At 42.4% G+C, this 288,358-nt stretch overlaps 1 protein-coding gene and 1 pseudogene across 1 annotated transcript; one reads left to right on the top strand and one right to left on the bottom strand.

The window, feature by feature from the left end:
- Positions 1–52,596: 52,596 nt before the first annotated feature.
- LOC126238410 (protein couch potato-like) lies at positions 52,597–238,340 on the top strand. The gene is made up of 8 exons (XM_049947788.1): positions 52,597–52,670; positions 59,023–59,076; positions 65,879–65,941; positions 83,393–83,534; positions 164,657–164,823; positions 187,116–187,327; positions 231,775–231,952; positions 237,904–238,340. The coding sequence occupies exons 1-8, from the start codon at positions 52,623–52,625 to the stop codon at positions 237,934–237,936; spliced, it is 897 nt and encodes a 298-aa protein (XP_049803745.1). The 5' UTR covers positions 52,597–52,622; the 3' UTR covers positions 237,937–238,340.
- Positions 110,656–110,773, bottom strand: LOC126212173 (5S ribosomal RNA; annotated as a pseudogene).
- Positions 238,341–288,358: the final 50,018 nt, after the last annotated feature.

Genomic DNA, 288,358 nt, shown 5'->3' with positions numbered 1-288,358 from the left:
ACTAACCTTAGGACATCACACACATCCATGCCCGAGGCAGGATTCGAACCTGCCACCGTAGCGGTCGCGCGGTTCCAGACTGTAGTGCCTAGAACCGCCCGGCCACTCCGGCGCCTCGTAATATCTAACGCCTACACTGTACGTATAAGACTGTATACCAAATCTGTAGTTACTCACTACTCTGGCAAAATTATTAATGCCAAATACCAACAAATTTTTAAAAAATGTATTAGAAATAGCGAAACGATCGCTATATCTCTAGCACATCAAACGTCTCGAAATGAATTTCGTTTTTAGTGCATTTTATGATTTCTTTATGGGTATCCCTCAAGGATAAAACTGTTCAGTAGCATTCTGAAGGTTCAAAAGCTGTTTGAAAAATTAGTTGCAAGAGGAGCACGTCAGAATAAGAGCAGACTTTCGTATGTAAGGACAGAAGTTGGAGGATCGGCATTACCGTCTGTGAGAATTCTGGAGCGCGGCGCGTAATGCAGTAAGCTGGTCGCAGTGCCTAAGAGTCCGGAGTTGTCCACAGGAGTCAGCGGCAGCCGCCTGCAGGTGAGGATGAGGCAAAAGGGAGAAAATCCGCCGTGAAGAGCGGCCTGAGGACGCAGGGATGGCGGCCAGGGGGGAGTAGCGGCGACGTAAACTCGATTAAAAGCGCCGCCGGCGGGCGCTGTCCCTGAATTAGCATGCAGATGAGCCCGGCCTGTGTGCTCTGCCGCGGCATGTGTTTAATTACCATTAGAAAAGACGTCCCAGAGTCTGCCGGGGCTGCACCCGCTCTCACTACGGCGACCGCCTTGCAGGGACCCAGCGCTGCTGGGCCAGTAGCCGCACCGCAAATGTTTCCGCACAACGTAGCGAGCAGGCGGGCTTAGTTTTCGGACGGTCCCACAAGCGGTCCAGCGCAAGAGCTGACACACTCTGATAAACCCTACGTACATTACTCTTAGACCACGAAACAGTCTTCTTTGCGTATACAGAGCACTGCAGTATTGCTAGTTCTTACTTTATACATCTACATCTACATTTATACTCCGAAAACCACCAGACAGCGTGTGGCGGAGGGCACTTTACGTGCCACTGTTATTACCTGCTTTTCCTGTTCCAGTCGCGTATGGTTCGCGGGAAGAACGACTGCCGGAAAGCCTCCGTGCGAGCTCGAATCTCTCTAATTTTACATTCGTGATCTCCTCTGGAGGTATAAGTTGGGAGAAGCAATACAGGGTGTTACAAAAAGGTACGGCCAAACTTTCAGAAAACATTCCTCACACACAAAGAAAGAAAATTGTTATGTGAACATGTGTCCGGAAACGCTTACTTTCCATGTTAGAGCTCATTTTATTACTTCTCTTCAAATCACATTAATCATGTAATGGAAACACACAGCAACAGAACGTACCAGCGTGACTTCAAACACTTTGTTACAGGAAATGTTCAAAATGTCCTCCGTTAGCGAGGATACATGCATCCACCCTCCGTCGCATGGAAACCCTGACGCGCTGATGCAGCCGTGGATAATGGCGTATCGTATCACAGCCGTCCACAATACGAGCACGAACAGTCTCTACATTTGGTACCGGGGTTGCGTAGACAAGATCTTTCAAATGCCCCCATAAATGAAAGTCAAGAGGGATGAGGTCAGGAGAGCGTGGAGGCCATGGCATTGGTCCACCTCTACCAATCCATCGGTCGCCGAATCTGTTGTTGAGAAGCGCATGAACACTTCGACTGAAATGTGCAGGAGCTCCATCGTGCATGAACCACAAGTTGTGTCGTAAAGGCACATGTTCTAGCAGCACAGGTAGAGTATCCCGTATGAAATCATGATAACGTGCTCCATTGAGCGTAGATGGAAGAACATGGGGCCCAATCGAGACATCACCAACAATGCCTGCCCAAACGTTCACAGAAAATCTGTGTTGATGACGTGATTGCACAATTGCGTGCGGATTCTCGTCAGCCCACACATGTTGATTGTGAAAATTTACAATTTGATCACGTTGGAATGAAGCCTTATCCGTAAAGAGAACATTTGCACTGAAATGAGGATTGACACATTGTTGGATGAACCATTCGCAGAAGTGTACCCGTGGAGGCCAATCAGCTGCTGATAGTGCCTGCACGTGCTGTACATGGTACGGAAACAACTGGTTCTCCCGTAGCACTCTCCATACAGTGACGTGGTCAACGTTACCTTGTACAGCAGCAACTTCTCTGACGCTGACATTAGGGTTGTCGTCAACTGCACGCAGAATTGCCTCGTCCATTGCAGGTGTCCTCGTCATTCTCGGTTTTCCCCAGTCACGAGTCATAGGCTGGAATGTTCCGTGCTCCCTAAGACGCCGATCAATTGCTTCGGACGTCTTCCTGTCGGGACACCTTTGTTCTGGAAATCTGTCTCTATACAAACGTACCGTGCCACGGCTATTGCCCCGTGCTAATCCATACATCAAATGGGCATCTGGCATTCCGCATTTGTAAACATTGCACTGACTGCAAAACCACGTTCGTGATTAACACTAACCTGTTGATGCTACGTACTGATGTGCTTGATGCTAGTACTGTAAAGCAATGAGTCGCATGTCAACACAAGCACCAAAGTCAACATTACCTTCCTTCAATTGGGCCAACTGGCGGTGAATCGAGGAAGTACAGTACATACTGACGAAATTAAAATGAGCTCTAACATGGAAATTAAGCGTTTCCGGACACATGTCCACATAACATCTTTTCTTTATTTGTGTGTGAGGAATGTTTCCTGAAAGTTTGGCCGTACCTTTTTGTAACGCCCTGTATATTCGATACCTCATCCAGAAACGCACGCTCTCCAAACCTGGACAGCAAGCTACACACGATGCAGAGCGCCTCTCTTGCAGAGTCCGCCACTTTGCTAAACATCTCCTTAATGCTATCACGCTTACCAAATACCCCTGTGACGAAACGCGCCGCTCTTCTTTGAATCTTCTCTCCTCTGTCAACCCGACCTGGTACGGATCCCACACTGATGAGCAATAGCATAGGTCGAACGAGTGTTTTGTAAGCCACCTCCTTTGTTGATGGACTACATTTTGTAAGGACTCTCCCAATGAATCTCAACCTGGCCCTCGCCTTACCAACAATTAATTTTATATGATCATTCCACTTCAAATCGTTCCGTATGCATACTGCCAGATATTTTACAGAAGTAACTGCTACCAGTGTTTGGTCTGCTGTCATATAATCATACAATAAAGGATCCTTCTTTTTATGTATTCGCAATACATTACATTTGTCTTTGTTAAGGGTCAGTTGCCACTCCTTGCACCAAGTGCCTATCCGCTGCAGATTTTCGTGCATTTCGCTGCGATTTTCTAATGCTGTAACTTCTCTACATACTACAGCATCATCCGCGAAAAGCCGCATGGAACTTCCGACACTGTCTACTAGGTCATTTATATAGACTGTGAAAAGCAATGGTCCCATAACACTACCCTGTGGCACGCCAGAGGTTACTTTAACGTCTGTAGACGTCTCTCCATTGAGAACAACATGCTGTTGTTTACATCCCATTCAAACAAAATGGCCAGGGATTAAGTTGACAGTGCGATACTTTATCACTCGTTAGAAGTGTACAAGCTTATAATGATGAAAGGCACAGTCTGTGTGATTTGCTATGCTAGACATTGAAATGACCGAAGTCATAGGTTTGCGATATGTACGTATACGGATGACGGTAGTGTTGCGTGCACAAGGTATGAGAGGGCAGTGCATTGGCAGACCTGTCATCTGTACCAAAGGGATTCGTGTGAATAAGGTTCGCATGTGATAATGGCCGCACGACGTGAATTAACAGGCTCTGAAGGCGAAATGGAGTTGGAGCTAGGTGCATGGAACATTCGATTTAGGAAATCGTTAGGCATTCAGTACTCCACGGTGTCAAGAGTGTGCCGAGAATACAAAATTTGGGGCATTACCTGTCACAACAACGCGATGATCGATGGCCTTCACCGAGCGACCCTCTGCAGCTCGTGGTCTAGCGGCTGATGTTGCTGCCTCTAGACCACGGAGTCCCGGGTTCTATTCCAGGGCGGGTTGGGGATTTTCTCTGCTCGTGGTCTGAGTGTTATCCTCATCATTTCATCCTCATCTTCATCGTTCGTGAAAGTGCATCAACAGGTGTGTAAAAAATTGGACTGTGAAAAAATTGGCACTTTGTATTGGCGCTGATAAGCGCGCAGTCGACCGCCCCACAAACAATACATCATCATCATCATCATCATCATCATCATCATCATCATCACCGAGCGACCGATAGAAGCGGCCTTTACGAGGTGCATTCAAGTTCTAAGGCCTCCGATTTTTTTTTCTAATTCACTACTCACCCGAAATCGATGAAACTGGCGTTACTTCTCGACGTAATAGCCCTGCAGACGTACGCATTTTTCACTACGCTGACGCCATGATTCCATGGCAGCGGCGAAGGCTTCTTTAGGAGTCTGTTTTGACCACTGGAAATTCGCTGAGGCAATAGCAGCACGGCTGGTGAATGTGCGGCCACGGAGAGTGACTTTCATTGTTGGAAAAAGTCACTAGGAGCCAGGTCAGGTGAGTAGGGAGCATGAGGAATCACTTCAAAGATGTTATCACGAAGAAACTGTTGCGTAACGTTAGCTCGATGTGCGGGTGCGTTGTCTTGGTGAAACAGCACACGCGCGGCCCTTCCCGGACGTTTTTGTTGCAGTGCATGAAGGAATTTGTTCTTCAAAACATTTTCGTAGGATGCACCTGTTACCGTAGTGCCCTTTGGAACGCAATGGGTAAGGATTACGCCCTCGCTGTCCCAGGACATGGACACCATCATTTTTTTCAGCACTGGCGGTTACCCTAAATTTTTTTGGTGGCGGTAAATCTGTGTGCGTCCATTGAGCTGACTGGCGCTTTGTTTCTGGATTGAAAAATGGCATCCACGTCTCATCCATTGTCACAACCGACGAAAAGAAAGTCCCATTCGTGCTGTCGTTGCGCGTCAACATTGCTTGGCAAAATGCCACACGGGCAGCCGTGTGGTCGTCCGTCAGCATTCGTGGCACCCACCTGGATGACACTTTTCGCATTTTCAGGTCGTCATGCAGGATTGTGTGCACAGAACCCACAGAAATGCCAACTCTGGAGGCGATCTGTTAACAGTCATTCGGCGATCCCACAAAACAATTCTCTCCACTTTCTCGATCATCTCGTCAGACCGGCTTGTGCGAGCCCGAGGTTGTTTCGGTTTGTTGTCACACGATGTTCTGCCTTCATTAAACTGTCGCACCCACGAACGCACTTTCGACACATCCATAACTCCATCACCACATGTCTCCTTCAACTGTCGATGAATTTCAATTGGTTTCACACCACGCAAATTCAGAAAACGAATGATTGCACGCTGTCCAAGTAAGGAAAACGTCGCCATTTTAAGTATTTAAAACAGTTCTCATTCTCGCCGCTGGCGGTAAAATTCCATCTGCCGTACGGTGCTGCCATCTCTGGGACGTATTGACAATGAACGCGGCCTCATTTTAAAACAATGCGCATGTTTCTATCTCTTTCCAGTCCGGAGAAAAAATCGGAGGCCTTAGAACTTGAATGCACCTCGTACATAGAGACGTCAGTGCTGACACACAAGAAACACTGCGTGAAATAGCTGCAGAAAACAATGTGAGACGTACGATGAACGTATCCGTTAGGACAACGCAGGAAATTTGGCGCTAATGGCCTATGCAATGAGAGGACCGACGCGAGTGCCTTTTCTAAAAGTACGACATCGCCTGCAGCATCTCTCCTGGCCACGTGACCATATCGGTTGGACCCTACATGACTGGAAGACAGTGTGTTGGTCAGATGAGTCCCGATTTCATTTGGTAAGAGCTGATGATGGGTTCGAGTGTGACGAGTTGTCAGTAAGACATTGCAGGATGGTGGTGGCTCCATAACGATGTGGGCCGTGTTTACATGGATAACGACTCGGTCCTCCTCCAACTCAACCGATGGACTTTATCTTTCCAAATAGCGATGGAATTTTTATGGATGGCTACCCAGATCGCCCGACACGAGTCCCATCGTCCATTTATGGGACGTAATCTAGAGGTCAGTTTGTGCACAGAATAATACAGCGGCAACACGTCCACTGTTATGGACGGCTACTGATGCAGCATGGGTCAATATTTTTGGAGGGTACTTCCAACGACTTGTTGATTCCAAAAAAATGGTTCAAATGGCTCTGAGCACTATGGGATTTAGCATCTACGGTCATCAGCCCCTAGAACTTAGAACTACTTAAACCTAACTAACCAAATCGACATCACACAACACCCAGTCATCACGAGGGAGAAAATTCCTGACCCCGCCGGGAATCGAACCAGGGAACCCGGGCGCGGGAAGCGAGAACGCTACCGCACGACCACGAGCTGCGGACTGTTGATTCCATGTCACGTCGAGTTACCGCACAACGCCGGGCAGGAAGAGACCCCAAAACCTTCGTCAACTCATTGTACATTAACGTCGTCTAATGTTAAACTAATATCCTTCCTGTAGTGTGGCTAACACCACAGATTTACCAGAGAAAAGAATAAAGTGTGCTTCGTTTCGTGTTGTTTTTTCTTATCCGATCAAGTATCAGTTTCCCAGTCGTGGGTTGCTTCACAAGAATGGCCTCTGGAGATTTGTTGTTAGGTCTCCGATTCCGGCAGCATGGTTGCTGTTTCTAATTCAGTATAGGTCGATAAATTCACAGCCAGTCGAATATATCTTCTTTTTCTCGCTCCTTACAAAGTCACTCCGTTCCCATGACCTGACATTTTTAAAAGCAAGTAGGAGACTGATAAACCAGGCATATTTTTTTTAAAAAAAGGCAGAGCGTTTCTACGGCGTAAAATACTAGTTATGGAAGAGGTAATGCAGTAGCTATAACCCCAAACCGCTTTACCCACATATGAGACGTATTCACGGACAACCACCAGCTATATAAGCTCATCGAAAATTATTTCTTGCACTGTTTGTGTGAGACGTTCTGCCAGTGAGAACAAATACAAGCTGAGATTGAATTATTCATAAAATAGTGATTGTGATAAAAAGTAACGTAGTAGTTTTCATTTCTACACTAATTATCTTCGTTCGATGTATTTCGATGTCTTTGTTCGCCCTACAACTAGAGGCATATTCAGGATTTTGCACTTTAGCTTCCAAACAGAATATTTGATTCTCATCATCAGCAGAGTTTTAAAATTCTGAATCTCATAATACGACATGACACACACACAGGAGAGTACAGCCACGTCCCACCAAGTTCATACAACAGGCTCCCTCCACTGCTCTCTAAGAAGCACAAAGATTATACATGCATCACAGAAATTCTCTTACATAGCTAGTAAATTACTTACCAAAAGCCTTTTCTTTAAAGTTATTTTGTTAAAAGTATATGGTTAACAATTCTACTGTTAATGACTTCAAATGGAAATAAAAGTAAATAAGTGAATCTCGAAATAAATCCAATATATGAGAAACAATAAAGTTTTTTTTAAAAATAATAACATTATTTTTTAGACTCACGTATGAACACACATTCTCTGCGTAAGTTCAAATGGCTTTAAGCACTATGGGACTTAACATCTGAGGTCATCAGTCCCCTAGACTTAGAACTACTTAAACCTGATTAACCTAAGGACATCAGACACATCCATGCCCGAATCAGGATTCGAACCTGTGACCGTAGCAGCAGCGCGGTTCCGGACTGAAGCGCCTAGAACCGCTGAGCCAAAGCGGCCGGCTCTGCGTAAGTGTACCAAAACATTTTCTGGATGTTATTAAATCCATGCGGAATGAGAAATTACAATTTTGAACTCATCTGTATGGTATAGTAAATTTGTGGTGTGTATCGAATAATCTGTCCTTTAAATCAATCGATAAGTACTACGTGTAGAGAAAGATGAACTATTGACCAATTCCATCACAAACCGCATTTCCAAAATCAATATTGCGGTGTTTACATGACCAACCAGAAACGGCACGGCACTTAGAATTCTGTTTATGAATAACGTAGCGGTCGACTGTAGCAGAGAGCTTTACAGTTGTAGGAATACCCGACGTCGTGAATTTACGGTAAGGCGGCCGAAATGCCGGTTAATGGAAGCAATTTCCTGTGGCAAGCACCGGGAACGAACGCTTGTGGAAATTGTTTGCCGCCAGTTCTGACGTTTTAGCTCTTGCAACAATAGGACAAAACACAGCGCAGAAGACTTCGCGATTCCATAACACAAACAGGTCGTCGAAACACTTTAGTCCATAGCTCTATTTACCAATGTCTTATCTTAGTCCAGTATTCGGTTGCATTGAAGTTGCTTGCGAGCTATTAAAGCCGCTTGCGAGCTATTAAAGCTTCTGATCGCCTATCTACAAGACAAATGAAACAGCCATACTGTCTTAACGCTCACTGTGCAGGAATTTCTCCGGAATTACAGACAATTACGCAGAGTGGCTCACTTTACCGGGTCTATTGTTCGGGCTGTTTCTGCGTCAACGCTTTGTGAGTAATTTGTTCATTGTAATAAACAATTATCGTGTAATGTAAGATGAGGTACAACATCGGTGTGGTAGTCGTCGATTGATAGTTGCCTGATTTCGTCTGTGAATTATATTCAGCGCACATGCCGTAAATGTTTGGAGACGTGCAGTGATGCAGAGCAGCGTCAAAGCTCTATATTTGCATAACTTTACGTAGCACATAGACTGATAATAATGAAGTTCAGTTTCCTGTGTGAGGAGCCCGTTACCTCTAAATCACTCAGTTGAAATGATGCGACGATCCTAAAGTTAATGGTTCCTTTTTAAATCACTGGCTGGTCGATTTTCAATTAAAGTAGTTTGAAGGGGTTGTATAATCATCCCGTTCTCGATACATTTTTCTTTGTACGAAAAATTAGTCGATATTATAGCGAAAGTAAAAGGGAGGGAGTTTGAAATGAAACTTTTCGTTAATCACCTCAACCACAGTGTCATCTCGCTGGGTAATAAAAGAACAAAAAAAAAACAGAGACATTTGGAGCCAAAGGGCCTGCATACTTATTCTGTTTTGCTACATGAAATTAACCGACGAGTACCGCCAGAGAGAATTATGTATTCATGAAAATGCATATCTTTTCTGGACAGTCTTTCTTTTCTGCTGTGGTTGTCGCCACATTCCTTTCGGCTATGGTTCGAATATTAGTAGGACTTTCAGCTGCTGATATTTATTCCAATGATATTGAATAACCGGGTGGCTGTATTTTATATTTTATTTCGATTATGCAAGTACAATCGATTTCAAGACAATATTGCCTCATGTTCAGGTACCTGGTAGGTGGTCTTCATGGATCGAGTGCCTAAAGTACGTTAACAGTCATTCCAGCAAGGGGGACGTCTTCCACACAGTTTCATAATCCCTGTCACACAACCTCTGCTCTGTGGCCAGTGAAACAAGTATTCGTTTCATATTCACAAAATAAAGTTTTTCCCAGACGGCGGAACAGAATGTTCAATTTATTCCACGATCCATTTCGGCATACAGACCATTTGCAAGTAGTTCTTAAGCGCGTAAACCCTTGGAATGAACTAGAATCAAACAAGACTGTGCAAAAATATTTGACATTGACAAAGTTCATGAACGTGCACGGGATGATTTCGTGCTCCATTTGATGACCTGCTGTACAGTGATGAATTTTTCACGCATCAAATACTTTGGCACATTTTGGTTTGATGTTAGGACACTGCAAGCGCTAATGCACTTTAGAACTACTTGCCAAAGTGCTCTCTGTAAGCTTAAATGCATAGTGGAATAAATTGAACATCACACCCCCACACATTCGTCTACCGCAAACCTCGACTAGTCCAGTCAACTGGGGCTCAAAACAGCCGTTTTCATAACAAACTTGCTGAAGTTTCTTCTCAACGGTCCTATATGTTTTTGTGATTCCAAATCCGAATTTCGTATCATCTACCTCGTAAGAGATCGGCATCACAACGAAAAACGTGCAAGACCTCAAAATCTCCGTCCTTTTTTCCGTTTGTCGTTTATATCTAGAAAACTGTGTACTTTTTGAAGATGACCTCTCGATACTAAGTCAGGTGTGATTTGTTGACGAGTTGACGAACGGTATTGGTGCTAAGGCACGCTGAAAAGCAGCCATGTTTTGGTTCCTCTGCAAAAACGTCAAAAACGCCCTCTCCCAACAACTTAATAAACAAACATATTATCAACGAAAACCTCTACACCAAGTGAAAGTACATTGCATTTCCTGCTAGAAACGACTGTTACAATCAAATTTTTGTCAAGGGTGGTGAAAGAGGAAAACGAAATTTACGAAAAATGCAGCGCCATTCTTTTAGTGGTTTTCTTGTCTTTCATCATTCTTCTGACTGGTTCGATGCGGCCCTCCACGAATTCCTCTCCTGTGCCAACCTCTTCATCTCAGAGTAGCACTTGCAACCTACTTCCTCAATTAATTGCTGGATGTATTCGAATCTCTGTCTTCCTCTGCAGTTTTTGCCCTCTACAGTTCCCTCTAGTACCATGGAAGTCATTCCCTCATGTCTTAACACGTTTAGCCGGCCGAAGTGGCCGTGCGGTTAAAGGCGCTGCAGTCTGGAACCACAAGACCGCTACGATCGCAGGTTCGAATCCTGCCTCGGGCATGGATGTTTGTTATGTCCTTAGGTTAGTTAGGTTTAACTAGTTCTAAATTCTAGGGGCTAATGACCTCAGCAGTTGAGTCCCATAGTGCTCAGAGCCATTTGAACCATTTTTTTCTTAACAGGTTTCTATCGTCCTGTCCCTTCTCCTTATCAGTCTTTTCCACATGTTCCTTTCCTCTCCGATTCTGCGCAGAACCTCATCGTTCCTTACCTTATCAGTCCACCAAATTTTCAACATTCGTCTGTAGCACCACATCTAAAACGCTTCTCTTCTCTTCTGTTCAGGTTTTCCCACAGTCCGTGTTTGACTACCATACAATGCTGTACTCCAGACGTACGATCTCAGAAATTTATTCCTCAAATTAAAGCCGATATTTGACATTAGTAGACGTCTCTTGGCCAGGAGTGCCCTTTTTGTCATTGCTAGTCTGCTTTTGATATCCTCCTTGCTCCGTCCGTCATTGGTTATTTTACTGCCTAGGTAGCAGAATTCCTTAACTTCATCTACTTCATGACCATCAATAGTGATATTGTCCGCCCCGGTAGCTGAGTGGTCATCGTGACAGACTGTCAGTCCTAAGGGCCCGGGTTCGATTCCCGGCTGGGTCGGAAATTTTCTCCGCACAGGCACTGTGTGTTGTGTTGTCCTAATCATCATCATTTCATCCCCATCGACGCGCAGGTCGCCGAAGTGGCGTCAAATCGAAAGACCTGCACCAGGCGAATGGTCTACCCGACGGGAGGCCATAGCCACACGACATTTCCAATACTGATATTAAGTTTCTCGCTGTTCTTATTTCTACTACTTATCATTACCTTCGTCTTTCTCCGATTTACTCTCAAACCATACTGTGTACTCATTAGACTGTTCGTTCCGTTCAGCAGATCATTTAATTCTTCTTCACTTTCACTCAGGATAGCAATGTCATCAGCGAATCGTATCATTGATATCCTTTCACCTTGTATTTTAATTCCACTCCTGAACCTTTCTTTCTTTTATTTCCAACATTGCTTCCTCTATGTACAGATTGAACAGTAGGGGCGAAAGACTACATCCTTGTCTTACACCCTTTTTAATACGAGCACTTTGTTCTTGGTCGTCCTCTCTTATTACTCCCTCTTCGCTGTTGTACATATTTTATATGACCCGTCTCTCCCTATACCTCAGGCCGGCCGAAGTGGCCGTGCGGTTAAAGGCGCTGCAGTCTGGAACCGCAAGACCGCTACGGTCGCGGGTTCGAATCCTGCCTCGGGCATGGATGTTTGTGATGTCCTTAGGTTAGTTAGGTTTAACTAGTTCTAGGTTCTAGGGGACTAATGACCTCTGCAGTTGAGTCCCATAGTGCTCAGAGCCATTTGAACCAACCTATACCTCACCCCTACTTTTCTGAAGTCCGCAGATCGTGGCCTTTCGGTAGCGTTCTCGCTTCCCATGCACGGGATCCCGGGTTCGATTCCTGGCAGAGTTAGGTATTTTCCCTGCCTCGAGATGACTGGGTGGTGTTGTATTGTCTTCATCATCATCATTCATCCCCATTACGGTCGGAGGAAGGCAACGGCAAACCACCCCCGCTACGACCTTGTTTAGTCAACGGTGCGGGTCTCCCGCATCTTTCCCTACGCTCCTCACAGTATGGGACCTCACCATTATCACTTTTCTCAGAATTTCGAACATCTTGCACCATTTTACACTGTTGATCGCTTTTTACAGATCGACAAATGCTATGAATATGTCTTGATTTTTCTTTTGTCTTGCTCCCATTATTAACCGCAACGTCAGAATCGCCTCTCTCGTGCCTTTACCTTTCCTAAAGCAAAACTGATCGTCATCTAGCGCATCCACAGTTTTCTTTTCCATTCTTCTGTATATTATTCTTGTAAGCATCTTGTATGCACGAGCTCTTAAGCTGATAGTGCGGTAATTCTCGCACTCCGTCTTCGGAATTGTGTGGATGATGCTTTTCCGAAAGTCAGGTGGTATGTCGCTAGACTCATACATTCTACACACTAACGTGAATAGTCATTTTGTACCCAATTCCCCAAACGTTTTTAGAAATTCTGATGGAAAGTTATCTATCCCTTCTGCCTTATTTGATCTTAAGTCCTCCTTTAAATTCTGATTCTAATACTGGGTCCCCTATCTCTTCTAAATCAACTCCTGTTTCCTCTTCTAACACATCAGACAAATCTTCCCATAGAGACTTTCAATGTATCCTTTCCACCTATCTGCTCTCTCCTCTGCATTTAAAAATGGAATTTCCGTTGCACTCTTAATGTTATCATCCTTGCTTTTAATGTCACCGAAGGTTGTTTTGACTTTCCTGTATGCTGAGTCTGTCCTTCCGGCAATCATTTCTTTTTCGATGTCTTCACATTTTTCCTGCAGCCATTTCGTCTTAGCTTCACTGCATTTCCTATTTATTTCATTCCTCAGCGACTTGTATTTCTATATTCCTGAGTACATTTTTGTACTTCCTCCTTTCATCTATTAATTGAAGCATTTCTTTTGTTACCCATGGTTTCTTCGCAAGCCGGCCGAAGTGGCCGTGCGGTTAAAGGCGCTGCAGTCTGGAACCGCAAGACCGCTACGGTCGCAGGTTCGAATCCTGCCTCGGGCATGGATGTTTGTGATGTCCTTAGGTTAGTTAGGTTTAACTAGTTCTAAGTTCTAGGGGACTAATGACCTCAGCAGTTGAGTCCCACAGTGCTCAGAGCCATTTTTGTTTCTTCGCAGTTACCTTATTTGTACCTATGTTTTCCTTTCCAAGTTCTGTGACAGCCCTTTTTAGAGATGTCCATTCCTCTTCAACTGTACTGCTTACTGAGCTATTCCTTACTGATATATCTATAGCCTTAGCGAACTTCAACTGTATCTCGTCATTCCTTAGTACTTCCGTATCCCACTTCTTTGCGTATTGATTCTTCCTGACTAATGTCTTAAACTTCAGCCTACTCTTCATCACTTCTATATAGTGATCTGAGTCTGTATCTGCTTCTGAGTACACCTGACAATCCAGTGTGTTATTTCGAAATCTTTGTCTGACCATGATGTAATCTAACTGAAATCTTCCCGTATCACCCGACCTTTTCCAAGTATACTCCCTCCTCTTGTGATTCTTGAACAGAGTATTCCCTATTACTAGCTGAAAGTTGTTACAGAGCTCAGTTAGTCTTGCTCCTCTCTCATTCCTTGTCCCAAGCCCATATTCTGCTGTAACCTTTTCTTCTACTCCTTCTCCTACAACTGCATTCCAGTCCCCCATGACTATTAGATTTTCATCCCCCTTTACGTACTGTATTACCCTTTCAATATCCTCACAAACTTTCTCGGTGTGTTGCACTTAAAAGAAGATAAATGAATTGATGGCAAAGCATGTTTGATGAAAACATTAAAACATTATCTTGAGAGCGTACGTTCTCGTGAGCACCACTGACAGAAATCATGTACAGTGGGTGCATTCCTGCCAAGTGTTTATGAAATATGACAGAAGGATCATCCACCTTCTCGTAACCGTATTACACGACCTCATTCAGTGAGATGTTGATAATGACATCTTTGTCACATTAAAGGCATTCTTGATTGACACCATCTCACCAAGTCCAGTCTCAAAGATAACGCTCGCGATAGTTATGGGTTGTATTTAAAGCAAACTTGATTTGCAAAAAAATGGTTCAAATGGCTCTGAGCACTATGGGACTTAACTTCTAAGGTCATCGGTCCGCTAGAACTTAGAACTACTTAAACCTAGCGAACCTAAGGACATCACACATATCCATGCCCGAGGCAGGATTCGAACCTGCGACAGTAGCGGTCGAGTGGTTCCAGACTGTGGCGCATAGAATCGCTCGGCCACCCCAGCCGGCGTTGATTTCCATCCTCATAGTGGCACTACTAACGTCATTCTTTGAGACTGGCGCAGAATTAGATTAGATATCATCTATCACATGTAGAAACGGATGTGCTAACTCCTTTTATCTCGCACTTCTTCTTGGTATTGAGATTTCTTTTCCGGCAGCGTATAAAAAAATGATTGGTGTTATTTTTTTTAGTTTTTGCTGAGGCGTATGAATGACTCTCTCTCTCTCTCTCTCTCTCTCTCTCTCTCTGTGAGTGTGTCTCTCTCTCTCTGTGTGTGTGTGTGTGTGTGTGTGTGTGTGAGAGAGAGAGAGAGAGAGAGAGAGAGAAAGAGAGAGAGACAAAATATAGCCGATGACTTGCGAGCCGGCAGTAGTACGCCATGAGCGCCGCCTGGGTCCCTGGTATTAGCTGGGGGCATCGCTGGTATTGGGGCTGCGCTAATATTGTGGATGTGCCGGCTGCTAGCGGAGCGATTGTCTGCCCGCACCCCTCGCCGCCGCCGCCGCCGCCGCCGCCGCCACCGCCTCTTCATAAAAATAGCCCGCATTCCGAAGGCGGCGGCATCCTCTATCGGCTGTGCCGTGCCTCGGCTCTGGAGGAACAGATTGAGTGCCGCCTGTATTAGCCCCGCACCCGCCAGGCTGCAGCGCGAAGAACGGCTCGGTGCCATCTAATATTGTCCACGTCAAGTTCTGATACTGTACCTCAGGGCTCGGGATTTCTTAGCATGCCCTATGGGAGGTGCCCTCGCAAGAGTAATTATAACCTTTTCCCCTGATACCTTTCTGATATGTAGCTCCAACTGTGCCACTGTTATAGTTATATGGAGTACGTAACTAAGCAAGTTGCAACGTGACCCAGATTTACATGAACCAAAAATATAACAAGGAAATTTATGACTGCTCAAAACATGGTTCAAATGGTCTGAGCACTATGGGACTTAACATCTGAGGTCATCAGTCCCCTAGAACCTAGAACTACTTAAAGCTAACTAACCTAAGGTTGTCACACACATCCATGCCCGAGGCAGGATTCGACCTGCGACCGTAGCAGTCACGCAGTTCCCGTTGTGACTACTAAATAAGCCACTAATCATCCTTAGTTTGATATAGTCCGATAAAATTATTGACAAAACAAACGAAAAACAGTGGCAAAATATGTATAATAACGTCTTGGCATATCTGACAGAGGGTTTGGGGAAATGGGGGGGGGGGGGGGGAGGGGAGAGGGATACTGATAACCGTACAAGTGAATTGTCAGTGCAGCCAAACTTCATTGTCGAACCCCTACTTTATTTCGGTAGGGCAATTCCTGGAATTATCACGTCATGTAAACATTTGTTTTTTTCAGAGTAACGCGTCAAACGCTGCCTCGTGTCTTCAAAGGCCCAAAACTGTGGGTCTCCATTCCATTTTAAGAGAGCTTTATAAGTGGCATCCGGTGCTGTCCAGAGAAAAACTCTGCTTCCTACTTATGTGCACAACAGTGTTTTCAGTTCAGTCTTTTCTCTCTTGTTGCAACCCTTGTTCACTCAAGTACGAGCAGCCCTTAGCGGCTCGCCATCTTATTTACAACTATTCATGGCGTCGCCTTTCCGATTTAGATTTTTTTAAATGTGACTTGTAAGTGCTGCATCTCTTTCCAGTCAGTACAAACTTTAATTTTATTAATGTATTATATAGCTAAAATGTTTTAGAACAGTTAGTTTAATTCTGAAGACGACGCACATAGTGGCGTCGAAACCTGGTCAATTTTGACTTAATATTTGAGACCGAGGGCTCATTTGTTCTAATATATATCTCTCTTTTTAGTTCTGTCGTTAGTGGGAGCTCACACAACAGGAGGTCCTATCTTTGTGTCCACGAAACTTGAAGCACTCCAGGGATCCGTCGCAAAAAATTGCCTGCCTTTGGGCTACTGACGCTATCTCCCTCGGGTGGCCTTCTACAAAATAACTCTAAGGGTGCCGGCCGACTCTTTACTGTCGCTGCACTGTGCAGAATGCTTTCAACATTATCTCACTTCTGCTAGGCGTCCCAATCCGTATCAAGAATAACTGAAGAGTAAGGTTACATCAGTGAGCTACTGACAGTCACTAGCGCTGCTGTTTATCGTATTACTCAGCGTCAATTAAATATCCCAATCAAATGGGCTTTTCATTATGAATTTGTATGTTATGTGACTGTTTCTAAAAAACAATCACGTAACATTCACAGTACTATAAGGTATTTTTTTAAGTCATTAGCCCCAATACTGGTTTGATGCAGCTCTCCATGCTATTATATCCTACGCAGGCCGCACTATCTCTATATCTACTGCACCCTACATCCACTTGAACCTGCTTACATCTTTCAAAAAATCGGTTCGGTACTACTACACAAAATTAAGTGGGCAGTAGTATCAGATTAGGACTTAAATTTTACATGTGATTTGACTTTTTTACGTAGAAATAAAACACAAACAGTATAGACTTGTATCTTTTTAAATATTACGGTTATATCCCCTAATAGGAATTTTGGTTCTGTCCTAACACAATGTCACAATATTTTGATCTGTGAGTAATGTGAAATAGTTTGCGACACTGTTGTTTCTGTCTTTAGTCGGGGCGGTGGTTTGGCGCAACTCTTCCTGCTTTTCTATATTGCGGAAGTTTATTCATCTCTGTGTAGCTACTGAAAACCATCCATTTTAACCTGCCTGCTGTATTCGTACCTTGGTCCCCCCCCCCCCCCCCCCCCCCACTAAGACACTACCATCCATTACCAAACTGACTATTTCTTGATGCCCCCATTATTTCAGTCAAAACGAGTGACTTGGCACAGTTGTTAGCACAATGAATATGCTTTCGGGAGGAGAGTGGTTCAAATCCGCGTATAGCCATCCTAATTTAGGTTATCTGTGATTTTCCTATATCGCTAGAGGCAAATGTTGCGACGGTTCCTTCGAAAGGATGTGGCTGATTTCCTTCCCCAACCATGGACCACCGTGCACTTGCTGTGCTCTGTCCGTGGTGACCTAAATGTCAACGGGATCTTAAACCCTAGTATTCTTTCGTTCCTGCTTTCTTTCGGTCAAACTGTACCAAATTTCTTTTTTCCCCACCTCAATTCAGAACTCCTTGATTTGTTACTCGGTATATCCGTTTAATCTTCAGCATTCTTCTGTAGCACATTTCAGAAGCTTCTATTCTCTTATTGTCTGAACTGCTTATCGTCTATGAGTTACTTCCGTATAAGGCAACACTCCAGACAAATGCCTTCAGAAAAGACTGCCTAACACTTAAATTTTTTTTCGATGTTGATACATACCACTTTGTCAGAAATCAAAAATGCATTTCTTGGTATTGCATCTCTGCATTCTATATCCTATCTGTTTCAGCCATTATCACTTATTTTGCAGCCCAGGCAGCAAAACTCATCTATTATTTTCTGATTTAATTCGAATACACTCCATCGCTCTGTTTTACTTCTGTTGATGTTCTTCTTATAACCTCTTCTCGAACGACTATCCATTCCGTTCAACTGATCTTCGAAGTCCTTTCCCATTTGCAACAGATTAACACTGCCATTGGCAAAACCACAAAATGTTTATCTCTACTGCCTCAGCTTAGCCCAAATGTCCTTTCCTGATTTCTCCTTGGTGCCTTTCACTGATTGCTCGCTGTCAAGATTGAGTACTATCGGCGATAGCCTAAAACTCACTCTCACTCCCAATTAGTGATTCCCTTTCGTGTCCTTCTCTGGGAATTGCAATATACCGTAGTTTCTGCTCAAGTTGCAGATAACCTTTCGTCCGCTATATTTCCTTCCTACAACCTTCAAAAATCGCTAGAGTGTATTCCCGTCAAGTTTGTCAAAAGCCTCCTCATAATCTACAAATTTTACAAACGTATGTTTGACTTTTTTCAATATTACTCCCAAGATAATTCGCCGATTCAGTTTTCTCCCGCATGTTCCTATATTTCTGCGGAACGTAAAGTTATGCTCGCCAAGGTCAGCTTCTACCTATCTTTTCATTCACCTGTAAAAGAATCTTTCATTGTAAAAACGGCACTAAATATATCATTTAACAGTAACATGCTACTGTTTCATTTGTTCGCACAATTCTGTGTACATTTAACCAATTGTTAGGTTTACTCCATTTGTCATTCACTCTTACCGAGACCTTGAGTCACCTTTTATATTTCACTACTTCATCTCCATTTTTTGTCTTTTCTCTTATTTTCAGCTTATTCTTTCTCTCCCCTGGTATAAAAATATTTCGTCCAGGAAATTATTTGTGTCGTAGGGAAGGTATGAACTTTTTTCCATCCGCATTTTTACACACTGGCAAAAGTAAGTTACGTTTTCAAGAGAGGAAACGTTATTCATTGTAAAGCAGATGAAATCATTAGCGTGAAATATGATTGCAGAATCAGCTACGCACGTTTACACGTACCGGCATGCTGTTGCTACAGTCATGGTTGTAATTTCCATTTGGAATGCTTCTAGCATCCTGCGCAAAATTTCGTTCTGTGTGATATTGCATATATGGAGTTTTTTCACTTTTATTTCACTTGACTTAATATTTTAAGTAAGATACTGTTGTTGAATTTATAGCACAGTCAACTTAAGAATTCATACGAACTGACCACTGCACGCTACTGGGGGCGCACTCCGTGGGAATGGTTATTGGAGGGATAGCGTTTCGTAAAAGATGTTGGACGGAAGAGGTGGGATGGAAAACCCCGAATATAACATTTGGAAAGGGAGTTAGGTAAGGCGGGGGGGGGGGGGGGGGAGTAAGGAGCCTTGATGTGGAGACAACAGTTCTGTTAAAGCTGTAAGCATGGACTGATTGTACCGGTTATGAATTTACTATGGTTGGGATGCAAATGAATTAATCAATTGTCGTTGCTGCTGCTATTTCCCTATTAGCAAGAAAAAGAAATACTACTAACACATCTTGTGTCCACTGACAGAAAATTTATTCGACACCTTATCTTCCTGGAGGTATTCTGGTGCAGTAGTAAGTGATATTAGAAAGGTACAGAGGGGAAGCTACAAACAAATACGTAACAAGCAGTTACAACAAAACATATTGCCACATAGACTAAAGCGAGGTAGCCTTGTTACGCTGTTGACCGACAATGAACTCGCAAGTCTGAGCTACTCTTCGAGCAGGAGAAGTTAAATACATTGAAACGCAAAAAATGAATATGAGGGTTTAGTTTATGGAAACGATATGAAACGTTGGAAGTACATGACGAGGGGGAACATAGTTGGATATGAGGAGTATCGGATAAGGTCAAAAATGGGAGGTAAGCACAACAGTTAAACGGGTTTACCGGAATCCAGCATCATTGCATGTTTGCCCGTCTAACGACTTCCGAGAAGGAAAAAAAATATTTTCAGTATTTTGCTTGATTATTTATCCACTAACAAAATATAAAATGCTGTCATAATCTACTCACTAAAAGGAACGATCGTATATTACAGATTTTTACGGATTTAGACAGGTACACTCCTGGAAATTGAAATAAGAACACCGTGAATTCATTGTCCCAGGAAGGGGAAACTTTATTGACACATTCCTGGGGTCAGATACATCACATGATCACACTGACAGAACCACAGGCACATAGACACAGGCAACAGAGCATGCACAATGTCGGCACTAGTACAGTGTATATCCACCTTTCGCAGCAATGCAGGCTGCTATTCTCCCATGGAGACGATCGTAGAGATGCTGGATGTAGTCCTGTGGAACGGCTTGCCATGCCATTTCCACCTGGCGCCCCAGTTGGACCAGCGTTCGTGCTGGACGTGCAGACCGCGTGAGACGACGCTTCATCCAGTCCCAAACATGCTCAATGGGGGACAGATCCGGAGATCTTGCTGGCCAGGGTAGTTGACTTACACCTTCTAGAGCACGTTGGGTGGCACGGGATACATGCGGACGTGCATTGTCCTGTTGGAACAGCAAGTTCCCTTGCCGGTCTAGGAATGGTAGAACGATGGGTTCGATGACGGTTTGGATGTACCGTGCACTATTCAGTGTCCCCTCGACGATCACCAGTGGTGTACGGCCAGTGTAGGAGATCGCTCCCCACACCATGATGCCGGGTGTTGGCCCTGTGTGCCTCGGTCGTATGCAGTCCTGATTGTGGCGCTCACCTGCACGGCGCCAAACACGCATACGACCATCATTGGCACCAAGGCAGAAGCGACTCTCATCGCTGAAGACGACACGTCTCCATTCGTCCCTCCATTCACGCCTGTCGCGACACCACTGGAGGCGGGCTGCACGATGTTGGGGCGTGAGCGGAAGACGGCCTAACGGTGTGCGGGACCGTAGCCCAGCTTCATGGAGACGGTTGCGAATGGTCCTCGCCGATACCCCAGGAGCAACAGTGTCCCTAATTTGCTGGGAAGTGGCGGTGCGGTCCCCTACGGCACTGCGTAGGATCCTACGGTCTTGGCGTGCATCCGTGCGTCGCTGCGGTCCGGTCCCAGGTCGACGGGCACGTGCACCTTCCGCCGACCACTGGCGACAACATCGATGTACTGTGGAGACCTCACGCCCCACGTGTTGAGCAATTCGGCGGTACGTCCACCCGGCATCCCGCATGCCCACTATACGCCCTCGCTCAAAGTCCGTCAGCTGCACATACGGTTCACGTCCACGCTGTCGCGGCATGCTACCAGTGTTAAAGACTGCGATGGAGCTCCGTATGCCACGGCAAACTGGCTGACACTGACGGCGGCGGTGCACAAATGCTGCGCAGCTAGCGCCATTCGACGGCCAACACCGCGGTTCCTGGTGTGTCCGCTGTGCCGTGCGTGTGATCATTGCTTGTACAACCCTCTCGCAGTGTCCGGAGCAAGTATGGTGGGTCTGACACACCGGTGTCAATGTGTTCTTTTTTCCATTTCCAGGAGTGTATTTCAGTTGGAAACTGTGTTTATGTTTTGAGGCAGCGTAACTCAAGGCATGCAAATACATGGATTATATCCATCCAGTATTTGGGAATGAGACCACTTAGCGATTTCCTACATATTTGATACATCCTGTCCATGCAGTAACACTGCCACATCAGGCATGAAGTTTTAATGTATTACTTCTTTACTGCCAATTCTATTCGCAACACATTTTGCAGACAGTATTCATGTGTACCACTGAATGCACGTGCAAAATGAGATATGTGATCATCGTTGAGATTGGTGAAAAACTTCCTTTTAATTAAAATGTTGCGCAATAAATCTGCAAGATAACGGATGACGCTTTAACCTATTACTTCATCACTACACAGTTTAGAGACAGTATCTACACAGATCGCCTAATGTACCTGGAAATTTATGTCAGTCTACGACATTGAGGTGCTTAGAATGGAGATGAAATTACTCAGACTACATTCATCCGTTCGTTCATAATAAAATCACGTAGCGACTTCCAATAAGCTTCAGGCACAATTTAAAACTTTTCCTAAACCTCTTCTGGCGCACATTCTTAAATTCAAATATTTAACACGTTAACTCATGTGTAAATCAAGGAGAGATCTGAAGCTGTTTCATACTGCACGTGGATAACAGGAGTTTACTGGTACCTACTAAGACAGCACCGTAGAATTCGTGATACCGACAGTAACTCACGACTAGGTCCAAGCTGAAGGAAGCCAGTACCTGTTCAATAAAAATGGCGGCAACTTCTATGCTACCGTCGTAAGCTCTGTACCGAAGTGTTATCTTCTAATTTGTGCAATGTAACACGACGGAGAGCATCTCTACGTGGTTTTATAGCGGGCTGCAGCACCACAGTCCAGCAAGAAATACTTACCATTGCCAAATAACGGGGAGGGAGGGGGGGGGGGGGAAGCTGTGAAAGCCGGCCGGTGTGGCCGTGCGGTTCCAGGCGCGTCAGTCTGGAACTGCGTGACCGCTACGGTCGCAGGTTCGAATCCTGCCTCGGGCATGGATGTGTGTGATGTCCTTAGGTTAGTTAGGTTTAAGTAATTCTAAGTTCTAGGGGACTGATGACCTCAAAAGTTAAGTCCCATAGTGCTCAGAGCCACTTGAACCATTTTTGAAGCTGTGAAGACGGGTTTCAGAGATTTTCACCCTAGGGGCAAGTGGACTTCCTGGAATTGGAGTTGGGATACCTGTCGTAATGCCATTACAACGAACACGTGAAAGTTTCGTCTAGATGCGCGGTGGTGTGTCTGCGGCCTAAATTTTGAAGCAACGCCTCCGGGCCCTTCAGATTTACTCCACATTATGACTTTCTCAGTGAAAGTACGTGTAGGATATTAAAACTGAATTGCCCCCTCCTCCCTCCGATGGCCCTGCACCCTGCAACTAGTAAACACATGGACGGGTACAGATTGCTGAAGAAAATTAATATTCATGCATTAATTTACCGTTTACATTTACTGACTTGCGAATTAATTATGAAATATGTCGGTTCTTGTTGTTGATATAATCATATTTAACTATCCTTAATGAAACCGAGATCTGATGCATGATTATTACTGTTTCTTTGTATGGGACTGGATAGCATGGCTTTTGAGGTTTCTCCAAGCATGGGGCGTAGGAGTAGCAAACGGCATCGTGAGGTTAGTGAAAGCAGTGCACAAGATATAAAGGGGAGGAGAGAACAGAAGCTTATTGGTACACGAGCTGTATGGTGGCAGTTATTGGTATTATTAATAGCAGCAAAGGATGGTTAAGTAGTTAAGACACACTCATGCTCATAAATTAAGGATAATTGCAGAATGTGGTGCCACACAACGTGGCACTGCACAAAACAGGCGCTAATAGCATAGGCGCATAGGGAACACACACGACACAGATCTGTACGTCCACGGTATAGGTGGTAAGTTGAGAAAACCGTCCCGAAACATATGTGCTACAAAACGCCACTGCGCATGTACCCCGAGATCAATATGGGATATGATCACCATACAAACATACACAGGCCACACAATGGGTGGGCATACTCTGGATCAGGTGGTCGAGCAGCTGCTGGGGTGTAGCCTCCCATTCTTGCACCAGTGAGTGTCTGAGCTCCTGAAGTGTCCTAGTTGTTTGAAGACGTGCAGCGATACGTCGATCGAGAGCATCCCAGACGTACTCGATGGGGTTTAGGTCTCGAGAACAGGCAGGCCACTCCATTCTCCTGATATCTTCTGTTTCAAGGCACTCCTCCACGATGGCAGCTCGGTGGGGCCGTGCGTTATCCATCAGGAGGAAGGTGGGACCAACTGCACCCCTGAAAAGGCGGAATTACTGGTGCAAAATGACGTCCCGATACACCTGACCTGTTACAGTTCCTCTGTCAAAGACATGCACGGGTGTACGTGCACCAATCATAATCCCACCCCACACCATCAAACCAAGACCTCTAAACAGTTCCCTTTCAAGGACATTGAGGGGTTGGTATCTGGTTCCCGGTTCACGCTAGATGAAAAGCCGGCGAGAATCACTGTTCAGACTATACCTGGACTCGTCCGTGAACATAACGTGGGACAACTGTTCCAATGACCATGTACTGTGTTCTTGACACCAGGCTTTACGGGCTCTCCTGTGACCAGGGGTCAGTGGAATGTACCTTGTAGGTCTGTGGGCGAATAAACTATGTCTGTTCAGCCGTCTGTAGACTGTGTGTCTGGAGACAACTGTTCCAGTGGCTGCGGTAAGGTCCGGAGCAAGGCTACCTGCATTTCTCCGTGGCCGTCTGCGTGCACTGATGGTGAGATATCGATCTTCTTGTGGTGTTGTACACAGTGGACGTCCCGTACTGTAGCGCCTGGACACGTTTCCTGTCTGCTGGAATCGTTGCCATAATGTTAAGATCACACTTTGTGGCACACGGAGGGCCTGTGCTACGACCCTGCTGTGTTTGAGCAGCCATTAGTCGCCCTAGTATTCTACCCCTCATAACGTCATCAATATGTGTTCTTTGAGCCATTTTCAACACACAGTCACCATTAGCACGTCTACACACTTACTCGCTGCACCGTACTCTGACATGCACCAACGCACCTCTGCGTATGTGGACTGCTGCCAGCGCCACCGTGCGACGACCGCAGGTAAAATGCATCGCACGGTCATACCGCGAGCTGATTTAAACCCGCAAACTGCTCACAGTTTGTATGTATCAGCATTATCCTTAATTTTTGAGCATGAGTGTAGATGCAATAAGGCGAAATTAGTTAACTGTAAGCGCAAAAATCTGGTGTTTGGAAAGCAGGCCAGAATGACGTACACCGTCACACGCTTTCTCAAGATAAAGGTATATAGAAATTGCGGATTATTAGTTATTAAGCTGCTAGGATATGAGATGGATGAAGCATAGGGCATCATCATTGTTGGAGAAATTGGGGTGGAAGCGACAATGCGACAATAATAAAAGTAAACGGCTGGTCCTGTTTTATGTGTTCATGGACGCGTGAAGAAAGGACGGATTCAAAGACCTTGCTTAACACTGAGTATACGGAGACAAATCAATAAATTAAAAATGGCCACTGGAGACCGAAGTAGGCCAGCAGTGGGTTCAGCGATGCCATCTGTGCGTAACGAGACAAGGACGTTCTTTCAGCTCGTGGAGACGGAGACGGCAGTTCTCTGCTACCCTGCCCCACCCTCGACCATCCCCCTGGCAGCCGGCCGCCGTAATCCCGCGCAGTTTATCTCGCTGTAAATGGGCGCCCGGCAGACGTCAGCGCCGCGCTGCGGCCGGCTGCGGAATTAAAAGCGGGCGATGGCGCCGGAATCGCTGATGGCTGCGATAAGGCCGCGGCTTTACCGGCTCAGCTTTCGACAGTGCGACTGCCGACACATTACCCCCCTCACCCCTTCCCCATCTCACCCCTTCCCCACCTCGCCATTCCTTTGCCAGCCCCTTCCATCCCCTCCCCACTCCTCCTTCTCAAGACTTACATCTACTTTCACGTCATTTCCGGGCCGCTGTCACCTCCCGGCTGAAACAATTACCGACACCGGAAATAAGGCACACCAACTCTTCCCTCCACGTGTGCACCGTACAGTCAGATGCTGCTCCACGGTTAACATAGCAATCAGCCTTTAGCGGCACGTAAACATCAAAACAGTGAAGTTTACTGCCTATGAGGGACTGAGGTCATTTTAGTAGTGTGTAACAATTGACTGTAGGGTTGAAAATACTGTAGGATTACCTTATTTTGTCCTGATCTTCAAGCACAATTATTTCCACCAGTGGTGTAGAAATCAGCGATATTGGGCTTTTACATTACTGCTTCTTACAACAGTTACATATTTATACACAAAAACACAAACTATTGGAGTTGTGCAGCCCTGCATTTTTCTTGTTAAGCTGTTTTCGCCTTACAGGATCTTTATCATACAACTGACTGAAGGATTGTTGTTAAACTTGAAAGTAATCGATATATTCGATAGTGCAACCACAATAACGAAGAAATTGTCAAAATATTAACAATGAAGGAGCTGTGTAGATGTGAGACAAAATAGCGTACCAGTTAATTCTGTTCAATTAAATTAAATTTTTGCAGTACGAAATTATTTTCATTTATTTGTTTATCCTGATCTGATCACGGTCATGAGGCCCTATCCATCACCGGACCAGGGTTGCACATGTAAATTATCTATTATATCATAGTTATTTATACAATAATAGTTTTAATGTGACAACTAGTATTAAATGATTTGAGTGTCTCTAGTGGCAGTGTGAATAAATTATACTATGAAATAATAAATTTAATACTGGTAGTACTAGTACCACCGCAGCCGCTGCCACTGATAGGTATAATAATAAATGGTTCAAACGGTTCTGAGCACTATGGGACTTAACATCTGAGGTCATCAGTCCCCTAGAACTTAGAGCTACTTAAACCTAATTAACCTACGGACATCACACACATCCATTCCCGAGGCAGGATTCGAACCTGCGACCGTAGCGTTCGCGTAGTTCCAGACTGTAGAGCCTAGAACCGCTCGGCCACACCGGCCGGCGGATAATAATAGTAATAATAATAATAATAGCAATGATATTCGTAACAATAATGATAGTGGCATATTTAAGAAGAATTTATAGATGCACGAAACAGATGTTCTGATCTAACGAGTTCTGGGAGACTGTATCAGCTAAGAGCATTGGAAAATGAAGAAGATCGGATTGGAAAGAGGGAGGTACAAGGGTTAAGAGTGCGTGCACGACAGTGGTAATTATTATTGTTGCTCTAGTAGACATGTCATTACCCTGAAACTTCCTGGCAGATTAAAACTGTGTGCCGGACCGAGACTCGAACTAGGGACCTTGCCTTATGCCGGAAAGTGGTCTACCATCTGAGCTACCCAAGCACAATTCACACTCCCTCCCCACAGCTTCAATTCCGACAGTATTTCGTCTCCTACCTTCCAAACTTCACAGAAACTCTCCTGCACTTTCCCGCTAAAGTCAAAGTTCTCGAGTTCGAGTTTCGGTCGGGCACACAGTTTTAATCTGCCAGGAAGTTTCATGTCAGCGCACACTCCGCTGCAGAGTGAAAATCTCATTATGTCATTGCTCTACTTCTGAATCTGGAAATTACCCGCTATCATAAATTTTAAGTTCATTGGAAAACAATTTTTAACCCGGAATGTAATTAGTGTCATCTGTTTGCACGCTCACGTACATACAGGGTGATAATTATTGAACTATATGAAATAAAATCGTCATAACGTCTCAACACTTCGCGCGAGGACGTTCAAACTGCACTGTTGACCGCGGCGCATGATGGGAATTAGTATGCGCATATGGTTTGGTTTGGCGACGAAGCCCACTTTCATTTGAATGTGTTCGTCAATAAGGAAAATTGCAGCATTTGTGGGACTGAAACTCTGCATTTCGCCATCGAGAAGTCGCTACACCCTCAACAGGTGACTGTGTGGTGTACAATGTCCATTCACGGAACAATCGGTGGGATATTCCTTGATGACACGGTGACTACCGAAAGGCACGTGTAGGTTTTGGAAGACGATTCAATACCCATTATCCAAAGTGACCCTGATTTCGACAACATGTGGTTCATGAAAGACGGAGCTCGATCCCATCGAAGCAGGAGAGTGATCTTCTGGAGGAGCATTTTGGGGACTACATTCTGTCTCTGGGGTACCCAAAGATCACTGGCATGGGCCTCGATTGGCGGCCATATTCTCGCGATCTGAACACATGACACTCTTTTTGTGGGGCTATATTAAAGGTGTACAGCAATAACACCAAAACGATTGCTGAGCTGAAAACAGCCGTTCAGGTTGTCATCGATAGCATCGGAGTTCCGACAGTTTAGCGTGTCTTGCAGAATTTCACTATTCGTCTGCGCCACAACGTCGCCAATGATGGCAGGGATATCGAACATTTCATAACCTAAATCCTAATACCTGTAGTGACGTTTACATGTTGAATCAACTGTGTGCACGCCGTAGTTTGTAAATAATTTACAGGTTTTTTTTCATACAGTTCAATAATTAACATTCTGTATGTACACAAACGTTTTTTGTTGCTGTTACAGCTGTTTCACCAAGATAATTCTTACTCTGAAAAATTCACCAGGACATCTCTCAGCTGTACTAATTTGACCAGTATTGGCCATCAGCATTCCGACATGTCTGTAACCAACAGTTAGCCTTTATCTAAAAATGGCCTTCTAATTGAAGACTAATTAAGACCCGCACCCATTGTTGTTCGCTATTCATACTTTGTTTTCGTTCATGTACATTATGGTTACTGAGACCAAGAAAAAAAAGTTCTGTTGTAATCATTATATTGACAAACCTTAATTATAGTAACCAAGTCTGTAGATATAAGATAGCGTAATTGTTATGCTATACTTGTGTCTAACCTCCATACTATGGTTTCTAAAAACGGGAGATAATTAGCTTTTACATTAAGACAACAAATTTTTGTATCACCCTCTGGTGGCATGCATACAACACAGACTGGAGAGGTTAATTCTCCACAGTAGATTTTCTTTCTGAAGAAACACCTTCATAAGTATCATAAATAGGTGAGAAAGAAAATATTATGTTTGGAATGTTACGTACTGATGAGATTTCTCTATGAAATGTGACTAGGTGAGGCAGAAAATGTCGCATCTCCGGTCTGTGCTCAAATGTTTAAAATATGGAAAGAGGAACGGCTCTTCTCTTTCCGCACAGGAAGCGAATAACGACGATTTCACATGAAAAACGAGCAATGGATAATTTCAATAGGCCTTCCATAATAATTACTACACATTTAGTATGGTTGAAAATGCGGATCAGAACTTTTTCATTCTTTTTACTTCGATGTGCAGCAGCGTGTGATTAAAAATGAACGCCAGGAAGAATTTCGTTCGTTTGTATCAGTCTAAGTATCGATTGGTAGCGACGACTGGTATTTGTGCATATTAATTCATCCGTCAAACGCGTTCTGAATTACATCGGAGGCCTGATAGCGATTGATAATGAATGATGGGACCCGTTTTGTGCGCCGACGAGACAAAAGGGCAGGCCGGTCTTTCCGCGATGAATCTGTCCCACAGACAACGCAACCGCGGCAGCGAGCGAGCACTGCCGGCAAGCATACCACCCAGGCGCGCAAAAACATGGGCTTGCGTTCCGTCAGTGGGCCTTTTGAATGACACGTGCTAGCGCGCTCGGTTAAACCAGATCACGTGAACACTTTATGGTTTATAATGAACATTCGCCATACTTTTCCGCGAAAGTCATTATCCTGCAAACTGCAGATGTAGGTGAACATAGAACATTCCTGTCCAGTACTCCAATGTAATATAAAAACCCTTTACCTATTCGAATGTTACGACCGGCGAGAGGTTAAAACGTTCTCCTGAAATCGGCACCCACTTAAAACTGCCTCAGTTTCATATTTAATTATTTGGTATCTGAATGAAAATGGCTACGTCAGTTGTATAAATCAGGGAATGGGTTACATTCTCCCAAATACAGAGATGGCTTAGTTCCCTGTTTTGTTTTTGCGTCAGTGCAGTCAGTACCACAGCAAGAGCAAACGTGAACCTTGTCTCTCATCTTTATTTTCGTAGTCTCTGAAGTACTTTATGACGGCTGGCATGAGTCGGCTACGTAGATTAAACGAAACAGACCTCCTCTTCCGCTGCTGCTTTCCTTCCTTTTAGGGGGCCTTATCCCGTTATCTTCACTGGGTCCCATCCTTTACCTATCGGTATGAAGTTTACGTACGGCCTCTGCCTGCGTGAACTGGTCTCTCATGTGAAAGTGTGAGAAGGTTTCCGAGGTGTTTGTGAATCGTAAAACTGAGGCGGGATGTGCTTACCAACACAGATGTGGAATACCGCGTGAAAACCACTTCCAAGCTGACCGGCACACCTGTGATCGTCGTTAATTCGTTTCGGCGTTGGCACATCTCCACAAATCCCAGAAGCGGCGAGTTAACGCACCTGGCTATATAGGCGGATCACAAAACTCAATGGACCTCATCGACTGCAAGAGTAAAACAAGCACAAAAACGTTACTGAAGCGAAACTCCGCTTTTCACCTTACTTCGTCCACCCCGCACACTCTCCTCCAATGCGTAGTAGCTTCGCGGATGAGCATTTGGCTTGCAGAACCCAGTAAGTTATACTTAATGGCGCATATTCGACAAGAACAAAAATAAAATCCAGTGAAGTCCGATGAAGTGTGCTAGAACGTATCATGCCCTGAATATAATAAAACATTTACCAATAGGACCAGCAAAAGTGTCACATTCATCGCTGAGAATAATGCTATTTACAGGATAGTATGGTCGTTGGACGGTGGTGAGGAAATGCAGTAACACTTGGACAGAACTGTCATTTCGTACAATCCAGCGAAACTTCAGGTTGGATATGCAGATTCTGTCAATTATTTCAACTGCTGCTTTAAATCAACGCCATTTTTGCTGTAAATAACAGTTTTAAAGTAAATCTTTGCTGTAGTGTTTCATATATATATATATATATATATATATATATATATATATATATATATATATATATGTCGGTTATAGGCACTTCCCACCCCCTTCTTTAGGTTTGGCCGTGATGTGCCTCGAAGGCAAATGGTGGTTTTGTTCCTCTGAAAGGAGTGGGGCAACTTTTTTCCACGTCCTTCCTCAGTCCGAGATTTTACTCAGTCTCTAATGACGTCATCGCCGACGGGACGCAAAACTATTTTCTTCCTTTATTTAGCATTTATGGGTAGAAAATATAGTAAATAAACGTAAGACTGCAGTAAATATGTAATTAAAGCCAAAATAGTGTCTCCAACAGGCAGTTAAATGAGAGACATGGTAAAGACAAGATGACTGTGCACTGATACCTCAGGAACTATCGGAAGGTGCAGAATAACAAAAGAAAATTTGTCTACTACAGTGTTAGAAGTTATCTGTAGGCATCAGTTCCCCTAAACGAATGCGGACGTAAAATTGCACGTGATTACAAATTTTATCACCTATGTTGTGAAGAAAAACTGGCACAATAAACAAACGCTGTAATCCTCATCTTGTTGTATTTGCAGCATTCTTCTAATTGATCTTTTAATTATTCATAAGTTCGTATCTTCATATTATAAAACAAAATGTCATTTGATAATCTCCTGTTTATTTTGTTTTGACACATATTAAGGCAAATTTTAATCCCATCTTTTCTATATATTCTGCCTCTCGATGAATTTGACAACACAGCTTTGGAAAATTCTACGCTACGAATCATACATTACATATTTTCACCAAGGGCTCTTCTTAAAAGCTATCAGAAGTGCTTTCTACAGACAGTCTTCAACATTGTTCGTGACAAAAAAAAGAGTACAACACAATATTTAATGTGACGTTGGTGTATAAATTTCAAACTCTAGGTACCATCATATTGTTATTTTATATGAGAATATTTTTAAATCAATGATCGGTTCAGCTGGACGAGAGGATCCAGTCCATTCTATGCAAACACAGCTCAGACCGTTATGGATCCACCACCATCTTTCACAGTGCCTTGTTTACAACCTGGGTCCATGGCTTCGTGGGGTGTGCACCACACTTGAACTCTACCATCAGCTCTTACCAACTGTACTATCAGCTCTTATCAACTGAAATCGGGACTGATCTGACCAGGCGACGGTTTTTCAGTTCTCTAGGGTCCAACCGATATCGTCACGAGCCTAGTAGAAGTGCAGCAGTCGATGTCGGCTGTCAGCAAACCCACTCGCGTCGGATGTCTACTGGCACAGCCGATTAACGCCAAATTCTACCGTACTGTCTTAATGGCTACGTTCGTCGTACGTCTCACATTGAATTCTGCGATTATTTCACGCGGTTTCGCTTGTCCCTTAGCACTGACAACCCTACGCAAACGCCATGCTCTCGGTCGGTGAGTGATGGCCGTCGGCCCCTACGCACTGCGTTGTCCGTGGTGGCAGGTAATGCCTGAAATCTGATATTCTCGTCACGCTCTTGATACTGTGTATCTCGTAATACTGAAGTCACACAGATTTTCTAAATAGAATAGCCCATGTGTCTACTCCAACTACCATTCCGCGTTCGAAGTCTGTTAATCTCCGTCGTGGGAACTTAATCACTTGGGAAACTTTTTCACATGGGTCCCGTGAGTACGAAAGACAGATGCGCCAGTGTATTGCCCTTTTATACCTAGTGCACGTAATACTCGCGCCATCTGTACATGTGCGTATAACTATCTCATAATTTTTGTCACCTTAGTGTGAACATTACAAGACTTGCCTATGCAGATGATCTAGCACTAATAAGTAGTTTCAAAAGATAATTAACCATAATGCTGCAAAATTACTTCAAAATTGCTGAGAAAACATTATGTTAATGAAAAAAAGACAGAATACCTGCCCATAAGTAAGAAAACCAGAAAAAAAGCACCTCTGACTGTAGATGGATTCAATTTCAAGACTGTTGATCACTTCAAGTACCTAGGAAGCCTTTTTAGTAATAACAACAGAACAGATATAGAAATAGAAATAGAAAAGTACTAAGGAAAATTTTTGGATCTGTATACGACGAAATAACATGGAATGGAGAATAAGAAGAAATGAAGAATTAAGAGGGCTGTACAAACACAGTACCATCGTCGAAGTGCTCAAGAGGAGAAGGTTGAATTCGGCAGGTCATATAGCAAGAATGACAGATAATAGACTACCTAGAATGGCATTCAGCAGAACAACAGATGAAACGAGAGGAAGAGGGGGACCCAGAATCAGATGGCGGGATAACACACGGGAGGACATAGTTAGGATGAATAGCAACAGCAACTGGACAAACAGCGCATTGGACAGGCAGAAGTGGAAGAGACTCATAGAGCAGTCGTATGGTCGATAAGTCCCTTGCCACATGTAAAGTAAAGTAAAGTAGTGTAAAGGAAGCGTAGCCATATGAAGATGGGCGTAATGGGCCGAAACCGGTCATACCTGTAAAATTAAGCTTCTTCAGAACAATTCTCACTTTTGAAGCAGTAGATGAATCGCCGAATTACATGAGTGCGGAACGTTCAGTGGCATGCACCAGGCGTTGCTGTGTGGAATGCAGCGACAGGTGCGCAACAAGTCGGCCGCTGTATTTTTGGAGCGAGCACAGTGGATTCCCCATCTGCAGTCGGCAGCCATTATTCATCTTTCAGCACAGCGGAGCGGACGTCTGCGCTACAAAGAAAGGCAGCACCGGAAGAGGGGCCACCGGGGGAGAGAGAGAAATTCTGCTCCGCCCCGCCTGGCGCAGCACCGCGATATTGCGCCGAAGAAACCCTGCCGCGGCAACTTCGCTACAGTCTGTCGCCCCACTAGCTGCTCCCCGGCTCACACATCGTGTGCCACATAGGACCGGCGTTTGCCTCAGAAGCCAATAATGGCGCGGGATGGCGAAAATCCCTCTCTCTCCACCCGGCTGCTAGCGTTCGACCCCACCCGCCGAGATATTAACAGCATAAAATTTCGCGGTATTTGCCTCTTATGTGCTCCTCCGCGGACCTCGCCGAGCTGAAACGAAGGAATCGCCAAAGAAAGAGCCTCCTCTGCGCCAGTGTATAAAGAGGGGCTACATCTCCCTTGCGACACCTGTTTCGTCTCCCTGCTGGTTGCGCTTTCCACCTAGTCACTGTATGCATTTGTCAGTTATTTCGCTTCTCCAGTACAACCACTTTTTTCCACGGGTTTTTCATCATCGCTTCAAGGTTGGTTGGTTGGTTGGTTGGTTGGGGAAGGAGACCTGACAGCGTGGTCATCGGTCTCATCGGATTAGGGAAGGAAGTCGGCCGTGTCCTTTCAGAGGAACCATCCCGGCATTTGCCTGGAATGATTTTAGGGAAATCACGGAAAACCTAAATCAGGATGGCCGGACGCGGGATTGAACCGTCGTCCTCCCGAACGCGAGTCCAGTGTCTAACCACTGCGCCACCTCGCTCGGTTCGCTTCAAGGTTACGAGCTCATTTCACGTGCTACCGCGGTTCAGCTCACGGTTAGCATTACCTGGTGGTACCACCCGGTAAAGTACAGCTAGCGTCAGAGCCATTGCGAAGTTGGTTTTCACGACAGAAACACTGGTTTAATTTTAGACATTCGCGCTAGTGTTGCTTCCGTGACTGTAATACAAACAGGCTTCAGTCACATATCGCGTTTTCTATTTCAACGCACGATGCCTTTCGAGCCATAGAAACTCATCTTCACGTACTTGATCAATCTACGTCGGTTTTCGACTTTAGGCGTATATTGGCCCTCTTAAGTCGAAGTACATACAGGATGCAATGGTTATATGTGCAGACACTTTTATTACGTCGTACTGTAATGTGTATGCACATCACTGTGCTGGATGATTTTCTCTCTGCATTGAACACTCTTCTCACAAACATAGCACAGACTTTACGAGCTGATGTTTTCTTTATGGACATAACTGAAACATTAAGTGGGCTACACTGGTCAATGTCGTGTGACTAGGGCCTCCCGTGGGGTAGACCGTTCGCCGGGTGCAAGCCTTTCGATTTGACGCCACTTCGGCGAGTTGCGCGTCGGTGGGGATGAAATGATGATGATGATTAGGACAACACGACACCCAGTCGCAGAGCGGAGAAAATCTCCGACCCAGCCGCGAATCGAACCCGGGTCCTTAGGATTGACATTCAGTCGCGCTGACCACTCAGCTACCGGGGGCGGACACACTAGTCAATAAAGACTAACCATTTAGCATCCACGCATCCACATTTCAACACCTCGCCTGCTGCTCGGAAGAAAATAAACATTAATGGCTTGCTCTTGCCGAGTGTACTAATGAGTCTCAAAACGTGCTACCCTTAATGGCTGTAACTATTAGATGACAAAAAATGCTGATGTAATGTTGTTCAGTATAGCGCCCCTGTAACCAATTGTGCGGTAATACCCATTACACTCTGTATATTACAAAGTGGCACACTGTGACATCAATTTTTACAAAACTAAGTCAACACCGAAAAATATCTTACTGCTTCCACGGTTTTAAGTACGGTATGAGTAGATATATTAATATACATAGAAGTCCTTTAAGTCCTATAGGACATCACGAACGCTATTCAAAACAAACCAAAATCAAAATGTAAAGATGCCAATTTGTATCTACAAACAGATGTTATTTCTAAGAAGATACAAAGTGATACTTTATTAATTATGCATAGATGTCGTTTGCAAAAAAGTTATTTGTATAGATGTCCTACTATATGTTATGAAATGATTGCATTGTTAAATTCGTTCGAAAATGAATTTTCTCGATTTTCTTCTATCGTCTACCCGTTTAGGTCTTCGTCTCGATTTTTCATATTTTTCTGAATCCAGACATTTCGGTCACCTGTAGCTCATTACATTGCCGACTTAGTTACAGGGGACAGGCAAAATAATCTGAACAGGGGTAATAATGACATGGTTGTGTTTGACGGTCAACAACGCAGGTAAGTCACTTGTCTCGCTGGACTGTGCATATTCAGTATGAACTAGACATCAGTGCAGATTGTTTACGGGTAGTGTATACTTCGAAACAATGGCTCTGAGCACTATGGGACTTAACTTCTAAGGTCATCAGTCCCCTAGAACTTAGAACTACTTAAACCTAACTAAAGTAAGGACATCATACAAATCCATGCCCGAGGCAGGATTCGAACCTGCGACCATCGCGGTCGCGCGGTTTCAGACTGTAGCGCCTAGAACCGCACGGCCACTCCGGCCGGCTGTATACTTCGTATTTGCATTCAGAGATTCGAATCCTCCCTCGGGCAATGGTGTGTGTGTTTGTCCTTGGGATAATTTAGGTTAAGTAGTGTGTAAGCTTAGGGACTGATGATATTGGCAGTTAAGTCCCATAAGATTTCACACACATTTGAACTTACTTTTTTTTTTGCATTCAGAATCTGAGGTCGACGTGCAGTAGGAGACCTAACAGAATTCCAAGGAGGGCAGATTGTGGGGGCCGATTATCTAGAGCATCAGTAATCAAGACAGCCAACTTATTGAATGTTTCAAGAGCAACTGTTTCAACAGTCATGACAGCCGACAAAAAACTTGGGAAGACATCATCGTGTAAACGTAATAGTGTGCGCAAATAAAAGCTAAATGACAGAGACCGCCGTACGCTAACACGAATTGTGTCAAAACAAAACTACGGCGGCTAAACTGACGGCAGAGATCAAATGCAAATTTCGAGACCCGTATCTATCGACACTACCCGCCGAGAACTCCATAAAGCGAATATTCATAGACGAGCTGCTATATTGAAACCATTAGTGACGAAAACCAACGCAAAGAAGTGTAAAACATTGCGTCAGGAGCATAAATCCTGGACGGCTGCTCAATGTAAACACGTCAATGGTCCTACCAGTCAACGTTTTCGTTATTTCCAACATCGGGCCACGTTTACGTCTGGAGAACGCCACAAGAGGCCTAAAAACCTGATTGCTTGATTCCAACGGTTAAGCATGGAGATGGAAGTCTGACGGTGTAGGCAGCCATATCATGGTATTCTGCTGGCCCCACATCACTTTCAGAGTCTGTATTACAGCCTACGATTATGTGAACATTTTAGGTGATCAGGACATCACACACATCCATGCCCGAGGCAGGATTCGAACCTGCGACCGTAGCTGTCGCGCGGTTCCAGACTGAAGCGCCTAGAACCGCTCGGCCACTCCGGCCGGCAGTAAGGAGCAGTGTGATACTACTTAAGTAATAGGAGAGACCGTTTGATAGGACAATTCCTGAGACGTCAGGGAACATTTAATTTGGTAATTGATTGAAGGATGGAGTCGGAGGGGCGGGGTGTCAAAATTGTAGATTAATACTTGTCTACACTTAGCAAGTTCAAATGGATGTGACCTGCAGGATTCATGCGCATAGGAAATGTTGGTCACAGGACAAGTTAGTGAGTACATCTGCATTAAGCCAGTATTCGAAATGAAGACCACAACAAGAATGCGTTTTTCGAAGTAGCAGTTGTAGAGAAAACAAACGTGGGAAATGGAAAGAAAACAAAAATTATGTTGTCGCACATTTCTATAATCCAGTCTCCTGCAATCCATTCCAGTCGAAAAACAAAGCAAACATTCCGATGCTACGCGGTCGAATCTTCTCGGAACACCGGTGATAGCTTATTGCGCGTTGATCGTACCGGAATGATGCGGCATTTCTCTCCGTGAGTAGGCTTTTATTACTAATCCCCGATATCAGGTGAGGCGACGATATCCAACCCAACCGGGCAGTAATGGCGGCCCGCGAATAACTCCCACTGTGTAGAGGACGTTTTAAATTGCTCGCAAATGAGAGCGCAATTTTCTTTATTGAGATAGTCCCCACCCGGTGGTAGTATTTCCTTACCTGTTCCGTTCCGCCCTCGCCACCTTCCTTTCTGTTTTCCAGTCTCTCTCTCTCTCTCTCTCTCTCTGCGTCACTCTCAACTTCGCCTCTCCTTTCTCTGTTTTCGCGCGCTTTGCCTGCGGAAATAAAACGCCGAAATAACATTTCTGCGAGCGCAGCAGGGCGATGTCTGCAAAGAGGTTTAAAAATGGGAGTGGAAATGTCCATTACGTTAAAGCCGGTGATAAAAGTCCAATGCGTTAGTCTGAGTCTTGTTTCCACGTAGATCTCTCGCTGCAGCCACTCGCTCCTCGATATAATGACGTCACCATTCTTACTCCGTAGCTTTCAACGCTGAGTCTCTAGTGTATAAAGCGTATGCGCGCACGTCACTCCTGGCCTTTACAAATGCCCGCGAGTTCGTCTCACAGGTCTCCAGCAGTGCCAACGAAACTATTACGTGTCGGTGTCTATTATTAGGACAATTTTTTGTGACGCAAATCTTTTCACGGAATTAATAAGCATGCTTCCGCCACCACATTACTTTGCTCTATGTAAGCCCTTATGTTATTTTTTTATGCATCCACCATTTCATGGAAGCTGAAATTGGTTTTCTCAGTAGTTCAAGATTTTTTTCTTAAATGACCACGTCTGTATTTTAGATAAGTTGCACACCTCATGTTTCTTTGAATGGAAACTGTACTATATACAGGGTGTCACAAAAATATTGCGACAGACATCGAAGGATTGTTGAGGGAATCTTGATGAATAAATCGAGGATAGGAAACCCTGCCCAGAAACGTCTAGTTACTGGCTCCGCCCCTTGCCACCTCTACAGCAGAAAACGACACTTTGACGGACCGTAAGCGGAGCGTTTGCTTCTACATCTACATCACACTCTGCAAGCCACCTAATGGTGTGTGGTGGAGGGTACCTTCGGTACAACTATCTGATCCCTCCAACCCTGTTCCACTCGCGAATAGTGCGTGGGAAGAGATACTGAAGGGTAAATTTGTCGTGAAGAATTAGAACTTTAATAAATGGAGAAGTACTAGCATAGGCACCCAGTGGAACTTGTCTACTTGAAACCTTTGCAATAAGAGGACAGGTTAGTAGAATATGTGATACGTTTTCTAAGCCCACTGGTTTCCAAGACTGCTCAGACAGATTTAAAAAGCCCAGTGAGGTGAGACAGCAACGAAAATCTGTCGATGTTACAGAAACCAGTCAAGAGGAAGCGTCGCAGAAAACTATCCTATGTGATGTTTTCGCTCCACGGCAAACCCCCAGCTTACTCAGCCCAAGGCACAGTCACATATACTGCTTCAGTCAATGACTTTGGTCACTTCTTCTTTCCTCGGATGAAGAAACCACACATGTCAGACATTTCCAGACTGTAAACGATAGGACTCGAAGTCGGCAAGGGATGATCTAAGGGACTCCTCGTGTTATGAAGAAATCAACTATACCAGTAGCTGAATACTGCCACCGTGCCTGGACAAGAGGTGGTATTCTTCCTGCACGTGAGTCAGAGGTTCTGAAGTTAGCGTAGTGTAGCGCTCAAACTCGTTGCACAAGTAAAATAAAACTGGAAATTTAAACGCCAAGAGGTGTTTTGCTTTGACATTTTAAATGGAAATTCTTTCATCGTGTGTCCATGTAAAGTCACTCAAGGCTGACACTTCCACGTATACTAAGCGTCATCAACAAACAGTCACAGATTGCTGCTCTGATCATTTATGTAGACATATATAGAAAACAAGAACTGTGCCACTACACCACCCTGGAGCACTCTAGAAGATATCCTTGTCTCTGATGAACACTCGCCGTCGAGGACAATGTACTGGGCTCTTTTACTTAAGAATTCTTACAGCAACTCGCGTATCTGAGAACCTGCGCCGCATGTTCGGACCTTCTTCCATAGTCTGGCGTCGTGTCAAACGCTTTCCGGAAATTTTGGAGTATGGAATCTGCTTGTTGCCCTTCGTCCACGGTTGACAGAATATAATGCGAGAAGATGGCAACCTGAGCGTATCACGAGCTATTTGTGAACGGAAGCCGTTAGTTGTCAAGGAAATTCATTATATTCGAACTCAGAATATGTTCAACTAATCTGCAGCATGCCGATGTCAAGGATATGGTTCTCTAATTTTGCTGGTCCGTTCTTTTGCGCGCCTTGTATACTTCAGTCTCCCGTTGTTCTTTACAGTAAAAAAAATGTCTCTGAGCACTATGGGACTTAACTTCTGAGGTCATCAGTCCCCCAGAACTTAGAACTACTTAAACCTAACTAACCTAAGGACATCACACACATCCATGCCCGAGGCAGGATTCGAACCTGCGATCGTAGCGGTCGCGCGGTTCCAGACTGTAGCGCGTAGAACTGCTCGGCCACCCCGGCCGGCTCTTTACAGTCGCTTGAGAGTTTGCGCTGAGCGACGAACTCGTCATAAATGCAAGCTAACCTAGAGGCCAATTCAGTAGATTACTCTCTCTAAAAACGAATATGGATTCCGTAAGCACTTGGCGACATACCGGGTGATCAAAAAGTAAGTATAAATTTGAAAACTTAATAAACCACGGAATAATGTAGACAGAGTGGTAAAAACAGACACACATGCTTGGAATGACATGGGGTTTTATTAGAACAAAAAACAACGGTCACAAAATGTCCGACAGATGGCGCTGGATAGCAAAACGTCAGTGACTGCGCAAGGAGCTGTAATGAGAGAGAGAGATGCGCCAGCAGTCGCAGCATGTTGACGTTACCTGAAAAGGTGCCTTTAGTGAAGCTGTATTATCAGAATGGGGAATGTGCTAGTTCAGCGTTACGATCCTATCGCAATAGGAAGGGGATTCGAACGGGTAATGGTCCGTTGACAAATACAGCTGTGGCGAGAATGATTCCGAAGTTCGAAGCCACGGGTGTTTAGACGATAGGCCCCGTAGTGGCCGACCGAGCACAACGTGTAATGCTGCTGAGACAGTTCAGGAAGAAATGGAGACTGTAGCAGGTTTGTCTATGCACGGGGAAGTCAGCGCTCGTGCAGTCGCACGTCGCACCGGCATTCCATACACTAATGATTGGTTGGCACTTAGGCGTACCCTCCGATGCTATCCGTACAAAATCCATCGGCATCATGAACTGTTACCTGGTGATTTAGTGAAGCGGAGGGCATTTGCGGTGTGGGCGTTTCAAAAGATGGCGGAAGATGACGATTGGTTGAGTAACGTGTTGTGGACCGACGAAGCTCACTGCACGCTCCGAGGGTCTGTCAACGCCCACAACTGCAGAATTTGGGCTACCGAAAATCCTAGAACTGTGATGGAAACTCCATTGGAGGACGAGAAAGTCACGGTACGGGTTTGATTTACCATATCTACTGTCATCGGGCCTTTTTTCTTTGAGGAAATGCGTGATTTTCGTTTTGTAACTGCTACCGTGACGGGTGAGAGGTTCACCGATATGTTACAGAATCGCATCATCCCCAGCCTGGCTGATAAACACCTGCTGGAACGTACGATGTTTATGCAGGATGGCGCTCCACCCCATATTGCTAGACGCGCGAAAGATCTCTTGCGCGCGTCGTTTGGTGATGATCGTGTGCTAAGCCTCCACTTTCGTCATGCTTGGCCTCCCAGGTCCCCAGACCTCAGTCGGTGCGATTGTTGGCTTTGGGGTTACCTGAAGTCGCAAGTGTATCGTGAGCGACCGACATCTCTAGCGATGCTGAAAAACAACATCCGACGCCAATGCCTCAGCGTAACTCCGGACATGCTTTACAGTGCTGTTCACAACATTATTCCTCGACTAAAGCTATTGTTGAGGAATGATGGTGGACATATTGAGCATTTCCTGTAAAGAACATCTTCTTTGCTTTGTCTTACTTTGTTATGCAAATTATTGCCTGATCAGATGAAGCGCTATCTGTCGGACATTTTTTGGACTTGTGTTTTTTTGGTTCTAATAAAACCCCATGTCATTCCAAGCATGTGTGTCAATTTGCACCTATCTACATTATTCCGTGATTTATTCAGTTTTCAAATTTATACTGACTTTTTGACCACCCGGTACTTCAAGTCTTTCAGTAACTTCTCAGTGCCAGGGATGCTTGTTACTGTGTTCCTTGTCAATGAGCTGTCGCAAGGAGTTGTCATGCACGCGTTTCCGCTCTCTTATTAGCTTTGTGTTGATGCGTAGACAGAGAGACGTCTCTGGGCCGTATACTGAGAGGTCGGCTGCTTACCTGTTGGCCGTGTCACGTGTAGGGCTTGCTCATCTCTGTGAAGCCACATCGCGGCGCATGCTGAAGCCCCGCTCATCTCATCAATGCCGGGATTACCTCATAGAGCTGCCGGGATGAGCCCCGACTGCCCCTCTATGTCCCGGTAGCCCTCCAAGGCAGCCGATTATTAACCAGTGCACTACGTCTGTGGAAATACAATAGTACAATACAACTCAATACAATACAAATAAAATAGCCCGTGTCTACAACATAGCAATGTTACATCCTCTTAAAAATAACGCTTGCTTTTAAGTTTTGGAGGGTCTGGAGCTCAACGAACGATTGATTTACGTAAGTCTTTGGGTCCGTTCGCCTGTCTGCCCATCTTCGTACGGCTATACAGTGATGATAAGTACGAGAAGTGGTCATCAAGTTTATTACCTCGAAATGATCATACTGCAGACATGAAACTTGGCGTTGCTCTCCTCTACATATGCGTCCTTCAGTGCGGCACATTTTTCCCAAAGATGAATTATTAATGACTTGGCGTGCCCTTTGGTGGCACATTACTGCGTTTAGATTGTTCAGAAACGTCGAGCTCGTTAATAATACGAGTAAAATACTGTGTCGCATTTTTGTCTCGCATCGCATATTACGAAACTGAGAACCACATCTGAGTGATATGGCGCTCTGTTTAAGACACTGGACTTGCATCCGGGAGAATCAGAGTTCAACTTTCCAGTTGAAGAAATTACTTCAGGCAAATTAAGCATGGTTCATTTGAAAACGTCACAGCTGATTTCCTTCCCCATTCACCTTCAGTCCCAACTTATCTTGTGTCTCTAATACTATTTTTGAATTCTGATGAGCAGAGACGTCCGCAAGAATTTATCCAAGGAAGGGCATTATTGGAAAATAGCCAATTTTTATACTGCTAATTCCTGTCTCAAGAAAATTAATTTGACAGGAAAGCTATTTTATCTCAAACATTTGAAAGTGATCCACTCAATATTTTTTGCTTCATACTTTTTTCTCTCTCTTTCTAAAGCAGGAAGTAATATTTCCTCTTTGCGGCTAATGTACCTAGGTCCATAGAGGAAGACAGGTACAGTGTCATATGGCAGTGTGTGTCTACTGCAATCGCTCTGCCATGTACAACTGAACAGTTTCAGGAAGGTTGGGAAGCCTTTTGTGCATACAAACAAATGGAAACCTACAGCTGTGATTGAGTTGTGGAGCCGGGAAAGAGGGTGCCCTTGTACGTACTGGAGATTTATTTCGGGCTGGTTCACTTACGTTACTGTAGTGGTATTTATGTTGTGTTGGTTGTTGCAACTGTTCCTTTCTGGAGCTCTGTAAGAGAAGATGTAGGCGGAGCGACAGAGAACAGACTGGGGTTCTGTACTGGCAATGTTGTGTACAGGTTCGCATCCGCCAGGATAGCGAAACAGCGCCAAAACAGCTCCAGAGAAAACGTATAATTCAGCATGAAAAGAGTGAGAAGCAAAGAAGGCCAAGTTATATACTGTTTTCTAAGGCAACTGGGTTTTGGCAGTACTAAAGTTGAAGTTCAGTAGAATCACAGACATCATTTCCAAAAATGTTTGAGAGTCTGTATATAAAGTCCATGCCTCAGATTCCAGAAAGAGCCAAGTGCTCGTCCCCCCCCCCCCCCCCCCTTATGAACGGGACCAGCACTACCATCATGCAGGGAAATATTTCCTTATCCTGCGTAAATCTCCCGAGTTTTAATCACCTCACAGTTTCATTCTTTCTATACGAATTTTTGACGTGAATTTAGCTACCGACATGAAGTAAAAGTTACTAAAAAGAATTAAAAATGACATTTTTCGCTTAGTTTCTGCGCTTGAAACTGTATATTGTATGGCCTTGAATTTTAGCAGTATGCAACACGCCATTCTCTTTTCACTGTTTCCATTGGCTTAAGAGACGAACACTAAATAACGTACTGAAATCTATTGAAATGTTACTAAAGATTCGTAGAGGAGTACAACTTTTATTTTATCCAGGATGTTCTTTCTAAATTGGTAAGATGGTTCAAATGGCTCTGAGCACTATGGGCCTTAACATCTGAGGTCATCAGACCTAAGGACATCACACACATCCATATCCGAGGCAGGATTCGAACCTGCGACCGTAGCGGTCGCGCAGTTCCAGAAATTGGTTAGAGACAGACTTAAATAAAGACGATATTTCGGATATGTGAACAGTAATTTTATGCTTACAAGAATTATATACATATGAAATATTCATAAACAATAAACATATGAAATATTCATAAATACTGCTAATATATATGACGTAACTTGTATTAGGGGCGACATTTGATTGCTGTTTGAGTCGCAGACACATTTCGACGGTTTTCCACAAACTGGGGGGGGGGGGGGGGGGGTGTAGGAATGAGTTATTGAGGTATGAAGTCCCAGCGCATATCAGCACGTTTGGAGCTGTACTAAGCGTATTTAACGCATCTCTGCCCAGAGGATCGATAACAACCCAGCTGCCTCCCGACAAGGTCAACGTATTATTCTCACTGGTCAGTCACAGAAGCTGTGACTCTTGCAAAAATAAAACTGTGAAAATGTGTCGCCAATGTTACGTACATTGTATGACAAATGCTTTGCAGAGTTTCAAGTATAATTATAACATGTTTTATATTCCTTACCTGCCTAATACGCTTATTAAATAGTTCATAACTTGTGATAACTGGTTATCAAATTCCTGTTAATAACCACTGACTAGCGTACAACATGTTTTGATTATTCCTATACCACATTAGCGTACGACCATATGTGCCCATAGGGTCATTGTCAACCCGCTGAAGAAAACCCTTTCAGAAGTCACAACTACAAATTACTTCTGCAACTGTTGTCTGTGGTCACTAACAAATGACACAGGTGAAAATCACAAAACTCCATGTTAAAGAAAGTTCTGGGCATATGTGGATTCATCATAATTTATTGCAACTTAAGAAAACTGTCACTATGGTTCAAATGGCTTTGAGGACTATGGGACTTAACTTCTGAGGTCATCAGTCCCCTAGAACTTAGAACTACCTAAACATAATTAACCTAAGGACATCACACTCATCCATGCCCGAGGCAGGATTCTAACCTGCGACCGTAGCGGTCTCGCGGTTCCAGACCGTATCGCCTAGAACCGCTCGGGCACTCCGGCCGGCAACTGTCACTATGCTAGGCTGGTAAATACAATCTGACCATCCTTTGTTAGTACTACCAAACCAACAAGCAAACATAACGTCAAACAGAAAGCCAGATTCTGACACGCACGAAAAAATTTCCCTCCACTGTGTCGAATTAATCTCCCAGGCGAGAACTTAATTATGGGAGTTCTTCCGTAAGTCGGCGTAATCAGCTGAATCCTTAACGGTGGCGACATCTGTCGGGAGGTGCACGGCTGCCGCTCGCTAATTGGGTACCGGAGCTGACGTCACGGGAGTTCGCGTCGCTAATTGGCTGCCGGACAATGGCGCGACCGCTGCGCCGCCGGTGGCAGGGCTGTGAAGCAGCCGCAGTATTAATTATGCGCGGTGCCTAATCCGGCCAATTGGGCGGCGGGCGTCGGCCGAGGCGGCGGAATCCTGTCCCCGTGGCTCGCTGCTGCGAATCCCTGCGCGCCGCTACTACCGCACACACCGCTACGCCGCTGTCCACGAGTTTACCCAACTGTCGCGGAGTGCTGCGGGCCGCAGATGTTTCGGCCAAGAGCCGCTGCTCCCTCTATTGCTTGCGCTATCTGAGGCCTTCCTGTCGGAACCTGAGGTTCCCGACGACCCTCTTTCCTTGTCTACGGCGCCCAACACATACAGGCTTCTCATACTTCAAGGGGGGCGAGGAGGGTGGCGGAAGAGGCTGAAGAATGGAGGCAGGGAAAGATGACATCTGGCTACCTATCTTGTAAGGTTCCCCTGCGCCATTGTTGTGAAATAGGAACGTGATCAAAAATGGATAAGCATCGTTTCATTTAGGAAAACCAGTTTCTTAGCGTCTTTTTTTCCGAAACCGGCATCTGCTCATTTTCTCAACCCTGAGCTTTCCACGACAGATACGAGCGAGGTTCTTACCTGCTAGTCAAGGGAAGGCAGGATTCGGTTACGATTGTGGACGGGGCTGTAATCAGTTACAATTAGTTGCCTTTTACAGTCACACACAATTTATTTTAAACCAGTAATTCCAGACTCAACAATAAATAAAAATACCACGTGTTTTAATGATTATTAATGAAGGAATAAACAACTGTGTAAATAATAGTGTTTTCAGTGAGTTACAATTTAGCAAATCACCATTAAATACAGATACAGCAGATAATGTTTTAAAAGCAAGCCATTGCGATCCGGGCAGAAGGCCTTACACGCCAGGAATGGCAATAAATTAAGAATTGATTGAAACTCGCTGCAACTTACAAATTAGGTATTGAAATATTTAAGGTAAGTCGCCACAAACACAGCAGAAGACATCAGACGCCTGGAATGGCAGTAAATAAGGTTTTAAGGCTTACTGCTATAAATTTGAAAACTGAATAAACCACGGAATAATGTAGATAAAGAGGTAAAAATTGACACACATGCTTGGAATGACATGGTGTTTTATTAGAACAAAAAAAAAAACAAAGTTCACAAAATGTCCGACAGATGGCGCTGGACAGCAGGTAACTGCTACCGTGACGGGTGAGAGGTACGCCGATATGTTACAGAATCGAATCATCCCCAGCCTGGCTGATAAACACCTGCTGGAACGTACGATGTTTATGCAGGATGGCGCTCCACCCCGTATTGCTAGACGCGTGAAAGATCTCTTGCGCGCGTCCGTTTGGTGATGATCGTGTGCTCAGCTGCCACTTTCGTCATGCTTGGACTCCCAGGTCCCCAGACCTCAGTCCGTGCGATTATTGGCTTTGGGGTTACCTGAAGTTGCAAGTGTAACGTGATCGACCGACATCTCTAGGGATGTTGAAAGACAACATCCGACGCCAATGCCTCACCATAACTCCGGACATGGTTTACAGTGCTGGTCACAACATTATTCCTCGACTACAGCTATTGTTGAGGAATGATGGTGGACATATTGAGCATTTCCTTTAAAGAACATCATCTTTGCTTTGTCTTACTTTGTTTTGCTATTTATTGGTATTCTGATCAGATAAAGCGCCATATGTCGGACATTTTTTGAACTTTTGTATTTTTTTTTTTGGTTCTAATAAAACCTCATGTCATTCCAAGCATGTGTGTCAATTTGTACCTCTCTATCTACATTATTCCGTGATTTATTCAGTTTTCAAATTTATACTGACTTTTTGATCACCCTGTACAAATGCCAAATTAGAATTTTAAGAAAATTGACCACAATCACGGCTGAAGGCCTTAAACGCCAGGAACGGCAGTAACATAAAAAATTTAGAAACATGCTGTAAAACAGCAAATACAATAGCAACGGTTAATTAGAAGAAAACAAGTAACTGATCACCAAACGGTGATATGAGATAGTGGTAAACTTTGTAACACAACCCTTGACATCCAATGAACACTGCTAGATTTATTCCAGAAGGCAACCAGAACTATTAACTAGACATATATAACCTTTAATGTAGGCATTGCAGGGTACTGTAATAAGTAATACAATAATAAAACACAAGGACCAGTACATAAGTCCTTTAAAGGGCACTGAGGCAGATTATACCCGCAGAAGGCGTGGACTGAAGGAGCGTCACACTGAACTACTGGCTATCAGACCTCCTTTTAGAACATACATGTCTTACAAGAACCAAGGGGCACAGACGGTGCTCCAGAAATCGACCTCTGAGAAGGTTTGGCAACAAACACTTTCTCGAGCGATGAGATAGGGAGCCGAGAGTTGCATTCACTTCACAAGATGGTAACTTAGACTAGTGGCAGTCTAATGAATGACTAATGATAATCTTGCTGAAACTACCTGACGTCCGATAAACCAAATGCAACGATGGAACAATACGCCAAAGCCGGAACCAGCAGTCTCCACTACGTCCCCAGAATATTGTGCTTAGAGCGCGCAGAACGAGAAAGTTGTTGTAATCTGTTTGTCCTCAAGTGCATATCTGCAGTTTGGATCCCCAGGGACTTTGTTATAGGGTGTTCGTCTATTCAGTCATAATAATATACTTCGTATAGTGAATTAATAAAATTTTCTCGGTCTTCCAGCCGCGTCTTCTTCTTCAGTAGCGCTACAGCCGTTGATCAGCCTTGGTTTCTTCAACAATCTTCCTCCACACTTCTCGGTTATTTGCTGCTCTTTTCCACCCCCGGACTCCCATATTGGTGATATCCATTATTACCTCGTCGATCCATCGTCTTCTAGGTCTACCTTTTCGCCTAACTGAATGGATCATATCTTTCATCATTTTCTTTGGAATTCTACCCTCTGCCATTCTCTCAAAGTGTCCGAGCCATCGTATTCGCTGTGATTTCACAAATTTTACTATATCCCTGCCTTGTATTAACTCTTGTAATTCGGCATTGTAGCGTATTCTCCAGCCTTCTTCCTCCATTATTGGCCATAGCTTTTGCGTAGTATTTTCCGCTCAATGCTTCGTAGTACATTTTTATCGTGTTCTGTCAACGTCCATACCTCTGAGCCGTATGTGATAACTGAGCGGACTAGGGAATTATATATTAGCAATTTAGTTATTCTTGTAACAAGGCTATTTTTGAAAAGCTGCATTTTTGCAAAGTAAGCTCTGTTTCCTGCTTGTATTCTTTCCTTTATAGCCTTTCCAATACTGTTATCATTTGTTATTAGGGCTCCCAAGTAGTTAAAAGAGGACACTCCATTGAAGCATTTCCCATTGATGTTTAGGATTTTAGGGGTTCTTCTGGCCTCAGATTGTGACATTACCATATATTTTGTTTTGTTTTCATTTACTATGAGACCAATTTTTAAGGCTTCTGTTTCCATTGCCCGGTATGTTTCTAGGAGTGTATTGGTATGTCTTCCTACTATAGCAATGTCATCAGCGTATGCACATATCTGGTTAGTTTTCATAAATATGGTGCCTCTTCCAGCCGCGTCAGGTGGTTAAAATCCCACGAGCTTTCGACCGAGCTCTCCCCGGTCATTGTCAAGTAGTAAGACTGACTGTTGTGTCGCCGTGACCGCGTCGTTATATAGCCGCACTGTTGGCTGTGACGTCACTGGTGCTCTCTTCCTCGCCATATATGGTAATGTTTTCATTCCGCGTCCGTCGCTCCCGTTTTAACATCGCGATAGCCGGGTCCCAGACTGTGCTGAGCTGAATACTTCCGTCCTTGTTGATGGTGTTTTCAGAGGTTTTTATTTCAATGGCTCCTTTTATGACGCTATCCCAAAATCCCTTCGTCTTAATAACGACATGTTTCATCTAATAGAATTCGGTGTCCATTTTCTAAGGCGTGTTCTGCCACGGCTGATTTTTCTGGATAGCGTAGGCGTAAGCACCTCTTGTGTTCCGTCCGGCGTTGCTCCACCGTGTATACTATTTGCCCGACTTAGTAACAGCCACACTGACATGGTATCTTGTACACTCCAGGCGTTCTAAGCCCTAGTTCGTCCTTCACAGACCTCATTAGCTCACGCGGCTGGAAGCCCGAGAAAATTTTATTAATTCATATCGCCGCGAAACCATGCACTCACACATACGTTTATAGTGATTATTTCCTAGTCTCGTAGTCACATACTCGCCCCTTTCGTTTGTACTTACAACAATCAAACAGCCAGTATATTTCCGGTCGCAACCGACGATAAATACCTCTATTGTTTCCCAGCTTTGACAATTAATCAGTTTCACCTCACTTTAGTGTCAACCGAAGTGTACAGCTTTCGCCCAAGACATTAGAGCGCTAGTAGGTCTGGAGGCTGTACAGGAAGACGAATGGTAAAATCAACTGCTGTTATATACGAATGTAAGAGACTAACGAGGAAATTTTTGCTGCAAATTCTCACTTTCGGCAAGCTGACAGATTGCTGGAGAGCATGGTACGCTACCAAAGGGACTCGCCGCCACAGTGGGTGTCAAATGATAATGTTCAGACGAAAGCAAGTTGCAGTACTCTGAGGAGTTCCCCGAAAGTGGTGGGTGTCAGCTGTCTCAGGGTCCCGCGGGCCACTGCAGCACCCCGAGAGGCCGTGTACTGTGTCTGCGAATCCCAGGGGCTGCAACTGACGCCTGACGACACGACACACAGCACTCAGAGTAAGTCTCCCCTGTTACGCACTGTTCTGTGGTATGGGAGCCTACAACAGAGGTCACCTGTTACGAATACACTACTGTTCGTACATAATTTGTACCACTGCGATGCAAGACGCATAAAAATCCTACTGGAGAAAAATTAGTCAACCGCAGGAAACATCGCACTAATACCACAATCTAACAGATACAGCTACGACACTCTTGCTCCATTTTTGACATTCACACCGCCGGCCGTGGTGACCGAGCGGTTTTAGGCACTTCAGTCTGGAACCGCGTGACCGCTACGGTCGCAAGTTCTAATCCTGCCTCGGACAAGGATGTGTGTGATGTCGTTAGGTTAGTTAGGTTTAAGTAGTTCTACGGTCTAGGGCACTGATGACCTCAGATGTTAAGTCCCATAGTGCTCAGAGCCATTTGAACCAATTTTTGAACATTCACAGCGACAGGACCGCTCCATGGGGACAGAAAGCTACACTTCTGTGAATAATATCGTTTACTCTGATTTGTAACACAGTTTTTACAACTGGGAGCGTTGTAGTGGCATAGCTATTGGCACTGATTAAGAAGTAACACCACGTTTGTCTTGCCTTAGTTTCATGGGACGGATGACACGGTACAATACAGAAAAGGTTATTTACGATTTCCTTACTCCTATTACATCAGAATTTGGTTTCGTTTGAAAACAAAGTAATAGTTTGCAAAATGAAGAAGACCTGGACATTGGCAGAAAGAAGTTATATATCTACTGGACAACGTGAAATTATCCTCACTGGACTTTCAATGAAATCAATGAATGTGGAATGTAAAAATGGTTCAAATGGCTCTGAGCACTATGGGACTTAACATCTGAGGTCATCAGTCCCCTAGAACTTAAACTAACCTAAGGACATCACACACATCCATGCCCGAGGCAGGATTCGAACCTGCGACCGTAGCGGTCGCGCGGTTCCAGACTGAAGCGCCTAGAACCGCTCGGCCACACCGGCCGGCGTGGAATGTAAGAAACTTCTATGGAATGCAAAACGTACATTATTTAACCTGACAAATAAGCCACCAAAAACTGAAGCTGAAGGGAAAAACCAAACAGATGTGATAATAAAATATAGATAGCAATAAAACTATTTCCCAACACAGAAGAAATCAGTTTCTCATTTATTGCTATATCTGAACCACAACCGGCAAGAGCCTTAGCAAATTAGACTCTGAAGAAAAAGAATTACATTTACAAAAATGTTCGTAGTAGATAGTAGAGTGATATGTAAGCACCTGCGAATCATTACGTTCCACACAAAACTGTTACGTATCACGGGAAGCGCATATGATAATAAGAACAGATAACAACAAAAGCGTATTTTTTCATACACGATTTTTTTTTGTATTCTCTTGCTTTCACTGGAATAAAGTGTGTATACATAGTCGAAAGTTTTTCTTCATGAATAACTTGTAGATTATGTCACTGAATCAGTTTTTACATTTATTTCACAATCATTCATGTCTTTTGATCATTTCTTAATGGTTGGAACGCAAAAATATAATGACAGTTTCGGCAGCTAAGTAGAAAAATAATTAAGAATAAACGTCAATCTTACGGCTGGTTTTCTCATCGCTAGGGGCGTTAGTGTCGTTCCAACTATCAGAGGGTAGCAACTTCGACACCAGTGATCTACGCTACTATCTATGTTAGACTGTGCTTATACTATGTAACATCAGTTGTAGCCTTGATAATGCTTTCGATTTGGAGAGAAAGATGGTCAACAAGTTTCTTCAAGATGTGACAACCTACAGAAGCCATCCGTTGATGGTTGAATCCCGTAGAATCACCAAATTGCAAAGATGTTGATTGTTACGTTTCACCTGCTGTTTCCAAGGACTCCCAAAATTTTCTGTCGTGTTAAGATCGACTGATTAAGTGTACCAGCGGAGGTTCAGTCTGTGCCTCAGTGCTCAGCATATTAGAACCGTGTATATTCGACCATACATGGCGGTCCTCTTTACGTGTTATCGATCACGAGTGTGAACTAACGGTTGTTATGTTTTAATTGGTTACACTCAACCATAATGTTTGTCCTAGACAAAACTCAACAACGCGTTCCGAGAGGTAATGCTCTAATCATTAGGTTAAAAAGAAGAAAAAGTTCAAATGTGAGTGAAATCCTAAGGGACCAAACTGCTGAGGTCATCGCTCCCTAGACTTACACACTACTTAAACGAACTTAAACTAACTTATGCCCAGAGCAACACACACACACACACACACACACACACATACGTGCCCGAGGGAGGACTCGAACCTCCGGTGGGAGGGGCCGCCCGATCCGTGACATAGCGCCTCAAACTGCGCGGCCACTCCGTTTACAATAACACAACCGCTAGGTTAACTATACCCTTCGAACAGACAGATCGCTATCAGTAATACTTACCACTACGGATCTATACGATACTCCATCAGGTTGCTATGCAATAAAAAAATATAGTAGCGCACAGTCGACTAAATAAAAATTATGCGTCGCAAGTTTATGTCCTTGTTCGCAAAATTCTTGTGAAGAACATTTTATCCCACAATGGTTGTAATCGGTTATCTCTGCGATTGCGCTACCATAATGGATATGGAGCAAATAATCATAAAAATATATTTCCATCACTTATTATATCGTTTCAGTATTCTTGGATCACTTTGCATTCATTCCGCAGATGATGTACTAACAAAAGGTTGTTCGAAGAAAGTCTGACTGAGGTTTTATTCTTTGCAGGTGCGCACGCTGTTCGTGAGCGGCCTGCCGATGGATGCCAAGCCAAGGGAACTGTACTTACTCTTCAGGGCCTATGAGGTGAGTGTGCTGTCGTATGAATTACACACTTGTACCTAGTTTAACTGTCAATTATTCTTCCTAGTGCTTTGCAATCGTAAATAAATTAGTCTTGTTTGATTATTGATCACACTCCCCGATGTTTTACTGTATAAAGGCAAAGAAAGGTATTCCCATTAGAATATTATCACATACACCGAAGCATATATCGAATGAAAGAAAAAGACACTACCAAGAATCGAACACGGACCGGTAGTTTAGTAGTCTAAAGCCTTAACAATTGGACCGCCTACCTCGCTCTGCTGGTTGCTCAGAATGACGCGTACCCTAGCTACAGCATGAAAAAATACGAATATTGATAAGTCCAACATTATTAACTTTGGGTCCCATATTACATTTAATTGAAAATGTTTATTCTGACGATATTTCGAAGTACAGCACTGATAATAATATTTTCGGTCGACATCGACCTAGATTGTCTGAAAAACGTGTCAAGCAATGAGCCCGAAATAGGTGTCTCTTTGTTTTCAATGAAGATCGTCCTTGCTAAACTTGATTAAAATGTGTTACCCACACGTTAGACCCTCTCACTAAGAGACTCCTCAGTGCTTAGTCTGCCTTGTTTGGCGGACAAGAAATGTTCGCGTAGATTTGTTGGTAGAAAGTTTATTTAACATGAGAGAGTACGTCTTCTCCGACGTGTGTTTTAGTACATCGTAAGAATTAATCACTTGCCAAAGACAACTACTTCATGAATAAAGAATAAACAGTACTGAAAAGAAACTCTCTTCTCCAGTAATGAAACCACAGCAACATCATCAGAGAGACCAAAAACGTGAACAAAAACAGTCACTTTTTGGAAGAACGAATAAACATCAATATGGTTTGAAGAATGAAGGCCTTTAGACAGGAAACAAACACTGCTAGGAAACGTGCTAACTAGTTAATACACAATGCACTACTCTAGCCAAATTTCAGGTCCTGACGGGACAGTACAAAGTTTTGTACATTCAGACACAGTTCCAGCTAATCTCAGAAGGACCAGTTTCTCAGTACCAGTATGCTGAAACACAGTCAAGAAATGTTGCAAGTCCACTAGCTGACCACTGACGTGAAACGTGGCGTCGTAACTGCGGTGGCTCCAAGGAGAGTTCCTGACTGATGGAATTCGGCACCTATCCCAGTAAGCACTGTCGAAGTGAACTGCTCCTCGTCGCTACAGCTCCAGGATACCAAAGACACTGGCCTGCAGAGGATAATAGGACCGTGGTGCCAGCGATCTCTATAGGCGCTTGGGATGCCATCTGATGGCCGAGCGAACCACGGCCGAGTTGCGTCTGTCCGCAGGAAGGCTGGACTCTGCGAGTTATGTGACCGCTTTCCTCCGATGTAATGCTGGTGGCTGCCTGCCGAGACGCAATGCCTACCCACAGCACTCAGAAAATACAGGGCTATTACAAATGATTGAAGCGATTTCATAAATTCACTGTAGCTCCATTCATTGACATATGGTCACGACACACTACAGATACGTAGAGAAACTCATAAAGTTTTGTTCGGCTGAAGCCGCACTTCAGGTTTCTGCCGCCAGAGCGCTCGAGAGCGCAGTGACACAAAATGTCGACAGGAGCCGAGAAAGCGTATGTTGTGCTTGAAATACACTCACATCAGTCAGTCATAACAGTGCAACGACACTTCAGGACGAAGTTCAACAAAGATCCACCAACTGCTAACTCCATTCGGCGATGGTATGCGCAGTTTAAAGCTTCTGGATGCCTCTGTAAGGGGAAATCAACGCGTCGGCCTGCAGTGAGCGAAGAAACGGTTGAACGCGTGCGGGCAAGTTTCACGCGTAGCCCACGGAAGTCGACGAATAAAGCAAGCAGGGAGCTAAACGTACCACAGCCGACGGTTTGGAAAATCTTACGGAAAAGGCTAAAGCAGAAGCCTTACCGTTTACAATTGCTACAAGCCCTGACACACGATGACAAAGTCAAACGCTTTGAATTTTCGGCGCGGTTGCAACAGCTCATGGAAGAGGATGCGTTTAGTGCGAAACTTGTTTTCAGTGATAAAGCAACATTTTTTCTTAATGGTGAAGTAAACAGACACAATGTGCGAATCTGGGCGGTAGAGAATCCTCAGGCATTCGTGCAGCAAATTCGCAATTCACCAAAAGTTAAAATGTTTTGTGCAATCTCACGGTTTAAAGTTTACGGCCCCTTTTTCTTCTGCGAAAAAAACGTTACAGGACACGTGTATCTGGACATGCTGGAAAATTTGCTCATGCCACAACTGGAGACCGACAGCGCCGACTTCATCTTTCAACAGTATGGTGCTCCACCGCACTTCCATGATGATGTTTGGCATTTCTTAAACAGGGGATCGGAAAACCGATGGATCGGTCGTGGTGGAGATCATGATCAGCAATTCATGTCATGGCCTCCACGCTCTCCCGACTTAACCCCATGCGATTTCTTTCTGTGGGGTTATGTGAAAGATTCAGTGTTTAAACCTCCTCTACCAAGAAACGTGCCAGAACTGCGAGCTCGCATCAACGACGCTTTCGAACTCATTGATGGGGACATGCTGCGCCGAGTGTGGGAGGAACTTGATTATCGGCTTGATGTCTGCCGAATCACTGAAGGGGCACATAGCGAACATTTGTGAATGCCTAAAAAAACTTTTTGAGTTTTTGTATGTGTGTGCAAAGCATTGTGAAAATATCTCAAATAATAAAGTTACTGTAGAGCTGTGAAATCGCTTCAATCATTTGTAATAACCCTGTACAGTCTACTTACGTAGGCGGTAGCTTGTAAAACCCTTCTTAGGGCGATGCTCATCAGTTGGAGACCCTTGGTAGATATTGTTCATAGGGGAATAGAGAAGTTCCAGAGAAGGTCAGCACGTTTCATCACAGGTTTCTTTATAAGCTTCGAAACCGTCACAGACATCCTCATCCAACTTCAGTGGCAGACCCTACAAGAGTGGCGCTGTATATCACGGAGTTGCCTACTGTTGAAATTCTAAGAGCATATGTTCCTCGAAGAGTCAATCAGTACGTTGCTCCTACCACGTAAATCTCGCGAAAAGACTATGAAGGTAAAATTGGAGAGTTTCTAGGGCATATGAAGGGCTACCGACTCTCGTTCTTCCCGCCTACAATTCGCGACTGTAACGGAAAAGGGCGGAAGTGAAAGTGAAACACGAAGTGCCCTCCTCCAGACATTATAAGATGGCTTGCGGGATAAATTTAAGCAGTCTCGTTCCTCGCCATGCATATAGGAATGGAGCGGAAAAGAACCCTAATGTTTAGTACGATCGGAAGTTCCCTCCGCCATGCACTTCACAGCAGTGTACAAAGTATGACTGTAGATACAGACATTGTGACGACAAATAATAGAAACGAATGTCGTTTCTGACTTCAGACTCACCTGTGATTACCACCACATTTCCCCTTTCCCTGAGGCAGACAGGTAGCGAAGTTCCGCGATTGTGCCCGCCAGGAGCGTCACATCCCTCTTCTTTCCCTTCGGGTTATTACCGAAAGCTCAAGTGTTTCACTACGAACGTGCAGAACAGGGCGCCGGTGGAAGCGGAAGTTTCCGGTGCCTGCAGCCGAGGCAAGTTATGTGGGAAAATATTTACGGTTTGGTAGATCCCTTCTGCTGCGGCCAAGTTATGAAACAATCCGCAAGTTTGGGATTTCCATCTTCAGCTGGCGCTGGGGTGGGGCGGCAGAAGTTTATCATCGCCCAGATGCCGCTCTGTCCCCGTGTTTTGTAAGCGTGCCGGTCTGCCTGCAGCGCACAAGTTGCGCCGCCCAACGAGAAACGAAATGGATAAGTAAAAAAGAAGTTCATCTTGACAAATGCCTTTTAAAAAAACTTCTCCGACAAGAAAGAAGTGAAACACGTAACGCTATACCTTGGTTCCTTTTTTAAGAAAGATGTTAGGATCAGTATTTGTTCAACATGGTGGGATCTCTGGAAAACTCTGAATTGAGAGTCAAACGACAAGAAAATCTCTGTAGCTACCGCAAAGACAGATGCATTTCAAATATAAAGTTACCTGTTAAGTCCACGCCTAATTCGGCTCAAATATTACCCATGGCCCATGGTTAATGAATTTGGTAAACGCGTGATGGTACCACGGAACATTTTTCTGACTGTGTAAGAAGATATCTGAAGCGCCACTGTGGGCCAAGATGGTTAAAGCCAGCTGTGCATGTGCCTTGGCCTACAATTTCACCTGACTTCAACCCTCTGGATTTTTCTCCCCGAGGCCACCTCAGACCTGCAGTCTCGTTGATGCGGTTGTAAAATGTGGAGCAGTGAGTTGTAAGCTTAGTCAAAATTCACAAGATGAAATGGAAATGTTTGAAAGACTCGGTATTTCACTGCAGATACGAGTGCAGTATTACATCGAACTGCGAGGATGCACGTGAAGCAGTTCCTTTAATGAGTCCCAGTATACAGTAAACTGTAATAGTTCAGGTGCTGTAATACCATCGTATTCCTTGTTACAGTAGACCGTGGGTCAAATTCCAGCCCAATAAAGTGGGAACTCAATTCAGAAGTTTTCATTTGAAATCGTTTTTACTCCACTGTCCAGTCACATTAATGTCACCACTTGAAAAAAGCCTGAATAAAAACCTTTTACAGCGCATATTGCTGCGAGACGTGCAGGAATATTTTTATATTGCAATTCCTTAATCATACGTGTTCCTCCATCGCCAGTTCATCGTTGGTAACATATTACATGGTCAGTGAGGTGCTGGTAGCACCAAAAGGGATGTGGAGTCTTGCTGACTCCAATGCTTTGGCTAGCTGCACCAGGATTTTCGGTTAAAGATCCATAGTACGAACTGTTCGATCGAGCTGGCCTCACTGATTTTAAATCCGGGGAGTTTGGTGACAAGGGGAGTACGATAAGCTTCTCCTGGTGGTTTTCGAGCCACCCACATCCCTGCGACACGTTGTGTTGTCCTGCCAACGTACTGACGAATAACAAACTCCATATAAAGGTGGACATGGTCCACAATGGTCGATGCATACTTCCGACGAGGTAACCCAGAGAAACCGGCTATTATTGAAGTGCAAGTCAAGAAACAACAACAGCGCCAAAACAGTAGGTTAAGTTGAGAAAGGTTTTATTTTATACTAAATAAAATATATTATAAACACGTGTTGTGTCAAATTTAAACGTGATATGGAACCAGATAGTAGGCGAAAGCTCGAAACATATTAGTATCAAAAGCATGAAAATAAAAAAAAATACAAAATACGTATTTTATTCGTTACAGCCACAGATATAGATGCTGAGAGTAGTAAACAATTTATTTCTGATAACTTCTAACTACCTATTAATTTCCTTCATATTGTTTCATATTTTCACGCTATGAAAACCAGGAAAAATAATACATCTGATTAAGCTGTGGTGTTTGGATTTAAGAGGGAACTGCATGTGCATATCATTTTTATAACTACTTTGAAAGCGTATAATCCTACCAATAAAATCGTTTCAATTTTATATCGCCGACGAAACGTGTATAATGCGACACACGGATAAACCAGAATATTTTTTTTTTACTTCTTTATTTGCTAAGTATGTGGTTCCCAGATTCTGAAACTGACTGTTCATTACATGTAGAATGTACTCTGATGCATATAGAATTATACATTTAGCTGTGTATTTCAACGCAATGGTACGTGACTCTCTGAAGTTATAAAATCACTTGTCTGTATACAGTTTCATTCAGGAATGTCAAATCTCAATGGTATATGACTTGATTAATCGATATAAGTACTTAACTGTGTGAAACTTAATTGAGAGATTTTTATTTCTTTGTTTACTGACTACAATATAGTGTTTTGCATAGGTGTTAAAACACACTGTTCACAGCATACACAACGTTGATGTCTTGTATGTAAGATTTCATGTTTGATAATGTGTGTGAAAATGATAGTACGCGATTTTTCAAAACGATGTAACTGCCTGTCTGTACATACAGGATACTTAAAATAAAACCTGGCTGAAAAGTGTCTCCAGCATTTTTTGACAACGTAATGTTAACAGCAAAGAAACTAATCATCGAAATGTGGCCATTTTCAGACTCTGTGTAAAACGCAGAGCTCTGAGTCATCAACTAGGATAATTTATTTCATTTCGGATTTCCGAAAATTTCTTGGCAAGCTTTATGTTGACTTGATGTAGCTTAAGTACTTCATTAATGGGCATTGTGTGTTTACCCCTCCTACTCTAGTGATTTACTGCAAAACCTACGTCTAATTCCTTTTAAACAGAGTTGATGTATTACGTATTATAGTATACCTTCTTCTGCTGTTGGTAAATGTTGAATACCTTGTTTCAGGGTTACGAGGGTTCACTGCTAAAAGTCACAAGCAAGAACGGGAAGACAGCTTCGGTAAGCTACTTACTTTAACTGATTCTTTTAGATTAGTTCCGCTGATGCGTTAGTTTAAATTCATCAGTACCTGTAAAAGTCTCATACGATTTTTTTGAAGAATTACCAAAACTTACTTATCGAAACTGATACTCGTATTTAACACTAAGAAAGTGCTTTGTCAAGCTTCAAGAATTGCTGTTTCATTAGAAATGCATATGTCGTCTTTTAGGCATTAACCAGGGTAATGTAGGGTGAGTGATGTAAACTATGTTCGAAGTGACTCCAGGTTCTTCAGATTGGCTCAGTTTTCATACTTTTCTGACAGTATATTACAACTTACAACGCTAAACTCTCACAGCTTCTATAAATACAATATAGACGTCAGGAACCTACTGTTGACGTTCGACGATAATGTTCAGCATTAATCGTAGTTCCGTAGACTAATTAAACTGATTACAGCGACAAATGTTCCTCCGGGAAGAACTGCCAACACACATTGTTTTGTGGCGTAACAAGCTCGCTACGCCACACTGAGAAGGAAGCCGATAGGCACGCGCTAAGCTACAGCAGGATGGCTTGAAGTCTGGAACAGGATACGTATTGAATACTATAAAGAAAATACGTAGCTTTGGAATATACTTAACTTTTAATCAATCCTTCTGATACATCTCTCTTGACTATACAAATGAGACTCGTAAGATACATGTACTGTGACAATTGGCGCCTTGCTAATTCGTAGCCATTAACTTAGCTGAAGGCTATTCTAACTGTCTCTCGGCAAATGAGAGCAAAGGCTTCGTCAGTATAGTCGCTAGCAACGTCGTCGTACAACTGGGGCGAGTTCTCGTACGTCTCTCGAGACCTGCCGTGTGGTGGCGCTCGGTCTGCGATCACACAGTGGCGACACGCGGGTCCGACATGTACTAATGGACCGCGGCCGATTTAAGCTACCACCTAGCAAGTGTGGTGTCTGGCAGTGACACCACACATTGAAAAGTGTGATTTTCGTACTTAAGATGTCGAATGAATGTTCATTTGTTTCATTTTTTTGTCCACCCAATTTGACATAGGCATTTGTCCTCTCATTCAGCTATCTGCACCACGATGAGTGCTAAAAAGAAGTAATTTTTTCGATTTTCTTGTTCTCAACAAACATCATACTTTCATAATTAAAATTATAATTTTAGATTAATTATACATTCATAGTAACGCACGGAAAAATCTGAGATAGAAAACATCGAAATTTGGAACGATGCAATCGAATCGCGAAGGGAAGGAATCTTCCTTTTACAGTAGCTTCCCCGTTAACAAATACTGAAATAGAACTGAGGAAGAAGTTTCTGTGGATAAAAACAGTCATGGAACTCCTTCACTTAGCATTAAAGGTTCGGAATGCGAATGCTCCGTTGCTAGACAGGTAGCGGGTTCTTGCATGAGATTTATTTGGCAGTGAAATTTATCCGACAAGGCTCCAATGGAGTTGCCTAGACAGCTACAGGTCCAAATAAAATAAGCTCATACAAGGAATTCACACTCTCTGTAGTACAACCGCATCTATCTTACTGCCTTGTATCACAGTACGTCATTAAACGTTCCAGAAGCTTTACGTGTTTATTTCAATATTTACTTGCTTTAACTATAAGTGTTGGTGACATGAGGCTCCTTTTCATTTCTAAAAACACATTCCTTTAACACGAAATGAGAAAAGTCGCAATGTCATCAACAAAGAGTCAAGAGAAAATTAGTACGAATGCCAATAAAGTGGTAATAATAATGTTAGTGGTTATGACAGTGAGAATATGGCATAGACTATTTGAGGCAGCATTTAGATTTGGAGTGTGGAATAATAATAATTATTATTATAATGGTAATGGGGCACGAAAGTTATATTTGTATTATGGACTGCATGAGGAGTAAGTATGAAAAAGCAAGGAGAAATGGGCAAGACAGAAGGATATTAGAATACATTCGAAGAGAGAACAAAAAAAAAAATTACGAAACAGGGTGAAAGGCCAGCGATCAGTATAGAATGTAGGAGAATAAGGAGAGAATGAATATGGATTTCCTAACCTAGTGACTTAGAGAAAAAAACGTTTTGGCGTTATTCTGACTAAGCTACTGTCATTACGAAAGAATTTCAGGTTTTTTTTGTATTAAATGTGACAGTCCACTGTAAAACCCTCGACCTGTACATATTTGATAGAATACATAGTATAGGTAGAATTCGTGGTAGTGTCTCAGATACATACCACAAGGGGACATCGTCCGATGACTAAATGTCTATGGTGAATAATAACACTTGTGCGTCTTATTGCTCCACTGAATAAATGTCGCACCTCCCAAAGTTTAACGGATGTATTAATGGAACTTTAATGATAATGTTTCGGACGTGTGGTGTTTGTGTAAACTAGTCAGGAACATTTCGAGAAGTGATAGTGAATGTTTACTGCACAAAAATTCTTTTCCTTCCATGTATACCGCAGGAGTCAGAAAAATAAGATACGAGCGATTCGGGCAGCATACATATAGATAATTATTTTACCCTATCTCCGTTCTCGAAAGGAATATGAAAGAAAGGCTTTTTCTGAAGGTCAAAACCAGTTTGTGGATCACAAGCTGTTTAGTTTATTGGAACAAGCTGAATGTTTAATTCAACATTCATTTTCCACTACCTCTCTCTTCTCTTAAGACATGCCCTACCATCCTTTGCCTCTTTCTTGTCAATTCCTTCCTCGCCGATTCTACGAAGAACCTCCTCATTTCTTCAATTTTTAGTCCACCTAATTTTCAACGTTCTTCTGTAGCAAATGAGTCGATATTCTTCTGTTCCGGATTCCAACAGTCCATGTCACACTGCCGTATAACGCTGTGCTCCAAACGTACTTCCTCAGAAACTGCTTCCTCAAAGTAAGGCTTATGTTTGATAGTAGTACATTTCTATTGACCAGCTGCCATAATATACTCGTTAAAAGGTATAGCCTTCGGTCAAAAGTGTCACACAATAACTTAAGTATTCACTTTACAAATTGTGTCTTGTGGGAACGTAACTCGCGACGAGCTAATTATTCAGATGATACTCATCCAGTATCGTATTTAAGAATGTGAGCATTTATCGAGTTCGAGTAAACCTTCATAATTTCAAACCTTTTCTAAACTTTTCCTTACTGACGCCCTCCAGAAAATAATGAAAGCAAAAATGTTATCGTCTACTACATTTTCGCAGTTCATGCAGCCGAACTTCAGCGTCAGGTATTATGTTCTAAGCTATTGTTCCTTTACTACTAACTCCATTCATAATATATTTCACTGACGGTATCCACGCACACCACTGAATGTATTGCAAAAAAATTGAATCATTATACGACACATAGTTCACTAGACATAACGTCATAAACTTTGAGATGCGTGAAATATTAGCTTACAGATTAGCTAGACTACACTTATTCAGTATTTGATAACGACAACACTTAACGACTTACGAAAACTTTAAACGTAATATCAAAACTTTTCTCGATTACAAGCTCACGAAATAATGAAAGGAAAACAGTTTACATTACTACATGTTCGTTGTCCTAATATGAAGGTCTTATATGCTCAACATTTTAACTAAACGACCGTTGGCTAAGATCACGAAAGTTGCTACAGGAAACAACACGCAAGGAAGAGAGTTGGAAAGCCTCTTAGGCTGTTGATGTTGGATAAAATCGGCACTTTTATCAGCATACTGACGCTGAATATTACAGCTGCGTTTGGCAAAGGAACAAAACTAACTAAGAATGCAAAGTAAGTTCCGAAATAAAAGTCCAGCTTGTTCTAATAAATTAAACACCCTGTGTTGCAAAATGTGATAGTGGCTAATATTGATATCAATTACCCTCCAGCATGAGGTACGGAGTACACTAGGTGAAAAGAGGTAGTATACAAAATTTTGCAGTGTTTAGAGGAAGTAAAAACATCACCTTTTTATATGACAAAAATGTCAGAGATGCATCGTTTCCCCATTAAGGTTCCATGAAGGCTTTGGCGCTAGTGATGTTCATAGCCGGTTTTCTCACTCCCGTGTCTCGAATATTGTCTTAGAGATGTTTCTGACCTCCTATAGAACTTTTTTTATGGGAGCAGATGAAGCGTTTGATGTAGGAGATACCGACACACACTCCAGAAGTGCAGGTTGTCGCTTGGCTGAGGCAGCAGCCATTATTCCTAAAACACCAGCTTGTTTACTGCTTGTTATGTAGTCATCAGCACGCAGATGCCGTTTCTACATTAATGTGAACGGACGACAATTTCAGCAATTTCTCTATGACTATATTCATCACAAGGGAGTTTGAACATCATCTCTGAACATCACTAGGGTCGAAACCTCCACCTATCCCTAGCGGGGATGTATTTCTTCTTTTCTCTTCTAAATACCTTAGTGGTTGGTTGGTTTTGGGGAAGGAGACCAGACAGCGAGGTCATCGGTCTCATCGGATTAGGGAAGGACGGGGGAGGAAGTCGGCCGTGCCCTTCTAAAGGAACCATCCCGGCATTTGTCTGGAGCGATTTAGGGAAATCACGGAAAACCTAAATCAGGATGGCCGGACGCGGGATTGATCCGTCGTCCTCCCGAATGCGAGTCCAGTGTCTAACCACTGCGCCACCTCGCTCGGTAAATACCTAAATATTTTGTGTATTCTACACAGTGTATATGTAGACAAATCAAGAACGTTATTCCATCAGATTGTTCTGTCTACTGGGAGAAAATAAGCTTCACACGCCATTCGAAAAGCATTTCTGATACATACCATGTTTCTTGTATTTGCCCTAACATCTTCAGTAAATTGTAGCATTATCAGTAAGTTATTTTATTTCTTCGTTTCAGCGTTTTTGCATTGTTTCCTGCAGCTAAGCTGCAGGATGGGCAAAATAAAACAGGCCCGAAAAATACTTAATACGCCTGAAGATAGGCAACCCAACTTACATCATCTGACCACAATGCAGATGATATATTCTGGTGGCTATCTTAAGCTGCACAACGTGACAAAAAAAGTGAAGCATCTAGAAGGGGTGAAGGAACCGAAATGAAACTTCATGGGTTGATTACAAATCGAGTCAAATTTATAGAGAATTTGGCAGTATGAGCCCAGTTATCAGTATGACGTTACACTCCCTTGGCCTGAATGCACGAAGTGACTCCGTTGGGATAAGTGCTATAAAGCCTTTGTATCTTCTCCTGAGGAATGCTGACCCACAACTGTTGTAAGTGGTCCTTGATATCCTGGATGTTGGCACTGGGACACAGTTGACGACCAAGCTGGTCCCACACATGTTTTACGAGAGACAGATCTTGAGATCTTGCTGTCCGTCAGAGTACCACAACAATACGTGGACAGTTCCTGGAGACACGCCTCATGTTTGTACGAGCATTGTCCTGTTGAACACGGCACCACAATTCTGTCGCATATGAGGTAACATGCGTACTGTTGTGCCGTCAGAGTTCCATCAATCACTGCCAGACGTGACCCGAATTCATACCCGGGGTCTCCCCACGCTATGACATGGAAAACTCTATGCGTCTCCAAAACAATGGAAGAATGGGACGCCTGCCCAGGTCGCCCCTATACTTTCTAACGGTGGTCATTCAGGGTAGTGCGGAACCGCGACATCATTCATCATTAATGTAAGCTTCCCAATCATGGCGCCACTCCAAACACAGCCAACTTTCCTGTGGTGTTAACGGCAACCTGCACATGGAATAGTAACTCACTAGTCCGGCTACTGCTTTGCCCCTACCGAAGGTGCGGGATGACACCCAATATTTGCAGGAAGTCGATTACCTGTTACTCGATGGCAGTCACAGATGTCCAGGGGTTATGATGTGCACAATGCAGTGATCGTTCTTTGCGGTGTTCAGACGTGGTCGATCGGAATCTCGAGGATATGCAGTCCAACATCGGGACACAATCATATGAGAATGCCACGCAAATCTGGATTGCAGCTGTCCAAATGGTGCCCCATAATGAGGCACCTCTCAAACACTGTCAGACGCTGATCACGCTGTCTCACACGACTACGCGGCATTTCCGTGCCCTTCACAGTGATCATTCTACATCTGACTGTCTGTCCGTCTTATACGCGTATACCCTACCGGGTCATATAACAGCAGTAAAGACGAACAACACTGGTAGCCTTTCCTCCTATCACCGGGAATCGCAACTCCAATCTTTTACATATACGGCGATTATGTTTGCGTGTACGAAGTTACGTTGACACCCGACCGAATGTACTGGGTGCTTCACATATAATATCAAGAAGTGTGTTTTTTGGCGCCAGTTTTATTTTGCCCACCCTGGAAAACCTGGAATTCTCAGGGAATTACATTTTACCCGGAAAAATCAGTGAAATCTCAGAGAATTTCAGGAATTTCAGGGAATCTCAGGTAATTCTCTGTTTTTAACTTGACATTGAAATTTAATTTTATTGAGTTTTATAAATCACAAATTCTCAAAGAATATTTCAAAGTGTGTTTATTATGTGAATATTATTCGATACAAATTATCGATGTCTAAAAAATACTGTCAAACTTCCGCTTAGGCTAGTCTCAGCTGAGACAAAAGGAAAGTTGTTATTGTGGTATTCCTCCCCCCCCCCTCCCCATCCCATTCGCCCACCGTTCGTTTCTCCTTCCTGTAAAGGAAGTTCGAGTAGCCACTAGACACCTCTAAATGGTCACGATTTTCTCCATCTCGTTAAGTGCTGCAGTTAGTGTAGTGAATATCGACGAGTGCTGTGACGGTCGCTGTTGAGTTGTTAGTATATGTAACGTGTTCTGTTGCAGCCGGTGGGCTTCGTGACGTTCAACACACGAGCCGGAGCAGAGGCGGCGAAGCAGGACCTGCAGGTGCGGACCTCCAACTGCCACGACGCCGCCTTCCAAGAGGCATCCCATTCCCCAACCCTCACACCTAACCCCCCTCCCTATCTCATCACATAACACTAACGTTGACGGAGCGACCTATTCCTGTCATGTAGCGAACACGTAGCAAGGATTGATCTAGACATATCATCAATTTGAGGCTCTGTTCCGTGTGTCTCAAAATAATATAAAAGATCTTAGTTCGATTCCCGAAAACTCGCATCAGAGAACTCACGTAAGCGTACGAGATCAACAGATTCACTGATTTGGTAAAAAAAAAAGAACAATGATACGCTAATTATAAGGAAAATGAAATATCTGAGAATAGGCCACAGCCTAATCCTAATCAGTCTCGTGTGGCAGGTGGCAATGATCGGTCGTCTGTTCACATCTACAGTAATCGAGTAGTGGTCCAAGTTGATCTGCCGACAACTATATTACTATCGCTTGTAGCTGATACCGCGGTTATACATTAACACATATAGCTAAGCTCACAGGACAAAATATCACTCATCCCTCTTAAAAGAGAGCATTAGTCGCTTCGGAGCGCTATAAATAGTGTAAAACTGGTACCATGAGATCATGATTGGTGACGTAAGTCATGGTAATGAGCTAATGTGTATGTGCCAGTCGGTTGTACAGAATCAGCGCAGTAAGATTAGAATAGCAGAAAAGACCTATCGTGTTTGGATACGCCAATGACCACACTTGACGTATAAATGCTGACTGACCAACATGTTTACGACGAATGGTGCATCGTGACGTAGGAACAGTGCTCGTAAAAAGATCCTAAGCGACAGTGGCTGGAAACGATTGTCTAGCCTTGACAGTGACAATCGGTTTCAAACTTGACGGCGATTGCTGCTATCAGTGAATGCAGGGCCATCGCAGTCAAATCGAACATTGAAAAGCGGTATTTCCAATTGGAATTTACAATTACGAGAGACCACACATAGTGCTGCACGTATTACGTGGACCAGATAACACTGATTCTAGACGGTAGCTGACTGGAGGCGTGTAGCGTCATCCTACGATTAGCGGTTTTGCTTCTTTCCAAATGATGCAATATTTCGAGTGCGTAGAAAACACAATTAAACGTTTAACCCATCACTAACTGGAAGGTTCATTTCCTACTGGATGCCGTTCTGCGATGCTTTGGAAGTGTTTTTCGCACCATTACTTGTGCTCACATTGGTTACCGTAATCATGAAACAGGCTGTTTATTCCAACATTGTCGGTGACCAAGTGTTGCCCTTCCTACCACACCGTCAGGATGAGTATGCTGTGGACTGTCCTGTATTTCTAGAAGACAACAGCCGCGTTCACAGGGCTGTTCGCTTAGACCATAGATGTAGCTGTGGTCCAAGGCTGCACGCATACGCGTCCTATCGCACCTTGACTGGCCATCACACGATATTAATGCCACAGGGAGTCGAAGGTGGCCATCAGCATATCTACAGTGTGCTAGCGCTGCGAGACCTAATCATCAGTGACAGGCTCCACCTGAGAATGACATACCTGAAGAAACGTATAGACTCTCTTTCTAGGCAAACTGAGGACACTACGTGCTATATGGGCCTTTTGTCTAGTCCTTTTATGAATATTCCCACACGAAATGTCTCGTTGGTCCGTCTCTGCAGCTGAGTGGTCAGGCACCTGCCATGCGAAGGGCCCTCTACTGCCAGGAACTTTTCCATGCACGGAGGACTCCAATGGCGTCTTCTCAGCCTTGTGATGTCATTTGAGGAGCTACATGAATGAGAAATAGCAGCACGTGACACTACAGGTCTTACCGGTTGCAGTGATCGCCTCTGGTGGGGAACGAGTTGCTATTACGCACATATTTAACGCACCATAGCTACACATTGAAATGTAGTCAAGCACTCGATAACAAATGGCAAAGTTTAAGACATTAGTCGCTACCTTATCATTCACATACTGAGTTCCCTCCTGGGCCCAGACGTAGGCAAGCGTTCGCGACGTACGACGGGCAAGGCAACTAGTGTGACAAGTTCGGTGCGAGGTCTGTATTCAGCTTTATCGAGAACGGTTAAATTGATCAAGCTGAAATGTATTTCTGTTACTAAAATCTACGGTCCTTGGTGTTAAAGGTTCAAACTGCGCAATCAGTACAGTCAGAAGATACAGCCATTTATGTCATATATTTTGATACTCGAAAACTCATTTATCGAAACCTAAAGGGTGCTTCATGTTGACCACCAACCATGGAATTCGCCAAGAAGTAAACTTCTACAGTAAAAATAAATGGCAAATTCGTAAATTATTAATTTTTAATCATATCATATAAAATTATTTTTTTGCCATTTTGTCCGTCTGTCTTTCTGTCCGTCTATAAAGACCCATTTTCTAAGAAATTGGTTGAGGTATCAAACTGAAATTTATGTCAAATGCTAATGTCTGTGGTATCTTGGTGATGTAAAGCATTAAAAGTTCTAAGTCAATGTAATCAAAAGATACGGCGTCTTTTAAGACCCCTTTCTATCAGGAACGGGTAGTAGTATAAGGGTGAAATGTCAATACTAAGGTCTAAGTTCCCTAGGCGGCGTAGAAAATTTAATATTCTATGTCACTGTAATCGAAAGACACGGCATTTTTGTCACATCACTTGATACTTGAAACTCACTCATCGAAACGTGTAGATGAGCTTTCTGTATGCACCATTAGTTTTACACGGAATTCTGAAAGCGCGAGCCCTGCACGCATGTGTCCGCTCTTTTTATTTTTTTATGAGTTTCGTAGAATAATATGCCGTTTCACACGGGAAGCATGTCAGTATTTGTACTGCCTTAGCGTTCTATTATTGTAGAGAATGAACTTTTCGCCTCTAAGTAGTCACACAAAGACAGAGCTACACTTTCTCGAAAATGTGCACTCACCCGTATTAGTTTAGATTGTAACACGGAAGTAAGAACGCAGAAGAAACTTAGCTACACGCTGTGTCGCTCCGTCACGTTTTACTCCTAGACTCCTTTACTTAACCCGTAACTTCACTTTCATGACGATTTGATATTTCATATTATCGTATTAATAACTCATATTACTGCCATAAAGAGATAATGTTTCATCCAGTAAGTTAGTCAGCATAAATTCTGGCAGATAATCAAGTATATTTATTTACGGCAATAACGCTGGAAAAAATATGAGTTTGATGTATAAGACAGCCACTTCATATGAAGTCACAACATTGAGAGCGGGTCCTCATATGAGGTGGTGTGGGCTGGCGCCGTGGAGTGTGCAAGAGGCCATTGGGTAAGTGACACACATGGTGCGGCCTTCCTCCGCATGGACCTCGCAACGAGCTACTCCCGCTCTCACCAGATTTTTTGCAGCACCTTCTCAGAGAACAAAAGTGCACCTCGTTGAGGAAACGGTCGCCGGAGAAGCTTCGTAGGCACTTGTCAAGGCTGCAAGGCACTCTCTACCTCACAGATCTCCTTTCTGCGTCACGCCCTCGCGTTTCAAACCAACCGCGCCACAGAATCAACTTCCGTGAAACGGGGTTAGTTACTACGAATCGAAAATAAACCTTCAGCTCATAACTGACCACGGTCAAGAATAAAAAGTAAATTCAGTTCTTTGAAATGTAAAGCTGCTTTTAACACACAATGATGAGCATTGTTCATAGGATTTTGTTCTTCTCATTTTTACATTTATGGCTGATTTTTTCCTGTCACTCATGCTAATTGTACTCGAACTAGAAAGTAACATTCTTAATGTAGATTAAGAAACACTTTGTTTTACAACAAAGAAAAAGAACTTAATGTTAAACTTAATGCTTTTAATGTAGAAGCAAGGACTTCATTGAAACTTACTGGCAGATTAAAATTGTGTGCTGGACCGAGACCCTGACTCGGAACCTTTGCCTTTCAGGCAGGCTGTGCGTAAGCCATGTCTCCGCAATATCCTTTCTTCCAAGATTGATAGTTTTTCCAGATCTGCAGGAGGGCTTTTGTGAAGTTTGGAAGGTAGGAGACGGTGCTCTGGCGGGTTCTGAGTGTACTTGGGTAGCTCCAGATGGTAGAGCACTTGAACACAGACGCCAAAGGTCCCACATTCGAGTCTCGGTCAGGTACACAGTTTTAATCTGCCAATAAGTTTCACACCACTGCACACTCCGCTGCAGAGTGAAAATTTCACCAAGGGCTTTATTCAATGTAGAGAACCAAACAATGGGATTTAATCCAATCATCAGAATTTTTAATATTCATTAATAACTACCTTTCTCATATTTCGAGAAAAGAGAGCCATAGTGGATTTAATAGGTGAAGTGATTATTTCAGTTTCTATAAAAGAATATTTCTCGTTATTTATTTTTCGTTTGTCTTCAATCCCCATTACAGAAGAACTTTTAATTTAAAACAAAAAGAATTCGAGTTAGTAGAAAAATGACTCATTAAAAAATAGCTTTTCCATTGGTTTTTTCGTTGCACCAACATATGTATTGTATTTTCATACACAATGCAATAGAAAAGATATCACACTACGTGAAAAGTACGGAAGAAAAAGAAGGCATAGGCAGCAGGCCGAGAAGGCAAGGCGAGTGAAACTGAGGGCTATAAGTGGAGATGGAGGGAACCTTAAAAAGGAATGGTCAAGCAAAGAGGAAGGAAGGAAGCCTAAAGCTCAGCGTGCTGACGAGCCTGATACTTTGAGCCAGAATCCGTGCAGTGAATCTGTAGAATAGTCAGACTGAGTATGGTTTTAGGTGCTTTTCCAAATTCAGTTAGGCAAAAGCTAGGTTAATTCCCATTCTCCGCCTTGGAAAATATGCCACACAAACTGTTAAATTACGATAAAACATAGAATGAAGTTTACACGATTCACTGATGGAGGGGCACTCGATTGCAGATACTGGAACAGGGAATTCCTTGCTCGAGATCGAAAGCATATGTTCCACGCTCAGAGCTGCTCTACCCACTAGACTACTACGGGCACCTTGCTAAATACAAGAGGCGATCAAAAAGTTTCCTTTCGAAGGCCATACATTCCAGGATGGGTATGCCAATAAGACAAAATCACCACGAGCAATGAGGCAATCATCCCACCGACGCACGAGGTTGAAGATACTCGTTTGGTAGTCTTGCTGCATGATTAAAACCGTATCTACCTGCTGCACATCCTCGTCCAACATGAATTGTCGACACTTGTTATAATCGCATGGAGAGAGATCAGGACTATAGGGCAGATAATGGAGTGTCTCTCATTTCTGGGTTACGGCGTTTGTGATGGGACGTGCGTTATCATGGAGCAGCAGCACCCCTTGGCCACGAATCCCACAACGGCTGTCCCACTCACAGTCTCCGATGGATATCTGTTTGTGTTTGTCCTTCAGCTTCAAAGAAAACAATAACAGCACGTTGGTCCTGTTTGGAAGCATTTGGTAATAAGATCGGCACAGTTTACTTTTTCGCATTTACATCGGAAAGGCACGAATGCCACACTAATTCCTTGCCTACGTGATGTTGCTTCAACTGCCCCTTCTCCTGTATTTTATATACCTCGCAACACCTTCAGAAACAACAAGCGAGATTTTCTTATTCTCTCGCTCGCTATGTGCAAACTATTAGTCCTACAGAAAAAATATACAAGACATTTCTGAAGGAAATGTAATGTAATTAAATTTTGTACTGCGATACGTTTTCACAGGAGGCCACGGTTTTCAATTATTCAAGAAAAACACGTTTGAATGTCGCTTTTGTGCATCTTCCTTCAATAATTTGATAACTACAGCCTCTGTTGAAAACATCTCCGATTACAGAATTTAACTACATTACATTTCCTACATAAATGTCGTGTTCGTTTTTTTCTTTAGTACTAATAGTTTGCATGTAGCGAGCGAGAGAGAATAACAAAATTTTGCCCGTGGTTTTGAAGGCTTTGCTGGTTGCATAAAACCCATAGGTAGGGGCAGCTGACTCAACCTGTGTACCCACATCGGAGTTGCGCTGCATCAGTGTCCTCAAATGAAAACCTTTTGTTTCAAAGAACTCGTGATACTGCATTTACTGGATTTTATTACTACTACTGGTTTCGGCATAACCCGTCATCTGGTGACTAACAACACAACATTCCAGTTTGTAGAACAACATAACACAAATTGGCGCCAATTAGTCACTTAATAATATACTTCCTAAATTCACTTAAAACCCTTCATTTGTCATGAATATTGAAACACAAAACATTGAATATTTTAAACCACATGATACACGTAATAAGAAACTCATTCATAACATTAGCATTTACAACTGCAGCAATCGTCCTATTCATATTGGAAATGCCGTGTGGCTAGGGCCTCCCGTTGGGTAGACCGTTCGCCTGGTGCAAGTCCTTCGAGTTGACGCCACTTCGGCGACTTGCGTGTCGATGGGGATGAAATGATGATGAAAGACACACAACACCCAGTCATCACGAGGCAGAGAAAATCCCTGCCCCGCCGGGAATCGAACCCGGGACCCCGTGCGCGGGAAGCGAGGACGCTACCGCAGGACCACGAGATGCGGACGTCCTATTCATAAGAGATAACAACAAATACAAAGTGACTTGGCATCACAGCCCAAAGATCTCTCAATGCTGAAGATATACCTATGAAGATACATCGACATGTACATTATTCAATTGCAAATCGTGACAATGTAAAGGAAGCTAAATCTTGTCTCAAGTATCGTCATGCAGCATGGTAATTCTTTTAATACATTCATGCCATCCTAACAAGCAGAAAAAGACATAATGGAAAGCATACGGCAAAGTCTCAATTGACCTGGTCACTACGTGAAAACTGATAATGCAACACTGTATGAATTTCAGTATGACATTATTTCAAAAACCTAACATAAAAATGACCCAATAACAATAACGTACTTACAGTTATTGACAGGATAATGTGCTACCTTGTAATTTTGGTCATCATCCAAGTTATTACAGATCGTGTCCATAAGTTTCTCCAGCTGTAAATAACTTGCTGATGATGTAGATGACGTGTACAAGATTCATTATTCTGTTAGCGAACAGTAAAAGTACAGAGAGTGAAGAAGTAGGACACTGGAATTGCTGAACCCATGGTAAAAAGATCAACAAACCACACCTATCTCCAAAGTATGTTCAGATAGTAAACATTTATCTTGATTACTAGCCATTTGAGTCACATCTTTAGGTTATCTATAAAACAATGTACACTCAAATACAGAAATTCAAAGAATAAAAATTTACCTATATTAAAAACTGACAACAGATACATTTATGTAAAAAGCGTAATTTACCATATTTCAAACCAATTTTATTCATAATCTGAAATTTAATACGAGTGGACTATTACAGCTCACTGTATAAACCACTTCTGCATTTAGGATGGCGTGATTGTATTAAAGAAAAACATTATTATGCTAATGACGATACTGGATGACATTTAGATATCTCTTCATAGTTATATCTTCAGCATAATAACATCTTTGAACTGTGACGCCAAGTCACTTCGTATTTGTTGTTGCCATCTCATATGAATAGCACGATTGCAGAAGTTGTAAATGCTATGAATGACCTTTTTATTACGTGTTTCAAGTGGATTAAAATATTCAGTGCCTTGTGTTTCAATATTCATGACAAATGAAATGTTTTAATTGTTTTCGTAAGTGTGTGATTGCTAGGCGCCGATTTTTGTTTTCTTAATGTTGTTCAACAAATTGCAATGTTGTGCTGTTCGGTACCCGATGATGGATTACGGACGAAACAGGTAGTACTCATAAAATCCAGTAATTGCAGTTCAGTGTCGTTAGTTTTTTGAAACAAATATCGACTGATGTAAATTGCGTTAAAAAAACCGATATTCTTTTTATCGGCCAAGCCCTCTCACAAATATTACAGAATAAAGAACACTGGAGTATACAGCTCCTTTTCATGTATGTTTGCAAGCTTTCGTGGCCGTTGTCATTGAAGGTAAAATTGTCTAGGATGTAAGGGCATGTCATATTGCTCTTCAAATTTCACATCCAATAGTCGGCGTTTCATACAGTCGAGGACACTGGAAGAGTCCTGAAGAAGACACCAGCAGAAGGGCTGAAACGTCAACAGTTGGAGAAGAAATTGAAGACGATCATGACGCAGCGTTACAGCACAGATATTAACTTGAACCTCCTTTACATCTTAGTGAAACGGCCGCCCGCTAAAACACTTGTTGATTGTTCCGATACCTTTAGAGACAACCTCTATGAAGCAGCAGGTTTTGTCCAGGGTCGGGCAGGAAGCGCCTCGCATCGGCCACAGTCCAGGGTAAGAGGCTTTATCGAGCGCGGTCACACCTCTGCCGGCGGGAGCACCGGCCGTGATGTATGCGTCTCCGGAGCACCATCCCTCAGCCGTTGCCCTCTCGAGGCTGCGGAACGGAATACAGCGCCGCCCTCTCTCTACAACCAGCACCTCCGCAGCCCGGCCGGGGCTTAATGGTTTCCACACGCAACGGCCACTCGGCCAAGTTTTCTACCCTCAACCCGTTCTCCACAACAAGCGCCAGCTCTGCGTTTCCCACGAACCGTGAAAACTTTTATTGAACTGGGAACAACGTTGCCCGTGGACAGGTGGTCGGGAACAGTGTCACACATTCTTTAAAGAAATATTAAGGGTCATTAGCATAAAAATTATTACAAACATACGTACAGGAACACTTGTTCAGATTGTTGTAGTGGTGGTTTTTCACTCTACAGACCGGTTTCATGAAGCTCTCCACACCACCCTCATCTCTGCATAAGTACTGCAGTTTATAAGAGACGATCCAAAATGATACATCCGAGGGCGTTGCCGCAGTGTATATGCAACATAGTGCGACTAAGCAGCGACGGTACGCAAGGGATTAGTGTATTTCCGACATGCGTACAGAAAATGAGAAAAACTGGCGACGTTATTACCAAATGAGTCTAAACAGGACCAACAAAATGGTTCTGAGCACTGTGGGACTTAACATCTATGGTCATCAGTCCCCTAGAACTTAGAACTACTTAAACCTAACTAACCTAAGTAAATCACACAACACCCAGTCATCGCGAGGCAGAGAAAATCCGTGACCCCGCCGGGAATGGAACCCGGGCGTGGGAAGCGAGAACGCTACCGCACGACCGCGAGCTGCGGACAGGACCAACATACTGTTATTTTTTTCTTGAATGCCGAATCACAAACACCGGTAGATATCCATCGGAGAATGAAGAATGTTGAATGTTGAAACATGGGACTTAGGGAACGACAGGATTCGGTGTGGACGGGGCCTTACTCAGGTATTGTTGGTTGCTCAGTTTTTTTTTTTTTTTTTTATGTCACGTACACTTTGTTCGGAACCAATTGCAAATGAGGTTGACAATAAGGAACAATTATCAGATTTGATTATTAAGACTCAATGCCCAATAAAAAAAATTCTTAAGCAAGATGCATTCACGGCTGAAGGCCTTATTAACAATCATCACAATCTGATCAAATCAAGAGAGAAGTGGGCCTCAGACAGTGCTCTCCAAGGATCGACCTGGGAAAGTCGCTCACCTTGGTAAACGGTGAGACAGGCAGCCAAGAGTTGTATTCACTTGACCAGATGGAAACTCAAACTATTGACAGTTTAAACGCAGATCAACACTCTTACAAAATGTACCTAACGTCTGGTAACCAACACAACGATGGAATAACCCAGGCAAGGTGGAACTGGCAGACAGCACTCCGTCTTCAGAGTCCGGTGTTTAGAACATCCAGAAGCAGAAGGAACCACTACGACCAAAGTAGTCCAACAGCAACAACATATCCGAACCACAATCAAGGAGGCTGTCGAACTACATGCCTTACCGGACAGCAGTGGCAAGGCGAAGAAAGGTACACTGCCGCGAAAATACGCTAACCTCCAGGGCAGGTAACTGGGGCGTTAGCGGCCACTAGACAGAAAAATACCGCTAGTTCACCGATAAACACAAGGAATTCAATGACTAATAATAACAAGCAGAGGACGGCTAACTAATTTCGCCAACTCCAAACACTCCACTCATTGCTCTTCGTCTCAACAACCCTGCGAGCAGCAACGCCAGAATAAACGGCGTGATCTCAAAATAGTGGAGGTTTCACCACTGGGATAGTGTTCACTCAACTCAAACGTCCTGGATCCGGTGTACAACGAGGTTGTGGCCCTCGCAACTACAGACCCTCGGTCTGGCAGTGCCTGCGTGCCGCCAGCAGTCCCGGCCTGTCCTCGGGCAGCCGGACCTCACTGCTGCTCCATCCCAACCGAACTCCCGACACACTCGGATCCGGAAAACACTTGACGTCCCTCCCAAGATAGTGCCACCGTACAAGATATGGCGCTGCTGCTGCCACTCACGGACAGACAACGCTAGCAAACGTCGTGGCCCCAGTAAACACAAGAAGAAACGAGACGCCACTATCCCTATTACACGTTGCCAACCTACCAACGGCACCAACACGAGCCGCAACACGGCTCAGAAGTGTATGGGGCAGCATGTCTGTTGAAAACCAACTTTGTGGAATGGTGCAACAAGCTCGGTGATAGTCGCAATGCGACACAAGACGCCTGTCGATCTGGGAAGCTAGTCTTATCCAACGCCAATCCCAAAGAAAGCAGGTGTTGACAGATGTGAAAATTACCGAACTACCAGTTTAATAAGTCACAGCTGCAAAATACTAACGCGAATTCTTTACAGACGAATGGAAAAACTGGTAGAAGCGGACCTCGGGGAAGATCAGTTTGGATTCCGTAGAAATGTTGGAACACGTGAGGCAATACTAACCTTACGACTTATCTTAGAAGAAAGATTAAGAAAAGGCAAACCTACGTTTCCAGCATTTGTAGACTTAAAGAAAGCTTTTGACAACGTTAACTGGAATACTCTCTTTCAAATTCTGAAGGTGGCAGGGGTAAAATACAAGGATCGAAAGGCTATTTACAATTTGTACAGAAACCAGATGGCGGTTATAAGAGTCGAGGGGCATGAAAGGGAAGCAGTGGTTTGGAAAGGAGTGAGACAGGGTTGTAGCCTCTCCCCGATGTTATTCAATCTGTATATTGAGCAAGCAGTAAAGGAAACAAAAGAAAAATTTTGAGTAGGTATTAAAATTCATGGAGAAGTAAAAACTTTGAGGTTCGCCGATGACATTGTAATTCTGTCAGAGACAGCAAAGGACTTGGACAGTGTCTTGGACAGTGTCTTGAAAGGAGGATATAAGATGAACACCAACAAAAGCAAAACGAGGATAATGGAATGTAGTCAAATTAAATCGGGTGATGCTGAGGGGATTAGATTAGGAAATGAGACACTTAAAGTAGTAAAGGAGTTTTGCTATTTAGGGAGCAAAATAACTGATGATGGTCGAAGTAGAGAGGATATAAAATGTAGACTGGCAATGGCAAGGAAATCGTTTCTGAAGAAGAGAAATTTGTTAACATCTAGTATAGATTTAAGTGTCAGGAAGTTGTTTCTGAAAGAATTTGTATGGAGTGTAGCCATGTATGCAAGTGAAACATGGACGATAAGCAGTTTGGACAAGAAGAGAATAGAAGCTTTCGAAATGTGGTGCTGCAGAAGAATGCTGAAGATAGGGTGGGTAGATCACGTAACTAATGAGGAGGTATTGAATAGGATTGGGGAGAAGAGAAGTTTGTGGCACAACTTGACTAGAAGAAGGGATCGGTTGGTAGGACATGTTTTGAGGCATCAAGGGATCACAAATTTAGTATTGGAGGGCAGCGTGGAGGGTAAAAATCGTAGAGGGAGACCAAGAGATCAATACACTAAGCAGATTCAGAAGGACGTAGGCTGCAGTAGGTACTGGGAGATGAAGAAGCTTGCACAGGATAGAGTAGCATGGAGAGCTGCATCAAACCAGTCTCAGGACTGAAGACCACAACAACAACGCCATATCAGGTGGGAGACACTGAAGCACCCACCCTACACTACTGATCTCTCCCCATGAGATTTTCACGCCTTTGGTCAACAATTCCTGTCGGGCTAGGATTTGCAGCAAGTAGTTACGGACTTCTTTGCACAACAGGATACGGTGTTGTACCAGACCTGTTGAGCCGCTGGGACGATTACATCAATGCTCACTGCGATTTTGCCTGGTTGGCGTAACTATCTGGACTGTATAGCCTTCTAGCGGAATCTTTTTGATCGCCCTCGTATACCAACCTGAACCTGCTTACTACAGTGAAGTCTTTAGTCTCCTTCAACTATTTTTAACCCTCAGGCTTTCCTCCACTGCCAAACTGACGATTTCTTCTTGATGCTTCTGAAGGTACCCCTCAATGTATCCACTTTTTTAGTCGAGTTGTGCCAAAAATTACTTTTTTCCCAAATTACATTCAGTACCTCTTCGTCAGTCAACATTCTTCTGCTGCATCACATTTCAAAAGCTTCTATTCTCCTCTTGTCCACTTTCACGTTGCTATAAGACTACACTTCAGAAAACCATCATTTCCAAAGACTTACTAACATTTAAATTTAATTTCGATGTTACTAAATTTCTCCTTTTCCGAAATGGTTTTCACGCTATTGCCAGTCTGCATGTTATAACCTCTCCTCTTCGGCTTTTGTCAGTCATTTTACTACAAAAATAACAAAACAGGTCAACTTATTTTAATGTCTCATTTAGTAATTTAGTTCCCTCAGTATCACCTAGATTCCATTACCCTTGTTTCACGTTTGTTGGTGATTGTCTTAGAACCTCTTCAAGACGCTATCCGTTCCAAACAAATGATCTTGCGAGTCCTTAGCTGTATCTGACAGAATTACAGTGTCATCGCCAAACCTCCAAGATTCATTTCTTCGTACTAAACTTCAGTACCCTTCCCTAAATTTCTCCTTTGTTTCTTTCACAGCTTACTCAATGTACATATTGAATAACATCGGGGATAAGCCGTAACCATGCCCCACTTTCTCCTCAACTCCCGCCGCTCTTTCATGTCGTACGACCCTTACATTGCAGTCTGGTTTCTGTAAAAGTTGTAGACGAAATCTCATTCACTGTATTTTATCCCCCCTACCTTCAGACGTGTCAAGAATGCATTCTAGTCAACACTGGCAAAAGATTGAACGAGGAGGACCAGATTTCTGGTTATAATGACTCATTGACCGTGTTCACTCATTACAGGAATGTATATATCATGTACGTCACCAAACCAAAAAGCAGTCAGGTGTGTTCCCATGAGTTAGTGAACCTTTGAGAAGGATACTAGAGCGACTTATTCTTGAGTGCTGCTGAAGTGTTTGGGATCCACACCGCTCGGATTAAAGGAAGACATCGAAGCAATTCAGAGGCGAGCTGCTAGATTTGTTACCGATGGGTTCGAACTCAAATCGGAATCAGTGGAGGAAAGGCGACATTCTTTTCGAGTAACGCTAGTGAGAAAATTTAAAGAACCAGCATTTGAAGCTGACTGCAGAACGATTCTACTACAGCCAGCGCATATTTCGCCTAAGGATGACAAAGATAAGATAGGAGACATTATAGCTAAAACGAAGACATACAGACAGTCCCTTTTCCGTTGCTATGTTCGTGAGTGGACCTTGAAGGGAAATAATAATAGTGGTATGCAGTACCCTCCGCCATGCACCGTACGGTAGTTTGCGGAGTATGCATGTAGATGTAGATGTTTACAGTGGGTACTAACCACGTTGAGCACCTGAGTGTTGGCCTCTTTGGCTTTCGCAACAACAGAGTTAAGGCTCTTATTTTAGCATTAAACCTATAAAGATAAAATTAACACTTAGATCATTTTTTAATTAATTTAAAGAACACCCTTATAAGCCGTCATTATTTAATCGTCAGAGAGTAATAATCCCATTACCTCATAATTTTCCCGTATAATACATTCTGAAAACTACTACGTCATTAACATACCACAATTTCTACAATAAGTATTTACGTTGTGTTGGTGATTAAAGAATGACTAACCAGAACTATGTTGTTTTGCTTCTATGTAGACTACGTAGTCTACAGAGAAGCAGAACAACATAGTTTAGCAATGTAACAAGGGAAAATAAACTTCTGGACCTCATCATAACAGAGAAAGTGAGAAACCATATCTCCATTTCTCCACGGTCGTTGTTCTTAAACGTTAAATAAAGTTGGTGTAGTATTCCTGTTTCAGCGCCTTTGACGCACTACCGTGGAACCCGTAGTAAGGTTTTGACAGAAAGTCGTACAAAGATTCAGAACAAGCTTGTTACTTTCTGGCATTAGTTAACAGTACAAACTGAGATATCCAGATGTATTTGAAACAAGGGCTCAAATGACGCAGAGAGGAGACAATTTCTTAAAACTTTTTAAAAGTTGCTTCACGAAGTAATTAAAAAGTTCTTCAGCCTCTTTCTTTTCCCAGAACACCCTTGCACACTTTACAAAACTAGCCTGTACTAACAATGTATTTTTTGTATATAGAGCTACAGAGACCATAACGTTTTTTGATTTTTTTGTTGTGTTGTGTTGTGTAAGCAACCGACCGCTCACCAGTCCCACGCAGTGCTTTAAATGACCGCCGAATCTGGGAGCCACAACTACCACCACAGCACGCATGCTGGCCGGGACGAGCTCTCGCTGACCTCTGGAAATATCCGTAGTGACCCCGGCACCGCAGCTTTCCAGAGGGCAAATCACTTGTGTCCATAGCGTTCTGGCATTTAAGACTTCCGCGGAAACAAATCAGCACTGTCCGTCCTCATCTCGGGCACAAATTTATTTCAAAACGTTCTCGCCTATAAATGTGAACTGAAATTGCCATAACACAAATCACAAAAACTAATCCACTGAATTTTTTAATCCCAGAGTTTTACCCATTGCGTGAAGGTGACATATTCTTTCGTTGCCCAGCAATATTAACAACTCAGATATATCGACGATAGTCTGACAAGTAATCTATTCATCTTCATTACACGCAACTAGCGATGTTCTTGCAGTATTTGTTTATATTACAGTGCAAATAGTTATCTATTGGATAAACACAACAACCATATCCTAGATAATTATCACTTTATGGCGCTATTCTAGACGCCTAATTGTATCGTAGAGATATTATTCAAGTACACGAGTGCTATATTATCTATGGAACTCTCTTGTACATTTTATGCCAGATGCTACACTGACTGAATAATGAGCGCAAAAAAGTTCTGTTGATGAGTTAACGAAGTCGAGGTTGTATATCAGCATACAATAGTTATCTGGAACGCACTGTAATGATATACTTTATTATTATTGATATCTCTAGGCTCCACTACACATTTAACTATTGACGTTCCTAAATGTGCTCGTTGCTCGGACTTCAAACGGACATTTCCTGTTTGTTTCACACATCACGTTCACTAGGTCACAACATAATGTGTCAACCCATTTACAGAAATAAACTATTTGCTATGTGACTCTGCAGTTACCATTTACTTGAATGACCTGTATTTAAAAGAAAACCACTCACCAGCTCTACGAGGAGGAGGAGTTCTAAAGTTTTTAATGACAACCTCGAAAAAAAAATCCCGTCGACACAGTACCAAGAGTATGGCACTAGAGGAGCCCCCAAAAAATGCTCAGCGTTTGTCCACTTTTTGTTGATATGAAATTGGCTTTCGGGACGTGTCCATACAGCCATCTCAACGGTGGAAGATACAGCAGTGTATTTCGTAGGCTTTCGCAGCCGTTGTCATTTTGGATAAAATAATATTAGGTCACTGAACCGCTCTGAAGAGGACGGCAGCAACTCAGTTGAAACATAGTCGGTTTGTTTTAGTAATTTACAATGATGTGACCCAATATACAAAATTACTTTATCCAAACACGAGAGTGGATTTCAAAAATGGCTCTGAGCACTATGGGACTTAACATCTGTGGTCATCAGTCCCCTAGAACTTAGAACTACTTGAACCTAACTAACCTAAGGACATGACACACATCCATGCCCGAGGCAGGATTCGAACCTGCGACCGTAGCAGCAGCGCGGTTCCAGACTGTAGCGCCTAGAACCGCTCGGCCACCACGGCCGGCGGATTTCAAAAATTTAGAACATTCTCTAGCGAAAAGCCGCGCCAAGCTACAAAGTCACATTGGTTGAGACGTGTCATATGACATCATGCAGGCGATTTCGTGTCTGTTATGACGGTACGACAACACGACACACAGTCAGTCCTTTTCTTTTCTTTTTTTTTTTTTTGGCACCTAAAACGCCGTGCAATGGTACTGTGTCAGGACGATTTCCGTTTGTTCCAGGAGGACTACAGACGGACAAAAACTTCACTGCATAAGTTTATTTTTCCTAGGATATAATTAAAACCTTTACGAATTCTCCTCGTGGAGTTGATGATGACGATGTTTGGTTTGTGGGGCTTTCAAGAGCGCGGTCATCAGCGCCCGTACAAAGTCCCAGTCTTTACACAGTCCAGTCTAGACACTTTCACGAATTACGATGAAATGATGAGGACAGCACAAACACCCAGTCCCTGGGCAGAGAAAAATGCCCGACGCTGGCGGGAATCGAACCCGGGATCCCTTGATCCAGACCACGAGCTGCGGACCCCTCGAGGAGGCGTGCTCCAATTCTAAATAGTATATATTTATCGTCCTCGGACCTTAACACTGGTCCACCCAGTGGACGCAAAGATTAATTTGTAATGCAAAATATGGTGCAATTCCTCCTTTTTCACGTACACAAGTCTCTGACGGGTGTGAATTTGGCATGAAGAGAGTGGAAAAGCCTAGTGCTGATCGGGAAGTGAAGCCTAAAACTCACACACACACACACACATTTGGAATAAGAAACGTTCTCAAGCAATAATTAGAGCACCTAGTTTCCAGTTTTTTTTTTAATCTATCACCACCCTTAACTTAGTAACCACAACCTAATAACTGATAATTTACGGTTGCACCACACAGGTGTGATCAGAGTCAAGGCAACGAGCACGACTTAAAGCACCTTCACAACACCAGACGGAAACGGCTTGATTAGATTTCGCATATCGTCAACTGGTTGGACACAAGAAAATACATTTTTTGTAAACAGATTTGCACTGCCCTCTAAATCGTTGGCAGCTTTATTTCATATTAAACTCACTTCAAATTTTTCTCTTTACTCATTTCCCTACTGATAAAGAGGACCGCACTCACCTGTAAGTTTCCCCGTAATATAGCTCCTGTTGCTTAAATATTTCATTGTCAAACAAATATTAATAAAATAAACTGCACTGATTGGCTGTTAGAACACGCTATATTACATTACCACCCTGCTAAACACGTACCGAACGTCCTGACACTCATCTCGCTGTACTGTACTTTATCCGCGACCCCGACAACTGGTGAACACTTGGCCGGAGTCCGGAGTCATTAAAAGCACTGCTTCCTGCCAGTAATTTTCTCTCTCTCTCTCTTCTTTTTGTTTCCTTCTCCACACAACTTTGTTTGCAGCAGGGCGTACGGTTCGACCCCGACATGCCCCAAACGATCCGCCTCGAGTTTGCCAAAAGTAACACGAAGGTTAGCAAGCCGAAGCAGCAGGCCGCGACCGCTGCGGGCACCCACCCGACTCTCATGCACCCACTCACAGGACGTAAGTAGCTAGAGCAGCTCATCACATCACATCTCACCTCACCTCACCTCACCACACCACACCAGCCCCGTCCCAACCCACTGACTCACTCGAGCACCAACTCTTCACCGCTAACCGCTCGATTGCCGTCGCCGAACGCACCTCGTCGCCAACTGTCACGCCTGCCACCTGGTGGTCAACTCGTTAACTCGTTGTCGTGACTACTTGTTGATTGGCGACATCCCTGTCACAAGTGGGGCACTTGCTTGATTTTGTGACGAGTCAAAGGAGCAACTGGCAGTGAAGAAGCATCCCTGCATTCCTATAGTGCTATTTTGTGATCAGAGGGAGGATATTTAGAGGTATCAACATTGAGATTTTATGAGACAGACGAGTTCACTTCGACAAGAATGGTCGCCTGAGACTTTGGTGTACTTACCATAAGCGTTTATGTAAACCACGGAAAATCGAAATAAATGTAGCTGGACGAGTGTTTGAAACTCAGCCCTTCTGAATACATCACATTAACAACTGTGCCACCTCACTCTGTAATATGGCAGAAATCACAAAACTGAGAGCCATCTCAATGCAAAATAATGCAGCTGCCATCCTTAAATTTAGAGTTGTACTAGCTGGCGCAGTGACAGAAATATGCTTCCAATCCATACATTCGAGTTGCTTGGGTCAGCAAATACATTTTATCAACAATATTCAGTAAATGTTTCTGTGTATTTGCTAAGCTTTTTAATGCAGATCCTAGCATCATCAGTTCTGAGCCAAACGTACCGCAATGTTTTCTAAATCTAAAGTACCATTGAAAATAAAGGTGGTTGCCTACATTCCTGACAAACCACTTTCAGATGTTCTATGAACGAATCTGAAAGTGCTTGCACAAGCCTTTACTGCAATAACATGGGTAAAGTCTTACGTCACCAATATCTGAGGCTTCCTTCTGTTCACAATGGGCATTAGGTAGCATTAAGTATCAGTTTAAAACCTCACACTAATGTATTAGTTTGTACAAGTTTATTGGAACGCTATTGTCCTTCACTGGATATGATCGTTAGCTTGGTTTGAGCTATGAAAATGAAATGAGCGTTTGGCGTCATTGGCCCGGCCGCCTTGGTGCAGGTCTTTTTACATTCGACGCTGCATTGGGCGACCTGCACACCGGATGGGGATGAAATGATGATGAAGATAACACCCTGTCCCTGAGCGGAGAAAATCCCCGATCCAGCCTGGAATCGAACCTGGGCTCCTGAGGACGGCAGCCTGTCACGCTGACCATTCAGCTATCGGGGCGGGCGGTTTGATCTATGAAATGGTTTCTCCCAACTGATGAGGATGGACCTGTAATGCTAACCAACCCAGAATCAAAGTGGAGCGGTGGCAGAACTAATTAACTGTTAGCAATATCCTAGGACGCACCAGAAGTCTAATCGCGAACTTTTATTTGTATTCTTACAAGAGACGCCACTATATCTACTGCATGGGGTACAAGAACGCAAACCAAAGAGGATGGATGTTAAATTTATTTTGTAATATATAACAGACATCAGCAAGAATGACCATTACCATGAGAAGACACACATCCGTAAATCTGTGTTAAAGAATGGTCGTCGAATTGAAAAAGCTTTTTGAATATCGTACTAGTCTTTTACTTGGAAAGATGTGACATCAAACATATTCCACTCGCCACAGAGAACGTTGTCCGTGGTTTTCATAAGTGACATGAGATGAATGCTCGGATGTTTGCTCCAAGACCAATGATTAGCTCATTTGTCCTTTCTTGTCTGACAACCTATCTCTCTGCGATATTTCAGTGCCTTTGTTACTCCGAATTACGACGCAAAGTTTCGTCGGACATGCATTTATGTCCGAAGAAACAGGCACTGCGGCTACTACTGCCGTTACTCGTATATCCATTATGTACACAGGTACAGAAATACCGTATTTATCCGCCGATACCGGGCAAGCCATGTCCTACCTGTAGGGGAATATACGAAATGGATGCACGAATACAGGTTGCAGACACGTGGTTGACGATATATCGAAGTTGAGGTCTGGCCATGAGCTGTGCTTTGATAGCCAAATGGTAAGAAGACCGCTCGCGATAAACGAGAAATTCCATTATACAGCTGATGGTTCACCATATTCGCAATGCGAATATATTTCATGTACCCCACTCTCTGTCTCTCTCTCTCTCTCTCTCTCTCTCTCTCTCTCTCTCTCTCTCTCTCGTGACCACCCTGAAAAGGAATTGTATACTCACAATTGAAAAACACGTACTTTTAAGTACAAAAAGGGCATTAAAATGCTGCTAGATTACCATCTTCCCTCACGTTACAGTTACAAGGTAAAATGAAGTGTTTCCTCCTTTATCATGACAGATCATTTTGCAATGTGTGAAAGATACGATGAGGTGCGTTGGACGGCGATGCAATCACATCTCACCCCCATTTCATCCAACCCGCATTGTACAGTACCATTGTAGCTTAAGAATACTAGTGTAGCGCTGGGTTTTGTTGTATAGCATTTGTAAAACTAATCAAATTGTAGACACTGCAGCCTTTTGGATTACGTAGTGTATAATCTAATTCCATTTAATTTTAGAATGTCCGTCGTGCTACGGGGAGAAGGTAGGTGTACTCTGTCTATGACAAATGATGCCCAACTATGTGAATATGCCTGTATTGTTCCTTTACAAAAATTTGAACTTCCAGGGAATGATATGTTAGTTTATGTTGGTGTATATGTACAGAGAAGATGTAACCGAATAAGGTGAGTGGTCTATATGTACACGTTAATTAGTTTTCTCGATATAAATAGACTTAAGACTTTTGTAAATTGCAAATTGGTGTGGATTGACAGGTAGACCAACAGCAATCAGCTAAGATAATTGCGCTTCTAATTTCTTCATTTCGCAGGTACCTCCTCGAGTGCTTCGATGACTACGATTTTTGTTATGTAACATTTAATAGAGACACTATGTAAACATGATATGTCCTCGCCATAATTGTGGAGAAAATATTTCACAAAGCCAAAAAACAGAAGTTACTCTTCCTTTCAAAAGGAAAACAATAAGCATTTTTTCATATGTTCAATCTATATCTATATATTCTTTCCTCTACTGATAACAAACCTGTAAAATCGATGTTTCCATTTGTTTGAATGAACTAGACGAATTTTTCTTTTTTTTGGGGGGGGGGGGGGGGCTTTCACAGGCAACATGATCGTACCCTGAGGCAGCGCATAGGCTTTATTTCATCAAAATCAGGTCACGAGAAGAAAAGAGATCGTGATCTATAGTTTCATCGAAATCGGTCGTGTCTGTCTGTCTCTTGGAACACGCTGATCTCCATAACTAAAAGATTAATTTTCGTGGGGCTGTCACAGGTAACTTGAGCATAGCTTGGGGCTCTACATCTTCATTTTATCAAAATCAAATCATGGAAAAATGATATCCCAATTTAAAGTTGTATACATACTAATGTTATAAATGCGAAAATAGTTCTGTTACGTTTTGACGACAAAGCTGCTGAACCGATTTCGAAGAAATTTGGTATGGAGGTAATTTGAACCCTGAAGAAGAACACAGGCTACTTTAGAAAGTAAAACAAAAAAGAAACGACGACCTTTCATAAGATGGAGAGGGGAACGGAATATATTTTCAGACATCAGTAACAGAAACCATGTTAAAAATTATTAAGTATGTTACATAATATACACGTTGTATGATGTATAGCTACTTCAATTGCACTATGCATACATGTGCACTTCTGCCTTTGCCCGCGTGTATTCACTACTCGATAGTGACACAGCCCATGATGCTGCATCATGTAATGAGCGTATCGCATTGGTGGCCGGGAGACCCCTCGCGGGGCGGTTCGGCCGCCGCTCCACAAGTTCTTTAACGCCACTACGGCGACTTGCGAGTGAATGAGGATGGAAGACACACAACACCCAGTCATCTCGAGGCAGAAAAAATCGATGACCCCGCTGGGAATCGAACTCGGGACCCCTCGCGCGGGAAGCGAGAACGCTACCGCGAGACCAACAGCCGCGGACCCTGGATTTCCTGTTAGGACAGCTATGGAGGGGGCAGGGCGGGGTGCACGTCACGAGCTTCGCTTAGTCGAACAGACACATGGGGGCAGCTTTATGTTATTGCAGCGTACAGTAGCTTACGTACTTACCATCACTTATCACAACAAAACTACCCGTATGTGGTTGCAGCTGTGGGTAACAGCTAGTTAATACGTAACTATGTTGGCCATTTCTTAAAAGCTAGAGCGGAGGAAATACATCTTACTTTCAGTAACACATGGTACACAAATTCGCATGCTGAATACGGAACCCATCTCTAAGGCTGTTTGTAAAAGAATCTCTTCAAAGAGTATGAAACATAAATTTATATACAATATTGAGTACAGTGAATATTCTTATCTCCCCAGGGCAAAAATTAGCAATGCAATAAAAAAATGGTTCAAATGGCTCTGAGCACTATGGGACTTAACTTCTGAGGTCATCAGTCCCCTAGAACTTAGAACTACTTAATCCTAACTAACATAAGGACATCACACACATCCATGCCCGAGGCAGGATTCGAAACTGCGACCGTAGCGCTCGCGCTGTTCCAAACTGTAGCGCCTAGAACGGCACGGCCACTCCGGCCGGCCAATGCAATAAAGTTAAAATAGTCATGATTTAGTGTAAGCGTAAAAAAGTTCGTTCAAATATTTGGACTATGAAATGTTGTCCCATTCGAAATTGTGTCGCGCACGGTGCAAGACTGTTGCTGCTGGATGCGGCCGTGTGGCACGAGTGTAGCCACAGTATTTGGGCATTTGTTACAGACGGGTGTGTATTTAACATATCAGAACAAGGCGAGTTAATAGACTATGAAAGTGGGATGATAATCGGTCAAGACACAAGGGTCATGTTACAAGATGTTTATAATTAAAGTTTTGATCATGACTGCGTGGTCAGCGACCGTTTACAAAGTAAAATTAAAGCAAGAAACAGAAGAACCTTGTATTTCACTTTCTTGCTTAGGCCTTGTCTCTTTAATGTAAAGTCTGGCCTTTAGTCCATCTAAAGTTAATCAAAGGAGGTCGATTAAAGTTTTGAGTGTTTTGCATCCTTGTGTGATATTGTGCGTTGATGAATAAAGTTTGTATGTTGAGTGCAACTGACAGCAACCATTTTTGGCCCCTTTCCACAACTTAATCCGCTACCTCAGGCATTTCAGAGATATTTTCATGAAATTTCGATCCCAATTTTTTTCCTTCGAATTCCAAAATTGCCTTCGTAATAAAATAAGAGAAATCGGAGCTCGTAGTGAAAGATTTAATTGTTCGTTTTTGTACCGCGTTTTTTGTGAGTGGAAAGATTAAGAAATAGTCCCCAAACAGGTAAGTGTGAGCAGTAGAGATATCACGTAGATGCAGATGTAAATATGAAGTCTGGATGACCGGAGTGGAATGTGTACCGTGCTCATCTCAAATGCCTGCCCACATTCTCAAGCACTCCTCAGTAGACTCGGTGAAAGAAGGAAACACCTTACGCAACAGAATCAGCACAAGTTGAAACGGTCGGGACTGCATTATGTTCTGAATCTCCCAGTTAGTTACACTTTGGAAATAAAGCAAAAGCTCAGATAGTTTTGTGCCTTAGAAGACTACCCTTTAACTCAGCTGCAAACTACACTACTGGCCATTAAAATTGCTACACCACGAAGATGACGTGCTACAGACGCGAAATTTAATCGACAGGAAGAAGATGCTGTGATATGCAAATCATTAGCTTTTCAGAGCATTCACACAAGGTTGGCGCCGGTGGCGACACCTACAACCTGCTGACATCAGGAAAGTTTCCAACCGATTTCTCATACACAAACAGCAGTTGACCGGCGTTGCCTGGTGACACGTTGTTGTGGTGCCTCGTGTAAGGAGGAGAAATGAGTACCATCACGTTTCCGACTTTGATAAAGGTCGGATTGTAGCCTATCGATATTGCAGTTTATCGTATCGCGACATTGCTGCTCGCATTGTTCGAGATCCAATGACTGCAGAATATGGAATCAGTGGGTTCGGGAGGGTAATACGGAACGCCGTGCTGGATCCCAACGGCCCCGTGTCACTAGCAGTCGAGATGACAGGCATCTTATCCGCATGGCTGTAACGGATCGTGCAGCCACGTCTCGATCCCTGAGTCAACAGACAGCGGCGTTTGCAAGACAACAACCATCTGCACCAACAGTTTGACGACGTTTGCAGCAGCGTGGACTATCAGCTCGGAGACCGTGGCTGCGGTTACCCATGACGCTGCATCACAGACAGGAGCGCCTGCGATGGTGTACTCAACGACGAGCCTGGGTGCACGAATGGCAAAACGTCATTTTTTTTGGATGAATCCAGGTTCTGTTTACAGCATCACGCTGGTCGCATCCGTGTTTGGCGACATCGCAGTGAACGCACATGGGAAGCGTGTATTCGTCATCGCCATACCGGCATATCACCCGGCGTGATGGTATGGGGTGCAATTGGTTACACGTCTCGGCACCTCTTGTACGCATTGACGGCACTTTGAACAGTGGATGTCACATTTCATATGTGTTACGACCCGCGGCTCTACCCTTCATTCGATCCCTGCGAAACCCTACATTTCAGCAGGATAATGCACGACCACATGTTGCAGGTTCTGTACGGGCCTTTCTGGATACAGAAAATGTTCGACTGCTGCCCTGGCCAGCACATTCTCCAGATCTCTCACCAATTGAAAACGTCTGGTCAATGGTGGCCGAGCAACTGGCTCGTCACAATGCGCCAGTCACTACTCCTGATGAACTGTGGTATCGTGCTTCGCTGTATTGGCAGCTGTACCTGTACACGCCATCCAAGCTCTGTTTGAATCAATGCCCAGGCGTATCAAGGCCGTTATTACGGCCAGAGGTAGTTGTTCTAGGTACTGATTTCTCAGGATCTATGCACCCAAATTGCGTGAAAATGTAATCACATGTCAGTTCTAGTATAATATATTTGTCCAATGAATAGCAGTTTATCATCTGCATTTCTTCTTGGTGTAGCAATTTGAATGGCCAGTAGTGTATTTCATACACTGCTTCTTCCGTCGCGAGTATGCGAAAACTTTGGGAAAATTTGCTGCCGATTTCCCGACAGTACTCAGCCCGCAGACTTAGCGCTCACAATTCGAGGTGGCCTCGTTCCATTTTCGCCGAGAAAAAAAAGCTTGCGAATTTGCAAGCTTCTCTCTCTCTCTCTCTCTCTGGTTCTCGTTAATTCACAATCTGCATTTTTTTCCATGCATCCCGGAAAGGCGCAAGTTTATCTCGAAAGTAAATTTAATTTTTCCGCCTGCAGGGCTGTGTCACCGGCACAAAGGAGCGGCGCGAGCAAATAGCGTTAGGCTTAATTATTACTTCTAGGCGAAGGTGAGGAAAAGGGTAAAAAGTTCTTTTGCCGTAGTGGGCGCAGTCAGGGATTCCTTCTTCCCCGCTGGCTCCGAGGCGAAGAGACTGCGTGGATGGCGCTTCCGCCCCGGCAGATGGAGGGTGCAGAACTGTGGGGCGGTCTTCCCCTTCCCCCCCCCCCCCATGCCGCCTTTATCCGGGGGCAGGCGAGCCGACCTCTCGTTTATTACTCGGGCTGTAAAAACTTGGCAACTAATCTCACGGGAGCGCTGGGGTTCAGAGCTGGTGGGGAGTGGGTGGCAGCACCTCGTCTGGACTCACATTGCTCATTAAAAGCCAGAATTACGATTACGCTAAATAATGTGCGGGAAGCGTGTTATGGCAGCGTTAATGAGGCGCTTGTGCGGGCGCAGAATTACTTGGGGGATGCGTCCTTTGTCGAGACCACCGACTGCACGCTGCAGTGTCCCGCCGTTCACCAGCGCTATCGCCTCGCAGCTCACTCCCCTAACCTACCAGTCCGTCACCCTGCGTTTCTTTGAACTCACCTGGAAAATTTATCTCGGTTAGTTGGCGGGTGAATGAAAACACCCGCCAAAAAGCATACTGGATCCGCTGAGAGTAAACACGCCTGAACCTTTCGGCTTAGTAAACCGTGACTAGCGCTCAGCAACCGCGAGGCTATTACGGCATCTTTGACCACTGTCGTTGGACAAGAAGTCAATAAATATGAAAACATTTTTTCGTCAATCTTCTGACAAGTTTGATGCGGCCACAGTTGCTCTGTTGTGTCAAATCTCTTCATCTCACAAGGGACACCTGTGACCGCGAACACTCGGAACCGCACTAAACCATGCTTACATCAGTTTCGATCATTAAAAAAGCAGTGGTTGCATTCTACCACAAGTGACGTTTTAATAGAGGAAAACAAAGTAACAAGATATGTGTACCACTGTAGGGAAATTATACGTAATTCAATTATGTCAGTGTACCATTACATTCTCAATCAACAATGCCAAATACAACAGCACAAAATACACATATCCTACACACCTGATAGTGCTTATATTAGCCCTCGTAGTGCAGATGCGGGATTTCGATGAAGTGGTTAAAGCAAACTGGAACAGACAATGTGCTCACCTCAGTAAAGACACGTTTCTACATTTAAAATCTCTTTCGCATTCAAGCAGTCCATTATGAAAATCCACACTAATTACGTTTACTGATGATCATATTGGTATATCAATGTCATATCCTGCCTTTCGCCAAACATATTGCAACACAGGCGTATACTTCTGTGCAGAATATTGATTGCAAATTACGTAGTGAAGTTTGATGATGAAATAACGATCATGTCTCTTTTCACTTGTAGTTTGGCACATTGTATTCTTATAAAGTCAGCAATCCTTCTGCTATATAGCTTATATTTCCTAAATAAATAAACATCAATGCGTTGGCAACATTTTTTTTTCTTTTCGGTGGCAATATCGTCAGCATAAATTGGAAATTTGTGGTAAGATCCTGTGATCCCAAACTGCTGAGGTCATCGGTCCCTAACCTTACACACTACTTAACCTAACTTATGCTATGGACAACACACACACCCATGCCCGAGGGAGGACTCGAACTTCCGACGGTCTTCAGCGTAACATCTTTGGAGAACGTGCATCTAGAAGGGTACGATCTGCATGACCTGACCAGGAATCACCAATAGGCTACTTTCACTTGTCACATGTTCGCCAAGGACTTAAGTTATAAAATGTTTCATGTGTTCTTTAATTATTTTTGCATTTTGCTTGCTTCCACATGAATGTTTTGTGGTAGGCTGTTTCAAGTTTCTGGAAACATTTGGGCCAAAAGTGTCTTGTACCTCTTGAAAACAGATGTAAAAATTGTTTGCTAGTCTGACTATCATTAACAAAGTCACATCAATTGTGTAGCAGTGGGTAGAGCTATGTGCAGACTGAGATACACTAGCTATAGTTTTCTCTCCTCTGTGAGACTGTATTAATGATGAAGACAGTTCATACTGGAACTGACTCTTGGTCACTGTTCCGAAGACTTCCTTTCTCCACATCCCGCTATGTCATAAACAGGCTCACTTTCTCCACAGACTGCTGTGCCTTCGGACTATACTATTACCGTCTTCCGTGCCCATAGGTGTGACAAGCGCAGCAATATGCCCGGATGAAATGCCATATTCAGCGTGAAGATTGTCGATAAAAGAAATCGAAGCTTTGGATTGTCCAGAACAACCATTTTTGGCACTTCTAGTGACCACATTTGCAGCCAAAAGGAAAGTTTAGATCCATACGATCTTGCTCAGTAAAATTAATAATATTACATGCTCTTTTGTAGTCTGTAGTTGCGACAGTACGTTTCTTTTGAAACGAGCTCCTGCTTGCCTTTTGCTACACACATAATTTTGAATTAATCTGCAATTTTATTTACTTTTAATGCTCTTATAGTGCCACATTATTTTGCTAAAGTATCCAAAGCCACGATTGTAATATTCATCATAAAAGTTGGCTAGTACACTGTCATCAATATCTTCTAAAGACTTATCTTCGAAAAGACTGGGTGGAGATAGTTCGTACTCACTTTGACTGGACTGTTCCTGTTGTTCTGAAGATGACCGTTGTGTGCTACTAGAACAACGATCTTCAGATACACGCTCTTCCTGTTCTTCAAAATCAGTATATCTATCCAGCGTAAAGTCATCCATTTCTCTGTCATCCCTATTATATCTCTGAATTATTATATTATACATATATCCCTGAACTCTCTATCCTCGACCCCGATTTCATTTCGATATTCAAAACGTCGCAGCTTTGTCCCTAATATTTGGACCACACTGGTAGGATTAATTCTCTTCATGATATCACTGTACACAAAAGCACGCATGCGAACACTCCAAGAGACATTAGCACTGCAGCTATACCATTCACGCAGCTCGAGCACTTGATAGTGCAGCTACAACATGCCGCCGTCTGATGATGTAAGCAGACAAATCCAGAGTTTTGCATGGAAATCACGCAAATCACTTGTTTTTTTGATGTAATGTTAGTCTAAGTATGATTTCGTGCGGTTCCGAGCGTTCGAGGTCAAAGCCTTTATCAGGGTAAGACTTTCACTCAACGTCCTCAATTGTTTGTTGAATACATTTTGTATTCTTCTTTCCGCTACAGTTTTCAAACTCTCTGACACTGTCTGGTGACACAGAATATATCTCCTGTCAAATTCAGACGTTTCGTGGTGCTACTCAACCTGTAATATATTCCCGGATTTCCATATTCTTGCCAGAGCACGTCAAAAAACCCTGATAATAATTTGAACTTTCTCAAAGTCGAAAAGAAGGCGGTACGTTGCACATGTACGTCCTCTGGACATGTTATATTGCGATCTCCATCTTGTATGCTGTAGGAACAATACACTTACCCAATAGCCACCATGTACTCGCACCACTTTTCATCTGTACAATTTTTTTTTCCTATATTGAAGACACTGGAAACAATCTCATAGGAGAGTGAAAGCTCAATGAACCTACGCCACAGACGCAGTAATAATGGAGTATCAATTCCGGCACCAGGGTCTAAAAGGCATACGTAAGATGGATCATGGAATATCAACAAGACTTAGTTAAGTGCTTCGTTGACTACACCACTTCTACTGCTTGTATTCGCTCCTTGGCCAGCAAGGTCCCTGGATGTCTCCCTAATGGAGAACGTTTGGATCATTACGGCCAAGGCCCTTCAACCATACCAGTATTTCGAAGATCTAACTCGCCAACTGGCCTGAATCTGGCATGATTTCCCTCAGGGAGACATCCAATAACTCTACAAATTAACACCAAGTCTAACAACTGCTTGAATAACGGCCAGAGATGGACCAACACGTTATCGAATTGCTCATATCGTGAGGCTCTTTCTCTTGAATGTTGTTGTGGTCCTGTCCAGAGATTGGTTTGATGCAGCTCTCCATGCTACTCTATCCTATGCAAGCTTCTTCATATCCCAGTACCTACTCCATCCTACATCCTTCTGAATGTATTCATCTCTTGATCTCCCTCTACGATTTTTACCCTCCATGCTGCCCTCCAGTACTAGATTGGTGATCCCTTGATGCCTCAGAACATGTCCTACCAACCGATCCCTTATTCTAGTCAAGTTGAGCCACAAATTTCTCTTCTCCCCAATTCTATTCATTAGTTACATGATCTACCCATCTAATCTTCAGTGTTCTTCTGAAGCACCACATTTCGGAAGCTATTCTCTTCTTGTCTAAACTATTTATCGTCCACGGTTTACTTTCATAAATGGCTACACTCCATACAAATACTTTCAGACACAACTTCGTGACACTCAAATCTATACTCGATGCTAGCAAATTTCGCCATCACCAGTCTGCATTTTATATCCTCTCTACTTCGACCATTATCAGCTAGTTTGCTCCCCAAATACCAAAACACAATTACTACTTTAACTGTATCATTTCCTAATCTAATTCCCTCAGCATCCCCTGACTTAATTCGACTACATTCCATGATCCTCGGTTTGCTTTTGTTGATGTTCATCTTATATCTACCTTTCAAGACACTGTCCATTCCGTTCAGCTGCTCTTCCAGTTCCTTTGCTGTCTCTGACAGAATTACAATGTCATCGGCGAACCTCAAAGTTTTTATTTTCTCTCCATGGATTTTAATACCTACACCGAATTTTTGTTTTGTTTCCTTTACTACTTGCCAAATATACAGATTGAATAACATCGGTGATAGGCTACAACCCTGTCTCACTCCCTTCCCAACCACTGCTTCCCTTTCATGCCCCTCGGCCGGCTGGTGTGGCCGAGCGGTTCTAGGCGCTTCCGTCTTGAACCGCGCGACCGCTACGGTCGCAAGTTCGAATCCTGCATCGGGCATCGATGTGTGTGATGTCCTTAGGTTATTTAGGTTTAAGTAGTTCTAAGTTAAAGGAGACTGATGACCTCAGTTGTTAAGTCCCATAGTGCTCAGAGCCACTTGAACCATGCCCCTCGACTCTTATAACTGCCATCTGGTTTCTGTACAAATTGTAAATAGCTTTTGCTCCCTATATTTTACCCCTGCCACCTTCAGAATTTAAAAGAGAATTCCAGTCAACATTGTCAAAATCGTTCTCTAAGTCTACTAATGCTAGAAACGTAGGTTTCCCTTTCCTTAATCTATTTTCTAAGATAAGTCGTAGGGTCAGTATTGCCTCACGTGTTCAAACACGTCTACGGAATCCAAACTGATCTTCCCCGAGTTCGGCTTCTACGACTTTCTCCATTCGTCTGTAAAGAATTCGCATTAGTATTTTGCAGCCGTGACTTATTAAACTGATAGTTCAGTAATTTTCACATCTGTCAACACCTGCTTTCCTTGGGATTTGAATTATTATATTCTTCCTGAAGTCTGAGGGTATTTCACCTGTCTCATGCCGGCCGGTGTTGCCGAGCGGTTCTAGGCGCTATAGTCTGGAACCGCGCGACCGCTACGGTTACAGGTTCGTTTCCTGCCTCGGGCATGGATGTGTGTGATGCCCTTAGTTAGGTTTAAATAGTTCTAGGGAACTGATGGCCTCAGTTGTTAAGTCCCATAGTGCTCAGAGCCATTTGTACGATTTGAACATGTCTCATACATCTCGCTCACCAGATGGTAGAGTTTCGTCAGGGCTATCAGTGGTTCTAATGGAACGTTGTTTGCTCCCGGGGCCTTGCTTCGACTTACTTCAATGCTGTGTCAAACTCTCACGCTGTATCGTATCTCCCATTTCATCTGCATCTACATCCTCTTCGATTTACGTAATATTGTCCTCAAGTACATCTATAGACCCTCTATATACTCCTTCCATCTTTCTGGCTCAAATGGCTCTGAGCACTATGGGACGTAACTTCTGAGGTCATCAGTCCCCTAGAACTTAAACTAACCTAAGGACATCACACACATCCATGCCCGAGGCAGGATTAGAACCTGCGACCGTAGCGGTCGCGCGGTTCCAGACTGTAGCGCCTAGAACCGCTCGGCCACCCCGGCCGGCCCATCTCTCTGCTTTCCCTTCTTCGCTTAGAACTGGTTTTCCATCTGAGCTCTTTATATTCATACAAGTGGTTTTCTCTTGAATAAAGCACCCAATTTTTCCGAAATTGTAGTGATTTGTTTGCCTGTACAAGTACATCGTATCTACTGATTTGCGTCCCATTCGGACAATTTTTCTTTCTTTCTTCATTCCTTCCTTTCTTTCCTTTTTTCCTTAGAGTGTACAGGAGGATACTATAGCGGTAACAGCTCGTCTGCTGCATTTCCACATCGCCCCAGTCGCTCAACCGCGCGCCCCAAGACAGCTCCCGTAGCTCCTCGTGCGGCCCTGGAGAGTCGCCTGCCAGTATGAACGGAGACGGTGGCGGGCGGGTCTCGCCAGCCGCCAGCGAGGCGATCGTTATTGGCTGACGGCGATCGGTGACGTCAGTAAGCCCCTTAGGCAAGTGCCGGATCAGGCAGCAGCCAGGTGGCGGCGGCAGAATTCCTCCCGCGAGGCCGGCCGCCTGCCTCTCCCGAAGCCGCTGCCCCCTACCAACCCTTCCCCGCTTCTCTCCTCTCTGTCTTCAAGCACCCATCCCTGTTTCTGTTGTCATTACGTCCCGTTAATATGTTGCTCTCGTCTCACGTGTAATTAAGAGCTGCGCCAACAACAGTCGAGCAACATCTAACAAGGGGAGGCCACGACGTTTGGAAAGCCGATTTACTGTAAACTTCGTACACTCGTAGTACTCCACGAGGACAACAAAATGTGTAAGCAGTAGCGCGTACTTCTCTAGCGTTACTGAGAAAATCGCGAGATGGTTTCGGTCGTCTAATATATCTCTGTGCGTGGCCATTTTAACCATGAAGCGGCTGCAGCCGAGTGATGACGGCACGGTAGCTCAGCGTGTTGTTCGGTCAGAGAGTTACGTACCCTCTGTAATAAAAAAACTGAGTTAATCGATCAACAACGAACTTGATCGGATGTCTTACGACGTCCGCCCCGAGCAGGTACAACGAACAAAAGCGAACAAAAATGAGATTTAAAAAAAGCGTGTTCGGCCAGAGCGTTAGCTTCCCTTTCTAATAAAAAAAACTGAACGAACGGATGAACGAAGAAACTGAACGGGTGTCATCGGACCTCCGCCCTGAACAAATTCAGCGAACAATATACACTCCTGGAAATTGAAATAAGAACACCGTGAATTCATTGTCCCAGGAAGGGGAAACTTTATTGACACATTCCTGGGGTCAGATACATCACATGATCACACTGACAGAACCACAGGCACATAGACACAGGCAACAGAGCATGCACAATGTCGGCACTAGTACAGTGTATATCCACCTTTCGCAGCAATGCAGGCTGCTATTCTCCAATGGAGACGATCGTAGAGATGCTGGATGTAGTCCTGTGGAACGGCTTGCCATGCCATTTCCACCTGGCGCCTCAGTTGGACCAGCGTTCGTGCTGGACGTGCAGACCGCGTGAGACGACGCTTCATCCAGTCCCAAACATGCTCAATGGGGGACAGATCCGGGGATCTTGCTGGCCAGGGTAGTTGACTTACACCTTCTAGAGCACGTTGGGTGGCACGGGATACATGCGGACGTGCATTGTCCTGTTGGAGCAGCAAGTTCCCTTGCCGGTCTAGGAATGGTAGAACGACGGGTTCGATGACGGTTGGGATGTACCGTGCACTATTCAGTGTCCCCTCGACGATCACCAGTGGTGTACGGCCAGTGTAGGAGATCGTTCCCCACACCATGATGCCGGGTGTTAGCCCTGTGTGCCTCGGTCGTATGCAGTCCTGATTGTGGCGCTCACCTGCACGGCGCCAAACACGCATACGACCATCATTGGCACCAAGGCAGAAGCGACTCTCATCGCTGAAGACGACACGTCTCCATTCGTCCCTCCATTCACGCCTGTCGCGACACCACTGGAGGCGGGCTGCACGATGTTGGGGCGTGAGCGGAAGACGGTCTAACGGTGTGCGGGACCGTAGCCCAGCTTCATGGAGACGGTTGCGAATGGTCCTCGCCGATACCCCAGGAGCAACAGTGTCCCTAATTTGCTGGGAAGTGGCGGTGCGGTCCCCTACGGCACTGCGTAGGATCCTACGGTCTTGGCGTGCATCCGTGCGTCGCTGCGGTCCGGTCCCAGGTCGACGGGCACGTGCACCTTCCGCCGGCCACTGGCGACAACATCGATGTACTGTGGAGACCTCACGCCCCACGTGTTGAGCAATTCGGCGGGACGTCCACCCGGCTCCCGCATGCCCACTATACGCCCTCGCTCAAAGTCCGTCAGCTGCACATACCGTTCACGTCCACGCTGTCGCGGCATGCTACCAGTGTTAAAGACTGCGATGGAGCTCCGTATGCCACGGCAAACTGGCTGACACTGACGGCGGCGGTGCACAAATGCTGCGCAGCTAGCGCCATTCGACGGCCAACACCGCGGGTCCTGGTGTGTCCGCTGTGCCGTGCGTGTGATCATTGCTTGTACAGCCCTCTCGCAGTGTCCGGAGCAAGTATGGTGGGTCTGACACACCGGTGTCAATGTGTTCTTTTTTCAATTTCCAGGAGTGTAGAACAAAATGTATTTTTTTTTTTTTAAGTGGTTGGCGTTCAAGCCGCTGGATCGAGTTCCGTTCGTCAGTTTTTCTTTATTTTCAACACAGTCATTTTCTTTACTATTTATATTATAGTTGATATAATGGGAAAAATACGTGGAATCGGATGAACTTTTATTAAATTTACAATGTTATTTGGCAGTCTACTAATTTTTATTATCACAAATAATATAATTTTCATAACTATCGACTAGTAAACGACCAAACGCATCAAGTGATACTGAAAATGTATGTTTGTCCGTGTCATAAAAACTGTTCGTATTTAATCGAAAGAGAACGAGAAATTGCTTCTCGGAGGACGCCATTAAAATACACTCGTTACTGCATAACCAATTATCAGCGCCGATTTTTAAGGAAATACTGCGTTATGCATTGTTTGCTTCCAAACTATCGTCTGAAAGAGAGGTTTTTGAAAATGTTAGCAAGGTTTGTTTTTCCACAGAAAACGTCAAAAGACCTTTCGTATGCGGAAACATAGTATTTATTCATTGCAGCTGGTGCCGTTTAACTTTATGTTTTCCATTTTTTCTTTTACTATAAAGGGTAGCTAACGCTCTGGCCGAACACTCTGCGCTACCGTGCCGTCATCATTCAGCTGCAGCCGCTTCATGGTTAAAATGGCCACGCACAGATATATATTCGACGACCGAAATTATCCTGTGATTTTCTCAATAACGCTTGAGAAGTACGCGCTACTGCTTACACATTTTGTTGTCCTCATGAAGTACTACGATTGTACGAAGTTTGCAGTAAATCCGCGTTCCAAACGTCGTGGGCTCCCTTTGTAAGTTTGCCAACGTATGCTTCTCTGACAAACGGTAGCGCTTTTCAACTGTATTAGCGAGTAATTCGGAAAGCCACAAAACCACGAGTACTTTTAAGAGGTCAACAAGGAAAGCCAAATTTAACAGTGGGCAGATTAACTACCTCGTCTCGTTTGAAAGCAGTTTTTAAAAAATGCTGTGGAGGCCATGTATTTTTTATTGCAGTTACAGTTAGTACAGTGTTTGTATTTTAGAGTGTCTAGCCGGCCGCTGTGGCCGAGCGGTTCTAGGCGCTTCTTTCCGGAACCGCGCTGCTGCTACGTTCGAAGGTTCGAATCCTGCCTCGGGCATAGATGTGTGTGATGTCCTTAGGTTAGTTAGGTTTAACTAGGTCTAAGTTCTAGGGGACTGATGACCTCAGATCCCATAGTGCTTAGAGCCATTTGAGGGTGTCTGTATAATTCGATGGATATGTCCTTCAGACATGCGTAATTGTATTTCATTCCAAAGCAGGGCAAGCTGACGAGAAGAACATTGTCTCTCCCTATGCAGGTATCACACGAACCGTGTGCAATCGCTATGTGATATAGACACTATTACATACGGAAGCTTGGATCGGCCCGGGAGGTGAGCATGGATATCCGAAGTGGTTAAGTTGAACGCTCGCGGTAAACGGGACACCCAAGTCCGAGTCCGGTTCCGCACTGTCGGCGGAGAATCAGGCAAATCTACATTTACAACATTTGTTAATCTAAAGAATGCTTTTGATAATGGTGTCTATAATATGCTCTTTGAAATTCTGAAAGCAGCATGAATAAAGTATAGGGAACGAAAGTTTACTGATGCTTTCTACATAAGCCAGATTGCAGTTATAGTAGTCGAAGGGTGTGAGCGGGAAGTACTGGCTGGTTGAGAAGAAGGTGAGACAGGGTTTTAACCTGTAACCGATGTTGCTGAGTCTGTACATCGATCAGACAGTAAACGAAACCAGGTAGAAATTTGGAAAAGGATTACATTTGAAGGAGTAGAAATCAAAACATCTAGTTGTACTGCTGACATTTTAACTCTCTCAGAGACGGCAAAGAATTTGGAAGATCAGTTGAACGTTATGAATAGTGTCTTCAAAAAAGAATCAATGGAAGTAAAACATGGTTTACTGAATGGAGCTGAACAAAATTGCGTGATGCTGTAGGCACTGTATTAGGAAACGAGACACAATATCTAGTAGATGAGAGTCGCTAATTAGTCGGCAAATGATGGCCGAAATAGAGCGGACAGAAGATGCAGACTTCGTGTAGCAAGAAAAGAATTTTTGGAAAAGAGTAATCTGTTAACATCGAATACACATTTAAATACTAGAAAGTCTTCTCTGAAGAATTTGCCTGGAATGTAAGCTCTTACGGAAGTGGAACGTGGTCGATGAATAGTTCAGACAAGAAGAAAACAGAAGTTTTTGAAATGTGGCGCTACAGAGGAATATTGAAGATGAGATGAGTAGAACGAATTAATGCCAACTACATTTCAATTTGGAGATTTTTACTGTTAGCCCAGCTCCAGTGGTAATGTTTTAATGGATTTTACGTGGTTTTACTGCTGGTCACACACACCATGTTACTTCAGATGAGCTTCTCTGCTCCGAAATTTATCGTCACCAATATGTGATTTTTCGTGTACACTATCTGGTCAACAGTACCCGAACACCCCCCAAAACATACGTCTTTCATATTAGGTGTATTGTGCTACCACCTACTGCCAGGTACTCCGTATCAGCGACCTCAGTAGTCATTATTCATCGTGAGAGAATAGAATAGGGCGCTCCGCGGAACTCACGGACTTCGAACGTGATCAGATGATTGGGTGTCACTTGTGTCATACGTTTGTGCGCGAGATTTCTACACTCCTAAACATCCCTAAGACCACTGTTTCCGATGTGATAGTGAAGAGGAAACGTGAAGGGGCACTTACAGCACAAAGGGGTACAGGTCAACCTCGTCTGTTGACTGACAGAGACCGCCGACAGTTGAAGAGGGTCGTAATGAGTAATAGGCAGACGTCTACCCAGGCCATCACACAGAAGTTCCAAACTGCATCAGGATCCACTGCATGTACTATCACAGTTAGGCGAAAGGTGAGAAAACTTCGATTTCATGGTCGAGCGGCTGCTCATAAGCCACACATCATGCCGGTAAATGCCAAACGACGCCTCGCTTGGAGTAAGGTGCGTAAACATTGGACGATTGAGCAGCGTTGTGTGGAGTGGCGAATCACGGCACACAATGTAGCGATCCGATGGCAGGGTGTGGGTATGGCGAATGCCCGGTGAACATCATCTGCCAGCGCGTATCGTGCCAACAGTAAAATTCGGAGGCGGTGGTGTTATGGCGTGGTCGTGTTTTTCATGGAGGTGGCTTGAACCCCTTTGTTTTGCGTGGCACTATCACAGCACAGGCCTACATTGATTTTTTACGCCCATTCCTCCTCCTCACTGTTTAAGAGTAATTAGGGGATGGCGGTTGCATCTTTCAACACAATCGAGCACCTGTTCATAACGCCTGTGGCGGAGTGGTTACACGAAAATAACATCCGTTTAATGGACTGGCCTGCACAGAGTCCTGACCTGTATACTACAGAACACCTTTGGGATGTTTTGCAATGCCGACTTCGTGCCAGGCCTCCCCGACCGACATCGATACCTCTTCTCAGTGCAACACTGCGTGAAGAATGGGCTGCCTTTCCCCAAGAAACCTTCCAGCACCTGATTGAACTAAAAGTCGAGAGTCGAAGCTGTCATCAAGGCAAAGGGTAGGTCACCACCACACTGAATTCCAGCATTAGCGATGGAGGGCGCCACGAACTTGTAACTCATTTTCAGCAGGGTGTCCGGATACTTTTGATAACGTAGTGTAAGTAATTTTGATCTATTTTATTTTTATCCAGTGGCTTTGTACATCCTTTGCATCTCCAGAATATTTTTTATCTATGATGCAAAAAGTTTGCTCTATAGATCTAAGTATTCCTGAAGAAGACGATTTTACAATTGTTGAAACCATAGCCAAGGGCTGTTAATAAACCTTCACATCTGCAACTGGTTGGCTGATTATCTCAAATGTCTCATTAACTTTCACCGCTGCTGAACGGCAGCTATGTTCAAAATTTTAAAGTCAAATAGCATCTAAAATTAAGATCCAGTCTGATTAGTTAGTTTTTTTTATAATAGTACCGAACTGATTTTTTTAAAATGTGATCCGTTAGATGAAGAATATACCACAGCAACATTTTTCGCGAACAGAAACTAAAACATCTCAGAGTCTTTAGAATTAACTTTTTCTGTTGCGGGAATCAAAACTTTGAACCTTAACCCTCGTTAGTCGTAAGATTCGCTCGTTAGAAGTTTGTTTCCTCTTAATAACAAAGTTTATCTCGTCGTTACTTTTTTTGCCCACTACTCACTTCGCTTCTCTGTGTTGGGATCTGAAGGATGGAGTAGTGGGATGGCTTAGAGACAGTGAGCAGACAGGAGAAGTTCAAGATACAAGCAGAGGAAGACGACCACGGCCGAGCTGAAATACACTTTCTGAGGGGTGACGCTTTAAACTTCTCTGATTAGTTCGTCAGTCCTCTTTAAGAAGAGCGTAACACGTTCGTCTTTTACGAGCCGCTGAACAGGTGATGAGGTCTTCGCGTCTGGGAAAAAAGCTTCCGGTTCACTAGCGACAGATGTTATTCGGCAGAGTCGGCTTCGTGATGGCGGCAAAAGAAAAGATTTGACTGTCTCAGAGGAGCATGAAAGGGCTTCCTCTTGAATAACGCTCCGGTTGTCACAGGCAGTGGAGGAGAGGAGAGGGCGCTTCTGCAAAGCCAGCATCTTCCACGATTGAAAGTTCTGCTCCGACTTCTGACGCATCGAGCCATTTTCCTCCAACGCTTTTCCTTTCTCGTAACTCGAGCACTACTTGACTTCTTGCTGTGGTTAACCGCTCCACAATGCTTTGGGAATATCTAAATCTAGGTTAGTTATAAGACACCGCTTATTAAATACGAGCAGTAGTGGCTAGACCGATAGTCGAACTGCGGTACGTTTGGTTCTTATCATTTACTATCTACACAGACTAATTTAAAACCGAATCACTAGCGACTTATAAATTTACGAAATAATCGTGTTCGATATAGATGAAGATATCTACATTTATAAATGGCTCACACTCTCATGAATCTTCTTTAGCTGTATGGCTTGCAGTTGTGCCTTTTTTCACTAAACCCAGTCTCCTCGCAGAAAGCCACTGTGGATTTCGGAAAGATCGCAACACTACGACAGCTGTCACAAAATCTTTGCACCAAGTCTGTAGCTATCCAGATGAACGAAAGAATATTGTAGGCACGTTTCTAGATCTCACAAACGCTTTTGACCTGGCCAGCCATGCTCTTCTGTTGCAAAAAATGAGGGCATGCAATATCACACACACATCTCTTGAATGCAAAACATAAATTATCTTAATGTTGTCAGAAAAATCATCATTCACTATATGACTGAAACAGTAATGCGGGGTATGCCGCAGGATTCAATATAGGGACGATTTGTTTTTCTTGTGTATTTAAATGAGATTATACATCCTTCTAATTCCCATACTTATGCTGATCACACCTCTCTACCGTTTCATGATGACAATGAGGAGAATATCGCGTATTTTTCAACCTATGGGATATCTGAGGTGACTAAATATTTTAGCCATCAAGGCCTAAAAATAAATACCACAATATCACACTTACTGGACTACAAAGCAGGCAACTCAAGCCACAGATGTGTAGCAGGTATTTGTGTAATTTCGTCTACAGACAATGTAGATTATAAATTTGTTGGTCTGCACTTGCATGGCATTCTTTGGTGGGAAAACCGTGTAAACTATTTAAGCGCGAAAATAAGCAGTGTATTTTATTTGTTTCATCATATGTCCAAAACTGCGTGTAATAAAATACTAAAAACGGTGTACTATGGAACAATTTCCCATTTCTAAGTTATTTAACAGAGCTGTGGGGCATGTTGCTGGTGTGCACTTGAAAATAATACTGGTGCAACAAAAGAGAACTGTCAGGCTGATTGGTTGGTTTAGGAAAAACGGAAACCTATCGTAATTCTCTCATCAAAATAAATATCTTACTGTAAATTCGTTTATAAATATATATAACCACATTTTTGTAAACCGTCAGGGTCCAGACCCAAATGCTACAATGTTCATAATCACAACAAAGGAAATAAGAACAGCTATTACAGAAAAAGAAAAAATTAAAAGTAACAGACGACAATCGATGGATCAGTGGCTCAGTGGGGTGCAACAAATTGCCAAGATCAATAAAAGCATGTACTGAGAATCCATTTAAAACAAAATTAAAAGTTTTCTTAATAGTTTTAAGTATTCACTAAAAGAATTCTAAGCTGTATATTTTATATATTAACCTTTTTAATTAAATATCTTACGTGTTAAACCTTTGTAAATAAATATGATACATACAAAATCTTCGCAACAATATTACGTTTGCAAAAGCCATCATTTGAGGACTAAATGCTAAAAGAAATACAAATTAAATAAAAGTAAAGAGGTAAGTAAATAAAAAAATCATCGCCAAGTATGACGAATCACAAAAGGCACTTCACGGCACCACTGGTAATTATAAGACGTTTAATGGCGTTTAATAGCGTTATTGTCAAAGGAGCTTCGTCTAAAGTAAGTTCACGGCACAAAACATTGGTCACTCTCTTAAAAAAAGGACTCGGGTCACCTTAGCGCGCTACGGCAGTAAAATAGTATGCATGCGCCAAACATCAGCGCAGTAAAATGAGTCGACGCTTAAAAGCGATATAATGCAACCATTTTCCGAGAGGACTTTTGGAAGAGATGCGGCTTTGCCTCCACTCAGTCGTCGAGTGTGCCCATGGTCGAATGAGAAGTTTAACCTGCAAGATGTGGAGATGTATTTCAGACAGGCTGTGGCACTGTGAAGTTTTGGGGAATGTTTTCCGTTGTTATTTATGTTACCGTGAACTTGAACGAAGATGTTTATTTCAACTTTCCCGATGGGAAAGTGTTGCTCTTTCTTCCGTATCTTCGTGGTGACTGCGCCGTGATTACTCCATCTTCCAAGATGACAAGAGCGGCATTCACATTGATGCACGCATACGTTGTCGGTTCGACGAACAGCCAAGCACCCCATCACATCTCGGCTGGCCCGCTACGCCACCTGATTTTAATGACACGGAGATTGTTTGGGGCTATCAGGAACTGCGGCTGAAACGTAGCAATCAATGTCCATATAATTTTATAGCTCTGCATGATCCAGTCATCAGTGAGTGGATCCAACTTGATACGGAATACGAGAGGAAACTCCCTCGCGCAACTGAGACGATTATTAAGGATACAGGCGATGACACCTCAAGGTGACTAATTTTTTTTCGACAGTGCTAATGATGCTTGTAGGATAGCAAAGCCAACCAAGAACAGGTACTGATGGACAATTACAAATGAGTCTAAGCGTATAGGAAATAATTTGTAATCTTCATTGCAATATTTTTGCGGAAGAGACTAGCGGTTCTAATGTCTGCGTAGGAATCCCTCGATCGAAGGTTTAAGACGGACATTGATCGGAAGAATGCAATAGACAGGAGATAAAAGGTTGCGTCGGTGTTCTTGGAAAGGAGAACGGAAAACATACCGAAGGAAGTGTTGCAGCAATTGCTATGGAGACATCTTGAAAACTTTGACTGTGAACCCTAATAATATAAATTTTCGAAGAACATTGGAAAAATTATCTAAGGGTTCAACGTATGTAGCGAGAAGACAGAGACTGTTCGTCATCATCGATTTCGTTAAAATTTAGGGTGTATGCGAGGCTTGGCCAGAAATGAAAGTAAACAGAAGTGGGAGCTCAGATGTCCAAGCGTTTAGAAAAACTATTTACACTCCATGAAATAACAGCGCATGCTCTCTCACCCTGTGAAGTTCCACTAAGTTTCCTCCTCCCGTTCAGGCTGCTCCACCGCTTTTGTCAAGCAGTGTTTGAGGCTTTTTCTGTTTTACTCAGGTATTTCTCGTGAATGTTTTAAGCTCGTGTTTTCTGTTCCTATGAAATTAATATACTTTAATTATTTTGTAGTTTGTTGGTTACGAGATACTCATTGTCTATCAGTTGTATTCGGTTTACCTTTGGTATGGAGCAAGGATTTAGGTTGAGCGGAAAGCGCCTCAACCACGAAAATAACAAAACTAAACAGTCTCGTTATTGATACCTGAGGATATTTAACACACCTAGGACAAGTGAACCAGTGAACAAAGAGAAGAACATCTCATTACCAAATTTAGTATTCCATAACAGGAAGGAAGTTTGAAGTTTAATTTTATAATTGTGCAGTTCCGACCCATAGGGAACGGATGCTCAGATTGGCCCCTCGGACAATTAAAGCAACACTAAAAGAGAGGAAAGGTACACTGTATAAGGTGCATAACATAAAATCTTAAGGCCATCCACAATCGGCCACAAGTAACCTAGATAATTAAATTCTAAGGATGCCTTTTAACAACTAAGCAACAAGACCTTAAATAATGAAACCTTTAAGTTTACTTCGGATAGTAAAAAAAATGTTAATACTAAGAACCTTAAAAGAAATTAAACAACAAGCAAAATTTAAGACTTGTGGTATTAACTGTGGGAAATGACCGCTTTAAGGACATTTAAATAACACTGACCTACTGCAAAAATTCAACTTCACGAATATAACTAAGCTAAACTTTAAAGCAAACTCAGTAACTCTGTTGCTACACTACAGCATACAAATGTCTTATAAAAAACAGCTTACGTACTTGTGATAGTGCACTAGAGTTCACAATGAGATATAGAAGTAGTCAGAGTTCCACAACTTACAGTTTCTGGCAATATTAGTGTTCAACAACTTAGAAATTAAGGAGAGAGCAAATAGCCTTCATAAACTAATAATTAAAACCCAAAAAAAAAACATGAACGATATTTAAGGTGAGTCCTTAGGACAATAACAGGTGGAGCAAGTGGCTCAGGCAAACAGCTCGTTTTCAAGGGGAAAAAAATGGTTCAAATGGAACTGAGCACTATGGGACTTAAAATCTGAGGTCATCAGTCCCCGAGGACTTAGAACTACTTAAACCTAACTAATCTAAGGACATCACACACATCCATGCCCGAGGCAGGATTCGAACCTGCAACCGTAGCGGTCGCGCGGTTCCAGACTGAAGCGCTTAGAACCGCTCAGCCACACCGGCTGGCTTTTCAAGGAAACACCTCACACATCGAACAAACGCGATGCTCACCTTTTGAAAACAGCGTCCAGCCGTTTGGGTCTACAGTTTCTGCAAACGATCCCCTCATCTGCTGCGGCCACCATACCGCAGGGTATACCAGGTCATACCTCGTTCCAAAATAACGAACTACGTTCGACGTCCGACAAATGACTCAGGTGTTCCAAGGCACCATCCCATCACGTAAATCACAAGTGATGCCTAAGTGAGAAAGATGTTTAACCCTTGCACATAGCCCTTACGGACTTCGCTCTCAACTACGTAAATAAACATTGACTTACGCCGACATCAAGGCGCAGACAAGAGGCAGAACCTTATTGCTTCGTTTACGGGGCCGACTTCTCGTGAGCGTCCCGGCTCAGTCTAGAAGGAGCCTCATAAAACCCACGGTAGGCCACCAGAGCGGCCGCTGCAAACTTAGGCGAATGACAGCACATGTAAAATCGAATCGAACTGTCGCACTCGAGATCAAACCAGCACCAAACTGGCTCAGTCTTCTCCTGGCAGACCCGAAGATCATGGAGCGAAATCGATAGTCCGACGCTAGTTTGTTTCTCATCATTGACTGGAATTACGGAAAGAAGCTTTAAATTAAATTTTGTAATTTGATGTCACTAATATGTGTAAATTTTAATAAGCCTATCGTCGCATACAAGAAGGTAACTTGTGTGTCTCCGTGTCCTTGTGTATGTGTTTCTCTCTCTCTCTCTCTCTCTCTCTCTCTCTGTGTGTGTGTGTGCGTGTGTATGTGTGTGTGTTTATTCGAAATTTGGGAGTGGGGGAAGAGAAGACACGCTGATAAAATGAAAATGATACGGCATCGGAGAACTTACGTGAGACAAAACTGGGGACCGGGAGGAATGACTCTTATTTCAATTCGCTACCGTCGTGCAGGGAGGCGGAATGGGAGGGGGAAGGGGCGGGGACCGAGGACGTGCCGCTGCAGACGACGCAGCCTTCTGCGGTCCCAGCCATCCGCCCCCAAACAATATCTCCGCTGCGACGCTTTCTGCAAGCGTCGGCCCCAAATTTATACGCGTCCCGTCGTGGCACAGCGAGCAACGACGCGTCTCACTCGATATCGTACCGTCCCCCCCCCCCCCCCCAATTCCCCGTCACCGTCATCCCCCCCCCCCCCACCGCTACTACCACCAGGCCCGTCCTCCACAAACGCTGCGACGCGTTTCTGTGGTACGCACCATCTGACCTGGAAACATTGCTCGAATTTTCTAAATAAAATTTCTCTCTCTCTCTCTCTCTCTCTTTCTCTCGGTGTCGCCCCCCCCCCCTCTCTCTCTCTCTTTCTCTCTCTCTCTCTGTGTCGCCCCCCCTCTCTCTCTTTCCCTGAGTAGAAACTGGAATTTTCGTTATTCTTAGAGTGATTAATATTTTCCTTCCTTCAACAGAAAAGTCGGATTGTTGCAGTTTCATTGAGAGGGAAAGCAGGAAGAAGAAAAAATTTGCCAATTGAAATATAGTGACGGAAAAAAATTTCAGTTCCAAAAATTAATTAATGTAGAGCAATGACATTTCGACAATACATTTGTCTAGGTACTATATGTCAGTGATTAACATTGCAAGATCAATGTGAATGTAACCGCGAGATAAGCCATTGCAAATGTGAAATGCAGCTACATTAATAACCGGTGTAACGGCCTGAATGTTGAATGCAAGCGTGCAATCTTGTATGCTCTGTGTTGTACAGGTGCCGAGTGTCATTTTATGCCATTCCTGTTGCGCTTGGTCAACATGCACTCCGTCTTCAGGCCACGAGTGGCCTACCGGGAGCATCCGGCAGCCGTGTCATTCTCAGAGGAGGATGCGGATAGGAGGGGCGTGGGGTCAGCACACCGCTCTCCCGGTCGTTATGATAGTATTCTTGACCGAAGCCGCTACTGTTCGGTCGAGTAGCTCCGCAGTTGGCATCACGAGGCTGAGTGCACCCCGAAAAATGGCAACAGTGCATGGCGGCCTGGATGGTCACCCATCCAAGTGCCGACCACGCCCGACAGCGCTTAACTTCGGTGATCTTACGGGAACCGGTGTTGCCACTGCGGCAAGGCCGTTGCCTACTTGGTCAACATGGGGGTGGTTAATGCTGGTTGCGCATAATGCTAGAGTCGTCGTCCGACAATGTCTCATATGTACAGGGCTATTACAAATGATTGAAGCGACTTCATAAATTCACTGTCGTTCCATTCATTGACATATGGTCACGACACACTACACATACGTAGAAAAACTCATAAAGTTTCAGATTTCTGCCGCCAGTGAGACAAAATGGCGACAGGAGCCGAGAAAGCGTATGTCATGCTTGAAATGCACTCACATCAGTCAGTCATAACAGTGCAACGACGCTTCAGGACGAAGTTGAACAAAGATCCTCCAACTGCTAACTCCATTCGGCGATGGTATGCGCAGTTTAAAGCTTTGGATGCCTCTGTAAGGGGAAATCAACGGGTCGGCCTGCAGTGAGCGAAGAAACGGTTGAACGCGTGCGGGCAAGTTTCACGCGTAGCCCGCGGAAGTCGACGAATAAAGCAAGCAGGGAGCTAAACGTACCACAGCCGACGGTTTGGAAAATCTTACGGAAAAGGCTAAAGCAGAAGCCTTACCGTTTACAATTGCTACAAGCCCTGACACCCGATGACAAAGTCAAACGCTTTGAATTTTCGGCGCGGTTGCAACAGCTCATGGAAGAGGATGCGTTCAGTGCGAAACTTGTTTTCAGTGATGAAGCAACATTTTTTTCTTAATGGTGAAGTGAACAGACAATATGTGCGAATCTGGGCGGTAGAGAATCCTCACGCATTCGTGCAGCAAATTCGCAATTCACCAAAAGTAAACGTGTTTTGTGCAATCTCACGGTTTAAAGTTTACGGCCCCTTTTTCTTCTGCGAAAAAAACGTTACAGGACACGTGTATCTGGACATGCTGGAAAATTGGCTCATGCCACAACTGGAGACTGACAGCGCCGACTTCATCTTTCAACAGGATGGTGCTCCACCGCACTTCCATCATGATGTTCGGCATTTCTTAAACAGGAGATTGGAAAACCGATGGATCGGTCGTGGTGGAGATCATGATCAGCAATTCATGTCACGGCCTCCACACTCTCCCGACTTAACCCCATGCGATTTCTTTCTGTGGGGTTATGTGAAAGATTCAGTGTTTAAACCACCTCTACCAAGAAACGTGCCGTAACTGCGAGCTCGCTTCAACGATGCTTTCGAACTCATTGATGGGGACATGTTGCGCCGAGTGTAGGAGGAACTTGATTATCGGCTTGATGTCTGCCGAATCACTAAAGTGGCACATATCGAACATTTGTGAATACCTAAAAAAACTTTTTGAGTTTCTGTATGTGTGTGCAAAGCATTGTGAAAATATCTCAAATAATAAAGTTATTGCAGAGCTGTGACATCGCTTCAATCATTTGTAATAACCCTGTACTTGATGGAAGACAGATCTGGCGACCGAGCAGGCCATGGCAACATGTCGACGCTCTGTATATATTGGGTTACAATAGCAGTATTTGGGCGAGCGTTATCCTGTTGGAAAACACCACCCGGGTTTTTCTCAACTGGATTCCTTCTAACCAACACAGGGCCTCAATGGCACCGAGGCAAAACCAGGTTTCATCAGAAAACACAACAGGTCTCCACCTTGCCCTCCGCTAAGCTCTTGCTTGACACCACTGAAGTCGCAAATGGCATTAGTTTGGGGCATCTCACTCGTGGCTGTCCTTGAAGTAAACCATTTGGAACAGTTCATTGTGTCACTATGGTACCAACTGCAGTTCAGATTGCTACTGCAGAAGCTATAAGGTGCGACAGAGCCAAACATCGAACACGCCGGTCTTCCCTCTCGGCAGTGTCACGTGGCTGCCCGGAGCTCGGTCTTCTAGCGAGCGTACCTTCTCATGACCACCGCTGCCAACAACCTTGTACAGTGGCTACATTGCTGCCTACTCTTTCTGCAGTATCGCAGAAGGAATATGCAGCTTCTCGTAGCCCTATTACGCGACCTTGTTCAAGCTCAGTGAGATACTGATAATGGCGTCTTTATTGCCTTAAAGGCATTGTTGACTAACATCAACTCACAAGTCCAATCTCAAAGGTAACTACCAAATTTCATTTACGTCGCACAACCCCTACCCCGTGTTCCGTTATTTATTTCGATAGTGTATATACCAAAAGGTGTATTGGTTGTCGTGAAATGATGCTTACCGTTGTATAACCTCGTCCGCTCCTGTAGTCAAGTCGTCGGTGAAGATGTCTGACATGCGGAGAATCCGCCTTCGATTCCTGGGACTACCGGGCACCTCTCCTCGATGGGAGATCTGAAAGGCGGTACACTCCACCTCGTGATGCCAATATAGGTACTACGTGAGTGAGAAAGAGCTGCTCCGAAGTCTGCAAAACCGACGACAATGGCCGGGAGAACGGTCAGCTGACCACTTGTCCGTCCAGACCGCACACAATGACGCCATTGGCTGACGGATGACACAGGAGCTTTCCTTTTATTGTGTCCGTTCTGGTGGATTCGTAAATAAATGACAAAGTGTTGTCGTTATTAATAATTTTTGAGAACGGTCGGCGTGGAGAAACAGTGGTCTGGGTAAAAGTACATTTAAAATGGGTTAAAAACATTCCCGACTGCAATAATACATTTATTTACAGTGGTTACCAGTTTAGATCATAATGTGACCATCGTCAGACCACGGACACCAAGACGGTAGGCGGTGCCGGTGAACGGAGCAGGTGTCTCGACTCCAAGAATCTCAGCTGCAGCAGCTGAGGTTCCTGCCACTTTGCCTATTATGTATACATTGTCCCCATTTTCATCCAAATTGTTTCGTTAATTATGTTTCTGCTGCTGTGTAGTTCTTCCGCATTTCTGTGTTCAGTGTACTGTTCATCCTATTCTACATGTGCTGTAATCCTTCCTCATTGTCACTGAGGATAGAAATGTCATCAGCAAATAGTTTAATTTATATCTGTACAGTCTTAATTTCAATCTCACTACTCAGATTCTTTTTTTTTTTAATTTCAGTCATTACTTCTTCAATATACTGGCTGAATAGCGCAAATGCTCCATCCTTGCCTTTCACCCTGTGCCATCCGAATACTTTTGTTTTGACGCCGTCGTACAACTGTCTCATGAGTCCGTACTGAGAATGTTACACACCAGTTATTAAACGTATGATTTTCTACCACATTGTGTTTCGGAACTACATTATCCCATTGTCAGATGTTATAAAACAAGCTTCCATGCCATTAGACACCGTCTAAAGTAGAAACCCAGAAACGAATAGCCATTGTCAAACATAAAACTCTTCCTAGAACATCCATGCTGGAGTGTTATACGGCACAGTTGTAAACTAAATGCAGCTGCTTTTTTTTGCTGCTAAAGTCAGTACTTTCCTCAGAAGCAAATGTAAATTCTACCATAAAATCTGCGAACATTACATGTCAAATCCCAGTAATTTCTAAAATCCAATACTACACCTATGTTCCATATAGAATGACCAACCGATGACGTTAAGTTTGCCACCGCTAATTTTATAAGTTGGTGGTTGCTTCTCAAGGAGGACACCGCTAAAGTGAGTCCAGAGATGCCTCTTGGACACATCTGTCTTCTTATTTCACATGCTTGCACCCTTCTTTCTGAACGCGCACAAAAAACTCTTAATTTTGACAACCATGACCCTCTATCATCAAAGCGAAATACCTCATGCTGTCTGTGATGTTACTCAACGTATGCTGCTCGTTCTTGAGGTGCTTCGCTACCACCGATGCTGTCATATTCAGGGGATGTGGAGATTTTTTGGACTTTAGGAAAGGAATGCGTCAACGTGTGAAATTAGAAGACAGAAGGGTGCAAGGGGATATCTGAGCCCACTTTAGCCTTATCCTTCTTGGGAAGTGGCTACCAACTTATTCAAATTAGCGGCGGTAAGTTTAATGTCTCAGTTGATCATTCTATATGGATGCACACGATTCAACATAGGTGTACTTTTGGTTTTTACAATTTGCTAGGATTTGACATATAATGCTGACAGATTTTATGATAGACAGAAGCACCTGTGGGGGCTGTGATATTGCCATCGCAAGAATGTACTATCCTTGGTAGGTGGACGTGACTGCCTTTAGTTTACAACTGTGCCTTGAGAGTGTAACACGCCAACACAAGATGTTCTAACAAGGGAACCTCCCCATCGCACCCCCCTCAGATTTAGTTATAAGTTGGCACAGTGGATAGGCCTTGAAAAACTGAACACAGATCAATCGAGAAAACAGGAAGAAGTTGTGTGGAACTATGAAAAAATAAGCAAAATATACAAACTGAGTAGTCCATGTGCAAGATAGGCAACATCGAGGATAACTTGAGGTCAGGAGCGCCGTGGTCCCGTGGTTAGCGTGAGCAGCTGCGGGATGAGAGGTCCTTGGTTCAATTCTTTCCTCGAATGAAAAGTTTTCTTTCTTTATCTTCGCAAAGTTATGATCTGCCCGTTCGTTCATTGACGTCCCTGTTCACTGTAATAAGTTTAGTGTCTGTGTTTTGCGACCGCACCGCAAAACCGTGCGATTAGTAGACGAAAGGATGTGACTCTCCAATGGGAACCGAAAACATTTGATCGCAAGGTCATAGGTCAACCGATTCCTCCACAGGAAAACACGGCTGATATATTCTATACTACACTGGTGACGGCATGTGCGTCACATGACCCACCTAACTTGTACACTTGGCGAATGGGCAAAAACCGTCTTCTACCTTGTCCGATTTAGGTTTTCTTGTGTATGTGGTAATCACTCCCAAAAAAGTGATCCCATCAGACGGACGGACGGACAGATATTAATTGTCTGAAAATAAAAAATTAAACTTTTCACTTGATGGAAGACTTGAACCAATAACCTTTCGTTCCAGAGCTGCTCACGCTAACCACGGGACCACGGTGCTGCTGAGTTCTCAGGCTCCTTGTTGTTGCATATGTTGCCCATGGACTACTCAGTTTGTATATTTTGCTTATTTTATTCATAGTTCCACACAACTTCTTCCTGTTTTCTCGATTGATCTGTGTTCAGTTTTTCAAGGCCTATCCACTGTGCCGACTTATAACTAAATCTGAGGGGGTGCGATGGGGAGGTTCCCTTGTAAGTATAGTTTTATGTATGATAATACGTGTTTGCTCCCGGGATTTTACTTTTTGACGTTGCCCATGGCTTCGGTGTTGCATGTAAACACAGCCCTCACCATTATGGAGCCACCACCAGCTTACACAGCGTCTTGTTGACAGCTCGGGGCCATGGTTTTGTGGGGTCCGCACAACCCCCGAATGCTATCAGTCAACTCTTACCGAGTGAAATCGAGACTCATCTGACCAGGTCGCGGTTTTCCAGTCGTCTAGGATCCAACCGGTATGGTCACAAGCCTAGGACAGGCGCTGCAGGCAGTGTCGTGCTGTTAGCAAAGGCACTCGTGTCGGCCGTCTGCTGCCATTGTCACTTAAAGCCAAATTTCGCCGCTCTGCCGTAACGGGTACGTTCGTGGTACGTTCCACACTGATTTCTGCTGTTATTTCACGCAGTGTTGCTTGGCTCTTACAAGGGAACCTCCCCATCGCACCCCCCTCAGATTTAGTTATAAGTTGGCACAGTGGATAGGCCTTGAAAAACTGAATCGAGAAAACAGTAAGAAGTTGTGTGGAACTATGAAAAAAATAAGCAAAATATACAAACTGAGTAGTCCACGCCAAGATATGCAACATCATGGACATTTTGAGACTAGGAGCGCCGTGGTCCCGTGGTTAGCGTGAGCAGCTGCGCAAAGAGAGGTCCTTGGTTCAAGTCTCCCCTCAAGCGAAAAATTTTTCTTTATTTTAGCAAAGTTATGATCCATCCATACGTTCATTGACGTCTCTGTTCACTGCAATAAGTTTAGTGTCTGTGCTTTGCGACCGCACCGCAAAACCGTGCGATTAGTAGACGAAAGGACGTGCCTCTCAAATGGGAACCGAAAACTTTTGATCGTAAGATCATAGGTCAACCGATTCCTCCACACGAAAACACGTCTGATATATTCTATACGACACTGGTGACGGCATGTGCGTCACATGACAGGAATATGTTGTCGACCCACCTAACTTGTACACTTGGCGAATGGGTAAAAAGATTCTTCTACGTTGCCGGATTAGGTTTTCTTGTGGATGTGATAATTACTCCCAAAAAAGTGATGAAAACATAAGAGTTTGTCACATAAACTGCAACAAATGAATCCAAAAGTCTCACACTCGCACACTTTTCCCTGTGCTCTGTCAAAACATATGTTTTTTACGTTTTCAAATTTTTCCGTGTGTAGACCGTCAAATCCTGCATATGTCCAAGCAAATCTGAACATGTCCTGGAGTTTTGGAGAGCGAAGTTGATTATGTGTGAGTGCCTGAACTTTGATAATTGTCTGAAAATAAAGAATTAAACTTTTTGCTCGATGGAAGACTTGAACCAAGGACCTCTAGTTACGCAGCTGCTCACGATAACCACGGGACCACGACGCTCCTGAGTTCTGTGGGTACTTGATGTTGCCTATCTTGCGCACGGACTACTCAGTTTGTATATTTTGCTTATTTTTTCATAGTTCCACATAACTCTTCCTGTTTTCTCGATTGATCTGTGTTCAGTTTTTCAAGGTCTATCCACTGTGGCAACTTATAACAAAATCTGAGGGGGGTGCGATGGGGAGGTTCCCTTGTTAGCACTGACAACTGAATGCAAACGCCGCTGCTCTTGGTCGTTAAGAGAAGGCCGTCGGCCACTGCGTTGTTCGTGGTAAGAGGTAAGCTTTAAGGTATGTTATAAAACAAGACGATATAAATATTTGTATATGGTTATCAGTACGTGTAGTGCTGCGGTGAAGTGACTTGTTTCCTTGTTTTATAGCGCTTGATAATGAGATAACGTAGTCAGTCACTTAACTGTGAATCGCAAAGTAATCATGTAAGATGTCCATGCAGTCCAGAACCATGTTGTGATAGAAAAAAATCGCACGTTTGACAGCTGATCCTTAGCATTCTCAGTGCCACTTATCTTTTGGACTTCCTGTAATTTCTCCTCGTCTTAATTGAGGATAGAAATTGTAGTGGACTGACAAGGCAGCCAGTCCACAGTGACGGGTAACCGAAAGGCACGCGTACACACACGCCGACTGGCGTTAAGTCTGAAACAGCATACGTGATGAAAGCTATAAAGAAAAGAACGGAGCTTCTCGTATACTTAACTTTAATTCATTGTGGTACATTTCTCTTGATAATACAAGTGAGACTCTCTCCAGATATGGTTAATGCGCCTTGCTAGGTCGTAGCCATGGACTTAGCTGAAGGCTATTCTAACTGTCTCTCGGCAATTGAGAGAAAGGCTTCGTACGTGTAGTCGCTAGCCATTTCGTCCGTACAACTGGGGCGAGTGCTCGTACGTCTCTCGAGACCTGCCTTGTGGTGGCGCTCGGTCTGCGATCCTGACAGTGGCGACACGCGGGTCCGACATGTACTAATGGACCGCGGCCGATTTAAGCTACCACCTAGGAAGTGTGGTGTCTGGCGGTGACACCACAGAAATGTCAATAGCGACTCTTATAATTGATATTCTTTCATCCTGAATCTTAGTGCTGGTCTGCCTCGGTAGCTGCGCGGTCATTGCGGTGGATTGCCAAGTGACTGGGCACGTATTCGATTCCCGGACGGGTCGGAGATTTCCTCCGCCGGGGCAGTAAGTGTTGTCTTGCCCTCACTTTCGTACGGTCAGAATTGACATTAGTATTGAGATGGATGGAAGGTCACGGCTCCGAAGCCAATAAATAAAAAAAAATTAATCCTGTTCCTAAGAACTTTACCTGCGCAACAGTACCAAAAAAAGAACAAGGATAAATTGCGCATTGATCGGTGTTCACTAACAACCACCACATACCTCTTCTTTTGTGCACACCTCAAGGAGAAAAGAAAGGCGAATTCGTTGGGCCCAACCAAAGTCAATGACCTAATGGCACGAAATACGACAGTAAAATGTAAAGACCTGCAAGAATGGTGGACACATACGATATACGAAAGGGACTGAGGGAGTTGAAGGGCCTGCGTGAAGCCGAGAGTCGCCGGCACAGGTATTCCGTACCAGAAGCGACGCGACAGGGCGTTCTGTTCACAGTATCACGTCACCCTCGGCGCCGGCAGCTCTACGGAATCCTCCTCGCCGAGTCAGGAACAAATTAAACGGGAGACGCGACCCACCGCTGCTGGGGTCGGCTCTACGATGCAATCTCGTCCCCGCCCGCTCCGGCTTTGAACAGAGCTCCGTATAGGGCAGATAGGACAGAATAGGGCAGCGAGCTCTAGGCATCCAGCAAGCTTTCCACTACCAACTGGTGACTTGTTCTGATCCGCTGCATCGTATTTGCTTACCCCCAGTGCTCGTTCACGTGTAGAAAGCCTAGAGCTGAATAGTAATAGGGGAGAATGTTTCACCTAGACAATAGCGTACGTAGGAACTCACTGTGCTTTTTGGCAGTTACTTCAGTATACTGATTGAATGAATGCTCATCATAGACCACCATAAGCAGTTTCCACCATTTTCTACAGACTTCGTCGTGAGACTTGTGGTACTGTTTTGTGCAGCGTTTGAAAATACACTACCGGCCATTAAAATTGCTACACCACGAAGATGACGTGCTACAGACGCGAAATTTAACCGACAGGAAGAAGATGCTGTGATATGCAAATGATTAGCTTTTCAGACCTTTCACACAAGGTAGGCGCCGATGGCAACACCTACAATGTGCTAACATGAGGAAAGTTTCCAACAGATTTCTGCCGGACGCGGTGGTCTCGCGGTTCTAGGCGCGCAGTCCGGAACCGTGGGACTGCTGCGGTCGCAGGTTCGAATCCTGCCTCGGGCATGGATGTGTGTGATGTCCTTAGGTTAGTTAGGTTTAAGTAGCTCTAAGTTCTAGGGGACTGATAACCACAGCAGTTGAGTCCCATAGTGCTCAGAGCCATTTGAACCATTTGAACCAACAGATTTCTCATACACAAACACCAGTTGACCGGCGTTGCCTGGTGAAACGTTGTTGTGATGCCTCGTGTAAGCAGGAGTAATGCGTACCATCACGTTTCCGACTTTGATAAAGGTCGGATTGTAGCCTATCGCGATTGCGGTTTATCGTATCGCGACTCTACTGCTCGCGTTGGTCGAGATCCAATGACTGTTAGCAGAATATGGATTCGGTGGGTTCAGGAGGGTAATGCGGAACGCCGTGCTGAATTCCAATGGCCTCGTATCGCTAGCAGTCGAGATGACAGGCATCTTATCCCCATGGCCCTAACGGATCGTGCAGCCACGTCTCGATCCCTAAGTCAACAGATGCGGACGTTTGCCAGACAACAACCATCGACACGAACAGTTCGATGACGTTTGGAGCAGCATGGACTATCAGCTCGGAGACCATGGCTGCGGTTACCCTTGACGTTGCATCACAGACAGGAGCGCCTGCGATGGTGTACTCAACGACGAACCTGGGTGCACGAATGGCGCAACGTAATTTTTTCGGATGAATCCACGTTCTGTTTACAGCATCATGATGGTCACATCCCTGTTTGGCGACATCGCGGTGAACACACATTTGAAGCGTGTATTCGTCATCGCCATACTGGTGTATCACCTGGCGTGATGGTATGGGGTGCCATTGGTTACACGTCTCGGTCACCTCTTGTTCGCACTGACGGCACTTTGAACAGTGGACATTACGTTTCAGATGTGTTACGACCCGTGGCTCGACCCTTCATTCGATCCCTGCGAAACCCTACATTTCAGCAGGATAATGCACGACCGCATGTTGCTGGTCCTGTAGGGGCCTTTCTGGATACAGAAAATGTTCGACTGCTGCCCTGGCCAGCACATTCTCCAGATCTCTCACGAACTGAAAACGTCTGGTCAATGGTGGCCGAGCAACTGGCTCGTCACAATACGCCAGTCACTACTCTTGATGAACTGTGGTATCGTGCTGAAGCTGTATGGGCAGCTGTATCTGTACGCGCCATCCAAGCTCTGTTTCACTCAATGCCCAGCCGTATCAAGGCCGTTATTACGGCCAGAGGTGGTTGTTCTGAATACTGATTTCTCAGTATCTATGCACCCAAATTGAGTGAAAATGTAATCACATGTCAGTTCTAGTATAATACATTTGTCCAATGAATACCCGTTGATCATCTGCATTTCTTCTTGGTGTAGCAATTTTAATGGCCAGTCGTGTAATTTAACTTCTGCACCATACACGGTGATTCAGATGCTCTTGCCGACGTCGTTTTATGCAACCCGCAATTTTGAGTTGAGATGACAGAAGTCATGTGATCATTCCTAACAATATGTCGGACCTTCTTTTGCTCAGAGTAGTGTAACAACTCGACGTGGCATGGAAACAAGTCGTTGGAAGTCTTCTGCAGAAATATTGAGCCATGCTACCTCTATAGCCGACCATAATAGCGGAAGTGTTGCCAGTGCAGGATCTTCTGTACGAACTGACCTCTCGGTGATGTCCCATAAATGTTCGATGGGATTCGCGTCCGGCGATCTGGATGAGCAGATCATTAATTGGAATTGCCCAGAATGTTCTTGAAACCAGTAGCGAAAAGTTGTGGTCTGGTGACATGGCGCAGTATCATCCATAAAAATTCTGTCTTTGTTTGAGACCATTAAGTCCACGAATAGCTGCAAATAATTTCGAAGTAGCCGAGCATAATCATTTCCAGTCGGCGCTGAATGTAAACACAGATCACACCATTATGGAGCCACCACCAGCTCTCAAAGTGCCTTGTTGACAACTGGGGTCTGTGGATTCGTGGGGTCTGCACCACTCGAGAATCGTATCAGTCAACTCTTACCGAGTGAAATTAAGACTTATCTGACCAGGTCACGGTTTTCCAGTCGTCTAGGATCCAACCGGTATGGTCACAAGCCTAGGACAGGCGCTGCAGGCAGTGTCGTGCTGTTAGCAAAGGCTCTCTGGTCGGCCGTCTGCTGCCATTGTCACTTAAAGCCAAATTTCGCCTCTCTGCCGTAACAGATACATACGTGGTACGTTCCACATTGATTTCTCCTGTTATTTCGCGCAGAACCGCTTGGCTCTTAGCACAGACAACTGTACGCAAACGTATCTGCTCTTGGTCGTTAAGTGAAGGCTGTCGGCCACTGCATTGTTCGTGGTAAGATGTAATGCCTGAAATTTGTTAATCTCGGCACACTCTTGACACTGCGGATCTCGGATTCAAAACTGGTAATTCCCGTCGTGCGGCCATAATCACATGGGACCATTTTCAGATAAATCACCACAATACAAATTACTGCTCCGCCAATGCACAGCCCCTTCATCCCTTGTGTACGCGATACCATCGCCACTCTGTATATGTGCATATCGCTATCGCATGACTTTTTTTCACGTTAGTGTATACTGTACCTGCCCTTCGAAAAACATTCGCAAGATTTTCATATTCTGTCGTTCGCTACGCGCAAACTGTTAGTCCTACACAAAAATGAACTAGACCTCTTTGTAGGAAATTTAATGTAGTTAAACTTTGTACTGAAATACGTTTTCGCAGGAGGCTGTAGTTTTCGAACAGAAAAACGTACGAAACTGACCTTCAAATGCATTCTCACTCCCACATTCAGCCCCCACTGGTTCATGGTACTCCCTCCTACCAGTGTTCAGAAATTTCCGACAGCGCGAACTTCAAATGCATTCTCACTCCCACATTCAGCCCCCACTGGTTCATGGTACTCCCTCCTACCAGTGTTCAGAAATTTCCGACAGCGCGAATTATTTCTCACATTTGATCTTCTTTGGTCCTCATTGACTGTCGTCATTACGCCACCGGCTTAGTCGAGCACTTACAAATTGTAAAATTCGATGTTTGTGAAAATTTTATCTAGCAATTTTCGTGATTTTTAACAGCATAAATTGAACAATTGCCTCCGACTAGGAAACTACTGTGCTTGTAAGGATTAAGTTTGACTCGAATAGTCAACGTAATTAGTTTTATCGTAATTTTTACAAAAGTCGTTTTTCTTTCATTACTCTCACGGGCACGTTTAAATTAATAATGTTGACGAAATATCCGACTAGGCTGGTGGCGTAATAGCCCAGTCAGCAGACACCGAAAAAGGTCGAATATCGAGACTACTTCATGTAGTCGGAAATTTTTGTACATTGGTAGCAGGGAGTGGCATGAACAAAGAAATCGTGGCTGATGAGGGCTGAGTAAATCCTGACTGGAGAGGAATGAGTATAGGTGTGGAGGTGCGTCTGAAGATAACTTTTATAAGTATATTTCGAATAACTCAAAAACCGTAAAATTTCCTACACGAATGTTCTGTTCATTTTTCCTTAGGACTAATAGCGCGTAGCGAGTGAGAGATTATGAAAATCTCGCGCATGGTTTTCGAAGGCAACATATAGAATTGCGAATTGCATAAAACGACATCGGTGGAGGCCACTGTATCACCCTGTATATTATAGCTTTTGGAATATATTGTTTATTCTTCTGTGGCAGCATTTTGCGGGAATTAAAATTTCATCTATTTTTGGAACTAGTTATATAACCTGGGGGCGGTAAGGTCATATTTCGGCGGTCGTGCATTGTCTTGTACCTTGAGAAAAAGGAGATCTTTTACCGTGGAACATTGGCTATATCCATATCAACTTAGTTTAGTTAATCTCTTAACAAGTTTAATTGTCTTCACAATGAAAATTTGTGTTAGTTTCTAATAGCTTCTGTTTAAAAACGTACTTAACTTGTAACTGGTTTTCGATAGTGCTTCTGCGTAAGTTCATTGCACTTTTTAATTGTTGGTGTGTAATAGACAAATATTGTAACAGGTAGACGATTAAATACAGTACTGACACGATTTTCTCGATTACAACGCTTTTAAATTTCTATACAATATTTGTTCCAAGATACATGACCTTCGAACATGTTTTCACATTTGAAACAACCTTAATTTTCTTGTGCAGTTTTTGTAATACTGTATCAAAAAAATACTGCAGCACATAACCCATCATTTAAAAATGCAACAAGAAAATTTGTCAGTCTTCTATTACAGAGTTGGACAGGGTGCAAGACTGGAATTTATTCAAAGGTGTAACACTCTCCCCGACATTTATCTATATTCACATCTGTTTGGTGCGAATCACTGTGAAGTGTGTGATTGAGGGTACTTTTTATTGTGTCATACACAAGGGCATGTCAATATCAAAAGGTAATTTTTTTTCTACTCGATAGGTTCATGGCATTGACTCAATAATAACCTCGCTATTATTCTCGAACGTTATCTGTGTTGGTTCAGTGAACAGCTCCATTCTTAGTGATCTCAAGGCTCTTTATTATGAGTGCCCCATTTGTTCGTGTGCACCGGGGAAAGAATAAGAAGAGTGTTTTCTGTACTCTGAAGAGATTGACGTTGCGGAGATTATGGGCAGAATTTAGCGGCAGAAAATTGGAATAAACATCATTTCCGCCCATTTATTGCTCGTGAAAACCACACATTGCATGTTATACACCATACAGCGAGACCTTGGGAGGTGGCTGTCTAGATTGCTATACATACCGGTACCTCTAATACCCAGTAGCACGTCCTCTTCGTCGTACCATACTATCCACAAGTTCTTCAAGGCACTGATGGTCCAGACTGTACTACTCCTCAACGGCGATTTGGCGTGGGTCTCTTAGAGTGGTTGGTGGGTCACGTCGTCCATAAACAGTCCTTTTCAATCCATCCCAGGCATGTTCGATAGAGTTCATGTATGATGTCTGGAGAACATGCTGGCCACTCTACTTGAGCGATGTCGTTATCCTGAAGATGTGTATGATGAGGGGGGGGGGGGGTGAATTTTCGTCCATGAAGACAAATATCTCGCCAATATGGTGCCGATATGGTTGCACTATCGGTCGGAGGATGGCATTCACATATCGTATAGCCGTTACGGCGCCTTCCATGACCATTAGCGGCGTACGTCGGCCCCACATAATGCCACCCCAAAACAGCAGGGAACCTCCACCTTGCTGCACTCACTGGACATTGTGTCTAAAACGTTCAGCCTGATCGGGTTGCCTCCAAACACGTCTCCGACGGTTGTCTGGTTGAGGCCATATGCGACACTCATCGGTGAAGAGAACGCGACGCTAGTCCTGAGCGGTCCATTCGTCATGTTTTTTCGCCCATCTGTACCGCTCTGCGTAGTTGCAATCATGGACCTCGCCTTGGACGGTTAGCAGCAGCAAAAAGCGTATCTCACTCTCTTATCGGGGGTGGTGTACATCACGAACAGTTGCTGTACTCTTGTCATCTACAGCACGTTCAGGGCCTAAGGTCACAAGATCATCAAGACAGATGGCCGTTCTGTCAATAGGTGTTGCAGAAGGATGTTACATATCCACTGTTCGCATCCAAGATTTTATTTATCGATGAGGTGGGGTTCGCAAGAGATGGTGTTGTGAATTTCCGTAACCAGAATGAATGGGCAGATGTAAATTCCGAAGCAATTCATAAAAGTGGGCATCAACACCGGTTCTCAATCAACATACGCGTAGGCGTACTTGGCGATAGATTAATAGAGCCATACGTGCTACCACAAACGGATGCGCATTATCTGTTCTCGTTAACGTATTGTCTGCCTTCTTGGAGATTGTGCAAGTTCAGCAACGAATACAAGTATGGTTCACGCATGATGGCTCGCCAGCTCACTTTCGTTACAAGGTGCGTGCACATCTGACGTGTGTACTAAGACTTCATACGGGAATTGTTGTGGGGAACTTTAACTTGATATCACTCGTACCCGTAAAATAACGTAGCATTCAAGATAAGTGGACTAGTACTGTTTCAGAACTTAACTTTGTTTCCACTATATACTCTAGCAAGTGACTTCACTCTTAGCAGTGGCAAAAATAGCCTTTACTGCACAGAACAATTATGTAAGAAGTGTCTGTTGATATGGTATCTAATCTGGAAGACTCTCCAAGTACGTTTAAGTTGTTTGTTCAAATAACCAGAATCGTGTAAATAAACAAATACACTCCTGGAAATGGAAAAAAGAACACATTGACACCGGTGTGTCAGACCCACCATACTTGCTCCGGACACTGCGAGAGGGCTGTACAAGCAATGATCACACGCACGGCACAGCGGACACACCAGGAACCGCGGTGTTGGCCGTCGAATGGCGCTAGCTGCGCAGCATTTGTGCACCGCCGCCGTCAGTGTCAGCCAGTTTGCCGTGGCATACGGAGCTCCATCGCAGTCTTTAACACTGGTAGCATGCCGCGACAGCGTGGACGTGAACCGTATGTGCAGTTGACGGACTTGGAGCGAGGGCGTACAGTGGGCATGCGGGAGGCCGGGTGGACGTACCGCCGAATTGCTCAACACGTGGGGCGTGAGGTCTCCACAGTACATCGATGTTGTCGCCAGTGGTCGGCGGAAGGTGCACGTGCCCGTCGACCTGGGACCGGACCGCAGCGACGCACGGATGCACGCCAAGACCGTAGGATCCTACGCAGTGCCGTAGGGGACCGCACCGCCACTTCCCAGCAAATTAGGGACACTGTTGCTCCTGGGGTATCGGCGAGGACCATTCGCAACCGTCTCCATGAAGCTGGGCTACGGTCCCGCACACCGTTAGGCCGTCTTCCGCTCACGCCCCAACATCGTGCAGCCCGCCCCCAGTGGTGTCGCGACAGGCGTGAATGGAGGGACGAATGGAGACGTGTCGTCTTCAGCGATGAGAGTCGCTTCTGCCTTGGTGCCAATGATGGTCGTATGCGTGTTTGGCGCCGTGCAGGTGAGCGCCACAATCAGGACTGCATACGACCGAGGCACACAGGGCCAACACCCGGCATCATGGTGTGGGGAGCGATCTCCTACACTGGCCGTACACCACTGGTGATCGTCGAGGGGACACTGAATAGTGCACGGTACCTCCAAACCGTCATCGAACCCATCGTTCTACCATTCCTAGACCGGCAAGGGAACTTACTGTTCCAACAGGACAATGCACGTCCGCATGTATCCCGTGCCACCCAACGTGCTCTAGAAGGTGTAAGTCAACTACCCTGGCCAGCAAGATCTCCGGATCTGTCCCCCATTGAGTATGTTTGGGACTGGATGAAGCGTCGTCTCACGCGGTCTGCACGTCCGGCACGAACGCTGGTCCAACTGAGGCGCCAGGTGGAAATGGCATGGCAAACCGTTCCACAGGACTACATCCAGCATCTCTACGATCGTCTCCATGGGAGAATAGCAGCCTGCATTGCTGCGAAAGGTGGATATACACTGTACTAGTGCCGACATTGTGCATGCTCTGTTGCCTGTGTCTATGTGCCTGTGGTTCTGTCAGTGTGATCATGTGATGTATCTGACCCCAGGAATGTGTCAATAAAGTTTCCCCTTCCTGGGACAATGAATTCACGGTGTTCTTATTTCAATTTCCAGGAGTGTGTATGCAGCGGTGTTCGGACATCGGGCATAATGCCTGCCCACACCATAATGTCTAGGCTATACCGATGACGCTCGTGAATAATCTGTGGTGTGTAACGTATTCCCCCCTCCCTCTATAGTAACTGGTGGCCAGAATCACTTGCCACCCATAGTGAAGCGGGATTCGTTGCAGAACATCACTCTGGACCATTCTTGCTGGCCCCAACTAATATGCTCCCTACACCAACGAACTCTTTCTTGGCGATGGCATGGTTGAAGTAGGATGTATTTAAAAGGCTTCCGAGCATACAAACCAGCCTTATTTAACCGCCGCGAAATGATTCTCTGAGAGACATGTTTAACTGTAGCAGTTAAGTAGTTTGCAGGGATCGTCCTAGGCATGAGACGTCTGTTCCTTTTCGGCACTAAGACTACACATCGAGCCTCGTGCAATGTGGTAGTCCGTCTACGACCAACGGCATGCTTTCGCGTAGCATTTCCATCTTCGGTGCCATTTTTAATCACGAGATGTCAGTTTTGGACACAGCCATTGCTGGGGCTTGGGCCAGCTTCGAACCGTTCAACTGCTCATCCACAATTGGAAGCAATCAAATGACACCTTCCTGACATGCCGCCGTGCCACATGGAAGTCGAACGCAATACTGGGCGTTCGTGCACGGGCTTCGCCGCAGTTAACACTTGCCGCCTCCTACATTTCATTTTACTGGTCGGGTGTTACGTAGCGACTGTCCGTTGTTCCGCAGCGATTGGCAGCTGTCCCGTAGCAAGTGTCAGTTGTTCCTGACCGACTGCCAAGCTGTGTAGAAAATGTCCTAAGTTCCATTTTGCCACAAAACCCGTTTTCAGTGCTACTATGTTCTCGCACGCCTTTGCATGTCCAGAGACTTGATCCAGGTGCCAAATCATGAAGAAAGCGTTTTAAACATGCATCAGTAGATGGCGCATGATCTCTGTGCCAAGCTGTCCTTCCCTCTATTGTGTATTTTATATCCTTAAAGAACATTTTGTAAGTAACAAAAATTAGTTGATCGCTGGACTTGTGCGCTTTTATGTAACCAAACCAATTATTTTTGATGCGAGTGCAGTTTACATGCACAAACATAAAAATTATATGTCATTACTGTTGTTATTCTGTACTCAAGAGATAGCGGTTAAGGCACGAGTTTACTATTATTATTGATAAAAGTGAAAGTTGCGTACGAATAAGAGAAACATGTTGTATGTAAGTTCGACGAAGTACTCAAGTGATACTTGATATATTTTTGTTGCGTGATTTTTTATTTCACTTTTTTGTTGAAAAAATAGCGTTTTCTAGCGCTACATGATAAATCTTTAATATTTTCTTTGATTTTACTACAACAGCCCTCAGTTTTACGTTACAAATCAACAATTTTCTAATAAAACCTAAATTAAACATTGACAAGTTTTTGTTTCTTTTAAGTAACAGACAGGAAGACAACAATGTTCCGTAGGTTATGCCTTCACTTTGTACATTCTCACTCAGTTTCGAGACGGTTTACCGCCTCCGTTTTTAGGGGAATCTAGTAAGACACTGATCACATATGTAATGAGAGCGTACGTTATGAAGTAAAGCCCGATAGGCATTCAGCACACCAAAACATACAGGTAAAGTGAGTAACCGACCAAGGCTACTAGGCAACCTACCGACGTCTACGCTTACTTACGGTAGCCTACGGTAGTCTACAACTCTGTACACATTCAGTCTCTGCACCACAGTACCGTAGCACGTCACTAGAGGAGGAGGTGTTGTGTGGCGTATCGTGCCAGTCTGGTTAACTTATTTAGCCGTCTGTACTGGTATGACACATCTCAAACACTTTCTCTGCTACTAAAGATCAATTACCGCGCAATACGCCACGCCAAGCCCGCGACGTTTCGTTTTAGCTCCTCTAGGAGCGTGCTACGGTACTGGGGCATGAAGAGTTTACGCATGTACCAGGACTGCAAATACATAAGTCCAAATGAACTACAAATCAATTACTTTATTTCCTTCCTTCTTTGATGCGCCAACCAATAACCATGTGCCAATTTCAGTTCCTAATTCATTGTTCTTTTCCTATCTTCCAGTGGTCTTTATCTCTTTGCTATGTTTTTTCCCTCTCTTCGCACAGCTTCAGACCAGCTTCTTCACTCTCTTGTATAGAAATCTTCCCATATTCAATACTTTTTCCCTAAACACTTCTTTGTCAATTATTTCATAAGACTTTACATTATTTTTTCCTAAATGTTTTTTTGCTTTGTGGATCCAATTTGTTGTTGACTTCCTATAAAACAAATATTTGAATTTTCTTTTGGTTAATCTACGGTGCTGCATTCTATATAAATGTCAAAAAAAATGCCAGTCTTCTTTTTCTCATTCTTGTATGTTTAATAAATTTCATCGTTACTTCGTAATTTCCAGTATTCTGAAGTTTTTCAGAAGACTAATATTTTCCTCATTATTCGTCTTTATAGTGTATCTAATATATCTAAATTATGATTTAAAGCTAGTCACCCACTTGTGTATAGACATTCTGGCTTCGTTACTGTCATGCAATGCCTTATTTTTGCATTTTTAGATAGACATTTGTATGTATCCTTCCGTCTTAAAGCAGTTTTTTCCCAACTATCTTCTTGAAGTATCTCTCTAAGATAACTGAATTTTTTAACCTCATTTCCTCATGTAATTTTCCAATATCTGTTTTTAAAATTTCCAATGTATTCTTAACGTTCGTTAATTTTTTTTTCGCAGATATTCTACTATTTCTTCTAACAGATTAATTTGTACTTTGGCAGACGGTACATATTCACAAGGTATAGCATAGTCATCTCCAATGCGAGAGAGTTAATGCAAGACATTATCTCGCCCCACATCTGTGTTTATTGACAAGATCTGAGGTATTGCTCGCATAAATCTCACTGCAGATTCTGCGCCTGCTGAATGTTTCACGAATTAGATTTGCTTATTTAGACTTTTGCACCATATTCTCACATTATTTTATCTATAGTTTCTCTGTCAACAAGATCGAAGGCCTTTTTGAAATCGAAAAAAATGACTGTTATATCTTTTGACTCTAACAATCTTCGGCGAATGATTGACTTCTAATCAAGCATTCACTCAGAACGTCTGCCCTTCCTAAATACTTTACATGCAGCTAGAAGCAAGGAAATTCTTCTGTCGTTGTTACCGTCTTGTTCATTGCCTGTCTTACGTAGTGGATATGTCAAGAATATATCTTCTGTTTTTTTCTGTTTTCCAGATTTCTTCAAAGATTAATTTTAGCTCATTTTTTTCCGAGATGATAATTACAACTATGTATCAACGCAAAAGGGACAGGTGTGAGCTGACCTAAGGCAAGATGCAGTCAAAAGTTCCATATTTTTAGAACGTAATTTCACCCAGGACTGTGCTATGGAAGAAAGAAAAGACTGGGGACTCAATGTTAAGCCAGTTTTGTCTATGAATGTTGACATGTTATTCGCTGAGTCGCCCACTACTCTTGATTAGCAAGCATAAAGCACTCTGTATAGAGCTGAGTTATACATTAATTCGCTCAAAATGATAAAATTTCACGACTGAACGTATTCAAATCCATAATAACATCTACAATATCTACATATATACTGCGGAGGGTACTGTACAGAGCATGACAGAACATGGCACCATTATTACCGTTGTTTTGTCCCATTCCACCGCGTACTGGGCGAGGGAGAAACAACTGTCTTTTGTTTTTAAGTTACACTGAAGCGCTGCCTTCTTTGAACGCTGTACTCCATATTGTTATGTCTCACAATCATTTAAACATTTGTCGGACGTTAACAGAACATTGAGCTCCGGCCAGGTTGCTCTGCTGTGGTTTTGGTTGTATTTTATTCCTGTATGTTGTCTTGAGCTGTTAGGCGTGGAACTCACGCTTTGCCATCATTCGAGAGTGACTGTTTCCGAATATTGTAAATGTCGTGAGGTTGGTGTAAGATTTTAATTTCCGCAAGCAGTTTTCTGTTATTTGTTGAATCAATTCGCCCATACTATGTAGGTCTCTGGTTCTAGTCCACAGGGGTGCTTTTAAAATTAGTTTCAAGAATCTGTTTTGTGTCATTTGAAGAATTTTTATATTTGACGGGCACGCTGTGCCCAAGGATGAACATCCGGAAGTGATGGCTGGAATCACGAGTGCATTATAAAGTCTTATTTTTGTGTTTACGTTCACGTTTTCGCTTCCTAGTAATGGATACGGGCAGGACTTGATCTAATCATTTTCTCTTTCTTCGCTCGTCGGTGTGACTTGAATATAAGTTGATTGTCTAATAAGGCGCCTAGGTAAGGTTGGTCCACTGTAGTTCTGTGGTACTGGTTAGCGCTCTCAGGTCCAGTGTGCTTCTGGTGAACATGACTGCGCTAGTCTTGTCAGCATTCAGTCGTGTCTTGTTACATTTTGCCTAGTGTTCTGGGACAGTCAGTCAACTCTAAAAGCGGATTATCGCTGCATTCCCTCGGCAGCTGTCGATGAGCAGCGCACTGTTGTCCGCAAAACTGTGCGACTACTACTTGAGGCAGAGTGGGCAGGTCATTAACGTTTACAATAAATAGCGTGGGCAACAGAACAGAGCCTTGTTTAATTCCTTGACCAAGGTACTTCACGCCTGAACTTTGGCTACCGATCTTCACAAAACACATTCTGTCCGAGAGAAAACTGTCTGTTAGTTTGATCAAATAATCTGGGATTGAGCCAAGGACTGCCATCTCAGATTATTTAATCAAACTAACAGACAGATTTCTTTTGTCAAGATAAGTAGCCAGAGTTCAGGTACGAAGTACCTTAATCGAGGAATTAAGCAAGGCCATGTTCTGTCGCCATTTTTTACATTATTTGGCCTTCCATACTTTGTGGTATGCCTTCTCCATGTCAAGCAATACTCCTGTGGTGTAGCAGTCGCGGTTCATATTATAAGCTATGTATTCTGTCACTCTCTGTAGTTGTAACTCCTAGGACAGGTCCGCCTGGGAAGCGAACTGTCCAGGTCTACAAGTGGATGCCTTAATCTCCTTAATCTGTAGAGTATTATCCTTTCAAAGATCTTAGCCCTACTGGTAGGAGGCTGATGGGTCTATGGTTTGCCGACTGTCTTTGGTCTTCTTCTGACTGGTTTGACGCGGACCATCACGAATTTCTGAGCCAATCTCTTCATCTCAGAGTAGCACTTGCAACAGATGTGCTCAATTACTTGGTGGATGTATTCCAATCTCTTGTCTTCTTCTACAGTTTTTGCCCTCTACAGCTCCCTCTAGTACCATGGAACTTATTCCTTGATGTCGTAACAGATGTCCTATCATCCGTCCCTTTACCTTGTCAGTGTCTTCCACATATTTCCTTCCTCTCTGATACTGTGCAGAACCTCCTCATTTCTTACATTACCAATCCACTGCATTTTCAATATTCATCTGTAGCCATCACATCTCCAATGCTTATATTCTCTTCTCTTCCGGTTTACTCACAATACAATCCTATACTCCAAATGTACATTCTCAGAAATTTCTACCTCAAATTAAGGCCTGTTCCTTTTAGTAGACTTCTCTTGGCCAGGAATGCCCTTTTTGCAGTGCTAGTTTGCTTTTGATGTCCTCCTTGCTCCGTCCCTCATTACTTATTTTGTTGCGTAGGTAGCAGAATTCCTTAACTTCATCTACTTCGTGACCATCAATCCTGATGTTAAGTTTCTCGCTGTTCTCATTTCTGATACTTCTCGTTACTTTCGTCTTTCTTCGATTTACTGTCAATCCATATTCTGTACCCATTAGATTGTTCATTCAATTCAGCAGATCATGTAATTCTTCTTCACTTTCACTCAGGATAGCAATGTCAACAGCGAATCGTATCATTGATATCCCTTCACCTTGAATTTTAATTCCACTCCTGAGCCTTTCTTTCATTTCCATCACAGATTCTTCGATGTACAGATTGAACAGTAGGGGCGAAAGACTACATTCCAGTCTTACACCCTTTTTAATCTGAGCACTTCGTTCTTGGTCGTCCACTTTTATTAATGCCTCTTGGCTCTTGTACATATTGTATATTACCCGTCTCTCTCTATAGCTTACCCCTACTTATTTCAGAATTTCGAACATCTTGCACCATTTTACATTGACGAACGCTTTTTCCATGTAGATAGATATTACGAACGTGTCTTGATTTTTCGTTAGTCTTGCTTTCATTATCAACCGCAACGTCAGAATTGCCTCTCTGGTGCCTCTACCTTTCCTAAAGCCAAACTGATCGTCATCTAGCAGTTCCTAAACTTTCTTTTCCATTCTTCTGTATATTATTCTTGTAAGCAACTTAGATGCTTGAGCTGTTAAGCTGATTGTGCGATAATTCTCACACTTGTCAGCAGTTGTAGTTTTCTGAACTGTGTTGATGATATTTTTCCAGAAGTCAGATGGTATGTCGCCAGAGTCATACATTTTACACACCGGCGTGAATAGTCGTTTTGTTGCGACTTCCCCCAATGGTTGTAGAAATTCTGATGGAATGTTATCTATCCCTTCTACCTTATTTGATCCGAAGTCCTCCAAAGCTCTCGTAAATTCTGATTCTAATACTGGACCCCCTATCTCTCCTAAATCGACTCCTGTCTCTTCTTCTATCACATTAGACAAATCTACTTACCGCGTGCCCTAATTTATGTTTTCCGTGATTTCCCCACATCGCATATGTAGAACGCTTCCTTTGAAAGAGCACGGTCAGTTCCTTTCTCTATCTCTCTTCAGTCCTAGATTGTGCTCCGTCTCTGATGATCACCTCGTCGACCGAACGTTGAACTTTAATCTTCCTTCCTTCCTAACGCACTCTCTTTGGTTTATGGATATTTTCGGGCACATTGTGTTGTACCTGAGTGCAGGAGCGTCGCAGGAGTATGATAGCCAACTGTAGCTAGCAGCATTTCTAGATGATTCATCTTCGGGACGCACGAGTGAGTGAAAGTGCAAAGGTTCCCTAGGGAGGCGTCGGAGGCGGCGGCGGCGGCAGCCCCTCAGACAAAGGCGTCGCGCTTCGCTTTTGTTCGGCCACGCCCCCGCGCCGCCCCCGCACCCGCCGGCCACCTGCGAGGCGCTCTACCTCTCAGGTCCAACACAGGATTTAATTTACTTAATGCCGTGTGTAATCAAATTTGCTCCGGTATTCCTGCGACTAAGAACTAATATCGAATATTTCGCAAGGCGAAAATTTAATCAACGCAAGATTGGCCGAACTCTGGATTACAATCTCGATGCTTTTAATTCCACTTTTTTCCTACTAACTACGTACCTCTTCTGAGGGAGGGTGTTTAGTGTCTCATTCGTGACAATTCGACAACTGCTGTGCATTTATTTTATACCACTTGGCAGTAGCCAGTCAATAAAGGTTGTCTTCTTTAACGTATTCATTGGCGCATCGCTATGGACATTCGGACTGTTGGTGTTTATGTTTAGGCGTTGCATGCAGTCACAGTGAAGACAGTCATCACATACCAGATCTGGCTAAGATCTACGCTCCCAGAGCGTGTGAGTTTGCAACACACTACTTCTGAGAGGCGAATATTGCATCATACTTTCATATGCAGGATTTTATTAAATGTTTTTATTTTAAAATTATTATTTTTCTGCCAAAGCAACGATTTTTGTTAATTAATTAAATAAGTACATTAGATACCACTAATTGCTGATGCTTACATTTTATATACATTTCGATTTTACAGTATGTGATGTATCGGTTATTACGGTTCCTGATACAGTCATAAACGTGGAGTTACACAGACGAAAATCTGTTAAACCAGAACGTTGAAGGGCTTCGTCAAATCATTAATACAAAAAAAGAAAGTTTGCACACATATGTTGACCAAGCAATGAAATAACTTTAGCAGCTTGTGTGTGCAATCGACGATATTGCCCTCGGGTAAAAGTCTAGTAAATACCAGGACTGGAGAAACAGGTCGTTGAGCTGGGCGCTATACTGTACGTCTGTCAACTCAAGTTGGAAGTAATGAGCGACGTCAGCAGCCAGAAACGCGAATGTTCTGACAAATAAATGGAAATCAGGCTTTGGTCACCCAATATGTTGGAATATCCGTAAGAACTCGTGATGAAATGTTTCAAATACGGAAACGTTGTCGCCGCGCTGGGTAGCCGCGCGGTCTGGGGCGCCTTGCCACGGTTTGCACGGCTTCCCCCGTCGAAGGTTCGAGTCCTCCTACGGGCATGAGTATGCGTGCTGTCCTTAGCGTAAGTTAGTTTAAGATAGATTAAGTAGTGTGTGAGCCTAGGGACCGATGACTTCAGCAGTTTAGTCCCACAGGAAATTACCACAAATTTCCAAATTTTCCTGAAACGTAGTCAGTTATATCTGGTCCACAAATTATTGCCTTGCCATTCGGGAAATGTCCAATGTCACGGACTTCAAGCTGATTTGTCCATAGAATTGTTTGATGGTATCCATCTTTCCCATCATGCACTATGTGATCAAAAGTATCCGGACACCTGGCTGAAAATGACTTACAAGTTCGTGGCACCCTTTCATCGGTAATGTTGGAGTCAGTATGGTACTGACCCACCCTTAGCCTTCATAACAGCTTCCACTCTCGCCGGCATACGTTCAATCAGGTGCTGGAAGTTTTCTTCGGGAATGGCAACCCATTCTTCACGGATTGCTGCTCTGAGGAGAGGTATCGATGTCGGTCGGTGAGGTCTGGCACGGAGTCGGCGTTCCAAAACATCCCAAAGGTGTTCCATACGATTCAGGCCAACATTCTGTGCAGGCCAGTCCATCACAGGGATGTTATTATCGTGTAACCACTCCACCATATGCCGTGCATTATGAACAGGTGCTCGATCGTGTTGAAAGGTGCAATTGCCATCCCCGAATTGCTCTTCAACAGTGCGAAGCAGTAAGGTGCTTAAAATATCAATGTAGTCCTATGCTGTGACAGTGCCACGCAAAACAACAAGAGGTGCAAGCCCCGTCCAACAAAAACACGACCACATCATAACACCACCGCCTCCGAATTTTACTGTTGGCAATACACACACTGGCAGATGACGTTCACCGGGCATTCGCCATACCCACACAGTGCCATCGGATCACCACATTGTGTACCGTGATTCGTCACTCCACACAACGCTTTTCCACTGTTCAATCGTCCACTGTTTACGCTCCTTGCACCAAGCGAGGCGTCGTTTGGCATTTAGCGGCGTGATGTGTGTCTTATGAGCAGCCGTTCGACCATGAAATCCAGGTTTTCTCACCTCTCACCTAACTGTCATAGTACGTGCAGTGGATCCTGATGCAGTTTGTAATTACTGTGTGGGGGCCTGGATGTCTGCCTATTACAAATTACAACTCTCTTCAACTGCTACAGTACAGGAGGTAACTGGGAGAAATACCGAATGAGAGAAATAGAAGTGACGCTTTTATTCAAAGACTTATTCAGTGTGATTTGTAGTGATTCCCTGCACATTACAGACTGTGGGTCATGATTCTTAATAGAGTGTGTGGTCACCGCAGACAGCAATGCATGCGCTGCAGCGTCCTCCCACACTGATGTTAAGGTTAGTAAGGAATTCTTGTGGTAAGGCGTTTCGTTCCTTCACCAGCACGGATGACGACTGTTGTATGGCCGTTGGTGCATGTGGAGGTGCTACAGTACGTCTGCCCATCGCATCCCACACGTGCTTGATGGCATTTAAGTCGAGGAAACAGGCAGACCAGTGGATTTACCGAATGTACTTTGGTTCCAAGAGCTTCTCTGCTTGGTCTGTTCGATGAGGTCGCGCACTGCCACCGCTAAAAATAAAGTCAGGGCCGAATGTATCCGTGAAAAGACGCATAGAGAGAAGAGCTACAGTGTCACAATAAACATTGACTGGTGAATGTACTGTGTTCAAAGATTTGAAGGTCAGTATATTGCCGCAACATTATGCCACCACACACCATAACACCTGGGCCAACAAAACGATCATGTTCGACTATACTCCTCGGTGCATAGCGTGTTCCCACCTGTCGCGGTGTGAAGAGGTTCGTTTGAGCAGTTACCAGACAGGCTGTACTGCGCATGCGCAGCCACGATGACGTAGGCAGCCCGTGCTTGGCGCTTGCTCTGCTCATACGCTTTTCGTCGCATTTTTGGTGGAATTTCGTGCGTGGTGGGGCATCACGTGACCATGTGCAGCCTTGCGGAATGTTGTTGAGAGGACATACAAAGATGTACTTAGAGCAATTGTTTTATCATATCCCACCCAGATAAAGCATGCAAATAAGGAAGCAGTTCTTGGCAAAATATCATTTCAAAATTAGACTCTACAACTCGAAGTACCATAACATTTTGCTATGGGGTGACTTTGACAGTTTTTATTATTATTTTTTTTAATTCGTACTCTTCAATATTGTTATGTAGCATTTCCAACAGGTTTACATCTACGCAGCACTGCAAAAGCTAGTACGATGGAATACAAATTTCTTGCAAAAAAAAAAAGTTTCTTGTGTAGCTTACACCGGAATAAAGGACAATAAATTTCATGACTATTTCAAAATGTGTAAAAAATTAACAAGGTTGTCTGTGAGGCAAAGAAACTGTACAACTGACGGTTTATATTCTACTCAAGGAATAAATATGAAGCCATGTGGGGAGTTAAAACGATAAAACACGGTATGCTGCCAGTCTACATTTTAGCATAGAATGGCATTCTATAAATTTAAGACGTAAACACAAATTAAGAAATAACTTCAGGCCTAGAGGAAGTACTAGACAAGTGCCTTGTGATCGAAAAACACTTTAAACAAAAGGCAGATATGTAAAATACTGCTACAGCTGTCATTATATTTGAAACAAAATATTTAGTTCAAAACTACTGACCAAATTTGCCTACTTAGTCAGCTTCAAGTAAATGTTTACGTATGTTCGTACGTATATAGCATTAACAGATCTTACAGTGTCATGAAAGGAACAGGACATCAGAGACTACTCCAGCAGCATCGGAATTTCGTAAACCATACTAAAATACTTCATTCAGCTCTAATTACACATTTCTTTGTTCAGATGCAATCGGAAGTACCTGATATTCAGCTTTTTTATGTGCTTTCCGTAATACCAATTTTCTTGGAGGTACAGTACTGTATTCTCATGTTTGGTTCTTTGTTAAGGTATAAAGTCATTCGTCCCAGAAAATGAAAATTTGCACATTGAAGGAAATTGAAAGTAGACAATAGTGCGGAATGGAACACTTCGTTTCAAATAAACTAACTGCCTCAGCGGAAAAAATTAATAGAAGCAAATTTCTCTACAAAACTGACAGAAATAGCTTCCTTAAGACATTAATTGTTGATTGCTAATAACGTGGAAATAATATAAAATCAGAAAATTGAAACTACTAACTTATGTTAGTCTTTCATGCTTATGAGAATGTATATAAATTCGCTTGACAGCTCCCGGCCACAGAAATCTGTTTTCTTTTCATTTGACGTGGGAGCTGTAAACGAAGAGACCAGGAACATCACGAAACATATACACGGGTCACGTGGAGAAAGACTCCACCCCACTATAACTCAGCTTGCACTGCGCATACGCGAATTTGGCAGCTTGGGCGCGCCGGAAAAATTTTTCCGGGTAGCATCTGGCTACCCGCTGCTACTGCTCATACAGCAAACAGCCACGCTTCAAGTAGCCAGAAGCGCGAGAAAGGCACTGCCCATACGCGAATTCAGCTCTGCGCATACGCACGAACCCGTTGGAAACTGCTCATACGAACCTAAGGTATTCCAGACTCACAACTCAGACTGGACCTGCTCTCATCCGAGAAAAGCACACGACCGCACTCCTCGTCGGTCGAGTTCCTGTGCTCCTCTCACCATCGCAAACGGTACCGCAGATGTGTGGGTATTCAGCGTATGGTCGTCGGGCAAAGAGACAACAGCCATGTAGTCGCCATGAGACTGTGGAGCGTGAGACTGCGTTCCTTCCTGTCCTGTGAGGTTGTAATTCCACCCGCTATTTGATAGGGGTCCCACCTTGCCTGTTGGGGAATGTAGCGGTCATCTGCTGCTGTCGTTACCGTGGTCCACGAACTCCTCTTCTTTAAGCAGCAGTGCCTGTGATTCGGAACGCTCACCATGCACGTGAAAGAGGGCTTTTAGCAAAACCAGACTCGTCACACTTCCTCCGTCTTCCAGTTTCCCGCTGATTCTTTCCTGTGTGAAGTCGCAAAATTGTTGCCTCGTGGCCTTTTGTAATAAAGGACTCCAGTACAAATGGTTCAAATGGCTCTGAGCACTATGGGACTCAACATCTTAGGTCATAAGTCCCCTAGAACTTAGAACTACTTAAACCTAACTAACCTAAGGACATCACACACACCCATGCCCGAGGCAGGATTCGAACCTGCGACCGTAGCAGTCCCGCGGTTCCCGACTGCAGCGCCAGAACCGCTAGACCACCGCGGCCGGCGACTCCAGTACAATGGACCATAACTGCTTGCTGACTGGTGCACACAGACACACACACACACACACACACACACACACACACACAAACACAAACACAAGTGCGCACACATTGCCTTTTCCTGTTCCTTCTACTGCCTACTTTCATGTACATACACTACTGGCCATTAAAATTGCTACACCACGACAGGAAGAAGATGCTGTGATATGCAAATGATTAGCTTTTCAGAGCATTCACTCAAGGCTGGCGCCGGTGGTGACATCTATAACATGCTGACATGAGGAAAGGTTCCAACCTATTTCTCATACACAAACAGCAGTTGACCGGCGGTGCCTGGTGAAACGTTGTTGTGATGCCTCGTGTAAGGAGGAGAAATGCGTACCATCACGTTTCCGACTCTGATAAAGGTCGGACTGTAGCCTATCGCGATTGCGGTTTATCGTATCGCGACATTGCTGCTCGCGTTGGTCGAGATCCAATGACTGTTACCAGAATATGGAATCGGTGGGTTCAGGAGGGTAATACGGAACGCCGTGCTGGGTCCCAACGGTCTCGTATCACTAACAGTCGAAATGACAGGCATCTTATCCGCATGGCTGTAACAGATCGGCAGCCACGTCTCGATCCCTGAGTCAACAGATGGGGACGTTTGCAAGACAATAACCATCTGCACGAACAGTTCGACGACGTTTGCAGCAGCATGGACTATCAGCTCGGAGACCGTGGCTGCGGTTACCCTTGACGCTGCATCACAGGCACAAGCACTTGCGATGGGGTACTCAACGACGAACCTGGGTGCACGAATGGCAAAAGGTTATTTTTTCGGATGAATCAAGGTTCTGTTTACAGCATCATGATGGTCGCATCAGTGTTTGGCGACATGGCGGTGAACGCACATTGGAAATGTGTATTCGACATCGCCATACTGACGTATCACCCGGCGTGATGGTACGGGGTGCCATTGGTTACACGTCTGGGTCACATCTTCAAATGGTTCAAATGGCTCTGAGCACTATGGGACTTAACATCTATGGTCATCAGTCCCCTAGAACTTAGAACTACTTTAACCTAACTAACCTAAGGACATCACACAACACCCAGCCATCACGAGGCAGAGAAAATCACTGACCCCGCCGGGAATCGAACCCGGGAACCCGGGCGTGGGAAGCGAGAACGCTACCGCACGACCACGAGATGCGGGCGGGTCACATCTTCTTCGCATTGACGGCACTTTGAACAGTGGACGTTACATTTCAGATGTGTTACTACCCGTGGTTCTACCCTCCATTCGATCGATGCGAAACCCTACATTTCACCAGGATAATGCACGACCGCATGTTGCAGGCCATGTACGGGCCTTTCTGGATACAGAAAATGTTCGACTACTGCCCTGGCCAGCACATTCTCCAGATCTCTCACCAATTGGAAACGTCTGGTCAATGGTGGCCGAGCAACTGGCTCGTCACAATACGCCAGTCACTACTCTTGATGAACTGTGGTATCGTGTTGAAGCTGCATGGGCAGCTGTACCTGTACCCTTGTTTGACTCAACGCCCAGGCGTATCAAGGCCGTTGTTACGGCCAGAGGTGGTTGTTCTGAATACTGATTTCTCAGGATCCATGCACCCAAATTGCGTGAAAATGTAATCGCATGTCAGTTCTAGTATATTTGTCCAATGAATACCCGTTTATCATCTGCATTTCCCCTTGGTGTAGCAATTTTAATGGGCAGTAGTGTAATAACTCAAATTCATTAAAATTAGTACAGCTGTGCACTGCGTTAGATCTATTAGAATATTAAAGCTGCGAATGCTAACTTTACGAAAAAGGTGACTTGGAGCCAAGATGTATAAAATTTTAATTACCTACAACTTAGGGTACATCACTCTTTAGAAGCGCACAACAGGAAATTTTAACAGACGTGCAGTTGTGTTGCTGAATGAGACAGCGCCGTAGACGAGCTGCGAGGCGTTTATTCGCAGCCGCATTAATAATACCTGTAGTTGGCATTGTGCGGAGCATATGAGAGCCAGACACGGCCGTTGTAGGAACTGCTCGGAAGTTGGCCGGGCAGCTGCCCAGCGGGGCTTTATTACGGCAGTTGCTGGCGGCGGGGCGAGCGGCGGGGGCGAGAATAATTCTGCAGGCGTAAACGCGAGCACGGCGGAGTGGAATTTAACGCCCGTCCGCGAGGCGAGGACGCGCTCTTTATAAAGTAACGGATGGCACGAGGGGCACCTCCTTAAGGCAGACCTCTAAGCCGGCAGGTGGGGCGAATGATCCGCGCAGCACACCGTGACCAACCCGGATGCATTCTACTACCATGATCCCAAAAGTCTAGAAAAATTGCAAATGTGACTGTATAGTCATTAACATCTACATACCAGGTGGAGAAGTATGAAACAGAAATTTAGTTGCATTAATTACACGTCTGTTGTTTGAAACTGATACCAATATTACATGCAAAATAAATCTCCATTACTGTTTATACATTTCTCCCCCTTCTCCGGCAGGCTATGAATTCCACGCCAAAAAAACAGTTCTTCTTTTGAAGCGAACCAGTCAGTGGGCCATTTTCGTACATTTTCATACGAATTGAAGCTTTTTTCAGCGGCAGCCTGTCCCAGTGATGCAAACAGATGATAATCTGACGGAGCCATGTCTGAAGAATAAGCCGCATGCCCTAGTATTTCCCAACTGAACCCCTCGATCGTTTCCCTGACCCCTTTTGCTGTGTGTGATGGGGCTTTATCGTGGAGCAATATGACTTTATGTTGTCTTTTTCCATATTCCGGCCGTTTTTCACATAATGCTCCATTTTAATCGATCATTTGCTATTGATACCAATCAGTATTAACAGTTTCACCAGATTTTAGCGGCTCATAATAGATGACTTCCTTCTGTTCCCACCAAACACATTGTCTTCTTTCCAAAGCGATTTGATCTTGTAATGGACGTCGATGCTTTGCCTGGATTCGCCCATGATTTACGACGCTTGGGACTCTCGAACTATATCCATTTTACATCACCTGTCACTATTCGATGCAGAAACGACTTTCTTTTGTACCTGGCGAGCAGCATTTCACAACTAGTCTTTCGATTTGCTTTCTTATTTCATACAGTTAATGTAAACCCAATTTTCCCACTTTCTGCACCTTTCCCCTAGCTTTCAAACGAAGAGAAACGGCTTTCTACGTCACATTCAACTCTTCCGCGACTTCCTGTTGAATTTGAGTATCATCTTCATCCAAAAAAGCCTGCAATTTGTTGTCTTCGAACTTTTTCGGCGGTTTCTCGCGCGTGTCATTTCTCACTTCGAACTCACCAATTTTGAATTTTTTGAACCACTGACAACACTGTGTTTTGCCAACAGCATGTTTACCGACAGCTTCGACAAGTATTAGACGCGATTCTGCAGCCATTTTCTTCAGATGATAATAGAAAATCAGTGCTGTCCGCAAATCGTAGGTCTTAGGCACAGAACGCGACATGTTTACGGGTTTGAAACAGATACCAGTGTATGGAACGTGGCTTACTGTGTGTTGACATTCGTCCCCAGCCGTTACAGGAAGTAGATGGCGCTGCAGACGCAGTCTCACGATCCCTACACTGACGGCTAGCATCATCTATAGGGATATTCCAGTTTCATGCTTCTACACATGGTAATCAGCGCACACTATGGATTGAGAGTAAATCGAATAAGAAAGCGAAAGTAAAGAGAAACACTAGATATGAAGATGTTGAGATACTTACCATCAAAATTTTGGAGCCACAATGTAGACGAAGTGAAGGAATTCTGCCTTGGAAGCAAAATAATGTCTAACGGACGAAAACGTAAAATCAGACCAGCAGAAGCAGAGGACATACCTGGCCAAAAGAAGTCTCCTGATGTCAGACATTGGTTTTCATTTGGGGGTAATGTACGTGTGGTGCACAGCATTGCATGGAAATGAATCACTGACTGTAGTGAAATCGGAGAGAAGAGAATCGAAACGATTGAGATATTGTGCTATAGATGGATCCTTTCAGACAAGGAATGAAGAGGTTCTCCACAGAACTGCGTGCATAGGAATGTGTGAAGAAAAAAAATGACAAGAAGAGGGGACATAATGATAAGTCATGTATTAAGACATCACACAATAATTTCAGTGGTACTAGAGGATGTTATACAGCTGTAGAAATTGAAATATATCCAACAAAAAATTGAGGATGTTGGGTGTAAGTGCTGCTCTGCGGTGAAGCTACAGGAGAGGACGTCATGGAGGTGATGAGCCACGAAAAATTACACTCAGAAAGATTGTCAGAAAATACTAAAAGGTGTTTATCTTATGTTGAATTAATAGTCGGATGGATTCCATCTGTCCTATTACTACATATGTGTTAAATGACCGTTGGGTTCTCAGCAGTGGGGATTAATTTATTTATTCCTGCCCTCGGCCACAGTACCGTAGTATATCAGGACAGCTTGATGGAGGCGTCGAGTTGCCTCTCATTCGAAACAAAGACGTCCGGCATTTCTGACAGCGCAAAGAGCGGGACCGAGCGTAGCATCACTCGAATGCCACTGTCAGCGACGTCTCCGGCTGCGACTATGGTGACAGCAGCGCAGCTGACGATGGCTGGTGGTACTGAGACGAGAATGATTTAGTACACGAGTGGCTGAGTGCACCACTGGCCATTAAAATTGCTACACCAAGAAGAAGTGCAGATGATCAACGGGTATTCATTGGACAGATACATTATACTAGAACTGACATGCAATTACATTTTCACGCAATTTGGGTGCATAGATCCTGAGAAATCAGTACGCGGAACAACCACCTCTGGCCATAATAACGGCCTTCATACGCCTGGACATTGAGTCAAACAGAGCTTGGATGGCGTGTACCACCACGATACCACAGTTCATCAAGAGTAGTGACTGGCGTATTCTGACGAGCCAGTTGCTCGGCCACCATTGACCCGACGTATTCAATTGGTGAGAGATCTGGAGAATGTGCTGCCCAGGGCAGCAGTCGAACATTTTCTGTATCCAGAAAGGCCCGTACAGGACCTGAAAATTGCGGTCGTGCATTATCCTGCTGAAATGTAGGGTTTCGCAGGGATCAAATGAAGGGTAAAGTCACGGGTCGTAACACATCTGAAACTTAACGTCCACTGTTGAAAGTGCCGTCAATGCGAACGAGAGGTGACCGAGACGTGTAACCAATGGCACCCCTTACCATCACGCCGGGCGATACGCCAGTATGGCGATGACGAATACACGCTTCCAATGTGCGTTCACCGCGATGTCGCCAAACACGGATGCGACCATCATGATGCTGTAAATAGAACCTGGATTCATCCGAAAAAATGACGTATGCCATTCGTGCACCCAGGTTCGTCTTTGAGTACACCATCGCAGGCGCTCCTGCCTGTGATGCAGCGTCAAGAGTAACCACAGCCATGGTCTCCGAGCTGATAGTCCATGCTGCTGCAAACGTCGTCGAGCTGTTCGTGCAGATGGTTGTTGTCTTGCAAACGTCCCCATCTGTTAACTCAGGGATCGAGACGTGGCTGCACGATCCGTTACAGCCATGCGGATAAGATGCCTGTCATCTCGACTGCTAGTGATACGAGGCCTTTGGGATCCAGCACGTAGTTCCTATTACCCTCCTGAACCCACCGATTCCATATTCTGCTAACAGTCATTGGATCTCGACCAACGCGAGCAACAATGTCATGATACGATAAACCGCAATCGTGATAGGCTACAATCTGACCTTTATCAAAGTCGGAAACGTGATGGTAGGCATTTCTCCTGCTTACACGAGGCATCACAATAACGTTTCACCAGGCAACGCCGGTCAACTGCTGTTTGTGTACGAGAATTCGGTTGGAAACTTTCCTCATGTCAGCACGTTGTAGGTGTCGCCACCGGCGCCAACCTTGTGTGAATGCTCTGAAAAGCTAATCATTTGCATATCACAGCATCTTCTTCCTGTCGATTAAATTTCTCGTCTGTATCACGTCATCTTCGTGGTGCAGCATTATTAATGGCCAGTCGTGTACTTATATGCTCTGGACTATGTTTGTTTAGGGCTTAAGGCATGTACTCAAACACTTCGATGGTGGCAAGTGAGGGAAGGTTTCTGTCCTTCCGCTAATGTATTGCAGCGTTGGTTGTTGCTATACTGCACCCAGCTGGCTCCGCTTCACAGCGCCAGTCGGACGCGTTTTGCTTTCCAACGCTTAACACTCTCGCCCGCCTGCGGCTGTCTCTGTTGCTACTCACTTCTGCTCTGGCGTATTTTTTGGCCGAATATCGTTAATACGCTGTAATAGGCAGCAAAACAGAGTACGTCAGTGAGAAGGCCATAATATCAAATTTCTTTTTCCAAAATTCCTTCACTCAGGGAAATTATACTACGGTCGCTGCTTTAAATCTTCGCACGAACGTCAGAATGAGAGCTATCTAAATAATTGTCCTCGTGGTAGAAAACCAGCTAAAATCGCCGAAAAGAGGAAATGCGACTGGGCAATGCGACTGGAGCTCATGGAATATCTATACGATTCTACAAAGCGTTCCTAGTGACTTGAAAAACGGGTAGCCTGTTTTCAAAATGGTTCGTCGAACAGACACAGACAACTGTAGGCTTATATCGGCTGGCATGCGTCGGTTGTAGAATTTTAGAATAGTATATGTGCTCGCGTATTATGACCTTTCTAGAGACCAAAAATTCTTGTGCATCCCAGATCACTGTTTGTCCGCGAGATCCAGAAGGCAGTACGCACTGGTGTCCTGGTTGATTTGTTTGTGTTCCTTAATTTCCAGCTGGCGTTCGATACAGCTCCACACTGTCACCTAACGAACAAAATACCAGCATATGGAATATCACACCAGCTTTCTGACAGGGTCGAAAGTTCCTAGGAGACAGAACATTGCACGTCACTCTTAACGAAGAATTCTCTTCAGACATGAAAGTAATTTTGGGATATACTCCAAGGAAATGCTGTAGAACTAATTCGCCCTCGAGCGTAACACTGGAAGCTGCATGAAGCTCTTTGCGGACTATTCTGTTGTACAGAGAGAAATCGCAACGCTAGAAAATTGTAAAGAAATGCAGGACGACCTGCAGGGAACTGAGATTGGCAGGTGACTCTCAACACAAACCAATGTAAACTGTTGAGCATAAATAGGCGGAAAGACACGTTATTGTATAATTACATGATAGAAGAAAACAGGACACCACCTAATATATCTGAGATAATGTGCAGGGCCGGCCGGAGTGGCCGAGCGGTTCTAGGCGCTACAGTCTGGAACCGCGCGGCCGCTGCGGTCACAGGTTCGAATACTGCCTCGGGCATGGATGTGTGTGATGTCCTTAGGTTAGTTAGGTTTAAGTAGTTCTAAGTTCTGGGGGACTGATGACCTCAGAAGTTAAGTGCCATAGTGCTCAGAGCCATTTGAACCATTTAATGCGTAGGGAGTCATTTAAAATGGAAAGACCACATACAGCTAATCGCAGATAAGGCAGATACCAGACTGAGATTAATTGGAAGAATCGTGAGGAATCTTAGTCTATTTATCCTGTATGACGCGGTCACACATATAATTGTATTGAAAAAAGAAAAAAAAAACAGACTAGCTCACAACTATAACATGCGCAGTGGCATTTAAGCTTTCACTACTCGCATGCTCCATAAGCGAACAGAACGAGAAGAAACTCTAAAAATCTGGTTTTTGTACACTGTACTCATGTTCTGCCCCGATGGTACTTTCAGAGCTGCACAAATATTCAATTCTCTATTCCCAGTTTTTGAAACAGTCTGTAGAGGAGATAGAAACGAACGTTTTATTGTTAATTTAGACACATAATCATTAATATGGATTGAATCTGGAATATCTTAAATGTCCACCAATGGCGGCTTATCATTTCTTATTGTTTCACCAGTATGATTTTTATAACATACTACCTCTTAGTGTCCTGTATTAATCTTTCGTCTTGTTTACCCATTTCAGAATATACTGTGGATGTTAAACTTGTTTTACGCCGGAATTAGTCCTTTGTTAAGTACTGTGTAACTTCGTACCAGGTTTAGGGTTGCCATATTTCCAAATGAAACAGCCGGTGTTAGGATCATTACAGAAGCATATTGACGCTTCCTCGGCCTTCTTAAGTAACTCTTCCTGGATCTGATGTTATCATAGTACTGAAAACAAGTCAGATCTTGTATATAACTGACGATCAACATGTTCTTTACACAATGTGTAAACAGTCTATTTTTTCATCAGTGTAATGTATATCTAACAACGAAAATACCTTCTCCACATCTGCATTGCGGGCAGGGACTGCAAAAAACATTGTACATCTCCAGAACAATCACACCATCTGTCAGATACAGTTTTCTCTAAAAATGTTGATCTGGTTTCCGGTTTGAGCTGTGCACCTAAAATCATTTTTATTCACTTTCTAAACGTCCTCTACAATTAAAACACTTAATTTCAATGACTATGCCACGACCATGGCCGACTCGATGCGCACTGGGCTACTTTGGCGGATGAAAACTGAAAATCAAACCGCGTGAAGTGTTTCCAACGTGATTTTATCTCTCCCAATGTGTGTCCAAAATTTTACTCCGTCAGATGACGCTTGACATCACAGAACAACAATTTGACATGGAAGTCCAAAAATCAGGATTTTTTTTTATTGTTTCATAAATTTGCAACCGGCGATTGAGATCGAGGATTAAAAACCGGGTGGAATCCAGGCGAACCGGGTGATATGGTAGCTCTAACCGGGGTACGACTTAAACTTACGAATACTATGAATTGTCAAAAACCAGCTGTTGTGTAACATTTCCAGTGGTGAGATGGCTGTATGAGCGTTTTCCGAAAGCGAATAAATTAGAAAAGGAACTCTAATACGTGGTACAGTGGGAAGTTTCCACTGCCGTGCACGTCACAGTAGTCTGCAGAGTATAGATGTACAGGGCGTTTCACAATCCATGTTACACACTTCTAGAGGTTGTAGCGGGTAGATCAGGTTTTACATAGTAACCCATGTCTGGAACGTCATCCAACGACGGTACGAGTGTCAAAGTTATAGGCGCCGGCGTCTGTTCAAAAATGGTTCAAATGGCTCTGAGCACTATGGGACTTAACTACTGAGGTCATCAGTCCCCTAGAACTTAGAACTACTTAAACCTAACTAACCTGAGGACATCACACACATCCACGCCCGAGGCAGGATTCGAACCTGCGACCGTAGCGGCCTCGCGGTTCCAGCCTGTAGCACCTAGAACCGCACGGCCACTCCGGCCGGCCCGGCGTCTGTGTCTGTATATAGAGGGCGATTTCATCAAGATGTTACAATCTAGAATGATGGAGAAGGCTAAATGTATCGATTTGAGGTAAGGGTCCCTGTGCCGAAAACGAAAGAGACGAAAATTATAAGCGAAAACTGTTCTGTTGCCTCTGACAATGGAATATATATACTGGTACTGCTATTGCTAAGATTGTTGGGTAGGCAACATTCAGAGGCGGTGGTACGAACCAAAACAAGGAAAAAATGTCCAGTAAACTTGAGCCCTGAAATGCATACCTGAGGAGCTTTGAGCACTCGTTCATCATCGCTACTGTGGAACACAACTCCTCTATTGAACAATGCTAATAGCTCTTAAGGTATGCAAGGTATGCATCTTAGATGCTCTTAGATGTCGTGTTTACTAGACATTTTTTCTTTGTTTTGGTCCATACTACCACCTCTGAAAGTTACCTATCCTGCAGTCTTAGCAACAACAATACTAGTATAAACGTATGTATTCCTCTATCGGAGGTATCAGAACGGTTTTCTTTACAACTTTCGACTCGTTCGTTTCTGGTACAGCGACCCTTCCCTCAAATTGATATATTTATCCTTTTCCAAAAAATGGCTCTGAGCACTATGGGACTCAACTGCTGTGGTCATTAGTCCCCTAGAACTTAGAACTACTTAAACCTAACTAACCTAAGGACATCACACACATCCATGCCCGAGGCAGGATTCGAACCTGCGACCGTAGCAGTCGCATGGTTCCGGACTGCGCGCCTAGAACCGCGAGACCACCGCGGCCGGCTTATCCTTTTCCATCATCCTACAAAGTCTGTAACATCATCATGCAATCACCCTGTATATACATACATTTACAGGCGCCGGTGCTCTGTACCGTCGTTGGCTGACGTTTCCGGACATGGGTTCCTACTTGATCTACCAAGCCCCCCCTCTACAACATCTGCAAGTGTGTAATATGAGTGGCGAAACACCCTGTATACTCTCATAAATGGAAACATACAACGTAATTATTGTGTCGTGTGACTTGATAATGGCTAACGGTGCGAAATTAGCTAATCTCAATGAAACAGTGTTCGTTTTAAATATACACGAACAAAAAAGTTTTGCATCACCCCAGTTCCCAGAACTCCTGAAGATAGACGTTGACTGTAGATATTTTATCACAGACACACTCCCTCTGACTGTTCAGAGATGTCACTAAATCCGCATAAATATGTAAATAACCATGCATAAGCAGCGCCTACTAGACGGAGGGGGTCTGACAGTCGATCAATTCCAGTCATTCCATCAGAAAGGAAGTATACGACTCCTGCTGTCTGTAGTTCAACCACGCCTAGACGGACAATAACGTGGTTCGATCGCGTTCGCATTGTTATTTTGTGTCAGGAAGGGCTCTCAACAAGCGAAGTGTCCAGACGACCCGGAGTGCACCAAAGCGATGTTGTTCGGACATGGAGGAGATACAGAGAGACAGGAACTGTCGATGACATGCCTCTCTCAGGCCTTCCAAGGGCTACTACTGCGGTGGACGACCGCTACCTACGGATTATGGCTCGGAACAACACTGACAACAACGACACCATGCTGAATAATGCTTTTCGTACAGACACAGGACGTCGTGTCACGACTGAAACTGTGCTCAATAGGGTGTATGATGCGCAACATCACTCCCGACGTCCATGGCGAGGTCCATCTTTGCAGCCACGACACTATGCAGTGTGGTACAGATGGGTCCAACAATATGCCGAATGGGCCGCTCAGGATTGCTATCATGTTCTCTTCACTGATGAGTGTCGCATATGCCTTCAACCAGACAATCGTCGGAAACGTGTTTGGAGGCAACCAGGTCAGGCTGAACGCCTTAGACACACTGTCCAGCGAGTGCAGCAAGGTGAAAGTTCCCTGCTGTTTTGGGGCGGCATTATGTGGGGCCGACGAACGTCCCAGGTGGTCATGGAAGGCGCTGCAACGGCTGTACGATGGGTGAATGATATCCTCCTACCGATAGTGCAACCATATCGGCAGCATATTGATGAGGCATTCGTCTTCATGGACGACAAAACGCGCCCCCATCGTGCACATCTTGTGAGTGACTTCCTTCAGGATAACGACAACACTAGAGTGGCCAGGATATCCTCCAGACATGAACCCTATCGAACATGCCTGGGATAGATTGAAAAGGGCTGTTTATAGACGACGTGACTCACGAAGCACTCTGAGGAATCTACGCCGAATCGCCGTTGACGAGCAGAACAATCTGGACCAACATTGCCTTGTTAAACTCGTGGATAGTATACCACGACGAATACAGGCATGCGTCAATGAAAGAGGACGTGCTAGTGGGTGTTAGAGGCACCGGTGTGCACAGCAGTCTGTATCACCACCTCTGAAGGTCTGCATGGCGGTACAACATACAATGTGTGCTTTTCATGAGCAATAAAAAGGGCGGAAATGATGTTTATGTTATCTCCATCCCAATTTTCTATACAGGTTCCGGAACTATCGGAACCGAGGTGATGCAAAACTTTTTTTTTTTTGGTTTGTGTATATACACTCCAGGAAATTGAAATAAGAACACCGTGAATTCATTTTCCCAGGAAGGGGAAACTATATTGACACATTCCTGGGGTCAGATACATCACATGATCACACTGACAGAACCACAGGCACATAGACACAGGCAACAGAGCATGCACAATGTCGGCACTAGTACAGTGTATATCCACCTTTCGCAGCAATGCAGGCTGCTATTCTCCCATGGAGACGATCGTAGAGATGCTGGATGTAGTCCTGTGGAACGGCTTGCCATGCCATTTCCACCTGGCGCCTCAGTTGGACCAGCGTTCGTGCTGGACGTGCAGACCGCATGAGACGACGCTTCATCCAGTCCCAAACATGCTCAATGGGGGACAGATCCGGAGATCTTGCTGGCCAGGGTAGTTGACGTACACCTTCTAGAGCACGTTGGGTGGCACGGGATACATGCGGACGTGCATTGTCCTGTTGGAACAGCAAGTTCCCTTGCCGGTCTAGGAATGGTAGAACGATGGGTTCGATGACGGTTTGGATGTACCGTGCACTATTCAGTGTCCCCTCGACGATCACCAGTGGTGTACGGCCAGTGTAGGAGATCGCTCCCCACACCATGATGCCGGGTGTTGGCCCTGTGTGCCTCGGTCGTATGCAGTCCTGATTGTGGCGCTCACCTGCACGGCGCCAAACACGCATACGACCATCATTGGCACCAAGGCAGAAACGACTCTCATCGCTGAAGACGACACGTCTCCATTCGTCCCTCCATTCACGCCTGTCGCGACACCACTGGAGGCGGGCTGCACGATGTTGGGGCGTGAGCGGAAGACGGCCTAACGGTGTGCGGGACCGTAGCCCAGCTTCATGGAGACGGTTGCGAATGGTCCTCGCCGATACCCCAGGAGCAACAGTGTCCCTAATTTGCTGGGAAGTGGCGGTGCGGTCCCCTACGGCACTGCGTAGGATCCTACGGTCTTGGCGTGCATCCGTGCGTCGCTGCGGTCCCGTCCCAGGTCGACGGGCACGTGCACCTTCCGCCGACCACTGGCGACAACATCGATGTACTGTGGAGACCTCACGCCCCACGTGTTGAGCAATTCGGCGGTACGTCCACCCGGCCTCCCGCATGCCCACTATACGCCCTCGCTCAAAGTCCGTCAACTGCACATACGGTTCACGTCCACGCTGTCGCGGCATGCTACCAGTGTTAAAGACTGCGATGGAGCTCCGTATGCCACGGCAAACTGGCTGACACTGACGGCGGCGGTGCACAAATGCTGCGCAGCTAGCGCTATTCGACGGCCAACACCGCGGTTCCTGGTGTGTCCGCTGTGCCGTGCGTGTGATCATTGCTTGTACAGCCCTCTCGCAGTGTCCGGAGCAAGTATGGTGGGTCTGACACACCGGTGTCAATGTGTTCTTTTTTCCATTTCCAGGAGTGTATTAAGAAAACAGCCGCACTCAGAAAAGCGCCACCTCATAAGGAACATAACAAAATAAACAGCGTCGACTGAGCATGACTCAACAGCGAGGATGCGCATTTGTGGTGTAACAAAGGGGACAAAAACCCATGTTTACCCTTTTGCCTCGTAGAATACACTCTTTTGGGGCCTGCTCCACACCGCGGGCAACATTAATCCACGGAGTGCCTGTTCCGGCGGATCCGTCCCAGGCGCCGATGGAACCGTATCAGCGGGACGCGGGGCAGTGAATAAGAGACGGCGGTTCGGCAGGTGCCCCGTAATGAATCACGTGTCGACCCGCGGGTAACAAAGGCCGGCGAGCGCCCTGCAGCGGTGCCAGGCGGCGCCGGGCGCCGAGTCCCTCCGAGCGCTTGCGCACCAGCCCGTCCGTGGCCCGAGTCGCGCCACCACTCTCTTGCACCACGCTGCTTCCCGCCGCTAAACCGTTGGCTCTACGCAAAACGTCAGTCAAAAGCAGCGTTAAGCGAGACTACTCTCTAGCATAAACGTACTCATCTTGATGACGAAGATGATGATGATCATGTGGTAATCATAAACACGTGAAATTTTAAGCGTAGACACAGTAGTTTTGCTAGTAGCTTTGGTCAGTTGCGGTCTAAGGCGCAGCAGTCATGGACTGTGCGGCTGGTTCCGGCGGAGGTTCGAGTCCTACCTAGGGCATGGGTGTGTGTGTGTTTGTCCTTAGGATAATTTAGGTTAAGTAGTGTATAGGGGACTGATGGCCTTAGCAGTTAAGTCCCATAAGATTTCACACACATTTGAACATTTTTGGTCAGTTAAGGTCGTTCCCGCGTTACCTGTAAGCTAGGTGTGTTGCATATCTATCAGGCGGTACATCTTAACGTATTTGGTCAGTATCTTACTAGGTTCCCCTACAAACGAGAAGCAGTAAACCGTCTAGAAACTGACTGAGGACTGTGAATCCTATTGAACATTTTTGTTTTACATAGTTTCCTCCTGTCTCTTACTTAAAAATGTACAGTATTTGTAGCCAAATTTAACTTATCAACGTTCAATTCAGGTTTTATTCGAAAATTGAACAACTCAGGGATGTTGTGTAAAAATAAACGATTCTATACAGATTTATCATATAGCTCCAGCAGACGCACAAAAAGGTAAAATAAAAAAAAGTGCAACACAAATATATATCAAACATCACATCAGTACTTTGTCGAACTTATATAAAACACATATTTGTTATTCATAAAGAAGTTTCGCATTTATCAGTAATGACAGGAAACTCTTGCCTCTCAGCTTGATGAACATTTATTGGGTACAGAATGACAACAATAATTACATTTTTTATAGGTCAGTTTAAACTTAATTTGCATCACCGGTAATTGCTAAGTTATATAACAGCACGGAAGTTACACAATCAACTAATTTTTATTACTTATAATAAGAAAGTTAAATCCTGTAAGGACATAAAATATACAATGGACTAATACTGAATTATATGCGAATCTAATTATGTGCAAAACAACCAAATAAACAATCAAATAAAGCAAAGAGAAATCACCAGCTGTCAGTTCCTCTCTTACACATTCATTTGTTTCGTTCTCTACCAACGCTACCGGTAATCCTACCATTTACTATGTCATTCATGTAGCGCACTCTGCCGTACTGTAGTTTTGGTAGAGCTCAACTCTATAACGACGATAACCACACCGGACCAGATATTAGTTACTCACAGGACACACCACACTAATACCGCTCCCAATCTTCATAATGGCTGCATTTCGACCAGAAGAGACTCCACAAGTTTCTTCAGACATGCCATATCCAGCTGAAGCAATTCTTCGATGGCCGGCCGCTGTGGCCGAGCGGTTCTAGGAGCTTCAATGTGGAACCGCACTGCTGCTACGGTCGCAGGTTCGAATCCTGCCTCGGGCATGGATATGTGTAATGTCCTTAGGTTAGTTAGGTTTAAGTATTTCTAAGTTCTAGGGGACTGATGACCTCATATGTTAAGTCCCATAGTGCTTGGAGGCATTTGAATAAATTCCTCGACGCTCCAAGCGGTCACAGATATCCTGATTTGTACTAAGGTCCGGTGATTTAGCGGGGCCAGGCGAGGCACTCGAGTGAGCGACAAACTATGCACGTATGAGTGCAGCCCTGTGAATTTTGGAAGAAGGTGGTGACTACAAACCACTCATCATGAAGATGTAAAATAGAAGGTAACACTTGGTCACTGAAGATCTTGAAACAAACATTCTGGTTCATTACATTAAATTTCGAGCGTGCTACCGCCTCAGTTCCGCTTCTTCTCCTAATGTTTCGGATATATATTGTTCAGCCATCTTCAGAGAGCCGCAGGACTGACGCTCCAACACTCGCTCCATCCTTTTAAACTCGCCGACCGCGCCACTGCGCATGCAGCCACTGATACACAGGCGTCAGACATGTTGATCGGGGGCAAAGAAAGACACGTTTGCATGAGTTATATCTATGACGATCCACACCGAAAAGTCGATGTGTCACTGTGCATTGCACTGTGGCGACGTCTTTGCAAGTTTATTACAGAAAGCGCCGGATTCTATGGCTTATCCAAACTGAGGCCGCCAGCTCTATTAATTAATGTATTTTTACAACACATGTTGGCTAGCTACTTCCAAATGTTTTACTTGTGATTATTTTGTGATTGATATATTACTCGTTTTCTATTTAAACAGTGATCTTCAGTCATGTACATGAATGTAAACCACCTGAAGATGGATGCAAGCCTGAAACCGGACGTGAGTTAAATAAAATCACCTTCTATTGTGACTGGTAGCAGTTATTATTCTCCACCCTATAAAGAAACAGCCGCGGAGTTCAGTTGCATCCATTATCGGTAATATACAAATAATTTTTAAGAAAAAATTCGATACGTTGCGAGATTTCCCAGTTAATTAGAGTTGAACTTAGCCAACGAGGCCGTCAACTGACCCCCAGAGACGGTGTCGCCAAAGATGTTCTTCGTTTGGTTTTCTGAAACCGAACAAGAAAACGAAGCAAAAATTTGGACGGTAGGAAGGATCGAACCCGAGCCAAAGGCTGATCAGTCTCATGCGCTGTATCTACACTATGAGAACACATGACGCTAATCGTAGTTCGCAGGACTCTTGAATTTTCGCGTGCAAGGGCCTGATTCGTTAACTTCAGTGCTAACTAACTCGTAAACGGCGGAACGTATCGATTTTTTCTTCTTAAGAGCTATTTCGCAACACAACCTACAACCTATCCTGTCACATCCTCACAAGCTTTCCAGACTGTCAGTGTTTCTGACCACTCTGTATATGTACTTGTATTTTTTTGAATGATTACGTTATCCTGAGGACAGAATATAAAAAATTCAAGTGGGGACCTGCCCCTATTTCATTTGACGAGAAGAAGCTTTAAGACTATTAAATTTTGTGTGGAGATTTGACTCGAGTTAAAACTTTTAGTGTGGAGGTCTAATAGTGTTTCAGAATAACTTACATTTGATGTATTTGTTTCTGCATGTAGTTTCATACTGGCCATTTACAGAACACTGAATAGAACAATATCTTCAATATAATAAAAATGAGCGTAACACTCTTTCTCACTATTCGTGTCACAAGTGAAACACAAATGTGACAATGAAGTTAACACCATGTCTGCTGTATTACATTTGATACTAGTGTTCAAATAAGGATTCTCTTACTGAATAGAAATAGTTGTCAGAAAATATTAGTTTCGATTAGATGTCAGTATTTCCTTTGCTGCCTTCCAGAAACCTTATGCTTTATGATAAATGGTTAAACATTTTCTACTGCATAGTAGAGTTGATTCTGATGACGTGTTTTAAATCATCTTTGCAAGTTATAAACAGTGGTTAACGTGATCGAACGCACCACGACAGACAGCCATTTCCCATGACCAAAGATGAACACACCACATGCCAAGACAAAATAACTGCTTGAATATCAATGTGTACTTCTGTTAAATGTTTTTTGTATTACCATTGGACCTGAAAACGAATACCCCAAAAAATGTTGCTTTATTAAATACATTATGAAGTTAGTCAACAAATTTTTGTGACTGATAACTGTCTCTGAAAAAACCTTTTCATGATTTTGACAAAGTTACAGTCGATAAACAGTCATTATGGCGTTAATCTGATTACAGTTCACGTTTGTGTCTTCTGTAGGATCAAGTAAGAGGGCTATTCGGAAAGTAAGGAACGATTGGTAACGAAATGGAAATCGCAGTGAAACTGTTTTATTTGCAACAGTTAGCTACAACTTCCAGCTACTTACCTCCATAGTCGCTGATCTGGCTTAGACGTTTGTCGCAGCGTTGTACCAATTTTCCAATACCGTCATTATAGAAGGCAGCCGCCAGTGCTTTCCGCCAGTTCTCTACGCTGGCCTACAGCTCGTTGTCTGTGCCAAAATGTTGTCTTCATAATCAGCGGTTCATGTGAGCAGAGATGAAACACAGAGGGAGACAATTACGGGCTGTATTGTGGGTAATCAAACATTTTCAATTGAAAACGATGCAGGAGCATCTTTGTTGCCCCTGCATAACGTGGCTGAGAATTGTCTTGAAGAAGAAAGCGCACGACAGTTATGTAATGTTGGCTGCATAGCTTCAGGCGAAATTTCAAACCAGGCCCTCGTACTTGGCGGGAGACACTATTGTTCTAGGTATCTTTATGTGCTCCCTGTGTGCTCAGAACTGAAGAGAACGACGTAACGCGATCGATGGGCATACTAGAGACACTGCCCAACCCACCTGTGCAAACCTTCATCGGATTTTCACTGTGGTTTCCATTTCGCCACCGATCGTACCTTACTTTCCGAACTACCTTCGTATTTATACTCCATGTTAATGATACTGGAGCTCAGTGGAGTGGCTGTGTGGTTTGTAATTATTGTGTATAATGAACCTGTTACGCTTCTGTTTGCATTATTTAGCATCTCTTTTTGTTAAATATCTTAAGATGAAGAGCTAGGGTGGAAATTTTGGGGCACCAATAAAAGTTGTTCCACCATTGAATCCTGTGGGGCGCCCTGTGTCATTTCTCCACAGTGACTACGATTTTCTTTTCTTTCTTTGAATTATTCGGCGCTACTTGTTGCATTCTTTTTGTCAAGTACAGGGTGTGCCAGAAATGTTGCGACAAACTTCGAGCGGTTGTAGAGAGTGTCCTGAAGAACAAATCGGAGATACGATCCCCTGCCCTGAAAAGTCATCCACCGATACTACACACTGTTGAAGTCAAGGCGCCGGCGCATTCCAGTAAGCCACCCCTCGGCACCAAACGCGATTTTGTATAGTTGCGTAATGTAGGCGGAATGTCTAGCAATGTTGTGTGTCATTCAGTGAAAGCCTATCGAGGAAATGGAGTTACTTGTTGTACAGATAAGCCTCGTCTTCTATGAATGCGTTGGCCTGTTGCCTTGGTGGATAATGGTTCCAGACACAGGCTTCAATCTACCGTTTATTTTTCTCGTGCCTACCGAGAAACATTAGAGATTTTAGAAGTTCCTTGGAGAAAAATAAACTACAGCTAGGAACCCGTTTCCGAAGCCGTCATCCACCGAGGCAACAAAGCGTCGCATTCGTAGGAGACAAGGTCTTTCTACGCAGAGCTAGCTCCATCTTCTATGCTAACGATCGTGGCAGTCAGTCGCAATGACTGAATAAAAAACAACATTACGAAACGCTCCGTCTACGGTCCGTCAGCGTACAAATCCAAGTTTGGTACTGAAGTGGTGGCCTAGCTAGTCTCAGGCGTCGGCGCTATACCTTCGCTTTACTGGACCGTCATTGGATGACGTTTCCGGACACGGATTTCTGTCCTCGATTTGTTCCTCTAGACACCCTCTACTCTCGAAGTTTGCCACAACATTTCTGGGACATCACATACACTGACAGAAAAAAAATCGCAATACCAAGAGGGATTTACGGGACATAAACGAAAGTTGGTAGGCGTGTTTCTACATTTGAAAGACGATATCTAATCAAATTTCACTCCAGTAGCGTCACTATGAGGATACAGATCAGGTTTGCTTTAAATACACGCTGCAATCGTCGTGTTAGTTACCTTCGATATTGGATGTGGTGACTTGGTTGAAACGCCCTGCTTAAGTCCGCAGGTCAGAACAGGTAGTTGGAATTGTAAGAAAGGGGCCAAAAGGGGCTGGCAGTTACACTCAAACACATATAACTTTATTTAGTTGTTCAAACAATACAGTGAAAATTTTTGAACTTAGTTATCGGCTGAATAGGCCACACAATTTTAAGCCTTAAGGGCACAACCACTTAAATTTAAAAACGGCTCCTATTAACTTAAAATTCAGACTCGAAACAGAATATTTAGAAGGCAGAAGGCCTCACGTACGTAAGTTCTATAACTTGGCTGAAGGACCAACAAATCTAACACTTGAAAAGCAAACAAGTTTAATTTAAAGACGGCTGAAGGCCCATGATTTAAGACTTAATTTAAAAAAAAAAAACACACACACACACACAAGGCATACAGCCTTATCTTCAATTAGGCTGAAGGCCCTACACAGTCTGATCTTGAAAGACAAGAACTTTAATTTAAAAACGGCTGAAGGTCGTTTACTTAAAACAACTAAAATAATTTTTATTGGGCAGAGGGCCCAAAGCTTCATCTTTAAACAATATTTTACACAAGCTGAAGGTCCAAACAATCCATAACCAGGTATGCTTAAGCTGTCAAACTACACACACACACACATGTTGGACAGCGACAACACGGTGAGGAAAGGACACGGCCTGAATTTAATGCCAGCGGCCGGTGCAGGTAATCGGAACGCTAACGGCCACCTGGCAGAAAATTCCGCTGGTGCACTTGGACTTCAAATAACCAAAATACAGTTAAACTCCACCGGATGGTGGCCAAACTTTCACTAACTCGAACACTGGCTGTTACTCACGGGAACGCGCCCAACAGCCAACCATGAAAACCAACGTCACAATGTGAACAGTCTGGCTTCGGTAATTAAATCACCACTCAACTTTGATGTCCTGGGTCGGTAAACCACGAACCCCGTAGCAATCGGAACAGCTCCCACACACTCAGACACTGCATACAGACCGCCAGCGTGCCCACTGCGCCGCGCGGAGATTACACCAACCGACCGACTGCACGAGTTCAGACACACACATCGCCAACCCATAAGCGATTAGCGAGCAATCACGTCGTCCAGTACGACGACCAACCGACAATCAACAAAGACCGTCCCTATTGAACCCATGTGTGCCGGCAACGGTCGGGGGACTCATGGCTATCCGAACCTCTCTGCCGCTCCAACCCGACCGACTCCTGCCGCATCCCAACCGTCCGACTGCCTTGTCCGAACTCTACTGCTGGCGCGTTGCAACTCACTGCCAGATACGAACTCCCCTCCCAACACACGACAACCAGGAAGTAATAGCAGTCCAGCAAAGATAATACAGCGGGGCATATATCGATAAGCGCTGCTACTGCCGCTCACGGGCAGGCAAGGCAGCAACTCAGTAACACCAGTAATTGAATTAACAAAACGAGGTCGCAGTACAGTAAAAACAGAATGTAAAAAGAGAGAGATGGCCCGAAAACAAGCCACGCACAGCTCGTTGGTGTTAGTGAAGGATGCCTTTAAGCCGACAAAGATGCCTCATTGAGGCTACGAAGTCTTTCGCGACGTATTTCTTTAGTAAAAATCTCTCGGTGTACATGCCGCGTCAATTCAGGATAAAACTCCAAGCTTTCGACCACTACCTCCATGGTCGTCGTCAGGGCTAAAACTGGCTGTCGTGAACTAGCGGGGTTCCCACTTTTATATGCAAAGGACGGCTTCTGATTGGCTGGAATACGTCAGCGATATGGCGCGTAGTGAAGTGGTGCCCTCTTCTTCTCGCACTTTAACTCCTGATTTAAGGGATGGCGCTGCAAGCAACGCGGGATAGCAACTACATCTATGGAAGTAGAGGGCACCACTTCACTACGCGCCATATCGCTGACGTATTCCAGCCAATCAGAAGCCGTCCTTTGCATATAAAAGTGGGAACCCCGCTAGTTCACCACATCCCTTGACCTCCAAAACGCATATGACCGTGTATGGCATCCCGGTCTCCTCTTTAAACTCCAAACCTACGCCCTGCCTATCAATTTTGTCCGTCTGGTCGCTTCCTTCCTCTCGCACCGTCCTTCCTATGTCACCCTCCACAACACCAACTCCCGTATCTTTTATCCCACAGCTGGCGTCCCCCAGGGTTCTGTCCTCTCCCCTCTCCTTTATCTCTTGTATACAGCTGATATGCCCAAGCCACCCCCACCAGTCCACCTTCTCCAGTATGCTGATGACACCGCCTTCCTGGCTCTCTATCCTACCCTTCAACGGTCTCAACGTACCCTCCAAACCCACCTTAACCAGTTCACCACTTGGTGTAACCAGTGGTTCCTCCGTCTCAACCCCTCCAAAACCCAGGCAATCATCATAGGCCGCACCACTCGCTCCTTTCGCCTCCATGATTTCTACCTCACCCTTTATGGTCGTCCTATCCAACTCACCCCCACCCTGAAATACCTTGGCCTCACCCTTGACCGACACCTCACCTGGACCCCTCATCTCCTGACCATCCAGCAGAAAGCCCATTCCCACCTCCGCCTTCTGAAACTCCTGTCTGGCCGGACATGGGGATTGCATCCTTCTACCATCCTCCACACCTACAAATCCCTCATCCGTCCTATCCTCTGTTATGCCAGCATTGCCTGGATCTCCGCCCCCCCCCCCCCGCTTTTACAAGGCCCTCCAAATCCATGAACGCCATGCGCTCCGCCTTGCCTTCCGTATCCGCCTTCCTTCCCCCACCCGGCTCCTGTATGAACTGATCCCCTTCCCCCACCTCCTCCTGTTCCTCCAACATCTTCGCATCCTTAACATTGTTCGCAGGCTTGATCCCCCCCCCACCCTCTGGTTTCCTCCTTCCACTCCACCCCCCGCCCGTTGCCGCGCCTCTATCGCTGTATCCCTCCCTCTCTCCACCTCCTTCATCAGGGCAATTTCCAACGCCTCCCCCTCCCGGATGACGAACTTCGCCATGACATCTACCCTTCCTTCCAACTATAACCTGGCCTTGTTCCCCCCCCCCCTCCCCAGGCCCCCCTTTTCCTCTTTCCTCCTTCTCCCAGAGCGGAATTTCCTCCGTCCGTCCCCCACCCCTGAGACCCTGCACCCCATACTTGCCTCTCTCCTTCCCCCATCCCTCCCTACCTGGCCCTCTTCCGCGCGCCCCCCGCTCACCTCCCACATCTCTTCCCCTCCCTCCCTTCGTCAGGTCTCCCTCATCTCCTTGCGCCTGGCAGATCCTCTGTATTGCTCTTCATCAGTGTGCCACATCAGTGTTGTTTAGTGCTGTTTCTCGTGTGTGTCAAGAGGTGTGATTTTAATTGTGTCCTGCCCTGCCTTGAGGTTCGCCGTCAGTGTTCTGCTATGTGCTATGCCATCCGTTGCTACCTTTATGTTCCAGTCATACTGTGCCTTGTGCTCTTTTAACTGTCGCACTGAGTGTCTTCTTGTGTGTGCTACTTTTAAACAGTTTTTTATCTCCATTTTCCAGTCACCCCGTTTTTGTCTATTGCCTTCCATGATGTTCCCCCTTTTTTATATCTATGTTCACCTTATTCTCTCCAGCCCACGAACTGACAGCCGGCAGTTGTACAACACAGTGCATGCATGTTTGAATGCTTGCATTGAACGTTCCGGCGGTTACACTGCTTATTAATGTACCAGCATTACATATTTTCAATGGCTTATCTGGCGCTTAGAAACCTGTGATCTTGAAATGTTAATCACTTCCGGGATTAGGATGTCTAACGCCCGACGTGGAGCAGGAGAGGCAGCACAGGACATTTTAATTTCGACTGTCTATACTTTTATAAACAAATTCATAAAATATTAACAGAATCCTCCGTCGCTTCTTGGTAGAACAAGATTATAATAATAAATGAAAAGCACCAGTTTGCTTTGTAGAACAAAAGCAAACTGGTGCTTTTAATTTATTATTAAATTCATAAAACTTTGTCAGCATGACTAAGAAGGATTCACGCTCTTAACACTGGAAGTTCAAACACATAGGGAAATAATTTTTTTATATGTGAAATTTCATCATTTTTCACTTACTATTCGCTGCATTTGTTGCTGTTGGTACACTTTTCTTCAAAGTGAAAGACATTCTTCGAAGAAATTTGCACAGCATAGAGTATTAAACTCTAGAATTTTCCAAATCTATTAAAACTGTGGTAAAAATTCGTATAATTAACTAAAAAATTAGAGTTTTTTCTGAGGATAAAGTTTAAAATGTAACAGTTCATTCGTTTTCTCATAAATTAAATAAATTTTACAGTCTCATACACTTGCAAGTATAGTTTCGTTGCTGTGCAAAACTCATCGAAGAATCTCTGTTCCTTACGAAGAAAGTGTACCTATAGCAATAAATGCAATAAATAAGTGAAAATATGATGAAATTTCACATGTAAAAAAAATTATTTTGCTTATTTTTCTCGAATTTCCAGTGCTATCAGTGTGAATCCTGAATCCTTCAAAAAAATGGTTCAAATGGCTCTGAGCACTATGGGACTTAACATCTGAGGTCATCAGTCCCCTAGAACTTAGAACTACTTAAACCTAACTAACCTAAGGACATCACACACATCCATGCCCGCGGCAGGATTCGAACCTGCGACCGCAGCAGTCGCGCGGTTCCGGACTGAGCGCCTAGAACCGCTAGACCACCGCGGCCGGCCCCTGAATCCTTCCTTGTCATGCTGACGAAGTTTTATGAATTTGTTTTTAAAAGTGTAAACAGTGGAAATTAAAATGTCCTGAGTTGCTTCTCCTGCTCCAAGTCAGCCCGTTTCACGTCCAACCCACTTAAACATGTTATCTAGACTATTGTATTCCGAAATTTCATTACTCTACATTAATTATGTTTTGGTTGTTGCTCCGGCCGCTGTGGCCGAGCGATTCTAGGCGCATCAATCTGGAACCGCGCTGCTGTTACGGTCGCAGGTACGAATCCTGCCTCGGGCATGGATGTGTGTGCTGTCCTTCGGTTAGTTAAATTTAAGTAGTTCTGGGACTGATGACCTCAGATGTTGGATGTATGTGTTGTGCTTAGGTTAGTTAGATTTAAGTAGTTCTAAGTCTATGGGACTGATGACCACAGATGTTAAGTCCCATAGTGTTTAGAGTCATTTGAACCTTTTTTTGTCTTGCGATTGTTTCCGTCTGTGTATAACTCAGACAAGTGAGGATGGTACGGATGGTCTTGGAGAAGACGTTTCAGATCATTGTCTTTGGTAAGATAGATATTTCGAGTGCTAGTTATAGTGTAGCGCAGTGAAACCTTTTATTGCTGTTGGTCTGCCTGTCACTTAGGACGCAAGGCTCGCCTCATGTGGTGCGGCTGGTCCCGGCGGAGGTTCGAGTCCTCCCTCGGGCACGGGTGTGTGTGTTTGTCCTTAGGATAATTCAGGTTAAGTAGTATGTAAGGTTAGGGACTGATGACCTCGGCAGTTAAGTCCCATAAGATTCCGCACACATCTGAACACTTTTTTCGCCTCGTGTGGCTACAGACGCGCCCTCGCTGTTGCAGACCTGGGCACGCCTTTCTTCCCCGGCGCGGCGGAGCTGTGGCACCACCCGCTGGCGTACTCCGCGGCGGCGGCGGCGGCCGAGCTGCCCGCGGCGGCCCTGCAGCACCACGCGCACGCGCACGCCGCGGCCACGCTGGTCCACCCGGCGCTCCACCCGCAGGTCCCCGTACGTTCCTATCTCTGACTATCCGCGGGCGCAGACAAGCCCGCGGACAACCCCGCCACGCTGCCTCCGCCGACACCCGGCCACCATGTTAGTCAAGTAACAACAACGACAACAACAACGCTCCGCTCCGCTCGCCACCCACCTAGCATGCCGTCCAGTGCCGTCCGCATGCGCACCCCGCATCACCACGACACTGCCAGCGTTACCGTGTGTCCCCCTTGTGTGTAGCGACACCGTAGCAGTGTGAACACGCCGAGTCTCACGGGCGTGCCGTCACTTTCGCACGTACACATACACGCACTAAAGTTACCCACGTACTCACCACTCTGTGTAATCACACATATCACAGTATACGATTGCACTTTCAGTCCAAAAGCAAAAAATCGACGCTAATACTACACTGCAAGACTCAACAATTTGTAAACAACATAGAGTATAAATACACTACTGGCCATTAAAATTGCTACACCACGAAGATGACGTGCTACAGATGCGAAATTTAACCGACAGGAACAAGATGCTGTGATATGCAAATGATTAGCTTTTCAGAGCATTCACACAAGGTTGGCGCCGGCGGCGACACCTACAACCTGCTGACATCACGAAAGTTTCCAACCGATTTCTCATACACAAACAGCAGTTGGCCGGCGTTGCCTGGTGAAACGTCGATGTGATGCCTCGTGTAAGGAGGAGAAATGCCTACCATCACGTTTCCGACTTTGATAAAGGTCAGATTGTAGCCTATCGCGATTGCGGTGTATCCTATCGCAACATTGCTGCTCGCGTTGGTTGAGATCCAGTCACTATTAGCAGAATATGAAATCAGTGGGTTCAGGGAGGCAATACGGAATGCCGTGCTGGATCCCAACGGCCTCGTATCACTAACAGTCGAAATGACAGGCATCTTATCCACATGGCTCTAACGGATCGTGCAGCCACGTCTCGATCCCTGAGTCAACAGATAGGGGCGTTTGCAAGACAACAACCATCTGCACCAACAGTTCGACGTTTGCAGCATCATGGACTATCAGCTCGGAGGCCGTGGCTGCGGTTACCCTCGACGCTGCATCACAGGCAGGAGCGCCTGCGATGGTGGACTCAACGACGAACCTGGGTGCACAAATCATTTTTTCAGATGAATCCAGGTTCTGTTTACAGTATCATGATGGTCGCATCCGTGTTTGGCGACATCGCGGTGAACGCACATTGGAAGCGTGTATTCGTCATCGCCATACTGGCGTATCACCCGGCGTGATGGTATGGGGTGCAATTGGTTACACGTCTCGGCACCTCTTGTTCGCATTGACGGCACTTTGAACAGTGGATGTCACATTTCATATGTGTTACGACCCGTGGCTCTACCCTTCATTCGATCCCTGCGAAACCGTACATTTCAGCAGGATAATGCACGACCGCATGTTGCAGGCCATGTACGGGCCTTTCTGGATACAGAACATGTTCGACTGCTGCCCTTGCCAGCACATTCTCCAGATCTCTCACCAACTGAAAACGTCTGGTCAATGGTGGCCGAGCAACTGGCCTTTCACAATACGCCAGTCACTACTTTTGATGTACTGTGGTATCGTGTTGAAGCTGCATGGACAGCTGTATCTGTACACGTCATCCAATGCCCAGGCGTATCAAGGCCGTTATTACGGCCTGAGGTGGTTGTTCTCCGTACTTATTTCTCAGGATCTGTGCACCCAAATTGCGTGAAAATGTAATCACATGTCAGTTCTAGTATAATATATTTGTCCAATGAATACCCGTCTATCATCTGCATTTCTTCTCGGAGTAGCAATTTTAATGGCCAGTAGTGTATATGTGGAATGCGCACGCAGATGCGCAGAACGAGAATTCTGCCCCCAACATCTCCTGTAGCTCAAGCCGCGTGATTTTGGGAAGCCGCATTTTAGCCCGTACAGCGCTTAGCGTATTTCACGTGTTATTACTTCACTGCTACAGATAATCACCTTCAGAAGTAACCTCTGTATACGCGTTTACAGACATTTTAACAATGGCTTAACAATGTGAAGAGCAATGCTGTTGTGCTTTTTCGCCATAGTGTCATAACTCATGGTCCGCTTAATTTATGTTTTTCCGGTAATAGGATAAGAAACGACAATTAACAATATTTTTTTTACGGTTGCACTGATTCATATTGTCGAATCTCTGTCCTAACTGATTACGATGCAATGAAACTGTGGACGGCGCCGAAGATTTACGAAAAAACAGCACAATTGAAACTGTGAAAATGTTACAGAATTTGTGCAAGCTGTTTGGCCATTATTATTTTCAGTTTTTTTTATTTACCCTTCTACTTCTTATAGACAAGTAAAATATCTATAACATTTTTCGCCATCTCACCAGAAAAGTAAAATCATGCACTACACGCAGAAAAGTAAAAAATACAAAATCAGTGCTCGGATTTTGGAGTAACAAAAGATGCGACAGCCATCAATATTTTTTAGCTCTTCTATTGCACTGAGTCATACTGTAGAATCTGTTCTAATTAATTACGTTTCAATGACACTGAATAGGAAACTGTCTCCTGCAGAAGTATTTACATATACACAGGACTTTGAAAACCTGTATAAATTGGAGGACATTAATCAGTTAATCAGACTGTCAAGTATCTATCTGCATATGAACATAGCTCCAATATATACATGCACTGACTGGCAGTTTGCTCAGAAACATTTGGAAATTAACCAGCACTTGTCTCATAAACACGTGGCCATAAAATCGTAGAAATTACCTCTACAATAGTGTGTCTCGATATTTTTCAAAACATACAGTGCCTCACATCAATATGACATTTACAGCTACACATTTGTTGTATATACCTACGAAAAGTAAGCGGTACTCTTTTCACATACTTATCTTTACATCCCTAGCAACGACAATACTGCTCCACAGCGGTTACTAAAACTGAGACGTGCAAAAAGTATCTAAAACAAGGCGAATACGCGTAATATTCAAGTTTCGACATTACTGCAAATTGTACACAAGTAGCGTCTTCCCAAAATCACGTGACTAGCTCGGTTTGATGTAGCAACATGGGCATTAGACATTGCTCACACCACAGATGCACATGCTCTGCGGTAAATAATTCAGACCAGTGCTACGCAGAAGACACAGAAATGTGTGAGATAAATCATGTTTTAAATAGCGAAAAAGTTTAAAATTGCTGTCAGATTAAAACTGTGTGTCGGAACAGGATTCGGGTATGGAGGTTCTACCAGGAAAATGCTCCAACAACTTTTTACTAACCAACATTTTAATCGTTTATTGCAAATATCTTCGGTGAAATAATAATGTAATTAGCCGTAATCAGTAAGCCTGCAGTGAACTTATTTCCTAATTATTATTTTCTCAAAGTTCTTGACACTAACAGTATGAATCATTTCAGTCACCACTTCTGCTCCCTGACACCACGAACAGTTTTCACTTTCAACCTTGGGTGACATATCTGGAGGAGAAGCTCACCACTACGTAGCAATTACATCAGATTTAGCAATGTGCCACTACAGAGTGTTCGTACAGTTTTCTTCGCATTGCTTCAAGCCTTGAAAGTTTGTGACACGGCTTGTGATCTATTTTTCCACTGTACATAAGATTATCAGATAACTCTTCACATGAAGTGTTTCTATAAGAAACTTGCACCTTGTAGAATCAGTTGCGCAGAATTCTGCTTTAGTGTATCGCTTGCTTAGTAGCCTCAAGTGGTGGTAACTTTGCAGAGGATTGGATCACTTTTGAAAAGGAGACAAAGAACACTTTCCGATTTCTTCGTTGCATTTCTCATCTTACAGCTCTTCGCACTGTGTATGACCCAAAACTATCTAATCTCTTTCGAAATGTGTTCTCTCCTTCAAATCCTTTAAATGCCTCTCGTGACATTTTTCAATGTCTTCCAACTCTTGTAGTTCTTCATCCAATTTTCCCTCAATTTCGTAAGTACGTTTGAGCACTGTATTTGTCAAGTTAGACTGAGCAGATTCTATGACGTTTGTTCGGCAAGTAAATGATAAAACAACAAAGCCCATGCTCCATTTCGCCGTATATTTTATCCGCAGCGACTCCACCATCCTGCCCACATACAAAACTGATCTATCCAGGCAAGACTACGACCCGTCCTCACAGTTTTACTTCCGCCAATACCTCATCTTCTACTTTCCGAACGTGACAGAGGCTCTTCTGCATACCTTCCAGGAGCAGCGATCCTGGAACACAGAATCTTGCGGAAAAATAACGTCACCACAGCATAGAAGATTGTTTTCAGAACGAATTTTCACTCTGCAGTGGTGTTCGCGCTGATCTGAAACTTCCTGGCAAATTAAAACTGTATCCCGTATAGGGATCGAATCTCTAAACTTTTCCTCTTGCAGGCAAGTAGAGCCAAGCACTTTCCCACCAAAGGCAAACGGGTTTGAGTCCCAGTCCGGCAAACAGTTTTGATGTGCTGTGCATCTCCAGATCAGCGCATTATCCGCTGCAGATTGAAAATTTATTCTGATGAGGAAAATTTACTGGCCAAATTACTACTCCAGCAAAAGGCTCATTGCATGAAGTAGTATCTACGAGGGGCGTTCAGGAAGTAAGCTCCGATCGGTCGCGAAATGGAAACGACTATGAAAATCCGATAAAGCTTTGCACAGATGTGTTGGGTAGTGTCTCTAGTATAACCCCAGTTAGCATCACGTCGCTCTTCTCATTTCTGAGCTCGCAGTGAGTGCGTAAAGATGTCTAGAAAATAGTGTCTGCCGCCAAGTGCGAGGGCCTGGTGAGAAATTTCGCCTGAAGCTATGCAGCTAACATTACATAACTGTCGTGCTGTTTCTTCTTCAAGACAATTCTCAGCCGCATTCTGCAGGGGCAATGAAGATGCTCCTGCATCGTTTTCAAATGGAAATGTGAGATTACCCACAATACAGTCCGCAATTGTCTCCCCCTGAGTTTCATCTCTGGTCACATGAACCGCTGTCTTTGAAGACAACATTTTGACACAGACAACGAGGTGTAGGCCAGCGTGGAGAATTGGCGGAAAGCACTGGCGGCTGCCTTCTATGATGAGGCTATTGAAAAGTTGGTACAACGCTACGACAAAAGTCTAAGTCAGAACGGCGACTACGTAGAGAAGTAGCTGAAAGGTGTAGCTAATTGTTACAAGTAAAACATTTCTGATGTTCACTGTGGTTTCAATTTGGCAATCAATCGGAGCTTACTTTCTGAACAGGCCTCGTAGCACTGTACCGTCTTTTTAACCACTTTAGAGGGTTGTATGAGAAGCAGAAGATGAAGGCTCTTCCCGTTATTTAGACGTGTTAGAAAATTAGAGTAGTGGAGGGATAAAAACCAAGTCTATCATGTATTGCTGTCATAAGACATTATTGAGGATTATGGGGAACTGAAGCAAGGAATCTGTCCAGCACCGCGTAGTACGTAGAGCGGCGTATGGACAGGAACGGTATGGAGAGAGTAAGGAAGGAAAGAAGGAAGGAGCATGGGATTATTCAAATTCCCCAGTGTAACTTATGATGAAATACTTCACCGGTGAACAGATGAATGTAAGTGTCTAATGGGAAGAATATTTCGGCTAGCATAGCGGTAGCTTCCAGGCGGTCAATTCATCAACGCACCTGATGATGACGACGTGGTCACCTGCCGAAATATTATCTGTGTTGGACATGGCCTTATGGCTGTTCACCTGGTACTATTTCGTCAAGGAAGACTAGGTTTAAATACTCGTTGCGTCAAAGCCATTAGTGATTATACACTACTGGCCATTAAAATTGCTACACCAAGAAGAAATGCAGATGATAAACGGGTAATCATTGGACAAATATATTATACTAGAACTGACATGTGATTACATTTTCACGCAGTTTGGGTGCATCGATCCTGAGAAATCAGTACCCAGAAAAAACACCTCTGGCCGTAATAACGGCCTTCATACGCCTGGGCATAGTCAAACAGAGCTTGGATGGCGTGTACAGGTACAGCTGCCCATGCAGCTTCAACACGATACCACAGTTCATCAAAAGTAGTGACTGGCATATTGTGACGAGCCAGTTGCTCGGCCACCATTGACCAGACGTTTTCAATTGCTGAGAGATCTGGAGAATGTGCTGGCCAGGGCAGCAGTCGAACATTTTCTGTATCCAGAAAGGCCCGTACAGGACCTGCAACAAGCGGTCGTGCATTATCCTTCTGAAATGTAGGGTTTCGCAGGGTTCGACTGAAGGGTAGAGCCACCGGTCGTAACAAATCTGAAATGTAACGTCCACTGTTCAAAGTGCAGTCAATGCGAACGAGAGGTGACCGAGACATGTAACCAGTGGCACCCCATACCATCACGCCGGGTGATACGCCAGTATGGTGATGACGAATACACGATTCCAATGTGCGTTCACCGCGATGTCGCCCAACACGGATGCGACCATCATGATGCTGTAAACAGAACCTGGATTCATCCGAAAAAATTACGTTTTGTCATTTGTGCACCCAGGTTCGTCGTTGAGTACACCATCGGAGGCGCTCATGTCTATGATGCAGCTTCAAGGGTAACCGCAGCCATGTTCTCCGAGCTGACAGTCCATGCTGCTGCAAACGCCGTCGAACTGTTCGTGCAGATGGTTGTTGTCTTGCAAACGTCCGCATCTGTTGACTCAGGGATCGAGACGTGGCTGCAAGATCCGTTACAGCCATGCGGATAAAATGCATGTCATCTCGACTGCTAGTGATTCGCGGCCGTTGGGATCAAGCATGGCGTTCCGTATTACCCACCTGAACCCACCGATTCCATATTCTGCTAACAGTCGTTGGATCTCGACCAACGCGAGCAGCAATGTCGCGATACGATAAACCGCAATCGCGATAGGCTACAATCTGACCTTTATCAAAGTCGGAAACGTGATGGTAGGCACTTCTCCTCCTTACACGAGGCATCACAACAACGTTTCACCAGGCAACGCCTGCCAACTGCTGTTTGTGTAAGAGAAGTCGGTTGGAAACTTTCCTGATGTCAGAAGGTTGTAGGTGTCGCCACCGGCGCCAACCTTGTGTGAATGCTCTGAAAAGCTAATCATTTGCATATCACAGCATCTTGTTCCTGTCGCTTAAATTTCGCGTCTGTAGCACGTCGTCTTCGTGGTGTAGCAATTTTAATGGCCAGTAGTGTACAACCATGGATTGCGGAACGATGGGGAACGACGCCGGCCATGTCCTTTCTGAGGAACCATCACAGCAGCCACAACAAACCTTTTTGGAAAATCATAGAAAGCCTATACCTGAATGACCAGACGGCAATTCGAATCGCTGGCCTGCTGAATACACGTTCGGTGTCGTACCACTTAGCCCCCTCCCGTGATGGATGGAACGAGTAAGCTAGACCTTCCTCGTGCAGTGCCTCCGCAATATATGATCGTATTTAGAGGGCAACATGGGAAGTTAGGTTTCTGGACATCGGTGAGTAGACATTAACATGTCGTGTTTCCGCCCTTTCCCTTTAAGACAATTGGAACGGTCCTGGGGGCACTTTCAGAGAGACGTAAATAAACCCCACACGATAACGGAGCCACCACCAACTTGCACAGTGCGTTTGTTGAAAACTTAGGTCTGTGGCTTAGTGGGGACTGTGACACACTCGAACCCTACCATAAGCTCTTACCAACTACAGTTGGGACTCATCTGACCAGACCACGGTTTTCCAGTCGTCTAGGGTCCAACCGATATGGTCACGAGCCCAGAAGAGGTGTTTCAGGCGATGTTTTTGTTAGCAAAGGCACTCGCGTCGGTCGTCTGCTGCCAGATCTCGCCACACTGTCCTGATGGGTACGTTCATCGTACGTCTCACATTGATTTCTGCGGTGGCTTGTCTGTTAGCACTTCACAACTCTAACGAATGTTGCTGCTATCGGTCGTTAAGTGAAGGTCGTTGGCCATTGCGAACTGCGCTGTCCGTGGTCAGAGATAATGCCTCACATTTGGTATTCTCGGCATACTCTTGATACTGTGGATCTCGGAATATTGAATTCCTTAACGATTTCCCATGTGTCTAGCTCCAACTATCATTCCGCTTTCAATCTGTGTCAACTTCCGTCGTGTGGCCATTATCACGTCGGAGGTCTGTTCACATGAATTAGCTGCACCAATGCACTGCCCTTTTATACCTTGTATACCGCCTTTTGTATACGTGCATATCGCTGCCCCGTGACTTTTGTCATTTCACTGAAAAGTTGCGTTGTATTCAAACCGACCTATTGATATCTTTGCCGTTTACATGACTAGGAAATCCAGTAAAACTACGGGGCTGGTGATTAAATCTCTCTTCTTAGAACCACCACCACAAAGCAAAAGTCGGCCGCTGTGACCAAGCGGTTCTAGCCGCTTCAGTCCGGAACCGCGCTGCTGCTACGGCCGCAGGCTCGAATCCTGCCTCGGGCAAGGATGTGTGTGATATCCTTAGGTTAGTTAGGTTTAAGTAGCTCTTAGTCCAGGGGACTGATGACCTCAGATGTTAAGTCCCATAGTGCTTAGAGCCATTTAAACCATTTTTTGAACAAAGCAAAAACAGAATGAGATTTTCACTCTGCAGCGGAGTGCGCGCTGATATGAAACTTCCTGGCTGATTAAAACTGTGTGCAAAGGCAAAGGTCCCGAGTTCAATTCTCGATCCGGCACACAGCTTTAATCTGCCAGAAATTTTCAAAGCAAAAACAGTTTCCTAAAATGGCAAACGTTTGACACTCGAATGGAAGCTGACACTTTGAGTCTAACCCTTCTGATAACTCTCAGGTCACAGAATCTCCTAACGTTGGATCGAGTTCGAGATCTTGTCCTGCACACGGTTCTAATCTGTCAGCAACTCTTCTTTAAGTATCTCTGGTATAGATAGGAACATTACGATTCAGTGACGTAGTTGATGAAGTCGCTGCATGAAGGACATACGGTCACCTTCTACACCTGCGTGCACTGACAACAGGAATAAAGGACAACTCACCCTGTTCCCCTACTTTTTGAGGTAATTCGTCAGCAGGTAGTCAGTCAGTCTCATGGAATCGACGAGCCGTTTGCGAAATATGACGTCATTTTAAAAAACGCGAAAATTAGAGTTTTGTTTAAAAAAACAACCATATCATAATTTATAGGTGTAGCAAGAAATTTGTACACTTTTCCGTGCAGCCTTCGACGCCACAGTACAAATATTGTAAATCTGACACTACTAGAACAGATAGAGAGCGGTAGCGCTTTACATGATAGTAACAGATGAAGTGGTCCGGTTGTACGGAGGCAATCATGATGTACTATAATTAGCACAATGATCCTTAACTAATTTGCACTCGTATGATTACAATGCAATTTGTCTGACAATATTCATTGTTAGCTGGTAAGTATCATTAGCTATAACGCAAGTGTCGGCTTTAACGAAATTGTGAATATACTTATACATCTTGTGCTTTAACCTGTCACTCTCCTCTGTTTCTAGTGTTGTCCAGTTTGTCTTTTTTCCTCTCGCTTCGATTTATGCTGTTTGTTGAAATCTCAAAAATGTGACACTTGCATGCTTATTGTAGTTACGGCGCAAGCAGTAGTGTATCTCTATCTTGATTTGTGCGCCTATGCAGTAACTTGGAGGTTACCCAGTAACATGGACGAAAAACGTTAGTAGTTTTCAGCCTGGTTCAAGGTAACGTCGAGTTCGCCCAAAGGGGAGCACACGATAGATTAAGTACGTTCCGGATAACCTAACTTAACAGCACCTCGACAACAGAATTATGTTTTCAGTACATGTCAGTATTCAAGCAAATGCTATGTGTATCACACAGTGTCGTTAGCAAATTAATCTTGCGTGTCGGTAAATATTTTACAAAATCTGTCATCAATTCGTCATCACGTCGGTAGCAGAACGCAGGATTAATGGGGAATACTATAACTTCACTATTATACTATGTACCGTGTATGCCAAGACATAAATATAAAGGAAGGAACATTTAACCAGCAACGATCTACGATGTTCTCCTGAGGTAGATGCCCCAGTTTCCCGTTCCCGATCAATACTTAGGGTTACCCAAGCAGTGATGTCATGCAAGGCGAAGAAATCGGTCACCATCTCCAACTTTTCATTGATGTATCACGACATATTAGGATCTTCCATGAGTTTCTCCTCTCCCTCTCTCTTTCTCTCTCCCTCTCTCTCTCTCTCTCTCTCTCTCTCTCTCTCTCTCTCTCTCTCTGACACACACACACACACACACACACACACGCCTTTACTCACACACACCTAAAATCACAATTTCTTCTCGTACCAAATTTACAAACATAGAGCTTCTCACTCTAATAACTTTTTGTGAATAAAGCCGTTCAGATTGCTTAATATATTACTTTATTTATAACTAAGTTTCGCCCACTGCCATCATCAAATCGAATCTAGGACCTGTGAAACAACGTTCAGTGTTCAGTTCAATAAAACCTATCTACGTTCTGTTGAATTTGGCTCAAAGTTCTTTTACACACTCTAAGTTTGGTCTGATGACGGCAGTTATCGAGATCTCGTTAAAACTAAAGAAATAAATTAAGCAATCTGGAGGGCTTTATTTACAAAAGTCCGAAATGATCCCAGACGTAGTCAGGAAATTTGCTTAATTAACAATAATTTTTTACTGAAAATTATAGTTTGGCGCTACATGTTTCTCGGTTTAGCCGCGAGTCTCTAGAAAGCAGAATAGGCAACACACAGCATAACTGGTCGTATCTTGCCATTCAACACTGCGAAATCTAAGTTAACCCTTTCCTGGATTATTTTAATGAAGCGGCGCTTAGGAATTCCTTGTACCTGTTCTCCGCAGATTTCTCGTCAAAGTTGTTCTTACAGCACATTGCATTCGTTTGGAGACCCAAACAGGTGACCTGTGTGGAAATAATTGGGAGTGCAGGTAACTGACCTATTTGAAGTACATCCCGGGATTCGTTACGGTGGATTTATTAACGAAGACCGAAAAACAATTTACAATTAAACAGTTGAAACCTTTCATCATAAAAACCACAAGAAATCGAGAACATTTGTAAGACAACTGGTACAGAAACAGGCTCGGCTTATACCCTATCGCTGATTGACTAGACTGGCGCGTAGCAGAAATCTCGCACATACTTCATATAAGTTCGTAACTTTTAATATGTGATCGGTTGATGAATAATTTTCATTTATTTTCAGATTTAACGGGTTCACTGCATAGTATATTGCAGCATCAAAGCTTTCTCGAGAAAAAGCAAGCGTTATTTCCACCCTCCATGTTCACCTATTTTGGCGCCAAGTGACTTTTTTTAATTTCCAAAAATAAACGTCCATATGAAGGATCTATACTTCGATGGCTTAACCTCCATTCAAGCATTCAGTTGACCAACATCGTTGTATGAACGTGCTGTGCGTTGTAATCAAGTGGGGTGGGGGGTGGGGGGGGGGGGGGAGATTACGTGTAACACTTGAAGCACTAAAACCATCTTTTTCTCTATTTTTTATTAATCCAGTCTCATAAGATTTTGGACTCATGGGGTGCAGGTTACGCACAATCATCCACCTATGCGCTACATAGCGTGATGTCACCCACACCCACTCCAATTCCAACTTTGCCTTATATTAAGAATAAGAACAGAAACAGCAATGCTAATTTCGAACAAGACTTCACTTCATCCTGTTATTTTATTACATTGTAGTCACAAGATAACTAAACACGCAAATTTCGTTTTTGTAGCATACTATAAAGCTTTACACCCACTACATTAGTGTTGTTCAAATGAACACCTGCATTACTACTGTTCACCGTCCATACTTTCTTATCTTGATAGCAAGCGAATGATTTATGGCTTCTGCGTCTGCTTGTAAATAAAATTTTATTAAATCTAAGATAAAATCACTGTGTCTAAAGTTGTGTATCACTAGCTTGTACTTGTTTATCTTACGGTTTTCGGCTTCGTTACAGTTAATTCTTTTGACGATCGTTAAAGTAACATAAAAAATTCATGCTGTTGGTGAGTGCGACACATTACTTTAAAGCATTTTCTGACCACTGCCTTGTTACTTTCACATGTTACTGACCTCTGAGTTGATCTGTTTACAAACTGTGAGCGTCCTGATAACATGTGTTTACAACTGCAGTATGTTTTCATTTGTCACGGTCCACTCGATACTAGACTACTAACACAATGGAATGAAATCACTCGTTAATAATCCATGGGGGTCGTACTTCACATTGTAGAAACAATCTCTGAAACTGGTCGGCAGTGGGAATATTCGTTCTTTATAAGGTGAGATTTGTGATTACATTTACAAGCTATACCCCATGGAATATCAACAGCATAACTGGATAGTTTTCGAGTATAATGAAATGAAGAACTTTGAACCGAGAGGATTGTAACGCTTTATTGCATAATCAGCCTGGAATGTACAGAAATGTAAGTTGCATCCAGCATCTCACACACTGTTAAACATATTGAAACAATAATTTTGACAAATAATAGTACACCAAAGAACACGTATTTATCTGTAAGTTTAAGGTAGGTATCTCCATTTCGAATTTCTAAGAAAAATGGAAGTAAGTTATAGGAAAAGACGGATACTACACAATACGTAGAAGAATCTAGAGGGGATAATAAAAATGAAAGATCAATAACGAAATGCTCTGATTAAAAAGGGTGAAAGATAGGGTTGTAGTCTTTCGCCCTTACTGATAGATCAATACATCGAAGATGCAATAACGGAAATAAGCAAAGGTTCTGAATTGGGATTAAAATTATAGTTAAAAGAAATCAGTAAAATTCCCTGATGAGAAAGAAATCGTCAGTGAAACTGAAGAAGAATTACAAGACATTTTGAATGGAACGAACGGTCTAATGGGTACAGAATATTGATTAAATATGAACTGCAAAAAGACGAAAGTAATGTGTTGGTAGCGGAAATGAGATTAGCGATAAACCTGACATAAAAATAGGGACCACGTAGTAGACGATAGCGAATTCTGCTGCCTTGGAAGTAAAATAGCACATGACGACGAATGTCACAGCATTCCTGTGGGAAAACAGGAAAAAGGAGACTCGAAACGTCTTAGACGGCATGCTATAGAAGAATGTTGAAAATTTGGTAGACTGATAAATTGGGTGGACTGGTAAGAGAATACGCGAAAAAAAGAACACATTGCAAACATACGAGAAACAGGGCCAGAGATTGGGATACATACAGTACGTAATTGAGGAGTTATGGTGCAAGTATACTCTGAGATGAAAAGTTTGGCAGAAGAGAGGAATTCGAGGTGGGGCACATCGAACCAGTCAGAGCGGTGATGAGTCAAAGCATAAATAAAATTAATAAATCTCCAGTTTATCTCGCCGTTTGGATTAAAAAAAGATCTTGATCATATCTGACACGTTAAACGCATTATGAGCTCTTGATACAACAGCAAGATAGAAAGTATACTACGATCACGTTATGTTTATTATGCTGAAGATGGTTGAGCTGCAACGGTGTGGAACTACGACGAACTTTCGGAGGTACCATCGCAACAGGGTCCCCTATAAAAGGATTATGTGGAATTTGTCGCAACAGACGTTACGCATAAAGGCATTTCACTTATCTCAGATCTGAATGCTACCGATCGCATCCCTGCACTTACAGCGACGATACGTAACGGATTGAAAGAAGAGTGGGAATAAACACGACAGTGGATAGGTCGCTATGACCTCTCGTTATAGCAGATCGTGGTTTCCGGAGTGGACTTAATCGTCCAGTCAACGAAGGAAAATTAGCAGAACAAATCGTGTAGTCGCAAATTTTTGAACAGTAGTAGGAGGGAGTGTCATTAACTATATACCAAAAATCTTGACCGGGTTCGGGTGAGTTTAAGGATCAATTTTTACGTTTTTCTCGAATAATCTGAAAACCTCAACTTCTAGCGAAAATGTTGTACAAAATTAAACTACAGGGTGATTCAAAAAGAATACCACAACTTTAAAAATGTGTATTTAATGAAAGAAACATAATATAACCTTCTGTTATACATCATTACAAAGAGTATTTAAAAAGTTTTTTTTCACTCAAAAACAAGTTCAGAGATGTTCAATATGGCCCCCTCCAGACACACGAGCAATATCAACTCGATACTCCAACTCGTTCCACACTCTCTGTAGCATATCAGGCGTAACAGTTTGGATAGCTGCTGTTATTTCTCGTTTCAAATCATCAATGGTGGCTGGGAGAGGTGGCCGAAACACCATATCCTTAACATACCCCCATAAGAAAAAATCGCAGGGGGTAAGATCAGGGCTTCTTGGAGGCCAGTGATGAAGTGCTCTGTCACGGGCTGCCTGGCGACCGATCCATCGCCTCGGGTAGTTGACGTTCAGGTAGTTACGGACAGATAAGTGCCAATGTGGTGGCGCTCCATCCTGCTGAAAAATGGTTCAAATGGCTCTGAGCACTATGGGACTCAACTGCTGAGGTCATTAGTCCCCTAGAACTGAGAACTAGTTAAACCTAACTAACCTAAGGACATCACAAACATCCATGCCCGAGGCAGGATTCGAACCTGCGACCGTAGCGGTCTTGCGGTTCCAGACTGCAGCGCCTTTAACCGCACGGCCACTTCGGCCGGCATCCTGCTGAAATATGAATTGTTGTGCTTCTTGTTCGAGCTGAGGGAACAGCCAATTCTCTAACGTGCTACATTTTCATCACTCGTTCTCGGCCGTCCAGAACTTTTCCCTTTGCACAAACACCCATTCTCTGTAAACTGTTTATACCAACGTTTAATACACCACCTATCAGGAGGTTTAACACCATACTTCGTTCGAAATGCACGCTGAACAACTGTCGTCGATTCACTTCTGCCGTACTCAATAACAGAAAAAGCTTTCTGTTGAGCGGTCGCCATCTTAGCATCAACTGACGCTGAACGCCTAGTCAACAGCGCCTCAAGCGAACAAATGTACAGCTAAATGAAACTTTATAGCTCCCTTAATTCGCCGACAGATAGTGCTTAGCTCTGCCTTTTGTCGTTGCAGAATTTTAAATTCCTAAAGTTGTGGTATTCTTTTTGAATCACCCTGTACATTAAATTTCTTAAAAAAAAATTCCTACACATTTTTTTCAGGTATTAGTAGTTTCCGTTAAGCAGAGGATACAAAAATCGCCGGTTATTAAAAACAGTGTTTAACGGTATAAAATGACTGTTTACTGTTAAATTAAATGAGTTGAGAATAAATATTAAAAGTGTGTACCACGTCTTTGTAAGTGCAGTAGAACCGAACTGAGGGATAAACTGTGTTCTTGGGGGAGGTGGGAGGGGAGAGGAGGGGGGAGACCAAGGGGGTGGATGGTAGACGCGCGAGGGAAGATGGGTCGTCTGACTGTGCTTCATGATCTGCAGACTGAAGCGTGAGCATGTGACTGCCCATTCTATCCATCCCACTGCGACAGAAGAACTAACTGCAGGGTGTTATACCGACCCTTCACACTCGCCTTATGAATCGCTGGCGACGAGTGGCTATTTTTCACAGAGTTAACATTACATGGACTACAGTTATGTGTTACTAACACACTGAAGCGCCAAAGAAACTGGTATAGATCTGCGCATTCAAATACGGAGATACGAGGGTAAGTCAATTATTATCCGCAAAGTAGTTATAAAATTTTATTGTAATCAAATAGGAAACTTACAAGAACATCATTTTTCAACGTAGTCTCCTTGCGTTTCAACGCACTTGGTCCATCGTTGTACAAGCTTCCTGATGCCCTCATAAAAGAAGGTTCGCGGTTGAGCTGCGAGCCATGAATGCACTGCTTTTTTCACTGCTTTCTCGGAGGCAAATCGACGGCCCCTTAATGCCTGTTTCAGTGGACCAAACAAGTGATAGTCAGAAGGGGCAAGATCGGCTCTATATGGAGGATGATCCAGTACTTCAAATTTGAGTTTCTGGAGCGTTTGAGCAGTGTGGGCAGCAACGCAACACCTTTTGACTGTAATACTCGGCGTTTGCTTCGAATTGCAGGCTGTAGCCTGGCAGTAAGCATCTCACTGTAACGTACACAGTTTACTGTTGTGCTCCTTTCCCAGTAATGTTCCAGTACTGGACCTTGTGCGTCCCAAAAAACCGTAAACATCAGTTTTCCTGCGGACGGTTGGGTCTTGAACTTTTTCTTGCACGGCGAATTTGGATGTTTCCATTCCATACTCATCCGTTCTCCGGTTCGTAATGATGGATCCATGTTTCGTCACCAGTAATCATCCTAAGAAGTTGTCCCCTTCGTTACCATAGCGATCCAAATGTTTTTTGCAGATGTCCAAGTGCGTTTGTTTACGCAACTGTGTGAGTTGTTTCGGGACCCACCTTGCACAAACTTTATGAAACCCAAGACTGTTGTGGATGATTTCGCAGGCAGAACCGTGACTAATTTGCAGACAATGTGCCACTTCGTCAATAGTTAATCGTCTGTTTAAGAGAATCATTTCACGTGAGCGCTCAATGGTTTCTTCTTTTGTGGCAGTAAACGATCGTCCGGCTCCTTCATCGTGCGTAACACTTGTGCGACTATTTCGGAATTTTTCAATCCATTCGTAGACACTCCGTTGTGGAAAAACGCTGTTCCTCTACTGTACCGAAAGTCTTCAATGAATTTCAGCCCCTGATACGCCTTCCGACCACAAAAAACGGCTCACTGAACGTTGCCCTTCCGTGATGCAAATAGACAGCAGAGCAGCCATGATTAACAGCACGGTAGCGATAACGAAACTAACCTAGCAGCTTGAAAATTGCAAAGATATAACAACAAATAAACAAAGCATGCGTCATCAACGTTAAACGACAGTATTACCAAAATAAACAAAAATATAACTGAGCTGCGGATAATAATTGAGTTACCCTCGTATGTAAACAAGCAGAATACGGCTTTGCGGTCGGCAACGCCCACGTAAGACAACAAGTGTCTGGCGCAGTAGTTAGATCGGTTACTGCTGCTACAATGGCAGGATATCAAGATTTAAGTGATGTCATAGTCGCTGCACGAGTGATGGGACACAGCATCTCCGAGGATACGATGAAGTGGGGATTTCCCCGTACGACGATTTCACGAGTGTATCGTGAATGTCAGGAATCCGGTAAAACATCAAATCTCCGACATCGCTGCGGCCAGAAGAAGATCCTGCAAGAACGGGACCTACGACTGAAGAGAATCATTCAGCGTGACAGAAGTGCAACCCTCCCGCATATTGCTGTAGATTTCAATGCTGGGCCATCAACAAGTGTCAACGTGCTAACCATTCCACAAAACATCATTGATATGGACTTTCAGAGCCGATAGCCCACTCATGTACCCTTGATGACTGCACGACAAAAAGCTTTATGGCTCACCTGGGCCCATCAACACCGGTATTGTACTTTTGATGGCTGGAAACATGTTGCCTAGTCGGACGAGTCTTGTTTCAAACTGTATTGGGCAGATGGACGTGTACGGGTATGGAGACAACCTCATGAATCCATGGACCCTGCATGTCACCAGGCGACTGTTCAAGCTGGTGGAGGCTCTGTAATGGTGTGGGCCGTGTGCAGTTGGAGTAATACAGGACCCCTGATACGTTTAGATGCGACTCTGACAGGTGCCAGGTACGTAAGCATCCTCTCTGATCATCTGCATCCATTCATGTCCATTGTGCATTCCGACGGATTTGGGCAATTCCAGCAGAACAATGCGACACCCCACACTTCCAGAATTGCTACAGATTGGCTCCAGGAACACTTTTCTGAGTTTATACACTTACTCTGACCACCAAACTCCCCAGACATGACATTATTGAGCATATCTGGGATTCCTTGCAACGTGCTGTTCAGAAGAGATCTCCAACCCCAGGCACTCATTCGGATTTATGGACAGCCTAGCAGGATTCGTGGTGTCATTTCCCTCCAGTACTACTTCAGACGTTAGTCGAGTCCATGTCACGTCGTGTTGCAGCACTTCTGCGTACTCGCGTGGCCCCTACACGATATTATGCAGGTGTGCCAGTTTCTTTGGCTCTTCAGTATAATACTAAACCAAGAAATGCAGATGGATAGAATTTATGTTAAACTCTGCCAACTGTTCTACAGTGCTAAAAGGGAGAAGTTTATGTAAATTTTGGCCATACTTGTTTTTTGCCTTAGTAATAACAGTGCATCACCTGTATTCCATGAAGTGCTAACGCACTTTGTGGAAAACACCCCACGAGCACATCTGCGCACCGCATTGCCAGTAATTTCTAAGGCGCTCTGCGAAAGGTCAGTATAATTGAAACACCCTGTAGTAGCTTACTGTGGTGTAGTGAGGGAGATAGAGACCTGCTCGCTCCTCATTTTGCCGATCTGTGTAAGAGGGAAACGCATGACTACAATCTGATGACCTACGTCCTCTCGCGCTTGTATCCTCACCCGCATCCCCTCTACCCAGTTTTATCCCAAAGCACAATTTACCCCTTAATACAGCTCTACTGCATTTACACGTGGTACTCGTATTCAATATTTGTTCTTAACCCATCATTTAACAGTAACCAGTAATTTTATACCATTAAAATTATTTTAATAATCGGCGAGTTTTCCACCTCATGCAACGTGAAAACTGTTAGTCCTGGTGCCCTGGTATTCACTTACTGCTAGTGTCAATCTCCAGTGTGGATTCATTCGTTCCACTCCCTCTGGGTGTTGGAACGAACACGAACTTAAGACTGCATTTGTAGCAGATGAACGTCCATGTAATAAAGTGTTGCCTGTAAGCGCATATTAACTTTATCCACCGTAAATGATTATTTTAGAAACTTGGCAGGTGAGTCAATAATGATTTATAAATAAATGTGTGATAGGTCTACCAGTTATGTTCTCCCATGCATAGAACAATGTGTTTCAAGACTTTATTCTCATATACTAGTGCTGTTGGGGTTTATAGCACTTTTAACGTGGTGTCTGTGGGTGTGTTGTTGTATCTTTTTTTCCCTGCAGTCATCTCTGTGTTATCCCTGCAAACGTAAACTTTAATACCTTGAAAAATTAGATGGTAAAGTTAAGTGATTATATTTTTGTAGATCTACTTAGAGCTGTTGTGCCTCTTCTATCATACATAAATCCTCGAGTAGTTCATAATATTGTTATTTGCATGATAAAATGATACAAAGATAATGTGACAGTATTGCTTGCCAAACAGTCAGTTACACTCATAGACAGATTTCTTTTTTTCTTCATTTGCATTGAAGTATCACTAAGATCTACTACTAACAACAATAATTTTAAATGAATATTGTGAAACTAAAAATAAAATTCTAATACGTTAAAATGTTTATAAATTATTAAGATATTATACATATATATTGATACATTATAGTACATATTTTACACATTCTACATTATATTAAGGTATTTACATTAAGATATTTGTATTTCGTAAGATATTTACAATGCGGTTAATCTATGGAACACAAGAGTAATGCCTGAGAAACTGGATTTATTACAGTTGTTAAAAGCAAGGGACATATTAGATAAATCTGTGTATCCACTCCTTAGGTAAGCATCCCGCTTGACACTTGTGAGGTTCCTAATCACTTCATTGTTGTCGTCAAACCAGTCATTTTTCTTCTTTGAATCAAAATAAATGACTCCTCTGCAGTCTTCTTGATCGTGTTTTTTTTAAAGTTGACCGTTCCCGTTCAACATGTGTTAACTCGGATGCTACTAAGTCGTTCGAAAATTGTGTCTTGCAAGAGAGAGCGAACAGTTTCATTATGCAGGCCGTTGATGTTGAATTTTCTCCTAGAATGATTTGAGAAGCGGGATCGTGGTTTACGATGTACGAGGATCCTCAGAGGACTAACCAGCAGTTTGTGATCAGTCCAACAATCATCGATATTTCGGACTGTTTTTGTGACCAGGATGTCTTCATCGTCGCGGTGCGGGGTGTTGAGATAGTCACTAAGATACCAGCATCTTATAGCGATTAGGTAAGCGGAACTGCGTATTTGTGATAAAAAAAAACTCATGCCCTGCTTAGAGACCTAGAAGTAGCAGCCCATTTGCATTACTCTTTCCGCGACTATGATTATCGACAATATTTCCCCAAAAAACATTCTCTCTTCCCACTCTAGCATTCACACCTAGCAACAAGGCTTTATCTTCAGTTGGTATCCTGGTGAGAACATTGTTCAGCTGACGGTAGAACTGGCGTTGTGTATCCTCCTCACTGCCGAAAGTGGGAGCATAGACAGATATGAGGGTGACAAAGCTATCTACAGCTAAACGAATTCGAAGATTGATTACGTTGTGAAGAGGTAAGGTATTTGTACATTAGTTTGTTTAAAAGAGACTTTTTAAACCGTATCTGTGGCTGGTTCGTGTTATAAAACCTATAGCTGAAATTAAGAGTCCACGACGGTCTGATTAACAAAGACAGCGGCCTGCAACTGAGTCAAGAGTGGTACCGTGTACTGAGCCGACAAAGGGCAACGCGTTCGCGTTCAGTGAGGTTCGGAATCGGCGTACTAGGCAGGAAGGCGTCACCGCCTCCCCCCCCCCCCCCGCCCACCCCTCGCCACGGTGGCCACATGGGCACTGCACATGGAGAGATGGAAGAATTAACAGTCAACGTACAAAGGACACCGACCCGAGCAGAGCAACAGTCATCAGAAAGATGGCTACAAGTCTGCCTGACGAAAAACCGTGGAGAACACACGACGTGATACGTGAGAATTCTAAACTACGGGCCATTAACATTGCTACACCACGAAGATGACGTGCTACAGACGCGAAATTTAACCGACAGGAAGAAGATGCTGTGATATGCAAATGATTAGCTTTTCAGAGCATTCACACAAAGTTGGCGCCGGTGGAGACACCTACAACTTGCTGACATGAGGAAAGTTTCCAACCGATTTCTCATACACAAACAGCAGTTGACCGGCGTTGCCTGGTGAAACGTTGTTGTGATGCCTCGTGTAAAGAGGAGAAATGCCTACCATGACGTTTCCGACTTTGATAAAGGTCGGATTGTAGCCTATCGCGATGGCGGTTTATCGTATCGCGACATTGCTGCTCGCGTTGGTCGAGATCCAATGACTGTTAGCAGAATATGGAATCAGTGGGTTCAGGAGGGAATACGGAACGCCGTGCTGGATCCCAACGGCCTCGTATCACTAGCAGTCGATATGATAGGTATCTTATCCGCATGGCTGTAACGGATCATGCAGCCACATCTCGATTCCTGAGTCAACAGATGGGGACGTTTGCAAGACAAAAACCATCTGCACGAACAGTTCGACGATGTTTGCAGCAGCATGGACTATCAGCTCGGAGACGCTTGACGCTGCATCACGGACAGGAGCGCCTGCGATGGTATACTCAACGACGAACCTGGGTGCACTAATGGCAAAACGTCATTTTTTCGGATGAATCCAAGTTCTGTTTACAGCATCATGATGGTCGCATCCGTGTTTGGCGACATCGCGGTGAACGCACATTGGAATCGTGTATTCGTCATCGCCATACTGGCGTATCGCCCGTTGTGATGATATGGGGTGCCATTGGTTACACGTCTCGGTCACCTATTGTTCGAATTGACGGCACTTTGAACAGTGGACGTTACATTTCAGATGTGTTACGACCTGTGGCTCTACCCTTCATTCGATCCATGCGAAACCCTACATTTCAGCAGGATAATGCACGACCGCATGTTGCAGGTTCTGGACGGGCCTTTCTGGATACAGAAAATGTTCGATTGCTCCCCTGGCCAGCACATTCTCCAGATCTCTCACCAACTGAAAACGTCTGGTCAATGGTGGCCGAGCAACTGGCTCGTCACAATACGCCAGTCACTACTCTTGATGAACTGTGGTATCGTGTCGAAGCTGCATGGGCAGCTGTACCTGTACACGCTATCCAAGCTCTGTTTGACTCAATGCCCAGGCGTATGAAGGTCGTTATTACGGCCAGACGTGGTTTTTCTGGGTACTGATTTCTCAGGACCGATGCACCCAAATTGCGTGAAAATGTAATTACGTGTCAGTTCTAGTATAATATATTTGTCCAATGAATACCCGTTTATCATCTGCATTTCTTCTTGGTGTAGCAATTTTGATGGCCAGTAGTGTACAAATGAGAATACACGCTTGAAACATGTTGTGCTATGAATGAGAATGTTGTGGAGAACTTTGATATTTTACTTAGTAGAAGGTAGGGTGCGGTGAGAGGAGAGTAGAGGCGCGACTTGAGCGGCCGGTGTGGTGTGGTTGCAGCCGCCGATGGCGATGGCGCACCCGGCTGCGGCCGCGGCGTTGACCTCCATCCACGCGTCGCTGCCGCACTTCCTGCCATCGCCGGCGCTTGCGTCGCCCGTCGGATCCTCCTCTTCGCAGCCGGGCGTCAGCAACGCCCCCTGCTCCACGCTGTTCGTCGCCAACCTGGGCCAGTTCGTGTCCGAGCACGAGCTCAAGGAGCTCTTTAGCAGGTGCGTGCCTCTACCTACACTAACTCACCAAATCCCTACACCAATCGTACGGACGACATTTCTCATGTGGCGTCGAGCACAGAGGGCAGTACGAAGGTCATTCCGAAACTAATGCCGCCCATTTATTTTCGCGGAAACTACAAGAGGGGCCAAATAAAACTGGCCCATAAAATAATATGTGCGCCTGAAGATAGGCCACCCAACTTGCATCATCCGCATCTATAGTTCAATTCTTGTATCTTGGCAGTTCGAGCGTGCCCGCCCAGACGCGGGAGATTGCTGCGTTGCCAGTTTCACGCGCCAAGAGAACAGCGCCATAGTATAGTTCGCAAACTTACGTTTAGGGGGGGGGGGGGGGGGGAGCTCGCAGTTTATGAAGTAAAGCCACCACGGCCGCATTAACCCTTTCGCTGCTACAGAGACGTGCTCCCCGCATTCCTTTCTGTGCGCGATTTTGTCATCACTGCACTGCTCGCCTGTGCAGACACATGGTGTTTCGACTGCTTTGTCACCCTTTATCATTCGATTTCACAAAAACTATTTGGCCCAAAAATTTGATTTTTACATATCTTCTTGACTGATACCTTCCCACCATAAATGACTTGATTTTGTTTGGATGTTCAACGCAGTTATTGTGCAGCATTAGATGTAGTAAACCATTGCACGAAATTTTGAAGAGTTTGCAGAGTTGAAAGTCCATTGCGTATACTTTGCATATGGTCGATTTTAGTTGCCACTACAAATTTCAAAAAATTACATTCAAACGAATAAAATTAATGAAGTAAGACACTTCGATATTGTTTTTAAATAAAGAAAATATTAAGCATCGAACAAGATTTGAACTCACAACCTTTCGCTTGGCAACCAAAAACTTTAACCATTACGCTAATCCAGCTCATCCTTCAATAAATCTCCGGCAAGACTTTAAAGTGGCACGCAAAATACCGATAAACACTGCTGGTATGACTATGAATTACTCACGTTTTCCGAAGTACAATAGGAAATAAACAATAGTACACTAGCAAATAAATAATTACCGCTGTTCTTTATTGCGAAAAAGCGGTTAGTGAGAATGATACAAACACCTTTCGTTGTTATCGCCTGAACTGGAGGCTTATTGCTTGTTTGTTTTAATTAATTAATAGAATATGAAGCAATTGGTATAAAGAATGCTTTTTCCAAACTTTCTATAAAAGAAAGTCTGCTATCAAGACATTGCTTTTGTTCAATTACTTTATTTGCAGTCGAACTCTGGCAACGTCGTTCTCTGTCCATTGGTTGACTGTGTTTTGTGACGTCAGATGCGCAGAACGAACCTAAACTCGGCCGCCGTCGTAAATGACGCGCACTTTAGGGTATATGGTGTAAGGTGGGTTGCCTACATTAAGGTGTACGTAATATTCTTACGGGCCAGTACCCTTGTTCGCCATTCAGAATAGTAACAGAAAGTACATGGTGACCCAAAAGTATGCTAACATTTGAAAAATTTAGGTAGTGGAGTAAAAATTCACACACGTTATTGAAATAACATGGAGTTTCATTCACGCCAAAAAAGTATATAATGAAATATAATGCAACCAGTTGCATAAAAGAAATTTAATTTCTTTACTGGGGGCATTTAGTGCCCTTCTTCAGAAGGTTATACCTATCGCATTATCTACATCTACATCTACATCCATACTCCGCATGCCACCTGACGGTGTGTGGCGGAGGATACTTTGAGTACCTCTATCGGTTCTCCCTTCTATTCCAGTCTCGTATCGTTCGTGGAAAGAAAGATTGTCGGTATGTCTCTGTGTGGGCTCTAACCTCTCTGATTTGATCCTCATGGTCTCTTCGCGAGATATCCGTAGGAGAGAGCAACATACTGCTTGACTCCTCGGTGAAGGTATGCTCTCGAAACTTCATCAAAAGCCCATGCCGAGCTACTGAGCGTCTCTCTTGCAGAGTCTTCCACTGGAGTTTATCTGTCATCTCCGTACCGCTTTGGCGATTAAAAAAACTTCCTGTAACGAAGCGCGTTGCTCTCCGTTGGATCTTCTCTATCTCTTCTATCAACCCTATATGGTACGGATCCCACACCGGTGATCAGTATTCAAGCAGTGGGTGAACAAGTGTACTGTAACCTACTTCCTTTGTTTTCGACTGCATTTCCTTAGGATTCTTCCAATGAATCTCAGTCTGGCATCTGCTTTACCGACGATTAATTTTATATGATCATCCCATTTTAAATCACTCCTAATGCCTACTCCCAAATAATTTATGGAATTAACTGCTTCCGGTTGCTGACCTGCTGTATTATAGCTAAATGATAAAGGATCTTTTTTTCTATGTATTCGCAGCACATTACACTTATTTGCGAGTGTCAGCAATAAGATGCATATAGCAAAATGCCACGGTCATGTGGTTCATAGTGTCTGTACAAAATTAGCATAAAGAAGCGAAACAACAAGTGCAGACATCATGCCAGAACAGGAGCTAATCATCTTCTAGATATCTGAGGCGCCTTGGCTCAGTTCGCAGTTCGCGCGGCTCCCCCCCCCCCCCCACCCCCCCACCCCCCACCCCACCCCGTTGGAGATTCAAGTCCTCCTTTGAGCATGGGTGTGTGTGTTGTCCTTAGCGTAAGTTACTTTAAGTTAGATTAAGTAGTGTGTAAACCTATTGACCGATGACCTCAGCAGTTTGGTCCCATAGGAACTTACAACATATTTCCAAATTTTTTCAGCTTCTTTATACAAATTTTGTACAGACACTATGAATCACATGACCATGGCATTTTGCTGTGTGCACTTATAGTTGACACTCGCCAAATAATGCGATAGTTATAACATTCTGAAGACGGGCACTAGGTGCCCGAAACCGGCAAGGGAATTAAATTTCTTTTGTGCAACTGGTTGCTTATTACTTCATTATATACGACTACAGTTGCTGAGGATCGATAAATACTAAGCCAGAAAAGGTACACAAAAAACCAACAGATGGCGCTTCATGTGATACAAGAGCAGTAATTAAGATAACAGTTCACTTTTAGCAACGACGATGTTCTCTATAATGCTCCACATGTCGTCCGTCATTCATCAACAATACCTGTAGTCGACGGAAAATGTTGGGAACAGCACTGTGCAGCATATCAGAAGGTATGGTGAGTGATCGCGATAGACGACAAATAATCATACACACTGAGGTCTGGGGACCTTATTATGCAATCGTCACCAAGTAATGTTTGCAATAGATGTTTAACGCGTGTGACAATATGTGGTAAATCCACAGCACACCGCGACTTTCTTGTCATGCAATAGGGTTTCTACGACAGTTACAGGATTTTCGAAAGCCTAAATTATGCAGTTGCTGGTGTACAGTGACCCTCTGAGTGTGAAATGGGCTTTGTCGGTCCAGCGTCATCTGTTTGTAGGATTTGCACTTGCTTTTGTTTACAATAAAACCCCATGTCATTTCAGGCATCTCTGTCACGTTTTACCTCTCTACCTATATTATTCCGTGAATTAGCGCATTTACAAATGTTTACGACCTTTCGGGTTACCCTGAACTATTGGAAGATTTTAGGACATACTGTTATTTTCCACATAATCATCACCGTTCGTTCTGAACTTCTCCCAGCGATGAACAAGGGCCTGTGCGCCATGCTCATAAAAACCTGAACCAGCTGACGCTATCCTCTTTTCGAGTGTTGGCACCTGAGTACAGTTCACCAAGGCACGGCTTGATGTGCATACCCGTTACGCCACTATTGAAACGCACTACCCACTGCATCACTCATGTCTACTCTTTCGTCTCCATATACTTTTAGCAAGCCCCGACGGATTTCAGTTAGCATAACTTGTTCAGCAATGAGGAATTCAATAACATATTTCAGAACGAAACCAAGTGGATGTTAGCGGAAAGATACAAAAGTTACTACTATAGCAACACAATCTGGCTCGGACACACAGAAACAACACAAAAAAGTAAGAGGCATTATTTTGAGAATGACCATCGTACTATACTGGTTTATATAAGATAACATGGACACTCCACTGATATGATGTAGGTCCATCTTCGGCGTTCACAAGCACTGCTAGGCTGGAAATTGATGCACATAAAGCCTCAATGGTAGGTATACGATTTCGTGTGAGACCTAGTAAAGAAACAGTTTGAATCCACGCCAAGATGTTAATAGGCCCTTCAATGTTTTTCCAATAGCGAATACAGTAAGGTTAATTACTGTTCTGGACAGGAGCGTAATCATGGCCCAGTCCTGGAGGGAGAGGAGGAGTGGTGGAGGTGGGGTGGGGGAGGAGGGAGGAAGGGGGTAGCCAGGGGGGCACAGTTGGTTAGTGGCTCGCCCCTCCCCCTACTCCCACCAAATATTACTTCCAGTCACCACACTTTTAACGTGCCATATATGCCTAGGATTTCAATAATAACAGTATTAAAATAGACAGCATACTTTAATACAATAACAGTAATACGAGGTGTGGCTAGAAAAAAACCGGACTAGTACTGGTGAAACAATAAAACGAATGCAATAAGGCTGAAAGTCGCGTGGCCTGTCACGTGACTCTCGTTCCGCCTACTGCTCGAGTTTCATCTGCCTCCTGCACTCAGTCTGCCCGTGGCGTCTGTTTTAAGTAGTTGACGTTTTGTCTGTGCGTCGGAAAATGTTGAGTGTACAGAAAGAACAGCGTGTTAACATCAAATTTTGTTTCAAACTAGGAAAATCTGCAAGTGAAACGTTTGTAATGTTACAACAAGTGTACGGCGATGATTGTTTATCGCGAACACAAGTGTTTGAGTGGTTTAAACGATTTAAAGATGGCCGCGAAGACACCAGTGATGACACTCGCACTGGCAGACCATTGTCAGCAAAAACTGATGCAAACATTGAAAAAATCGGTAAACTTGTTCGACAAGATCGCCGTTTAACAATCAGAGCAGTGTCTGAGTTAACAGGAGTTGACAAGGAAAGTGTCGAACACGAGAGTCACGTGACAGGCCACGCGACTTTCAGCCTTATTGCATTCGTTTTATTGTTTCACCAGTACTAGTCCGGTTTTTTTCTAGCCACACCTCGTATGTGCTTAGTACATCGCTTTTTGTATAACATCCAAGAAATTGCAATTCAGAGTAATACATCATTTGAAAAGCTGTCGTATTGTAAATTATAGAAGTACATCTGTGATGCAATTGAGTTTAGAGCTGTAATAGCAACTTGCTCAAATAACTTCGACAAACTCATAATTTACACGACATACAATCCAAGCGTGCACTCCCCTGGTATCAGTATTTCAGTTAGCACTACGATTCTGAACAAATGTCTGCAGACTGCTTCTTTCAGTCGTTTCCTCCCAAGTTCGAGAAAGTCAACCTTTCTATTATCCTTAGTGAAGAGTCTTCCCCGTTCTGTCTTGGCAACTTCCTGTCTTTTCTGGTTCCGCCTCCTGACTCAATAAAAACGTCGGGTTCGTTGTTGACGTCACGTGTGGTCAACTTTGAACGAGTATTTTCTCCTGTCTCGGATTTTTTCTGCAGTTAGTCAGACTGTAACACCTTAGACATGCGATTGGAAAGTATCCTACGACACACACAGTTTGTAATTTTCCACAATACCTTGCCATTTTTAATTTTCATGCAACCTTATCCTCCTAAAGTTAGCTGAGAAACTTGGAAATTAATATACGTAAAAATAGAAACCCTTTCAATAAAATTACCCTTGAAGTGAAGTGGCGAGGGTCGTGACGCCCATATCGCAATCCCCGCCTCCACTTTCTTGGATCCGTACCTGTAGTGGTAGTCTCGGACCCGAACCCAGTACCTTTTCTTCCGATGTCAATCCTCTTACCCACTCAGCTATCCAGGTGAGCCCTTAAAGCTTCACTTCTGCCAGTGCTGCTCTCCTATATCTTCCTTCTTCAGCATAGCCTGCTGGACTTCCACTTTTAGAAGAAAAGATATACAGTCAACAGGATTTTGATAGACTGAAAAAAAATCATTCCAATTACACTTCCGAGGAAATCAGCCAACCTAAAACCGTAGATTTCAACACCTCACTATCTCCATGCATTTTAAGAAAAACTGTCAAAAAGTTTTGTGCGTTATTTTTCGGAGTAGCTCTTCTCTTGCTTACTGTCTGTCCTTAACTTCTGTATCCCTAACTTGTTCATTACTACAATCGCAATACCACTTTCTTGTCTCTTACGTTGGTGATAAAAATTTTTTTTTTATGGTTGAAAATACATTTCTCTGTGCCCTTCTTCGCTAAAATACTATATTTTCATGGGGTGTTTGTGAAAGCAGTAACCAGGTTTCGGTTTTGTAATCAGGGCAGAGAATTCTCAACCGAAACGTCGTTGCCTTGTGACGTCAGGACAAACCGAGGTAGCGCAGTAGTTAGCACACGACTCGTATTCGGGAAGGCGACGGTTCAAACCCCCGTCCTGCCATCCTGATTCGGTTTTTCCGTGATTTCCTTCAATCGCTTCTGGCTAATGCCCGGATATCCTTGGCATTGTCGATTTCCATTCCCATCTTACCCTAATCCGAGCTTGTACTCCGTCTCTAATGACCTCGTTGTGGACGGGACATTAAAAGCACTCCTTGCTTTTTTGCGACATAAATGGAAGAAGGAAGATTAGGGTCTAACGTCCGGTCCCACGTCCAGTTGTCTGACGCCGAGTTTCACGTCCTCCTTTCTACATGACCAACAACACATATAAAACACCTCACAGGACTTCCACACAGTTACGTCGTAACCTGGACGTTTTGTCGAACTGGCACGGCTTGAAAATCGAGCGTAATATTCCGGCTTCCACCCACGTGCAAAACACTTCCTCTTATGACGTAATCGCCTTTCGTTGCGTGTATGCTTTGTCGGGATATATTTCGTTTAAAGCTGACTTTAGACGGAAATGTTTACTGAAGTTTTGTTTGAAACAAGCTAGGTGTGTCATGTTCATATACCGTACCAACTCGCGCAGTGCAACGTTTCGTATTAGTAACTTCCGAATTAGCCTTTATATTAGCCTTGAGTTGCCCTGAGGTATCAAACAGAGTTAATGAATACCCAGAAAGGGTAGAAAGGCTTTGCGATTAAAATCTGCAAACTGGAACGTTTGAGCATCGTCCGACATTACTCAAATATTTGGGCAGTGCCAAGTTATTTCACAGGAAATATTATTCCTGTTGAACTGAATATAGAGGTACAACTGTGATGTCTACTGTGAGACGATACGAAACGATTCGATAATGATAATACTCGTAATGCTGTAATGTCGAGCTCAATGACAATTTTTATCTGCAGCATGAGCCATTTCTCTGCAGCTTTTCCTGGTGCCGTATATTACGTGCCTCTCAGACGTAAGTAAATATCTGTTAATCTATGCTTTAAAAATGAATCATTCCTGGTTAGCAATTTAATGGTGGTTTAAAGGTTGTTTCAAGAACTAAAAGTGCTTGAACTAGTTTGCATCTTCAGCAGTCTATTTCATCATTTTTTTGCGGTTCAGAGAAAGCAGAAAGAAGAAATACATCAGAAATGAATATAAGCAATAAAAAAGTTTAAGATTTAAGTCTGACTGTTGCCAAAAGCATAGTTCAGTTACAAAACCATCCTTCAGATTACTTGAAAGTCATCTTTCAGTTATCCTCTTAAGCCACATTTTGTTGTAACTTTTTTCATGTGTATGTTTGCACACACTGAGAAATAGTAGCCATGTGCCTTGTCTGAGGCTTTCTCTTGAGTGTTACATTTCTGTCCTGCTGAATCACTCTTCATATTTCGAATTATTAAACGGAAAGTAGAGGTACCTCAAAAACCATTACTGGATGAAAAACAGATACAAGTGAAAGACCATATTGCTGCCATAAAAGCAGTGGTCTACGAGGCCGTAAGTTAAAAGAAAACTTTTAGTGCCCCACAAAACTTAAGGAAAGAGGCATTTAATGTGTTTGCATAGCTTTGTTTGCCTGACAGATTTCACAGATCACTGGTTTTTGAGGACAATGGTAAAACTCTCCTAAACCTGGACGTTGGTTTGAACACAGCAGTACTTTACAAAACGTGATCCACAGTATTGATAGAAGCCGAAGAAATGCATTAAAATTTGTGCCACGGCCGGGACTTCAAACGAATCTCTTTCCTTACTAGGCAGGTGTGTTGGGAGTGAAATACCCTTGCCTTTTTCTAACATCTAGACCGACTCATCTAGTTACAGGGAGACTCACAGTTCAACAAGGACGCTGAAGCACAGAGCTATTTACCATGTTTGACATACACTGCCAGAACTGGAAGATGCCTTAAGCTGGGGAAAAAAATCCTTAGGACCGCGAATTTTTGAAAGATGTGGAAGGAATTATCCGTGTCCTTTTCAAAGGGACCATTCCGGCATTTCCCTTATGCGCTCCAGAAAAACCATGGAAAACTTAAGTAGGGACGGAGGAAGAGGTACTTGAACGTCCTTCTTACCAAGTGCGTGTTCAGTGACTGACGCATAGAGCAAGAACATCCATGCAGTGAACATTACGTGTACTACGCAAGACGTCAACATCACACTGAAATTCTTACGCGACTTCTACATAACGCTGATTGGTGACATTTTACTCTAAGACCGAAATTATAACATATACACTGCGCAACAGAAATAAAGGATTACTTTCTCAAAACCCCATAATTCCCACCCATTGCTACATTTAAGTCTGAAATTTGGCTCAGTGGTGGGTAAAACCTTCCTCCCCAATGGCACCCTGTGACGGCTTCAACCTCGGGCTCGAACACGTTTCCAGCAGCAAAGTGTCGACACATGTGAAAAAAATGTCGCAGCTCGGAAGGTAAGTTAATTATATTACATTGGCACCAAATTTCACCAGAATTCTGCCAAATGCTACCGTGGACGTGACACATGATCGGAAGATCGGCACACCCCCTCTTACCCACATTCCACCCGTTTCTTCGACACCTCCGCGACATCCAGTGTCGAAATCACCCGATTTTCTTATGATTGGTCGGGACAAGCATTGCAGACATACCGCCGCTCAGAATCGGCAGGAAAATGCCGCAGAAGGTAAAGGGGGCGGGGCATAAATGACGTCAATCCAACCACCCCTTTCCCTAGGCACTGATTTCCACATATTTCGCGGTAACGACAGTTCGCAGAACAATGAGCGAATGGAAGACGTTCTTTACATCGTTTGACGCAGCTGATACTCTTGAGCGTTTCAAGAACATTGTGGAGATACTCTCGAGCGTTTCGAGGATACTGTGCGGCTGTATAAAAAAAAGGGGGGTTCAAATGGCTCTAAGCACTATGGGACTTAACATCTGAGGTCAGCAGTCCCCTAGACTAAGAACTACTTAAACCTAACTAAGCTCAGGACACCACACACATCCATACCCGAGGCAGGATTCGAACCTGCGACCGTAGCACCAGCGCGGTTCCGGACTGAAGCGCCTAGAAACGCTCGGCCACAGCGGCCGGCAATGAAATGATCGGATGTCATTGTTGGCCGGGAGGCCCCATTCGGGAGTTGCATCCCCATCGAACATGATCACATCAATTTCAAGCGCAAGGGACCGCAATTTCTGCTCTCGTGTACAGGTCGAAACCACTAGGGACCGTTCAATACCATTCGACGAGATCTGAACGTGATCCGAAGCCTCTAAGGGAGCTTATGCTTTTTCGGCACTCCTATTTTGTGTCCTCCTGTGGCGTGATCACGGGGGGATGCGGTACTGACATAGGCGTGAATAAAACGGCAAAGGATCCATCTAAGACCCTCCAGTTCGGAAAAACCCTCGGTGCCAAACTCCAGTCTTTGTTGAGCACCTTAAAAATGTATCCGTACAGACAGAAACCGTGTCTACATCTACATCTACATGATTACTCTGCAATTCAAATTTAAGTGCTTGGCAGAGGGTTCATCGAACCACAATCGTACTATCTCTCTACCATTCCACTCCCGAACAGCACGCGGGAAAAACGAAAACCTAAACCTTTCTGTTCGAACTCTGATTTCTCTTATTTTATTTTGATGATCATTCCTACCTATGTAGGTTGGGCTCAACAAAATATTTTCGCATTCGGAAGAGAAAGTTGGTGAGTGAAATTTCGTAAATAGATCTCGCCGCGACGAAAAACGTCTTTGCTTTAATGACTTCCATCCCAACTCGCGTATCATATCTGCCACACTCTCTCCCCTATTACGTGATAATAAAAATCGAGCTGCCCTTTTTTGCACCCTTTCGATGTCCTCCGTCAATCCCACCTGGTAAGGACCCCACACCGCGCAGCAATATTCTAACAGAGGACGAACGAGTGTAGTGTAAGCTGTCTCTTTAGTGGACTTGTTGCATCTTGTAAGTGTCCTGCCAATGAAACGCAACCTTTGGCTCGCCTTCCCCACAATATTATCTATGTGGTCTTTCCAACTGAAGTTGTTCGTAATTTTAACACCCAGGTACTTAGTTGAATTGACGGCCTTGAGAATTGTACTATTTATCGATTAAACTAATTCCAATGGATTTCTTTTGGAACTCATGTGGATCACCTCACACTTTTCGTTATTTAGCGTCAACTGTCACCTGCCACACCATACAGCAATCTTTTCTAAATCGCTTTGCAACTGATACTGGTCTTCGGATGACCTTACTAGACGGTAAATTACAGCATCATCTGCGAAGTGCTGGCAGGCTACACTGCTGCTCTTTCGCCGTTACACTGCCGCTCTTGCCGCTGATAGGCCTTTTTTTTTTTAATCTCAGTAAAGTTGGGCTGGTACCACCGACGGTTTTGCCGAACTGGGAGGAGGGGGACTCTTCTTCATACACGCATGTGCGAGTGTCGCATTCCCCCGTGGTCACGCCACGGGAGGACAACAGTTAGAGTGCTCAAAAGGGGTAAACACACATAGTTGCTCCAAACAACATTCAGATTCATCGGAAGGTGTTTGAGAGCAAAGACTGCGGTTGCGCTGCCCTCCAAGTGGGTGAGATCACGCTCGATAGCGATGCACCACCACAATGTGCTTGGAGAAGGGTTGAAACCCCCAATGGTGTCAGCAGTGTGAAACGTTGTGAAGAACCCTTCTTGTTGCTCATCGCATTGCTAACTGTCGTTCTTGGCTGCGAAATGTGTGGAAATCAACGTCCCAGGGAAAGGGATGGTTTCATTGACACCTTTTATGCCGCCTCCCCCCGCCTCAGCGGCGGTGTGTCTAGAATATTTTTCTTGGACACTCTTAAGAAAGTTGCGTGGTCTGACCTCCATCGCAGAGGTGTGACAAAGATGATGATGATCTCTGGTTTGTGGGACGCTCAACTGCGCGGTTATCAACGCCCATTCAAATGCCCAACCATTGCTCAGTCCAATCGCAATAGTTTCATGAATGATAATAATATGGGGTGGAGCGCCATCCTGAATAAAAGTTGTACCTTGCAGCAGGTATTTATCACCCAGACTGGGGATTATGCGATTCTGTAAGAGATCGGCATACCCCGCATCCGTCACGCTGCCAGTTTGAAAAGCAGAAGCAGCACCCGCATTTTCTCGAAGAAAAAGGGTCCTATCACGATCCATGTGGTAAATCCATAGCACGGCGCGTCTTTCTAGTCATACAATGGGCTTTCTACGACAGTTACAGGATTTTCCATAGCCTAAATTATGCAGTTGCTGGTGTACAGTGACCCTCTGAGTGTGAAATGGGCTTTGTCGGTCCAGTGTCATCTGTTGGCTGGATTTGCACTTGCTTTTGTTTACAATAAAACCCCATGTCATTTCAGGCATCTCTGTCAAGTTTTACCTCTCTACCTATATTATTCCATGAATTAGCGCGTTTACAAATGTTTGCGAATTTACCCTGAACTATTGGAATATTTTAGGACATACTGTCATTTTCCACGTAATCATCACCGTTCGTACTAAACTTTTCCTAACGATGAATAAGGGCCTGTGCGCCGTGCTCATAAAAACCTGAACCAGCTGACGCTGTCCTCTGTCTTCCAGATTTGGCGACAACACCAGCAGGTTGAAAACCGTGACTACGTAGTCCACCTGTCGTAGGCTCAAACGGGTCGAAGTCGCAGGGTGTTCCACGTGGACTGTACAGTGGTCACGATAGGGCAGTCCAGTGAAATTCGACAATGGGCTCCGTGGTAGCAAGACTCTTGTTGGACCAGGTGTTATCGTGTTTCAAGTGACAGTTTGGCTTCTTTTCTAACCCGACACTGGAAATTCGGGCATTCAGTCGTTATAGTGTCGTCTTGTAGTGTTGTGAATTGACTGTTCTTTTAGGCTCCATTGCATGCAAAACAACCCACTCTACCTGTCCAGAAGATGTTCACGTCATTTTTCATGCAGATAACTGTGTCTTGAACTTCTTCTTTGTTGAAGAATTCGCATGTTGCCATGCTATCGACTATCTTCTGGATTCCAGCTTATTGCAGTGACGCCACGTCTCATATCCGGTGACGATAGTTTTTCAAAACTTGTCACCTTCAACCTAGTAGTTGCCCAGCTTGTCGCAACAAATTTCCAGTCGATGATTGTTTTCGTCTCTTGTGAGGAATTGCGAACCTATCTCGCTCACATTTGCCGGTAAAAAAGGCTGAGAAGCGTCTCAGCTAAGGTATTACGGCTGACATTCAGGGGCGCACACATTTTGTGTCGTAAACCGCCTAACATCACGGATGAGTTGATCGAGATGCTATCAATTACGAGTGTTGGCACCTGAGTACAGTTCACCAAGGCACGGCTTGATGTGCATATCCTCTACGCCACTACTGAAACGCAATACCCACTGCCTCATATCACTCATGTCTACTCTTTCGTCTCCATATACCTTTAGCAAGCACCTCTGCGATGGAGGTCAGACCACGCAACTTTCTTAAGAGTGTCCAAGAAAAATATTCTAGACACACCGCCGCTCAGGCGGGGGGAGGCGGCATAAAAGGTGTCAATGAAACCTTCCCTTTCCCTGGGACGGTGATTCCCACACTTTGATGAAATGATGAGGACAACACCCAGTCATCTCGAGGCAGGTGAAAATCCCTGTCCCCGCCGGGAATCGAACCCGGGGCCCCGTGCTCGGGAAGCGAGAACGCGAACGCGAGACCACGAGCTGCGGACTAAGTGTAAAAAGAAGGGGTGATATTTGGGTAATGGGGTTGTGGCGACCTTCCCAATGTGCGATACGTCTACGGTGGATCTGGGCAGAATTGTGGTGAAACTGGGTGTCAATGTGACATTATTTACCTACCTTACACGTCACATGAACTTTTGAGCTGTGACCTTTTTCTTTCCGCGTGTGTCAACATCTTGCTGTCTCAAGCGTCGTCGAACCAGGGGGTGACGCTTTTGCACGTTTACAGAGAAAGCCAAATCTTAGTTTCGCAATGGATGGAAATTACGGGATTTAGAAAAAGCGATCCTTTAATTCTGTGCAAAGTGTGTTTACTCCTCTTTTACATATTTGTTTATTGGTAACAGCAGTGGTAATAACAGTTTCTGTCACGAATGCAAATCGTAATACGTCTAAGGAGAAAAGTTTTCACAGCTAAGTACCACAGAGGTCTAATTATGGTTATCATACTAGTCTGAGGCGTTTTTCCTGTTGAAAAATATATCCAGACAGTGTAAAGATTGCTTGGATGTATACAGGGTGTAAATTTTAAGTTGACAAACCAGAATAACTCGGAAAATAAGCTTCACACGAAAAAATGTGTAGAATCGAAAGCTGATTATCTTCAAGGGGGACATCTGCTGGTGCTAAAATTAGCCCTGGGGGTGGGCCGGGAGGCAACTTTAAAATTTCAAATGGGAACCCCCATTTCTTTTTTTTATTGCAGAATCGGATTCTACATAAAAAAACTACGTACATTTTGTCTTAAACATTTATTTTGATTCCTGGTAGTTGGCGCTGTAATTCAAGAAAATCCATGTTTTCATGTTTGCGTGGAAATTGGTTACGGATAAATGAAAAGTACTTATTTACTTCGTAAATTTTGATTCGCTAAAACTAAAGCTCTCCCTCTCTCCACAAAGGGTGGGGTTTGAGAAAGAGGAATTAGAGTTTTACAAATGTTGACCCAAATATTAACTTTTTCCGCAGATTCGGATAAGAGGGTCAACATTTGTAACGCTAATTTTAGCACCAGCAGATGTCCCCCTCGAAAATAATCAGCTATCGGTTCTACACATTTTTTTGTATAAAGCTTATTTTTTGAGTTATTCTAGTTTGTCAACTTAAAATTTACACCCTGTATAGGTTGTTTAGAAAAAAATGTCACTTTTTCTTACGGGAGGTATTATTGTTGAAAACTAGTACGAAATTTCCTGTAATGATATGTCCGGGAATAAATACATGCTGAGGGATGGACCATTGAAGATCCGCAGGACCGCAGCCTTCGTTTTATTTACAGACGAGGCAGAATTCACAAGAGAAGGCATACTGAAGTACCAAAATACACACTTGTGAGTGGATGCAAATCCTCGATCAGTCATGCAGGTGAGGCATCAGCATCGTTTCAGTATCAACGTATAGGCAGGAATTGTGGGTAACAGATCATGATGCCGCACACATTACTGAACAGATTCATAGGTATCACTGGTTTATGCGAGATGAATTACCGGCCCTATTCGAGAACGTTGCGCTTGCAGGAAGACAACAGGGTACCGCCCCATTTTCTACGGATCGTCGGACAGTATCTCACCGCAACTTTACATGGGCGATGGGTTGATAAAGGAAGTCATAGCCTCTCCGTTCAACAAACCCATTCCGTTGGATTTATGGCATTGATGTATGCCCAACTCACCCACAATACACAGACGTTACAGGTGCGTGTGACCAATGCGTGTGACACAATCCGAATGAAGCTAGGTGTCTTTGAAAGTGTGCGTCATTCACTACGAATAAGGGCTGACCAATGTTTCTGGATGCGTGGTAATCGAATGCAGCAATGTTTATAGTGTCTGCTTCGAGGTAACAAGTAGACAGGAATCAGAGGACAGACTGGCCAATATTGGTTTCCGCACATATCATTGTTGGAAATTTTCCTCTAGTCTTGAACAATAGGGCCTACTAACTTCTCTAGGAATATGTGACACTTTCTTCAAAACTCCCTGTATTTACAAGTCCTGGATAAATTCTTTAGCGTGGACGTGTACCGTCAGTCAGTCCCTTCAAGATATACAGAATTCGAGCGGTTTGCACCTCCAGACAATGTATGAGAACCTAATCATTACCTCTGGATTACACAGGCCTCCGAGTCAAAGCAGTCACAATACGGAACTCTATCGCTATTGTACCTATGATGTGGACAGTGTTCGTGTATGATTAATATTTTAGTGTCCGTAAGGACGAACTGAGATTAAAAATATGGTACCTCAGGTAAGTAGGGAGAATTTCGTCCCCCGAGAAAAATTTCGAAACACCTATCATAGCTCCAAATTCGATGTTTTTTGGGATATTTCCATTTTGGTTTACTAGGAAGTCATTTTGCAGTGCCGCCTCGGAATAGTTCATTACAACAGAGACTGGGAAATACGGAAAAGTGCATTACAAAACCAAGAAAATAGCAGTGGCTATCATTTCTTTTCCACATAATAAAACAAGATAGCGACATAAGATACCTGTCACAGATAACTGAAACGCTCTTGCGTTTGTCTCTTCGAAGCATTAAGCCAACTTCATTGTAGATATTGAATGCAAATTGTTAACATACTTATGAATAGTGTACGCAATATCTACAGTACTCTTGTGCGTGTTCTATCCGTACTAGTAATGTAACGACTTTCACAGTCTGCAGGGAGGTTGAGGCCAACCTTATTCGGTGAGTAATCGCGTGATCTTGAAGTAGTGATGCTTATTATGAAAATCCTGTTCTGCGCGTCTGATAGCTCACTCCAAAGATTTTCCTGCTCTACGGTGTTACCACTGCGCCTATCCAGCATCGGTACGAGGCAATTGCTACGTGCTTGCGTTGTATACCATGGACCGGCCGTGCGTCTCCAGATACGTCACTGAAAGTGTTCGGTACATATTGGGGGTGTATAAGGTAATTTACAATCCGTCAAAATAATACACTTGCTTTCTGTTAGAGTGAGTCAAAGCATCCTACTGAAAGAATTCAAACGCTTCCACATTCAGTGTGTCCCAAATTAGTAAGAAGGCTTTACTTAAGATCAGATGCTGTAATTGTGGCAAACGGAAGTCCTGCAAGGTAGTGATTGCATTTCTACCACCATTACAAAGATCAAAAGTGAATTTTGCCCATATTGTATACTTTACAAACATATCAGCGTCTCTCCGATTTGATGCGACGTTGAGAAGACAGTTTTGCAAGAACTTTGGTTATACTCACAAAATGCATTTGTTATCACAGCATCGTTATCGTATTCATCTGAAAGTTTAATGTTTACTTATATTACTATTATTCATTCGTAGTATAAATTTTGTTGTTTTTCACTGAATTTCCCCAGGGTGAAATAAGTTTTTTTTTTCCAGAAATGAATTTAATGATCACACTTTTTTACCAGTATTGTTATAAGCGCTGCATCATTCCACGATAATGCATGTTTCTCCAGTTGATATCATGCCAGACAAAAACCATTGAAACGGCAGATTAGCATTCCTAAGTTACACGTAGACAGGTAAAAAACACAAAATTGTAGCGCACAGTAATTAAGAGTGAACACAGAAAACAGATATTTCAGGGAACCCGTTATTACGAAATCTACACCAGATGACTTTCTTGGTGCACAGTCTTGAGAATGAGAATGTTGTAGTGCCTTCTGTAGCCTGCCTCACTGATCATCGAAAAAAAAAAAAAAAAATAACTGCACGCTGTAACTGCACGATGTGTTGAATAACTAAACTAATGCAGACGTTTCTTTTGTCTTTGCTAGAGGCCCGTCTCCGAGACGTAGCCCCATGTTCTGACGCCAGTAAGTAGTCACTGTCTCTCTACACTCTGCGTCCTTGTGTGCACTTTGAGTTTGGGGTTGTGGTCGTCATTACACGGCTGTGTGTGCTCTGCACGTGTTTGACAATTCACTAGTTTCCTGCAACTTCTCCTTCACATGTACCGTTTTAGTGACAGCAAATTGAAAAAAAAAACTGTTGAAGTTTCCATTTGTTTTTCAGCACTACGGAATATGCGGAAGAAGCACACTGAGGTGACAAAAGTCGTGGGATACCGATATGCACACATACAGGTGGCGGTAGTATCGCATACACAAGTTGTAAGAGGGCAGTACCATACATTAGCTGAACTGTCATTTTGAATCAGATGTGATAATGTGTCCGATGTGATTATGCCCGCACGACGAGATTCAACAAACTTTGATCGCGGAGTGCTAGTTGGAACTAGACGCATGGCACATTCCATTTCGGAAATCGTTGGGGAATTCAATATTCCGGGATCCACAGTGTCAAGAGTATGCCGATAATACTAAATTTTAGGCATTACCTCTCACCACAGACAACGCAATGGCCGATAGTCTTCAGTTAACGACCGAGAACAGTGGCCTTTGCGTAGAGTTTCAAGCGTTAACAGACAAGCAACACCGCAAAAATCAACGTGGGGCCTACGATGGACGTATCCGTTAAGACGTTGCGGTGAAATTTGGAGTTAATGAGCAGACGACCGACGCGAGTGCCTTTGCCAACAGCTCGACACCGCCTGCAACACCGCTTCTGGGTTCGTGACCATATTGGTTAGACGCTAGACGACTGGAAAACCGTGGCCTGGTCATATGAATCCCGGTTTCAGTTGGTAAAAGCTGATGGCGGGGTTCGAATGTGGCGCAGACCCTAAGAAGCTATAAATCCAAGTCAACAAGGCACTGTGCAAGCTGCCGATGGCCCCATAATGGTGTTGGCTGGGTTTACATGGAATGGACTGGGTCCTCTGGTCCAACAGAGCCGATCATTGATTGGAAATAATTATGTTTGGCTACTTGCAGATCATTTGCTGCCACTCAAGGACTTCGCTTTTATGAATGGCAGTGCGCCATGTCACGGCCACAATTATTCACGATTGGTTGAAGAACATTCTGGACAAATCGAGCGAATGATTTCACCATCCCGGTCTCCCGCCATGAATGCCATCGAAGTGTATGGGATATAATCTCGAACAAAATCCTGTACCGGCAACACTTTCGCAGTTGTGGTCGGCTATAGAGGCAGCATGGCTCAATATTTCTGCAGAGGACTTCCAACGGCATGCTGAGTCCATATACTATGCGTGGCAAAAGGAGGTCCAACATAATATCAGGAGGTATCCCACGAATTTGGCCACCTCAGTGTATATTATCACCCAAACAAGCAAAAATGAAAGCAGACAGATGAAGACCACATGGGTACATTTTTTTTTATCTCTTCTGAGAACACATTACATCCTTACTCTTCCACCAGAAGAGCAGCGGAAATCTTGAATCCTCAGCAGATTAACATCCAAAGTCTTCAGAAGCACAGAGTTGTTATTCTTTTTTTATTATTTATTTAAAGCTCATGTAATCATTTGGGAAGAAGTACAGCAACCGACTGTCGCTGTCGATCAGCTGTTGTGTATTCAACGATGCTAAGGCCGAGTTTCCACATGCAACTAAAGTGACGCCACAGCAAGTGGTATGATGGCTGATACGGCAGAGGCATCGTGCACAGCTGTTCCCAAAATTCTAGTTCTTCATTTTTCAGTAAAATGTCAAACGAGTTTATTTGGAGTGACATTCGTGTTGTCATTCTGCAAGTGACACTCTGATATTTGACATCTGCCGATTACCTATGATCTCACCAACATTTAGGGCCTATGTCATGTTCTGAAAACTACAATTTCAATGTTTTTGTGCAATGTCTTTGATACTATTTACAACGCCCTGAAGACTCATTTAAGAGCTAGTATTTTAATCTTGCACCGCACACCAGTTAAATACAACGAAACATTTAAGTCATTCTGTGTCGAATTTTGGAGTTATATTTCATGCAAGTGAACTGAGAGACAATGTAATATTGATTTCCTTTACTAAAAGCTACGGTACACTCGCAAGGAAACATCACCAACCCGACCTCGTATTTCAAAGATCGAAAAGTACGCTTACAAGATATCAGCTCCAGCAAACGACCAAGCTTGAAAAGTCGGGCCCAGTTCTGATAGTTCGCAGTTATTGACCTCCTGTAAGAATGGCTTGTATTCGCACTCAACGGTTCTTTGTCACTCGCTCCGCACAATCACAGCCGCCTAATGCCCCAACAAAATGGTTCAAATGGCTCTGAGCACTATGGGACTTAACATCTCAGGTCATCAGTCCCCTAGAACTTAGAACTACTTAAACCTAACTAACCTAAGGACATCACACACATCCATGCCCGAAGCAGGATTCAAACCAGCGACCGTAGTGGTCGCGCGGTTCCAGACTGAAGTGCCTGGAACCGCTCGGCCACCAGAGGCCGGCAATGCCCCAACACTTATACAGTGGAGTGAGTAAGGGGTTTGTGTGAAGCTGGGCTAGATCGCTTTCTCTGGGCATTTTTATGCTGTGATTCACAACTCCAGTGTAAATGAAACGAAGTATTGTGTCATTAAACAAGTAGTGTATCGGTATGTTATTATTAACGTCGCTGTTGGGCAATAGTAAGCTGGTGCCGTTAAAGTAAAGTACATTTGTAAGAGATGTGTTAGTCTTCAATGTGATTGGCATGATTAAACTGTTAATCACAAATCTTTTAACTTCCTTTCATAATAACTCTGCAGTTGCTTAGGTCTGTTCATTTTGATTTTGAGGAATATGTAATTAGCTGCACTGTGTAATGTAAGAATATTGTTGAAGTACCATTGATTGTGCATGTCCCTGAGGATAACCACTTTGTACTAATATCATGTACAATTTTTCGCATAGAATAACATCTTCTTTAACAAGATTTCAAAACATGTTGGGCAGATGCACCTACCTCCCACCACCTCTTCTCTCGTCTTCGACTTCTGACGAATACGAGGGCCTAGGATGTCACTCTGATGTACAAGATTTCGCGCTCGGGCATTACGCTGCTGCACTGGGGCGGAGCGAGTGACAAACAGCCGGTGCACACGAAAGTTTAAAAGCTGTACTTTCAGGTCATAATGCATACTACCAGAATTATGGTAGAAAGTTTCGCACAGGATCGATTGTTGGTGCTGATAGCTTGTAAGTGTGCGTTCTCTCTCGATAGTTAGTGCTGATATCTTGTAAGTGTGATGTTTTCTTCTTAAAATATGAGGTCACATTGGTTATGTTTCCTTGTCAGTCTGAAATTGTACTGCCAACACAAATCTTATTGCTTCCTTTCTCAAATACAGTGCACAAGTGTTTAACAGCATTAACACTACATGTCCTAGAATCTGAGTACACTGCCAGTATTTCATTAATTTTTATCACGTATAGAATTAAGGGAGTTGCTGTGAAAGTATTACCTTTCACTAATTACTCAGTAACATGTTAATATAATCTTCTGTTGGTTCTTAGTAGAACAACATTATAATAAATGAAAAGTACCAGTTTCCTTTTGTTCTTCAGTATTGATATTTATTGTGTTAAGCAGTTTTCAGCTTACAAGGCCAAACTGGTGCTTTTCATTTATTAGGCAGTAACACTCGCTTACGTACACAAAAATCTTATTCATGCATCATATAATGGAAACATCTCCTGCTCTCACAACATACATTAACTGTTATGTGTTCATAAAGGTTTTATACAGTGCAGTCACCCTTCCTGCCTCTGTAGCACAACAAACCATACTAAAAATGATGTATTTTGAAGAGATCTTGAATGTGGTGTAGCACTGAATATAATACAAAAGTATAAATACTAAAACCAGCAAATATGCATGTTAGTTTTGGAAACACAGTGATCTAGTTGGCTGCTGCTTGATATGCTTCTGATGTTAATTGAAATGGAGGGGAGAGGGGGTTTGTGGGGTCTCAAAGTTGAAGCATCATTAAATTTTGTGGCACAACTGAAAGTGGCATTACTCGAGTGGTGCCATAAGCATTTGAGTGTTTCTACACACAGTTTCAGCGATTTCACTCAAGTGGCGACACTGGTGTTCTGTGTGGAGACCTACCTTTACTCCCCCTAGCAGTAGATTGACAGAAATCAACTGTGAATGGTGGACAAAAGAAAAAAAAAGTCATCTATTTCAGCAAGTATAGGCAGACACTGATTTGAAAACTATTAAAAGACTAAAGATGTCCACCGCAGTTGTGAATGAAATGTCAGTATCTGGTATATTTATTAATTACTTTCACAAATCTGATGCAATTTCACTTTTCACAAAAACAATAATAAGTTATTGGTATATAAAACTTACATTCAATTGAAACAGCTATATTTTATGTGCCATATGTAATACTGTATTTTGCTGGCTAATATAAAAATATACTGTAACTGACAGAACATCTCTGTGAATATCTGTTTATCATCATCATCATCATCATCATAAGTCGTTGCACTCATTGCTGAGCATCATGACCCCCATGAGCCAAGTGTCTCCATCCCGGTTGCCAGCTTCTCTTAGTGCCTGCTGGAAAGGTAGACCGGAGATCTTCATGATTTGATCATCCATCTGTTCGCTGCTCTTCCCCTTGGTCTTGTGCCCTTGATCTTTCCTTGCAACATTATTTTCTCTAGATTTTTTGCATCTCTTATCACAGTGTGGCCAAATAACTGGACAATTTTTTTGATGACTTGAAAGAAAGGCATCTGGACATATTGAGTTGTTCAATAATGGACACATTTGTTCTTCTTTTGGTCCATTTTATGCATATAATCCTATGCCAGCACCAAAGCTCAAATGCATAAATGCACTGTTTGTTTCTGGCCTTGAGTGTTCATGTTTAGCAATCATAAAACAAGACAGAAAACACGAGTGTTTGAACTAGCTGCATCTTTGTGCTATTTGTTATTGCTCTGCTCTGCTAGATCTTGGTAAGCTTCTTCATAGCCACTTGCCCTAGCATGATCTCTCTTCTTATCCCATCTTCACAGCTTCCCATTCTGCATGTAGTTGACCCAAGATAGATGAACGAATACATGACTTCCAGTTTCTTTAATCAACTTGTGAGCTAGATCCATTCTTCTCAATCAATTACAATGAGTTTGGACTTGTGGAGGTTGATGTCTAATCCATATGTTAGACTAAAGTCCTTTATTCTTGTTAGTAGCTCAGCAAGTTCATCTTCGCTGTTGGCTAAAAGCACAGTGTCATCAGCAAAATGGAGGTTGTTGATAGTTCTCCCACCAATTGAGGTGCCTTTGGTCCAACCATCAAGAGCTGCATAGATGTTGTACAGTTGTGAGGATAGGATACAACACTGTCCCACATCTTTTGATACTCTGAAGGAATCAGACATTCCAGCAAAATGATTATTGTATAGACTTTTGATCAGTGCTATCAAGTGGGGTGGGCCACCAAACTCTGCAAGCACCTGCCACAACTTTTCCCAGACAGCACAGTCAAAGGCTTTCTTATAGTCAAGGAAGCAGATGAAAACAGGAACACAGAGCTCTTGCAATTTTTCTATTATCTGCCTTATGTTGAGGATTTGTTCATGAGTTCATTTCCCTTCAACAAAACCTGCTAGTTCTGTGGATATGTGAGGCTGAATGTATGGCTTCAAATGTACTGTTTGTATCCACAAAATAAGATTGAACATACAGTTGTAGCAGAACACAAAGTTTGGTGATTTGCCTACTGCATGGCCAGTGGTAACTGGGAGCTTGAATGTTTTAGTAGACTCCAGTTTGTTCATGTTACAAGCTGTAGACATTTCCCCCAGATAACTGATACAATTCGTTGTTGTTATCAGGTCTATTTATTCCAGATACAAAACTTGTCATCCTGGTTCCTCGTCTCACCTAACACATGTTCTCATCCAGCGTACCTCTGAATCTTTTTGGAGTTAATGTTTGGTATAATAGCTTGTATTCTATTTTCATTACTTTTTTGTGTTCTCCATATCATATGAGTACGTTGAAATCAAAGTACACGAAGAAGCACGAAAATAGAGTCACAAGTGCTTATCTGTGAATGAATTGACATCAAGTTCAAATGATCAAGATACTGATTTCCCTGTGATATTGATATAGGTTAAACAGTAATTTCTCCAGGTAACCTATGATGGCAGTGGAGGATACCATGATGAAATCTTGAGTATAAATCTACAAAGAAAGACTTCCTACAGAAAGGAATGGAAATATAGTATTTCAACCATGAAACATCATTCAAAATCGATACATTATGAATAATGCAAACTAAGAGATTGCCCAACTTGGACAGTGGAAGACATGCCACCTGTCCACCCCCTGGGGGAAAAAAATCTTTGCAAACTGAACTCGGATCCTGCCCCACCAAAATGAAAGAAATATCAATTCAGGATCAGTTCAGAAATATCCAGAATATGTTGTGGAGACTGACTAGTAGGAGTGTACCCAGTGCCATGTGTCATGGAACTTCAAAACTGTTTCATCATTTACAGAGAAACCAACATCGTTAGCTCTCCTTCCTCTAACCCCCACCCACACCTTCCACCCATTCCCTTTCTCGTGGTCTGGATTCATTCTTAACACAAAGTACAGTAAATTATTTTATGCTGAGTATGTACCGGACCAGTAGGAAACACAATATATTAGAACAGAAAGACAAAGTGCTACATGGGAACCCTCAAGATGTAGTAGATAAACATCACCATAGAAATGAAACAAGGTATAGTAAACTGCTTCTGTAGATTACATTAACAACTTTTATTAAGCATAAGTGGCTTAAGGCATTTTTCATGTGCAACTGTAACACACTAATTGTACTTACAGAGTATATAAATTAGCATTTTACATAATTAGCAGAAAAATTGCTTGGATCCAAATTAATAAAATTCGCATGCTGTTCATCCATAGTTTACTTTCTTAATAGTTATGGTGAGTGCATCAAATACTGTCAAAGGTTGGCAGTTACTATGAAAGCTACTGTATGAAATGAGAATTGTTTACAAGAAAATTTCAAACAGTGGAAACTCCAGGTAGGAATATCAACAATGAAGGAAAAGATAGATTGCTACTTACCATAAAGAAGACACACCAAGTTGCAGACAGGACACTTAAAAGACACTGACCTATAGCTTCCAGCCACAGCATTCTTCAGTAAAGAGGGACACATACACAACATTCCCACACAAATAGAAGCAAGCACACGACCGCCAACTCCAGCATCTAGAACCGGCCCGAGATGCTGGAGTTGGCAGTCATGTGTCCATGAGGTGCGTTTGCTTGTGTTTGTGCGTGAATGTTATGTGTGTGTGTCTCTCTCTTTACTGATGAAGGCTGTGGCTGGAAGCTATATGGCAGTGTCTTTTAATTATGCCTGTCTGCAACTTGACGTGTCTTCTTAACAGTAAGTAGCAATCTGTCTTTTCCTACATTTTTTACAAGAAACTTTTTTCGTATAGTGCTTTTGCAGATGTAATGTAACAACATCCAAACTGTAAGAAGATTCATGGAAGGGATGACTATAATCATTTTTAACACCATTACATTTCCTGTTTTATGCATAAGGGCAAGTTATTGAAAAATATTTCATCGTAATAATGAACTCGACATTGTAAGGTGAAAGGGATACATTTATGATGTTCTGTTGAAGTGATTCATGTTACTTACCAAGAACAACACTAAAAAATCACTTTCATCAGCATGTAAGTGTAAGAATTGTCCATAACCAATTCAAAGGATGCACTATGACCAATCTCTGAGGTCATAAAGATTGTAAATCATGTACCAATAGTCTGTTACCAAAGTACACACAAAAACATAACACACAACTAATCTCAGGAGTTATTTAGCAGAAAACAAGTTAAACATGAGGCAAACGAAGTTGTGTTCCCATATGATAGCTGTTGCTGAATGTCACCATATCAAAGTCATTCACCTGAAGTGTCAAGTATTATTACTGACAAATGGCAGCAAATATTTAGCCTGCTGAAGAGTAACACAGTATTCATGCATTAGATTTCCTTCAGCAGACACAATTAGTGCCACTGTCAACATTCTTTGAAAATATTATACTGTTATAAAATCACAATTCTTCTCGTTGTGGTCATGTTGTTACTACTGTATTAAACTCTCCACTGCCTCAATAGGAGTAATCTTGAGTTTCCTTCATAATCAGTCAATGGACCAAGGGATCATCCCTGAGTCAAATATGCAGTAGTGATACTCATTTATTAAAAATAAATATATCACCTCTGATTACAGTCCCATTTCACTTCCAACTGTTTTTTGAGAAAATGACCAGAAACTGACTCATTTTCCCCAGCATAACTTATTAACTGCCTCTTAGTTTGGGTTTTTTAAAGGGTAGAGAAAACTAAATATGATCTCATAAATGAAGTCTTGTGAAAGCTAAACAACAAAAACAACCCTTTTGACTGTATGCACCATAAAATCTACTTTTCAAGCTAAAATGTTGATGGGAGTCTTACCTATTGATCGTAGTAATTAACTGCACCACTGAAGTAAAACTGCGCCCAGGATGGGGGAACACAAATCGTGGACTCTCTCAAGGTATGTTATTAGATCTGGTCCTGTTCCTAACTTTCTTAAATAACCTTCCAATTAGAACTCTAACATTTGCTGATGATACAACCATACTAATCAAGGATCTAAACTCATTCCTACCGGACACATCCTAGATGACAACTGAAAAGATCTATATGTGGTTCACAGCATACAGCTTAAGTCCCGATCTAGCACAAATTCAAGTTATGCAGTTTGGAACTAACAAAAATAACCTGTTGCTTCGGAAAAAGACATTAGTAATCTCACTATAAGTGAAATACTTGTGGAAAATTCCTTGGATTTAAGGCGAATTACAAGTTAAAATGGAGTCAACACACTGAAAACTTATCAAGGAGCTTAGATCAGTATTTTTTGCACTTAGAAATGCCTCTGAGTTCATTGAATACCAGTGTGCTGGCTTGTTTTCCATACTTCCACTCACATTAGTCTTAAAGAATTATATTGTGAACCTATGTAGCTAAAGCAAACAAAATGCTTATCAGAAGTAGTAAGCAGTAACAATATGTGAAAAGTAGATACTAAAAGATGTTGCAGAGGCATCTTAGAAACTTTTGTATTCTCCCTATCATTTCTTAGGATATTTACGCTTTTTTGGTATTTATTGCTAGTAATAAAAACTATTTTCAGTTTAAATGTGGTTTACACAATACATTACAAGACAGAAAAGTAATTCATATGTAGTATTTGCCTCTTTATGTATTTTTCAGAGTGCAATTGTATATGTAGACTCATACAAAGATATTCTACATGGTCACTTCTCAGACTGATCAAGAGATTTAGAGTCCCATAAATTACAAATAAAGTTAGAAACATACATTATTAGCCACTCATTCAGCTTATTGTCTGCTTATATAGATTCTAGGTTTTAATATTTGCCACAACTCCATGGTAATCAACAATGCTCATTATAAACAGACTCCTATTCTTACAGCACAGAAAAAATTACTATTGTGTAGTATCAACGTGGTTATGTAGATACAAAGCTTGTAGTAAATTATAACTATTTAATACAACTGAAAAAGCAACAGCTGTTTGGGAAGAAAGCTTCTTCCCTCATTTTTGTGTGTTGAAGTTACCTTGAACAACCACAAATAGTTTCTAGCAGTTTAACAATACTGGTAATTATTAATGTTATTTCCAACAGCTGTTTTACTCTGCCAATGTATACCTTGGCTTGTTCCACATACTTGATTGTTCTTCATCATGGAATCTACAGAACTTTATAAATTAATGAATGTATTATTCCATAAGATTTCAGTAACTAAAAGAAAGCAAATCAACCCGAGATTTTGTTTGAAAATCATGGTTGTTTATTTATTTAATAATGTGAGAAGAATATCTATCAGTGAAGTCAAAACATCAGCACGATACACAAATACATGTTGTCAAATCTACTACACATTTTGTCTATATATATTTAAGACCTGTTACACTGTATTTTCTTTTGGTTTCTTAAAAATGGAGATATATAGATTAATAGCAACAAGCGCTTGTGTTACTTGTTTAAATTTAACTTTCAAACTGAATTTGAAAAATTAATTAGTAACCAATTCTATAATTTTATTGCCATATATCCAAGCTTCACTGTGTTATGATGATGTTCTTTTAACATTATATATGATATAGTAATTTAACTGTCTAAATGCAGTGATGTGAATGACATGTGGCCCAGTCAGTGTTGTTATGCTTCCCCCCTCCCCCTCCCCCCATGCACCCTGAGGCGTCATGCCACGGATTGCACGGCCCCTCCCACAGGAAGTTTGAGTCCTCCCTCAGGCATGGGTGTGTGTGTTGTTCTTAGCATAAGTTAGTTTAAGTAGAGTGTAAGACTAGGTACTGAAGACCTCAGCAGTTTGGTCCCTCAGAAATTAACACACATTTGAACATTTTTATGCTTTTTCTGAAAAATAAAAAGAACACTTCCCAACCAAACAAAAGTGAGACAAATAAGGCCCTTTCTCAATTAATAACTCATAAATACTTATAACAGAGATTGTTTCAAATGTCACACACTTTTCTGTACTTTTCTTGGTTTACCTCAGAACAGAGCCGACCACTTCACAGTGGTTTGCAGAGTACAGGTGTAGAAGTAAACTGATTCCTGTTTTCATTAGTAGCAAAAGCTTACACTCCTTTGAAAAGAACTCTAATATAATATTTTTCAACTTTGGCTACAATAAGATCTCACTCAGCACAAATTTCTCTAACTCTAGAGATGAGACGTGCTCTTCTGCATATTTTTTCATCCTTCTACTCTCTTTGATATAATTTCTGTTAGCCTACCCTCTTTACCTAAACAGTTTTTGTTAGAATTTTATTTTTTATTTATTTATTTATTTTCCCACTTCCCCTTCCAACATGTGCAACCCCTTTTATTCTCCTTTCTTTCTGTTCTTTGGTTGCACCATTCTTTGCACTTTTTTGTAGTATATCTTTGCTTTTTACTCCATTTCTTCTATTATAAAGCAATGAAATAAAGATCATAGTACAGGCATTACAAAATTCTGAGTCTGCCAGATAAGATGGGCCAAATAGGAACATATTACATTCCTGCACTGACAACATATCCAGACCCTTTTCCACTGCAATTAACAGCGTATTAACATCAGGAAATTTTCCTGAACCCCAGAAAATAGTCCAGGTAACCCCAGTTCTCAAAAAAGGTGACAGATTGAAAACAGAAAACTAGCGACTAACTTATATCTCGTGTGGCTTCTAAAATTTCATAGAAAAGATACGTTCAATAGAATCTAATCTTTGAAAACTGTAACTTTTATTGAAAACAAGGGATGTGATGTAGACATATTCCTTGGTTTGAAAAGCCATTTTATTATGTCACTATAACAATATTCGTAGAGAAATTATAGAACACAGGCATCAGAGTCATTGCTTGTTCTTGTAGTGGTCTTCAGTCCAAAGACTGGTTTGATGCAACTCTCCACACTGCTTGAACGTGTGCAAGGCTCTTCATCTCCAAATAACTACTGCAACCTACATCCTTCTGAATCTGCTTACTGTATTCTTCTCTTGGTCTCCCTCTACACCTTTTACCCCTTACACTTCCCTCCAATACTAAATTTCTGATGCCTTGATGTCTCAGAATGTATCATCTCAACCAGTCCCTCCTTCCTATCGGGTTGTGCCACAAATTTATTTCCTTATCAGTTCTGTTTAGCACCTTCTCATAACTTATGTGTTCAACCCATTAGATCTTCAGAATTCTTCTCTAGCACCACATTTCAAAAGCTTCTGTTCTCTTCTTGTCTATTTATCATCCATGTTTCACTTCCATACATAGCTACATTCGAGAAAAATACTTGCAGAAAATGCTTCCTAACACTTAATCTACACTCCTGGAAATGGAAAAAAGAACACATTGACACCGGTGTGTCAGACCCACCATACTTGCTCCGGACACTGCGAGAGGGCTGTACAAGCAATGATCACACGCACGGCACAGCGGACACACCAGGAACCGCGGTGTTGGCCGTCGAATGGCGCTAGCTGCGCAGCATTTGTGCACTGCCGCCGTCAGTGTCAGCCAGTTTGCCGTGGCATACGGAGCTCCATCGCAGTCTTTAACACTGGTAGCATGCCGCGACAGCGTGGACGTGAACCGTATGTGCAGTTGACAGACTTTGAGCGAGGGCGTATAGTGGGCATGCGGGAGGCCGGGTGGATGTACCGCCGAATTGCTCAACACGTGGGGCGTGAGGTCTCCACAGTACATCGATGTTGTCGCCAGTGGTCGGCGGAAGGTGCACGTGCCCATCGACCTGGGACCGGACCGCAGCGACGCACGGATGCACGCCAAGACCGTAGGATCCTACGCAGTGCCGTAGGGGACCACACTCCCACTTCCCAGCAAATTAGGAACACTGTTGCTCCTGGGGTATCGGCGAGGACCATTCGCAACCGTCTCCATGAAGCTGGGCTACAGTCCCGCACACCGTTAGGCCGTCTTCTGCTCACGCCCCAACATCGTGCAGCCCGCCTCCAGTGGTGTCGCGACAGGCGTGAATGGAGGGACGAATGGAGACGTGTCGTCTTCAGCGATGAGAGTCGCTTCTGCCTTGGTGCCAATGATGGTCGTATGCGTGTTTGGCGCCGTGCAGGTGAGCGCCACAATCAGGACTGCATACGACCGAGGCACACAGGGCCAACACCCGGCATCATGGTGTGGGGAGCGATCTCCTACACTGGCCGTACACCACTGGTGATCGTCGAGGGGACACTGAATAGTGCACGGTACATCCAAACCGTCATCGAACCCATCATTCTACCATTCCTAGACCGGCAAGGGAACTTGCTGTTCCAACAGGACAATGCATGTCCGCATGTATCCCGTGCCACCCAATGTGCTCTAGAAGGTGTACGTCAACTACCCTGGCCAGCAAGATCTCCGGATCTGTCCCCCATTGGCATGTTTGGGACTGGATGAAGCGTCGTCTCACGCGGTCTGCACGTCCAGCACGAACGCTGGTCCAACTGAGGCGCCAGGTGGAAATGGCATGGCAAGCCATTCCACAGGACTACATCCAGCATCTCTACGATCGTCTCCATGGGAGAATAGCAGCCTGAATTGCTGCAAAAGGTGGATATACACTGTACTAGTGCCGACATTGTGCATGCTCTGTTGCCTGTGTCTATGTGCCTGTGGTTCTGTCAGTGTGATCATGTGATGTATCTGACCCCAGGAATGTGTCAATAAAGTTTCCCCTTCCTGGGACAATGAATTCATGGTGTTTTTATTTCAATTTCCAGGAGTGTATATTTGATGCTAACAAATTTGTCTTCTCTAGAAATGCTTTTCTTGCCAATGCTAGCCTGTCTTTCATATCCTCTCTACTCCAACCATCATCAGTCACTTTGCTGCTCAAACAGCAAAACTCATCTACTACTTTAAGTATCTCATTTCCTAATCAAATTCCCTCAAAGTCACTTGATTTAATTCGGCTATGTTCCATTATCCTTGTCTTCCTTTTGTTGACGTTCATCTTATATCCTCCTTTTAAGACATTGTCCATTCAGTTCAACCCCTCTTCCAAGTCCTTTGCTGTCTGTGACAGAATTACAAAGTCACTGGCAAAGCTCAAAAGCTTTTATTTCTTCTCCATAGACTTTAATTCCTACTCTGAATTTTTCTTTTGTTTCCTTTACTGCTTGCTTAATATACAGATTGAATAGCATCAGAGATAGGCTACAATCCTGTCTCACTCCCTTCTTAACCACTGCTTTCCTTTCATGCCCCTTGACTCTTATAACTGCCATCTGGTTTCTGTACAAGTTGTAAGTAGTATTTCACTCCCTGTATTCTATTCCTTCTACCTTCAGAATTTCAAAGAGGGTATTCCACTTTGTCCACTGATCCTCATCACCATCTGTACTTGAGACAAAACTTTTGTGTTGAGCTGTCAAGTACTCTGAAATCTGCTTTTTGTCCCTTTTACTAAACAGAAAAATCTTCCTACCTTTTTTAATATTTCTATTTAGGGCTGAAATCACCAATGCTGTAACTTCTTTATGATTGCTGATTCCCTGTTCTGCGTTAATTGTTTCAAATAGTTCGGGTCTGTTTGTCACCAGAAGGCCTAATATGTTATTGCCACGAGTCAGTTTTCTGTTTAACTGCTCAAGGTAGTTTTCAGATAATGAACTTAAAAAAATTTCACTGGATTTTTTGTCCCTGCCACCCATTATAAACGTTCAGTCTCCCAGTCTATATCTGGTAAATTAAAATCTCCACCAAAAACTGTAACATGGTCGGGAACAACATGTTGTATAATTTGCATAAACATTTGTATATATTATCTTGTTATAAACTGGTGAAATGACACTGTTTTATCTTTGACCTCCTACTCTTTCTGATGCTTTTTCCTTCATGTTTGCATCCCTTCCTCATAACAGGCAGGTTCCTCAGTCACAGATCTGAGGAAGTGATGTAGCACAGTGGTACAACACTGGATTCATATTCAGGAGGGCAGCAGTTAAAAACACTGTCAAGCCATCAATAAATCTCTTAAAGTGAACACTGGGATAGTTCCATTGAAACATCTTTCCCCAATCTGAACTTGTTCTCCATTTTTAGAGTTCCAGAAAATTCTTGCTGGGTTGGATGTTACTGTAACTAATAATAAAAATGCATACTAATGCTCTTTCCTAGGCAGTGTAAGCTTCTGCACTAATGGCAACCGGGATCAGTTTACTTCTACATCTGAACTCTGCCAACCACTGTGAAGTGCTCCACAGTGTTCTGAGGTAAAATGTGAAAAGTAGGGTCAAGTGTTTGATACTTGAAGCAATCTGTGTTATAAGCATCTATGAGTTACTGAATGGGGAAGGACATTACTTGTATAATTTTTATTTGGTTGGGATATGTACTTCACATGTTTTCAGTAATTGTATAACAGCATTGACTGCTCCACAAATCATCCCTGCCTACAAATTTAGATTGCTATGTGACTATATCATGTAGAACGTTAAGAGTACCTCATCATCACATAGCTAAGCTAGCATAAGAAAACAATTCTTTCTTTGTGTTTGATTGGTGTAGTTCTAACAGTATCTGGCTTAATTTTTAACTTATAATTTAAATTTACATCTAGACTTATCTCATTCTTTTTCCAACCAGTAATTTGATAAATGCAGATAAGGCTTGTTTTTGTACTCTAATACGTATCTAATTTTTTGGCAACAAATTTGTACAACATTGCACAACACAATTATAGAGTTACTTTTTTGAAATTCCATAATTTTTCCCATTGTAATGCAGAATTTTGAAATTTGGCTCAAACCAGCCTGCTTCCTACCTCATTAATGTTGCAAATCCTTCAAACAGAAAGGTGCTGACATATGCAAAAAAACAAGGCCAGAGCTTGAAAACACCTCTGGGAGTGGCATCAAGGGCGTCAATGAAACCACTTTTCATTTGGGGCATTGACTCCTACATACTTTGCAGTAAAAAACAACAGTCCAAAGTGTGATGAGCAACAGTACAACATTCTTGACAACCTTTGACACTGCTGAATTCAACCCTTCTCTAAGGACACTGTAGGTCTGGAACCCCACTGAACATGATCACACACCTTTGGAGTAGAGCACAACTGCTATTTTTGCTCTGATATACAGGGTGAAAGCATTTGTGAGCACTGAACATCATTTGACAAAATTTAAATGTGATCCAAACAGCAAAGATTGTTTATGCTTTCTCAGCCATCTTGTTTTGTGTCCTCCTGTGGCCTCATGAAAGTGTGTGCGTCACTGGTATGTGCATGAATAACATATAGAAGAGCCCCTCTAGCCCCCCCCCCTGGCTCAGCAACGTCTTCAGTGCCACCTGCACACCTTTGTTGAGGGCTTTAAAAATGTACCTGTACAGAGACAGCCAGTCACCAATTATTAGGCACTGGCATGACAGACGTTCCTTTTGAGACCCCTTAGTTTTTGCAAGCAGCCAGGGGCCACTCGTTCAATGCGATTGTACCACTCAGTTCAGGTTTGTCAATGCTGTCATACCAGCATCTAGAAATCAGTAACTGGCTGTCTTTATGTACATACATTTTTAAAGTGCTCAACAAAGATGCGTGTGTGGCATCAAGAGTGTTGCCAAAATGGGTGGTTTTAATGGGACCATTTGCCATTTTATTCCTGCATGTGTCATTGTCACACACACTACAGGAGAATGCGAAAGAGGAGGCTGACAAAGCATAAACACCCTTTGTTGATTCAGATCATGTTCAAATTTTGTTGCATTGTTCTTAGTTCCTCTGCCCTGTATACTAGAGCAAAATTTGCAATTGTGCTAAACTAAACAGGAGTGCAATCACTTTCAGTAGGATTTCAGGCCCACAATGTTCTTTTAGAGAAGAGCTGAATCATCTGGGCAGGTATCAGAAGCGTCAAAAACTGTCAAGGTCATCACTCAGTTGCTCCCCGCCCTGCGAATTGTCATTTGTGATCGTGAAACATGGGGAAACCAATGCCCTGTGGAAAGGGTAATTTCATTGACACCATTTACTCCATCCCTAATGGCCTTTACATGTTGACACTAGTGGCAGTGTGCCACAAATGTTTTCATCAGTCATCCACGAGACAACTGGGCGTCGGAATTCTAACCTCCTTCGCAGAGGCGTGAAAAGGAGGGATGAAATGTGGGTAAGAGGGGAGGACCTTCCCATAGTATAACATGTCCACGGTGCCATTGTGCAGCTTTGTGGTGAATTTTAGTGCCAATGTGACATCATTAACCCACCTTGCACCTCACATTAACTTCTGAGTTCTGTTCCATATGTTTCATAACCTTTATGTTTGAAGTGTCATCAAGCCTGAGGGTGACATCTCAGTGCAGCATACCTTTGCACTGTTACAGAGAAAGGTTGTCAGACCTATGAGCCAAATTTCAAATGTCTGCATTGCAATGGGAAATGATTACAGGGTTTTGAAAAAGTGACTTTTTAATTGTGTTGCACAGTGCAGTTACAATTTTATTTTTCAAAATAAATTTACTAGAGAAATTTAAATGGATAATAAAAATTCTTAGTGCTATTAATTCATTGAATGTAATTCAATTGAAGCAAAAGGGAAAAAGCTGGAAACGATCATACATGTAACAGATTGAAAATATGTATAGACAAGTTGTATAGAATATTTTATAATGTGTATTTATGTCTAGTGTTAATGTAATAAAAATGTTGATTAATGCAATGCATAATCATAATTTTAGAAATATGTGTATTGAGTTTTATTAGTAGGCAGACAAAGTGACAGATTGCAGCTTCAAATCAAAGCAAATTTGAACAAGAATGAAATCTTGAGAATAGGTCCGCATACCCAAAACAAGTAGTGGAGAAACAAACAAATAAGAAAATAAAGTGTAACTGTGGAACTCTCAGAAAAATACTTCCAGCTGCTGAAACCCACATAAAATTTCCCTTATAAAATAATGGGGAAGATCACAAAACCCAGATTAATGATGCTAATTGCCAAGTGTGATGTGGTTCATAATTAGCCAAATATTTATTTCAAGTTTTTCTCCATAAAAGTACTCTTACCTGTATGATAGGCTAACCACTTGTAAAACAGACAGTGTTCAGTAATGTACTTGACTCAACTGAGACAATAATAATCAGTAACTACGTATTTTACAATTCAATAAATGAGGAAGACAACATTTTTCTGCATTGGTAGCTCTACAGAAAATTGTGCAGCTGGGAGATTAGTGTTGTAACTTCATATTTCTACATCATAATTTCGTGTGTGTCCATTTTTATTTTTTTTTTTTTTTTTCATTTTTTGTTGGGCACAACACTTCCTGATTTTGCATGCTATGTACCTGATGGGCACAGATTAGGCAATCATGTTTTATCATAGTTTCTCAATTTTACTCTCACAAACATAATTATTGAGTTTGATAGAGATCTATAGAATGAGGACATATGAAAGGAGATGCACTAAAAATCCATTTTCAGGGCATAACTTTTATTAAACATTAAAATTAATTTAAAAAACTTCAATTTTAAATTACTTATATACCAACTGAGACCACTCTCATTCATGCAGAATCAGTGGAATAAATGCATTGACATAAAGAGATGTATTGTTGGAAAACTGTATTTGCATGTGACATGCAAATCACATTCTGACATCCTTCTGTGATCCATTTTTGATACAAGGGAGAAGAGGTGCTTTATCTTGATCTTCAATATGCAGAGATATTTTTTGGGCTGCCTGGCAGCCTGGAAAGAATAATAGTAGTTTTCATATTTCTTCAGTATAGCTGTCCAAGAATAAGTTGATGATCTGACATTTTTGATACTCTGCTCTAATCAGTTTCCCAGTTGATTGCTACCCTGGGAACCAGTACCACCCACAATCAACATTGGCCAGCACTTTGTGTTTTGGCTCATATTGTAAGTACCACACATTTGATCTGTAGTTTCAACACCATCTTTTGTTGAGTTATATAAAGTAACTATACATAGTTTCTTTTTCCTTCCAAATTTGGGATCAATGTCATCATGAACTGAAGATACAACAACCACATTTTTTTCTCACACACAGCATGTTGGAAACCAAAACCTTCTCATCATTACACCCAAACACACTGCCAGATCGTTTCTTCCCATTTACATCAACAAAATCTGAACAGCAATTGCTTTTTTTCCTAACACTTAAACATACAACACTTTCTTTGTCTTCAAATTATTTTCAGAACCAACATCAGAAAGTCACTTATCAGTAGTAATATTGTGACCAGATCCAGACACAGGCTTAGCCATTAACTTTATTACTCCTCTTAGCTTGCTGCTGGCACAGAAAGAACATGTTGGCTACCATTGAATATAAAACTCCAAGTTAGCTGTATCAGCTATCGTGCATCAGTGAGAGTAAAATTGGTTGGTTTTGAGGAAACACACATCTACTTCAAAAATCCACAAGCATTTTATCTATAGTGACATTACCACCATCCAGTAATTTTTCTGAGAATTTTCCATGAATGTCAAAGATTGGGTTTGACCACACTTAACCAGGAACATCAGTGATGATGTGAGATCACTGGTCTGAACATCTTTTCCCACATAAAAGTTTCTTGTTTTGTTGTTCTTTTCTTCTTCATCTTCATGAGCCTCCACATCAGGTTACTCTGTTGCAGAATCCCCTTCACATTCTTCTACCGAATCTTGAGAATCAATGTCACTCTTTTTCCCCAAACCCAGTCTCCAATGGGTCTTCTTTGCTGTTACACATCAATAAATTTCATTTACTTTTGAAACAGCATGGGTTAGGCAAATCACAGAAATCCTTGAGAGAAGAACAAAGACATGTCAGCCATGCCAGTCAGGTTGGTTGAGCAACTTTTTGAAAATGCTGTTAATTCACACAGCGATAACTATTGTATGAAATGATTTTGAAAATACCCTTTTATGTTTGTTAAAAGCCATGGCTAAATTTTCTCAGTGAGGCTTGATGCTCCAGGATATCTGCCTATGTGCAGTGGCAGCGTAAGCATTTATAGAAATTATTGTTAATAAAGAAACTGTACCTATGGCCTAATATGAAAAATATTACAAGATGCCGTTTTCCATTTGTGGAGATTATTCTTTTCAATACTTTTAGCATAAAATGAGTATTAAAAGTGCTTATATAATTTTTATCATTAATGGCATCACTACAACAATGAGCCTACACAAGAATGGCTGGGGCAACATTTAATTATTGTGTAACTAAATCACATTCAGGAAAGGTACTCGCTACTGACAAAAACACATTTTATAACCAGTAGTTTCATATACATTCAAACAAGTTCTAATATTGCTATAGATAATTGTATGAATTACAGACTGTGAACAATAAGCATCTGTCAGCTAGAACATTCAGAATCGAGAAGACAATGAAACAAAAAACACTCATTCTTTTTATACAAATGCACAAAGATCATAATTATTTCGATTGAGCTCAGATCATGCTTCTTTATTGTTGCATATTGATAACCTATTTATAGTACTATTTCTTTTGGAGGCTGTGCTATGTCAGCCATGCCAGTCAGGTTGGTTAACTCAAGTTTCTCTTTTTGTCTGGACCAACTACATTTCAACATGTAATTCACCTACATGTGAGGACTTTATGCCTTATCTCTGTGGTTATTATTTCAATTAGTACATGGTTTTGTATAAAATAAAGTAAGCCATGCTGATAATTGTTGAGACAACCAGATTATGTTAAGCTAGTTTTATTTTGCTTATGTTCCCACTGAGGGTTCACAGAATGAACAGTGTTCATCTGTATTAGTAATATTAATGCTACAAACATTATTTTCTCCAATTCTAATGATTTCCATATTGAAATGAGTGACACAGACTCCTTTCGTCTGGAAAATTATCATTTTCTGTATTAATGACACACTTTTTGATTCACTTAATCTTTGGCTTTCTCAAAACTTTCTTAGTCCTTAGAAAATATCATGTAAAGGGATAGATAAAAAACCTACTCACGAATTGGTGGCAGGAGAACACACACACACACACACACACACACACACACACACACAAATGTTTAACTTTTACAAGCATTTGGAGTTTTCTTCTTCTTTCTTCTTTCTTCTGGCAGCAGAGTTGAAGGGGAAGGAAGAGGTTGTGAAGGAAAAGAACTGGAGAGGTTTAGGAAAAGTGGTACATTTCAGAAAAGTCCCATGATCTGGGGTTCTGGGAGACTCTTCTGAACAGCATCCCTTTTCCTAAACCTCTTCAGTCCATTTCCTACACCCCTCTTCCTTCCCCTTCAACTCTTCTGCCAGAAGAAGGAGCCACTGGCTCCAAAAGCTTGTAAAAGTTAAATGTTTGTGTGTGTGTGTGTGTGTGTGTGTGTGTGTGTCTGTGTGTGTTTTCTCCTGTTGCTACTTTGTGAGTAAATTTTTTATCCATCCATTTAAAAAATATCAGTATCATTGGAGTAAAATACGCCAAGTAAAAGTGGAAATATATGCTGTTGACCTAAACTGGTGTAATGTAATGTGTACTACAAAATAGATGTCGATGGTATATTAACAGGATTCAGAAAGTAACAGCTGTTTTAGCATGGCACTAGTGTTCATGTCATATATGCATGTACTCTGATTCAGTAAGTTTCCAGCTCTGAAAGTGTAAACTTGTTCTTCTTATAACATCAAAATGTGTATGCTGTAATAAAAAATCCCGTAAAATATGAAAGCATTTCAGCAGCAGACGTTCATCATCAGTTGTGTACTGTATATGGTCCAAATGTTAATAGTGAAGGTGCTATGTGGCAATTTGTCTGATTTTTTAAAGTGCAGAACAAACTTTAATGATGAAGAGAGGAGTAGTAGGGCTTCTGTTGTGAGTACTGATTTCGTTAAGAAAGCTGACATACAACCCAGTCTTGGCACCATTGATTTTCCATCTTTTCACTCACATGAAGAAGTGGCTCACATTGCAGCACTTCAATAATGATGACAAACTTCAAAATGTCATGAAAGGTTGGCATCCATGTCGCGCAGTTTTATTTAGGAGGAGTAAATTAGTTAAACACTCTGAACAAACACTTTAATTTAAATGGTGACTGTGTTGATAAGTAGCAAAAAGCTGTAATTTCAAGGTATACAAAATTATTTTTTCCCATGCAAGTTTATTATTTACAGCCAAATGGACACTACTTTCCAAATTGCTCTCATATAATCTCTTGAGTATGTAAATTGGACCTCAAGTATTATTACTAAAGGATACACTAAAGTCTAATGTCCAGTGAGAGATAGAAAGCAATAAATAGAAATTACCATCACACGAATGTGAACCTCAGTGTGTGGCATATCAATTATGTTCTTCAAACGTACCATACATGGTAATATCACAAGTGTTTTTTTTTTCCTTTTTTATTTGTGAATCCGAGTGTAACAAGATCTGACTTCAAAATGATTTCCAGTTGCATCATTTCGTTCTACTCCCAGATGCTGCAACATAACACGGTGCATTCTCATGTTAGTAAAATCATAGTCTCTGAACTGTTCCTCACTGTGTGCAGTACATATTGCTGTAAAGTGTACTTATATTCTCCTGCATTTACATACGCATAATAACCAAACCACACACTAATCACAAAAATGCCCCCATACTGTGACACCAACTCCTCCATACTTCGCTGTTGGTACTACACATGATGGCAGGTAAGAAACTCTAGGCATTTGCCAAACACAAACCCTTCCATCGCATTGCGGCAGGGGAACAGAATGACTTTTTACTCAAAATCATTTGTTTAGAGTATTCTGCTGTCCACATTCTTGACATCAACTCAAGTGTCACTTAGCACTGGCTGCAGAAATGCTTGGCTTATGAGGAGGTGCTTAACCATAGTAACTCATTCTTTTTCGCTCTCTGCACACTGTTGCTGTGCTAGCTGGACAGTTGATAGCACTTTGGAACTCAGCTGGTAGCACTTTGGAGCTCATGAGAGATTCCTTTCACTGATTTCCTGCAGTATTTTACATCCACCCTTGCCAATGTTTGACAGTTCCTTTCCATCAGTATGTGAGATCTGCCTGGTCCTAGTTTAGCTGTGTTTCTTTCTTTGTATTTCCACTGCACAGTCACATCACCAATAGTTGACTTGGGCAGCTTTATAAGGATTGAAATGTTCGCGTATTTGTTGTTGAGGTGACATCCAGTGACTAGTCCACATTTGAATTCACCGAGCTCTCCTGGCTGACCCATTCTTCTCCTGCTGCTTCTGTACTGACAACACAGTACTTCCTGCCTCCTTTTATATTGGTTGGTCTGCCTCTCGTCACATCTAGTGGTCAGTACCACATTACACAGGGGTGTCCATACACTTTTGATTAGATGATGCTTATTGTTATAAAATTATCCAGGTGAACATCTAATATTCTGTGTAAGCTGCTTGTTTGCTTTTTTTTATACCTCTTTTCCCATCAACCACACTGTTCACAGTTGATGGATTCACTAAACCACTGCGTAATGCCATTTCCCTGTAACATTATTAAATGAGATAGGTTGCCCTAAAATCTTCACTTTTTGCCATCATCACAGTCAGTGCCTGATATGTGAGAGTTCCTGCTGATATGCCATACCAGCACCTCTGATAAAAAAAAGCACTTAAATAAAATTTTAAGACATGAAAATTTACAAAAAAGGAAAACTACTCCCAGGAGGTCACATTACTAGAACCTCCTTTTCTACGAAAGCACTAAGGGCACTGAATCATAAAAACTTAAGATCATAGTTTCATTCATCTTGTCTAACCAGTAACATTTTGAAGCATTTCAGGATTTGGAAATGAAAAGTTTCTGATATCCTCTGGGTATCCATATTCCCACAGCAAAATTTTTTTTAAGAGGATGTTTTCTTCATTTACTACACTTTATCCTCCGAATGTGACAGAAGTAATAGCTAGTGACATATAAACTGGACTAAAGAAATGATAGTATAATGTAAAAGACCTTTATTTTAGACACCATGCATACTGGAAACTTTCAGAAGAAATTTATATTATCATTATTGGCACGAAGTTGTAAGAACTAGAGTATATGACCCATTATTCCAAAGCAGTTTATTTTACTCATTCTGGTATTTTAGGGTTTCCAAAAGTAAGACTTCTGAGACTACCATCAAAGTCAAGCTCATAAAATTATTTCCCATAGCCAACAAACCTCATACTGCACTTGAAGGTCATGTATCCTCTAAAATCCTTCACTTTTTGGCCTGCAACTTGTTCACAAAATGAGGACAAAGTCTGATGATATATTAAGGTGACATATGAATAATAAAGTTGTTGTTGTTGGGGTCTTCAGTCCTGAGACTGGTTTGATGCAGCTCTCCATGCTACTCTATCCTGTGCAAGCTTATTCACCTCCCAGTACCTACTGCAACCTACATCCTTCTGAATCTGCTTGGTGTATTCATCTCTTGGTCTCCCTCTACGATTTTTACCCTCCACGCTGCCCTCCAATACTAAATTGGTGATCCCTTGATGCCTCAGAACATGTCCTACCAACCGATCCCTTCTTCTAGTCAAGTTGTGCCACAAACTTCTCTTCTCCCCAATCCTATTCAACACCTCCTCATTAGTTATGTGATCTACACATCTAATCTTCAGCATTCTTCTGTAACACCACATTTCGAAAGCTTCTATTCTCTTCTTGTCCAAACTATTTATCGTCCATGTTTCACTTCCATACATGGCTACACTCCATACAAGTACTTTCAGAAACGACTTCCTGACACTTAAATCTATACTTAATGTTAACAAATTTCTCTTCTTCAAAAACGCTTTCCTTCCCATTGCCAGTCTACATTTTATATCCACTCTACTTCGACCATCATCAGTTATTTTGCTCCCCAAATAGCAAAACTCCTTTACTACTTTAAGTGTCTCATTTCTTAATCTAATACCCTCAGCATCACCCGACTTAATTCGACTACATCCCATTATCCTCGTTTTTCTTTTGTTGATGTTCATCTTATATCCTCCTTTCAAGACAATATCCATTCCATTCAACTGCTCTTCCAAGTCCTTTGCTGTCTCTGACAGAATTACAATGTCATCAGCGAACCTCAAAGTTTTTATTTCTTCTCCATGGATTTTAATACCTACTCCAAATTTTTCTTTTGTTTCTTTCACTGCTTGCTCAATATACAGATTGAATAACATCGGGGAGAGGCTACAACCCTGTCTCACTCCCTTCCCAACCACTGCTTCCCTTTCATGCCCCTCAACTCTTATAACTGCCATTTGGTTTCTATACAAATTGTAAATAGCCTTTTGCTCCCTATATTTTACCCCTGCCACCTTCAGAATTTGAAAGAGAGTATTCCAGTCAACATTGTCAAAAGCTTTCTCTAAGTCTACAAATGCTAGAAACGTAGGTTTGCCTTTTCTTAATCTAGCTTCTAAGTCGTAGGGTCAGTATTGCCTCACGTGTTCCAATATTTCTATGGAATCCAAACTGATCTTCCCCTAGGTTGGCTTCTACTAGTTTTTCCATTCGTCTGTAAATAATTCGCGTTAGTATTTTGCAGCCGTGACTTATTAAACTGATAGTTCGGTAATTTTCACATCTGTCAACACCTGCTTTCTTTGGTATTGGAATTATTATATTCTTCTTGAAGTCTGAGGGTATTTTGCCTGTGTCATACATCTTGCTCACCAGATGGCAGAGTTTTGTCAGGACTGGCTCTCTCAAGGCCGTCAGTAGTTCTAATGGAATGTTGTCTACATTTGTATTTGTAAAGGCAAAGTAAACTGCCATGACACCACAGTACAATCAAAGTAAAATCCAGAATGAAATGTAATTACAACTATTACCTATGAGGATAAACCATTTCTCACCAAATAGTAGAGGCCCTGAGCAAGAGACTGGCATGTAGGAAATGTTAATAACTTCCAAAGTCTAGCACAATCAATTCTCTACCAGCGTTGCAGCTTGACTGGATTGTAGCACTGGAAGACAATATTGACTGATCAGTGTTCACTAGTTTTTATTAGGTGAATAGCGAACTCTTCTGATGTGCATTAAAAGTGCATTTAATTAGGATTTGCTTGTGCAAAAGGGTTATCTGACAAAGACTGAACAGCAAAGAAGTGCAATGAACAGTAATTATATGATGTACATCATGAAGAGGGGCAATCATGAGATGAGAAAAAGCAACACTCAGTGTGTTCCAAATGTGTAAGATCTCATGCTTTGACAGCATTGATTATGTATAATGTACCCCTGATACTTCAGTATGTCAGAGAACACCTACAGCACAACAAGCTGCATTGTTGACATCAAAATATTGTGCCAAGAAGACACAACAATCTGGCAGCATACCTGCAAAAACATTATACATGTGCTAAATGTGTTGGTCTTATACGTACTTGCAAAATATTCCTGTTGTGAAGCTATCTAATCAAGTTTAAAGTGTGCATTTTAATTGTATAGCAATATGACATGAAGTTCTTGTGGGAGGCAAAATTACTATTATGGCTTTTATCTAGGATATATGATGCAACTAATTAATGGCTACACAACACTAAATAATTCATGATTCTGTAACTATCATAGTCCACATATTTACTTAATTTTCCCATTCAGTTTTGTTTAACTTCTTCTGTCATTAAGGAATGTTGCCTGTTTAAATTATAAATAAAGGGCAATTGTAAAATGAAAAAATATATATATTAGAGGAGAAAACACACCAAGCATAGTATGTATTTTTAAGTGGATAGAAAATATTTTCAGTGCATTTAAAAATAATGTTAAAACTATTTAGTAGTAACCTTACAACATATGTAAATATCCATAAATGCCACATTAATTTGTGTGTGTGTGTGTGTGTGTGTGTGTGTGTGTGTGTGTGTGTGAACACCCATGTGTGCTCGCGCTTGCATACATATTGTGAGTTGTACTTGTGTATTCACTTTGCAGATTGAATGAACTAGTGTATTTTATTGCATCTCTTATTCACAAAATGACAGTTTTAGTACTAAATAGAATAGTTACAACAAGAGGAGATGCACTTGCATGTGGTTGCCAACTTTGTTCCACACTATACTGTACAGCTGCGTCCTGTAGAGTAGTATCGTTGGGCATGTGTGTTGGTCACTGTTGTTGTACTAGTTCGTCCTAAACATCTGAAAGCACACCTTAGTCCTCATCAAATGCAGGAAATTAATGTATGTTTCACTACAAATTTGCTGGGGCTCTATCATATTTCTGTTGCAACAAACTCGATTATATCAAAATTAGAATTCTGCAGAACAGTGCCCATATTTTGCCGAATTATTTGTTCATATAGATGGACTAACATTTCACACCTGCTTAAAAATACAAAAACAGAAATTTAAAAATCAAGAGGACAATTTTTTGTTCTTTGTCCTGTTCCTTTTTCATTCTGAAAAAAAAAACACAGTAAAACAGAGTATTACACTTTAAAGTTTGATTTAAGATGCTGGAACACCCCAAACCTTTCTTAACATAATTCTGGTTCATGAAATACAAAATTGGAAACTCATGCCTCGCTTCATAGCATCATGTGAAATAAACAGAATAAAATCTGTCACATAGTTTTCCCTGTTAGTGTAAATTATTAACTTATTTAATCTTTAATTCCTCCTTGTAAGCTACCTTTGCATGCACTTTTGGGTTTGGTGTGGTGGCTTAGCACTGTTTTGTGTAACAGCAACATAAATTAAATTATTTACAAACTGCAACGAAAAACTAAAAATCAATACCTCTAATGGTGTCCTAACATTATTCCTGTGGATAACGTTCAATTGGGAACTTTCAGATGTTTGGGCATGTGTCCCCATCCTCTTCCTAACATGGCACATTCTTATCTGTGTGCACAGCTTCCCCGGCTTCTGTCGCCTCCGCATGCACACCAAGGGAGGGTCCCCCGTCGCTTTCGTCGAGTTTCAAGATGTGCGCTGCGCTGCCCAAGCCATGGCCAACCTGCAGGGCTCCTTCTTGCTCTCCTCTGACCGGGGAGCCATTCGTATCGAGTACGCCAAAAGCAAAATGGCAGAGGTTGGTAGGCTGGGTGCTCACAAACTTAGATCAGAACAGGAAGAGCTGAAGAGAAATGAGATATAAACTAGTTCTAAAGATATTTTTTTTAAACACTTAACACTGATACTGAAACATAAACAGGGAAATTACAACTGAAACATTCCAACACAAAAGGGGTCACAGAAAGCAAAGGGTGTGACATCTTGATAGATACACAAATAATCATTTACAAACCAAAAACTGCATATTTTTGGGCTGAAGAGGAAATAAAGGAAAGAAAGTAAAGAGTCAGGATGGTGAATGGGCAGGTCGCTGTGATTCAGCAGCCGTCAGCTAGCTGCACCAGAAGCAGTTGCAGTCCAAACAGAAGGAAAGACAAATGTCCTATATATTTACTATTTGATTTCTCTCCTCTATTCAGTACATCCGTTGCCATCCAGTTCTGAATCATCTGCACTCATTATCCTTTGGATTCTACTGTTTTTCCCCAACTCTGTTTAGCTTTAAAAGGTCAAGAATCTGATTGACTGTGTTTGTGACAGTTATTATGATCTTCATCTTTGATGGTACACATTTTCTGTATATCTTTCATTCTGCCATGTGAGGAAAAATGATTTTTTATTTATGTATTACTTATATTATGGATGCTACTTATTTCACACAGGTTCCTATCATACTCTGCAAGCATGATGGAGAAGCAAGTGAATTTTTGGATGACTTAAATGTATAGTTGTTGGAAAAAACCCTGACCATTACTTTTTTTATTATACAGATATGTTGCCTTCTAGTAAATTAATTACTGTAGAGTGATGCTCTGCACATTGCATTTATAATTAGAGCACCAAATAAATACCCACTTTTGCATTTAATGTAGTTCCCATAACTGGATTTCAAATCACACATACGCTTCATTTCTTGAAACATGTTTTGAATTCCATTACAGCTACATTTACTCTTAGACCCTTCACTGGCATGTATGGTGACATGCTGCTTGTATAACACTTTTTCTGCAGAATTTGATTTTCTTCCTTGTATTGGATGCAGTAAACCAGATGTGATCAGTAATAAAACAGTTGCTGTATGTGTTTCTGAAAAGTCCGTAAAACTGCTTGCTCACTAATATCATTAACAACTACACTCCCATTCCTAACAGTACGTACATGATTCTTTTAGCATATTTCCTTGGCAATGCCTCCTATCTTTGCAGTAGTGTTTGGGATGTTTGTGTCATCTTGGGTAATTAATTAACCATAAGTATACCATATTTGTAAGTATATGTAATTATATGTTATATTATACTATATCTCATATTTTGTCTACACACATTTTAGTTACTGCATATATTTATGAAACATTGTTTTCTTATTTTTTGTGTGTTTTCATGTCTGTGGAATATTTTAAAGAAGCCACACAATATTTTTTTGTACTTATCAATTAGCAGTAATTCTGATTTGTTATAGCAACTACATTACCAAAGATGAAAAGGGGAGTAAGCATGAAATCATGGAATTGGGAGTATATAACAGCACCTACATTACAGTGACAGTTGGCAGAAAACTCCAGGATCAGATGTATAATTTATTTTAGCTATGAATCAACGATACTGACACATATTTTATGATATAAAAACAGCCCTATTTATGTCCATTTTAAAATGGAATATAATATTTCAAATTTACCTATGTGTTACAGTGAAAACATCACTGATAGGAGCTTATGGAAGATTTACTCTGATTCCTGATCATATTAGCTTTGGGGCCATTCAAATCCACAAAGATGAATAAGTTCTGGAATGGTCAGTATTATTCACAGAGAGAAGAAAGATTGTCTTCCCTACATGAAAAATCAAACAAATATAGCAGTAACAATAAGAATCTTTCTGGCAGATTGAAACTGTGTGCTGGACCAAGGTTCAAACCTCGGCATTCCAGGTTCATGTCATGGTCTGACACACAATTTTAATCCACCAGGAAGTTTCATATTGATGCACACTCTGCTAGAGAGTGAAAAATTCAGTATGAATTGGACAGATTGCTAATCACCACATACAGGAAGCTCTGAGCAGCAGCTAGGCACCCTTAGATGAAGACTGTTGGATATTGTTAGCTGTTGAACAAATTCTCTCTCTCTCTCTCTCTCTCACACACACACACACACACACACACACACACACACACACACACACACACACACGCGCGCGCGAGCCACTGTTATTTCCAGGGTGAGCAGTGATCTCAGCTATGGTGGGTAGTGAGGTTGAAGGGGTAAAGAGAAGGCATGGTGTGGGGATGGGGTGTGATAGCAGGGTAGTGTTGAAGGGAAATGCTGTGTAGTGCTGCCTGTGTGACTGTGCAGAGGCATGGCAGGAAATGGATGGCAGGCTCCCAGGTGCAGCATCTGGAATCTGTGCTGGGAAGGTGATCTGGGGGCTGGCCCAAAGGCACTATTGAGGCTGGAAGGGAAACAGATAGGGAGATAAAGGCACATGGGATGACAACACTAGAGAAGCTTGAGGCCAAGAGAGTCACAGGAACAAAAGAGAGTTTCCACTGGCACAGTTGAGAAAATCCAGTGGTCATGGGAAGAACCCAGAGGGCAGCAGCTGTGAATCAATCACTGGAGTCAAGCAAGTGGATGGTCCAACTGTCCTTGGCCACTGCCAAATTGTAATCAAGAGAGAACAGACAACTCAGTTGTCAAGCAACATGCTATGATTGACGTCCATGATTTTTTTCACAGCCCATTCTATCTGGATTCTTCTCATCACCTCTACCTTTTCTGAATTTCAGAGAGGGAGGGTTTCCCCCCTGCAACACATGCTCTGTCCGTGTAACAGTCCTGGCCTCAACCTTTGGCAATCCCCATTCCTCATCTGTCTCTATGACTTATCCTGTGCACTTGCATCCAGATGCTGCACCTAACAGCCTTCCATCTTGTCTCCATCACTTCTTTGCACACAGGTAGCACTCAACATTTTCCACCATCCTTCCTCCCCCCACCTCACACCTCTTCTGTGTTGCCATTACACTAGTCAACCCAGTTCCCAGAGACAACAGTGGACATGTACTTTAACAGTACTACTGGTTTCATCATGTTTCAGCGAAGTGATTTATCATAAACTGTACCGTGGTAACCATTGACATGACTGAAGCTTATCAGTTATGGTATGATATATACCCCAGAATCTGCCAAAGAATAATTTTGTGGACTTGTTTTCAATGAAATATTTTAGGAGTATCAGCCTGTGACAGGAGACTGTCAGAGTAGATAAAAGAAGGCAAGTGTAAGGGATGAGGTACTTGCCTATCATACGTGCAAGAGCTGTGAATAAAAGAGACCACATGCATTAATGAATCTTTTGAAAAGCTGGCCTCCTTGCTATGAGAGCACCAAGTAAATGAGGAAAGAGAAAAATTAAATTGGTAAACAGGGTAGTGACATTAGTGACAGATAGGGCATCAGCTCTTACCAGGTCATTGTCTTAGCTGAATTTCAGAATTGTATAGAAATGTGAAAGAAATTTTCATCATCAATTTTCAGCTGGCAAGGGGAGGAGGGGAATTGGCATAATGTTCCTTGTCACCATACTTGTCCTCGATTAAACTCTGTAGCATCACCTGAAGTGTCGGCATGTGGCATTGTTGATGGTTTATATAACTTCCTTGCATGCTGTGTGGTTCTTTAATGAATGCAGGAGAGAGGAACAGATGCTGTTCATGAACTGCGAATTCAGATGTTTATTTATTCTACATGTAATATCAAGTAGTAAAAATAATACATAACTTTGTTCTGTAATTGTAGCATCAGTTGCTAACAGTAGCTTTGACAGTTGAAACATATACAGATACCACAGATTTGCAAATCAGTCAGTCTTCAATACAATAAATAGTCCGTAGATCATGAGACCTGGACACTATGAAAGTATGTAAATGTTATTCAACAGGCAAACACACAAAATGGGCTCAGTGCATGAATGTTCGAACATAAGTACACCCGCTGCTGTAGCTCCAGAGAGGGGATGCTTGCTTCTCATTGGCAGCGGGGTGATCATTCATGGCAGTGCACTCATACCGTGGTGGAAGCTGAAGGAAACACAGAAGCATAACTGGCGGTGTGCTTATTTGAAAGTACAGCTGACCAGATAGTGGCTGATACCACATTGGTGATCCATCCACTCCATTGGGATGTTAAACTTATTAGTCTTGGTGTATTCAAGATAAGTTGGATAAGTGCTGGCAATGTGTTCATCCTCACCTTGTCTCATCATCATCATCATCATCATCATCACCATCACCATCACCATCATACAGCACAAATATGACACTGCACTATACACACATAATTTACAGTCACTTACATTCAATAGATGAATTTAACACACCACTCTTATACACCATTTGGAAAAGGGCCATTGTGCAGTAAAGAAGTTCTTTTTTTCTGCCCATGAGTTGTGACTACAACTATCTGTCACATCCAGTTTTTAGGTAATTTGGAACCTTTTCAAGTTGTTACCTTCTCTAACATTATCTCTAAGTAGTAATGTAATCTTCCAATTCTTCCTATGTGCACTGCAGTTACTTACACCTTAATGAATGGATGTGTCTTTACACACTCTGCAAATGCTAATTGCTGCCATAATCAAATCTCCTACCTCAATACCTGAACACTACCTGCATTTCTTCAATTGAATTTTCTATGCTATTTCTTTCTTGCAAGTGAACACCCATTTAACATTTTCCAAGCAATATAGGTAGAAATATCCCTGCACCAAGACCATGTTGGATTAGACATACATAAAAGATAAAAGTCAAATTTGTAGAATGTTGATGAAACTCAAGAAACAGTAGAGGAGAAAATGATTTGGGAGATGAGTGACATTACCAAGGTATGCAATAGCAGATGAGTAGATGAAAGGGAGATAAATTAAGGAGCAGAAAATTTAGTTTATATGCACAAATTAGCGTCAGCATTCTGCAGACAGGATTAGTTTTCAGTTGTTGATTTAGTTATTTTGAACATTGCATTGTGCCTTATCAAATTGTTTCATGAGAACATAAAATACTGCTAAATATTTCATTGTCTCATCTAGCAGCACAACATTTAGTTGTTTTCATCTTGTGTTTATTTGGTCAGCTTTAGACATCAATTAACAAGTTGCTCATCAGGGGTAAAATGCGCATAATGTTCTGTTTTCACTATACGTTATTATTCCAACTCAAATTTCAGCAAAACTGGGTGTTTTCTGTTGCACTGACATTCATATTGGAGGCAACATATTATGGCTTTCCACTATTGAGGCTGAAACAAAGACATGTTCAAAAGTACTCTGAATATGTTACCATAAAAATAAATTATACATGAAATATGCCTCAGTGACATAGAGTTGCATTTAAATCAGAAAAGGAAATAAAGTTTAGAAATAATAGATGCTGCCTGCTACTGCTTATCAAGAAATGAGCTGAGACAAAAGTGACTGAAATAAATTAGCAAACAATTATCTATTTCTGTTGCAAAATAAATTCAAATTATTTAAATAGTGATCATTTTCATTATTGTATTAATGTGTTACATAAATTCAGTGCCTACTTTGTTCCTCAGAAGTAATTCTTACCTCTGTTATTCAGAGAGAGCACTAAGTTACTATGGATTTATGGTCACATTATCCACTGTAGAACTTTGTATTTCTATCAAATTGTAAATAATTTTACTACTATTTCATTGACATTTTCCCAATGTTTCTAAAAGAATATAAATTAAATGCATCTTCACAGTAGTGCTGTTTTCCTCATTGTACTATGGTAATACACCACAAAACATTGTTCTGCAAGTTGCTACATGTTTTATTTGAAAATTGTTAAGTGCGCACTTGCTATCAGAATCATTTCAAAATGGCATTCCATTTGTGTGATATGATAGTTCTAATTTGTTAACATTTTAAGTTTCCAATCTTGATTGCTTTTTCTTTCTAGGGACCCAAGGGAGAAGAAAATGGACAATCTTAATTATCCTTACCTCCAGCTGAGCACCTGACATGAGCATCAGCAACCTGGCTCTGGTGTTGCTATGCCCTCATAGGCCTGAATTCTTGAAGACAGCAAGGCATCTTGATTAAATATGAATACATAAAATGGCGCACACTGTGCCATTGCCATAGGTCAATCTGTTAAAATCTTAAAATTTTGTTATTTTATTCTTCTTTTGATTCATCAATAAGAATATTAACCACAGTAATGATAAATTAATAATAAGTAATGTTAATAAATGAAAAAATATTGTTAACGAGAATGGTAGTATGATAAAATCAAGGCCTCTTAATAAATGCCTGTATACCTCCAATCTTACACTTGAAAACGAAAGTGTCTTATTATCATTACTATTGTTATTATTTGTTCAAATTAAATGGTTCAGAAAAATCTTGATTTATATGATACATACATCTGGTGCTTGCAGCTCTTTTATTTATGAAATTCATTAAATAGTTCATTCAGTAAGCTTCAGACTTAGTTCATATACATTTCCTTTCAGAGTAACACATTTATTTTTAAAGAAAAAGAAGAAAATAATTTTGAAACAATTAACATTTTTAAGTATACCGGAGTGCTTTTTTGATAAATTTCATAGTTGACAGAACTATATTACTCTTGCTGTCAACTAGCTTGAAAAAAAAAATGAAAGTGAGTAATTTGACATCTTTAGGAAATTGTAAACCAAAAAAATTATAAATATAGCAGTTTGTTGCACTTCTGCTTTGTCATTCAGATAGCACAGTATATCATGTAGTTCTTTATGAGCATGAGATATGAGAATTAATTGATGTTTTTCAGCCATAGGTATGCTGTGCTGTTGATTAATGAATCACTAATGTTAAAAACTGAGATTAGAGCTTGAAAGGCAGTGTAGGAAAAACAGAGAAAATTGCTATTTACTTATCAGGGGATTAGAGAATTATGAAGGATTATAATTTACTTGTATATGGCATATTTCAAGAGACCTTGATGAATAGCAGACAATGCTTGATACCAAAGGTGCCCTGAAAGTTATGTTTTAGGTAACTTATTTGAAAAAAAATGTAGGTAAATTAAATGTATTCATTTAATTTTTCTTATGGATGGTGTAAATACCTCTTTTAGAAAATACTAAATCTTGAACATAACATATTGTGCAGTAGCATGCCATGTGTCTGGCTGTTTATGTGCAGATAGAGTTTACATGCTGTAGGCTACTATCACTATACATAGGATTAATAAAATTAGTCTGGTTGAAAAGAAACTCAGTGTTAGAAAAGCTATATTTGTTTTTCTAGAGGAAAAGAGAATTGGATCAGACATTTAATGTATTTCTTATTCATAGCAATAAACCAAAAATCTGTATGCTATACTCTATTTCCTTTGATAGAAGGAAAAGAGAGAGAGAATACAAGTAAACTCAGTCTGCGAGTGAAGCAAAAGAATATCATGCATTCATATCAAATAATAAGAATCTTTTCTCTTCTCCTCCTATCAGCACAATTACTCATAGAGTTAAATTTCAAAAGATTGTAGTTTGAACTTCATATCCTTTGAGCATTAGCTGATTTACCTGGTCTGATGGGTAAACTGTACGAAACGTACTTTATATAAACATATGGTAGTTTAATTATTTGTATATACAAATATGCATATATCATCTCATCTAGTTACTTTTAATGAGTGTAATCATATAATATTCCAGTGACTACATGACCACCTGTCTGTAGTTTCTAGTTAGTTTATGTAAGCAATTTAGAAGTGTTGAATCTAACAAATCAGTAAAGAGAGAAATGCTGCGCATTTTATCAATAATGTTTTTAGTTAGTAATGGAACAGTTATTTATTAATAAGTGGTCAAGTTTTTAAGGTAAAACTGCTGAGGATTGAGCAAGTCTGGGATTTTTTGACTGTATACAAGTGTATATAGCTAATGTGTATGAACCAAAGTAGAGACTGACTGCTTTAGTAGCCAGGACAATCCAAAGAGGCAGCATTACAATGCCACATAACTAGCCTGGTGTTATGTTGCAGCTGGGAATATAATTTCCGTTTGTTAAATATCTCTTTGAAAGAAATGACAGATTTATAGAATCTTAAATGTAGTTGCTTTATGTGTAAGGATTGATGTGATATGAAAAGAAACTAACATTTTGGTACAGCTAGTGACTGGAGGAGTAACATTGCTACTAACATCTCAGAGTTTAATAACAACACTCCGCCTTACACAATGTGAGTTTATTAATGCTTCGAATGTATTTTCCGAGCAATTGGAAATTGGAAAAAATATCCATACTTATGTAACACCTATTCAGTACCTTAGTATGAATACACAACTACAATATGTATGAGATGCTAAATGCTGACAACCAAATGATTCCTCCAGAAACTAGCTAATTTTGTAAGCAGATTTATTAGATCTGTCTGCATTGTGTAGACACAGAAATAAGTGTTCTTGTGTATATCTGTGTACAATGTAGATTAAGTAACTTTTAATTTATAAAATTAATTAAAGTAGCTATCTGAGGATTTATATTACGTGTACTAGATTCAGAGTTTGTTTGGTACACTTTTCTTCAGATAAATGTAGTGACACTATCTTAAAGAAGAAGAATAATTTGATGTGAATTCAGTAATGCTTGATATTTGAAAATAAATATGTAAATCCTCAGTGCTGCTAGCTTTCAATTTTTGCTCTCATTAAAAGATGAAACAATTGAAGTTTCTTTGTACAAATGTATCATGATGTGGAAATTGCTTAGAGTATGATGTAACAGATTTTTAATTTTATCAGTAGTGTAAGATACTTGTTGTTGATCTGCATGTGTGTGCTATGAGCTGTCTACACAGTGTGGCAGATCCACTCTGAAAACTTTTCCGTCCATTATACGTCTTTAGAGAGACAAAACGCAGCTCAATGCTACAAGGGGATGCTAGGAGGGAGGGTCTGAGGAGACGGTGGCACCCTGCGGAGTGCGGAATAAACATATCAGCTTAAAATACCTGTTATGCAATCCGAACCTTTTGACTGTCATATTTCTTGTACATCTGTTTGTTTTAATACTGCAGTAGTGTTTTAATGTGAGTAAGTGCTCGTAATAATTAAATGTGAAAGAAAATATAGAAATAAAAAAAAGAACAGCTATTATAATGGGGCTCAAAGGATGTAAAACTAAAAAAAAAGTTTGTTTCTTGTTCACTACTCCATTATCTGTTATGATCTTAGTGATACTGACATAATCAGTGAATCTGTAGGAGTTGACATTATCATTTTTATGGAATATTTTTGCATGTACTAAAGGAAGTACAGTAAGTCAAGCGCTGTGATGTATATCTTTTGGAATAATTTATTAAAGTCTGCAATAAATTCAGTGCAGACCAGTTTTTATACTGTCATCTATAGTGTATTTTTTTAAATATTGAAGAAAGCAAATAAGGCATAGATGTCATAATTTGGCATAGGTCAATATTATCATCTTAAATAGATGCTCATGGTAGTTTTATCATTTCATAGAATAATTGAAATCTATTAAAATTCCTCCTAAATTCATGGAAATTCCCAAAAACATTTCTTAACAATCAGTGAAATTTAGAAAACTAAGAAAATATTTTAAAAATGAAATCAAGTGTTTAGTGTATAAGGAAAATGAAAACAAAGAGACTACAAATAGCATATCATTTACGCAACAGATGCAAAATCGGATATATGTGTGCTTGTACTGCACAGAATACATATTTTATAGAGCTTTCACCCAGTTTATTAACCCACATACATTTGTGTTTGTGCATGCACAATCACTGCCTAATGCTTCTTTTTGAAATGAGAGGTAATTGATAAACAGTTATCATTCAATGGAATTTTGTCTACTCAGTTTATCTGGTCACATGTGTGTCATGTTTCTGATGTCACAAATTCCCTTCAGTTTGACATTGTCCATGAAGACTCTTCTGTTTGCCTGTAAATGAAATATAAATTGCTTTACTAAAGCATGTTACTTTTTTTAACTTCTTTAGAGATGTCAATGGGGATAAACTTCCTTTGAAATGATAAAGAAAGAGCAAACTGATTACAAAAATATGTTTTTTGTGCTAACTTCACTTAGTAGAATAGAAAATTTGTAATAACATAGTCTCTATAGCACTCAAACATTTGCATATCACTGCTGCATGACTTATTGTACACATTATATTCTGTCAACCTCTTTCTGTTGTGTTAGATGAATGTAAGTGCATGAATGTTGAGAGTGTAACTTTAAATAATCAGGGCTATATATATAAAAAAAAAAAAATACTACAAAGCTGCCTGTACCGTCAGGTCAGGAGCCTCTCATGAATATTGCCTTATTCTGCTCGAGCTTTGCGAGGCAACAAGATATTTGTAAGCAGCATTATATAAATGTATGTACGTATGTATGTCCTTCATATGATATAGATATTGCAATGATACTTCTAGCTTGCTTAAAGCTACTTCATTCCTTATTGTGCTGTGAAAATGCTTTCTCAAAGGCTGACCAATCATTTATATCATGAATAGATTTTTCATACTGAAATAATTTAAATAGAATTTTTTAAATCTCTAAGTATAAATTATTTATTACATTCCATTGTCTTTACAGATGTTGAAGCTTTGGTGTTCATTGTTAGACAAGTGTAAAATGCAAAAATAAATTATGTACATTTATGGTACAATTAATATGTAACCTACTACTCAGTAATGAGTGAAAAGTTCATCTTCAAATGAACACAATGTGATTGACACTAAGACCATTTATCTTAACTCATCACCAGTTTCAAATTTATGCTTTCTTTATTGATCATGAAAATAATAATCTCCCTTGTATCATTTATTTTGTGTTATATGACTTACAGCACAAATGTCTTGTATGTCTTCTACACATCCTATAACATTCTGTATCATACATACTGATTATTTGTACCAGAATAGAGAAGGTGACTGCAGACAGACATCTCTCATATTGAGACATGAATAAGCTATGTGACAGAGCACCTGCTATATTAAACTGTTTTCATTTTGTTGCAGGAAAGACATTGAATTGGAGGTAACATCCCCCTCTATAATACAATCAGAACAAAGTTCTTTTCTTTTATGCATCCACATAATTAAATATCACATAGATCACACATATAGATAGCTGTAACTTTCTGTAGTATCAGCTGTATTGTTTATGTATGGACACTGAGGGCATTGCTCTGCCACCTTTAATCACATAACTCTGTGTTATAATTGACAGCATTATGAAACATTGATTCAATGTTGTAAGAACCTGCATTCTATCATATACTGCAAGTAACATCTCAATGATTACTACTAACATTATTGTCAGTGACAGACTACATAACAGTTAAAGTGGCTTATTTCAAAAAGTAAGTCCTTCTGCATACAGATATTTCCATGTTATAGAGTGAACCATAGCATTCAGATATGGCACTCACTTAGAGACATATATGTGACTCATTATACATATCCATAGAGGAAAAATCATCAGGATTTGCGTGATTGCAAGTAATCTATGAAGATCTGAGCTGTCAGTGACTTTAGCATAATGCTGCTGGATAAGGTTTTGCATGTCTGCAAGACATGATTTGTATGTACAGCTACATTGCTTTTCTTAATGTCTCCTATATAAACTGTGATACTGTCTGCATTTCCTTTCCATTTGTGCCTTTAATAGAGATTTTTGTTTCTTATGATGTGTTAATATAACTGTAATCCTTCAAACTTTTTAAGCTCTTCTTCATCTTAAACACATTCAGCTGTTCGTTTTAGTTGTCTCCAAACTTTCTCAGAGCTTTGCACATTGTTTTATGTACACAGTACTCTTTCATGTACATAAACTTCTGTACAAAGAACTTGCTGAACTGAACATTCCAAATTCTCTTTAAAAGTATTTTGCTTTATATCTGTTGTTAGTTTTTCATATGTTCTCATAAGCTTTCAAATAACTTCTACTTTATGTTTAATATTTCCCATTTGTTGATGTTCTACATGCTGTCCTACTGCTGTACTTTTGTTGAGTTTGAAAGACCCCAGCCTACAGAGATCAGATGTTTTGTTAGCCACATTTGCAAAAGTTTTTGTCTGAATCTGTTCTGTAAAGAGAATATAGTGTTCAGTTTGTATGATGAGTTATGATAGAGTGATGATTCAGTAAGCTGAATTTTTGAGAAATCCCTTTGTTGACTTTACAAGAGTGCCTGTGCTGATGAAAACACTTTGAGCCCCAAGCTGTAGAATGTTGAGTGTTTCCAAAAGATATGTCAAGAATTAGATACAGCAGGAAACATGTGATAAAATATATATTGTAAATGGGAAACTAGCCATTCTCGCCTTCTTTAATTAACCTGCTTTAGAACATAGGTTAAAAAAAAAAAACACCACTTTCTAAACATATCATGATCTGTGCCCCTTTACAAAGTGACATTCTTAAATTTTAACAAGTAATTGTTAATAAAGCAAAGTTTGATATATATTAAAAAACAAGAATTTACAATGAAAAACAAATCCTTTTGTGAAAGTGAGGATTTTTGAAGAATTTCCTATGCGATAAATGTAATTATTACTATGTATTACTACTTATATATTATATTTATGGGTTTTTAAGTTGTTATTGAAGGTTTGGCATATCACTGTTCAACAGTGTATGTATGTGTGTGTGGGTGTATCCATGTGTGGTTGTGTGTGTGAAATAATATTGCAATATTTTATTTAAGCAAATTGAAAATGTATTACTGCATATCTTTTGATGGAGAGATGGGATAGTTTGATTTTCCCTTTAGCATGAAAAGATACTTAGTAGCCTTAGCCAGAACATTACACATTAAATTTGGCTGATTGTTGAAGACATGCTGCAGTTCATTGGTAATCCCCTTGCCATATTATTAATGTGTTTTATGTAACAAGCACAAAGTGCATATATCTGAGAGTATCACTTCATATTTTTATTGAAGCTGCTATGATATGCAATGACATTTATGGTATTTAAAAATATAAGAATTTCCTTAGAGAGTGTACAATACATTAGAAGAAAGTGTGAATCAGTAATGCAGTTTGATAAAGACTGCCTCAAAGCTATATAAAAAATGAATCATGTAAGGGGAAAGATAGCCATAGAAATGTTATCTTTTGTACCATCTGACAGAACTTTTATTCTCTTTCTAGACAGAGAAATTGCTTATGTTGGATTTAAAGAAACTACCTGTGTTTATGATGAGTGAAATAGCAATTTAAAATTAACAGATTTCTGTTGATTAATATGTCTGACCAGTCTTCATGATGATTTTTCTTCTGGGTATATTAGAGAACTAGATGTATGTATCCAGCAAATATTCTGCAGAAAGTGGTTTTTTATACCTCAGATTTTTATGTAATGTGTCAACCATAATAAACTACTTGTGCTGTAAATAAAAAAATATATTGGTCACAACATAGAGTTCATTAGATGCCGTGTATTAAAAAAGAAATCTCTTTCACACATAGTTTTCAGTCAATGTTAGCATCATTTTCAACAAGCAGGGTGTCTCGTGAACTGTAAAGGAAAATTAGATGCATATTACATAAAGTATTTAATACATTTATGATTTATAGTTTCTTACACTGTTTTTCATTGCCTCTATTGGTTTGATTTGGCATTACATTTTTTTGATAGTATCTTTTGATTTTAGATAATATTATAAATTTCAGTTTATGGTCATGTTAACCATTTACAGATACTTTTTTACCATAATTGTTATCGTACTAAAATATTATCATATTAAAAATACTATAAGCTAGACCATAATAATAGTTACATCGAAAGAAACCATCTGATACATTAATAATACTGAACTACCAGTAAGACACTTTTTTTAAAGTTAATACTAAAGTGGCCTTCTCAGAAGCTCACAAATTTTAATGGGAATTTTGCAGTTGATCAGTTGATACTGAAGGTGAAGTACGCTGCTGCTACAACAGTCTCTCTCTCTCTCTCTCTCTCTCTCTCTCTCTCTCTTGCCCCCACCCTACGCCCTGTACTAGATAGTGCGGCAATTGAAACTGAAAAGTGATTTAAAGCCAACAACAGAGTGATGACATAAAGTTGTTGTGCTAATTATCTGCAGTTTTAGACTCATAGCCATGTCTCTTTCACTGTACAACACAGCTATGATCTTTGACATAAACACTAAGTTAGTAGGCTACCCTCATAGTCTGATACTGTGTTCAGTCAATAACAAGACTATTACTGAAATAGGTAAAATAAAAAGGAAACATACAGGTTTATTCCCACATTTTCCATAGACAGAATGATTCTTTTTGTTATTCATAATGTGACCACAAATTACCATAATTGATTTTCTCACATGCTTTGTAACAACGTGGTAAAAGCAATGATAAGTTTAATTTTTATAATCTCAGTTAAGGCAATAATAAATACAGAAGTACATCATGTCACTTTGTGGTTGCAGAAATGAGGGGATGCTAAAGTTATCAACAATATTATTTTGATTTAGAAGAATGTTTTGAATTAAAATAATGTTATAATTTCAAGGGCATGGATCAGTGCTTCAACATAATTGTGCTCATATAATGAAAATGACAGATATGCTGCTGTATCTGAAAACCACTAAAAGATCTCAGCTGTGTGTGTGTGTGTGGAGGGGGAGGGTTGGTTCTGCACTTTTTTAAAAAAGTTCTTTATATACTTTTTATCCACAAGACTTCACTCTTCTCTGCGGCAATTCATTGGGTTCCTACAGTTTTATCTATTAAATAATAATGTAAAATTTTATTTAACCAAATACAATGTATAACTTCTGATGAGGGAGGGACCAGTTTGATTTTCCCTTCAGCATGAAAAGATACTTTTCGCAGTTGTTCTTAAGATTTAAGTTCACAATCAGGACTTTCATAACCAATTTACATAAAAACTGTCTTTCCCTACAGATGATATCATTAATAATTACAAAAAATATCAACACATTTAATAAAGTTGATGAAGTACTCGAATTTTGCCTGTCCATAAAAAAAGATGCAGCTGTCCTTTCTGTCCCCTCCTTTAAGTTCATTATCAGAAAAAGGTCACTTCAAATAAAAGCTGGCATTTATTAATGTGGCCAATTATTAAATATGTTTCAGAATTAAATTCAGCCATCAACTGACAGCTCAGTTTTTTTCTGAGATATATTCCACAGTTTCTGAGAAACTTAACAGCTTTAAATAAAATTTTTTTAAACATGTCATTTATTTTTAACAAAAGTGAGAGCATTTTTCATTTATGTATCATTATCTGGTTGAGTCTTCCAAAAGTTTTGCAAGACTTTATTATAAAAGATGGCTGACATGGAAAAAGTTGTACAGTCCCAAATTACCAGTTGTAGTGCTTATTACAATACCCTGTGTTGATATTTTATGTACGGTTATTTCATTCTTTTTGGTGTTCAGAAAATTCTTTGCAACAAAAGACCATTTTAGTTCCAGGTGACACTACTACTATAGGTTTTCCTTTCTGCACTCTATTGCTCAAATTAATTTATGTGCAGTAACACATTCCCTTAAGAGAATCCCACTCAGCAGTTCTTCAATTCATCTTATGTAACCAGTGGTATTCATAACGCCCAGGGTTCATTTGAGGAAAAAAAAAACTATGCTTCTGATCATGACAGCAGGAAAATGGACATCAATGAGTATGTCAAAAGTATAATATACAAATTTGTGACACTATCTGAACAGCACATTTTTGCTATTCATTGTTACATGAAATCAGGCTAGAATAATTACTTCAAGAAGTGCATTCCACCAAGTGAATACACATTACTACAGCTGTAGGCTATTCAATAAATATAAAATGACACACAAAATATTTCTGCTAAAGAAAGACCTCTTTTGTGCATTGTCAGTCATAGCAGCTTCATTTAATAAGCTTGTAGTATTTAAGTAAACAATTTGTATTCTGTAGCATGTTTAATATGTTTAATTTACAATATGTAATTAAAATAACATCTGCTGAATCAATCAAATGCAAAAAAGTTTCTGTTACACTTATTCTAAAATACTGTTAGTGATACTAGTCAGGTGCAATTTGTTACCATACTCTGTTGTATGCAAATTAAATGAACTTCAGCATTCAGGTCATGCATTTGTGAATGTACATGATTTATCAGTAAGAGATTAGCCAATAAGTATATAAATGCATAGAGATATAAATTGTATAGGGTCCAAAGGGAGGGAATAAATGTGTAAATGAAAAATAAGACAAATGTATTGTCTGAACTACACTTTTGCCCTGGATATTCCTGATTTTTCCTTCCACAGTCCACAAACAGTGTTTCGCCACTTTGTATTTATTTTCAGTATTTTTTATTGTTACTGTAGACACAAAAAGAGAGAAAGAGTGGAACACTTTGGAAGGTGTGTTTATATCTCTGTATACAGTATGGAAAAGTACAGTGTTGTGTTGTATAGGTTATATATGACTAAGTTCAGTGAGTGTTTGAATTATTTCAGAGTTTATTGATTCCAATTTTGCTACTTATCTGTTCTTATTAGCAGTTCAGTTCACAGTGATTAGAGGTGTTACCAATCATAACAAGGGTTTTCATTGTGTAACAAGTATCTCAAAATAAATCATGAGAAATTGTGAAATGAAATCGAACGTTTTGTAATTACTGCAATGCTGTCATGTGAAAAGATAGCATAGCAGATGTCCTTCTTGCACTCCAGAACTGTACTATAGCAGTGTTGAGCTGTTGTGACAGCGTAGACGCATTTGTCCCATAAGCAATAAAGGCAATGATTTTGTAGATGTACATTTTGGCCGGTACATAGTCCGGTCCATAAGTCCACACTCTTCCTCTCTTTTGCAGTTTTCAACAGAATATAGTAAAAAATTATAAACAGATAAATTACTTTGAAATACCAGTTATAACATCATATTGTACCAAGCTACAAAAGAAAAAACTGGAGGATACATATAAATAATGGAAGGAGTAAAAGTAACAACTCACCATATAGTTGAAACATAGAGTGGGTGATTGGTGCATAAACAAGTTTGAAAACATTCGTAAGCTTTTATACAATGTCGTTATTCAGAGATAACTGCAGAAGCACGTACATCTTAACAGCTACATTGCCCCATCGGGCTACACTGTATTGGCACTACAGCTCAGCTGGGATAAAGTAGCCATATAAGCGTATGTATGTGTGTGTGTATGTATATTCCATAGTTAATCCTAATAAAGAATGTCATCCAGAAGCTTAGCAACATTTTCATTCTTGTTTATGTGCCTACTGACCACTCAACAGTACAGTGAGTTGTTACCCTTACTGCTGGTATTCATATTCTGCAAGGACTTTCCATTATGCTACACACAGATGTATAAATGATAAAAGCATCTCCAGAATGAATAGAATATGGAAAAAAACAGGGCATCAAGATCTACTTCGCAGGCCTAACAGACACTTCTGTAAGTTTTAAAACACTTTCTTAAAAAAAAAAAAAAAAAAAAAAAAAAAAAAAAAAAAAAAAAAAAAAAGAAGGAGAGAGAGGGAGAGAGAGAAGAAGAAGGTAGTTCAGTAATATGTCTAGGCAAATGAAGAAAGTGAAATTCCAAATATGGGAAAGCTTCAAAGTGCAGAGCAAAAATCAATTCAATTATTATTTATGTTTATAAGGCGCTCCTTTTAAAAACACAGGTGGAAGGTACTGCAATGAACACACTGGAAATTATTATTTTTAATCAAAATAATTTCAGGAAATTTGTTATTATGTACATAGTACCCAATACCAAAATCAGGTTATTACTATGCAAATATGATAATGGAAAATCATGAGTGGAATAAGGAAGAAGTAAAGGTAAGAAGTCACGTTATATTTGAGGCATCGAGCAGTTGATTAGTCCATGCACAAGACTTAAATGTTTTGATGATGTCCTCCTTCAGAGTGAGCTGATAAAGAACACATACATCACTACACTGTTCTGGCCAGTTTCATTGTATCAATGCTGCAGTGCTGATACAATGTAGTTGGCCCAGACAATGCAACTTTCTCTCTCTCTCTCTGTGTGTGTGTGTGTGTGTGTGTTTGTGTGTGTTTGAGAGAGAGACAGCATCATTACTTTCATTCCTCCATATATTTATTACTATGTAAGTTGTAGATATAAAAGAACATTGTGAATAAGTAGCAAATAAAGAAAAGAAGAAAATAAAAGTGAAAATGAGGGTGAGCAAGTAAGCATATACTTTACTAACAAAGAAAGAATGAAAAATAAAATTAATATGATATTACCAAACACAACTGCTAATGGTGTTGATACATCATCTGATCATCTGCACATGATGAAGTTCAGTCGAAGCAAACAGAGTCAAACAAAAGCTGTTGCCTCCTTTCTGGCACATTTCTAGATTAGTCTACTGGTAGCTTATTACAGAGCTTTGCACATTAAGTGTCACTGGCCGCATTTAATTTTGGTCTTCTTGAGTGCATTCCACTTCAGACTGTGGTGGACTGTTGAAGCAGCACAAACACTCAGCTTGAAATCTGTTTTCATTCAGAATCACTGTTATTCCCCATGAACTTCTTGAAACTCCTAGAAAATCTTGATGCAGCTCTGATATCAATAAGCCAGCACCAAAAGATCAATTGTATTTCCTTTAACTGTCTTTTCTATAGTTGCATCTTCAGTGTCAAAATGTAGTTTTTTAATGTCTCTATGGAATTATTCAGAACCCATGTAAGATTAAATGAAAATGAAACCTGATATTCATATTGGGTTTCCAGCCATTTTGGTGATCCACCTGGCCGCCATCTTCATGTGGGTAAACCATCTCCAGCCCCTGAAGTAACATCTCCTCACTTGAAAGAGATGTGATCCGGTCCTTCAGACAAGACCAGGATTTAGTAGTTCTTCCGGCGGAAAAGGGCAATGCAACAGTTCTTCTTTCAAGGGACAATTGTTTGGGTAAAATACACTACTGGCCATTAAAAATGATACATCAGGAAGAAATGCAAATGATAAACAGGTATTCATTGGACAAATATATTATACTAGAACTGACATGTGATTACATTTTCACGCAATTTGGGTGCATGGATCCTGAGAAAGCAGTACCCAGAACAACCACCTCTGGCCATAATAATGGCCTTTTACACCTGGGCATTGAGTGAAACAGAGCTTGGATGGTGTGTACAGGTACAGCTGCCCATGCAGCTTCAACACGATACCACAGTTCTTTAAGAGTAGTAACTGGTGTATTGTGACGAGCCAGTTGCTCGGCCACCATTAACCAGACGTTTTCAGTTGTTGAGAGATCTGGAGAATGTGCTGGTCAGGGCAGCAGTCGAACATTTTCTGTATCCAGAAAGGCCCATACAGGACTTGTAACCTGTGGTCGTGCATTATCCTGCTGAAAGGTAGGGCTTCACAGGGATCGAATGAAGGGTAGAGCCACGGGTGGTAACACATCTGAAATGTAAAGTCCTCTGTTCAAAGTGGCGTCAATGTGAACAAGATGTGACCGAGACATGTAACCAATGGCACCCCATACCATGATGCCGGGTGATACGCCAGTGTGGCGATGATGAATACACTCTTCCAATGTGCATTCACCAAGATGTCGCCAAACACGGATGCGACTATCATGATGCTGTAAACAGAACCTGGATGCATCTGAAAAAAATGATGTTTTGCCATTCGTGCACCCAGATTCATCATTGAGTACACCATCGCAGGCACTCCTGTCTGTGATGCAGCACCAAGGGTAACCGCAGCCATGGTCTCCGAGCTGATAGTCCATGCTGCTGCAAACTTCATTGAACTGTTCATGCAGATGGTTGTCGTCTTGCAAATGTCCCCATCTGTTGAATCGGGGATCGAGACGTGGCTGCACAATCCATTACAGTCATGCAGATAAGATGCCTGTCATCTCGACTGCTAGTGATACGAGGCCGTTGGGATCCAGCACGGTGTTTCGTATTACCCTCCTGAACCCACCGATTCCATATTCTGCTAACAGTCATTGGACCTCGACCAACGCGAGCAGTAATGTCGCAATACAATAAGCCACAATTGCGATAGGCTACAATCCAACCTTTATCAAAGTCGGAAACGTGATGGTATGCATTTCTCCTCCTTACACGAGGCATCACAACAGTGTTTCACCAGGCAATGCCGGTCAATTGCTGTTTGTGTATGAGAAATCAGTTGGAAACTTTCCTCATGTCAGCATGTTGTAGGTGTCGCCACTGGTGCCAACCTTGTGTGAATGCTCTGAAAAGTTAATTATTTGCATATCATAGCATCTTCTTCCTGTCAGTTAAATTTCGCGTCTATAGCATGTCATCTTCATGGTGTAGCAATTTTAATGGCCAGTAGTGTAGATCTTTTTCTTGCAGACTCTGCATATTGAAGATTACAGAACAATCCAACTGAAAATATAAAATGCAAGGCCCTTTCACTTTTGAAAAAGATGTTCTTAAAAATCTTCAACCTGCAGCCCCGCTTAGATTATACAGTTTGACTAAGGTACACAAGGAAGAGGTTTCTCATCAGCTTATTGTTAGCAACGTGGGTACTCCTACTTACAACTTGACCAAGTATTTAGCATCCATTCTCAGTTATTATTTTGAAAAAAGCAAACATGATATTTCCAATTCTCTGGTTTTTATTCAGCATTTGAAGTCTTTGTGTCTCAGTTCCATGGATTTGCTCGTGTCTCTTCTTACCAGAGTTCCTCTTGAAGATTCTTTGCAGTTAATTGGTGAAAAATTGGATAAAGAAACAACTGTGCTTTGTCGCCATGTGTTGACATCGATGTATTTTGTTATTCAGTGACAAATACTTTGAACAAACTGAAGAACTGGCTATGGGGGAGTCCATTATCCCTGACAGTCACCAATTTGTTTATGTAAGATTTTGAGGACACGGCATTCTTAAAACCAACGTGTTTTTGGAGATGTGTCATTAATGTGTTTATGGTATGGCCATATAATAGGGATGCTCTGGATCGCTTCCTATATTGTTTTAATTGTATGCATCCCAATATTAAGTTCATGATAAAAGTTTGAAAGGATGGAAAACTTCTGGTTTTAGATATCTTGGTCTACAGGAGGGATGATGGGACATTAGGACAGTGTTTACCATAAGCCCACACATGAAGACCGATATCTCCATGTGTCAAGTTGTCATCCATTGTATAGACACAAAGGGGTCGTAAGTACATTTGGAAAATGAGCTTATGCCATCTCAGATGCAGATAGCTTGAGACAAGAACTGGATCATCTAAAAGCAATGTTCAAGCAGAATGGTTGTACTGACAATCAGCTCTGTCATGTCCTACAGCCTGGACCTTCAAGGGAATCAACATAGTATACAAGCAAATCAGTGGCACTCCTACCTTTTGCAGGGAACCTATCTTCCAAAATAGTAAGAATTTTAATAGAGATCGATATTAAAAGTCTATCCCATCTGGCAGATACAACTAGAGTACTGCTGGGCTCATTGCAGCATGTTTAGGGTTTGACTAAGCCTTGTGTCTACAAACTTCCCTGCCATTGTGAGAAAACCTGTATTGGACAAATGATTCGTATGGTCTCCAGGATGTGTGGAGCACCATCACCACATGCGTTTATTTCGACCCGCAAAATCTGTGGTTCCAGAACATTGTCCTACTGAAGGACATAAAATGCTGTATGATGAGACAAGTGGTTGCCCCTGAATCGTGTTATTGGGACTGTGTAGTCGAAGAAGCTATTGAAATATGGCTATCTGACAATATTATAAACAGGGTTAAGGGCTATCATTTAAGCAAGAGTTGGAACCCTGTTTTGTTTGACATTGAAGAACAACAGCCTTTGTTTCGGTCATCAAAAGGTGCCAACAGTTACTGGTATCAGTTTATCATTTCCACAAGCTTTCACCACTGGCGTGCTGTCGTGCTTTGTGCTAGAGGGCAGTTATATTAGTACATGCTCAGTGGACCTACAGGCAGTGTATGTAAGAGCCACAGCTGCATGTTTGATTTGAGTTCTGGTGACTTAGTGTGACGGCTTACTCACCTGAAGATGGCAGCCAGGTGGACTGCCTAACTATTGTGCCAAGATGATGTTATGATCAGCTGGAGACCCAATATGAGTATCATCTATTACTATACAGGGAAAGTTTACAGAGCCACAACAATGAAACCTCTTTCACAGACCACCTTTTGTCACCTAAAAAACTGAAGCATTTGGGTGTCTCAGTTTCTCTACAGCATCTATCACAGCTTAAATGTACCAAAAGAAGAAGTCTTTTGAGCAAATTACAATATTATAAAGCTGTATAGTGACTGGCCTGTTCTTACCTTCAGGAGGCAAAATTTAGCACTGTGACAGGCACATTTTAAGAGTGAACAAACATTAATCCTAGCTTTTAGAACTATTCGTTTCCCCCTGAAGGAGAAATTTGTAAGTCAGTCAGGCATATTCCAATGACTGCTGAACTATCCCTATATTGACTTTCTTCAGAGGGTTACTTGTTCTCAGCAACTTTTCCTTCCGGCAAGATGTAAAAAGACTTGCTCGTGGCAGGTGCCAATTTGATTCATTCACATTGTGGCTGTACCATGGATATTTCTGCAATACACTTTCTCTCTATTTGAGTTCTGGAATTTACAGTAACTTCCACCAGTATATTGGCCTTGTGTATGAGAATACCAGAGACCATTGCGTATTCCTAGACAAATTCGGCAGGAATACATGACCTGATGAAGACTGATAAAAATTTCATCTGTTTATATGTTATTCCAGGATATGATCATCTTATTAACCTACCGTGAGAATAATATCTGAAGAATTTGTATAAGCATTCTGGCAAAATTATTTTCCTAAACACTGAGAACAAAGAGGGGCACTAGAGATCATCAAATGCTTCTGTCATGATGACTACAGCATACTTGTCATCATTATTATCTGCTGTTATGATATCCTGATTCACAGCATCATAAGTCAACCATACATTAGCCATATGCAATGGATTTAACTGCTAAATAGGCCTGTGAAATCCAGAAAATGCTGGGTCTCTGCCCATACTGTGTGTTTCAATAATTGCCTCTCCTACTTCCAGATGACTGATATCCCACCTTTAATCTGACAGACTAAATGTATCATTGTGGGCAATATTTGTTCTGCAATTTCATGAAACAGTTTGAGAACAAGGGCTTTCTACATCTACATCCACTTTCCTGTTGTCTTTCTACTAGTAGCTGGACAAAAAGCATGAGGAGAGATTAGAGTTTCATCTCCAACTGAGGTAATGGTCATGGAGCACTCCTGAGATTGACCTCTAACTCAGATACAAAAGGGAGCAGCAATAATGTTAATGGAGCCAACCCAGGAGTTACCAGCAAAGGGACACCACAGAAAATCCAAATCTGGTAAACAGAGAGGGCATTTGAACCCCTTTCCTACTAGAAGAGTTCAGTGTCTCACTTTGTTACTCAGAACAGTGCAAGAAAGAGGGAAAAATCATGTTGATGTAGACAGTCGATAATAAGGGAAAAAGAGTAGTAATAACTGCAATGAATTCTTCAGACTAAAACATGCATGTCAAACTTAAAATAACATATGAGGAGCAACTAAACAAAAGATATAATGTCTATTGATTCAAATTTTGCAGAAGAAGCAAAAAACTGATATATGCTAAACTATTCCATAAAATATAATGCTGTTTTCACAATTAGTTCTCTGTTGAGGTACTAAATTTGATTTTACATTGCAACAGATCAAAATTTTAGAAGGGAGGTTAGAAAATCCATTTATGTTTTGGTCAATATCCTTTCTGATCTGTCATTTTCATTAATTCACACTAATTTTAATAACTGAAAATGTTAATTTTCATTTGACATTCAATCACTTCATGTTAATATATCAATTACAACAACACAAGATTATTATTTAGTTCAAGGAATGTTATGAAGCCTTAAATTACTTTGAAAAGCTGGTTCAACACAATAATTTCTTACAGACTGAGTACTGTTGTGTACAATAAATTTACTGCATTTTGTTCACTCCAGGTCCTTCATATAAACAATCACAATTGATATGTTCAGGTGTGAATCTACTGCATGGAAACCCTACAGCCCATGGAAAAAAAGATCAGTTGCTATACGCTGAGAAATCTGTTCAAATCTTTCCTTTTCTCTTCCTTTACCTCGCTCAACAATGTTGGTATACGTCTTTCAGTGGCAGAGTGCATCTTATGTCCACATTTTGCCAATGTTGTTAATGATTTACAAGGGTCATCAGAATAATACTGAAGTTCTGTTTAAATTTTTGTATCCTGATCACTGATGCCCTTCAACTGTGACTTTTTCAAAATTATTCTTCTTTACTTCACTGATACGATCTATTTTTCCCATGCCTTTATAATTCTTAAGCTCCCAATCTTTGGCGCCTCTGCTAATCACCGGGTATGGTCTGTCATATGGTGTCTGTAATGGCTTGCGTATGGCATCATTGCACAAGAAAACGTGTGTGCAGCTCTCATGATCTGTGAACACAAATGAGTGTCTCCCAGCCTGACTTCTGGGTGCCATAGGTCTAAGATGATGTATGTGCTCTCATAATCTAGCAGCAAAGTCTGATGCATCAACTGTATCATCTGCCATGCAGTGTAATAATTCTCCTGGCACACATAGCATTTGCCCATACGTAGCTCTGCTGCTGTAGCTTTTAGATCAACTTTTAATGATGCCAATTGTCTGAGAAATACAATAAGTAGTGCCTCCATCCAATTCTGCATCGTGAAACATTGTGCAGCTCCTTTCAGTTGGTGATGCAGGCATTCAACTATATCATTTGATGCAGGATAATAGGCTGAGCTGTGTATATGCTTCATGCCTGATAATGTAGCTAATGCTCTGAAGAGGTAGGCTTCAAATTGTCATCCATGGTCAGTGGTAGTCTGTACTGGTATGCCGAAATGGGAGATCCAACCACGAATAACTATCTGCGCCATGGTTTCAGCTGTGATATCCTTCACGGGAAATGCTTCAGACCACCCAGTAAATCAGTCCACAATTGTAAGGCTATAATTATTGCCTTCTGAGACTGTGAGCGGGCCTACAATACTGATGTGCACATGTTCAACACATTGATTCAGTGGCAGAAGTGCAGCTAGCAGTGCTCTCACATGCTGTGTGATCTTGTTTCTCTGACATGCAATCCATTTCTTGACAAATGTTTTGCAGTCTGCACATTCCAGGCCAGACAAAACTTTGTCTTATGAATCTAATAGTGGCTTGTACACCTAGATGCGCCAGATTGAAACCATAAATGCAAGTGGAGCCTGTGCCATGGGGGTGTTCTAATTGTGCAGCCTCTGCAACTGCTGTTTCTATGGCTTGAAAAGCATCATCTGCTTCACTTGTCCAATGCAACTTGTCATTTGGCTTTGGTGTGCCCTCAAGAAATTCATTTAGGGGCGTTGTTATCAATGCGTAATTTTATACAAATCTTTGGTAAAAATTTATGACCCCTAAAAACCAGCATAGCTCTGATTGTAACGGGACAAGAGTACTTGTTTATAGTTTCCACTTAATCTTGCGGTGGTTAAATACCATGTGAATCTACCATGTAACCCACAAATTGCACTTCCTTTGCTCCAAAAGTACACTTTGAAGGATTAATTACTAAGCCTTGTGTGCATAAATGATTAAATATCTGAGCCAGATGATGCAAATGTTCTTCTTCCATTGCAGACATCAACAAAATATCATCTATGTAAACATATCAGAAGTCTAAGTCCCTAGTGATCTCGTCCATGAAATGCTGAAACTTCTGTGCTGTGCTTTACAGACCAAAGGCATCCTAGTGAACTCGAATAGACTGAAAGGTGTTGTCACTGCTGTCTTGGGGATATCTTCTACAGCAACAGGAATCTGATAATATGCCTGGACTAGATCAAGAGTGGAAAATATAGTCTTACCATGAGCGTTTGCAGAGAAGTCTTCTGTATGTGGCACAGCGTACCAGTCTGGGATGGTCCTTGTGTTGAGCTGTTGGTAATTGCCACATGGATGCCTTCCATTCTTTTTCTTTGGTACCACATGAATTGGGGCTGCCCAGCTACTACTCAAAACTCTTCAAATGCCCAATGACAGCATGCTGTGGAATTCCTGCTTCACCACTCACAAGTTCCCTGGCGTCAAACATCTAGGCCTAGCACGAGATGGCAAGCCTGGCATGGTCAAAATGTGATTTACCATTGTGTGTTTAACTGGTGGGAGAGTATGCAACTGTTGCATCATTTTGAGAAATTCTTTTAGTAATATGTGAATGGTGTATCTCCTGTTAAAGTATGTATGGTCATCAGAGTGATGCAACACACGTTCCCCGGACTATGCAAGTTTGTAGTGGAACTGATCAGCTGCTTGCATCGGAGGTCAGGTTTCAGATCATAAAAGGATAAAAAAATCAGCTCCTGTTATAGGCTGTGATATATCTGCTACTGCGAAGCGCCACTCAAATGTGCGGCATAGTCCGAGGTTAAACAACTATGTGACCTGACCATATGTTTTAATCTTAGAGATTTTAGTGGCAAACAGACAAGAATTGTTGCAGCTCTGGTGTGGTACATGAGTTACCAGGTACAGGGGAACTTCTGCCCCTGTGTCCACCAGGTATTGTACTTTCATGTTGCAGTCTGTGACGAAAAGTCGACATGCACTACTGGTATGAGTAGTTGTTGCTGCTACGTTTTCTGCTTCATGTTTCCACTTGCATGGTGGTGTACACTTTCACGCATAGTTGCCAAATTTCTTGTGATACCAATACAAATTTTGTGCCAATGGTGAGCGGTTACGGGTTTTTGATGATCAGCGGCATTGTTGATGACTTGTGTGTGTCATTTGTAATGCGGCTACTTGCAGGGTAAGCTCCACTAATTGTGACTGGAGTGGTGCTAATGTCACTGAAGATGTTATCTCTTGCTGTGGTGTCAGCGTTGACACGTTTGTCACAGGATACATGATACATCTCGACAATCCTGTCTGGTGTTTGTGCTATTGCTTTAAATCACCTGCGCACACTCTCAGAATTTTTCGAGTGTCAGAGGATAGTTGGGACAACCAAATATTGCACAGCAAGTCATTGCTTACTGTTTTGCTTGCCAGTGTGCACAGACAGTGTAAAAATTGTGACAGGGTTTGATCACCAAGCTCCTCAGCCCATAAAAGCTTCTCTAGTCACTTGGCTTCCAATTGTGATAAGAGCATCACTAGCATGTTCTTAATTGACGCATACCATTTGGCATTTGGTGGTGCAGCAAGGATATCTTGTACCTCAGTAGCTAAGTGTCAGTGCTGCGAGTACATAGCTATACATTGTTTCATCTGCTGATATCTGTGCACAGACGAACTGACTTTCAAGCTGTGCAAACCACAACACCAAGCTATGTTGCCAGAATGGTGGGGTTTCATAGTAACCCTGTTAACTGTGCTGCTTGTAGCTGCCTCTGCGGTGACTGGTGGATAGTCCATTTTCGTGTGAGAAGAAGCACAGCTTGGCTGATGCAGAAGTAAGGAACGTTCACATTATGATGCAGTGTGGAACACATCTATAAAGGATAGAGTGCAAGTGTGGAAGGCTGACCAATCTACTGTTAAGAGAGACATGGAATCGTCTATATCACTAACATCAAAGTGTAACTATAATGACTAATACTAGTCACATAGAATGTTTATGCACCTCAGTACACTCGTACTTGCAGGGGCAGAATGAGATGCTACAGTTCGATACTTAGAAGACAGGGTCTTTAGTTTCTATATTTGTTACACAGAAGTTATCAAATGCTATTCATCAGACACAATACACTTCTCTAGTATTCTATTTTTGGAGAGGCTGGACTTTTTGTAAGTCAAATGCAGAGGCTTTACTTCCATGTGACAATGGATTCATTAATTCATGAAAAGTTTTCAGCCAATGAGCACAAAGTTCTTCCATTAACTTTTGATTCTGATTAGTATCTATCTAGAAGAATGAATTCTGTTTTCCTAGTAAGAGGGTATAAAACAGTAATTTACCTGATTTTAGTTTCTAGTTTCTCAGACCATTGTCAGGTGACAACTGAATGTCTCAAACACAGATAAACATCACGTTTAACTTACACGCATATTATTTGTACCAAAGACACAAAAATGACAAGAGTGTTTATGTAGGAAAAATTACATTTCTTTTCGGTCACACAGAAATAATGGCATTACCTAAAAAATGGGAGTAAACAAACTTTTTATGTGGAGATAAATTTAACAAGTGACAAGAAATAAGATGAATTTACAGTCTGAATCTGATACTTGTAACAAAAACTTAATTTAACAAACAGGAAAACTGAAAAACTGAAACTGAGTCTGATTGTTTAATATGAGATAGGCATTTGCATGTCATGTTTTTGGTGATTCCCAATAGGAGTCATCTTTCTGTTTTTCTTGACAGATTGTAAAACTTCACATTCTACAACATATGAATGGTTTTCTGCTAAAAATGATCAGCAAAGATTGAATCTTGTATCCTTAATCTCCACCTTCTCTCATGTTTACTTAGCCTAACTGCCACAACTCTGCTCAACTGGCCAATGTACGCTTCTTCACACTGCTTGCAAGTGATTGTACGTACACCACTCTGTGCCAAGGGCTGCAATTTATGTTTATTGTTGAACAAAAATGTTGATATGCTATTGGTATTATAAAATGCAAATCTGTTGTTGCAAGACTTTAAACTTTCTGCAGGGTTGTCTGAAATGTTGCTGATATAGGGAATGTACCAGGCTTTGTAACTACTGAGTGATTGCTGTTGGCCAGTGTACAGAAGTGATGTAATTTTGTACCTTTTCTTTTTTTGTGATATACTATCATGATGTAGAATTAGAAGTTTGACATTCTGTCAAGAAAAACAGGAAGATGACCATACTGGAAATGAATAACCTCTTTGACGCAGAATGCCAACCTGGTATTAAATGATCAGACTCAGTTTCCATTTTCCTCTTTGTTAAATTAATTTGTCATTACAAATACTAGATTCAAACTCTAGACTCATCTTATTTCACATCATTTGTTAAATGTATCTGCACATAATACCTTTGTTTATCAACCCACTAAAAAAGTTGATGTAAAATTTCTATGTGACCAAAAATGTAAAATTCGTCATCTGAATATGTCTCATTTTTAGCACGTGAAGTTTAAACTAGGTTTAACTCCATTATTCCTTCCATCCCCCACAGAGTGTCTTTTCACATCTAGATTTTGATGCAATCTTTTTCATCACTTTGAAACTCCACTTATCTTTCCTTTACTTCTGTTTGATAAAGCAATCCCTTTAAAACTGGTGAAAACCAAAGACCCAACATTTGTTTTCTCATTTGCATATCATTAGTTCTATTTTAGCCATTACTATGTCAACACTCAGCTAGTTAATTAATCTCTTATGTCCAAATGTCTTAAGGTTCATAGATAACTAGTGACCGGCCCCTACTTTACATAGATAACACTAAGTATCTAACCAATGATCCCCAATGTTAACACAACAGCCCACAGCAACGTTGGATGCCACCTGTGGTAAAATTGAAGACATGCTGACAACTCCAAACCACCTGCATTCTTTCATGCTTGATGTCTTTCCTGACGGCACTGTCATATTTCAGCAGTATAATTGTCCATGTCTCAGAGCCAGAACCATGCTACAGTGGTTTGAGGAGCATTATAGTGAATTCATGTTGATGTCTTGGTGACCAAATTCGCCTGATGTAAATTGTATACAACCCATCTGGGTGGTCACTATTGGATGCCATCATTGCCTTCACAAAAAATTAGTGGGCCATTATTTATGTGAATTACATGACCAGTACATAGACATCTAATGTCACATACCTCCACCAACCTTCCAACAAACTGTAGGATTCACGATATGCAGAATCAGTGATGTATTTCAATGCAAAGACAGGCAAACACACTATTGAGCAGGTGTTCATAATGTTTTGGCTCATTAGTGTATGACCCGATGACTTGCCTGGCAAAGAGGTAATAAATTATAGCCACAAACCTTCCACTTGAATCCATCTGTCAATTAGTGAAAACCATACCAAAATCACTACAGTAATTTCTGAGATCGGACTTCACTTACAGACAGAAAACACAGTGGGAGACTTTAGTTTATTACATAAAGATACATGTACATACCCTAAACAGTATATTTAAAATGTATAATACAACTGATTTGAGTTTTACTGTACTGACTGTCCAGATGTCTTACACTGGATAATAATCTTCGTAATTTGCCTCAAATTAATACAACAAATTTAAGTTACACATGTGAAAGGATTCTATTTAAGATGAATTTAAAAGAAAAAGAAAGAAAAGATATCAGTTAACTGCTAAAATTGGGTACCAACTAAGAACTATCTACAGAAAGGGGAGGTTCAGTTCAATATTCATCAGGCAGTGAAGTCAGAAATCAGAAGAGGGTTAGACAGACGGTACACAATTAATTGGAGGATGAAAGTCAAGCCATCAAGGCATACTATATTGAAATGGACTATTAAACAGCTAAAAACATACAAAATGCAAAAAATCAAGTAAAATCAAACAAAGAGTTATGAAAAGAAATAATCTACAGATCATTACAAATTTGGAATAATTTGTGAAGAGTGTAATGTCCTTCCAATAACGTTAAGGATATTGTGTTTCAATTTCTTCTCCAAGAAGTGAGTTAATGTGTGTGAAGTAGATTCATTCAGCATGTGTCACACATGCCACCATAAGGAGATCCTTTTGGGATGTAGTAGAGTCAAAATATACAATAACAATATGATGCTACTGTAGTGAATAGTATTGATAATAAAATGCCATTAAACTTCTACAAGTTATATTTGCTTGCTTAAGCTATGTTTAACATGGTAACTGTAACAGGTATCTTTTCTTGCAACTATAAATCTTACTTGACCAAAATTATATTTATCAAAAAACAAAATTGATCTGTGTGCTGTAAAGACTTGTGTCAACTACCAAGTATACTTCCGCAGGTCCCCCCCCCCCCCCACCCCCCCCCCCACCTCAGTTGGCATCCACAAATTTCATCAACCATTGCTAAAAGCTTTTTTTTTTTTTCAAACTTGAAGTTTTGTGCGTTCAATACTGGTACAAAAACATCAGTGTCAGAAATAGAGAAATATATTTGGACTAGAGAAAGAACGCAATTGTCAATTCAAAAATTGGAGTGCTTTCCTGTATTATGAGAGATGAAAAATGCAGATTTTAAGAACACAGTTATAAAGCATGGTGCACTAGAAAATATTGCAGTACAGCTATTGAAATATACAAAAAAATTCACAAATTGCTGGGTCAATACAGAAAACAAGTTATTAAAGAGTCTCAGAAACTTAAATATGTATGCCTCTATATTCATTTCTTCATTCAAATATTTATTATTTTCTAACTTTCCTTGTGATTATAATACACTACTGGCCATTAAAACTGCTACACCAAGAAGAAATGAAGATGATAAACGGGTATTCATTCGGCAAATATATTATACTAGAACTGACATGTGATTACATTTTCACGCAAATTGGGTGCATATATCCTGCAAAATCAGTAACCAGAACAACAACCTCCGGCCATAATAATGGCCTTTTACGCCTGGGCATTGAGTCAAACAGAGCTTGGATGGCGTGTACAGGTACAGCTGCCCATGCAGCTTCAACGCGATACCACAGTTCATCGGGAGTAGTGACTAGCGTATTATGATGAGCCAGGTGCTTGGTCACTACTGACCAGATGTTTTCAGTTGATGAGAGATCTGGAGAATGTGCTCGCCAGGGCAGCAGTCGAACATTTTCTGTATCCAGAAAGACCCGTACATGACCTGTAAAATGCAGACGTGCATTAACCTGCTGAAAGGTAGGGTTTCACAGGGATCAAATGAAGTGTAGAGCCACGGATCATAACACATTGAAATGTAATGTCCACTGTTCAAAGTGGCGTCAATGTGAACAAGAGGTGATGGAGACATGTAACCAATGGCACCCCATACCATCATGCCGGGTGATACATCAGTATGGCGATGACAAATACACACTTCCAATGTGCGTTCACCGAGATGTCGCCAAACACAGATGCGACCATCATGATGCTGTATACAGAACCTGGATTCATATGAAGAAATGATGTTTTGCCATTCATGCACCCAGGTTCGTACACCACCACATGGCTCCCATCTGTGATGCAGCGTCAAGGGTAACCGCAGCCATGGTCTCCGAGCTGATATACCATGCTGCTGCAAACATCGTCGAACTGTTCGTGCAGATGGTTGTCGTCTTGCAAACGTCCCCATCTGTTGACTCAGGGATCGAGACATGGCTGCACGATCCGTTACAGCCATGCGGATAAGATGCCTGTCATCTCAACTGCTAGTGATACGAGGCCATTGGGATCCAGCACGGCGTTCTGTATTACCCTCCTGAACCCACCAATTCCATATTCTGCTAACAGTCATTGGATCTTGACCAACATGAGCAGCAATTTCGCGATACGATATACCGAAATCGCGATAGGCTACAATCCAACCTTTATCAAAGTCGGAAATGTGATGGTATGCATTTCTCTTCCTTACACGAGGCATCACAACAACGTTTCACCAGGCAGTGCCGGTCAACTGCTGTTTGTGTATGAGAAATCAGTTGGAAACTTTCCTCATGTCAGCATGTTGTAGGTGTCGCCACCGGCGCCAACCTTGTGTGAATGCTCTGAAAAGCTAATCATTTGCATATCACAGCATCTTCTTCCTGTCGGTTAAATTTTGTGTCTGTAGCACGTCATCTTTGTGGTGTAGCAATTTTAATGGCCAGTAGTATATTTCCTTAACAATAATAATAATGATAATAATAATAAAAATAATAGTGCAGTAATGGTGGCAGCTGACCTGATTTTTAAGAATGAAATTACAAACTTCCACTCACCTGTTTCATGTTGCGACTCTAGTGGAAACTATTTACAGCAATTGCCAGAGACTAACTTGCCCAAGCAACCTGCAAAGTTTTTGTTCTAACATAAACACTGCGTCAAGTATATGCCACAGTAACTTGACTACTTGTAGAAGTACTTGGTAGTGGACACATACCTTAAGAATAATTGTCCATTTAGAATAACTAATGTGAATGTGAGTCTTTAGATCTTGAATCTAGGTAATTTGGAGGCACTAAAGTATGTTTTCAATTTCCTTTTGTGTTTTGAGTGATCCTTTATGTTTTGCTTTCTGTTAAAGCAGAGTTTGTTGAAAAACTTTGCCATGAACAGATGACCAACCTGAATCCTAGACAAGAAAACAAAGTCTCAGTGGAACATATTTTTAATCTTATGTCATGATCATGCAACCTACAATACAAATCAAACTGATTTTTTTGTTAACAGTCAGTACTATTACGAAATAGATATTCTTGTAAGCAAGTTTAACAATTTAAAGCTCTTTGAAGAGACCTCTGCAACATATAGTTTCTGGTGAACCCTCCATTGGATAGTGTAACTAACTCCTCCTCATCTGAACAAGGAAGTTAAATTTCCTGAGTCCTTCTTGTTAAACGACTTTCTGAATGAAATGTAAATTTTATACACAGTGTTTGACAAAAATTGTTACACTTATTTTAACTTACATGCTTTCATTACACAGTTCAATATTTCGGGACACAACCAGTTGTCATACAGCCTCTTCATGTCCACAGGCTTTGCTTTAAGTTCAAATACTACTATTAGTTAGTTGAATAATGGAAAATCCAGAATGGAATGCAACAATATTATGAAAAAAAAGTTGCCACTCACCATGTGGTACAGATGCTGAGTCACACACACACACACACACACACACACACACACACACACACACACACACACACACACACACACACACACATGACAACAGTCTTTCGCTGCTGAAGCCAAACTGCGAGATTCAGTGGGCAGTTTGTAATATGGGATGTAGGAATTTGGGACTGCATAGCAGAAGAATGGGAGAGGCAACTGGCAACTGGCAACTGGGTGGTGGGGGTAAGGAGGACACCGGTGCAAGGAGAGGGAGGGATAGCATGTAGTTGACAGTAAAGTGCTGCTTGTGGAAGTGTATGGGGATGAAGTGGAGAGAGGGTTGGGCAGCTAGATGCAGGTTAAATAGTGGACTGTGGGAGAGGGGGGGGGGTGTAGTGGAAAGGAGTGAAAAAGAGTAATGTGTAGTGCTGGAATGAGAACAGAGAACGCACTACATGGTAGGGACAATGACTAACGAAGGTTGAGGCCAGGAGGGTTATGGAAATGTAGGATATATTACAGGTAGAGTTCCCACCTTGCAATTGAAAAAGGCAGGTGTTGGTGGGAAGGATCCAGATGGCACAGGCTATAAAACACTCATTGAAATGAAAAGCATCATCAGGGTGGCATGCTCAGCAACAGGGTGGTACAGCTGTTTCTTGACCACAGTCTGTCAGTGGGTTGAGTACAACCAGGTGAAGCAAAGTGACTAGTTGCTAGGATGAAATACAAATTTGTGTGTCACAGGAAATGTATGGGACATAACACCCAAAGATATGCAAATGTGATGCAGGAAAAATGATCAGTCTGAAGGTATAAGATAAATGATATTGGCGGGAGTTATGTGGAAGACCAACAATCAGAGTGGTCTTGAAGCCATCTATTGCGCAGAGTTAAAACATTTGGTACAGTGTGCACAGTAAGTATAGCATTAATTGTGGTTTTTAAGGCAACAAGTGAAACAGAGGAAAGAAGAGAAATTAGGACAGGCAGTGAGTATAGTAATGCATTAGAAAACAGTAACAATGGAAAACACCGCTGTGTTACAGCATGGAAGATAAGCAGTCAGGTAAAATCAAACAATGGAAATGCCAGGATGGATTGTAACAATATTATGAAACGATAGTTGCTTCTCACCATATAGTGGTGATGCTGAGCCACAAACAGAAACAATGGAAAGAACTTTCTTGAGAACACACAACATACAGACACATATTCACACAAATGCAACTAACACACACATGACCATGGTCTCTGGCTGCTGAAGCCAGACTACGAGCAGCAACTGAAGATGGGAGAGGCAACCAGTGTGGGGGTAAGGAGGACACTGGGATAGGGAGGGGAGACATAGCAAGGTAGGGGGGTGGAGCACGGTAAAATGCTGCTTGTGGCACATACGGGGGTGAGGTGGAGAGATTGTTGGACAGCTAGGTGCAGGTTAGACAGCCTGCGGAGAGGTGGAGGGGGTGTAGTGGGAAAAGAGAGATGTTAAAAAGCTGATAATGTATTGGTGGAGTAGAGGGCTGTGTGGTGCTGAAATTGGAACAGGGAAGGGGTAGATGGATAAGGACAATGACTAACAAAGATTGAGGCCAGGACGGTTACAGGAACATAGGATATATCGCAGGGAGAGTTCCCACCCATGGAATTCAGAACTGATGTTGATGGGAAGGACTCAGATGGCACAGGCTGTGAAGCAGTCATTGAAATGAAGAATGTCATGTTGGCAGCTTGCTAAGAAATGGGATGCTCCAGCTGTTGCTTGGGGACAGTTTGGCGGTGAACATTCTTGTGGACAGAAGGCTTATTGGTTGCCATGCGCACATAGAATGCAACACAGTGGTTGCAGCACAGCTCATAGATCGTATGACTGGTTTCACAGGTAGCCCTGCCTTTCATGGGATAGGTGACGCTTGTGACTGGGTTGGAGTAGGTGGTGGGAGTGTTCTTGCATCTAGGTTTATTAGAGGGATATGAGCCATGACACAAGGGGTTATGTAGGGATGGACGAGGATACTGTATAGGGTCAGTGAGTGGTGGAATACCACTGTGGGAGGGATGGGAAGAACAGCAGGTAGGTCATTCCTCATTTCAAGGCATGACAAGTGGTAGTCAAAATCCTGGCAGAGAATGTGATTCAGCTGCTCCAGACCTGGGTAGTACTGAGTCGTGATGGGAGTGCTCCTCTGTGACTGGGCAGTGGGACATTGGAGGTGATGGGTAACTGGAGAGATAAGACACAGGATATCTGTTTTTATACAGAGGGTAATTATGGTCTCTGAAGGCCTGAGACCCTCAGTATATTTCAAGAGAGACCGCTCATCACTACAGAAGCATCTGCTGTGAATGACTAGGTTGTATGGAAGGGACTTCTTGGTATGTAATGGATGGCAGCTGTCAAAGTGGAGGTATTGCTTGTGGTTGGTAGGTTTGGCATGGACAGAGTTACTGAGGTGCAGATCAATATTGAGGAAGGTGGGCTGTTCAGTTGAGTAGGACCAAGTGAATCAAATAGGAGAGAAGGTGTTGAGGTTCTGGAGGAATGTGAATAGGATATCCTCACCCTTGACCCAGATCATGAAGATGTCAGCAATGAATCTGAAACAGGTGAGGGGTTTGGGATTCTGGGTGTTTAGGAAGGATTCCTCTAGGTGGCCTGTGATAGGCTGACATAGGATGGTGCCATCTGAATGCACATAACCATACACTGGAATTGTTTGTAGGTGATGCCTTCAAACAAGAAGTGTAACTGTGGGTGAGGATACAATTAGTAATGGCAACTAGGTAGGAGGTTGTTGGTTTGGTATCTGTTGGGCATTGGGAAAGGTAGTGTCAATAGTGGTAAGGCACTGCATATTAGGGCTGTTAGTGTAAAGAGAGATGACATCAATAGAAATGAGCAGTGCATGATGTGGTGAAGGAACATGAAGTGTGAATCTGACAGCTGGTGGAGTCTCTCTGCCAGGTAATAAGTGCTGTTCAGAACAAAAGTGGTGAAGCCTTTATTAGCAGGTAGCATTATAAGGTCGTGATCAGATTTTAGGTGGTGGATTGTGGTTTTTCCTGCAGATGTGAGAAGTTTGCATGCTGAGGGATTTGAGGAATGATTGTGTGGACAGTTCAAGGTTAAGAAATTCTGGAAAGTTAACAGGAAGTGATTTGGGAGCAGTGGGGTGGATCATGGTTGGAAGGAGAAGTGAACTGTCAGGCAATGTTCAACATTGGTCTTTGGTTGAGTCTGATTGGTAGGGTGGAGAGAGGATCTTTAACAAGTCTTGCATGACTGAATGTGGACTGGGCCGAAGGGTGAGGCCTTTGGAAAGGACTGATACTTCTGCAGGGCTACAGCTTTTGGAGAAAAGGTTCATGACTGTGTTTTGGGTCTGTTTCGGTTCTGGACACTGTATGTTGGCGGGAGAGAGTTTTTGAGGGTGGATAAATGTAGTAGGTCTGTGGGACAGGGTTTATCAGCTATGAGGGAATGTGGCCGAGGTTTGGAGTTTCTTGTAGAAGTGGTGGATAGTGGTAGTTCAAGTGGGAGTACGAAGTGAATAGGGTGTAGAACTTTCTGAGGTGATGTTGTGCATATTGCTCTAGTTCCTGGAGGGCAAGAGTTTCAATGTGTGATATGTTGTTGTTGTTGTGGTCTTCAGTCCTGAGACTGGTTTGATGCAGCTCTCCATGCTACTCTATCCTGTGCAAGCTTCTTCATCTCCCAGTACCTACTGCAACCTACATCCTTCTGAATCTGCTTAGTGTATTCATCTCTTGGTCTCCTCCTACGATTTTTACCCTCCACGCTGCCCTCCAATACTAAATTGGTGATCCCTTGATGCCTCAGAACATGTCCTACCAACCGATCCCTTCTTCTGGTCAAGTTGTGCCACAAACTTCTCTTCTCCCCAATCCTATTCAATACCTCCTCATTAGTTATGTGATCTACCCATCTAATCTTCAGCATTCTTCTGTAGCACCACATTTCAAAAGCTTCTATTCTCTTCTTGTCCAAACTATTTACCGTCCACGTTTCACTTCCATACATGGCTACACTCCATACAAATACTTTCAGAAATGACTTCCTGACACTTAAATCTATACTCGATGTTAACAAATTTCTCTTCTTCAGAAACGCTTTCCTTGCCATTGCCAGTCTACATTTTATATCCTCTCTACTTCAACCATCACCAGTTATTTTGCTCCCAAATAGCAAAACTCATTTACTACTTTAAGTGTCTCATTTCCTAATCTAATACCCTCAACATCACCCGACTTAATTCGACTACATTCCATTATCCTCGTTTTGCTTTTGTTGATGTTCATCTTATATCCTCCCTTCAAGACACCATCCATTCCATTCAACTGCTCTTCCAAGTCCTTTGCTGTCTCTGACAGAATTACAATGTCATCGGCGAACCTCAAAGTTTTTATTTCTTCTCCATGGATTTTAATACCTACTCCGAATTTTTCTTTTGTTTCCTTTATTGCTTGCTCAATATACAGATTGAATAACATCGGGGAGAGGCTACAACCCTGTCTTACTCCCTTCCCAACCACTGCTTCCCTTTCATGTCCCTCGACTCTTATAACTGCCATCTGGTTTCTGTACAAATTGTAAATAGCCTTTCACTCCCTGTATTTTACCCCTTTCACCTTTAGAATTTGAAAGAGAGTATTCCAGTCAACATTGTCAAAAGCTTTCTCTAAGTCTACAAATGCTAGAAACGTAGGTTTGCCTTTCCTTAATCTTTCTTCTAAGATAAGTCGTAAGGTCAGTATTGCCTCACGTGTTCCAGTATTTCTATGGAATCCAAACTGATCTTCCCCGAGGTTGGCTTCTACTAGTTTTTCCATTCGTCTGTAAAGAATTCGTGTTAGTATTTTGCAGCTGTGGCTTATTAAACTGATTGTTCGGTAATTCTCACATCTGTCAACACCTGCTTTCTTTGGGATTGGAATTATTATATTCTTCTTGAAGTCTGAGGGTATTTCGCCTGTTTCATACATCTTGCTCAACAGATGGTAGAGTTTTGTCAGGACTGGCTCTCCCAAAGCCATCAGTAGTTCCAATGGAATGTTGTCTACTCCTGGGGCTTGTTTCGACTCAGGTCTTTCAGTGCTCTGTCAAACTCTTCACGCAGTATCGTATCTCCCATTTCATCTTCATCTACATCCTCTTCCATTTCCATAATATTGTCCTCAAGTACATCGCCCTTGTATAGACCATCTATATACTCCTTCCACCTTTCTGCTTTCCCTTCTTTGGTTAGAACTGGGTTTCCATCTGAGCTCTTGATGTTCATACAAGTGGTTCTCTTATCTCCAAAGGTCTCTCTAATTTTCCTGTAGGCAGTATCTATCTTACCCCTAGTGAGATAAGCCTCTACATCCTTACATTTGTCGTCTAGCCATCCCTGCTTAGCCATTTTGCACTTCCTGTCGATCTCATTTTTGAGACGTTTGTATTCCTTTTTGCCTGCTTCATTTACTGCATTTTTATATTTTCTCCTGTCATCAATTAAATTCAATATTTCTTCTGTTACCCAAGGATTTCTACTAGCCCTCGTCTTTTTACCTACTTGATCCTCTGCTGCCTTCACTACTTCATCCCTCAAAGCTACCCATTCTTCTTCTACTGTATTTCTTTCCCCCATTCCTGTCAATTGTTCTCTTATGCTCTCCCTGAAACTCTGTACAACCTCTGGTTCTTTCAGTTTATCCAGGTCCCATCTCCTTAAATTCCCACCTTTTTGCAGTTTCTTCAGTTTTAATCTACAGGTCATAACCAATAGATTGTGGTCAGAGTCCACATCTGCCCCTGGAAATGTCTTACAATTTAAAACCTGGTTCCTAAATCTCCGTCTTACCATTATATAATCTATCTGATACCTTTTAGTATCTCCAGGGTTCTTCCATGTATACAACCTTCTATCATGATTCTTGAACCAAGTGTGATATGGGATCCAGGAATTTGGGACTACATAGCAGGATAATTTTGTGAATGTGGAGAAGGTATTGCAGTGAGGTCTGCACCTGATTGATATAGTTTTGTAGAACCTTGTTGTTAAGCTTTAAGGATTGGTGATAACTGAACAGATAGAGGTCATTGTGCAAGGAAGGGTGGCAGCCGGAGATGTGTAATTTGACACTAAGGCCATTTGGCGGTTCCATGAGCCGAGCAATAAAGCGAGAACTGTGCGTGGGACTGGGTTCTAACTAGGGATAAGGAAATTTCTGTGGTGACACAGATGGAAGGAACAAGGATCAATGGTGATGGATAAAAACGCGTAAAAATACGTAAAGAACGTGGAATTACGTCTGAAAAATTCGAAAAAATACACCCAAACATACGAGAAATATCACGAAAAGGATGAAATGGTTGAAATAATGAGAAACAAGATGACATCTGAGAGAGTAGGCCAATAATGAAAGGCAAAAAACCAACTGAAACTGGAACGAAGACACAATGAGATAAAAGAAAAAAATAAATAAAAATATTGAAATTTGGGTTGTAGGTCTGTCGGTGAGTAAGTGTGAAGGAGATGGAGAGCAGATGTGACTAGATTAGGTGATTAGGTGTGAACTGGAATAGAGAGGAGGAGGGCTGTGGATTCGTGAGGGGTTGGTAGGGTGAGGCACATATTCATGTAGCACAGAAAAGGTATGGGGAAATAAGACCTGAAAATACCTGAGAGTGATGCAGGAAGAGTGATTAGTTTGAAGGCATTGGATTAGTGATATTGGCAAGAGTAATGTGGAATATGAGATGTTGCACCAACAATCAGCACAGTCTTTTAGCCATCTGTTAAGCATGGCCAATACGATTGACACAGTGTGGCTCACAAGTATAGCGTGCAGTGTGGTCTATAAGGTAAAAACAGGAAAGGAAGTAGCGAGGACACTGAATATAGTAATGCATTAGGAAATAGTAACAGAGGAAAACAACACTGGATTACAGGATGGAAGATAAGGTGCCAGGGAAAATCGAACAATCCAGGATGGAATGAAACAGTATTATGAAAAGAACAGTTGCTACTCACCATATAGTGGAGATGCTGTGTCACAGACAGGTACAACAAAAAGAGCTTTTGGCCAACAAAGCCTTCATTGAAAATAGACAACACACACACACACACACACACACACACACACACATACATACAAATGCAACTGACACAGACATGGCCACAGTTGACCACAGTCTCTGGCTCCTGAAGACAGACTGGGAGCAGCAGAGTGTGATGGGAGAGGTAACTGGGTGATGAGTTTTAGGACTGGAGTGGGGTGGGGAGGGATAGCAGGGTGGGGGTGGGGGACAGTAAAGTGCTGCTTGTGAAGCACACAGGGATGAGGTGGAGAGAGGGTAGGCCATCTACGTGCAGAGGATGGTGGGCAGAGGAAGGGGAGGGGGGGGGGGGGGGGGGAAGGTGGCATACAAGAAAAGGAGAAAAGTAAAAAGACTGAGGATGAGTTGGTGGAATAGAGGGCTGTGCAGTGCTGGAATGGGAATAAGGAAGGGACTAGATGGGTAAAGACAACGACTGATGGAGGCTGAGGCCAGGATGGTTATGGGAACATAGGATATATTGCAGGGAGACTTCCCACCTACACAATTCAAAAAAGCTGATGTTGATGGAGAGGATCAAGATGGCACATCCTGTGAAGCAGTCATTGAGATGAAGAACATTGTGTTGGGTGGCTTGCTCAGCAATAGGGTGGTCCAGCTGTTTCTTTGCCACAGTTTGTCGGTAGTAATCCATGTGAACAGACTGCTTGTTGGTTTTTATGCTCATGCACAAGACAGCACAGTAGTTGCAGCTTAGCTTGTATATCACATGACTGGTTTTTCAGGTAGCCCACCCTTTGATAGGATAGGTGATGTTTGTGACCAGGATGGAGGTTGCATGGTAGAGGTTTTGAATTTAGGTCTATTATAGGGATATGAGCCATGACACCAGGGGCTGGGAGCAGGATCTGTGTGAGGATGGACAAGGATATTGTGTAGGTTCGGTTGGTGGTGGAATGCCACTGTGAGAACATTGGGACAGCTACTGGGTAGAACATTCTTCATTTCAGGGTAAGATGAGAGGAAGTTGAAACCCTGGCAGAGAATATGATTCAGTTGATCCAATCCTGGATAGTACTGAGTCATGAGGGGAATGCTCCTCTGTGGCCAGACGTGGGACTTTGGGAGGTGATTGGTGAATGGAGAGATCAGGCACAGGAGATGTGTTTCTGGACAATGTTGGGAGCGTAATTACTGTCTGTGAGAGCCTCAGTGACACCCTCAGTATAATTTGAGGGGAACTGCTCATCACTACAGATGTGCCAACCCTGGGTGGATAGGGTGTATGGAAGGGACTTGTCAGTTTGCAATGGAGCAGCTGTCAAAGTGGAGGTACTGCTGGTGGTTGGTGGGAATAGAGGTACTGATGTAGCCGGCTTTGAAGTGGGGGTCAACATCGAAGAAAGTGAATAGTTTGGTTGAGCATGACCAGGCGAAGTGAACAGGGGAGAAGGTGTTCAGGTTCTGGAGGAATGTGGATAGGGTATCCTCACCCTTGATCCAGATCATGAAGATGTCTTCAGTGCATCTGAATGAGCAGAAGGGTTTGGGATTCTGTGCGTTTAGAAAGGATTCCTCTATATGACCCTTTGATAGGCCAGCATAGGATGGTGCCATGTGGGTGTCCATAACTGTCCCCAGATTTGTATGTAGGTAATTCATTCAAAGGAGAAATAATCATGGGTGAGTGTATAGTTGATAATGGCAACTAGGAAGGAGGTTGTTGGTTTGGAAACCGTTGGGTTTTGAGAAAGGTAGAGTTCAACAACAGTAATGCCATGGTATTAGGCATGCCAGTATAAAGGGAAGTGGCATTAATTGTGATGAGCAGGGCACAAAATGGTAAATGAACAGCAACTGTGGAGAGTCAGTGGAGGAAATGGTTGGTATCTTTTATATATGAGTGTAGGTTATGGATAACAGGCTGATGGTGTTGGTCTACAAGAGGAGACATTTTCTCAGTCGAGGCACAGTAACTGGCCACAATGGAGAATCCTGGGTGGTTGGCTTTACTTTAGGAAGCATGTAGAATGTAGGAGAGTGGTGTGTGATAGGATGAGGACGGAAACAGACTCTAGGGAGAGGTTCTGGGATGGGCCTAAGGATTTGAGGAGAGACTGGAGATCCTGCTGGATTTCTGGAATGAGGTCACTGGGCCAAGATTTGTAGCTGGATGAATCTGACAGCTGGTGGAGTCCTCCTGCCAGGTAGTCCTTGCGGTTCAAAACAACAGTTTTATAGCCTTTGTCAGCAAGTACACTATGTGATCAAAAGTTGCCGGACACCACCAAAACCATATTTTCTCATGTTAGGCGCATTGTGCTGCCACCTGCTGCCAGGTACTCTATATCAGCAGCATCAGTAGTCATAAGACATCATGAGAGAAGATAATGGGGCGCTCCACAGAACTCATGGACTTCAAACGTGGTCAGGTGACTGGGTGTCACTTGTGTCATACGCCTGTACACGAGATTTCCACACTCTTAAACATCCCTAGGTCCACTGTTTCTGGTGTGATAATGAAGTGGAAACGTGAAGGGACACGTACAGCACAAAAGCGTGCAGGCCAACCTCGTCTGTTGACTGACAGAGACCACTGACAGTTAAAGAGGGTTGTGATGTGTAAAGGCACACATCTATCCAGACCATCACACAGAAATTTCAAACAGCACCAGGATCCACTGCAAGTACCATGACAGTTAGGTGGGAGGTGAGAAAAGTTGGATTTCATGATCGAGCAGCTGCTCAAAAGCCACACATCACGCTGGTAAATACCAAATGATGCCTTGCTTGGTGTAAGGAGCGTAAACATTTGACGATTGAACATTGAAAAAACACTGTATGGAGTGACGAATCACGGTACACAATGTGGCAATCCAATGGCAGGCTATGGGTATGACAAATGCACGGTGAACGTCATCTGCCAGCGTGCGTAGTGCCAACAGTAAAATTCGGTGGTGGTGATGTCAAGGGCGTACATAGCATTTCTTATTAAATAAAACAGTAAACTAGTGAAAAACTGCGAATATCTTCTACGGGGGGAGGGGGGGGGGAGGCACCTGCCCCTCGCTGGGTACGCCCATGGGTGATGCACACCCTGTTTTGCGTGGCACTATCGCAGCACAGCAGATGTTTTAAGCACTTTCTTGCTTACCCCTGTTAAAGAGCGATTCGAGGATGGCGATTGCGTCTTTCAACATGATCGCGCACCTGTTCATAATGAACGGTCTGTGGCTAGTGGCGGATTTAAAAATTTTGCGCCCCTAGGCACACCATATTATATGCCCACTGCCACCCCCCCCCCTCCACCCAAAAAAAACATGTTTTAAATAATAGCTATTACCCAATAACTTCACAACTGCCGTTTTGGGTGGGAGCGCTGTGAGCTGTTTCCGTACTCTGCTATTCGTTGTTACGAAGGACGCGTCAGCGGTTTAGTCGCGCTCAATCAAAGTGTGAAATGATTCCTGAACTGTACTTGGTGTACGGCGGTGGATAAAACAAATTTAAAATTGCATTGTGTTAACACATTCTTCTGTCGCAAGACAACAGAAATGAACACAAGGAAAATAACTTTTCTTTTATAGCCCAAAAATTCAGCAGAGCGTGTAGGAGACAACGGATTTTTGTTATACATTCACTTTTAATGTGTTCTTTTGCACGAAACAGTTGAAAATGAAAATAAAAAAAACTTGTGTTACGATTTAAAAATTGAAGCAAACGTATCATACAGTAGATATTAATACGAACTTTTACAAAGATGCGTTCAAAATTAAAATTAAACTGTCGTTTTACGACCTTATTACTTGAATGTGTAGCGGATAAAAAAACACGTTCGGTATTAATACGTAAATCTATTGGAAAGCTTAAGAAATGAAAATGAAATACAGATTTCGGTGCACGAACTAATAACTAAATACAGCGTTTGTTTTATAATCTAATGATTAACGTGTAAAGCACTAGGATCTGTGTAGCTAGAAGCTGCATAATAAGTGTACACAATGCCTTTAATCCATTTAAGGGCTGAATAGTTTTGTACTGCAGCTACTGCTCTCACAATAGCTCTTTCTAAAGGTATTAGCAAAGCTTTTATGTATTTATCAACAGAATTGAACTACGTTATTTATTAACACTTTTCCGTCTGATCGTACTCTCCGATAACGTATATTTCCACGATAACTACATTTCAGCAGATGCCAAGAATAAGCATCAGTTGTAATATACTACAGTATCAGCACGATCTGACTGTACAGTGCCGAGCGGCCTGGGTCATTCGGATATTGTTTAGTGTTGTCGGCACCTTCGCTCAAGTCTGCACGTAAACGAGGTTTAGTTCTGCGTTCTGCCATCGGCAATTGTCAAATAAACAGGTAATACGTAGTTTGTAAATCCAACTAACCAGTCAGAAAAGTTTGCGTCTGGCTTTGACGGTGAAAACTCGCTGATCAGACAATGTAGAACGCAGGTACGATTTCGGTCTTTTAAGAGCCGAGAACAAGCGTTCTGCTGAACAGTTTGTAAGTGCCATAAATAGAAATATTCTAAGAGCAATGTCAACATTCAGAAACACGGACTTTAACCTCTCTTTTCACAAAAATTTAACTCATGTCGACTGGTATATCACTAATCTCAGAAGATTTCAAAAGTTCCGTGAAATGTACACATTCACTAGGGAAGGAATGCTCTAAACCTGTGTCATACGACGCTTGGAGTTTTGCTGCACGTTCAGCAATATCATCAGGTGAACAATTTGTAAGGTTAATGAACACTGTGAAGCAGTCCAACAGTGTTCCATAGATTTCCTTCCTCCTCACTAATTTAGCACACAAGTTGTCGAGTACTGGGAGAAATGTTTCGACACTAAATTTTTCCCTTCCAGTCAGAAAAACTTCTTCAGAGTCCGCTTCTTCATCATCATGAAGTTTGCATTTTCGTGATCTTTTGTAGGTGCATTCATAGTCTATCAGTCACAATCTCCACGGATTTATTTTCATAATAGTCGAACATGCACGAATAGATGCAATAAATCCTACAAGTGATTCATGTAATTCCTACACTATTAAATCTCTGGAGTATGTCTTTACAAACTGTCCTCATTAACACTGTTTCTAGTCTGCTGAGTTGATTCAATAAAGCTGAAGCCTCATTTCGCTCAAGTGGTTTTTCAAACGTCTTATCAGCAATCTGTGTGAGAGTATTGATAACGCCCTCCCAGTTTTCATATAGACTTACACACGCTTTCTCTCTAGCTGAGCAACGCGTTTTTGAATAAATTTTTACCGTTTTGCTTTCTGGTTTCATGGAAGACAGAAGTTAATGCCAGCGCTGTTTAGAAGCAGAGAAAAAAATTATAAAGGTTTTGCCTGTTTTATTTCACTTATGATAATTCTTTTTATTCGTTCAGAAAGAAGCTCTATTATCTGATCACAGATTGTTGAAGAAGGATAACTTTTATGTCCCTGCCCTGGATTTCCATGTCGTACAATGTGCTCTGCGAGAAATCACAACTGCAAACACCCTTTTCAACACACTGCACCGGTACATTTTTTCTGTATCAACATATGAATTGAAATGGTTATCTATTATTCCAAGTGACTTTTTTCTTGTTAAGAGTGATGACTCATAATTTTTGTGTTCAAGTGGATTCTCATGATGAGATAAAATATTAGAAATATTTTTTTCAATCTGCAACACCATTAGTAGCAATCGCGGCCTTATCTCCGAACAATTTACATGGTGCACAAAAATCAACACCGGTGCTATAGGAGTATACTAGAAAATCACGCAAAGTTGATTCACCATAATTTGCTTTTCTTCATTTTTAACTTCTGTTTTGTCTGTATTTACTACTTTCAGAACAGCTGCAGTGCCAGAAATATCATCAGTACTACTTGAAGTCGAACCAGCAACATTTTTTGCGAAAAATTTGTCTACTCTGCCTAGCGTTTTTAGAACATTAGCTTCTCGTTCTCACATTTCCTTCGATAATTTCCGAAATGCCGCCCCACTTAATTTTGCACGTTTGCTTTTTTCACCGTTATTCATGTTATGGCACTTATAAAATTGTCAACCAACATTCGAAACAAAAGGAAAAAAAATGTAAAAGGAAAGAAAGAAAGACTGCACCCAGTTTCAATTGTACTACACCGCACATGAGCACAAAGGTTTTTCCTTTAAACACGGAGCGATAAACTAACGACAGTGCAGAATAATTTAATTTCATTGTCGCCTATTTCTCTGTTGTCAGTGAACAGTAGAAGCACAGCTGCCGGCTGGAATTCGTCTCATAACGAAAATAGGACAGTCCCTTTTCTGGCTTCTGTTTCCCGCGTCACCAGAATTCTAGCTGGGACGCAAATATGTTCTGAATATTCTTGACACTGTCTTTCTAATTTGAAAAGCAAATAATTTTTGCAATTTCTTGCAGTGGGGTGTGTAGGATCGACTCTTATCCCACTTATTCTTATAACATTTTAGCGGTTTCTGTGGGCAGAGAAGACAGACTACAAGGTTTAAGTATGTTCTTGTAGTATCAACATGTTTTGTTAAACGGGTGTTATTGTTGGCAGTTGATGTGATGTGTTGTCATTTGTTTGAACACTGCTGGTAGTCTACACGCAGATGCACCTTCTGTTCTAACATAAAATAAAAATAACCTTTCCTGGAAGAAAAAAAGCTTAGGCTGCAGCACAATAACTGAAGCAAACGAAAGTTGGTTTCTTCTTTTTTTTGCCAAAATAAGTAAATAAATAAATAAAATTTTTAAACTGTTGTGAAGTGTATTTCACACATCGTTAGATATTCTGCTTATGTTCTCATCGTATAAACATGTGTTTAAAAATGTAAAACATTCCCAGTATCAACATGTTTTGTTAAACGGGTGTCATTAAATCAATGCCCAGATATTGAAGGCCACAGGGCTTTCACATTAATTACAGTAATGGAGGGTTGACTTTTTATTTATTTATTTATTATTATTTTTATTTATTTTATCCATCTTTCAGCACTAACATGCAATCGATGTCGTCAGAAGAGTTACAGCTATTTGTACATTATGTTTTACATACCAAAATATTACATAGTAAAAATATAGCAATGTTGTAAACTATTAGCCTACAACAGCCTCTACACCTAGATCCATACATAACAGTAAGCCATAATTTATCAGCATTAACATGCAATCAATGTTGTCAGAAGTATTATAGCTATTTGTACATTATGTTTCATGTTGTTGTTGTTGTGGTCTTCAGTCCTGAGACTGGTTTGATGCAGCTCTCCATGCTACTCTATCCTGTGCAAGCTGCTTCATCTCCCAGTACCTACTGCAACCTACATCCTTCTGAATCTGCTTAGTGTATTGATCTCTTGGTCTCCCTCTACGATTTTTACCCTCCACGCTGCCCTCCAATGCTAAATTTGTGATCCCTTGATGCCTCAAAACATGTCCTACCAACCGATCCCTTCTTCTAGTCAGGTTGTGCCACAAACTTCTCTTCTCCCCAATCCTATTCAATACCTCCTCATTAGTTACGTGATCTACCCACCTTATCTTCAGCATTCTTCTGTAGCACCACATTTCGAAAGCTTCTATTCTCTTCTTGTCCAAACTAGTTATCGTCCATGTCTCACTTCCATACATGGCTACACTCCATACAAATACTTTCAGAAACGACTTCCTGACACCTAAATCTATACTCGATGTTAACAAATTTCTCTTCTTGAGAAACGCTTTCCTTGCCATTGCCAGTCTACATTTTATATCCTCTCTACTTCGACCATCATCGGTTATTTTACTCCCTAAATAGCAAAACTCCTTTAGTACTGTAAGTGTCTCATTTCCTAATCTAATTCCCTCAGCATCACCCGACTTAATTTGACTACATTCCATTATCCTCGTTTTGCTTTTGTTGATGTTCATCTTATATCCTCCTTTCAAGACACTGTCCATTCCGTTCAACTGCTCTTCCAAGTCCTTTGCTGTCTCTGACAGAATTACAATGTCATCGGCGAACCTCAAAGTTTTTACTTCTTCTCCATGAATTTTAATACCTACTCCGAATTTTTCTTTTGTTTCCTTTACTGCTTGCTCAATATACAGATTGAATAACATCGGGGAGAGGCTACAACCCTGTCTCACTCCTTTCCCAACCACTGCTTCCCTTTCATGCCCCTCGACTCTTATAACTGCCATCTGGTTTCTGTACAAATTGTAAATAGCCTTTCGCTCCCTGTATTTTACCCCTGCCACCTTCAGAATTTGAAAGAGAGTATTCCAGTCAACATTGTCAAAAGCTTTCTCTAAGTCTACAAATGCTAGAAACGTAGGTTTGCCTTTTCTTAATCTTTCTTCCAAGATAAGTCGTAAGGTCAGTATTGCCTCACGTGTTCCAACATTCCTACGGAATCCAAACTGATCTTCCCCGAGGTCAGCTTCTACAAGTTTTTCCATTCGTCTGTAAAGAATTCGCGTTAGTATTTTGCAGCTGTGACTTATTAAACTGATAGTTCGGTAATTTTCACATCTGTCAACACCTGCTTTCTTTGGGATTGGAATTATTATATTCTTCTTGAAGTCTGAGGGTATTTCGCCTGTCTCATACATCGTGCTCACCAGATGGTAGAGTTTTGTCATGACTGGCTCTCCCGAGGCCATCAGTAGTTCTAGTGGAATGTTGTCTACTCCCGGGGCCTTGTTTCGACTCAGGTCTTTCAGTGCTCTGTCAAACTCTTCACGCAGTATCTTATCTCCCATTTCGTCTTCATCTACATCCTCTTCCATTTCCATAATATTGTCCTCAAGTACATCTCCCTTGTATAAACCCTCTATATACTCCTTCCACCTTTCTACCTTCCCTTCTTTGCTTAGAACTGGGTTTCCATCTGAGCTCTTGATATTCATACAAGTGGTTCTCTTCTCTCCAAAGGTCTCTTTAATTTTCCTGTAGGCAGTATCTGTCTTACCCCTAGTGAGACAAGCCTCTACATCCTTACATTTGTCCTCTAGCCATCCCTGCTTAGCCATTTTGCACTTCCTGTCGATCTCATTTTTGAGACGTTTGTATTCCTTTTTGCCTGCTTCATTTACTGCATTTTTATATTTTCTCCTTTCATCAATTAAATTCAATATTTCTTCTGTTACCCAAGGATTTCTATTAGCCCTAGTCTTTTTACCTACTTGATCGTCTGCTGCCTTCACCACTTCATCCCTCAGAGCTACCCATTCTTCTTCTACTGTATTTCTTTCCCCCATTCCTGTCAATTGTTCCCTTATGCTCTCCCTGAAACTCTCGACAACCTCTGGTTCTTTCAGTTTATCCAGGTCCCATCTCCTTAAATTCCCACCTTTTTGCAGTTTCTTCAGTTTCAATCTGCAGTTCATAACCAATAGATTGTGGTCAGAGTCCACATCTGCCCCAGGAAATGTCTTACAATTTAAAACCTGGTTCCTAAATCTCTGTCTTACCATTATATAATCTATCTGAAACCTGTCAGTATCTCCTGGCTTCTTCCATGTATACAGCCTCCTTTCATGATTCTTGAACCAAGTGTTAGCTATGATTAAGTTATGCTCTGTGCAAAATTCTACAAGGCGGCTTCCTCTTTCATTCCTTCCCCCCAATCCATATTCACCTACTATGTTTCCTTCTCTCCCTTTTCCTACTGACGAATTCCAGTCACCCATGACTATTAAATTTTCGTCTCCCTTCACTACCTGAATAATTTCTTTTATCTCGTCATACATTTCATCTATTTCTTCATCATCTGCAGAGCTAGTTGGCATATAAACTTGTACTACTGTAGTAGGCATGGGCTTTGTGTCTATCTTGGCCACAATAATGCGTTCACTATGCTGTTTGTAGTAGCTAACCCGCACTCCTATTTTTTTATTCATTATTAAACCTACTCCTGCATTACCCCTATTTGATTTTGTATTTATAACCCTGTAATCACCTGACCAAAAGTCTTGTTCCTCCTGCCACCGAACTTCACTAATTCCCACTATATCTAACTTTAACCTATCCATTTCCCTTTTTAAATTTTCTAACCTACCTGCCCGATTAAGTGATCTGACATTCCACGCTCCGATCCGTAGAACGCCAGTTTTCTTTCTCCTGATAACGACGTCCTCTTGAGTAGTCCCCGCCCAGAGATCCGAATGGGGGACTATTTTACCTCCGGAATATTTTACCCAAGAGGACGCCGTCATCATTTAATCATACAGTAGAGCTGCATGTCCTCGGGAAAAATTACGGCTGTAGTTTCCCCTTGCTTTCAGCCGTTCGCAGTACCAGCACAGCAAGGCCGTTTTGGTTAATGTTACAAGGTCAGATCAGTCAATCATCCAGACTGTTGCCCCTGCAACTACTGAAAAGGCTGCTGCCCCTCTTCAGGAACCACATGTTTGTCTGGCCTCTCAACAGATACCCCTCCGTTGTGGTTGCACCTACGGTACGGCCATCTGTATCGCTGAGGCACGCAAGCCTCCCCACCAACGGCAAGGTCCATGGTTCATGGGGGGATTGTTTCATATAACAAAAATATTACATGGAAAAAAAAGACAGTGTTGTACCCTATTAGCTTATAGCTAGCTGCCTCTACATCCATAACTATACATAACAGTAAGCCTTAGTTTATCAATAAATTAGATCATCTTTGCAACTATTCTGAAATTCTTCTACACTGTAGAAAGTATTTTTCTTCATCCACACTTTGGTTTTAGTTTTGGAAATATCCATTGAAACCAATTGAGCCTGTACGGGTAAAGTGTTGAATAATTTTATGCCTATGTATTCATAGCTAGATTGGGTTTTCTTAAGCCTGGTTGTGGGTATATCAATCATATTGTCGAGTATTGTGTTGTTGAACTGATTTCCTTATAGTGTAGTGGTTTAAGTTTTGTTTTATGTTTAATAGGCAACAATATATGTAAAGAGATGGGACTGTGAGAATTTTTAAGTCTCTAAAATAAGGTCTACATGAGGTCTTGTTGTCAGTGATTCTGTAAAAACGTCTAATTGCTTTCTTCTGCCAAGTGAAAATTTTTTTGGCTCCTGGAGAGTTACCCCATAAAAGAATGCCATATTGTAGATGGCAATGAAAGAAGGCATAGTATGACTGAAGCAATAAATCTTGTGTAACACATGTGTAGTTTGGCTAGTAGGTAGATAACTCGTGATAGCTTTCAACATACGTAATCTGTATGTGTGTCCCAAGTTAATTTTGAGTCAATGTGTATTCCTAGTAGTTTAACAGATGATAACTCCATGTTACTGTTTGATAAACTGAAGATTGTCTTGACAGTCTTTTCATGGTTCATAGATAAGTCATTAGCTTTAAACCAGATATTAGATAATTTGAGACACTCTTCACTTTCCTCCTTCAATATGTTTATATCCTTTCCAGAATTAGCTAATCTTGTGTCATCAGCATAGAGGATAGATTTACAGGGTAAGTTATTCGTAAAGTCATTTACAAACAATATAAATAGTAGAGGGCCAAGCACTGAGCCCTGAGGAACACCTCGTTTTATACTTTAAGTCTGTGACTGTTGATCATTATGCTTTACTATTTGTTTTCTATTGATGAGGTATGATTCAATTAGTAAGAGTTCCAAGTGTTTGATTCCATAGCAACACAGTTTATCTAATAATAATTTGTGGTTAACTGAGTCGAAAGCCTTACTCAAGTCAATTAGAATGGCTTCAGCAGATAATTCTGACTCAAATGCGCTTAGTACAAGAGAGATAAGGTTTTCAGCTGCTTTGACTGTTGATAAGTTTGACCTGAATCCATACTGAGAATCATTTAATATATTATTGTCTGATAGGTGTATGCATATTTGCTGCAGTATGCAATGTTCTATTATTTTTGAGAGAATAGGCACAAGTGAAATTGGTCTATAATTATTGATACAGGACTTGTCACCCTTTTTGTATAATGGTATGACAACTGTTTTTTTTTTAGACATTCTGGAAAGAGTCTACTTGAGAGCATCCAGTTTATCAGTATGCAAAGAGGATATGTTATGAGATCTACAACTTTTTTAATTACATAGTTTGACAGGCCATACACATCTTCAGATTTAGAGTATCCTAATTTAGAGGTTGCTTTAATTATATGTTACTTGTACTTCTCTCTGTTTACAAGCTGACACTATGTTTGTAATGTTTTGTTGAAAATTTCTGCCAGATATGGGGTGAGAAATAGGTGTATGTGTTGAATTGGAATTCTGGTTGCTGTGGGTTGGAAGGCTAAGATTGGCAGAGTTGACAAAAAAGTGATTGAAATCATCAGCAGTGACGTTAGCAGCATTTGTGTTGTCTTTGTAGTTTATATCCATACCTAGCTCTGCTTTTATTACTTTCCATGCAGCCTTACATTTATTGTGTGATTTTTTAATGAAATCACCATTTGCCTTACACTTGGCTATTTTAATTTCAGATCTATATTTTCTTTTCAGGTTTTTCTAAGTTTCTTTATCTACTGCTCCCTTTTTGACCTTATCGTGACAAGTAATTACCAATAGTCTCAGTTTTTGTAATTGGGGTGAAAACCACTTCTGTAAAGTTGAGTGGCTAGGTTTCCTAACTTTTTTTGTTTTTTTTTGTTTTTTAACCAGTGGACAGCATGTGTGGAAGATTTCAGAAATGATTTTGAGGAATGTGCTGAAGGCTTCATCAACATTTCTGGAGGAATGTATAACAGCATTCCAATCTCCCCATAATTTCAACAAGAAATTTAAGTAGAGTCGGGTTTTACATACTGAGGCCCACACATGTTACAGTATTTAAGAAGCTTCTCATTAGTTTATCACTGCTTTTCAGGGGTCCCGGTATTTTCACGGGAAAAATATGGTAGGGTCAAGTAGAAGCTGACACAATTCTCGGAATAATAACGTTTCAAACATTATATTGTACATTTCCGTCCTGACAGCTTACTTCAAAATATTTTGAACAACCATGAAGATGATACCAGACAGAAACACAACATTAAATTTCCTCCATTCAGTCAGCAAAACTAAGTATATTTCCAAGCTTGTATTGTCGAATTTCGTTCTTAAGTCTTATTTAAACTAGCAAGTTGTTTAACAATACTAAAAATTATTGTCGTTTGTAAGCGCAGTTATTTTAAAACGTAAAAGGTTAAAATGAGTACCGGTAACCCCCTATGCCCGTGCCTAGGGGGCTTATATGTGAATCCGCCACTGTCCGTGGCGAAGTGATTACACGACAACAACATCCCTGTAATTGACTGGCCTGCACAGGGTCCTGACCTGAATCCTTTAGAACACTTTGAGATGTTTTGGAACGCCGACGTCGTGTCAGGCCTCGCCAACCGACATCGATACCTTTCCTCAGTGCAGCACTCTGTGAAGAATGGGCTGCCATTCCCCAAGAAATGTTCCAGCACCTGATAAAACGTATGCCCACAAGAGTGGAAGCTGTCATGAAGGCTAAGGGTGGGCCAACAACATACTGAATTCTAGCATTACCGATTGTAAGTCATTTTCAGCCAGGTGTCCAGATACTTTTGGTCATGTAGTGTAGGATCACAAGGTCAGGATCAGTTTTTGGGTGGTGGATTGCAGTTCTTTCTGTGGATGTAAGATTAGTTTGCATGTTGTGGGATTTGTGTAATTTCTGGAAAGTTGACAGGGGTGGTTTGCGGGCAGTGGTGGGGGAGGGGGGGGGGGTTTACAGTTGAATGGAGGAGTGGTGGAACTACCGTGCTGGATTCTATGTGCACATGGCAACCAAGAAGCTTTCTGTCCATATGAATGTTTACCGAGGAACTGTCCCCAAGAAACATCTGGACCAACCCATTTCTTAGCATGCTGCCCAACATGACATTCTTCATTTCAGGACTGCTTCACAGCCTGTGTCATCTGGATCCTTCCCATCACCACCAGCTTTTGATGAATTGGGAACTCCCTCTGCAATATATCCTATGTTCCCGAAAACCTCCTGGCCTTAGCCTTCGTTAGTCATTGTCCTTTCCCTTCCAACCTCATCCCTGCTCCCATTCCACCACTACGCAGGCCTCGATTCCACTGAAGCACCCTCAGTCTTTTTTTCTTCTCTCCTTTTCCATTATCTTGCCCCACTCCACTGGCCATCTAACCTGCACGTAGCTGCACAGACTTCTCTCCACCTCATCCTTGTATGCTCCCACAAGTCTCACTTTACCATCCCCCCAACTCTACACTGATATCCCTCTCCCTCCCCACCCCAGTGTCTTCCTTATACCCACCACCTGGTTGCCTCTCCCATCATGCACTGCTACTCACAGTCTGGCTTTAGCATCCAGATACTGTGGTCATGTGTGTGTGTGTGTGTGTGTGTGTGTGTGTGTGTGTGTGTGTGTGTGTTTTGTGCATTTTTGATGGAAGTCTTGTGGGCCAAAAGCTCACTTTCTGATAGTCTTTTTGTTGTACCTATCTCTGATTCAGCACCTCCACCATATGGTGAGTAGGAACTATTCTTTTCATAATACTGTTTCATTCCATTCTGGATCTTGCATTGTTTGATTTTGCTTTACAGTTTATGTGTCATCCTGTAAAAAGGTGCTGTCTTCCTTTGTTATTATTTTCTAATGCATTACTATACTCAGTGTCCACCCTGCATCCTGTTCTTTCCTGTGTTTCTCTTTTTGCCTTGCAAATCACATGCACACACTACTTACAAGCCACACTGTATCAGCCATATCGGCGACTCAGCTTCTCTGCTATTAGTTAGTTGGTATTTCAGAATACATTGACATTTTATCACCAGTTCCCTTTTCATCAAATGTAAATTTTATTATGTCCCTCTTAATATATTTCTTCCAGCTTCTTGCTAGGAATTCTAACATGCAACGTAACACTTTGAAGTCTACATAATGTCTATGACTGTATGAAGATTTGTGTCTGCCAAAGATGGCATGTAGAACAGACATATGACATGCATATTATTCAGTTTCTTCAACACAACTGACCTACAAAAAGACATTTTTTATATAATTTCCCTGGGCACAAACTCAGGGAAGGAAAGTGGCTGTGCATTCGCCTGGAGCAGTTTTGCGCAATCGTGGAAACTCTAAATCTGAAATCACCATATGTAAGTTTGAACTTCTGTCCTCCCAAATGCGAGTCCAGTGTGCTAACCACTGTTCCACCTCCTTCAGTCGCACTGATAGTGCATGTCAACACACATAACAGGAAAAAGTGTTCTCTAGTTTACAACTCTTTTGTCTGATAGAAAGTACACACACACAATGATACAGAGACCCAAAAGCACACAACCTCCTTCTGGTGACACTGAATATTGAGTATCAATTGCTGAGAGCAGTTACTTGGACTGATGGAGGGGGTAGGAGTAAGGAAGGATGCACAAGGCAAGGAGGGAACAGCAGGATAGAGCAAGGTAGAAGCAGGAAAGTGGCTCCTCAACAAGACAGAAGACATTCTGAGGTGATAGAGCATATAAGAGATATGGAAAGAGGGAGAGGGAGGGAGGGAATGAGAGGAAGCTGGAGACAGAAGGGGAGATGTGTAGAAAGGGGGG

This window comes from Schistocerca nitens, chromosome 1, assembly GCF_023898315.1.
Source record: "Schistocerca nitens isolate TAMUIC-IGC-003100 chromosome 1, iqSchNite1.1, whole genome shotgun sequence".
Classification (NCBI taxonomy): Eukaryota; Metazoa; Arthropoda; class Insecta; order Orthoptera; family Acrididae; genus Schistocerca; species Schistocerca nitens.
This window is presented reverse-complemented; position numbering and strand designations above follow the sequence as displayed.

Bases quoted from the DNA above. Each gene is read 5' to 3' on its own strand.
- LOC126238410 (XM_049947788.1), top strand. From the start codon at position 52,623: ATGGATGCCAAGCCAAGGGAACTGTACTTACTCTTCAGGGCCTATGAG. The intron at 59,077-65,878 runs GTAAGCTACTTA...GTTCTGTTGCAG, and splicing joins AGAACGGGAAGACAGCTTCG to CCGGTGGGCTTCGTGACGTT. The intron at 187,328-231,774 runs GTGCGTGCCTCT...CTGTGTGCACAG, and splicing joins CTCAAGGAGCTCTTTAGCAG to CTTCCCCGGCTTCTGTCGCC.